This window comes from Apteryx mantelli, chromosome 5 (assembly GCF_036417845.1).
Source record: "Apteryx mantelli isolate bAptMan1 chromosome 5, bAptMan1.hap1, whole genome shotgun sequence".
In the NCBI taxonomy this organism is placed as follows: Eukaryota; Metazoa; Chordata; class Aves; order Apterygiformes; family Apterygidae; genus Apteryx; species Apteryx mantelli.
Genome location: NC_089982.1, coordinates 377285 through 645293, shown reverse-complemented (window position 1 = coordinate 645293; position 268009 = coordinate 377285). Strand labels below are relative to the sequence as shown.

At 47.8% G+C, this 268009-nt stretch overlaps 4 protein-coding genes across 7 annotated transcripts; 1 reads left to right on the top strand and 3 right to left on the bottom strand.

Annotated features, from left to right (window-relative positions):
- Positions 1–29358: 29358 nt before the first annotated feature.
- Positions 29359–42546, bottom strand: ERI1 (exoribonuclease 1). Of its 2 annotated transcripts, XM_067297285.1 has the most exons (8): positions 42427–42546; positions 41501–41676; positions 38885–39095; positions 37365–37448; positions 36536–36645; positions 33786–33900; positions 30870–31868; positions 29821–29905 (listed from the first exon to the last, which is right to left on the bottom strand). In XM_067297285.1, exons 1-7 carry the CDS (start codon positions 42508–42510, stop codon positions 31626–31628), a joined length of 1023 nt encoding a protein of 340 aa, XP_067153386.1. In that variant the 5' UTR covers positions 42511–42546; the 3' UTR covers positions 29821–29905; positions 30870–31625. The 2 variants fall into 2 exon arrangements, with proteins under 2 accessions (XP_067153387.1, XP_067153386.1); XM_067297286.1 differs by lacking the exon at positions 30870–31868 and having other exon boundaries at positions 29359–29905.
- A 1792-nt stretch (positions 42547–44338) lies between these two features.
- Positions 44339–75236, bottom strand: MFHAS1 (multifunctional ROCO family signaling regulator 1). 3 transcript variants are annotated; one of them, XM_067297282.1, is made up of 5 exons: positions 72053–75236; positions 49510–49636; positions 49343–49412; positions 47933–48358; positions 44339–46891 (listed from the first exon to the last, which is right to left on the bottom strand). In XM_067297282.1, exons 1-3 carry the CDS (start codon positions 75234–75236, stop codon positions 49382–49384), a joined length of 3342 nt encoding a protein of 1113 aa, XP_067153383.1. In that variant the 3' UTR covers positions 44339–46891; positions 47933–48358; positions 49343–49381. The 3 variants fall into 3 exon arrangements, with proteins under 3 accessions (XP_067153383.1, XP_067153384.1, XP_067153385.1); XM_067297283.1 differs by having other exon boundaries at positions 49343–49409; XM_067297284.1 differs by lacking the exon at positions 49343–49412.
- A 1505-nt stretch (positions 75237–76741) lies between these two features.
- On the top strand, positions 76742–213458 carry TNKS (tankyrase). The gene is made up of 27 exons (XM_067297281.1): positions 76742–77285; positions 89646–89870; positions 109905–110000; positions 151484–151520; positions 152418–152493; positions 170321–170415; positions 172460–172526; positions 172726–172912; positions 174400–174521; positions 176801–176892; positions 176976–177054; positions 186418–186589; positions 189108–189187; positions 190180–190325; positions 191282–191447; positions 193281–193500; positions 193771–193880; positions 197747–197935; positions 199329–199566; positions 200260–200342; positions 202633–202753; positions 203138–203235; positions 204794–204868; positions 205735–205840; positions 206699–206885; positions 207657–207813; positions 209037–213458. The coding sequence occupies exons 1-27, from the start codon at positions 76742–76744 to the stop codon at positions 209121–209123; spliced, it is 3855 nt and encodes a 1284-aa protein (XP_067153382.1). The 3' UTR covers positions 209124–213458.
- A 98-nt stretch (positions 213459–213556) lies between these two features.
- Positions 213557–219090, bottom strand: DUSP4 (dual specificity phosphatase 4). Its single transcript, XM_067297039.1, has 4 exons — positions 218454–219090; positions 215315–215451; positions 214801–215020; positions 213557–214573 (listed from the first exon to the last, which is right to left on the bottom strand). Exons 1-4 carry the CDS (start codon positions 219064–219066, stop codon positions 214188–214190), a joined length of 1356 nt encoding a protein of 451 aa, XP_067153140.1. The 5' UTR covers positions 219067–219090; the 3' UTR covers positions 213557–214187.
- Between the last annotated feature and the right edge of the window lie 48919 nt (positions 219091–268009).

The following is a 268009-nucleotide window of genomic DNA, read 5'->3' as shown; positions in this document are numbered from 1 at the left end:
TGAGTCCGGTCACCTGCCCGCTCAAGCGACGCAACCTCTGCCCATGCTCCCTTGGTCCATATCTCATGCCCCTTGCCGAGTGTGCATTCCCTCTGCCTCAGGGGTGCTGTCCTACAGCAGCCGCGTCCAGGCCACGCTGGATTGCAGGTCCTGGATGCAGTTAAACCAGCGGGACGTGGGCTCTCTGCACCCATGTCCCAGCAGAACAAAGTCAAAACCGTTAGAGAGGCTGGTTAAAAGGAGGTCCGTGCACCCTGGAAGGGCACGGCTCCGCTTGCTCCTCTCTTCCCCTTCTCATCCTTGCTGAGAGGGTCCTTGCTGGGAAAGACGGGCTGTCACAGTCATTCCCAGCCTGGTCCAGGTTGCGGGGCTGGTGACGGGCTGAAACAGTTTGCTCTCTGAGGCCGCTCATGCCGAAGAACGTCCTCGAGGTCAGGTTTCAGCATGTGCTTGGCTCATGGACCCGCTTAATCTGACAGTGGGGCTCTGCTGGTAACTGAGCACCAGACTGAGCCGTGATCAGAGGAACAGCTGAGCCCCACGAGCCTGAACCAGGGCAGATGATGAGCAAAAATGTGGGCAAACCAAGAGAGCCGCAAGCACCCTGTTCCCCGGGAACAGTGCAGAGCTTTGCCATAAAGCCAGCAGCATGGGGCTGGGTCACAAAGCTCCTGAATAATCCTGTTATTTCTGCACACTTGCTCCTACTGGGGAGTTCGGCTGGCTCTGAACCATTTCCATAAAACATATTGATGCCATCGTGTCTTTTTGATGGAGTTGAGCTTCCAAGTGCTCCAGCCCAGCAAGGTCCCGCCACGTAGCCAGGAAAAGCTGCCCAGCCTGTCTCCAGCCTCTCCCCACCGGAGGGGTAATGTGCCAGACGCAGTTAGCAATGTTTAAAGACTGGCTGTTGACGCTTTCCCAAGGTTTAAAAAAAAGAAGGGCATCTTTGTTGGAAAATAAGTGCAGCTGGCGAGTTCCTTCGGTGCAGATAAGTCAGAGCAGTCACCAAAAGCAGTTAAGTACTTTGGCTCCTGGGACAGGGCTGCAAGCAAGCCCCTCCAGCCGACGTGTTAGTCACAGGCCTTCTCTGCGCTGCTGCTGCAATTTGATCCTTTATCGATAAAGCAAGCGAAGAAGGAGGGAAGACTCAAATTTCATACCCCATGAGAGGCATGCTCGAAAGAGCGTAAGAACAGGGTGAACCTCTAAAGACATCTCCCCAAGATGCTTTGGTAGTTTCCAGCTATTTGTGGTGTGGGGATCTTGAGACCATGGTGATGTTTTTATGCTTAAGGAATCCTAGACAGATTCAGGTGGGAAGAGATCTCTGGATGTCTCTGCTCCAAGCAGGACCACCCCCCGCAAGATAGGTTGGGTTGCTCAGGGCCTGGCTCACGTGGGTGCTGATGAGCCCAAGGATGGAGATGCCACCATGTCCCAGGGCTGCACTGCTCTCCCGGGGAAGAGAGACGCTCCTCAGCAATCAAGGGAGCTCCGAGTAACCTCGCAGTCTTGTCAAAGCACCCTTTTTGTTCCCACTCCTGGCCAGATTCAGGACATAGGGCTGTGAGGGGACAAGGCAGGTGGTCGCAGGGCAAAGAAAACTTCAGAGCTGGAAAGTCCTAGCCAAAGTGTAGTTGGGGCAAGGAAACAGCTGCTATTCACACGCAGCAAGGCACCTGTGATCTCTCAAGGCATAGCGCAACGAAGGGTAGAGCCCCATTCCTAGTACCAGAGCTAGGAAACACTGCTGTCAAGAGCTGGACATCTAAGATGACCTACAAACAACCTTCCAATGATCCATGGCCCAACAACAAACAGCAGCGCTGTTCTGCACAAGGAGGTGTTAGCCCAGGACGGGCAGCAGAGCTGGGTTACAGCTTTACGCTTCCAGAGAGCGCTCACTTGTTCTTCCCACGCTGCCTTTTCAGGGCTTTCGTTGCACTGTAAGCGGGCACGGCCCTATCTGATGGCACTTTTCTTTCTCAGCCAGTCTCACAAGCCCCTCACCAAGACATTTTGGAAAAATGCAACCCAAACCATTCTGTCAAATTGAACTCACTGGAATCCATGATGTCTAGGAAGTGAGCTACATGCCAGAAAAAGACCAGCCAGCAACACTGATGCTTAACTCTGCACGCTTGCTGGGACAGCATTTACGGAGGGAGCATCTCTCCAGATCTCTGCAAATATCTGCAGACATCTGCCAACGCATGAGCAATCTGGGGAGGATCTTATTGCCCTCTCTCATAGGAAACACCCATCGGGGTCATTCTGAGCAAACGAGAGCCCTGGGTTTCACAGGCGCCAAAGCAGGATATGGGTAGCTGCCACATGCTGGCCAAACCCCCCTAGACACTCAAGCACAGCGTTCGCAGCTCTCCGCTTGTTGGCCCCAGTTTCCCTCCCAGCCCTCGATATCCAGTAGGGATACGGGAATGTATGTAGTACATACCCTACTAAGGAGCAGTATGTAGGGAGTAGGAGCGTTCATGATCTCCTGTGCAGGAGCAGGGAGTTTATGATCTCCTGTGGCTGCCTTCCATCTTTATGGTCCCTGGCAGAACAAAGCTGGAGCGTTATTAGCAGGAGTGTAATTCCTCCGTGTTTGTGTGGTGCCACCCCAGCTCTATGGAGACAGGCAGTTTTAAAAGAAGAAATACAGTAGCCCTCTTCAGCCTCACTCAGAGTTTTACGACTGTTCCCTTTCACACAATGTTCCCCTGGACAGGTGTTGCTTCTCCTGTGTTTCCCTACTTGTTGTGATTTATTGGTGTCTGGGTGACCATTAGAAAGTGTCTTCATCTGTGAGCTCAGCTGAACGTGTCCTTGAAGGTATTTGCAAGCCAGGGTCAGCGCAGCTGTAGATAATCTGGTGATAGCGACCATGAGCAGCACCTTCCACCCCTCGCACAACAGCACCCTCAGTCACCGGGGTAGGAGATGTCAGAGAAAGCTGGAACGAACCTCCTCTCGGGCTGAGGACAGTCACAGCCCAATGCTGCTTTCTCAAGACGCTGCCTCCAAACAGATCAACTCACAACAGCAGGCCAACTAAAAATAAATAAATCCATCGAACCTTCCACTCCCCCATGGCAGCTTCTGCAGGAGAAGAGCTTCGCTTCAGAGACCAGAACAATAACCGCTCAAATGCTTTATAGCCAGCGGGCAATTTTAGCAGCCACACACTAACTTTTAAGTTGGTAGTCAACAAGATTTCTTAGACAGCCAATGAATCTACACACAAATCTTTCAGGGCATCTAAATGTCCTGCAATAACAGCCTGGTGCTGGTGAACAGTGAGCCGTAAAGACAGCAGAGAAGCACTTAGTGGGGGTTAATACCAGCATTTGGGTCATTTTTCCTTTTCTAGCTTTGGTGATGAAATTGTATAATTCACAGTGTTATCAGCATAAAGCTAGTGTTAGTGAAAGGAAATGAGGCTTTTCTTCAGGTGAGGGGTCTTCTGAGTGTTATTTCTGCTAACAGATACTCTATTTTATCCTAAAATTGAAAAACTGAATATTTATTAACAGCTTAGTACACAAAGCTTTTGCCATTAATTTTCTGCATCAGCCTGGATTTAGTGTTTAACCACTCATCCCAACACACACTGGCACTGCACATACGACCTGATGTCCTGCTCAAACTCATTACAGTCTCAGGCTGCCTAGGACCCTCAGAACCAAGGTTCACACGTTGCCGCAAAGGATCTGGTCTTCTCTAGAGGGAAAGGAAAAACGGTTCAAATGAGCTGCTATTTCTCGGTAAGCAAGGGCTTACTCTGACAGAGCACCCACGCTGTCTTTGGGGCTGGGCATCATATGAGGTGGCTGTTGCAGACAGCTTCTTCACCTGGTGACTCAGAATGACGTTGGAGAAGTTGGGGAGGAAGCGGAGTTGCAACCCTCAGAAACCGGAGTAATATGGGCTAGCAAGGAAAGGAGACCTCTGAGGGCCTCGCCTTGACCACAGTAATGTTGTCAGATGCAGCTGTGGTCTGGGCAAGGGGACCGAGAGCTTGCGTTGACCAGCTTCTTCTGGCACGCTTTGGTCTGCCTCTCAAAGGCGAGGGGCAGAGAGCAGCGCGAGGATTACACTCGGATCTCTGTGCTTCGTGCCGTGCACAGCTTCCGAGGCAGGCCTTGTGCCTGCTGTGTGCTGGAAGGGTTAAGTCCCTCAAAACTGCAGCTGAAGTATGCCAGCCTGGGAAAATCCTGCCTCCCAGATGAATGTCCGGGATGAGAGAGTGCCAGCGTGCCTGCACACTGTGCCAAGCCCAGCCAGTGTGGGCTCTCAAGTTCTCTCAGTCTTAAAACAGCCAAGCTCATGCTTAGCATTAAAGCAGTGTTTAAATTCCTGGACGTTGCTTATGCGCCTCCTTTGAGCATCCCCAGGCAAGCTGTCAACTTAAGCCATGCTTCTCACGGAGCTAGGAACGGGCTACAGGTCTGACTGACCTGCTGATCACCGAGTCCTGGGCTTCTCCACCAAGTAGCGCCAGCAGTGCAAGAAATGCCACAAGTGACATGCTGGGGCCCTTTGCTGAACGGGGACGTGAAGACGTTCTGGTGCGGCACATGCAGTTGTTTGTCTTTTCTGGCCACCAGCCGGCTCCTTGCAGCAAAGCCCCGCAGCGATGACAGGCATCTTCCCCCGTCAGGAGTAGGAACAGCAAACAAGAAAAGAGCGCTCATATTCTGGGGCCTCAGCTCAGCTTCCTGATTAACAAAATAAGAGATCTGCCAGAGTCTGGAGGGGGGGAAAAAAAAAAGCAAGAAATCTGGCAGGACCCTGAAGCTCCATCCCTCAGGGAATTTGCATTTCTGACACTCAGTCCGCCTGCTTAAGAGAATACACTTGCAGGAGAAGCTGCAAGCAGGGAGACTTGTAAGCCAGTTCTGTGTAACTCACTCTAAATAACGCTCCACCCAGCTTTAGCTGCAGCCAAAGAAAAGAAAAGACCCGGGCCAAGAAAATGCTCTTTTCTCCTGAAATACACAGGAGGTCATAAGCTAGCTTGGAGCTGTATTCTCAGTTTTGATGTTGCTTTTCAAGTCTGCTACTTGTGTTCATGCTTGGTTTCTTCTCTCTTTGCCAATCCCAGCAGCGGATCGCCTTTGTTTCCTTAATGACACAAAGAAGTTTGGATAAGGTCCTAATGGAAAAAGAGTGGATGCAATTTACAGCATCTCACACCAAGGGGACACTGGGAATGACTAGGAGCTTCAAACCCATCCGAGCCTAAATCAGCAACCAGGAATTTTCCAAGGTGCTGCCAACAAGAGGAAGGGGCGAGCAGTGAATAAGGAAAGGTCCCAGGTGCTGTATAGACCTCAAGACAGAAAGAGAGGCAAATCTGAGCCCTGGAGAGATTTCCCCAGAGCTCCAACTTTTTCACTGATCAGAGAGAGCGATCTCTTCTCCGGGGATCGGCCACCTGGGACCGAGCAGCTCTGCAGCAGAACAGACCAAGCTGTAACCAGAGCCCCATGGAGCCAGACCAATTCAGACTGGTGCAATTTTTCAATTGTGGGGATGAATAATCATCCAGAGAGCTCACTCCAGGCGGTGCAGGGAAGAAATGTCACCAGCCATGTGAAAATTGAGACCATATGTTTTTGGATGCTTTCTGAAAGGCTTGACCAAGCTGGAGTCAGTTCAAGGCTGGTTCCCAGGTCGGACCCCCCCCAGCACAGCAGTCCCTCCTCTGATCCCAGGGACCCTCTGATACCTCTGATCATTATTTTCGCTGCAGCCAATGCCTGATTTTCCACGCTATTTAGTGAAAGGTTGCAAATCCCCCAAGGCCAAAACAAACCGTGCTTTGTTCAGAAAAAAATAAGCATTAGAAAGAACAGATGATGGAGAACTGCCTCCGGCCTGCTCCATCCTTGTGTGAAGGCAACTCCTCCATGACAGCAGCCTCTACTTCTGCTTGGCAGGTGTCATCTGAACCAGAGCCATAGAGAGAGGATCTGTTTTCTGTTGAGCATGTATAGGAGAAGCAATTGCCTGGAATTACAGCATGGCCCATGTCAGCAAAATCTTTGCTATCCACTTTAGCAGCTGATCCGCTAGCAGAGATACTGGCCTGTTCCCTGAAGAAGAGCTCTCGTTCCTTTCTCCTTCCATGAGGCTTTCAGATATAACCTGGCACCTGAAAGGAGCGCTTCCACTGCGCAATAGATTTCTGGGGATTTGGGGTTCCTGCACATCCCAAAAGTTGGCATTTTGCACCTCCGTGGAGGCCTGTCCCTCACTGCCCTGCAGGGCCATGCCAACGCAGGCTCCCTGTTTGCCAGCGAGGGAGCCACGTGCTCACACACCAGAGCCTCCGCGACGCTTTGGCCTGGTGTCCCCATCCTGAAAAGCCTTAGTTACAGCTCCCGTACCTCTTGACGGGCACGTACCAAAGGCTGGGAAACCAGGAGAAGGCAAAGCAAGCCCTAATCAGGCAGGCGGCTAGTTATTTTCATGCTGCAATTTCTGCTGCAAGAAACCCTGGAGCAGCAAAACTGCTTGTCTCACTCACGTCCATTAGCAGCACGGATGAGAGCAGCATTGATTGCAGGCTGTAATTAGATCTCTGGGACCTTTCTGAGCTGGTTTTATCTGGCATTGTGGTGCTTTGCAAGCTCTTCCAATTTCTTCTCTCAGTCTTTTTTTCTTTTCTGAATGGTTGGGATGGCATTTCCCTACTCAGCAGATTTGGGGGCAGCTTCTATTTTTTCCATTGTGGTTCGCAGAGCTCTCTCCAGCTTGGTGCCACAAGCCCCACACCACAGAGGAAGAAAAAGCTCCACTGTTTGACCACACGTGGTCTCTCAGACTGTGGACTTGGCCAGCCAAGTAGCTCTCTCTTAGCATGGATGGCTAAAATGCCAGGCAGCCCTTCCTGCTTCAGTTAAGATGCAATGATGTAGTTTCATGGGCACCTTTCTCTGATGATGACCCTAATTTTCCTGAATCGCTTCCTCAGCATATTCCGCTCAGCCAGCCTGGAGCACTCCCAAAAGACATGGGTGCAGTGAGCCAGCATATAAGCACGTACTCCTGGCATGCTGGCCTACATGGAAAATATTACTCCTCTCCTGAGGAGCTGCAAAACAACTTCGGCATCGACGGTATGAAAACAGGGGAGGAAGGGGCAAGAGCAAGGTCCACAGCACAAAGGGCCAGTGTTCACGTACCAGCACGAGGCAAGGGAGGAGATGCCAACCCACCGGGGGTTACGGAGCTGGAGGCCAATACGCGTGCCGAAGCTCGGCTGACCCATGCACTGAGGGAGGGTATCTATAAGGGAACGTGTTTGCACCTCTGGTCTTAATCTCAGGGGAGATTAAAACATATTTTTGAGTGGCGCTCTCAGGATAGAAATTCACCCAGGCCAAATCATTTTCACGATCAGCTATTTTTCTGCTTCCTGCATCCTCCTCAGGGGATCTGATCTCATGCTGATGTGTAATCTGAACTAGATAAACTGGGTGCCAGCCTCTTTCCAGCAGACTCAGGCCGCAATACAAACTCTGACCCTCCCAATGCAAGTTAACGATGCTATTTTCTGCGATGTCAATATGAATTTCAAAGCTATGTGCATCTTTGGAAGCAATTTTACCTTTGTTTTCTGGCTTCCCCTTCCCTTCTCTTTCTCTTCCCTTCCCTTTCTCTTTCTTCCCACTTCCCCAATCTTAAACTGCTTTTCTGCCAGTTTAAACTCAGAGCAAATTAAATTAAAGCTCTGCTCTGAGAAGTGACTTTGTGAACTTTTTTTGCTTACATAAGAGATTTGTTCCCTGTGCAAGATCTGAGCCAGATCTGCTGAGGTTAGTGGCTCTCACAGTTTTATTGCCTTTTACTCCTCTGAACCCAAGATGAACCAGTCTTGCAAAAGGAAAAGGTGTTTTATTCTGGGTGATTTTCTAATAACTATCAGTTGTGCATGTGCAGACCACAGTGTCTGAAGATGCAGCCAAAAGGATATCGTTGGCAGAGCATGGCCTGGCTGCAGTCGAGGAGGAACTTGATTATAAGCGAGCGGGGGACACAGAATGACAAGCTTGAATTTCAGAGCCCAGCACAGGTCCTGACCCAGCTCACCCAGATTAGCAGCCAAAAATTTAAGACCAAGTTCTCCATTTGCAGCTATGGCAGCAAGAAGTTCTCTAAATTAAGCAGCACGAATGTGGTCTACCCATTGGTTTTGTTTTACATGGAGCTGATTTTTGATCCACAAAGGCCTTTTGGTACCTCATTCCCCATCTCTGCCATAGGTCTCACACTTTGTCTAGAGCAATCTGTAATGAACCAGGCCTGGTAATGCTGGTGAGCAATTCCCAGAAAAGAATTGCCGGAGCACTAGGACAAGAACGTTTCTAACCAGCACTGGCTAAGGACAGAGCATCTCTCTCCCAAGGTGACCATGGGATTTTAGCAAATCAGGCTGGAGGGCAGAAGAAACTGCCACGACCATTTCTGGCCCAAGGCATTCGACAAGGCGCTGTATCGTTTGTGCCGGAGTCAAAGTCCACTAGTTGTGCAACAAAAAGCTGGCAGTGCCCTGACTTTCTAACGTAACCTGAAACCAATATTTAAAGCCTACAGCGTGACTTATTAACAGAGCTCCACCCAACACCTTATCACCGGGAGGCTGGAAATATCACCTGCTTTCAAGGGCAGGTTCAATTTCCTCCGTCTGACCTGGATTCTGTAATCCCCCCGCCATGTCAGCCCTTATTTACACTTTTAAATCGACGTGCATGACATGTGCTTTACCATCTTTCCATGAAAAGACTAACGAGGGGGTGAAGGTCACTTCTACCTGTCCTTTGGAAGAGGACAAGTTGGAGGGGAGGCAGAGGGAGCGAGGGTGGTTCTGTTTTCTCTTGATACAGTTTGGCACTGGATATGTACACACCGAAAAAGGAATGGAGTGTTTAAAAGCCACCGAGACGGGGACTGACTTGTGGGGTAGACAAAGACAAATCCTCTCCTGGCCGGACAGAAACTGAGGTTGCCGCTACATCTACCAGGCTGCAGGAAGGAAGAAACATGGATGTCACCCACCGTCTCCTGCTTGGACTCTCAGTCTCCCTCTCCAGCATATCCCACCGATGTCTACACACTCTTCTGCAGAAAATCTGGCACTCAGGCTCCTGTCTTCCACTGGCCCTGTGCTCCCCTGGCAATCTCCCCAGTAGGAGTCACCTTTCAAGCGCCACATTTTCCTCCCAGTCTCATCTCCCCTGGCTCAGTTTCCCTCTGGAAACCCACTGCTGGTAGAGGAGCCCATCGTATCACCCTCACTTCTATCGGGATGCTGCTCCTGCCCCAGGTTTCTCCTGGGGCATCTCACAGCTAAGCAGTACCTGGGCATCTGGATACTCCCACCGTCCGTGCAGACGGAGCAACAGGCTGCACCGTGATGTGAGAAACGTGACAACCATGCTGCTCAAGGGCCTGGCTTCTCGCCTGATAATTGGCTTGAAGGAGGAAAAAATTGTGTGCAAGAGTATCGCAGAGAGACATCAAGACGGGGCTATTAGTAACAGGCGAGACGTAACCTGCAGGCCGCAGCAAGGACATGTCACAGGGCCCCTTGGCAAGGCCAGCGTGCAGTACACGCAGCCGCATCTGCCTCAGCGGGGAGGCTGCCAACACGCCCGCCCGTCACCTGCAGCTGCTCGCACCCCAAGAAGTTCCCTTGCTTTGTGTTCTGGCCACGTTCCTAATTTTTCCAGGGAAAACTTGTGTTGTTATTTCATCCCAGGCAAGGTTCAAAATCCCAGAAGCTTATTGCATGAGCTACAAGAGAGCTCTTGCCTGCCATTGATATGTGCAGTCTAAAACTCCACTTAATACAACGCTCACTTCTGCACGCGGACCACAGCCCTCTTTTTGAGGATCCTGTCTGCTACCAAACACCTTGCTGAGCTCCAGCGATGCTGCACCCAGCACAAACTGTACCTCCGAGGAGTCCGACTGTCTCCCTTTCATGCCAGCATCGTGCAGAGACAGCGGCCTGTTCCTTCCCAGCAGTGTGTTCTCATTTATAAACCACAGCTGGCTCCTGCTTTAAAGAAGTGGGAGCAGAGCTCTTTATTTCACTGTGCTACTAGGAAATGGCATCGTACCATAGTATTTGCCAAAAAAGCCTTCTTCCCAGGTTTCAGTCTGACCAGGCCAGGAACAGGAGGAAGATGCTGCTCTAGTTTCCTCTACTTGAAGAAGCGCTTGGCACGTGGTTTAGGAGCAGAGCATGGCACAGTAACACCAGAACAGGGTATATCTGCCTGCGACCAGGCTGCTTCCAAGACAAAACTAGCGAGCCCACAGGGCTGCCCAGAGATGGTTCTCCTGGGGAACGGCTCTGCGGTCGAGATGGGAAGAGCAACGAGATGGGAAGAGACAGGCTAATGATCCAGGAGGGACTGGCAAACACGTATAGGGACAAGAACGGCAGCTGAGGAGAGGGGATGGGAAAGACTGATACGGAAAGGGGGAGAAACTCCTGGTCCTCGCTGGTGGCTTTGCTCACCTCTCCTCTCCCTTCAAACACACAACACCTGGGAAAGCAGCTAGTTAGTGACCACCAGATGGGAATGATGGCAGACTTCTACTTCAGCTTCCCAGCCTGAAGGACACCGTGCTGGGAGGCCTTTTCTGCTTGCACCGCGTGCCCTCCCAGGTCTGAGGAAGGAGAGCAGGGGCCCACCACCGCCATCCTATGCTACCACAGTGCTCCATGGTAGAGGAGAGCAAGGAGCTGCCAGAGCCAGGAGCCAGCGAGAGCTCGCTCCCCGCCAACGACAGAGCAGGGACCGCGTACAAGGATACCTCAAGGTGAGGTAGGATGCACGTTTCTCACCCGCGCAGCAAGCAGTTCTGCCCCATGGATTCCCCTGAGGAGAAGAGGAGAAAAACCTGTGTTACACCCTGACCAGAAGCCAGCCAGCAGCTCCCAGTCAAATCAGCCATTGTAAAACTGCAAAATAACCTTGTGGCTTAGCCCAGCCAAGCCCTGTTGTTCTGAAACTAATTTAGTAAAGCACACGCAACTCCGGTCAGAAAGCTCATGGGAAATATCCCAAGAGAGAGGCATAAAGCTTTGTCAAAGCGGACTCAAGGGCAGGTTAAGAACGCCTTCCTTAGATGACCATGAACGGCCAAATCACTGCAATGAAATTTTGTAATGCGGCTACTTCCCCAGCTGTTTGGACTCAGACAACCGTCTGAGCCTGAGCTCTCAGGGGCTGTGCTGGATTCACAGCCTTAATCTTCTGTCTCCAGAGAGCTGGCTTCGAGCTGTAACAGAGGTCACAGCCCAGGAGGAATTTGATCGTGTCCTCCTTCAACTCCACGCACACGGCAGCTCAGCCCTAGGGTGGTCTCTTCGCGGAGGAAGCATAAGGTGGCCGAATCAGCTGTGATTTTGCCGCAGCTGGATTGACTTTTGAGGCAAAAATGCTCCCCATCCGATAATGTGAAGCTGCATAAACCCAAGCTTTTCAAAAGAAAAGGCTGGGCCAAACAATGGCTTTGTTAAGAGGAAAAACCATAAGGTTTTAAAAGGCCAAAAATCCATTGTTCAGTAATTGCACAATGAAACATTTGGAGGGACCCAAACCAAAACACCCCCTGAGCCTGAATCCACATTTCCTTTGACTCTCCATCCTGACTTATAGCGAGGGAAAAAGCGAAAACTCCACCGTTTTCCCGGGACGAGCAAATCCCTCCCTACATGGTGTTTGAAGTCACTGCGGAAGAGGCCCGAACACTTGCAGGGAATGCTGTCTGCAGAAGGCACAGCTGCGATTTTCTCCCCACTGAAACGCTGAACACTGGGCTTAGGCCTTGCATTCACTCCTCAGGGAGGTTTTTAATCAAAAGGGGGCTCGAGGCAGAAAAAAATGACTTTGTGTGTACTGCGCTGGAGTCCTAGGCTTCCTTCACTCCCAGCATTAGCAGAGCATCCCAGTGGATGGCATTTAAGACCTAAGGAAGGATTGGAAAGGGAGAACATTTTCAGCTTTGGAATCAAGCTCAGTTTTGGGTGTAGGAATCGGAAATTCCCACATCCAGATGCACACAAAAAAATGTGTGCACGCAAAAATGTTCCTTCCGTTTGTCCACACTAGGAAGTTGGACCCAGGCCTCGGAGCGCTTAAAATCCCAGGGGACTTGGGCCTACGGTTCGGAAAGGCTCTCTGCCGGGCTCTGAGCTTGCTCATTTCTAACCCAGGGCAGGGTTATTACCGCTTGCTGGCTCTAAATCTTTTCTCTGGCTAGAGCAGTCCTATTTCCTCTAGCTGCTGTAAATCTCCCTTCTCCTGCTATTAACCTTTAAACTGAAGGCAGTCAGGAAGCCTCAGGATATCTTTCTCTCCCCTTGATGTGAATCCCAAATTTCCACGGTTTCTCCCAAGACAGCCCCCCTTCGCACTCCCTCATTTTCACGGGCGGATGGGAATAAGCCCCTGCTATTCCCACGCGCTAAAGCGAACGGAGCCCACTGCAGCTAGAGGATGCCCGCAGCAGCCAGGCTGCCCTTCCGCCGCCGCTGGCAACGTCAGCTTAGTGCTGTTAGTACAGCACCGAAACTATTGCCTTGCGCGGAGGTAAGCAACACTGATCCACCGACCTTGCAATGCAAGGACAGGACCAAAGAGGTGAGGCAGCGATCGGTGCCGAGACCCGGAGACGATAAACCTCCAGACCGACTGTCACCATGTGATAGAGAAGCGTGGTGCCAAATCCGTACGTGATCCTGGCGTCCTGAGGGACGGCGTTCGGACGGGGAACGGACAGGGCTGGATGCCCCCCGTGCGCAGGCGCGAGGGAGAGGCTGGGGACTGCGGCTGCCCTGCCGTCACTCCACGGCCCCACGCGCTCGGGAGAGAGGCCCTTGGGCAAAGGGTTCGCTTAGGCGCCGGGGCTGTGACGCTCGCAGCCAGCCAGCCAGCCTGGGTGTGCCTCGCTACGGAGCAAACCAGTTCAGCACGCACCCCTGGGAAGCGCCCGGCCGGGAAGGAGAGGTGAGGCAGGCTTGTTATCCAAGCTGCGATGTGCCCTTGGCGCTCCTGAAGAAGCGCGTTTGGTTCCACCACCACCCTTTCTGGTCCCGCCGCCAGCTTCTGCTGAGTCCGGAATTGTATTTCCTTACTTATTTTAGCATTTGAGAAGAAAATCTTTTAATTTCAAGCCCCAGTGTTACAATGAAGCACAAAGGCCAGGCGGGGAGGGAAAGTGAGGCCAGGAAGTTGAGAAGATGCCAGAGAAATCTGCAAAGGCAGGAGAGGTGAAGTTTCCCAAGAAAAAGGGAAGAAACAGCATCTCTCCGAAGGGAGGCCATAGGGCTGAGGAGGCAGTCCCTGAAGATAAGGAAGGATACCTGGAACTGGGCTTTGATGCAGAGAAGCCAAAGCTCCTGAAGATAGCGCAAGCCCCGCTATGAAAAGAGGTGGCAGACTGGCTGTCCTTTGGGTCAGCTCAGGAGTATTTCAAAGGATTTCAGGATGAAAGAAGTGTCAGGAAGATCGAGGGGTCAGGAAAGGGAAACGGGCAGAGAGCACCGGCGCAACTCCAGGTAGCCTTCTGCAGAAATGGTTTCTCCAGCTGACTTCAGACTGAGCAAAATCGAAAGAGGAGACAAAGAGGAGGGAGGTCTGGACACTGTCCCAAGGCTACTGGGGAGCAGCCTGGCAGGGAAGGACCAGTCCTGCAAAGCTCTAGGGCCCACCACATTTTCTTTGCACTTCTCCTTGCAGCGAGAGGCGCGCGACAAGGCGGAGAAACTAGCACTCAGCCGTCTGATGGACCTGAAAATAACTGCAGAGGAATGCTGCAAAGCAGAGCTATGCACAAGGTATTAAGGCCACGGTGGACATTTTGGTGACAATTACCAGGTTTTAAGCTAGTTGGCAATGTTGCCAGACGTGGAATTTTCCCCTGAAGTCATCTGACAGACTTGCGCTGGAGCCAGAATCTCATCATCTTCCATATAGGGAGTCAAAGCCTGTGTCATTTTTTCCCCCTGTTTCTAAATCCTGTTTAAAAATAGGATGTTTCTGAGTTCAGCCTGCCCTAGTGCAAACCATAGGAACAGTTGCTATCCAAAACATTCCAGTGTTGCCACAAGTTATGTACACCAAAAGGCTGTAAAACTGGCCTAAAAACTGGTGCAGGAACCTGGTGATCTCTGGAGAGTTGAAAATGGCTGCAAAATGACTCGCTCTCCATTCAAAGCTTTCGCTTTCCCAGCCAGCGCCTGCCAATGGAGACAAATGCTTTTTAATTATTCAGCCCTCAAAAGTCATTAAGTAGACTACTAATGAGCTAGTTGAAGTTCTGACACCTTTGGGGGTTTGGGGTTTTTTTTTTTTGGGATGCGCATACTTCATTTGCTTCCAAAAACACATCTTCGCTGTGTGTTCACATGAGCAAAATTCAGCAGTCAGAAAGTTTAATTGGGTCCTTGTACGTTTGGCTTACGTGCGCTGTAGGGGAGGGAGAGAAGTACGCAAGCACGGGAACGGAGCCAGCGTTTGCAAAACTCATGAGAAAAATCGCAGCCACTGCTTCCACAGAAGCACCGGCTTCCACACATTTATATCCGCACAAGCACCCAGTAGAAGAGACAAGCATGTAGCACATTCCCTGGGGCTCAGCTGTCCCTCCCCTCTCCCCCAAATAGCAAAGGGACTTCAGGTCTGGGCAGTTCTCAGCCCAAGACACGGTAAGATTGGATAAGGGCAGCTGAATAGCTCTCTATAGTTGATCTGTCAGTCAGAGCTGCCTTGGTCAAACCGAGCTCCTAGGAAGGCCATGGCATCTTGATTTCAGAAGTCTCCATGGAGGAGGGCACTGATGCAGTAGGCTTTCAGTCTGCTGCAGCAGGAACCGCCCATTGCAACATCTCCTCCAAACCAAAAGTCAAGGCTAAATATGCCAATAGTGGGACTCCTCCCCTAAGGACTTCACACTCCAGCTGAGGTGGTGCAGGGCCACCGGTGGTGACAGCCTCCCCATCACTGCTGGCTCCTGAGCCAGGCTGGGGGTACGGAGATCTAAGATGCTTGTGCTGCTCCGTGCCACTTGGCAACCAGGCAGTCCATCCCAGCAGTTTTCAGCCCGTTCCCAGGAAGAGGACAGAGGAGGAAGCATGTTCGTCGGGTCGCAGTGCCAAGTCTGAGATGATGTGACCTAGTGTCAGAACCCCACAGTTAACACCGGGCAGCAACACCACATTCGAGCGCAGCACCACAGAATACAGCTGGGTTGATGTGCCATGTTACGCTGAACCCAGAACCAGAGCAGCTTGCCAGGGGCTGGAAGGCCTCCCCAAGCACAAAAAGGCTCTCAGAAGTGTTCAAACTATATAGAGCCCCAAAGCCTTGGCTGGCAACTCAAAGCAAAGAAATTCGGCCCAGTTCTAAGCCTTCTCTTCGAACACAGACAAGACACTGGCCCTGAATTTCTCTACAGCCCTGGAACTCAAAGCTTCCCTTTTGGATGCTGTTTTCTCTTAAACACAATCCTTAAACAGACAGCGTGAATGAGGAGCAGAGCAAGTAGAAACTATTGGAGCTGGCTTAAGTGATAGACAACGCTTGTGAAAATGCCTACAGTGGTCTAAGACTCCACTGCACCCTAACTACTTTCTGGAGGTTACTGCCCTTAGACCCAGCGGCGCTGAAGTTTTTCACCCCCGACAGCTAGCTGTGCTCACCTCTCCACAAAAGATTGTCTAAACCCACTTGGCCAACATTTTGCTCCATTAGAGTCGGAAAAAGGACCTCTGAAAATGTCCCCTGCAGCCCTGCATGTCTAAGGACAATGGAGGGTCTTTTCTTGAGAAAGGTCATTGCAAAATCTAAACCAACAGTGGAGAACAGGGGGCACTCACTTGAGCATGCATGACGTGGAAATCCATCCGCAGCTGGTTCTTATAAAGCAAACAAGCTACAGCACAGCGTCTTTGCAAAACTAGTACATCTCAGATATCTGAAAATATCTGAAAATAGGAATAACATGTTGAGAAAAAAAATAATTTGGTACTTTCTTATATTTTCCTTGCTAGAGCTGAAAAGACTTTCTGTGCATGAATGAATCAAGAATTCTCTCTTTCAGCAGTCCCCAGACACATCGAGACCCTGTTGTACCAAACATTGCGGATTTAGTAAGGAACTCAGGGCTGCAGAAAAACCATTAGCAACTTGAGAAAAACTGGTGCTTTTTTAGGAACCTCAGGAAAGCAAATGTTAAAATCAGTTTGAGAATCTCAGGTGAGACCTATGACTACATACACCCTCCTACTTTATTTGAAGAACTGGCTTTCAGCACTAGCCAAGACTTGGGAGCCGCTGGTCCTTCTCACCTCTGACTCCTTGTTGGGTGGCCCTGGAAATGTCAGTTGTGGTCACCTTGAACCCCTAAATCAGGGGTTGGATACAGACACCGAGCAAAACCAGTAAGTCTGACCCCCTTGTCCTGACCCTTTCCACAGTCCTGCCTCCCTCTGAGCTCATTCAGACCCTGCCTGCCTGACGTGACATTTCCCCAGGTGTCAAGAGCTGAGAAGCACCTTGAGTAAAAGATGGAAGCAGCAGCACTTCCTCACACTCGGCCTCTCCCCTACAGTCACAGTTCAAGAGAAAGGCATGTCTCTGTCCACAACACATGCACCATTTCTAGCAGAAACCACTCTCTCCGTGGACTGTTCCCTGCCTTACTGGAGAAGAGTGTGGTTTCCTGCCAACTCACCACTTTTCAGGTCTGCTCACCTATAATCACCACCTGACTCACTCCAGTTTGTTGACATCTGTCTTCTAGGGGGCCCCAGACTGGACACAGTGTTCCAGATACATCCCCACAACACCAAGCAGAGGGGAACTAATCACCTCCTCTACTCCTGTGACCTGGGTGCAAGCTAGGAAGGGGAAATCACCTCTGAGGACCAGAGGCACCTAGCTCCAGAGCACCAAGGACACCTTTGCCTCCTTCAAAAAACGGGGTAAGGCTGGATGAACGCCGTCTAGAATTGTGCTTAGTGGCGTGGTTATCCTGAAAGAGAGACCGTTAGCTCTGAAAGCTGATGAGCCCTATGAAAGTCAGGGTGGCAGACGGGACACAGGGTGTTCTCGCGGCCACCGAATCCCTGGGGGTGCAGCCCACAGGAAAGGCCTAGGCACTAGGCAAAATCCAGCTAGGTGTTACATTTATGCTAGAACTGCATTTGTATGTGATCTCTTCACGAGTTTTTTTCTTCCCAACCTCGTCCCCAAAAGCGAGTCCCCTGGCACTCACGGAAGAGTTCCTTTCTTGCTGATCCCGTCAGTGCTGGGGTCAAGATGAACTGGAATGAAATCTATAGCTTTGTGGAGAGCAGGTGTCCTATAGTCATCAGAAGAGGGAAAGAAATAGTATGAGCAGCCTGAGGGAAGACATTACCCAGAGAAACCTTCCAAGGATTCAGGGTTCAGGAAGTGGGTGTCAACTAAACTCTCGGTGGACCCTCAACAAATGCCCTCAGCAACGGTAGGATCGTGATTGGGATTAAAAAAAATGTCATCAGGCTGAACTTTGGGAAGGTGTTTCAGCTGGCAGCCCGAAGCCAGCATCCCCCATAGCTCTGATTTCAGTCTCCTCTAGAACAACGCTGGCTGCTTTACAAGATTGGTATTGGCAAGCCGGTGAAAGAATTTGTGCCCCATTTGCCAGGCAAAAGGAGATCAGTTTGCTGTGATGCTCTCGCACAAGGTCAAAGCCACCTGCGAAACAGTGCAGGCCCCAGGCCAAACAGGGAGAGCAGCCCACAACAGCATTAGCTGCCAAACTCAGAAAGCCCTTGACTGCAGCGTTATTACCTAAATTTAAGGGCAGCAGGACCGGCTGAATTATTCATTGCATTCAAGCTCTCCAGCAAACCTTAGCCCTGCCCTGTTAACAGACTGTGGGCAAACTACCTTTGTGTTTACGGATCTGTTTGTTATGCAGAAACATATGAACCGTTCATGCAAAACCCACTGCAGTCGAGGAGCTGTCTGCCAGTTCTTCACTTCCGCAACTCCCTGCCCATTAGCCGCGCTGCATCTCGGATGACAAGGTGGTATCCCTACTCCCTGCAGCACCCATAAGGTCTACCTGGGGGGGGGGGGAAGAGGGAGCAGATGGATTCTGCCTTTGAATTACGCAAGTAGCTTTCACTGCCCTCTCTTGCAGAAGCTTACACATGTTTTTGCTTGTAACCATTTTCCACTCTTTCTTGTTTTCCTCTGGAAGTTCATCCTCTTGCACATTTTTATTAATGCTTATTTCTTGCTTTTTCCCTTTTTGCAGCAGAGGGCGAGTTCTGTTGCCGAACGCATTCACCTACAGTCAGCTATGGCACTGTCTTGCAAGGCTCGGTCCAATGCCTTAGCACCTTAGTCCATCCCACTCGCTCTCACGCAGTTGCACAGAAAGCAGCTCTGTCCTGCTCATGCAAGAAGTTCCACCAGCAGGAAGGAGACGACAGTCTCGGGCTCTGTGGCTTGTACAGACAACCCCTCCCTTGGCATGCAGAAGTTGCCCTGAGAGGGAATGTCTCCTAACCCTGAAAGCACCAAGGCAAAGCATCCCAAATGAAGTATTTTGCTCGGAGAACCTGAGGAGCTGAAATCCCTTCATCCCGGCTTAAGTACTTGCACCAAACCACTACAAAGGCAGCATCACTCTTTCCTCATTTCAGCAAGTGCTTCAGAGATTCTTCCCAACTGCAAATCAGTTCAAGGCTTCCTAAAGGTCACAGGCTAAGTTCCCCGATCTGTACTGGGGACCTTGGCAAGTAACTGAATTCCACAAAGACTGGCTCCTGAGCAAAGAGGGAGCACAGCAGAAGGTGATCTCAACCTTAACGATGCTATGGCAGCTGTCACTATTCACTACGACTCAGGTGCAGAAAAAACCAACTAAAAGCAGTTCTAGCCATCTCCCTTCCATGCTGTTTCGGAAAGGCTAGTGAGTGAGCTGAAGAGAAAGACATCCTCATTTCGCAAAGCCTGTTGTGGCCGGGAAATGACGTCTTGGCTGCACCACCTCATTTCCTGTCCTGGCTGCTTGAAATCCCCATCTCTGTAGCGGAAGGTCTTCGGAAGGTTGCACATTGCGCTGGTGAGCGGCACAGCTTCTTCTTTGCAGCGAAGTCATACTACGAGGCAGCGAAGGCAGACAGGACAGTTCACCCTCTCAAGGTGCTTGTCTCTCCCTGTTAAGCTGACCCGGGCCATGGGCTTGCGCTAGGGGCACCGTTCTAGTGTCCACACACACACGAGCAATAGTGCTACCGGAGACACCCCAAGTCTCCTGTCTGGCCTCCAGCTGCTGCTTCAGAGAGCAGGACTCCTGTAGGTCCCACATCCTATCTGCAAGCTTTGGGCAGACAGCTCAGATAAACATAGCTGTCTGGTGCCCTGGGTAAGTAAGTAAATCTCACCCCTAGTAGGCCCTACAGGTTAATTCTTAAGGAGCTTAAAGTTAGACAGGGTGAATTATATGTTGTCCGTGCCAAGCTCCTCCAAAACAAGGAAAAATAAAGCGGAACTGGAGGCAGTACTGGAGTGAAAACTGGAAATCTATGGCAAACCCAGCAAGCAGGAACGATTTCTAATCAAGATAAACCCTTTTGTTTCCTTGAGAAAACAACCACCTGGTCGGTCCCCATTTGCACATTAAACTCCACCCAGAAAGGTACACTACTTCACCAAGTTTCCTTGAGATGCTCCCGGAGCAACTCAGAGATTTCTTTTCCGTTTCAAGGCCTGCCACTTAAGACTGCAGCCTGCAGAGCGGATCACCAAACCTGCTTTGCAGCAGGACATGGCAGACCTGCAGAGTCTGCCCTGATACTGGCCAGAGCCTGGGAGGATGGTTCCGGGTACAACCAGACTGCGCTCTACGTTGTGTGGGATCCCACCAGTCCAGCAGCTTGTTGATGCCTTAGCATTCTGCTAAGCAATCAACAGATCCTGTTCGGCACTCCGAGGATGGCACGTGCACGGATTTGGCTGCACATATGCTCCCGAGACCGCTTTTCACATTCATAGGAGGCCAAAAGAAGTCCAGCAACACGGATCAGGAGAGCCCTGGCAAGGCATTCTGGTGCCACTGCCAGAATCACTGGCAGCTAGCAGCTCCCAGCAACTTTTCAAGAATAAGCCCGTTGCAGGAAACCGAGGAGTAGAAAACAGTGTTAGAGCTTGCTCTTAAAGTGAGAAAACCAAGCTGTTCCTGAAACAGAAGCGACAGCTGGAGAAGGTGACTTGAAAAGGTGACTTTCCCTTAAAGACGTTGAAACAGGAATGAACACTTTGCATTCCAGCGTTGCCTACGCACAGATGGATCTCTGTTTTTGCAGCAGTTAATGTCACCACACTGTAGCAACATTGTAGCAAAGCTCAAGGCTCAACTATAGAAATTAGGTGATTTTATTTAAAAACCAAACTGATTTTGCTCACGCTTGCACTCTCATACCTACATAATCACAAATGTCATGACACTTCTTCGTGAGGTCAGTCCAGGATTCAGGCACCCATGCCCTTGCCAGGATTACTGGCAGCGACATGGAAGAAAAGAGATGACAGCTATCAAGTTGTTCTCCCAGTCTCCTGAGTTCCGGAGCTGGTGAGAACTGCTGGTTTTGGATGGGCTTCCTTTAGGAGCTGACAGTGATTAGGATCTTTTGTCTCTCCGTTTTGTCCCATCTCTGTGAGTCATAAGGATATATTCACTGTCTTTTGTCTCCTTATTTCGATGATTAAGGGCTCTGATCCCATTCTTTATCTTCCCACCATCATCTTCACATGCCTTGAGACTTCAGGCTGACCCTTTTTCTTAGGCTGCCCTTGTTCGCCCCATCTAGATGTTCCCAGGAGCCACAGAGGCGTACTCTAATTTTGATGACCTGCTAACACAGGTGCCATCAACACCTCTTGTTCTTATACACCTCCTGTGTTCCTTCACCCCCACACTCCCATTCTTTCTCCCTTCCTACTGACCTTAATGTGCCTATTACAAATCTCAACAATTCCTGGTAGATGAAAGAATTAAGGAGCAAGCAAGTTCCTCTGTGGTTATCACAACATAGTCTACAGGGTTTTATGCTGTTAGCAAAAAAGACCACAAGCACTCAGAGCATTTGGAAATCTCAGCACTGGTCCTAGAGCCAGGGCAGTGGGGACCGCAATGTCCCGTTGCTCAAGAAAGCATTTGCAGAAGATCCTGCAAGTCCAGAGATAAGACACAGAGCCAGCTGCTTTAGCTACATCAGGGACCAGGAGCCTGAGTGCGATTCCCCCAAGCGAGGGCCTGTCCCCAAAAGGGGCTCAGCAGTTGCACGGCTGCTTCCTCTAGCAACAACCTACACCAAGACTGACACCAACCTACACCACTGAAAAGAAATGTGGGAGAGTCTTGAGAGAAACACCAGCTGAGGAGACACGGGAGCTGGTTTCCATTTCTAACACCACCCTCACGCGCTGTGTAAACTTGAACAGCAATTTAAATCCATGTCTGAATTCCATCCTCTTTAGAAAAAGGCTAGAAAATTCACTGTAAAACATAGCGTATGAAACTTATCACACTTGTCACCCTCTCTTTAAAGCAGGCATATGGTTCAGAACAGCTGCACGTACTTTTGGGAGCTCAAACTCTTGTCACTGAGGAGCGGCTGAGATACGACAGGATGCCAAGGTGAGGACTGTTGGCATAGGGAAAAGAAAACAAGGCGGGGTGGGAGGCGGAACTGGTACACCTTAGCCCAGACGCACACAGCACAGCTGATAAAGGACAAAGTAGACAGCTTGAACAGAAAAGCAGAACGGGGAAGAGAAAGCAGTCAGTGGTGCTCCAGTGTGTGTTATGTACGTTTAGTCTTGCTAAAAAACCCACAAGTAGACACAGCAGTGGCTGTCTGCCAGGCTGAAGGGTAACTGGCGTGGATGGAGGAACAGGGACCATCTGGGGTACATGAAGACAGTTCAGTCCCTTCCACATATGCTCCAGACCTTAAAGGTTAAAAAGAAGAGTATGATCAGGACATTTATATTCCAAGAAAGAGATGACAATATGTAGAAAAGCCTCCAGAGCGCGAGGAATTGGCTGGGCTGCAGGACATGCTTGAGAAGATTTTGTGTAATTTTTAAAAGGCTCTGCAGGTGACAAAGAGGAAAGGAGGAACAGATGGAAAGCTCTCTACAGCAACGGCCGGGTGGCTGCAGCCACCAGCTCAGGAGCTGAACTGTGAAGCCCTTGCAAATATGGTACGAAATCAGACTGACAGCCTTACTGCATCCCCAGCAGCACGCAGGCAAGCTCTGGGATCTTCACTTCGCTCGCTCTCAGACACAAAAGCTGCTGTTCGCACCGCACGAGATTTCAGTCATTACTACAGCTAACAAGAGGGACCTGAATTAGGTCTGCAGTCCCTTGCCTTGAGCAAGGCAACCTTGCTTCAAGACCAAAGCCTCATTCAGCATGACACACTTGCTGCAACCTCTGGGGTCACTGCAGATTCTGGAGATTGAAGAAGGAACAGACATTTGGGGAACGTGAAAAATTATCCCTGGCATTTATTGGAGTATCAGCTGAGACAGTCAGAGCAGCTCCCCTCTCAGCGATCCCATCAATGCACCAGCTTCACAAATGCCAGTTCTATGTTTCACAGGTCAGAGCAGCCCTCAGACCAGCTTGTGACAGAAGAGCAATATTCCTTCCCCAGTCCAGCTTCCCTGCACCAACTGTTGCCAGTGAGGATCTCAAGAGGACTCAGACACCTTAGGGAAAAAAAGAATGGTAGCCAGATAAAGTGATGGTGGCACGATGTCTTGTTGGATGCTTTCCAGGTCGCTTGTACAGAACATCTGCCCACCAGATCTCACTGTAATACCCACAAACCTTACCTGAGATCTATCTTCTTCTGTATGCTCCTCAGGAAACCCTTCATTGGTAACTGACCGCGTAAAATTATTTGGCTTCCCTTGAGACCGTGACTTTCTCTGAACGAACTCTAAGTTAGGCTTTTGCAAAGGTCAGCTGTAAATTAAGGAAATGACACTTTACTCTGCCTCTGTAAATCAACAGAAAGAAGCTTCTCCAGTTCACAGCGCCATCTAACATAGGCGGTCTGGATCACTCTCTCCACTTTCTGCCTTAAGGACACTGGGCTCCTTTGACTGACCTTTCTATTAGTAGGAGGGAGGTTATGTCAATTCATCAGAAGAAGTGGAGTCTCAGCCCTGAAAAACGGAGTTTGTCAGTAGAGAGGAAGCCCCCGGCACTGAAGTGAGTTAGACCTATCTTTAATTCAGGTGAAAAAGGAAAACCAAAGATGCTCCAGCGAGGGGGAAAATTCTCCCATCCGAATAGGCAGATACCACTAAATCATCATCCTCAGCAAAGACTTAAACAGGGAACTTAGAAGTGGAAGGGATACCCTGCTTGAGTCAAAAGGGTAGGAGCGAAATAGGGGACAGCTGCAACCCCAGTGGATACCAGTGATCAAAACGCTCGCATCTTGCACAAACATACATATGTGCATATCCCAAACTCCATCCATCATCCTCATAGACAGGCAATGCATAGGCAAGTCCGCTCTGGATAAGCTGCAAAGGCAGAAGCATCACTCAGTGCTTATCTGATGCAGCTCCCACTTCTTTGGCCTGTATAAAGTCTGTCTGTGATGCTGCTTCCCTCTCCAATCTCCCTCCCATCTCAGCCTTCTGCCACCTCCTCATTACCACCAAGTCTTGACCTTTGTCTGGTTGCTACCACATCCCTGCATAAATATTTTCTATGGAAATTCCTCAGTGCTCCAGCACTCACACACACAGTCAGCCAAACACAGAGGAGTTCATTCACTCTCTGCCAAATAACACCACTGAAAAACAACAAAAAATTTTCCACGTCAATGTCAATCAGTATCCGCCACAGCAGACAGGTCCCTTGGCAGAAGGACAGGGAGAAAGCTCTACTATTTTCTGTCTGAAAGGGAACTAAACCATAAGCTTTTACCAGTGATTCTATCTTCATATTGAAAGAACATTTTGGGAGGATTATGCATTTTGGAAGCCTTGATCCCATCATCCTCTCCCAGACTAACCTATGGGAGAAAACTCCCTGCCGATATGTTAAGACATACTGTTTATAATACAACTCAACTCCTGTATGGAGCTGCCACCCTCTGAGCCTGGTAATATTTTGTTCTGTGCTAAAAGCCGTACCACTGCTGGAATCGATCCACTCAAGTAGCCAGCAAGGCTGATCTGTGTCCTCTACAGCTCTGCTGTGGCAGTCTGAGATGCTCAACAGCTATTTTTTTTGTACACAACTCTTGCACCAACAATGTCTTGCTCCTAACTTGATCTGTTCTGTCTTTAACAGGCTCCTGTACCTGACAGCACAAAACCCACCAATGTCACTGTGCTTCTTCTAGGGCATTTCCAATCTCCCAGTCCTCCTGAAACTAGATGTAGATCTCGTCTTTTGAATCTCCCAGATTCCTCCAATATCACATTCTGAAGAAGGAATTTTAAAGGGTTACTTTCCTCTTTCAAGGCCAAGCCAGGAAAAGAAAAGCTTTCCATGTGTTGTGTTTGAATGGATTTACTCACTCAATCTAGTAAAGGATCACTCCACTTCTTCCACGTGACTCTACACCTCCCAACGCGGCTCTACCTTAGACAGCAAATACCCGTCACACATCTAACCCAACGGGGATTCAGTAAATTTTCATCTCCAGTGATGGCAGCAGCCCCAAAGCAGACATGCACGTGGTAGCAAGCCTGAATGAAAGCACCATTCACGAGAATTTGCCACAAGCTTCTCCCCATGATGGTGAAGGAAGCCAAGAGTTTCTCTGTCTATTTATACTGTCCTCCCCACAGTTAGCATCTGTTACACGGCTGCAGCATGAAGGAACCACAACAACACACTATAAAAACTCCTAACAAGGCAGCAGTCCCTGATCTGAAAAGGTTTCTGCAAGAACTGTTCATAACAGAGTTTGATCAACAGCACAGACAAGATCTCAGTGTCGAGTACAGCTGCTTCCAGACATGGCTTGTTAGAAAATTGGTTCAGTCGGGGTCAGGGGAGGTCTTTTTCATGTGAGCAACCCAAGCAAAAATGAGGAGTGAGTCAGTAAATTCCAGAGAGACTGGCCCCAAAAACCAGCAGATTGGAAGTGTTTGATAACGGTCTGAAGAAGAAACATGACAGCGTGGCCGTGCAGATCAACAGAAAGAAACAAAGCGAGAGCACCGTTCAAAGATACGCTCCCAAAGCTTTGAAGCACGTTAGCAGGGGGGTTGCAAAAGGAATTCCCAGAGACACACGATAAGGATGACTGATTTCTTCTGCAGCCATGCTCCACCCAGTGTTCTCAGCACCAGCAAACGCTCCTTATCTGTAGGGCTGCCTGTTTACCGAAGACTGACAGGTGTGGTGACCTGCTCTATGGACCTTATTCTCAGCACGCAATGGCCTAACTTTCCAAACTAATATATGGCGAGACACTGCCTTAGCAGAAAGAACAGCTTTCAGCACCAATAATGAGAGGCAGTCTTCTTTGAAGAGTAAAGCTGGCCTGAAAGCCTTACCTGAGGCCTAAAAGCACGTGGAAAGCTACCTGTTTACTAAGTGATCCCAGCAGCAGATTAAGACCTGCCAAGCAATCTACAGTGCCAATAATCCGTGTGCCGAACAGTCTTTCCCTTGGCTCTTTTTCACAAAACCGCAGAAGTGTTGTTTGGAAGGGAGACAGGGAGGTCTCTAGTCCAACATCCCGCTTGGAGCAGGACTATCACCACCACTGCGTCAGGAGCCTGTGGCTTCGTCTCCCCTTTCCTTGTGCAGTGCGGCATCGTACGACGATGCCACCCCCTAGACTGTGCCTAAGCAAAGCCAGGCTCCGCGCAGACTCCACCCTGTGCAGAAGCAGTCAGTCACACACGGGGTGTAGGTGCCCCCAAAAGCCTCTTCTCAAAGTCCACCAACCGTATTAAATGCCAAGGCCACAGGGAGAGGTATAAGCACATACCTGACTTATCTTGCCTAGATCAGCTGATTACATGTCACTTCTTTTCAACTCTCTACCATCTCACTCCATATCGGCGTGAACATGAATTAATTACAATTTTTTAAGTGTGTTTAAGTGAGAAAGCAAGGCATTTCAGGTCTCATAATGCTGGCCGGAAGGCCTGTGCCCATCTCCAAATTACATATAAAGTGCTTTCATCCTGGTCAGTGTCTAAATATTGCAGAGTTCAACTACTTATCAAATCAAAACATGAATTACTATGACAAAAAAAAGAAAGGCGCGTTCCGCAGCAGAAAGCCCCCCAAGCCACGCTGACTGCAGTCACAAGTGAAAATCAGCAGTGCCCAGGCACAGCGTTTTGCTAAGCAGCAACCCGGGAAGGTGTGTCATGCTTTGCAGCCGGAGCGCAGCCCAGGAGCTGCATGCTCCAAAGCTGACCACGAGCCCAGATGAAGCAATTCCTGCTCATTGGGACATCGCTGGCTCACAGAGGTCGGTTTGGCTACGTGTGCTCTTTTAAAATCAACAGAGCCGCAACAGGGAAATAAGCACAGCAGGCCACAAAGCACTTTACAAATACAAGATCATTACTATCACTCATTTCAAATGGCAAAAAAAGATTAGCAAGAACTCGGCTAGGATAGTAGGCATAAAACACCACACACCCGTGAATAGCATCGCAAGATCTGTAACTACTAAGCGCAGTCATGACCACCCTTGCCTTCACATTCCAGGTTAAATCTCGTCGGGGCACTTATGAAAGCCTGACACAAAGCAGCAGAGCCTGGTGAAGCAAAATTCCCCTTGCAGGCCACTGAAGACTGCCACCCTCCCTTCCCCCCGAATACAGCTGCAGACAGAAGGCTCTCCTTAGAGAGCAGGCTTCGTTCATCTCATACAATGAAAATATTACTTAAGGGGGAAAAAAAAAAACAAAAACTCACTCACTTGCGGTAATGAACGCACCACCCAGGATCACGTCGCACATCAGAAAATTCACTCTGCCGAAGTCATGGTCCGCAAAACCCACCAAGGGCTTCTCTCGCCCAGCCCTTGGGAATACAGGGATACCGTCACCGCCGCCCAGCAATCCCCGCTGGTACTTGCACAGGGCAACCCAACGCAGAGGCGGACAAGGAAAGGACAAGACCACGCAGCAAAGGAAAGGAGCATTTCATGTGAATGCAGGAGACAGAGAGCGACTGTCCGTGCGCAAGAGTTAAGATAGCAAGTGCGGGGCATGGTACAACCCACAGGGCATCCCTGAAGTGACTGGCTGCAGAGGAGAAAGCCACCTGAGTCATGCAACCACATCCCAAATCAGAACACATCCAGAGGCCACCTCCGTCACAAAGAGGTGTCCAGGGCTCCTGCCGTTCGTTCTCATCAGATATAGTGCTCCAGCACCAATGGGTACAACCACCCAGAAAAGGCCTTTCCTCTACAAGGCCGCTTTGTGCAAAGCGACCACTTAATTCAAGGAACAGATCCCAAAGCTACTTCAGGCTTTTTGCCCAAACCACAGTTGTTCAATTTAAAGAATTCAGGGCAAAAGAAGTCAGACAGTGGTGGAGGCTGTGAATGCACAAAGACCAAAGTAGAAGGAACGTTATGGAGAAGCAACTTCTCACCTCCCCAAAGCCCTCTCTGCATTTCTAGTTGCAGAGTAGCACTCAGCGCTCCATCAGATCAGCAGGAAGGTCTTCTAAAGTGAAGCGTTAGCCTGCTTCCCACTGCGGCTGTTCACAGGCCAGAGCTAAATCCAACGTACAGCACAAGCACGCACTGACCACCAGCTTGCTACCTCACATAACTCCATCAGGGGAATCCTTCTGCTGAGCTGTCACTGATGCCCACGGGCTGTCAAACACAGGTCCTTGAGAGAGGGCTGCAGTGGTCTTGCTTGCAACAGAATGATCTTCTATGCATTTAGCCCATTTCAAAAGCCTCCTGCCAGGAACTGGGTCACCTGACACCTATCCTCCAGAGGTTAAGACCGCCAATTTCTTTTTAAAGTGCCTGGTCTTTCCCAGATTAAAAAGAACATACAAACACCTTACTTAAGACAAGCTTCTTTCCAGAGGAGGCAAAAGTTCCCTAATGAAAGACGAGGGGAAAGGCAGGACCTGGGGGGAAAATGTAGGAAAAGAAACTTCCCACCCACAGCCTTGGGATCTATGGGGTGTGAGAAATGAGTTATCTTTTAATGAAGCTATGGTGAGAAGATACTGCTTCTGCAAGGACACAGAAGAGCCCAAGCGCACAAGGACTTCAACTCAAGACGAGCTGAGGTTTTTACCCATTTCCACTGCTGGGAATAGAGCACCTCATCACTGCAGTGCTGATTTCCAACAAAGTACGGAAACAACTATGGCTACCGCTCATTTATCAGAGGAGCAGAGACAGGGAGCAGTTACTGTGGAGAACTGACCTGCCGAGACTTGTCCCTATAGCCATACTTCGCCAGGAGGCTGGCGGGAGGCTGCGAACTGCTGTGATCCCTTCTCCCCCATGCAGCAAGCGACACTTGCTACGGCAGCCAGCACTCACCAGGACAGGGGAAGAGAGGCTATTGCTCCGTAACTTTCCCCAGAAACCTTTTTTCCCCTCTAACACACCCCCAAGACTATACAAAGCCCTCTCAAATTCATGCAAATAGGTATTAAGAAATCCACCCGAAAGCGTGCTCATGTTGAAATTTGCCTGTGACTTCTCTGTTTAAAGTTTACTAGCGTTTTACCAAGGCTGCCTACAGCAGTGGTAGAATTACTCCAGTACAGCTCCTGAAACGTGGGGAAAACAAACAAACAAACAACAAAAACCCTACTGTTTAAGGCTGCTTTTACTAGTATCAGCAGGATAATGTCTGCACCTTATTTTCTGTATAAAAAGGAGACTTTCTTACATAGCTCTCAATGAATTTGTCAAGCAATGGCTGATTCCTCTAACAGATAAAAACATTCATCACAGCAGAGACACACCCAGCAAGCTTCTCTGATGAACAAGACAGACCAACCCTAAAAATGTCTGGCTGCAACACAAGTGTTGCTGCTAGGAATACCACTCCAAGCGTTTTCCTCAAACACCTCCTTTGCCTTTGGTAGGAAAGCATTCAGGAAGATTTGTCCTTTACTACGGCCACGGCTATCATTCACGAGATTTAAGCCACCCAACCAGGGCTACGTTGCTAGTCCACCAGAGAAGACTGATCTTAGGCCATGCTGAGACCAAGACCCCTAAGACTGCTAAAGGCATCCCACGTTTTATTGAATTAATTCAGTAGCTTATGTTTTAAGATATCAACTTATTTTAATAAAAGTCTGCTTACATTTCAAGTGAAAACAAACACTGATAAAATTCACTTCATCTCAGAAAAATTAGTTTACGGTCCAACACTGGTTTCAACCTAGAGTAAATAATATCTGCAATGATTCTACTGATTTCCACGACTCACTGATAAAAAAACTACTCAAGCAGTAAAGAGAAAACAATTAATATTTAATCCTTATTTCAAAATAACTTTTGGAAGTTATTTAACAAAAATAAACAATTCTGTACTTAAAATAATGATGCAAAGTTACAACTGTCCTTCACTTGTGAAACCTACAGTATAATCTGTAACCAACTAGTTTTTCATTGAGCTGTGAGCCTGGCTGCAGACCTGTAAATAAAAGAATTATGACAAAGTCTACGGTAATGCCAGCATCCCAAGAGATCTGCTGAGCTAGACTCAATTTTATCATAAAAACCTTCACCGCAGCGACTCAGAGCCAAAAAAAGGAAGTTACCATGCTTCTGCAGATGATTCCAGAAGGGGGGACACTGTGGTTGCTACAGGGAAAAGCAAATATGTAATTAACAATTTGTACAAGACCTAGGTGGACAAATAAGTGATATTTTGGGACCAAGCATACCAGAGATTTTGATTTTACCCTTTTGAATACACATCAAATATTGCTACAGACAGAAAGGAAAATGACAAGAAGTTCAAAAAAAATGCTACAGGTAAAGTAAATATTTACTTTCAGGAAGGAAAAAAAAATAAAAATCAATGCCATTCTAAAGTAGTTGTTCAAGAGTATCCACAATGGTATCTGTGCTCGCGACTGTGGAAAGGACTCTGCTCTCTGCCTACATATGAAACAACTGAGAACTGACCAATACTTCTCTCTTGCATAAATTAAAAAACACAAAACACAACTTTCAGGTTTCCATTCATCCTATTTAAGTCAGAAGAGCGAGAGGAGCTGGAAGGAGTTTGATTAGCAAGGCAGGGAATGTTTTGAACAAACAAACAAAGCTTTATAATGAACTGGGTATTAACAGTTTGTTTCCTGAATAGAGGTGGCAGGAAGAAGGAATTAATTGCAACACAGGGATACCAAACTAACTCTTTTCCCACTAAAAGCAGTCAAGACACATTGTTCTGCTTTTCAGAACAAGTCATTCTAGTGCAAAGCTGATCACATTAACACTGTGTTTCACAACACAACCCACTGAGACAAACTAAATTAACACTTTGGCCTCATATGAATATTCATGTTATCTGTGGGTTAGTAGGAATGCAGATAGGGGAATAACTAGATGCAGCCTTCACTAATAAAACTATATTCATCTTCCCATACTAGATTTTCAGATGAAGGCATAGTTTTTTGATAGAACAGGTAGGGGAAGGCACCAAAAATAGTTGAACATGTCTAACCATAAACTAGAAACGTCTTGTTTTAGGTAATATCCACATAGCACATAATTTTGATCATCTGGTACATTTTGAATGTATGTTTACTTCGCTCACTTTTAAGTCCAGATGGCTGACAGTGTCTAAATAGCTGCTCCTCATTTGATTTAGCTTGCGTGTAGCAGGAATAGGAGGCATGATAACTGACACGAAGTCCCAAAGAACCTCCTCTTTTAAAATATAGGTAAAAAAATTACTACCATACTGCATGAAAGCCATTTTTTTATTCGACACACAGCTTTTATATTTGGTGTGGAAGCAGACAAGCATATTCCTTTAAAAAAAAATAATTAAAAGATTTGATGAACCACTCCCACTTCTTCCAGATTTCATAAAAAAGAAGTTATCAGCAGAAGCCTTATCAGGAAATGTCAGCCTGGACATTCTCCATTTCAGTTCTTCCAGTAATGACTTGTTCGTGTGCAATGAATAATCAGATGTTAGATGTCATTAGAGTAAAGCATAATGAACTAGTATTACCCATGGGCTGGGGTGGAACAGTAGTACACTGGCTTGGAGAATCTTTGCATTTGTTTAAACAACATGCTTTTAAAGCTTAACACTTGGTCTGGATTCCAAACATCAACCTTATTGTTAAAAAAAGATGAAAATGACTAAAAAAAAAGGAGTATAAAAAAATGCTGTAAGACAGGCTTCAAAAAGCTTCCACACTTCTCTTTATTTCAGAGACCTTAAGTAAAGGCGCTTCCAGATTCTGCACTGCAGACAGGTTCAGAGGTGGCTTTTCGAGAAGCTGTGAACAGTCTGTAGCAGGCACTCGACAGCAGGTCCAAACGCCGAGTCCCTGAACTCCTAGTTCCTATAGCGGGGCATCTGTGGAGCAGGGGCTCCCTCTAAGGGGGCTGAGGAGGAGACAGTCACGAGCTGCCCAGCATGCATTCTCTCATTCACCCGCAGCTCGCAGCCATCCTGCAGCATCCGCACAGCTATCCTCGCAATGTTTTTAGAGTCATCAAGTCCACTGTGAGGTCTCCCATCATAGTTCATTCCCAGCTTTTCAAGCATGATTGTCAGCTTGGTCTGGTTCCTAGGAACCTGATGGAGAAAGTGAACCACATTCCAGAATTAGCGCCTTTTTTTTTTTTTTTTAAACCAAGCTTTTTCCATCTAACACAATGCAATAGAAATGTATGCAGACTTTAAGTACCACATAAAACTTTCACGTTGCCTTTTGATAGTTCACTAACAATTACACTTCAAAACACCTTGGTGAGACAGACACTCATTTTTTTTCCAGAGAAGGCACAGTCAGCAAGATCTTGTCTAGACTCAGGATGATCTCAAGTGACTCTCACCGTTACCAGCACCAGTTCAAGATGTGCCAACACTGGCAACAGGGGAAACTGTGGCCTAGATAGGTTTCACAAGCCTTATAAAGGAGGAATTGCTACCAAAGCGGCATTGCAAAGGGAAAACAATTTTTAGAAATGCCAAGCGATTAAAAAGCACAAGCCTCCCGATTCTCACTGACATCAAGCTTCTGAATAGCTCCAACCACTGTGGGAGATTAGAAGCACTTACAGTAGCCCCTTGGATGACCAAAAGCATAGGGGGACATGGAAGTTTAACTGTCACCCACAGAAAGTGCTACACCAGCATAATCCCCAACTCCTCACTGGATTAACTACTAAACATGCATCTGGTCTCAGGAAAGGCCGAAGGAAAAGCAAAAGGATATCAGCCTTGTTTCCTTGGGGGTGACGGAGACACTACAAGTTCCACGATGCTGTACTGTACTACTAGATTTAATAGCTAGGCAGAACAGCGACAGCATAGCTGCCAAAATCTGGCAACATGCAACTTTAAAAGCAACACCCCCAGAGCTGTCAGGGGAGACATACCCACAAGCTGGGGGATTTCTTGTCCACCAGACAGTTGCAACGCATTCTTTGCCACAAGTTTTTATCTATTATTATTTAACAGCAGATTCGATAGGAGCACAGAACAGCTCAACAGAAGCCCTGAAGGACTGTAAATGCTACAAGTTTTTGCATTAAAAAAATTACATGAAGTTAAAAAAAAAAAAAAGATTCATTCTATTCATTCTAAGTTACAGTTTTCAAAGGCTTTGACAGAAGATACTCTCACTGCTAAACAGAGGAGGACAAAGTAGACACATCTGGTTTAAAGTTGACAGGACTATCAAGATTGTTTTGTGTTCTAACACGTGCTTGCAATGGGAAGGGTCATGCAGAGAAGGCATAACAGAGGGAGAAATGGGATAACCCTGTAATGTATCCAAGGAGAAAATAAAGCTCTTATTAAATGTCAATCCCCTTTTCCTAGTAGCTGCATTTAGTACAACACCACCCTTCAAGAGCTGATTGTGAGCCAAGCCCAAATCATATTCAAACAAATGCTACACCGACTTGGAATTCACTAGGATCTCCAGTAACCAGTTTTATGGCAACGTGACAGAGATAGAAAGCAGCAATAAGGTCCAGCACTGAATCTGGTGCTACCTTCGTCTGGACAATTTGATGCAACTGTAGATATGTCCTAATCTTTTCCCTTCCCCATTATTCTTTGTCAAAAAAGGAGATACCCGAGGTCAGTGCTGAGGATTAGTTCTTTGTAGTGTACTGCGTGAAAACAGAAAGCAATAACTGCAAGATCAATACAGAGACTTTTCAGCTGAACTAGCTTAAGACACACTTGATCTAAGAGCGCCAGTATGACATTTTTAAAGTTCTTCAAATAACAATGAACACATCCCCTGATTCTCAAATACAAGATTAAAATTAAAAAGCAGTAGTTCAATTACTCCAGTAGATAATACCATTTTCAAGTGCTAAAATGAGCTCCGAGAATGAAGCACATTTGGAAATTAGGCCACAGGCATCTAACTTATGTACTATAATTTAATACCACACAAGTAAAGATCATAGGCACGACAGGACATGTAAGACTTTTAAAACAATTTTTCCCACAAGAGAAACAATCTATACACACCTTATAGAAGTTCCCATACGATTTGCGAATATTGATCCACCTTTTCGCAAAAGTAGGATATTTGATACGGCTAATACGGCACTGGATATTCAAAAATTTACTCATATCCCAAGATCTTAAAAAGTCAAAGAGAAGAGAGAAAAGAAAAACATTAATAATGATTAATTCAGATGCCCTCCGGCCTACATATTGCACAGCTGTAGCACAAAGGGCTGAAGGAAAACAGCTTAGGCTAGGAAGCGCATTCTCTCAGTAGGCACGGTAAGGAATTTTTCAACATGAACTTGTTAATCAAAGGGAAAATAAATACCCATGTCAGCAAAATTTTCTCTAGGATGGTTTCGGGTCCAGAATGGCTGAAACAAAAAAATAGCATGCCAACTTCCCCACCTACCACATCTGCTCCAGGACAGCCAATACACAGCCCTCAGGGAAGCAGGAGACACTTTAATTTCCCTGATCACTCTGGTACACATGTATCTCTCTCTAACTTCAGGCACTGAAGCAAGACTGCACTTACTTTTAGGAGAACCAGACCACTAAGGAAAGAAGATGAGGCCATAATGCCATGTACTTCTAGCCTTTCTTTCTGAAGGGAGTCACCCAAACAAGTTTGTAAGTTTTAAGCTAAAATAAAGTCTTTTTCTCTCTTGCAGCTGTCTGCACAATCTCTCTTTTATGATAGGGAAAACTCATTACACCTATTTTGCTTGAGTAATATCACTGAGGGTTTACCCTGGAGGGGTATTCAAGACACATTCTCCTAAGCCAAGTAATATAACCAGTCTTGTAGCAGTTTTGCTTTAGCACTATTGCTTCCAAAGACAGAAACCTAACCATAGGTAACAAGTTAGCTAAATAGGAGTATTTATCAGAATTTCCCAAATTAAAATCAAGCAATACTACCTTTAATTAACTCCTCAGCTTTAAAGTGTACCTGCTCTAAACTGTAAACCTCAAATCTAGTGTTAACAGCTCTTAAACAGCTTCACTGTTCACACTGGGCACAATCACATTTCAGTGAAACCATTTCTTCACCAGAGAAGGTCTATGATTTGCAGTTGTCCCAGCCTTTAGGAATTTTGAGAAAAAGGTCTTACACGAAAAGAATTTTCCCACCCATTAAGTCAAGTAAGTTAAAAAAAGAAAACAACAAAAAAAGCTTTTGTTATGCATCAATTCATGTCCTACAACACATGATTTTTCAAGCCACTCACATCATAGACTGCAATATTTATCTGTGCTTTACTTGAGAGAAGTGTTAGGAAGTCATAGTTTGAGTTGCCTGTAACTACGAATGTTGTTGCATGAGGTATTACAGATGAATCTCCTTGGAAAGTTAACATCTCTTCTGTAACTCTTAGGTTTGGAAGGGACCGTTCTCATAGGAAAAAGTCCATGCTCTTTTTCAAATATATAGAAAAACATCTTCAGCACCCTTAAGTAGGCAATGATTACCTGCATTGTGGAGTACAAGTCAGATATTGTTTTCTAACAGCGCAGTCTCCAAGAATGACCTACAGGTAGCCTGGGTAAGGGACTACTATTAATGCAATCAACACTAAAAAGAGTTCATGCCTTAAAAAAGCATGAACATGTTCAAAGACAAGTTCTCTTTATACAGAAAACTCAGGGGAAAAATCTTACTCTTCTTGAGCTCCTGTAAGATCTATCTTGCTCATCTCATGAACCCTGGTTTTGTTCCAGAGTCCATCTCCCGCTAGTTCAGCACAGTCGTAACAGAGTTACACAGGGCTGCCTTGTTACTCCAGCACACCAGAAGACATACTCCAAAAAAACACGTGTATGTATGTGAAAATGTGTTCCCAGGCATCATTCAGCTCAACACTCTGAAGCCTAACTGGGATCAGGTAAAGGCTAATGTTGAAAACGCCCTGTGCTACTTAAATTCTCTCATTCCAAGAGTAGGAGAAAAGCACATGTTAACAGAATAATAATGTTTCACAGCTAAAAAGCAAGCACCAAGCAGAGAAAATTCCTTGGCCAGTGCTACACAAGAGAAGATCAGGCTCAGATGGTATCTTTTGGCTTCAAAATATACAACTACAATCTAACAACGCTAAGGTTTTAAGAACAATGTCACCACAGATCTATCTAGATCTCAAGATCTGTGTACTCTGCGCTCATTAGGGGACTTGATTTTCCCCTCGACCCCGTGAGAGCACCAGTACAGGTGGGAGTTCAAGGGTCATTAGTCAGCCCCTTATCCACAAAGCTTGCCTGAACTGACGCCTGTCAGAGCTGCAGTCTTCTGAGCCAAAACAGAGACATTTCTCCTCATTCAATATGAGGCATTATCCGTTACTGCTTTCTGATGAAACATGCAGGACGTATTAAAAGCGAGACTGATGCACACCACATACCCACCACACCATCACCGAAACCACAGATTCCGGAAAGCACAAGAGTTGCTCAGAACTGAAACTGCACAGCGCTATTTTCACATGCTATATGAAAACTAGCACAACAGGATAAAACCAGCCTACTCAGCATCATTTACTTGCACACAAACAAGCATGGAAAGCCGGAAAAGAAACAGTGCCATCTAATGGATTCAAGCTTCGTTTCCAACTCACCTAGTTTAGTTTTCCTAACTTATCTGAAAGCTAAAAACATACCATAAAAATGGTAAAAGGGCCATGTCATGATCCAGTTTTAGCAATATTGTTACCAAAGTTAAACATTGTTTTGCAGTTTTAGAGTATGCTGAAGGTTTCGTAAGGACATACCCGTCTGTCAGCATGGAATAGCTATACTTTGTTCCCAGTTCTCGCTGTCTCATCCACTCTATGACGTTCTGCAGAACTTGAGGAAATGTATCAGCTTTATCAACAATGTCCTAAGAGGGAAGAAAAAAGAAAAGTGAGAAACATTTTTCAGAGAAAAAAAAAAAAAAAAAGAACAGCATGCAGTGTAAGAATTATGCTGCTACGTAGGTACTCACTAAGTTATTCAACTAAGAAGGTTTCACAAAACTCTTTTGAAACATGTTACTCATTAAAATAAGCAGATAAGGAGTCAGATTTTTCTAAACAAAACCACCACAGAAACACCATCAAAACAGCCTAACCACACACGACTTCTAGAAAGCTAACAAATTAGTCAGCTGTTGAACTTGGCTTAAAAATCTTTGAGCCTGTTTCCCAGGTCCCTGCTCAAGTCACTTGATCACAAACCATAGCCACCGTAACACTCTCTAAACACTTTAAAAAAAATTGCATATATTATATATATATATATATATATATATACACGCATATACACATAGAAGCAGAGGAACAGACGCAATTCAAAAGCTGTACTCCTGTGCTAGCTATTAAGTTTTCTAAACACGGACTACAAAGTGAATGCTTTCCCCTACAGCTCCTGAAAATGCCTTGAAAGACCAACCTAGTGAAATCAATTCTGGGGTAACAGTTGGGAGAGGGGAAAAAAAGGACAATTAAGAGAGCAAGTCCTACAGAAAAAAATGGCGCGCAAGTCTGAAAACATCAACACCACATCTCTCTTTTTTTTTAATTATTTATTTGTTTCTGAAGACACAAAAGCACAAATTACCTGAGTGATTCCTGTCAGACTGATGCAGAATGCTGAAAGCTTGGGATTAATCTCTGGCTTCACATATTGCTGAAAGGTATCTTCCTGTAACAAGAGAGTCAAATGTTTTGCAGCAGCGCACCGTGTAGGCCGCAAGGCAACTTTTTTGGCCTGCCCACAGCTGAGAGGCAATATGTGATACTTGCCCTGCTGGAGGCAAGAAAGGTCGGTGTACCTCCCCAGTCAATATAAGTATCCTGGTTGGCCACTATGAGATTCCCAAGGGGATGGCTGGCTGGCTTTCCAACCCACACATGTCCTTCCTCTCAGCCAGCAGGCACTAAAGAGCAGGGATGCGGATGTAAGAGGGCAAAAGGACAGACTGCAACCCAGGGGAGGATTTGGGAAGAGCAGAGCATGATTAAAAGAAAAAGCCACGAGCAAAGCCTGAGGTTTGTTAGGTGGCACCTCTAAAGGCACACCTGTAATTCAAGGCAGGCAACCAGCTGCACTGCTCGGAGGCTGTCTGAAAGTCACACACCTCTTTGTGCAAGCCAGCCGGAGATAAGCACAATGATCTCACTTTGGGAAACTCAGCAGTAAAAAAAAAAAGGGAAGACTAAATGCAAGTTCCATGGACAAAGAAAAGCCCCAAACTGCTGCTGCTATACAAAACCTTTTTGATAGAGAAAAACCAAGCAGCTTCCGACTCTGTGGGTAATAAAACAGCCTTGGTGACCTGCACATTCCTGTATCTGCTGTCAGAGGCATAGATGCAGCTATGCTCTGCTGTTACATCACAACAATTACTGGAAATCCTCCTCCTCCTAAAACTTCCTGATAAATGCAGCATTAGTCAGAAGAATGTGCAGCTCCTCCATTTCATTGAGTCACTCAGTTTCAGTTAGACAATAAAATGTTTTTTCCTAAGAGAAAGGCCTGTGAAGCACTGGAATAGAGTGCTTATCAGGCTGCAAAATCTCTACAGGCTACTTTCAAAACCAGGCAAGACAAACGGCTGTCAATCCACTGCAGGCAGATTCTGGGGGTAGCCTAGCCCACACACAAGCAGAGCTTACTCAGCAACAGTTTGCAGAACTCTGCATTAGTCTCTTCCAGACTGAGTCAAACAGATGACCACAGAATTTGCTAATTCTTGGTTATGATGAATCCCCCGAGTCCTAGAAAGGCAGCTTAATTTGCTTTGTGGATCTTAAACGAGGGGGAGGAGGAGGAGGGGAAAAAAAAAAAGAGGGAGACTGAGAAACTGAAAGTTCTGTCCTATTGGTAGAGGGACTCAATAGTATTCAGGTACAGAAATAAAAACACATTTTAAAGGAGCATGATCTACTCTAGCTGCTTAGTATTTTTAAGAACAGAAAGAAAGTTTTGTTTGTATTTAATAGGCACAGAGCATAGGCCTTTAAGAATAAACGGCTGTTTTTAATGAAGTTCAGCATCTACTTAAAAGCTAACCTAGACTTTCCGAAGCAAAGAAGCTGCAAAAAACAGCATACTGACACAATAATTAGATCACTTACTATTTCCAGGGTATGTGTGTTCAATAAGACAACAGGAAACTCAATTATTTCATGTATAAACTCAGGCGGGTTTCCTTCTTCACATGTTGCTTCAAAGTCAACAACACAGATGTAGTCGTAGTAGCTGTCTCCATCAGTAGGTTCCTTCTGCATCAGCTTCTGTTTCTTATAATAGTTCTTCAGTCTCTTTTTCAGTACATCTTTCACTCCTCTAAACAGATGAGGAAAGTATCAAAGATTGCACTCTCATTTAATCACATCAATTATTTCACCACTGTAGAACTGAAGCTCTAACACTCAAAAGCTCATCATTTCTAACCTGATTTTGAACAGCAGCACTTATGAAGTCTGAATTCAACTTCACCATACAGTTCACACTCCATTATAATACAGAGGCTGGGATACCCCAGGCAACTAAAACACCTGGATAACATGGTATTTTGGGACAGGCTGAGAGGCAGGGTACAGAGACATCCCAATGGTTCTGCGGAGAATCACCTCCAGCCTAGCAGGCCTCCCTAGCCCAAGCCTTTTGCTGCAAAGAAGTGGTAAATGGCTTCTAGATGACCCTTGGGCCTGGAAGCAGTACAGCTTCATCCATGTTTCCCTGTGCACCCTGCCTGAACTGACACCTGAGGTATTTCTGCACCAGTGGCACAACTAATTCAGAATCCAGCTAAAATACCCACAGATAAATTGAGCTCGACTACCTCGACGAAAATGAAGGACTCTAGATTTTGGCTGTCAGAAAAACTGCCTGGTCAAGATCCTGCTTTCCAGGGACTCTGTGACCAAGACGTGAATTCACTGTGGCAACAGACTAAAATTATCTGCTGCATAGTTTTAATACAGTCATTATAAGACACAAGCACAGATGCCAGAACCGCTGCATACCAAACCAGAGCTCAATAAACAAGGATAATTTACTCTTGAAAGAAAGTAACCGTTGAAGTCAAGCATTGGAAATGAAATCATGCAAATAGTAAAGAGCTTCTTGTAGAAAGCTATATTATCAGAATTTTACAGAAGAGTAGTCCACTGATCCACAAGGAAAAATTGGAATTGCAGACTACTAAACCTGCTTTCGAGAACATCAGCCTCTTCTGCAAATGCAGGTAACTTTTTTTCTTTTTTTCCCTGGTTTATTGATCTAGTTCAATTCAATGACTAGTTCATTCAAAGCTGACATACAATGGGAGCTGACAGAGGAGAAAATTACTTTTTTCCTCATCTAACCTATAAAAGAAAAGAAGGTGAAAGAGGAGATGATCAGCTACCTAAAAAAAACTCAGAGAATACAGTATGCAGGAATCTACTCAATTCATTACATTAGAGGTGATGCTGCACTTGTTTACATGCCAGAGACATTCTGACCAATTTAATGGAATATATTCATAAAACAAGAAAAGTAAGTAACTACACTAAAAAGAGAAGTTTTAAACTTTCTACATTTACAATTGAATAAAAACCACAAACAGAAAATTTATAACCTAGGAAATCACAAATACATCATCTGCATTATTTGCTATTTGATTTCTTCTTGTTAATTTTAAATCACATTAAGTACTGAATAGCCATACAAATCCAACCTGTTTCTCTGTAAATTTTATCATGTAATGACATTTTTTTTTCTTGAGAGACCATTCAAATTCATTTAAATGAAGAAGGCATATAAAAGCCATGCAGCTAAAACAATCCAGATGGAAGGGATGAGGGCAGGAGGTTGCACTCCCCTTACCCCTGCCTTTTTTTTTTTTTTTAATGCATCTCAGTTCCTTTCATGTTTTTCTCTGGAAGTACTCTCTTAGTTTTCTTTTCTAGAAAGCTGGACTTCTCCTTTCAGCCTCAGTCCATCTCATCTTTCACACTTCCTCTTCCTCTAGAGCAGTAGCTTCTAACTGCCAACCCCCCCCCCACTACATCTTTATTACTGTCGCTAATAGAAATTACACCCTGTGTTTTTCCCAGCTGACTTGCTTCTCAACATTTCAAATTTCTCTGGCCACAGCAGCATCAAAGGGTCTTGCAGGTAATCTCCTATGGAGGAGGAACCACTCTCTATTCACTTAGCCCTTTCTTCCTTCTCCTCAAGGAGCACAAATCCAGTTTATGATACACTCTCCAACTCATCTGCTCAGATTAGCAAATTCTCCATCTAAAGCTACCTGTTCTCTGCCTTCATGAACTCCCAGCCCTATCACAACAGGGGTTCTAGCCAATATCAGGGCTGTACTGGGTACAGTAAATAAAAATAAGTATGCTTTGAATTGAGTTTCTGTACCTTGAAGGTCTGCAATACCATCTGAGAACCCTTGCAGTTCTTCCTAACCTATCCTCCCTCTTGTACAAAAAATGTGTTGACAAGCTACCCAGTTACATATTCTTTTGTTTGTTGTGTTACTACTTGAGACAACACACATTTCTGGAAACACATTAAGCAGTAATATGCGCACTAGTCCTACAACAACAGCTGCATCAAGATTGCACATAAAACAGCAGGAGCTTGGTGGCTTGTTTTCTTTCCTCTTAGTGTTTTTTATTAACCTTAAAATAATTATCCCTTACTGCTACACTGCTCTCAAAGATTAAGCTGAAAGGTTTACAACTCAGCCTTACCTGGTTTCAAGCTTGAACTCTGCAAGCTTACTTCTGAGCTCATCTCTGGTCATTCTATTGATATAACCATTGGTGATTGCAATTTCTTTGTAAACTGGATCGCTGAAGTCACTCGAACTGGAAGTTAAGCTCTTCCCATTAGCTTCCTGATCGTTGTTTCTACAATGCTGCTTTCCCTAGAGGAAAGAAAAGTCTGTAGGCCACTCAGGAAGGTCAAAACAGAAGCTAGATCATTAAAATTTACACGTGGTTTTACCACCAAAATGCAACAAAGCATCGCACCATTTCACCGACGAACAAAACGAGGGAGCTACCTTAAAGACAGACAGGGAAACCAACACAGGAACCTGCTTTGAAAAAACCACTCTCCTGTGGGTTTTGTGAAAGCGTAAAGAAGGCAGGCAGGCAAACGCGAGAGCCTGAGGTCACGACTAACAGTAAACACCAGCGAGAAAGCCAGAATAAGCGTGCTAAATTCAACGGAAAGAGCCAGGCCTCTCTGCGCGGGCTACCACAACCGCAACGGGCACGGGAGACTTCTCCCGGCACCTGAATTAACCACAGCCTGTGCTAACTGATGAAGTCACACGGACAGACGCGCTTTAGGGGCGTATAAATAAGGAAAACCGCGCCGCTGCGGGGGAGAAGCTGAAGGCGCACGGCGCCTCAGTTTGAACCCGGGCGGCCGTTACGGGGGGAGGGGGGAGGAGGAGGCTCTGCGCACGCGCGGGGCGGCGCGGCGGGGGGGGATGCGCGGAGGAGAGCGCGCCGCGCATGCGCGACGAGGCCGGCGCCGCCCGCTCCCCCCTCCCCCTCACGGGGCGGTTGTGGCGGTTATGGCGCTTGAGGCGCCTCTCCCCCCCACCCGCCCCGTCCCGCCACCGCCCCGCTTTGCGCGCGCGCCCCGCAGCCCTAACGGCCCTCACCGGGAGGCAGGCGGCGGCGGGCGGCGGCGGCGGCAGCGCCTCGTTGAGGGCGGCCCGCGGGCGGTTCTCCTTGTGCTCCTCCATGGCGGCGGCGGGAAGGGCGCCCCGGCGGGCGGCGGGGAGGCGGGGAGAGGGCAGCGCGCGCCCCGCCCCCTCAGCGGGCCGCGCCGGGGCGGGGCGGGGCGCCCGGCCGCGCCGAGAAGGGGCGCGAACGTCTTGGGGGGTTTTGGGCAGAAGCGGCCAAACCGGTGGGGTGGGCGATGATTGACAGGCAGCGGAAAAAAGCGGCTCCGCTCTCAGCCCCGAACAGGCCCGTTTGTGCCAAATCTCCCGATGACATCCCCAAGTCACTTGCTAAGGACGCTCCCGAAAGCTCTGGCTCCTGGGTTCGGGAAAGGAGACGCGGCTGGGGAAACCCAGCAGCCCCGCTGCAAACAAGCGCTCGCTAGGCTTCTCCCGGGAGATCGGGGCTCGATCCCACAGGATCCCCAGTGCTCCGAAGCCCAGCGCCTATCAGGACCAAAATCCCAGGCCCTGAGAGTTTGTGGCTGGGTCCAGGGGTCTCATGGCCAGCAACTAAATGCCAGTTACTACAGTCACCGCTCTCTGGGGTTTCTCCAGCAACTGACGTGCCAGATACGGGAGGGGAGGCCCCGATCACCGCATTATTAGCATTCTGGTATTGATTATCGCTCTTTCCCTTTGTGCCTCACCAATGACACAAATGCTCCTCCCCTGGTACACAAATTTCCTACATTTAACAGTGGAGAACATGAGAAGAGGAGGGTGAACAGGTGATGTTATGCAGTTGCTGTTTTAGGAGATAGGGACAGATTGGGAAAGAAGACCAGGTAGATCTTTGTGACCAACATCTGAAGAGCGGGTAGGTTCTTTAGGTCCTCCTCGCAGAAGGTGGATGGCAGCAAGGTGGCCCCATGTCTATCCCCTAGCCCTGCCAGAAAACACACCTGGGATTCGAATGCACAAGGAAACCCAACCAGGGCAGCAGCCAGGCCTCAGGCAGATGGAGCCTGAAGTCGACCAGACCCCAGTGCAAAGGGCCACCCTGTAAGAGCCACCGACTCCTGGCAGGTTCACAAGGCCTGTCCAAACACTAGTTGTCACCAACCAAGGGGAACCCCAAAGACATAAGGAGGGCTTGTTCACCGGTGTCTGTTGTCCTCTGTGATCCTGGCCAGACCTCCCGGGAACACACATTTTGGTGCTTACAGGAGCGTGGGTTTGAGCAATTGAAACCTGGGAGAGAATGAGGAAAGGGGAGTAAAATCCACCTACCCAGCTACAGAACCAAGGAAAACCACCCAGACAGAAAGCCCACACAAGAGGCTTCTCTGCATTAGCCACCAGCACAGAGAACAGCATCATGTTCCAGGAGCATCAGCCAGGCCCCGTCTCCAGGCAAGACAGGGCACGTTCACCGAGGAAGCCAAAAATTGTTTCCAAATGCCATTTACAGAGCCCAACCTACTGCCAGGAGCCTGCAGGAGGGAGAGCAAACACTCCTGTTGTTCATGAAGCAAGGCTGATGGCCAGGCCCGGCATCAGAGCAATGGGAGCAGGAACGCACCAGGCCCCAGCCCCAGAACGAGAGGGGCAGCGACTCCCCTTGCAGCAGCACTGGGAGAGCTTCAACCCGAGCCCGGGAGGTTTAGCTGAGCCCCGGCTGCACAGGGAGGATCCTGGATAACCAGCTGGGCACATGGGACACGCTGGGCGCACAGGCGCAGACCGCAGCATGGGGATCGCACGCTTCCCCGTACGCAGCCGTGCCACGGCCCTGCGGGGCCCGGTGCCTGCAAGCCCCTTTCTGCGCCACAGCCCAGGGCAGAGGCACCGTCACGCTCAAAAATAAATAAATAAATAACAAATAATAAATAAATAAAATGAAAGCTACAGTCAGTCCCGGGCCCTTCCAAAGGCAGGGCCAGGGCCCAAGGGGGCACCAGAGCAGGCAAAACGAATCGAGCAGCCAGGCCTCTCCTTGAGATCACTTTTATTTTCAGTTGTTTTGGCAAGAATGTGTGGGTGTACGTGGCGCGTGTATGCCTGGGCGTGCGGGTGCGCGCGTGCAGAGTCCTGCCCGGCTACGTCGATTATACGAATACCTGCGGTTACAGTCCGTGAGCTGAGCCGAGAAGCGTGCGATGAGCGCTACGCGCTGAGGCCCACCTGCTCGCCTCCCCGCTGCGCTAAGGGGCAGCTCCTCTTGTGCTTGCCGGAGCGCAGGGTCTCCCTCCGGCCACCCCGCCGCTCCACGGATGCCGGCCCGGGATCCCGTTCCGGTGGGCACGGGGCAGCTGAGCTCTGGCGTCCGGCTCCGCGGGAGAGACCTGGAGGGTTTCCACCTCGCTTAGCGAGCTCCTAAATACCATTTCTCGCAGTTCCCTTTAACACAACTGCATCTGCTGCCTTGCAGTGAGGGGCCCCTACTGCTCTGGCAAACTTTAACCGGCTCGAAGGAAGGAAGGGGAAGGGAACAGGGGGCCGATACAAGCTCTCTGGTGCTACAGCACAGCTGAGCACATCTCGGATTCCTGGGAAAGCAGCACCCAAACGCACTACTGAGTTTTCCACAGCCACCATGAGACCATACCGGTGGGATGCTGGAAGGGAGATGACCTCTGCTTCTGAGGCCCACAGTCTCCTCTTGCTGATTTTAGAGACTGCAAGGCAGGTTTAATCCCGTTCCAGTTTCTATTTCTGTTTAACTTGAAAGCCGAATCCCCCAAGCTCAGAGCAGAGGCAGAATGTGGAAGAAACAGTGTCACCCTGGAAGGAGACTAATAAGACCAGTCCTGGCCTCGTAGCATGTTGGAGCCAAGCTTATTTCTACAACTCTCTGGCCTTTAGCACAGTTGAAGCAGAGGTGTCCCATCACAGAGGGCCCTCTGCAATTGCCAGAGGTCTCCGAGATCTCCAAGTCTTAAGACAGGCTGGATATGCAGGATCACCCTTCAGGCTCTTGCTCTACTTCAGATTTGTGCGTTACTCCAGGACACTCAACTCCTCGTGCGTTGCACAGACCCAGCAGTAGGCAAAGCTGCCGTCCTGGGAGTTTCACTTGGATGGACGCAGGTTTCAATCCCAGGTTCTGCTTCAGAGCACAACATGAGGTGCTGCAGGATGCGCTGCGGGTGCTGAAAAGCCCTGCAGGGCAAAGCAGCTTGCTGGCTCCGCTCTCAAACTCGCCTCCACCAGTTTCGGCAGGAAATAAACCGGCCGGCAAGCGAGAGGGTCTGCAAACCGATAAGCAAAATCCAGCGCAGTTCTCTTAAGCAGAGGAAGCATCTACTGCCAGGAGATTTTCCCCCTATTTAAAAGGAGTTAAATTCACTGCCAGCTCCAGAGGGAGACGAGCGATGTCCCAGTCCTTCCTGCCCTCTTCATAACGTACTTGCAGTAAAGGCTGCAGGGTGCTCCACAGAGGCCCTGGTGGCGTCCAACAGTTCAGCAGGTCTCCAAAGAGGGACAAGCACAGGAGGAGTGTGAATGCAGTGCTCTGGATTCAGGCATCTCTGCTCTTAGGCCACTGCCTTCAAGTCCTCTTTCCTTGTGGCTTGACTCGTGAATAATGACAGATCCTCAAAACAAACAAACAAACAAAAAACACACTAACCCCAAACCCCGCATAGGGCTCCTATCCCTGGAGCTCAAGTGCTTTGGCATCGGACTCCAAAGCCAAATCAGCAGTCTTTTCCAGCTAGCCCTACCGTGCACTGCCTCAAATTCCCTATATACCAGTTTTGTTGCACTCGGGTTTTGTCTTTTGGGGGTTGGGCAGGATAAATAGCCAGCGACTGTAACACCATGGAGAGATAAGAGCGCCTTGGGAGCTGCTAAGCGAGGTCCGAGAGGCAGGAGCTCAGCAAGGGGGATGCTCTGTGTGGAGGACTCCGAGATGCATCCTTAAAAGGGAGCGACAGCAAAACCCAAAGACCCAGCAGCCACTCGGCATGGCTCTCCTGCACATCTCCCGCCTGGCAGTTGCAAATGGGAGACGTTTTTGGACTGCATAGAAAATTAAATGGCTTTTGCATATTTAAAAAAAAAAAAACAACAACAGATGAAAACGCAGTTACACTAGTTACTGAACAGTGGGCGGATAAGCGATCCCCGTTTCATATTAAATAGACCCAAAGACACGACTGAGCTCCATACGGCCACGCTCCCGGCGTAACGGCTTCATTCAGCGCGCACGGAGAACCAAACGCCTGCGGAGCCCAGGAAACGCCGTGCTCCTGCCAAGGCGGTGCGCTCCGAGAGGAGGGCTGCGGTCCCAAGGAGCAGGCGGCGAGGTGCCCGCTCTGTCCTCTCGCTCCTTCCGCGCTCACGTATCTCGGACCAGGTGGGCGCACCGGCAAACAGGCCTCTGGCTGGAAAAGGATGCCAGTTTGTGGTTTCTTTACTCCACGCAACGTCACAGCGACAAATCACTAGTTTCTTCCTGTGGGGATGGAAAGAGAGGTGAGTAGGAGTGGAGAGAGGAGGAGGAGGAGGAGGCCTCCAGACTTGAGGCACGACAGCAGGGAACGCTCCAGCATAAGCTCTAACTCTATCGGGGCTCTCCACGACTCCCAGGCAGCAAGACTCGAGACAAGAGGAGCTGCCTAGCACCGCTTCCCTGTTCGGAAGTATCTCGCCTCCCTCCAGGGTGGCTCCGTCGCAGCCCCAGGGACTAAGAGCTGCACATTAAGCAAGCGTTTTTAAGTCCCTCATCTCTCGGACCTCCAGGGTCCGACGCAGGGATCCTGGCTCTGGAAACGCCTGCATACAGCAGAAGCGGCTCTGCTCACAGAGATCGGGGGAACTTTGCCCCATCTTTCCCTATCTGGGAAGTGTCCTGGCTCCCCAGCCTCATCCAGGGCTTTCCCCCCGCCAAACGCAGGCCCGCGCTGCCCTTCCTAAAGCAGCGTGTCTGCTCCTCCAGCCGGGGCCCCGCTCCCTCGGCACCAGCCTGCAGAGGGTGCTGGACACACGGAGACACCTCCAGCGAAGCTCTCCCCGCTCCCGTTTCAGCCAGCACCCCGTGGCACCCCAACAGCACGGGGCCGATTTACACTGAACCCGAGGTTCGCATGGAGCAGAGCACGTGCAGTCCAACCACCGGGGCTCAGCCGCAGGGCACGAGCTGCCAGCGACGTCTTAGAAGCCCTCAAGCAGGGCAGAAGCCAGCACCGTGGTGCCGGCGCTCAGGCTGGGGCTGCTGGGGGCTAGGGACAAGCAAGAAACGGCAGGTACCCGCTGTCTGCCCTCCTTCCGTCCCTGCCCCATCACGGCACCTCCGGGCGCGTGAGCCTCCTGGGAACGCACGCGGCGGGATATACTTCCCGGCCCGCTTCTCATCCCACTTCCCAGGCCACCACCTAAGGGTGCCGTGCGGGATGCAGCCAGCCGTTTTGCAGCGGAGCCGTTTTAAAGGCTTCATGGCACCAAACCACCCCCCCCCCCGCCCCCTTCCACAGCCTTGGCCAACTGCCGCACTCACTTGTCCAGGAACAAATCCAGGGAATGCCGCTACAGCTCATTTCAAGAGACTTTCCTCCAAGCAGGTCCGAATGAAATGGTACCAAGAACACTTTTATATTCATCGTGAGATCCAAATGGGTTTTTAACATGCGATCAGTGGGTCCACAGAATCCTCTATCCCCAGTGCTTCCCCTCCGGCCAGCGGCCCCGCCATCCGGAGCAGCCGTTTCGCTTTGTGCCTCGTCATCCCCAGCCTCCAGGCGACTGCGTCCGCTCCAGCCCCAAGGCCCCCCCTGGGAGCCGTCCCCTGCGGCGATTCAGAGTCCAGAGTCCCGTTGATCCCTGTCAGCATGCAGCTCTGCAACCAGAGAAGATAGGAGCGCTGTAGAGCATCAGCCACATTCCGCCCGGTGGAAAACCTTCGGCACCAGCACTGCCAATTTATCTGGAAGGGGAAAGGACAGAGAAACAGTGATGTAGCACGAGCAGCAGGGTTTTTATAGGGCTTCTTTTGACTGCTAAATAGGGAGGGCGAGGTCCTTAAACCAAAGTAGTCCTTTTCTAGAATGCAGGTTTCCTGCCAGCACAGAACAAGCTTATTTTGGGGCAGGAGGGGACTGAACAGAGAGGACAGTATCCAAAGCTACTCTCGGACACCAAAGCGAAGTCACACACATCTGGGTGCCGCACAGCGCCAGCCACCAGCAAGACACCGGGCTCGCTCCTCCAAGCTCCCTGCCAAGCCCCCTTGCACCACTCCAAGGAGAGCGGGCCGTGTCCAGGACACCGCTCCCGTTCTGCAGGGAACGCCGTGCATCAGCGAGCTGAGGCGCTGCTCGTTTTTGAGAGCCCTGTTCCACGTTGGTTCCCACCACAACATGGATCTGTTCTCTGAGCACAGACTCGCTCTGTGGAGGAAAGGACACAGCGGCTACTGATATGTAGCTGCCGTCCAGGGGGACCTCACCAGGCTGGAGGATAGGGCCAACAGCAAACACTGTGAAGTTTAACAAGGACAAGCACACAGCCCCGTACCTGGAACACAACAACCCCATGCACTGCAGGCTGAGGGCCAGCTGGCTTGTGGTCTGATGGACAACACATTGCATACGAGCCAGCAGTGCATCTTCATGGCAATGAAAGCCAAGTTGTACTACAGGAAACTCCCACGGGATAGAAGGAAAAAAAAATTCTGCCCTAGGAGAACAGTGCAAGTCTAAGACGGCCCAGAGAGATGGTGGTACCCTTGGGGATCATCAGCCCTCACCGGGATGAGGTCCCAAGCAACCTGACCCAGCTGTGAGGGTGGCCTTCAGAGGCCCCTTGCTACCTAAACCTGTCCGTGCCTGTATTATCTCCCGATCTCCCCTGCCTGCTAAGCATCCGCCCCAGCGCAGCTCAGGCAACGGCTCGTCCCACTCCACCGTACCTCTCATCCTTCGAGCGGGCCGTCTACATCCGCAAATAATTAGAACTGTCCCCAGGCCGCGTGGCTGCTGCTTTTCAAAAAAAAAAAAACCGCTTAGCGAGGGCTTGTTTTACGTAGGCTGTCCGGTGCGTACTGACAGGGGGTGGGGGTCTGCTTTCGGAGCTCACTTGGAACACGGGCTGACGACAGTGGGAGTGGGGGGGTAAACCAAGGCCACGTTAACTCGCTCGCTGCCGTTCTTGGGACAGATGATCTCCGTCAGTCCCTCCGGTCTTGGCTGACTCAGCAGTTCTCCTGGGAATAAGAGGAAACAGAATGAAAATGCTCAAGCGCCAGGAAGGCAGTTTTTGCCGGACGCATCCTTTCAGCGTGCCTTCTCCCCCCCGCCAAGCAAACACCCGTGGCCGATGCAAGCGAGCAGCTTAAGAGGGCTCGCTGGTCCTGCAACCCGAGCAGGTCTCATCCGCGTAACCATGGCGAACGTCCTGGTGATTTCAGCTTGGAGACACGCTGCTCCAAACAAAAGCAACATCTGCCATCCTTTCCATCTCTGCTTTGTATCACTGCAGACGGACTTGAGAGCTCCTCAGGGACGCGCTGCGATTCACAGCGTCTGGGACTGAGCCTAATGAGATGGAGGCTTTAGGAGTAGGTGTTTTAATTAGGATATGGGGGCAGATGGGATCCAGAAATTTACCTTCAAGCTCCATGAAAGGGAAGAAGTTGATCCACAATATCAGCAGAATAACTGGTAGACAGATAGAGAAAGCTGTATATACACAAGCTTCGTTATCCACATCTGTGTGCTATGGCCATCCACGCCCACAAGGCTACCCAAAAAGCAGCTGTCCTTCAGCTCAAGTAGACGGATGCTACAAGGACCCTGACAAAAACACCTTCCTTGGCATGAGCCAAGGAGTGGATGCCTTGACAGCACTGCCACAGACATGCTTTTTTGCATCGCTTTAAGTGCATTTCTTCTAAGAAAGTCTAACAAGGACCTCGATCCAGCCACGGACAAATGTACATGTCTTCTAAACCCTCCTGTTATCTCCTGTCCCATCCCCAAGCAACCCTGCTTGATGCAGCTGGTTGGCCATCGACTCCAGTACAGCGATTCCCGAGCTGCCCCTCTGGGAGCTACCCAGGAGCTGGGGAGACCCTGCTGCTCTGCAACGGCTGGCCAGCCACAGGGCACCTCCTTCTCCATGGTTTTCAGCTGCCAGAACAGTACTTAAGAGCAGCTAAAAACACGCGAGAGGATTCCCTACCTGCCCTTGTCCTGGGTGGGCTTGCCACAGCTGCCGTGGGACTGCTACCGCTTCCCATCAGGGCCGCAGGCCACACGACACTCCGCTGAGCCCGCAAATCCCAGCTCCCAGCCGTCAGCTCTTCCCTTCCCGAAGCGATGCCACCCTGCGGGCCAGGAGCAGCAGGGGGGCTCTTGCGGCACATGTTCTCCCTCCGCTAAACGAGCTGCGTCAGCTCCGAGGACAACATCACCCGAGATGTGCCCAGCTCCGAGGACCAGCCAGCTGGCTCACAGCAACTCAAATTTCCTCCCTGCTCCGCTTCCAAACCTGACAGTCTGCAGCAGGGCAGTTTCCCCAACCATCGACATGCCACCTCCCCGGCACAGGTCCAACCATGGCTTAGGCCACCCAGCAGCACCAGAGGTCTCTCTTGACACCAACCCGGCAGATGGGGTCTGCTCTTGACAGTAACAAGGGATGGCAGCATCCATGCCGAGCAAGGGCTCGTTTCCTCTGCCGAGGCTGCCCACGGAGGTGCTGAGCAGCCCCAGGCGGAGGTGTCACGCCATGCCTGGTTTGTGCCGGCTCCATCAGCGACTTGCTCCACAGAGGCAGCCAGCCAGCCAGCTGCAAGCAGGTTGCAGCCACAGGTTCAGCCCGGGAGGACTCTGTACCCACCGATCAAGTGGCCAGCATGAGCTTTCTTCTAAAACCCCCATGACAGTCAGTCCTTGGACTCCCCTCTTGTAAAAGGCTCTCAGGATAAACCGTTCTGCTGTTCAGCATCGGAAAACAGGCTCCCAGCTTTCTGCTGGGATTGCCAGGCACCCCAGGGAAATCCGAAAAGAAATCACACTTCCAAGAAGTGCTGCCCAGCCCGGCCGGTGGTGGTGCAGCCAACAGGCAGCCCCGTCATTCGTGGGACCCCCAAATGTCAACGCCTCCTCCTCTCTCCCCCACCACTTCTCTTCCCGTTTTCATAAAGAAAGCAGGTCTGAAAGCCCTTGCTCTTTCTTAAGCGCTCAGAAGACAGAGTTTGGTACCATCACAGCAGAGGGGAGGGCTTGGTGGGGAACACACACACACACGCACTCGCTCCGGAGAGACACCCGTCTCTGGAGCCAGCAATTCCAGTTCGCCCCCATAGCTCTCGCTCCGAATTCACGTTTGCTTTGAATGTATACCCTCCTCTCACACCCACGCTCCAACCTGACGTGGCAGAACAGCCTTTAAGCCACCCAGACACATCTCCCCAAAACGGAAGAATCGTGATGGTATTTGCAATTCAAAATCGACTCTGCAAGGCGGCATCCTCAATTACGTGAGCTGTCACGCATCAAGAGCGACACCACGTCCCAGCAAACACGTCCACCACAGAGCCCCGGGTCCACATCCCAGTGATTCCCAGGTTTCAAAGTCCAGGCTGAAAACGAAATCAGTGCACCCCTATGCACTTTAAAGTCAGGGCTAATATCCATCAGATCTTGCAGAAGTGCAGAAAGACCAGCCTGTCTGCTTGAGCCTTCATTCCCATCTTCCTCTCCCCACTTCAAGGATCCTCAGAGGGAGATTTCCCATGCAGAGAAGGTTGCTGCAGGGTAAAACAGGCGCCTGACTTGCAGGCAGGCCCCTTCCCAGAGCCCTTCAATCGGCTGCCCTTTTCCGTACAGCTTTACCTTAAGGGAATTACCCAGGGATGAAGCTCGCCTCGCTCTGCCCCCTGCCCCTTCCACACCCTCTCCAGCCCCGCTCCGCTCTCCTGCGGACACGCTTGCCGCTCCCCAAAAGACTTTCCTCAACATCCCCCTCCAGCCAGGGCGTGAATCGCAGTCGCGCCCCAGCGCAAACAGGTTGTTCCACAGGAGACAGGAGCGCTGTCTGATCCTGCCAGCAGCTTGTTAAATCAATGGATACAGGGAACTCGGCTCACGCGGTGCCTTATCGGATTCGTGCCGACGCGGGCAAAAGCTCAGCTGTGCATCCTTTCAACTCCTGGTCCTCCCATTCAGGGGATTTTCACTGCGTCCCACTGCCTTCCCATCACAGCCTCTGGTTCTCTTGCCTTTGCAAAAGGTAGTCTGTGCTGCACAAGCTCATCGCAGGGATGAGCCAGGCATACCTACCTAAACCGGACGCTATATCACTGCTAAATAGTGCAAACTCCATCGCAATAGGCAGTCTTCAGGGCTCTAACACCAAACCAGCATGGCGACAACGCTTGGAGGCAACTCTTCAGGCTCAGAATCTCTTGGAGGCTTCAGCAAACCTCATGTTTCTATTCCAAAATTATTTAAACTGCAGGAGATGAGAAATAAAAGTCGTCGGGGCTGAGGCGGGATCGGAGAGTGAAGATCAAATGAAGCATTTCACCGATACAAAAGAAAAACCTAAGTCCCTGGCACGGGGTAGCGCTTGCTTGGTTTAACCATAAGTCTAAACGCAGCTTATGTTTGCAGCGCTTGTCCTGCCCCTGTGTGTTTTAGCCAGCCAGTCTGTATTTTGATAGCACATTCCTTCATGAGCATGTCACAAGTTTTACTGGAAACCTCAGTTCTGCCTGCTGCCTCTAAAAGGTCGCCCCGCAACAGCGCACAGACAAAACACGAAGCTTTTCCTACTCTCAGAGCAGCTTTGTTTTAACATTAAGACCTTAGTTTACACAGAAGCCACTAATCAAAACCCCAGTTACTTTGTCTTAAGGCTGGAGAGTAACACAGGGGAGTTTTTGAAGAACAGTCCCAGCTTCCGGGGATGAGTTTGCATCGCTGCAATTGCTTAGCTGATTTAGGAGCACGAGCCCTGTTTGCAAAGGCACTTTTATGCCGGAGCCTTGCTGACCAAGGCCAGGTTTTTAGATGCATTTAGGCCCCAGTTCAGTTGATAGGAGAACGTATCCCACCAGGCCTGGCTAAAAGCACCTGCAAACAGATGTCAGATGTTTTAGAAGATGCTTCTTTGGCGCATCTCCATTTGCACAGGTACGCAAGCTGTGGGCACGCAGAGTCAGGCCCCTTATCCTTTCTGTCCTCGATATATCGCGATTCGGGGCGGGATGCCCCCCTCGGAGCCCACGCCAGCAACGAGACGCACGCACGCTGCAAAGCGTGTGCGCCTCCGGCCTTTAGGAAGTACCCATGACAAACCGGAGGGTTAGGAGGGAAGCCGACGGCAGGAAAAGCAAGTACTTGCAGGAGCGTTGGGTTGCTCCATGCTGGCAGCCACACGGCCCCAGCTGGAAGCCTGCTTGGCTGTCTAACAGAGAGGAGGGTTTTGCACGCTGGGGGAAAAACCCACCCGGGCCATTCACCTTCTGTGCATTTCCTACGTGGCTCCCACTGCCCGGGACACGCTAAGGAGCACAAAGTTTCCCACTCACGCTGCTGATGATCTGCAGGAAGGGCTCGGGGTGACAGGCTTCGCCCAGACCTCCCAGACCGACTCGTTTCTCTCCGAGCTGCCAGGAGAACACATCTGCACAGCATCAGCCCGACGGTATGTGTCATCTTCGTGCTGTCATTCCCACTGCCCGGCTGGGGGCTCTGCTAGGACAGCCAGCAAACGGCAGGCGGGCAGGAGCCCGGTCCCAGCGCTGCTCGCATCCTTCTCTCCCTTCAGCCCACTCGGGGCCTCGGAGGTAAAACAGCCGCGCTTCACGACACGGGCACGGGACGGCCAAAAACAAGCTGTCCCTACACGCTGCCGTCCCCCTCGCTCCACACCGTGCCCCAACTGCACCCCTCTGCATGTCTCTCACAGCCCACTGCTCGTTTGCTCTCCTACCCCAAATTCCCGTCCCCCCCTTGTTGCTCTTCCTCCGTGCTAAAGGCCTTCAGACACCAGCAGCGGCAAGCGGGGGCGGCAGGAGACAGGCTTTACGTCTCAGCTCCAGTTGCTTTTCTGGCACGTCTGCTTTGAGTAATCCTTGCTCGTGACAGCTCTCGAAGCAGCCCTCCGCGGTCGTGCCTTTAGGCTTGGCAGGAGGAGGGGGAAGGAGGTGGCGTCCCACACCAAGCCCATCTCCACGCCGCACCACCTAGATCTCATCTTTGCCGCTCTCGGCTCAGATGAAACCTATCAGATGAGTTGCTTCCTGCAAACGTTGCTGTGCACGATCCGCAAGCTTTTTTTTTTTTTTTTTTTCTCCCAACTGCTGCCTAGAAAACGCTGCTCTGTGCTGGTATGAATTTTTAATACGCTCCTCATAGCACTGCCTATACGTCATGCACAAAAATATTCCCCATAAAGTCAAAGCTCTGCACTTTCCTTGAGTTATTTACAAGGCCCTGAGCAGCCTTATCTAGCTGTGGCACTGGACAGAGACCTCCAAGCTGGGACTTGGTTCTCTTTTCTCACTGGAGGCTCTACACCCCTGGCTGCAACCCCAGTGAGAACTAAGCGGCTCGAAGCAGAGAGACCACAAAAGGGAGCAGCGCAGGGTGAAAATCCAGATTACGGACAGGCAGTTTCATAAACCTCACAAGGCAGTCCTGATTAAAGGGGTTTAAAACAGACAAGCCCGTTTAAGTGCTCCAGCGGGAGACACCACCACGGAGGAAGCAGGAGAGCAGAAAGCTCTGCTGACGGGCACCAGTTGCAACAGGAGGCTGGTGCAGATGCACAGCTTGCTTCCTAGCGCGGCTGCCTCGGCCCGTACTTCTCCTGGCCGCCGCTCCCACCACAGACTGTCTTTACGTGCACAAGGCTTTCCATCCCAAATAGCGGCCAGGCACTTCACGCGCCCAGGAAGAGCCGTTCCTCTGCTACCGCCGGCCCAGAGCCCTGCGGCATTCAGGACCCGGAGACCCCGCTCCCCAGGGCGGGCAGCCCCAGGCTTGCTGGGGAAGCCGGGCGCGCTGCTCAGCTAAAGCCCCAGCAGTTTTTCCCCGGATGGGGGGGACGTAACAGCAAACGAGGACACCGACGCACCTCAGCGGCTGCAAAAGCTCCGGGGAAACCTTTGGCACCAGGCTGAGCAGTCGGGCGGACGGCGCTTCTGCCGCTCAACTCAGCAGCTATGGGACGGCAACCATTTAAATCACTGATTTACATCTCACCCACTAATTTCCATGAAATGAGTCACTTGAGATCACCTCTCACCAGTGCTGCAGGACAAAAGGCAACTTTATGAAACTCGGAAAACTCTTTGATTGTCCCTAAACATTAATTATCTGTTTCTTAAGTGCATACGAATTAATTACAGTTTAAAATGGAATGCATTTTTTGTTTGTTTGTTTTTTAGAAAACACATTTCCCAAGCCACACATTTCAATACTTCCTCTCACCATACTCGCAAAGCAAGAGTAGGGAGAGCAAGAGCAAATCAAAGTAACTCCATCAAAATAACTCCAGGAGCAGCCGGGATGGTTTGAAGCCTCTGGCACCTTCCGACGGTATGAAACAAGCACTCGGAGAAATAAAGGATGGCACCTACCTAATTCCCAAGCCGGCGTAAGTCGCTGAGCTTTGTGTGCACACAAAGCATGTAACGCCTCTCCTCTTTCCGCGTCTCATGAAATATTGAGCACGGAGAGCGTTTACATCAAGTGACACTATCATCTTAGCAAGAGAACTGCCATAAGGGGGAGATGCTGCGATTTTTGATCCTAAACGGGGAGGGGGGGGGGAGAAGGGGGACTGCAGAAAGCTGAAGAAGGAACCAAGGAATCCTCTAAATTGCTGCATATTTTGCTGCCCTTCTACTTTATGCCCTAAAAAGCTCCCTGGATTCAGCAGATTGCAACACAGCGCTTTCAGACGACTGCAATGCAAAACCATGAAAAATTGATTCGCTTCATTAACATTTTAGGACCTTATTAGCTGAAACGAAATCGACTGTCAAGGCATTTTAAGGAAGAGTCACAGCGTAATGAGCTCAGGGCGAGTCATCTTCATCCCGGAATAGAAACAGGCCCGGCACTCAGTAACCAAGCCCCAAATCTATCTTTTGGTTATTTTTAATGCTCTCTCCCCCCCCCAACCTTGGCACAGAGCCACGAGCACTTTCTCATTCTGCCAACGCAAGGGACCAGCTGGAGAGAAGGCTGCAGGGCCCCAACCTGTCTGCTCCGACCCGCTAACAGCGGGGCACGGCCGCGCGCGCGGCGTCCGCCCAAACGCCAGCCAGCCAGCCGCAGCGGGTCCAAGGAAGGGGGCGACGATTCCTGCGACATCCCGGAAAGCCATAAAGGCAGGGCGGGCCCCCCCAGGTCTGCAGGGGGCCGCCAGGACTGGCCTGCACCCTGCTCGCTCTGGCTCTCCGCACTCGGGCCTCAACACGTTACGAGCTAGCGGGGCGAAGGGCCAGCCGCAGGAGGGGGGAGCCCGAAAGGTTCGCTCCTGGGGACTTCCAGCCTTACGCAAGCCCGAGTCTGGAACCGCAGCCGTCCCAGGCTGAGCCTCTGCTAAATTTAGAAGAGGGTTAGGCAAGGCTGCAAGGCGTTCTTCTCACGACGGCTTGGCTGCTGCAACCAGAACCGGCAGATCACTTTCTGCCTGCTCCAGCGCAGGGACTGGGAAGCAGCGAACGCCGCTGAAGCCAGCTCGCTCAAAGCGGATCGACGGAGGCGGGTCAGCAGGCGACGGATGCAGTCGGTGGAACGCCTTGCTGCGCTACACGATAGATTCGGTAAGTTCACGTGGGTTCAAGAAGAGACCGGATCAATAACTGGAAGAGAGAGTCTAAGCGTTACTAAAGAGACAAATCCCCTGAGCTGAAAAGGCCCAAAGGCTGGGAGAACATTACAGACAAGCATCTTCATGCACTTGGCTTCCCCTCACCCCTGCCCGTGGGTAGCGCACACGTGGTCACGGCTGGAGGCAGGATCCAGGCTACCCAGTCCCTCCGTCTGCAACGAGCCTTCGGCAAAGCCCGGCTGAGAAGCAGAAGACCTGCGATTTCCCTTGCAGCAGCCTCTCCCGCTCTGCCCTAACAGCCTTCGTTTTTTTTAATTACCTGCCTTTTGCCAGCCAAGAAAAAGATGAACAAACCAAAACGCACGTGAAAGACATGTACGTACCTGCGTCGTCCAACAGTTTTCCCCGCGATTAAATAAACTTCTCCCTGGATAAATGTAACTTGGCTCCACGAATTGCTCTTGCCTTAGGGCCATGCCGAGGCTTAAATAAACGTGTTCAGCAAACTCTGAATTGAATGGAGAAAGCTGTTTTTCTAACCGGCGTGGTAAGTATTCTCCTCCAGATCGTTTACAGAGGTATATTGTGCGTGCACCTCACCTTAAGGCAATCTCAGTCCCTCCAAAGCTGCACTCACGGCTCTCCCTGTAGCCTGTTCACCAGGGAGCCCATTCAAGCAAAGGCACAAATTCATGTTCTTTTCCTTCATAATCATACTAGTTTAAGAAACAAAGTCCGACTGCTCTAACTCCCTTTCGTGCTCAAATGTTTGATAAAATAAGTGTTTCATCTGCCGATTGCAGCAATTTAAACTCACCCTTAAGTTAAAGATAAGGGGGAGAAGCCCCATTTTAACATATTAACGCAATGTTCTCTTGAAGCCACCGCACTGTGGGATTTCATCAGTGATTGTCCATCACAGAACTTTTTCTAGAGTCAGGCTCAGTTTGAACAAAATAAAATGCCTCCTTGCTGCTTCTCATGATGTGTTTTTCTCGTCGGACAGAGCGTGATGTTGACTTGGCCGCACGGCCCAAGCAATACAGCAGAAATCAGAGGAGCAGAGCGCTAAAGCCAGTGGCCGACCCTCCTCTTGGTCTCACCTGTAAGTCTCATGTCTTCAGCAGAAGCATTGCTGGGGCACGTGGCAGTGATCTCCAGAGAGATCAGAGCCGGGGTTTCCCTGGGCCAGCAGAGGTGAGAACAGACCGCTGTTTTAAATCCTCTCCAGCCCTTTGGTTTAAAGTATTTCTATTAGTACCAGAATTGCTGTCTTTGAAGTGCGAGTGAGTTGCCGGCTTTGCCCCGCTGAACGGTCAAGAACAAAGCCCCGTTTGTCCTCTTAACAGTAAGAGCTTTACAAAATCTCTTTCTACTTGTCCCCTTTTCCAGAAGGGATGAGGAGGACTAATCTTTTAAATCTTTTTTTTTTTTTTTTGCAGTGAATCCCCGACATTTCCAATCATTTAACCATTCTTTTCTGAACACTCTCGTTTTCTAATATCCGAACAGGTGACTACAGCTAACAGCTGTTATGAGGGAAATAACCAGCCTTTGCTTATGCACACGTTTTCCCCATGGAAAACGGGGAATTTATGGACTTAATATTATAGATTGTTTTACTACCTCAGATGAAAGCAGCTCTGACTGCTCTTTTATTCTGCCACTGGAATGCCTTCCAAAATGGTACATTATGCAAGTTTAGGAACAGTAGCTTTGCCGCTTAGCTCCCCACAGAGTTCACCGCCTGATAAATGCCGTCTGGTTTGGGATTCTCGGTGCCCCAAGATAACAGTAAACTGCAGCATCCTCCTTTGATGTTAAAAACCCCTTCTCCCACAGCAGTCGTGTTCGCCACTGAAACAGCGAGGAGCAAGGCTGTAACGAACTCATCAGCCTCCCAGGGAGGCAACAGCCTTGCCAAGGCAACGCTTCACTCCTCCACCATCTTCTCCATCACACTGCATCAACCCTCACGCTCAGGAGCTGCATGCTCTGCCACGGGGCTCGGCAACAGACCCGAGCTCCTTCTCGGACCTTCTTGGACTATTTGTTCTGCAAACCTGTGTTATTTCCAGTTTTTCCTCCAGGTAGCTTTCCACCAGGAGGGTGACTCCGATACGCTTCTTCCCCAACGTCACTGTAACACAGTCCTGGCCCCCTCTCCTGCGGACGTGGCCTGCACCACTCCTCCCAGAGGGCCCTTCGGAAGAAATAACAATTCCCATGCCTTTATTTGTACTGATCAAAGAGAGAAGACCCAGGAGCGAAGAACCCTGGAGCACCTGGTCAAGACACCACAAGCACGAGGACTGTCAGGACTGGAAGAGCAGGAACCGGCAGGATGAAACACCATTCAGAGCTGGAGCTCAGGCTCCTGGAACCAGACTTTCTCCAAAGGGCAGTTGAAGCAGACAGGGCAGCGTAAGATGCTTTCCAGTGGAAAAGTGGACAAAAGACTCTGGCATACAGGAGGAAAAGACAGCACATTTCAGAGACCATGCGTTATTAAAAAGAGCCAGGGCACTTTCCGCAATACAAAAGCACGGCGACAGCCAAAGAAACCATGGGCAACCACACACAAACTCCCACAAAATGTCGTTAGGGACAAGCAAAGAGCATCCCCTCTTCTCCTGCACTTCACCCAGAATCACAGTTTGCTCTGAAAGATGCATGAGGCTCAGGAAGACCACCAGTATTTTGGAAAGAGAGGGTTTAAAGGGGGCGCACGAGCCAGACTGGATTAGAAAGAGCCTTTCCCTCCCTCCACCACCTGCAAGTTTGCCCCCTGAGGAAAAAATGCAGAGAAGGCACAGACACATCAGCTGCTCTTATCTGCACACGTAAGGATTTTGTGCGCTTGGTGCTAGCTCAAACGTGTCCTGCATTTTTCGGACTTCCCCAGCACCTGCCCAGCTACCAGAGGCGCCTGTGCCCCTTCCCCGTGCTCGCTTCCCTCCCAGCCCTCTTGGCGTCCTGCATTTCTCTTGAGCACGCGGGCCAAGAGAACAGACTTCCAAGCAAGGCAAAGCTTTATTAAAAATGACTTCTGATTAAGAAGAGTTGTAAATCCTTTTGTAACGACGATCGGATTAACCGCGTCACGCAAGGCACTGGGCCAAAAACCCAAGTTACCCATCCAGAGCCAGCCTGCTCCGGTACCCAAACCAGCGTAGCAAACGTCTGCTCTCATCGCAGCCTCTTCAGCCCAAAGGATTTTTATCAGATCCCTGGGTGAATCACTAACGCGCGCAGGTCTTGCCTTGTTTGGCAACGTTTTCTTAACATCATGCACATGCACACACGCGCTTTGGCGCGTCTGCAGCGGAGCTAAACAAAGCGCGCTAGGCTCCCTTTTGCCGTAGCAGACACCAGTGGTTTGCTTTAAAGAAGGACAAGGAACAAATTTAAAATAACAGGCAGCTTTAAAAGCTCCTTGGTAGCTTTCTGTTAAGACAGACTACAGATAAAGCTAATCTTTCTGATCCCAAAAGAAAATTCCCCAAATTTTCCTTTATCCAAAAAAGAAAAAAAAAGTCTTTACTTTAAACCTTGGAGGTACAAATACACTGCTTGGGAAAAGAGCCATATAAGGCTCAACTCTTCATCACTTGTTCAGCATCCCATCCTAGGAAAGCTCTAAGCTGACCACAGCAGCCGCTTGCTGGGCTGAATTATTTGCCCACACAAGCAACAGTTAAGGTCTTGCCAAGGTCCAACAACGATCACCTAAGAGCCATAAGGACTCCCTCCAGGCACATGCACGTGCCTCTGAGATACTGCAAACTTCTTGCTAGTAAGGTTGGCGTGAAAACATCACCAAAGCAAGACCACAGGCTTCTCCTCCAACACCACGAGTACCCAAACCCCTGAGAGCAGAGGTTCTCTGGAGACACACAGCTGGAGCTGTTGGGGAGGACAGAACACACACGAGCTTTCCTCCCCGTGCAATCCTCTGGCACTGTCACGCAGCTGGGCAAAAGCATCTGGAAACGCCTGAAGGTCCAGAGCGAGGCTCATATCAGCTCCGTTTCCACTGGCCTGTTATCACCCGCTGAACGTCTCTGCACGACGGTCCACTAGAAGCTTCAAAAAAAGAGTACTGAGTCCTTGCTCAGCAGATCTCTGGGGACACCGCAGCCAGCACGGAACGGCATCTCTTCCCAGCATCCCACTTAGGTCCGTCTTCACTCCCATCTCAACGTGAAATCAGGCATGGCATGTTCAGAAAGAAGCCAGAAACCAGCTGCAGCAGAGCTGTCAGCCACACTAAATACAAGCTCAAAGTCTCAAGGAGCCGTCTTAAACAAAAAGGACAAAAAAAAAAAAAAAAAAGGGTAAAAGAGTTTGAAAGCTTGAATTATTACAATTGTCACGACACCAAGCAGCCAAGCAGCTCCAGCTGGGCATGACTCGAGCAGTACGTTTTCAAGCCCGGGATGGCTCCGCCACGGTCTGTAACGGCGGCTACAACGAAAGGAAGCGTGTGAATGGAGATCTGCGAAACCGGAGCCGAGACGGTGGTCTCCCCACCTGGACGGGGACAAAACACCACGGCTTCCTCACGCTGCCCTCCTAGAACCCGAATGAGGAGGTAAAATCCAGAACCGCCGGCACTCGCTGCGCAGCCAGGCTGCTGGGGAGAAACACAAAACCTGCTGTCAGAGGGAAGGGCTCATCCCTACCTTTCTAAGAGAGCCCTGAGCCCCAGAGCGAGGGGCGAGGGGGAGAGGGCCTCTGCCAAGACGACAGGACCCTAGAGAGCAGAGCCGGATCGCCGGGGGCCCCACGCGAGGCCAGGACGAGCACGGTGCGAGCAGACAAGACGCGCTGTGTCAGATCACAGGAAGGGGAAGCTCTTTTTTGATAAATTTCCAAAGTTTAGCCACTTGGATAAAACTGAGTCCTTCGCACAGGACAATTTTCCACGTCCAGCGAGTGCCGTTACCTGAAACAAGAGCGTCAAAGTCTCGCTCAGACAAAGGAGGAGTTTGCTCAAAAGGAGGAACTGGAGAAAGGCACCGGGATCTGCAAACTTATCCCGTTAGGTAACGCGTCGAACAAGGCCTGGTGCTCGCTGCAGGCTCCCGGCTCTGGAAACCTGCCACCGAACACCCTCTGCTTCGGCACATTCAACCCCGACCAGCAGCTCTGCCTCTAAAATAAAACCACGTGTAGCGGGCGGGCGAGAAGCCCCACGCCGCCAGGGAGAGGGAGCACACACAAAACCCTCCGTCCTTTCCCTCCTTGCCGCGGCACAAGCTTATCAACAGGAAACTACCACGGCGGGGACGTCCTAGCTGGAGCGCCGGGAGGTCACCCTGGTTGCTCCTCGCCGGGTACAGAGCTCCGGCTTAGCAAAGATGCAGCCTAGGCAAGGCGTCCCCCCGGGAAAGCCAACTTTCTTTGGGCCAGCACGGAGCATCCCGACTCTCCCCGGCCCAGGACGGACCCGCTCGTGGGAGGCGGTGGTGTGATGGAGGTTGGCTCACCAGCAGAGCGTGCAATTAAGGCAGAGGGGGCCAAGGCAGCAGCTGTACCGCCAACCTACAGCACTCTTTAAAACCAGTTTGGGTCCAGGAACGGCTCCCCATTACGGAGCGGTTCAGCGTCACGCAGCTTTTGCTCAGTCGGACGCCAGCGTGTCTGGATTTACGATACCCGTGGGTTCCCCGAGGGCACGGGCAAGAGTCGGCAATTTGCAAGACGCCTTCCACCCTACAGATCTCCTGATACGTGCCGAGCAGCTCGGACGTCTCCTTACCGTCTCTTCCGCTCCTATTGGCCCCATCACGACTAAAGCCCCCTGCAAAGGAAGGGCACTGCTCCTCTGAGCAGCTCCCCATTTCACAGACAGAAGTGAGCAATTACCCAAGGAAGGGGACTGCTAACTTCTGCAGCTGCCCCAGGTCCCCCTTTGCTCCCATATATGTGAGGCCCCAGCTGTTCGGCCCTTTTTAAGGAAAAACCAAATGCATTGCACACCAACACCTTGAAACATTCCCTATCATGCACTGGCATAAACACAGCTGCATCACACTATCTGTTGAGGACTTAATCCTGAAAAATGCAATGGTTCGCAATTTGACAGACAGCGAAGCTATTTTTCCCTGTAATTATGGAGAAGAGGGAGGATGCGTGCAGGGACTAGTGAGATATATACAGTGAAAATACACAGAGACAGCGTGGAGGATGGAGAGACAGGAACGGGAGCATCAGGAGAGTCAACAGAAAGAGATGCAAGCTTTCCAGAATGGATCATCGTTCCCAGCCATTGCCCCATATTTCCACCTTCACTCTTGATCGACCTCGATTCATCTGAGAACATTAATGACGGTGATGAAAATGCAACAGTTGAGGAAGAGGCAATAAAAGACTGGTTTTGGGGTAAGTTTGGGACAGCTTAGCCTCTCCAGTAGTCCTCTGCTTCCAGCCCTGCGCTGACACGTGGGCAACAAATGCATTGCGCTCGTCTTGCGAAGGCCAAGCAAGACCCAGTGGGCATGTTCTCCTTCCACATTTTCACACCGTGTGGTTTCACATGGCAGAAACAGCAGCTAGGTAAATGGGATGCAAATTAGATCAAGCATCTGGGACAGCCAACCCCTGTAGACTGTGCTACCGTGAAAACTGTGGCCGATTTCATTTTTCAGGAAGCTCCTCAACAACCTGGCCCTGCTGCAGGGGCAGGATCTGTCCTTTACCGCAGGCCAGCACTCGCTCTGCAGGACAGGAGATGAAAGGACCTACTAAAAATGCAGGGAACGTGCCCCCAAAGGAATCCAACACACGGAAACGCTGCAGAGTCACTACATCAGATCATTCAAGTGACGCAAACCTCAAGCGAAGCGTGGCAGGATCCTGGGCTCTGTTAGGACAAGCGCCTACGATGTTAATTTTATCACGGCAGCCTGAGGTCCACAAATCGCTTTCCTAGCACTGCTGCTTACTTATTTGCTTCCTTCCTGTTACACTGCGACAAGGAGAGTCTCCAGAAAGCAGGGGTATGAGGGGAAGGAGGAGGAAACAGAAGGGACCGGGAGGGATCCGGGTTTCCTCTCCTATAAAACAAACCAAAAGGCTTATCTGAACTGGACACTTGGCAAGCATCATCCTGCAAACGGGTAAAGGGGAAGATATCCTGGTATCCCTTTTTATAAGGGGTTTTACGGACATGTATTCAGCCATGCTTGTGAAACGCGGCTAACAAAAGCCCAGCAGAAGCCTCCCGTTGTCTCAACAGGACACTTCAGTGTAACCTAGGATGATGCAGCTCCTCCCTGGAGTATTCCAGCATCGCCTCCGAGTCACACGCGGTGACAAAACCTGGCAAGTTTGAACAGGATTCGGTTACCTGCCTCCACAGTTCAGTCTCGTCTGATGCTCGCAAATCGCTGCATTTAACGGAAGCGTCTCCTCACCCCAAAGCCATTGCCTGGTTCACGCAAGCCAAACTGTCAATGCAAAATTAACGTTATCTTGCAAAGTCTATAGGTCCTAGCCTGGTCCATTCCCCCCACAAAGTCCGACTTAGCCACAGCTAAAGCTACTAAGTACACCTTTGAGGGAAGCACAGAGCTCTGGAAAATGACCACTGGAAAAAAAAAGCACAAATCTGAAATTAAGCTTAGGCTTTAAACCACAACCAGCTCAAGCAGGCAAGTGCTCCAGCAGCCACAGCTCAGTGCAATCCACTGGCCACTGGCAAGTCACCCCAACCACAGAGCCCGGGAGACTGCGTCAGTCCTAAAGCACGTTACCACTGACCACTCCAGCAACCCAAACGGCACGCTCAGGACCAAGCTTTAGCCAGGAAAACACCACAAGTACAATACGATTTCAGCCCGCCACCTTCCACCAGCCTGGTGGGGCAGAACCATAAACCCTCAAAGATGGTCCAGATCAACATCTCAGGTGAAATCCAGCTCGATCTTCTCCTGGATTCTCCCAGTGCCAACCAGCCCGCAGGTCTTTCCTGGTCTTTCCTTCCCCACAGAAATTATCCCAGTTCTCATACCCATCTCCCAGCAGAGACATCCCCAGATGCTGCATCCCAGGACAAATTCTCTGCAAACCGCTCATCTGGAAGAAGGCCACATCCACGTGGGTGACCCTCCTGTTCCAGGAGGTGTTACCTGTGTCCTGTACACCCAGCAGCTTCTAAAAACGCCAAGGATGGCAGATCATTAGAGAACATGTTAGGCAACAAGACGCCACAGCATACAGGAGAATTATCTATCACATAGACATATTCATATTTCGCTTTTAAACAGATGCTCATTTTTTCAGAGCCCTGCCCCAATGTCAAGTAACATGGTCACAACACCCCCAAAAGACAGCAAAGATGACTTCCCACCATCCTCTCCCAAGGCACAAAAGGAGGAATAGGGTCTAGCAACATATTTGCACCTTGGAGCCTTCCTCTCAAAAGACATATGCACCCCATAGCATCTTAAATACGGAAAGCTTGCATCAGCACAAGGATTCCTGTCACAAAAGACAGAAGATAGCGTCCTTCATAAATCAATTATGTTCTGTAGTTTTTTGTTTGGGGTTTGTTTGGTTTTTTAAAACTTCCATAGCAAACGCTTGGATGACACGCATGATGTGCCCCAACCAACCTTACAGGGGAAAGCCTAGCACGCTTTCAGGTGTTTTTAACGAACGAGGCACGGCAGCACAAAAAATTGGTGCACGCAGCAGGAAACAAAGCAGGTTACAGGACATCTGCACCCCCAGCGCGATGAAGCAGAGCACGAATCGGTCCTCAAGCAATCAGCTGAATGTGGAGAGGGGAAAACCTACACCAAGATTTTATCTGAAGAGCCACTCACCCCCACGGTGGGTAGTTTTTAAGAAGTTCTTGCGCAATGAAATGAAGAGTCATTTGGGATGAGCAGCTCTTTTATAATTGTTTCCTGCAAAGACAAATCTCAGCAACTCTTAAAAAAAGTAATGCAATAAAGGCCAAGAACTCTGCTTTGCTTCACTAACCAAACCAAAAAGATCTACTCAATCGAATCTAGCAGTTCCCTGACCCAGTGATGGCAGTGCAACGTCTGGAGGGCCCGAGGCCTGGAGATGACTCTCCGCGTGGAATAAGGCAGGGCTAGGCAAGCCATTAAGGAAGGGCTCAGGGAAATTTTGCTATGCAACAAGCCCATTTGAACCATCACCCCTTTTTTCTCGGCCTTGCTGGCTAGGGGGTATAAATTAGAAGATCTTGCCATACACATGCATTGTTAATACAATAACATTTCCCCCCAACAGCAGCTTGCAAGCCTGTTTTCTTCACTATCGAGCATCTCACTGGAAGATTGCTGGCACGTCTGGAGGGCTTTACAACGTTTATATTTAGAAGCAAAATCAAGAGCTCCTTGCCCAGAGAGATCTCGCAGATACCCAGCAGGAGAGGCAGCCTATGTTGCCAGCCTAACAACCATCCAGGGAGCAGAAGACTTTTCTCGTACCGCTGCCAACATACCAGGAAACTTTTCCTCTAGCAGAAACGTATCAAAAATTTTCACATATGGAAGAGAATTCCTCCAAGCAGTTTGAAATCACGCATGCTGCAATCCTAACTTCAAGTAATTTTGGCAAGTACCTACTTTAATGTTCCTAGCATGGAATGTACATAGATAGATACATACACACACAAAAGGATGCACACAATACGTGACAACCAACAATGGCAGCACTTTAAAAAAGCAATTCAATGCCCAAGGCTCTCTTCCGGCATCCACAGCGAGTCTGTCCCTTCTGTTTCCGTTTCCTGAGTCAGTTTGACGGCGAGCTGCCCCGACACCAGCTGCCGTGAGCACAGCGGGCGGGCGTCCGGACCGGACCGCTCAGTAGCTTTGGCAGCAACGAGCCCCAGCTCTGAGCCAGCCACTCCAGTTTCTCCCCAAGGGCTGGTTCCCACACCCCGTGCTCCACCAGCCACGCTCCCAGTGTGGCCGGCCACGCTGCACGCCGCGCTCTTCCTCTGGCGACTTCTCTGCTCCTCCTCTCTCTGCTCCTCCGATTTCACAAAGCCAGAGCTTTGTTGCCTCTTCTCCCAACATATTGGTTAAATTAGAGGATGCTCCACCACAGCCACCAAGCGAGAGGACCTCAAGCGCTCACCATGCAACATACTGCTTAACACAAAGCCTGGGTTTCCACACCATTGCGTACAGCAAGCCACATCACCCAAGACCATCGCTTTAGCAGCACACAAATCAGTCCTCAACTGGTAAGCTAAATAAACAGCGCTCTAGCGCTATTTTCCCAATCCCACTAGTTTCCCCAAGCTTAGCAACTGATCCCTTTTCCTTCCAGTTCATTGGGCCTTTTCCTGCTTTACCCTCCTGCCACCCAGATCATCAATGTCTGGTGCTTATGCTGTGCTGAAGTCTTGCCCCACCAGCCACAGCACTCCACCAAAGCCGCGTCTTTCAGGAGAGCGTGACGACAGCCCCCAAAAGCTGCAGCATCTACCTTGAAAATAAGGCCAGAAAAGACCCAGTTCTCAAACAGGGCCAATAAAAGGCTGCCAAATGCTGGCATCAGGCTCTATTACAAGCAGGCGTTGCTCTAACAGCAATTGTCTATGCAAAAAAAACCCCGGCCACCTGTAATTTAATTACAAAGAAGAACAACCAGGCACCTGACACCAGCCCTTCTTTCAAAGGCTGCTCAAGTTTTTGGAGCCAACTTCAATTTTTGAGACCTTCTGACCAAACCGGTCTCACCTGCTGCCTCCTCTCCTGGTGTGGGGCTTGCCAGCGTGACACAGCGTGGGATCTCCTACCTCCCCACCTCGTGACTCCATCCCAGCTGCTGAAGGAGTTCATGCTCACTTCCGACTCCGACATGGGGAAGGCGAGCATGGTTCACCTCGAATCACGTGCATAATAAGGTGACCTAGAATTAGCCCTGCTCTGGCCATGGCAGAGGGAACTACGCTACGATAGAAAGAAAACACCTTCTTCTGCACCCCAAGGGTGACTGCCGTATACTCCTGCCTTCTGCTTATCTTTCATATTCCTATATGGCACATATGACAGGCAGAGCGGAGGCTCGTGATCTCCCCTCTGTTTTGATGCCTTACGAAGGGGGCAGCAAGGAGGGAGCAAGGCAGACAGAAGAACCGCGCTTTCTCTCCGCAGGAGGCCTCTCCAGCTCTCAGCAGTCCTGCAGCTTCTCTCCACACTCCCCGTAGCTTTGCAGCATCCTTTTGGAGAGGGGCTGCTGGGTTTGCACACAGCATCTTTGCCTGCGGCTGTGTGCGCGTCGGCACATTTTTAATCCACGAAAAACTGAGATCACCTTGTCTTGCTTCTGACAGCGTTTGGTCAGTTCTGCGCAGCCGGCGCGAGCCCCTGGCCTTCTCATGCCTGCGTTCCCATAGCCAACTCCATAAGCAGGAAAAAAAAGAAAACCACTGGTCAAGCACAAAGCCCCCAAAGCCGAAAGGATAACACTGGGATGCCTTGTGCAGAACGCCACTCGGATGAGCCTGAGCCGGCCGGGACCCAGCCTGGCTCAGAGCACGGTTGGACTGTTTCAACGTACCCTCTTACGTTTCATCCGACGTCGTTCCACCTCCTCCTCGCAAATCCCCGAGGGTTCTCTCCAAGAAACAGACGGGCTTTTGTAATTCTGAGGTCTGGCAAAGGTTAGCAGAACCCCCCTCGCCCCTCCCCACCGCCGCGGGCGGACTGGCTCCCAAACAGCCAGGCAGAGCATTGCTCTCCAGGCTCCTTCCACCCTGCGGTAAGAGAAGAGTACGTGCACACACGCGTGTTTTGCCCGACTTTAGAGACAAGCTAGAAATCCACAACTCTGCAGCCCCTTTAAAAATCCCTGCATTTTTGCAGAAGGGGGGGCGGCAGCCGGGCGGTCAGCAGGTGCAAACAAGGAGAGCCTGGAAAATCCGGTCACGCTACTTTGCCCGTTCAAACAAAGCGCACGTGTCCGCCAGGCAGGCGGCGGCGGCCCCCCCATCCTCCAGCCACTCTATAGCTTATCGGACGCGAACCACCTAAGAGCCCTTCAATCCAGGGACCAAAGAAACATCGCGTACAAAAATCACAGCATTTCACAATGCCTGGGGCAATCCCACCGAGATCGCACTGGCTTGCAGCGGAAACCGATTCGTGTCGGTCAGTCCAAGCGGGGATAGGCCTGTCTCAGTCTGCAAGGGGTCTTTTTGCTTAGATATAGAGCAAAAGAAAAAAGAAAAAAATTCAGCACTTCACTTATCAGCCGAGCTGACGACTGCAGCATCAAAGCGCGCTGAGCTTCCAGCTCAGATTCCAATTCAGTTACTATTTCACCCAGCTACAAAACTATGTTTCAGACATAAAAACTTCCTTAAAAGGACCCTGCCAAGGCATTTTTTTTTTCTTTGTCATCTGCAATAAACCCTCAAAAGAACAAATCCAGAATCCCGATTCTTATTAACCGTTTCTGTGCCCACTGGCTTGTTCCGAGAAAATTTCGGTGTGTATTAAACAACAGAAGTTTTAGAGCCTGTGCGTGAAGGGCCGAGTGGGAAGGAAGGGGGGTTAAAAGCTAGGATTGAATATTCGTGGCCAAATCCTCAACTCACGAACATCCAAGTCCCCTCTTTGAAGGGGATTCCAACGAAAATTTTGGATGACCACAGAATGCACCGTCGGTTTCACTAACGACAACACAGATTGCACAACCGGACGTGCAGCCAAGCTGCACTTCCATTTTTGAGCACAGATTTGGCAGTGTCTCCACAGAAATATTTCCCTTATTAAGGTCAACAGGCAGCAAAGCCATTCGTCAACACAGTCCTAAAAAGACCACAGCCCTAGTTAAGCGTTAGCAGCGCTGTAATTGCCTGGAATTTCCCTCAGAAGAGCTCGGGAAGAAAGAGACGTCTCCCTCACTGTGCATTTTCATAACGCGAGACACACTCTTGCCCTACTTGCTTGTTCACATGTCTCGTACAGCTCATGGAGTTCACGGCTGAGCGAGGTTTAAGTAACCTCTTTTGGCACCTGCGCCAAATGATGTGCTGCCTACCGGCACCCCAACTTCCCAGCACGCCAGGCTTGGCTGCCTGGTGGCAGCAATCTCTTCCCACCTTCAGGAAACATATATGATCCAGCCAAAGCCAAAGGGAAAGGCCATTCGGCTTCAACGCTCTCCTTGTTCTTCTGGGCCTGCTCAGATGGCAGAAAGATGCCAACCATCTTTGCGAATGCCATCGGGATCGCCTTCACGTTTCACCCGTGAAACATCACCTGTTTGCAAAAAGGATCAGCCAGGAAGCATTCACAAAAAAATACGTGCGGCCACAGGTCCCGTCTAATCGCAAGCTGAACCTTCAGGACTCGGCTCTTAACACCTGGACGTACAGTTTGCTCTCTTGGCTCATTTTTTTAGGCCTTTATTTTATTTTTTTTGGAAAGCATTGCTCAGGGCACCGTGTCGGCAGCAAGGGAAAGGGATCATGCTGCTGCTGCTCTGCAATTTGCACAGCATGGGTCCGCACGCCCGGCCCTCCCCACGCACACGTACAACGGCCCTTACGTAAGCTAATGCGTTTAGAGGCAGATGCAACCAACGGAGCCGGGATGCAGGCTGAGGAGCAAAAAGCATCTCCTTATTTTCAGGCCCAGAAAAAGGGGAAAAAAAAAGCACCACACGCTATTATCCACATTCGCCTACGAACCGATTTGGCACCGCCACTTGCTTCAACTTGAGTCACACTCCTGCTCCCTCCCTATTTCAGATTACCTATAAAAAAACAAGGTTTAAAAATACTTCCAGCACGGCTGGGGAGGAAATGGGCGTTTCTAGAGCGCTGCTTACGGTTCAGAGGGGGGTTTGATTTCTCACGGATCGGCATGCCGAAACGCCTTTCCCGCGGCGCCGGCAAACCCCAGAGCCGTACAGCGGGGCAGGGAGGAGGTGGGTCAGAAGGCAGCACCTGCACGCGTGCAAAGTAAAGCAGACGCCGCCGGAAAAGACCAGCGCGGTCACGGCTTTAAAAAGCACCGCGGCTAGTTACATTCCAGAGGAGAGAGACGATGCTTTTTTTCTTTCGAAAAAGCGGGACGGCAGGGGATGGAAGGGAAAGAACTGGGGTTTTGTTTTCTTAGGAACAATAGCTCCCAAACCTGCAGGCTGGGAACCGCTCCTAGGTGAGCCACGGACACAAAGAAGATGGAGCATCCTTCTCTCTTCAGGGAGGAATGCTTCCCGTCGGAGACGGGACCTCATAGGCAAGAGGGAGCTTTTTATATATAGGCTATACGTAGGCTATATATAGGCTGTATTTTTATATAGGGCTATGAAGGTCAAAACACCCAGCGCCTACTACAGGGAGCTTTCCCACGTTCTCAGCAGCTACATCACAGATCATGGTTTTTGGGGGGGGGCCCAGGGGTCTTTTCGCAGTCTCCATCTGTGATTACAAACAGCCCCAAGAGAAGGGGAGGCTGCGAGCTAAAGGGAATAAGGAGAAAAACGCAGAACTATTCACAGGAACCAAAGCAAGGAGGACAGGGCTGGGCCCTTCCAACAGCAACACGGCCAGTCCTCGGGGCCAAAACCCCGCAAGCAGAGGAAAAAGGCACCCAAAGGTGGACGTTACCCCCACCACCACCACCACCACCATTGCCTCCATCTCGGAACAGGGTTATTTTAAGCCTGTCTCCTTGGAGCCACCCTAATATCTCCTCGCACGACCCAAGTCATCAGGGAAGAGAGCTACAGGAAAGGCGAAACGCGGCAGAGCCGAGACCGACACTGCAAGCCTCCCTCCCGGCAGGGGCGAAAGGCCGGCCGGGTCGCGCCTTACCTGGGAAGGTGTGCGGGTTGGGCGACCCTCTTTTAAGGCACTTAGAACAGAGGACGTGCACAGTGTAGTACAGGCCCGGCCACTCTTGGAGCAGGACGTTCAGTTCTTCCACTAAAGGGGTTATGGCTTGCCAGGCTGTCCAGATATTTGGTAGGGACGCGTGACTAGCGATAGAGAGAGTGTCCGGCTGCAGAGCTCCCCGGGCAGGCCGGTAACTCACCACCACCGGCACCTTCCCCCGGTAGGCGTAGATCTGGTATTTGCCATCCGACCGCTGAACCACGTGGCTGTTGATCTGGACGCTGTAGCGGGCGAACAAGCCGGGTGGGAAAATGAACGGGAAGCTGTACTCAATCTGCAGCTGCTCGACCACAAAGGACTGTCCGCTCAGGTTGGCGCCGTTAATCCACGCCTCGGCGTGGGGCACCTCGTTCTTCACGTAGCAGGGGAACTTGTACCAGGCAGCCGCCCCGTTCAGGGGCTTGCATTTGGGTTTGTTGACGCAGTAGCAGAGCCCCATCTTCTCCAGCAGCTCCAGGATGAGCTGCAGGTCCTCCCGGCTCTGGACGTGGGGCTTGAGAAGCAGGCGGATAACGTGGGCGGGGAGGAGGCCGTGCAGCAAGAAGCCCTCCACGTAGTGGTGGAGCTGGGTGGCCCTCAGCTCATCGACGGGGGCGTCGCCGAGCAGCTTCTGGAGCAGCACGGTGGCATCCCGCTGGCAGAAGACGTTGAGGATGTCGATGAGCCGCGGCAGGTTGTGGAACACGTACTCCCGCAGCGTGAGGTGCTCCTCAAAGTAGAGGAGCTTCCCGCTCTCGTGCAGGTAGGACAGCGCGCTCTGGAGCCGATCCTCGGTCAGGCCCGCCTGCAAGCCCAGCCGGGCAGAGTCCCACCAGCTGAGCCACAGCTGCTGAGCCTGAGGCTGGAAGTGCAGCTCCTCCAGCACCTGCCAGGATTTGGGCAACACTCGGTGCAGGTTCGGGAAGATGTCCCGGTGCTCGGCCACCGAGAGGAGTTTGTCCCGCAGGCGACGCACCTGGCAAGAGTCCCGGCAGCTGAAGGGCAGCACCGGGGAGAGGATCTGCGGGCGGTTGTTTAAAAGATACTGGAACTGGGCTTTCTTCCGCCGCAAGTTCTTGTCCGAGACCCCGTAAAAGGCGGCGTGCGGGCTGGAGCAGCGCAGGTCAAAGTCCTGTGCCAGGGCCTCATCCACCTGCTGGACCAAGCTCTGGAGTCCCTCGGCATCCCGTTTCTCCTGCAGAGCGATCTGGTGATGGATGTCCAGGCACTTCTCCTCCAGCTCCCGCTCCGCGCAGAGGTCGGCGTGGGTCCCCACCATGCACACCACAGCGTGGGGCACCTTGGAACCAAGCCAGTGCAAGAAGTAGCCCACAGAGCGGTAGAAGTGCTGAGGGACGTAGGCACTCAGATTCACCACCAGCACATACAAGGCTCCGGGCGAGAGGAAGAAAGACTGGATGACATCGTAGCTCGGATCCCCCGCGAGCTCGTACACGATGAACGTCAGGCCCCTCTCCGCGTCCGCCGTCCAGTCCATCACCTCGATGCCCTTGCTGCCTCCGGGCAGCCCCGCTGCCGACGGCGCTTGGGAGGCGTCCGGCGATGGCGCAGGGCACGGGGCTTCGTGAAAAGCGGGGGGGACGTCCTGCCGCTCAGCGGGGAGACGCTCCAGCGGCCGCGTGGAGGCGGCGCCCCGAGGCTCCGGGAAGGGGCGGCCCGCAACGCGCGCTCTCCCGGCGTCTCGCTGCTGGCCGGGGCGCCCGCGGGGCTGGGCACCGCCTGCCTCGGGGCGCCCCGCGTCCTCGTCCATGAGGCGCCGCCGGAGCGAGGTCTTGCCCGCGTCCTTCGGGCCCATGAGGACCAGCTTGAGGCGGGGCTTGAGGGCCGGCTGGGAGTGGGCCAGCTCCTGCTGGTAGGCCGCGATGTAGGGGATGCCCTTCATGCACACCTCGTAGGGGGGCTGGATGAGAGGGTTGTCCTTGATCTTCCACAGGGTGACGCGGGAGAGCTGCCCGAAGCCCTCAGGCAGGATGGCGATCTGGTTGCCCTGCAGCACCAGCTCCTCCAGGCTGCGGAGGAGCACGATGGAGTCGGGCAGGTAGCGGATGCGGTTGTTGTCGAGCCAGAGGGTGCGGAGCTGGCGGAGCTGGCAGAGGCGAGCGGGCAGCAGGGCGAGCTGGTTGCGGCTCAGGTAGAGCTCCTCGAGGCCCGGCAGGGCGAGGACGGCGGCGGGGAACTCGCCCAGCAGGTTGGAGGAGAGGTTGAGCATCTTGAGGCGCTGGAGGCGGCCGAAGCCGGCGGGCAGGGCGCGCAGGCGGTTGCCGTCGAGCATGAGGCTCTCGAGGGCGGCCAGCTGGCAGAGGCCGTCGGGCAGGGCGGCGAGCCCCGTGCCGCTGAGCCAGAGCACCTTGAGGCGGCGCAGGGCGGCGATGCCCTCGGGCAGGGCGCCCAGGTGGCGGTTGCCGGAGCAGTCGAGCTCCTCGAGGGCGGGCAGCTCGAGCAGGGCGGCGGGGAAGGCGGGCAGCAGGTTGTGGTCGACGTCGAGGGCGCGCAGGCGGCGCAGGCGGGCCAGCCCGTCGGGCAGGCGGCGCAGGCGGTTGAAGCTGAGGTCGAGCTCCTCGAGGCGCCGCAGCTCGGGCAGCCCCGGCGCCGGTCCCGGCGCCGGCGCGGGCCCCTCGGCGCCCAGCTCGTTGTGGCTGAGGCTGAGCTTGCGCAGGCCGCGCAGCGCCGCCAGCGCCGCGCCGTCGCCCAGGCCGCGCAGGCGGTTGTGGCTGAGGTCGAGCTCGGCCAGGCGGCCCAGGCGGCGCAGCGCGGCCGCGGCGGGCAGGCGGCGCAGCCGGTTGCGCCTCAGGCTCAGCGCCCGCAGCGCGCCCGCGCCCGCGCCCAGCTCCTCGGGCAGCTCCTCCAGCCCGCGACCGCACAGGCTCAGCGCCGCCGCCGCCGCCGGGGCGGGGGGGGAGGCGGCAGCGGCGGCGGCGGCGGCGGGCGGCCCCCCCGGCGGCCCCGCGTCCGCCTCCTCGCCGTCCGCGTCGCTGTCGCTGTCGGTGCCGGGCTCCGGCTCGGGCTCCGGCTCCGCGGCGCCGGCGCCGCCCCGCGCCTTCCGCGCGCGCTCCGCGGCCCCCGCGCCGGGACGCAGCGGCCGCAACGGCTCCGTCTGCGCCATGGCCCCGCCGCCGCCGCCACAGCCGCCGCCGCCGCCGCCCTCCCCTACCTGCCGCCCGCCATGGGCGCGGCGCCGCCGCCGCCGCTGCTGCGGGCTGGGGCTCGCTCGCTCCCTCCCGCCGCGCCGCGCCGCTGCCCGCCGCGCACGTAGCCGCCGCCGCCGCCGCCGCCGGGGGCGGGACCCGCCGCGGCGCCGACCGCTCCGCCCCGCCCCGCGCTACCGCCCCGCCGCCCCGCCCCGCCCCTCTCGGGGGTCCCGCCGCTGCCTGGCTCGCTCCTGCGCCAGGGAAAGGCCCTTTCCTCCTTTTCCCCCCCCTTTTTTTCCTTTCTCCTTTTTTCTTTTTCCTTTTTATCCTTTTTTGTTTTTTCCTTTTCCCTTTTTTCCTTTTTATCCTCTTTTTTCCTTTCCCTTTTTCCTTTTTCCTCTTTCCTTTTTTCCTTTTCCTTTTCCTTTTTTTTCCCTTGTTTCTTATCCTTTTTCCTTTTTTCTTTTTCCCTTTTTCCTTATCCTTTTTCCTTTTTTTCCTTTTTCCTTCTTTTCTTTTTTCTTTTCTCTTTTCTCTTCCTTTTTTTATCCTCTTGTTTCCTTTTTTATTTTTTCCGCTTTTCCCTCTTTTTTTTTCTTTTCCCCTCTTTTTCCTTCCCGCCCCCAGCCTTGCAGGGTTAACCCGCTTTCCCGCTGCGGCGCTCAGTCCCAGCGCTGCTTCAGCGCCGCCGGGGCAGCGCAGCGCGGCCGCCTCCCCGCGGCGCTTCGTCCCCCGCCGGCGCCCGGCCCGGGGGGCGGCCCGGGGGGCGGCGCGGCCACCGCGCGTGGGGGGGCCGCCGGCAGGAGGGGCGCGGGGTCCCCGGCGCTGCTCGGGCTCGCGCAGGCCGGAGAGACCGGGAGAGACCGGGAGAGACCGGGGCTGTGCTGCACGCTGCCGGGCGGGCGGCTGCTCCCCGGCTCCGGGGAAGGGGCTCCGCGGGCTTCCCGGCGCTTCCCGGCTCGGCCGGTTTCCCCCGCGCGGGGAGGGCTACGGCGGCAGCCGCGGGGGCTCCCGGGCTCTGCGGCTCCCCGGCCGCTGCTCGTCCAGCCCCGCCTTGGCGGTAGCGGAGGGGGCAGGCGGCGCTCGCTCCGCTCCCGCTCGGTCCCCGGCGGGCGAGCGTGCAAGGGGCCGAGGCCGGGGTGCGCGTGCAAGGGGCAGGCGTGCCAAGGCCGGGGTGCGCGTGCAAGGGGCCGCGGCCCCGCGTGCAGCCGGGCGCGCGCGGCGCGGCGCGGCAGCTCCCCCCAACGGCGCGTGCGGGCGGGCGCGAGCCGCGGTCCGGTCAGTGGGTGGTGCCCGCGGAGGCCCCGCCTCCCCCCGCCCCGCCCCGGCCCCAGCCCCAGCAGCCTTAGCCGTCACGTCCGGGCGCCGCGCGCGGGGATTGGTTGCGGGGCGGCGGAAGCGTGGGCGGGCGTTGCCGCCGTTGCCGCAGTGACGGGGGCCGAGAGGGAGGCGGGAGCGGGGGGAGTGGAGAAGGACGAAGATGGCGGCGCCGCGTCGCTCCCAGCACCACCACCATCACCACCACCCGCCGCCGCCGCCCGGGCCCGCCTCGCCGCCGCTCGCCGCCGCCGCCGCCTCCTCGCCGCCGCGCAGCCCCAGCCTGGCGCCCGCCGACTTCGCCGCTGCCGCGCAGCGCCACAGCCTGGCCGGCCCCGAGGGCGAGGCGCCCCCCGAGGCCGAGCGGCCTCCGGCGCCGGAGAGCGCGGAGGGGGCGGGCGCCGCCGCGCCGGGGCCGCCGCCGGGCTCGGCCGGCAGCTCCGGCGGCGGCTCCTCGTCGTCGTCCTCCTCCTCCTCGTCCGTCGCCTCGTCGGCGTCGTCGTCGGCCGCGTCGAGCCCGGCGGCGGAGAGCCCCGAGGCGGCGGCGGCGGCGGCGGGGCCGGGGGCGGCGAGCGGCGCCTTCCGCGAGCTGCTGGAGGCCTGCCGCAACGGGGACGTGGCGCGCGTGAAGCGCCTCGTGGACGCGGGCAACGTGAACGCCAAGGACATGGCGGGCCGCAAGTCCACGCCGCTGCACTTCGCTGCCGGTGGGTGCCGGGGCTCGGGAAGCCGGTGTCACCGGGTTGCTGGGAGTGGGGACGGAGCTGGCCTGGGCTTAAGGGTTTCCTTTGTGTCACAGTAACTCTCGAAAGCCGAGGAACCCCGTGGTGCCGGTAGCCGCGCTGGGAGCCAAAGTCAGTGTCTTGTCATTCTTCGTTGTTTTTGTTGCTCTCTGTTTTCTGTTATCTCAGCGTAGCTGCTGATTGATCCGCGCCTCTGTTGTGGTTTGAGTGGGCCGGGGCGAGAGGTGAAGTGGAACAGCTGAACTCGAGCAGAAGTTACAGCGGTGTCCAGGAGACAACATGCCCCTTGCTGCAGGGAAGGACTGATGTTGTGACTAGAAATAGTACCGTCAAACAAATCAAAAGTGAGGCTCGGGTTGACCTCAGCTGAAAGTAAACATTGCCCCCTACCAAGTGTGGCTACTGCCATGTAGCGTAGTCTCTAAAGAGCGCGTTTCTTGCAGGGCTTGGCCATCGCTGGAGGCACAGGGGAGCGAAGGCTGTGATAATAGTAGAACGGGGAAGATATTTTAAGTCACTGGTCATAACTCAGGACTGGCACGGTTGCTAGGTCTGTGGTCAGATTGAAGGCTTTCTGACAAGTGCCACAGTGTTACAGATTGTACTTATATAGTCCAGTGAGGCACGGATCTCGCTGGAGCTTTTAATTAGGCCAGGGGCTGTGGGATGCCCTGACCTACTCCTGCCGACGTGCCGTGCTTACCGGCCCGCTCCTCGCTGACAGAGTGATTGCTGTTTTCATTTTCCCCGCTTGGCACCGCAAACCAGAGCTCTTTGATACTGACGGTGGAGTTCTGGATCCCATTCTACAGCTGGGAACATGCCCCGGTAAACATGGTCAGATGGGCAGCGCAGCAGCCAGTGTGAAAGAGAAACAGAATTTGCTGAAGCCTTTACTCGGGCTTTATTCTGTGGTCAGTATTTAAATGCTGGTGTGTGGCTCGAAAGCACCGTGTGGAAACCAATAGCAAAAATACACGTTTTCTGACACAGCGTTGCTTGGGTCTCCAGCTAGTGGTGTTCGGTTTATCAATCAGATAATACTCTGAGTGTGTGTGGGTCTGCTGTCACTTCCAGTGTCACAGTGGCATCTCCTGGTGGCCCTAGGTCTCCCAAGACTCCGGTCTTGAACCGTTTTTGTCTCCCTTAATCCCTGAGGTCTACCAATAGAGTGTGACTTCATACGAGCTGAGTTTAAATCACACTGAACTTCTGGAATGTGCGGGTGTACTTAATTTTAATGAACCCTGGAAGATGGTGCTGGCTGGCACTGTTGCATGCATCCACATGAAAGTGCTTAATATTTTGGAGGCCTCGTCTCAAATCTGCTCACTTTGGATTCAAGCTTAAAATTAGACCCTGCTTCTTCCCCTTAAGCTCTAAAATCTCAAGTTGTAACTTCGATGGTAGACTAGTACAAACTGTAGTGCTGGCCCTGTAGTGATACAGTATTGATCTCACTTAAAACCTGTCCTTTGTTTAGAGAAGGAGCGGACAAAACTTACTTAAGGTGATAAGGCTTTGAAAGGCAAGCGTGTCGGTACGATGTTACTGTAGTAGCGATGGGAGATGCTTCCTTGTAGTGTGAGGAACACGGCAGGTGAATTTCTTCTACCTAATAAGACTATTCTCTGGTTTTTTTGTAGATTTAAAGACCTTTAGCTGCCAAGTGTATTCTCCCTCAAATTACTGAAGTATGTATCTGCCCCAAATGAGTTTGACATCTATTAGCATTAGACAGATTTCTTGCTACAGAAAGCGTAGGGTCCTATATTTTGAAAAGGCCTGTAAACATGTCTGAATGCAACTGGTCTTAGGCAGTATATAGTTGCAAATGACGCAATATGTTGATCTGATCTCCCCCTCCTCTGTGGGCAAAAGGAGAAATAAAACCCATTCGCTTATGAGCACAGGAGCCTGCTAAGTGTATTAAGCTGCGTTATGTGTGATAGCACAATTTATGAGCCTTAGCTAACTTTACGAACTGTTTGGCCCCTCTTACAAGAGGAACAAGAGTTGAAGAATGCAGTATGCAAACGTTTTAGAGTTTAACTGCTTCTCTCAAACCTCTTGAAGCTTAACTTTTTTTAAGGCAACAACAGAGAGTTTCGCTTCTATTCTTGCGGTTTGTAATAGAGGAATTCTACTTGCAGGCAAAGCTTCGTTTTCTAACTGCTGAGGTAGTCAGATTCAGTTTTTCTTTCTGGGTACTTCACTTTTCCCTAGCTCAGTTCTGTTTTCTTGGATACCCTTTTTGGCAACAATGCCGGGCAATTAAATCACTTTTAGTGTAACAGGGGTGAGGGGAAGGTCAACTTCAGTTCTCGTTTCTTGTGACGAGTACTAAGTTCATGTTTCCTTAAACTTTATGAAGTTTGTAGTTTCAAAATTACCTTAATTTTTTTTCTCTTTGTAGAAGGAGGATAAAATGGGTGACTTCTGAGAGTATGCAAGTTTCTTAGTACACGTGTAAACTTGGGATAAGGAGAGAACTGAAGTCTCCGTAATCGATCACTTAAAAAGCTGGGGATAGATTAAAATCTATTTCTAGAAGCTGGAGTCATCTGTCCATTATCCACTTACGGACAAAATGCATAGGGCCAAGTCAAACTGAAGCAGCAGCGTTATCCAGCTTTTCTTTGTGGGTTGTCTGAGTTGCCAGTTGATTTGGATGGTGGGGAATTGGTTGTTAAACTTGTGTGTTTAAAAGTCAGGTTTATTCAGCTTGTGAGCAGGCCTCCTTTGGTTAGCTGTTAATAAGGCAGAAGCAAATACCGAGTCTGTATCGGGGTGATCTGGGCCTCTCTTGTAAAGCAGGAAGAGATTCAACAGAGGATCCTTTTCCTTTCACCCTTCAGCTGGCCTGTTATTCTAGCACACGCTGTCTTGACAGCTGTGTGGGATGAGAGCTAGCAGGATATTTGGGTCTCCGGTACCAGTGAGGCCTTTGGGTGTTGCTCCCCAACACGCAAGAAGCAGCTTCTAAGGACTTGCGACTGATTAGATGACTTACAAAGAGAAAGAAAAAGTTGGCTGGACGTATTAATATGTGTTCATTGCTTTTTGCGCTCACTTTTTTTCAGTGAAAACTAGCTTTTTACTGAAATGAAATAGTAATAGGCAACTGTGCTTGGCTAGAACAAAGGTCTGTTTGACTCAAGGTCTCAGTTGTGCTGGTGGCCAAAGCAGATGTCTAGGAAAGAGTTACACGTTTGCCCTGTTTGCATACGACACTTCCCCGAGTATTTTTCCAGCTGTTTGCAGCTAAGCAACTACTAGAACAAGACCTAGTTTCCATCTGCCAGTAGAAGTTCATCCATCTTCAGTAGATTTGCCTTCTATGAACTTACCCTTTTTTTTTTTTAAACTTGATACCATGTATGTTTGTAGATTTGATGACATCACGTGGTAAGGAGTTCCACAGAGTAAGTGGAGCATTTACTGATATTGAAAGTAACTTCTTTTATTTTGTGCTTTCCACTGTCTTCACTGGAATACCCTATGTTCTGCTTAATGGCTCCCTTCTTTGTACTTATGGAATGAGACAAACTATTCCCCTTCCCTGCCTCTCCGCTGCACTGTTTGTCTGACCTAGAGATGTGTTACCTCTCTTCCCTGAGAAAGGTTTTAACTCGTTACTAGTTACACCAGGCTATGGACACCTTTGCTATGTTACAGGTCCCCCATTAGCTGTAAAAAATTTGTTACGCCTGTGCTGTCTGTTCTGGTAATTGGGCTTGATAATCCTGCTTTTGGTGACCTTGTTCTCATATAGGTGACAAAACACCTCTTTAGCCAGCATAAGCAAACGAGTTGGTGGTTATACATGTGCGTGAGGGGTAGACTCTCTCCTTTGGGGAATGCCGTTAACTGTTTTTGGGGGGATGGTGGGATGACTTCCATCTGTGAGACACATGTCTCATTTTAGGTATACTTCTCGTGGAGTAGGGTGGGACAACACTCAACATCTGTATTTTCTGAGACTTGTTTGGGTTTTGGGGGGAAGCCTGTGTTGATCTGTAGAGATCTGAAGCAGGTTGGCAGTGATGCTTTTTCAGTTTCTTGCTTTTTTTTGTCATGCTCCATGTATAACACTAAACGTACAGAAGTTGGCTTTCCAGGACTTTTCTACCTTTAATATACCTAGATGGAGAGAAGGATTCCTCTGACCTCTTATCAAAACTCGTGATCTTTTTTCTGTTAGGGTCTTCCTTGAACCAAATCTTATGAATCCTTAAAGCATGTCTGAGAGAGAGGATGGATTAATGCTGTGTTGAGGCCTGTTTCTGTTTTATGGCCCTTATGCTGCTCCTAATGGAAAAAGAACAAGCGCACTTAACCAGTGTAATTGAGCTAAAATGGGCTTTTTATTGAAACCATGCAAATATACTCTGGGAGGGAGTTTTGATGAGAAAACAAAACTTATCTTAGGGTGTGATACAAGTTTTGTTGACATTGCTTGTGAAGTTGCTAGAGTTGACCAGTCAAATGCAGAACTCCGAGGCTTAAGTTAAAATGTGTCCTATCATCTTCTACTTGTGATGGTGGAAAGGCTCACAGCAGTATGTTAAGATAATCTCTTCTGGACATGCATTGCGGCTGTGCTGCAATGAGGCAAAGCTGGGAAGGAGCAGGCCCTTGCTAATATTGTTTAAGACCTTTGTAAAGAATTTGATATGTCGCACTTGAAAATACTGCGTGGCCCAAATGCAAATTTCAGCATCGCAGGAGGAGTAAAAAGTAGCAGACAGTAGTCGCTTGGTTTTAAAAAATGATTAAAAATCGTCCAAGAAATCCTACCAGGAAAGGCTGATGGGAAGGCTCCCTCCTAACTGAGTTAGGAACTGAGCGTTAGTAGGCTTAATGCTGTGCGCTTGCAGTAGAGCTAAGGTCTTCTGAAGCCGGACGTGAAAGGAGAAATGTGGTGATGCTACTTGGCTTTTGGGTCTCTCAGAAAACAACCCGGGGCTCCCTGTGAGTGGGTGCAGGAGGATGAGGCTTGCTGTCAGGTGCTTAAAATAGGCACCGTAAGGAGGAGCTTGCTTATGCGTCTGTGCAATTATGACTGCTCTAGGCTCCTCGCTGGGACATTGCGGCAGTGCTGTGAGAACGGAGGCAAAAAGGAGTCTATCAGAGTCAATACAACCCTTGGGGGTTTGGGGGGGAGGACAGAGTTTTACCGTCCGGTAGCAGTTTCAGTTTGTTCGGTTTCATGCTGTCCAAAGAGCTGCATTTGAAACTTCTGTTTAAGTTTTGAGCACTTCAGTATGTAAGGCAGGTAATGACAGTAAATTCCTCTAATGAGTTCTTGAGGCGAGGGACAGAGAAGCATATTTACATGCTGCTGTAGAATTGTTGACTTTCAGACTGTCCGTATTTGTCCAACCTTTTGGAATTAAGGTGTAGAGTATGTTAATGATAAGGTTTCTGAAGGGTTATTGAAAGATACTTGGATCCGAATAGAAAGAAAAATATAAACTTGGATTGTGCTCTAAGAAAAGAGGGTTTATGAAATGAAAGCTGATCCTACAGAAACTTGCTATTAAACAGGGCTCTTCATGGCCCTCTCTTCCTTAAGACTGAAATGTATTATATACAAATGCTCTTGCACAAAAAATGGGGTTCGCCCGTGTGGGAGCTGACTAAATTGTTCATGGTGTTAGTGCCAGAAGAAAAGAGTTACTGTGGTCTGTCACCTGTTTGCATCTCCATGTTGTGCGTGTTGGTTCAGAGACATCTGGGACTGTCTTTACAAAAGGGAAACCTTGGGAGTAGAAGCTCTTCCTTCCCAGTCAAAGGAGTTGAAAATCAATACTGCTTAAATATATCCAGTTTTCTCTTAATATCTCAAAAGAGATGCAGTTTGTTTTATCCTCATCTTAAAGCTTTGGCTTAGCTAGTCGAGCACACTCTGGTCTGATGTTGTGCGCTCTTAGACTTCACTCCCTGTGTGTGTATCCCTGTCATTCTCTTTAAGGTGCTCTGTAATTTAGACCTCGCTTCCTAGATTAGCATTTAATGGGTCTCCAGGACTAACCCAGCCATAAGTTGTGGCTTTATTCCATAAACTGGAAGTATAGTTGTTCTCAGCTTGGCAAAGGTCCCATCTTCCAAAGTAGTAAAATACCAGTTCCCAGTAGCTTTAGGGAAAGTTTAGAGACAACAGAATTCATGGCGAATCCCAGCTTGTTCCCAGAGCCAGCTGGAATTTGTAGGAGCTGCCTGGTGAGGGACTTAGCTTCTATTCCGGAAAAAGGCTTAGTCTTTCAAAAGGACATATATGTGTTTGCTGCTGACACCTTGACTCATATGTTTAAGCTTACTCCTCACGGGTATAGCACTAATAGTGGTACCTCTTTCAGAAATGACTAGGTGGATGGACCTGATAAAAAATAGCTGAGTCCTAACTAGTTTCTTCATCTAGCCACAGTCGTAAGCTTGTCCGGTTCCACGCCCTGTTAATGAGAAGTGTAATTTGGGCTTTTTAATCATGAATTTAGTCCCTCAAGTTCTTAGACGATGCCTCTGTAACAGCAACTGGTGCCCTTCGCCTCATCTGGAAGAGGGCAAAGCACGTGCGATTAGAGGACCGGAGCGGTGTTTGGGAAGGCGTGGAGCTGGGATCACAGCATGAAGGTTTTGGTGGTAGCAGCCCAAACTCAGTTTGGAGAAACATGTTTTAAGGTGAATAGATCCCTTCTTAGAGCATTAGTGACGGTACCTTGTCTGCTTTCTGCTTGGGGCTACACTAGCAGCAAAAAGCTATGTGGGAAGGGAAGTTTCCTGTAAGCAGGCTTTTGATATCCCTAGTGATAACTCTCGGAAGTCAAAGGGACCTTGCTTGAGTTGGAAAAGGGTCAGTGGTCGGAGCTCTTAACAAGAGGGCTGATCGGTTTGATCTGTCAGCTGGCGATTTATTAGCACGAAAATGCGAGCTGCTTCAGCATGTGTAGGTCGGATTGGCAGAAACTTGCTGAGAAGGCAGACCTGACTGACCTAGCTGCCTGAGAGAGAGTCAGGAAGGGGTCAGAAGTAGTTAGGAACTTATTACGCACCTCTGCTCCATGCAGAAATGCCTGCATTGACCACAGTCGCTCCGCCTAGGGTGCAAGGTAAAACAGGTTAGCTTAAATTGCCTTGGAAAGCCTGGCTTGGGCGGGGGGCAGTGTCTTCCTGAACCACTCTGACTCGTTCTGTTGCAACTGCCTGATTTATCCTTGCCGTACAAGAGGTGTCTGACCTTACTCCAGCAGACATGTTCGTAAAGCTGAAGTCGCTGATTAATTCTGCCTTGGGCAACTTAAAACAGGGCTAAACATTTTCAGGTGGGTTCGTATGTATAGAAGGAAGAGTGGTGACTGTGCAGCGGATTGGGAAGCCTCCTGGCAGCCTTACAACCTTGTGAAAAGATGAGTTAATGAATTACCAGGCTTGGCGCTGGAGTTCTTCCTTTTGCGTGTGTGTGTGTTTGCTGTAGTGTTACTAGCGTGTGAACTGTCAGTGTCACGATTTTGCTGCTTTCTAGGAAGTGCTCTGTTGCTTTTGTCTGTGACCGGTGACTTGTTTCACTTCTCCTCAGTGGTATTGCCTGACCCATACAACACATTTTATCTCCTTCCCATTTGAAATGCCTTGAATCGAAATACAAGAAGATATAAATGCAAAACTTCAGGCCTTCAGCAGTACTGAACCAGGTGCTCTTTTCCCCACCTTGATGGCTCTGTAGCTTGCTTAACTAAATCAACTGGTTTAGTTGTGTTCTGCATAATAAACTGTGTTCTGCTCTACAGCTTGCTTAGTTAAATCAGTTGATTTGACTGTTCACAGCTTGCATGGTGATTATCCACTTAGTTAACTTTAAACTAGCTCCTTGTGGGACCAATGCATTTTTAAGAGCAAGCAGGTGAAAGGAGGAGAAAAATGAAAGTAAAAAGTCTTTCCAGGACGACTGCGGACGCTTTGAGTTAAACTCTGCATCTGACAGCAGCTTTGCCGCGGATGGGCTTGCCGGTTGGAGGAGTCCACACCATGCCGTGATAACGTGACCTTAGCTGGGCAGCAGGCGAAGCGGCGCAGTTGTACTCGAACAGTTCACACCGACTGCTAGGTACATGGCACTGACCGGTGAAATCCCTGCGGCCAGTCCCTGTGTTTACTTGCTTGGTCTCTCGCCAGACTTTCTGAAAAGGATCCGTGACGTTGGGCAGCAAATTACGCGGCTTCTGGGGATGCTGGTAACGAAGAGCCTGTAATTTAGTACCGTGTGGCAGCTTCTGACGAGCCGAACGCGGGTGTAGCGCGGGTGTGTGCCCGAAGCAGAGCGTCTCATGGGGGCACTGACGGACGCTCCCGTCGCTTCCCTTGCGCCCTGTGTTGTGCTTAAAAGTTTATTAAGCTCAGTCATTAAGCTGCTCTAGCAGAAATCCTTTTTGGTTTTTTTGGTTTTTTTTAAACCCCTCACTTTCAGCCTAAAGTGATTCAGCCTTTGCAAACTGGAAAGAGGCCGCAATGCAGCACTGGCAAAGAACTGGTTAAACGGCTTCTTTTTCTGAATTGTCTGCCTGTCTCACAGTTTGTTTTATGTGAAGCTGTCACAGCCTTGTCAGTCGCCTGGCTTTTGCCAGGCTAAACAAGCTGTGGTCTTCAGTGTCTCATGCGAGATGACTGAAGAAATACAGAGCCTCTCAGCCCCTCTGAATTTTTGCCATTCCTTTGGTTTGGCTGATGAATATTTTACCATTTATTTCCGATGTAGTCTTGCTGTTGCCTTTTTTTTTTTTATAATGGGATTAATGCTTCCTTTTTTCTCCTGGACAATATATTTTTCTGAGCTACTTCAAAACTTACCCGATAAGTTTCTAGGTTATTTCAGGAGAGCAGGTAGGATGCACTTTGGCCGTGCTATAGCTGAAGCAGACCAAGCTAATAAGGGATCCTGCCCGAGGGGAGATGCCCGGTTTGGAAGTAGCCGCAGCACGGTGTCACTGCGGGGTTGAGCCTTGTGTGACGTGGAAGCTGGTGGGTGCATCTCATCCGAAAAAAGCCTGCGTGCGTGGGCCTTTCAGCGTGGCTCTCCCCCTGTTACGCCTTTTTGGAGAGTCCTCTCTGCTTGGCCACCTTTTGGGTGCCTTGATTGCAAGTCCTTCTCTGAGAATTCTTCCTTAGACCTGGTGAATTTAAGGTTAACCACAAATATGCAAAACTAAGGCTTTAAAGTCATCTTACACTAAATCAAAATGGCTTCTTCTGTTTAAACCACATCAAACATGTTTCATCTGTCACAAATGACTCCTCGTATTTCTGGATTTTTACAAAAGGCGACTCTGATGTTGCAGGAGGTTTTACTAACTACGCCTGGTTTGTCAGACATGGTCATGCGATCTTTTTTAAAACCTCCTGGTACCTCGTCTGTTCGAGTTCTTACACGTTTTGGCAGGGGAGCTATTCACATAACCGATTGCTCTTTCTTTGAAAGCTGGGCTGTGGTTTGGTGTGATAAATTTACAGCAACTTTTACTGTGCTTTCTGGAGGCCTGAACAGAAGAGCTCATTCTCCAAAAGCTATACAGTGTTCATTGCCGGCACTTCCAAAGGTACCTTTATCGCTGACTGTGTCCAACAGTAGCTTCAAAAAGTGCATCTGTAGTTGTGAAAATGGCATCACTGAACAATTCCCGAAGGAATTTGGGCTTTCGGGCACGGTCAGGTTGCCTTTCTCTAGGGAGAGAAGGAACATGTAAAGCAAACGCAGGTGCAGTTTCGGCACTGCTTGTAGTGGTTTAGCCTATAAACACTGAAGGCTAATAAAATGTTATTTACTGTTTAGCGTAAAATGCCCCTTTCTAATTCCTCTCTCGCCAGATTTTCTTTTGGCGGTCAGATGAACGATACAGATGCGGAGCCTCGAGGTCTTGTTTCTCGGCGTTTATGCCCCAGGCCTGCTGGCTTTGCAGAGGCACCAGATACCCTTTGCTTGCTACTGCACCCGTTTAGACTGTCCTTTTTGTTAGAAAACTTGCGTGTGGTGTTCCTGGACTGCTCTATAACGGAAGCAGAGAAGTTTCAGGCTAGCAGCTGCAGTGATTTGCGGTAGCAGCTGGCTTGCTCACGGATCGGTTAAGTAGATGTCATCTCCGGGTAGCAGCGTTGTCACGAGAGTAACTACATACCACTTTTAATGGTTCCGGTTCTGATTCACACGTTTCCATTCCTACGGCGTAATTTCTGCCGCGGTGAGGTTCCTGTCCTGGGGTCGGCGTATAACGTCCCCGAGAGCTTCGGCTCGTGTGCGGTGAGGACTAAACCGGATAGCTGCGCCGGGTGCCACTCCGGCTGTGGGCTCCTCCCCGCCGCTGGGCTGGCTCAGCAGCTTGTGACGCAGCTGCTGAACTTCTGCTTAGTCCCCTGTGTTAAAACAAACTGGTTTGGGTTTCTCCTTAGTGTGCCGGGCTGTGACTTGTAGCGGTTCGAGCATCTGTGCTGCAGGCGGATGAGGGCTCGGGACAGTGAGGACGGGGGAATCCCTACAGCGATCCGGAAGCAGTCAGTCCGTGCCTGTGAGTTGGAGTCCTTAAGCTGCACCTAGGCTACAGGATTAACCGAGACGTTAATTGCTGCAGTCTGTGCTGGATGTGAGCATCTGTGCGTGTCTCCCCGATGACACCTCCAAACTGTTCCTCCATGTGCTTGTGTGTGTCTGACAGAACAGCTCTTCAGGTAGAAATGAAGATACTGTTGAATTGTCGTCTTTACCCAAAATACTGTGGTTTGAGGGTTCTGGAGTTCCGGGCTGTTTGTTTCTGCCCAGCCTGCCTTAGGCAGAGTCTTAGTCAGCTACTAGAAAACTTGTCCTGCAAGAAGGGGTGCTGCAGGAGTGTCCGCACTTCAGCGAGGAGGTGGCATGAATCCCTGCAAAATGGTTAGCTGGCAGCTTGAATGAAAACTAGATTTCAAGCTATAACAGCCCTATCTGGTTAAGCTGGTGTGGATGCAGAGCTTCCAGACCTGGCTCAGAGGTCGGTCTGCGTGAACGGTGGGGGAGAAGCGGGCTAATTCTGCTCCATGGCCCTGCGCAGTTGCATCTAGCACACTGCCCTGGCTAAAAGGGGGCGTGAAGCTGAACTAAAGGTCCGGCTGGGGGAGAACCAGCAGCTTCTTTCTCGCATCTCTTGAGCTCTGTATGTTAGTATTTGCCTTCCAGAAGGAGACTAATATGCCTTTAGTTATGTTTTCATTCCGTGATCTGTCTGTGGAGTTGATGCAATCTGTAGGTTGCCCGTGAGCATCACTGTGATGGAATTTCACTTGCTGCAGCGTTTAATTCACCTGTTTCATCGCCTTAGTTATGGTATACATGGGATTCTTGATGCTTAAGCTAGGTGGCAGAATCTGCAGTGATACTGCTTTCGGCTCTGAGGTTTCCAAAAGTGACCTCCCGCCTTTGAGATGCAACTTGCTATGAAAATGAGCAATGAGGTTCTAGTTCAAACTGTCCCACTCGAGCCCACTACCTGATTTTGTGCCCGTCCTGTAAGGCATTTGGGACGGTGGAAAGCTCTTCCTTTCCAGGCTCATCTCGGACAACAAGCTAAGGCTGTCAGGGCCTGACCTGTTGATGCGGGATTTCGAGGCCTATTAGTTTCGTGGTGCTGGCTTTACAGTGACGTTCTCCCTGGCCGCGACAGAGGCTGAGTGCCCAGGCTGGGTCCTTCCAGAGGCAAATTTCCTGACCGAGGTCTCGGATCGCATCGGATCGCCTGTCTATCGCTTTCTAGTCCTTCTGTCAGTTGGAAGCGCTCGGACTCTTTGTAGAGAAGAAAAACGTATTTGGGGTTTAGATGAAGTTGTTCTGCCTGAGCGTTGACAGTTTCCCTCACTGTTTATTGATGCGGGGTCTTGCCCAAGATAGAGACCTACATTAAGAAATGATACATAAAACACTTCTGTTGCCCGACTTTGGGTAAACATAGATAATACTAAATTTCTAAAACTTGTGAAAGGCTTTTCTTGAAAAAGAGCAGCAAGTCTGTTGCAGAACTTGAAGCGATGGAGTGGCAGCCAGTCCGACTTTGGTTATAATACAGTAGTGTTTGCTTCTGTTGTGAACGTAAGCGCATCTGCCAACTATTGCTTGAACAGGCGACGCTGTGTTCTCGCTTTGTGGCCAAACGAACCAAAAAGCAAAGGCTTTTTTTTATTAAAGAGGAGGGACATCCAGAATATCTTCTGGTGTCTCTACAACTGGACTATGACTGAGCAGTTAGTTTTAAATATTAAATCATGCTGTTTTGCCAGGCAGTTTAACAGAAATATGTTTTCTTACAGGTTTCGGAAGGAAAGACGTTGTAGAGCACTTGCTACAGACCGGAGCCAATGTTCACGCTCGCGACGATGGAGGGCTGATACCCCTTCACAACGCCTGCTCTTTTGGCCACGCTGAAGTGGTTAGTCTGTTGCTGTGTCAAGGGGCAGACCCAAACGCCAGAGACAACTGGAACTACACTCCTCTGCACGAAGCTGCCATCAAGGGGAAGATAGACGTGTGCATCGGTAAGTGTCCGTCACTGCTTACGTTGAAACCTCAGGCTCACCAGGTGGGCTTCTGTGCAGTTGTAACTGCTCGTGTGCTGGAGTTGAGATGCAAAGGGATCTGCTGCTTGTTCTTAAAAGCTAGCTTCCTTTAAACCTGCAGGTAGGTAAAGTGTTAAGTCATTTAAGACTAACTTTTTCATGGCGTATAATACAACCCGTGCTGAACTTGCGCCTGGAAAACTAAGCTGGAGAGAGTGCGTAAAGTGTCCTCCTCAGTTAAATTACAAGCTTCAAAATATGAATATGGAAATTTCTTAGTCTTTCTCAATCTATCTTGAGAAAACTAGCTTCACTAGGCAATGTCTTTGCTTTTCATGCTGCACTGTATATCATCTTAGCGTTTAGGAAGACAGAGTTAACCTTTCATTCCTTGCAGTGTGGGGAAACACCTCATTAGTCTTTCAAAACTTTCCAATACAGGTTGCAGGACACTGTTGTTCGCAGTGGTTATATGATTTCGGCGTGTGCTGTAGCCTGGAGCCAAAGTAATTTCAAAGAAAATTGAACCCTTCAATCATTTTAAATACCTCTAGAAAATATGAAGTGGTTTTCAGTCAGAATGTCTATCACTGTTATGTTTTTCTCAGTGTACTTAATATTACTTCTTTTCCCCTAAATGGGAACTTTTTATTTAATAGACTTGGATCACTTCTTTGAACTTACTGATCAATTCTGGTACATTTGACATCCACTAACTTGAATAAAATGGTCTGTTCAACATTACGCATTATATTTTTTTCTCCGATGTGGAAGAAAAGCTACAGTTAAGATTATGAGCGTGATATTTGTGTTATATGTTATCTACATAACAAGATATAATTTTTAGAATTTCAGATAATATCTATTTGCTTAAGTACTCTTAACATAAAATTCCTATAGAGAAAGCTACAAAACTTCCTGGACCTTGCATTTGCTTTATTGCAATACTTACATCATCACTCAGAAAACACCAGAAATTGAGGGAGGGGAAACTGGAGAAAATATGTATTGAAATATAAGTTCTTAGTGGTATGTATTTTTAAATACTTTACAAGGACTGTGGTGGATTTTCATTCACTTCATCTGTGCATGTGAGGTAAAGAATAAGATGTATAGAAAATATCCTGCTTGGAGAAATTGCCTACAGAAGTTACCGAGTAGGCAGCATTACTGTGGGAAGAGATCCAGTGATCTAGCAGGTCACAGTAACAGTCAATACTGTGGCAATGGTGATTTTAAAAAAGCGAGCTTAATTCCAGGCAATAACTGGGACTTTTTATGGGAGGTGGAGGAAGTAACTATTCTGGTTTGTGCAGTGCTGGAGTCTGCCTGCTTTGGGAACTGGTGACTGAAAATACAAATTAATAGGAAAAGGCTGACAGAGTAAGAGATTAAGAAAAAGCGACGTGTAAAGAAAGACTGGGTTTGTTTTGGAAAAGAATTGCCTTTTGCCTAGTCTCTCCGTACTACAAGGAACGAGGAAGAGCAGCGGGTCTTCCTTTGTGTTTGTAGGTGGCAGGGTGAAAGGTGCTTGCAACAGACTTCAGGATTTTTGGTGGTGCAGGATGGGTAGTGCAGCTTTGGGCGGTTTCTCTGGAGAACCTGTACAAGCTCCTCCAAAGAAGTGAGCACCTACAAGTTAGGTCATGGGGGCAGATAATGTGGTACATCAATTTTTGGCATACAGTGTGGGAAATGATTTGAAGAGATTATCTAGGTCTAGTTTCTGGAGTCGAGCACTGATGGTTCCTTTAAAGGTGTGCTCTAATTCAGCAAGTTGTGGGCTTGGTGAAAAGAAGCACAAAAGCGGTTCTATGGCTTTTATTGCACGATTTCACTGTGTTACATGCATAGATTAAACCTGTGACTCTAAAGGTCAGTTATTGGGTTAAGGGGATGATCCATGTATATTTAAAATATTCAGCACTTAGTGCTGGTCAACTCCTGAAGTTCTTAGGCTGTCTGCTGCAGTTGTAGGATTCCTTCAAACCCTGAGGAGAGCTGCAGGGCTGGCGGAAATTCCCTTTACAAAGCTACTTGCAGGCAGATTGGAGTCCAGCAACCGATTTCTTCCCCCCCGCATCCCCCAGAAAAGAAAAGAAAGGAAAAATAACCAAGAACCCAAGCATGAAGCTTTTGTGGTTAGTTTAGTTACTTATGCGCTGCATCATTTAGAGGGCACTAATATGCCGATAACCCTGTATTTTATACTTCAGTCAGAAATTTGATCCATTAGCACAAGAGTTATTACCAAAGGCAGTGCAGCTAATCACTAGATCTAATCTGTACTGCAGCACGTTGCTTCTTTGGGATTTAGGTGATTCATAGAACTCCTATAATGTGAGTATAGACTTTGCAGTGAATTTATTTAAAAAAATATATAGTGAGAGAGAGCGAGAGCATGCTAGCGTGTTTTGTTCTTTGGCATCTTCCAATTTCTCTTAAATGGGTTTATATATAAATTTATATATTAAGGTCTTAAGCTTTTCATCTCAAAAGGATTTGTGAAGGAACTCATGCTATACACGGGGGTGATGGCACCACGGTTGCTTAGGGCACAAATTCTGAAATGCTTGAATAGCGCTTTAGCATGCTTTGTCCAGTACTTGCACAGTGCAGCAGGTACAGCACACCTTAAATATAGACCCTTTTACAGTTGGCATGAGGGAAGAAATTGGCCTGTACAAATACCATTCTTAGGGTATTCCTTTTCAAATATGCCAGGCATGCGCTTTATAAAGCTTTAATTGAAGAATAGTGTCTGGAAATGCTGTCATAACCCAGAATTTATTAGTGAGCATCAGAAAATCTGTCAGAAAGCAATGGACTGTGTAGTAATTATTCATCTAGCCTCATTTTTTGGCTATCTCTGTTCTGGGCATCTTCCAAATGCTCTAACATGAGAGACTTGCCAGTTTATCTTCTCTCTTCCCCTTCTTCCTTGCCACCCGAGTCTGCATCTCTCCTTTATCATATCTAGCATAGCAACTCTGTTTTGGCCATTTTACAAATCCAAAAGGGACAAAGCGGTAATTGAGCAGCGTGCAGCGACCCAGGAGATTCACGAACAATGATCCTTCAGAGGAAGACTAAAGGCATTGAAGCAGAGTTAGAAGACCAGCAAAAACTAGACGGTGACTGCACTAGAACTGTACAATGCTCTTGTGTCCAGCGCTAGCCTTGAAACGGTGTTTACGTTTTTCCACAAAAAATACCGTTATTGCTCAGCCAGACAACTGCACTTGGACTGCTAGGTACAAACTCTGCCCCTGGCTAGTTTGTACGGAAATAATAAGGGTATGTGAACTAATGAAAACTTGCCACGCTATGCGCAAACTTCTCCCCCAGGGAACCGTAGAAGAGAGCAAGCGATAGTGATGCGGCTTCTTGTGCTTCTCAGTTACTGGTTGCCTATTGCAGTCATAGGGCAGTGTAGGAACTTCAAGGGTGAGAATGCAGATGTGCTGAGCTTTAGAAGAACACAGACTGTTGCTCTAGTGCTGATGATTGCTTTTGTGTCCGGGGTCTGGGAACGCAGGAGATCTTGGGGGATGGTAAGCAGTGCTCAGTAGTAGTTCGCTGATCATTGCTTAAAGAATGTCTAGACGCTGCGGATCTTTTTAGTTACGAAGGAAATTGGTCCATCGTAAAGCTTTGTTTGCTGTATGTAGTCAATTTTTGGACTAAATGTATTGAAGCATTAGAAACAATTGTTAGATGGTGTTCTCCAGTATTTATGGCCTCTAGGGTTTCTTCAGCTATCAGGAAGATGCATTCTCAGTGTCTGTAGTCTGCTTCTAGAGATAAGTGTGGTCTTTTGGGGGTTTTTGGTTGGTTTTCCCCCCACCTCTCTCCTCAGTATTGTTTTCCAAGATTGAGCACAGCTACGTTTGCTTACGGAAGAATGAATGAATGATGAACTCCAAGCGTGTTTGCAGGAATGCTGCAAAGTCAGAGCAGTGACTGTCCTGAAGGTCAGGCTTGGGGGGAAAAGGATGATGCATCTCTTTGGTCTGACCCCAGTATAGACCTTTCAGATGTAAAGGTCCATGTATCTCATTTTTCTCCAGCAATGACATGCAGCAGATGCTCAGAGACTATGCATGCCTTGAGTATGCCCTTCTTCCTTATGGCAATCAGCAGTTGTGGGGCTTCCTAACGTAGAGGCTGTATCCAGGCTGTGTTGCATTGCCCTTGGTAGACAAAAATCACGAAAGATGGATCTTAAACGTTTTTATACTTCCGTCTTTGAAGGCATTCTGTTGCAATGGGATTTTGCAACTTAATTGTGATGCGCAAAAAACCCTTTCGCTTTAACACCTTATGCTTGATAATACTTACAGCAAGCTGTTCAAGGCTTTTGGAGAAATGTGAACAGTTGTTTCCTATTTGCCCTCTGTGTATTCTTTGTGATATTATAAGTCTTTATCTTTTCTTCCCCAAGACGTCTCTCTTCCAAGCTGAAGAATTTAGCCTTCCCTTATGTCTCTGATTATCCTGTTGCACATTCTTGTACTTCTGTCATTCTTCTTGATCTTTGATTTTTTTTGAAGGGTGAGGGGATAAATATGGAGGGGGAACCAAAACTGTGTGCAGTAGATTTATATGGTGATATAGTGTTCTTTCTGTTTGGTTTTCTGGTCGCTGAGCACTGGATGGGAGTAGCTCCAAGGTATTTCCTGAGTGGTAACAGCTGATTTAAAACTGTGCGTAGTTAAGAAAGTAGGCTAAAAATAACCTTAAGGAAGCTGTGCTTATGCAGTCTGTCCGGGCTTGCTTTGCCCTCCCCTCTGGTTGTTTCTGCAGAGGGTATAGCTGTTCCTGCAGAGTAGTGGTGGTGGTTGTTTTTTGTTTGCTTGTTTTTTCGGGTGGTTCTCCAGCTATGTGTTGTGAGAACTACAGGACTGCTAGTCTAAAAGCGGTCTCAGGTTTTATATTTATTTTTAAAGGCGTTCTTTACACATGGAAATGATGAGTGCCTTCTATGGTGATACCATTCTGTGAATCTGAACCTATGAGGTATTTTGGTAATTTCAGAGAAGTAAAAAAATTCTAGCTGCTAAAAAGCTCCCTTCAACACTGTACAAAACTGTGAAAGTTTCTTAAAATTACTTTTAGTCCACGCAGTGCTAAGGATCCATCAGAAATGACGTAGTCTGACATTAGACCAAATGTTTTTACGGGTTTCCACTGGGCCAATTATAAAACTTCCTTGAAAGATCCTGAGGCACGGTGATTTTACTGTCCCTGCGCTGCGAAGCGATCCCTAATGCCAATGTCAAGGTAATGTCTCTCTCTTTCAACCAGAGAACCTGTGCAGAAGTTGGTCTTTTCCATTACTCTTTTTATGCTTCGAAGATTGCAAGCAAACGGACTAAAACTTTTTTTTTTAAACTAGCAGGTTTTCCAGCATACAGGCCCTGCCTTTAGCATAGGGGCCGCTATTGTTTCAGATGTCTTCGCTAACATGTCAGAAAACACATTGCTTACCCTGTAGTGCTTCTCATGAATGGGAAAGGAGGAGGAAAGCTGGTTACCGTAAAGATACTACCTTTGGCCATTGCATTTCTTTAGTCTGCGATATGTGGAGGGAATGCAGGCCAAATGAGGAATCCATCTGGATTAATAATCTACAAAAGGTAGCTTGTGGGCAGAGAGAGTGCATAGCAAACCTGAAGGGAACTGTAGAAATGGTAATTTGCCCAAGTATTGAATTGCTTGGCTGTGCAGCCAGCTTGCAAAATAGGCTTCTCACCTTCTGAGCTAGAGGAACTGTATCTCTCTGAAAGTTAGAGATGTGTGAAATTTTACTGTTTGAAGAAATTAAAAAATCGTAGGAAGTGCTATGAGATACCATAGTTGTGCAGTAGCCAGTGCTTGGCGGGGGGGGGGGGGGGGGGGGGAGGAAAAAGGTTTAGCATCTTAACTCAGCAGCTAAATCATTAGTCGCTATAATCATTTTTAAGTCAACAGATGCCTGTGATAAGAATAGTAGCGTCTTAGTAGATACAAGAGGGGGATTGAAAATTGAGGTACGTCAGGAATGGGTTATGCATGTTTTGGTTAGATTAGCTGAATTTCCAAAGACCCTCTTGGAGAACTGGTGTTCTAGGAGAAGAAAAAAAGAGTTTGATTCAGAGGCATCCTAGAAATCTGATAATAGGAATCTTGTAACATGGTTGGAAAACTCTCAAGTGAGTTCTAATCACTCAGTATTAACTGTTTAGCTATTGCTGCTGCTCACAGTGGGCAGTGGGAAGACAGTGACTTGCGTTTGGACTCGTTCATCGCTGTTAGGACATCCACTTCCATTAGAGTTTCGGACATTATTACTTTGCTTAGTGGAATTTGCTTTTCTGAAGGTGGCTGTTGGGATTCGGCTTCTATGCCCCGTAGTCCCCAGATGATGACCGAGGATCTGATGATAGCCCTCAGCACTGAACTGAGGCTTTCCTGCTGGTGTTCTCATGGGCACCGGAAACCCCTTCATCTGTGGTGTCAGTTTTGGCTTTGGATCCCTTTGATCGTGTTCAGAGACTTTTAACGGGAGCTTTGCTTCATTAGGGCGACATGGGTGAGTGCCTACGGTGGGGAAGCTGTGCCTGTCCGTTCGGTCAAGGCTACAGGCGAACAGAACCAAGCTACCTCGTGATCTGGTATGTTTAGGCGAAGCAGCCCCGGTTACCAGCATCTCTGCTGCCCGTCCAGGCTTGCAAACTAAACACTGTGGTTATTAATAGGATCTACTGCTTAGATCCTTACTGATCAAAGCCAAATCTGTCGCTGTGGAAGCAGACTTGTCAGACTAGTCACGTTATGAATTCTCTTGGTCTGTTTCTGCTCTGTGAGTGAGAGCATGTTTTGGGAACTCTGCTTTGAGTAGTAAACGGTTTTAAACCCTGTGACTACATGATGGCTACCCATACTGTTTCTAGGATCCTTCCCAAATGAAGTTGGCCTGATAGCGACAGCAGGATAAAAATTCCATGTTTTAGGTGTAGTGGAAGAATGCTCTTGCTTTCTTGCTGATGTTCTTGTTCGTGGGTTTAGTAGTTTCATGTCCTCTATCTGCTTGCTTAAGCTACTCACAGAAATGAGAGCATCTTGAGCTGAATCTTACTACCTTTTTCATCGTATAAAACAAAATGTAGTTCGTTTCCCTTATTGAAAGGAGATTCTCGTATTCTCTTATCCTGAGAATAAGGTCTATCTAGAACGGGCGAGGGGGGGGATCGTGATCATTGAAATCATACACTGGTAGCTTGATGGCATCATGCTTCTGCTGTCACAGTCGCAAAGGACTAGAGCGTGAGAGCGTGGCTTTTGTTACGAGTGACCGCAGAAGATAGTTTGGGGTGCTTTGCCACTGCACGTACGCTGCAATGCTCCCCTCTGAACTGTAGCGGAGGGCCAGGAGGGAAGTTATCGAGTCCTGCATGTGAAAGGTCTCTTTTTAGTATGTGCCATCTGCGTGCCGGCAGCTCTGTCCACGCAGTGCAGTCTACAGTAGTTACCGTTACGGAAGAAGCTACCGAAATGAAATGGGATTGATCAGTGAGGTGCTTCTCCATAAAGGCTTCAGGGAACCATTTTTGCTGGCTTCCCGCTTTTGTGCGCGTGTAGCTGTAAGGGATGGTTCGTGAAGAAAATCTCACTGGACGGTGTCAGTCACCCGCGTGCGCCTGACAGAGGTCTTGGGGTGCCGGGAGCCTTGAAATGAGTGGATCGTGGGCAGCAAGGTTGAAGCCCTACCAGCTGCGCCCATTTGCGAGCGGGCCAAACCTTGAGCTGGATTAATTCAAAAGGTAAATCCTCTTCAGAAGCTTGAAACCGGCAGCAAACTTCATGGCAAAGAAAATGATTCTTTGTACGAATTAAGTTATAATGAGCCTTACTTCTGATGAGGAAGACTTGTCTGCAGGGTTTGAGCGGTTATGCCGATAAAGTGACTTTCGCTTCCATATTGGGAAACTATTGGTGCTGAAGGCTTGTAAAACCTGTCACGTTCCTGTATTGTTTACAGTGCTTAAGGCTATAATTTCTTTTGTGGTATTGATGTTGCTAAAAAATTGATTGAAATTCCACCTCATGAAAATAGATAGAGAAGGGGTGCCTGGTCTGGGGTTTCATACACTGTATTTTGGAAGCCGTCTTGTTTGCTGTTGGGTTTGAACTGCGTTGACAGTCAAGAATGCGCTGCGAGCCATCATCTGTGGGTTTTAAACTTTCTCCCAATTCTAGTTCCTCTTTCCTAAAATGCAGGTATCAAGAGAAGTAGTCTTTTTTTTCTTGTTTGGCTGCTTGGCATGGGAGAGTCTGGCGGGGACAGAGAATGGTCTTTTACTCTGCTGTCACATTTCCTTAGAGACGTTGATTGAATCAGAATCTGGTTGCTTGCAGCAAAGGAGGTGGTAGGGCAGCATCTATGGCAGCAACCGCTGGAAAACTTGCTGCAGTGCATTCATGGGAAGTAATGTCTTCTAAAATACTGGTATTAACTGTTAGCCAATTGGGAGAGGAAGAGAAAGGTGCACGTTATCCAAAGCAGTGTAACGGAACAGGTACTGCTCTTGCAGACACTGAAATTGTGTGCTTTCAGGTGTGTGATGCTAGCTTACAGTGGCTTCCTAAATATTTTGCGGAAATATTTAATCTTACGAGGTTATGCTTCTGTTTACTGTAGCCATATCTACTTTTGCTTCTCGGAGAAACCATGTGGCCTTAATGCAGTTCATACATGGTTTAAAAAGCGGTCCATAGATAAGCGTAGTTGTTATGATATAAATGAATGGGGCCAGTTCTAGCAGCGTTCTCGGATGTTTTCCTTGTCTAATGGACAACACTGATTAAAGTATGACTGTAGGATATAAAAGCTTTGGTTGTCAGGTGTGCAGGTGATTAAATATTTGTCATACAATGAACAGCAAAGGCAGGTGTCCCTTTAGTGATTTGGTCTTTCCACAACATAAAGCAGCTCTACAAAATAAACGACAGATGATAGAAGCCTATTGAAAAGACCGAGCGCTTGTCTCTTGGTCCACGTGGTCCTGACTTTAGCCTTTCATGCAGCTAGAGCTCATGGTGAATGCAGACACCTGTACTCAGTAAGCAGTCATTTTTCCACGTTTATGCCAAAGCACCAAGCTTCTAAGATAAAGCTGTTTCTAGGAAAGGCCAGAGTGTCTGATGTGGATCCTGCTGTTCCTGCTGCTGTGTGTCATCTTCATGCTTTGTGGCATCTTGTCCGAGGAAACAATGTGGATTAACTCCTTGGCCTGGATTAGGCACTGTGCCTGTGGCTTAGCTACAAGATGGAATACCAAATTTAGACTCGTGTTATCAAGAGTGGGACTGCTCAGTTGTCTTCCAAATGCAACATAAAGAAAAGTAAACAGTCCCTGTCCTTACAGTTACTGCAGTGCTTAGACTTCAGCTGCTCCGAGTAGTGCGACTGTAAAGAAGGAATTACGAATTACAGGGGAGCCAAGAGGAACTGACGGCAAAAGATTGTTTTCATTTTCCTGGTCGGGGCGGTACAAGCGCTGTGCAGGACGCGGGTGCAACGCAGAAGATGCGCGCGCTCGGGCTGATCTAGCATGCACGCTTCCCTGGAGGGGGACCCGCAAGCACGGGTGATGATAGCTTAGCTGACAGATTGCGGGGGTTTTGCAGCACAGAGTATTTGCTTGTCAAAGATCGAATGCTAAACAGAATAAGACTTGTGCTGCCCTGTATCAGCAGGGCAGGGTGGTGAGCAGCTCGGAGACTGTAAGGCAAATGGATATAGGTCTTTTGTCGCTTAAGAATAGAAAGCAATGTGACTCTTTTACATAACAATGCAGTCTAAAATGCTGCCTGGGGGAAAATTTCCAGGGCTAATGCATGTAGTGCTGCCAGCTAGGCAGTTGTTAGTGGAGTTTTATACTTGTTTGTGCTCCATGTATTCTCAGCTTCCTGATGTTTATTTCGGAAACTGAGAATTTTTGAGAATAACAGTGTCTTCTGGCCAGCTTACAGGCTTAGCCAGGATCTCATGGGCTGATCAGCTTGATGTCCCTACAAATTCACATATGTTTTGTATTTCTTAAGTATTTGATAAACCGTGTGCCATAAACTGATACAAAACTGGCATGAGGTGAAAGTTTGTGCAGAACATGCAAAAGTTGTTGTTTGTCACGGTGTGGCCTTAATGCTGAGAAGAGCTTCAGCTGTCAATCTCATTAAAGTGTTACTGGCTGTTGCATAGGGTGTGTGACTGAGACACCATCCCCAAGTTGCATACTGTTGAAAGCTGAGGGAGTATTTGTGGAAACCTTGCATGTTCTTGCCATGTCCTTACTGTGCTGTCCCCTAGGTATCCTCTTCTGGGTGCTGCTGGAGACAGGATTCCTGCTCCAGGTGGACCTTGTTTGATGCAGTACAGCCTCTCATGCTAATAAAACTTGAAGAAGTTCTGTTGCGTGTTACGCAATGTTTCAATCACAAGTTGTGTTGGAGTTAGCTTGAGCTGATGAAGCTTCATCTTTTGATGAAGATGGAGATAGCTTTAGGAATAATCACAGCACTCCGTTCTGGAAAGTGTCTTCCTACATGTCACACTGGGATCCTTGAGTTTACTGCTCAGTAACATCTGAAAATCGCCTCTTGTTGACTGCACTCTTGATCAGGATTCTGCAGAAGGCTCTGCTCTTGGGGTATGATTTTTTTTTCCTTTTTCTTTTCTTTTTCCTCTTGTGCTCACCTCAGTGAATGGCTTGAGGGCTGCTTGGGTTTGAATGTCTCTTCAATGTATAGTTCTTTTGGTGTTTAAAAAAAGAAGCTTGACCTGGTTTTGGTTGTTTACTCACCTTTTTCATTTCAGGAGGATAGCAGTCCTGCAGGACAGGCTCTAGGGAACTGAGAAGTTTAAAGGTTTATATTGCTTCCCAAGCTTTAGATTTCACTGGACTGCTAAATAATGCGCTCCGATAGCCACATAGCTAATTCCACATGCAGTCAGTCACCTGGCTTCCGCTGGGTTTTGCTTGTTTTTCTTCAAACCTCACCTGGAAGAAATGGTTAGCATCTGCAAAAGGAGATTGGAATCGGTCTTTGGTCTCCCTTAACTCTCCTCTGTTCTTTTTCCTCTTGAGATGTTATTTGTTGACCTGATTTGTTTCGGTGGCTGCTTTTGCTTTTTAAGGACACTGAAAGCAGGACTCTTAATCTGCCAAGTGGGATATCAGGATTACAGCTGACATTCTTTAAGTAAAACTTGCAGCAGAAAGGTGAAATAGTACTGTTCCTTCAGAGAAAAGTGAAATTGGGACCAAGCGATGAAGAGTTGTCCTTAAAGCAGCTTTCAGCTTGGGATATGGATGAGAACTTAAATTGCTCAGACAGCAGGAAAACAGTTAAGTTTTCTAGCTGTTCAATAAATAGTATACCAAAACAAGTGCTTGGAAACTAAGCGGCCACAGAATTCTTGCTTGCAAGGGAGAGGGGTTTAGTTTTGTTGTGGCGTAAATAAGTCCCAGCCAGTACCATCTACCCATGGGCTAAATGTTTTCAAAGACTATGTAGAGATGTGGGTTTTTTTGTGTGTGTGTGTATGTTGTTTTGGGGGTTTTTTTTAAGATCTTTGGTTGAAGGGTCTTGTGTTCTTACACTTGCAACGTGTTCATTTCAGGTGACACCTTGGAAGTGCTTGTGTGTACTTCTCAAGCTGTACTTGAGTCTCGGTGAAAATTGGAAGTCTGTAGATGCCTGCAGAAAGCAACATTTCCCTGTAGAATTGAGAAATCACCTAAACACACACAAAAAAAAAACGTAATGAGAAAGTGGTGGTGTTGCTTTTCAAGGGCTGAAGCGTGGCAGGAGCAATTTTCAGCTGGTCTGTTGATTCTGAATTTGATGCGACCACTTAAATACCCCGTTTTTTCTACTAGAAATTTGTGACTCATGTGAAGAGGAGTTGGGCTTGAGTTTTCTCCAGATGGCTCTTGTGCAGTGACTGGGACCCTCTGCTGCTTGCCTTTTCTGAGCAATCTGCAAAGAAAATGAGCTATAGTGACACTAAGATTATGCCCAAAATTTGGTGTGTTTTTGTTTTTTGGGGGTTTTTTGAGGGGTGGGGTGGGGAGTGTTGCATTTTTGAAAACTGCATTCTGCCTAACCTGCATATACTTCGCCTTCTCACTGCTAGCTGAAATGGAAAATTTTCGCTTTGAAAGGATTTCATCCAAAGAAGGAAATGGGAATATTTGTTTCATTAAGTCCAGCAAGATCAAGGCTTTAAATTGCTCAGCCCACATGCACAGCAATCTACCAGCTACGATGGCTCTTTCTCCGAGGGCAGGAGGATATGATCGGCCTGCTGTGCCGCCTACAGCCCCTGCAACTTTCCGCTTGTTCTCTCTCCCTTTGAAAATCACCGGTAGGTAGAACTGGAGCACCAGGGAGCAATTTTGTAGTGCTTCCTACGTGTAGAAAAGTGGTCGGAGTTAAGATGCATTTACTTTTATGGGGAAGCCGTTTTGGACAGTCCGTGCAGGAGGAGGGACTCTTTAAAAGCTGCCTTCTCACCCCATTGGAAGAGCTCAGTGTGATGCCTGCTGCTTTTTGCGGTTCAGATCTTTTCCCCCACCTTAGTCTGGTTAAATGAACCCGATCTTCGGAACAGCCAGTGCAAACACAGTTCTAGGATATTAACAGTAATTTTAATAGTATTAATAGTATTTTATAGTGCAAGGATAACCATGGTATCCATCCTGAGGTATACCACCCTGAGACAAACTCTTTCCGAAAAGTTAGAGCTTACGGGGAAATAGGACAAGCTCCTTTTAAAAGGATGCTTCTTAATACTCTTCTTTGTGTCTCGATTCCGATCTTCTCTTCCCCACGGTGGCTTGGTACATGGAGACCTTGTTCATGCCACTTCTCTGAGGCTTTTCTTACTGCTGCCTTGTAACTAGTTTCTGAATTTTTCACCTAAGCCGAAAGAAAAGCTGACCTCCAGGCACTGTTTAGATTCCATATTTTGCTGGCCTTCTGCTCAGCTGGATAGTTGCACCCTGTTACTGTAGAAAACCGATGTGGTTTCTGCACCCTGGGCACACGTGGCACCTCGCCTTTCGTGAGAGCAGACCTGCATCAGGAAAACGAGAGGAGCAGTGATCAACGCAGCTATGAAGCAACAAGTGCCTCTGTGCAAGGAGCTGTCTTCCAAGCTGCCTGCCGGCTGCACATCTCTTCTCCCCTAGCATATGTTGACACCCCCAGCTGTTGCTACTGTCGCTTAACTAATGACAAGGTAGTAGAAACATGCGGGCATGTGCTATGAGCGTATCTGGATGGTGTCACGCTCAGCCAAAGTATTGTTCAGTGCATTATGCAGTGTTGTACTCTGCTCTCTTCACTAGAGGTACCATCATTTCACTTAGGAAACAATCATTTAAGACCAAGCGTGCCTGTTAACTTATGAAGGCTGTAGATCTCCAGGAACTGACTTGTAGGATCAATTATCTGCTGTTTTCTCCTGCTGTAAAAATTCTCGTTGCTCTCTGTGCTGTTGGAGAACTTTGTCCCAGTTCTCTCTGCATTTTTTTGTTTGTTTTCAGTGTAGCAGGGCCTAGTGGTACTTTTGTAAGCTTCTGCTCATCTACTTCTTACTATTGCAGCCTGCAGTTTGTCTCTTGCTGCGCCTGTCCCCAACACTGAACAAAACCAATGAACTGGTTAGTTGGGAATAAGTCTGGGGTAACGGATAGTTGCAGTTCTGCAAAACCCCGTTGTCAAAGGGGCGTTGAGATTAGCAGGACATAATTCCTCAGCTTGATGGGGTCCTCAGACTTTGTCCCAGAGAAAGCAGCTCTTGGCCTTAAAGAGTTCACCCCAGTCTGAGCAATAAAACCCTGCAAAACAGCTGCTCTAATGCAGATCTTCGGAGTCTTCTGCAGTTAACTGTCTGTGAACTCCTCTCTTCCTGGAGATCCAGCCTGCTGCAGCTTCTTTCTTATTTCTCCTACCAGCACCCTTGGGGACTTCTCCAGTCACTTGGGGAGTTAACTGCCCAGCCTGCCTTTGTTCTTCACCTTCTTTTCTCCAGTGCTTTGTCCTTTGCATTTTTGCCTCTTCTGGTCGCTGCTTCTTCATGGTTTTCCATGTTTGCCCATCTCTCTTCTACCGCACGCGTTCCTATCCTCCTGTCCCCAAACTGACAGCCAGTTTTCATCCCTTCCTACCAATAAACTACCTGCAGTGCTCCCACATATGCCCAGTTATCTCTTTACCCTGTCCTGACCCCCACCTAAATCCTTCGTTGTGCTTAGCCTCTTTGCTCTGTAAACCTCTCTCGCATTCAGCTTTGCGTGGCTTTTGCTGTAGAGATGGGGTCAAGAGCGTAGGGCCAGTTCATCTCCTTTTTCCTACTGCTCTTAGTTGAGGGCTGGAAGTGGCATTTCTGAGGCTTGTGGGAATAGCTGGATCAAATGGACCCTGGTAGCCTTGTGAGCCCTCAAGACTGCCACACCGGGGATGTGTCAGGTCAAGTAATACTTAGAGCTGCATGCAGCCTCTCAGGTGATACTGTCTCTCACATTTCCACTTTGTGTTTTCTGTGGTTGGTGAACGTAGTCCTTGGTAGCATGCAGGCAAGACTGCGACTGTTCAGAGGTGGATGTTGATCAGCAATACAGTGGGGCAATTTTATTAGCTATATCTGTTGTGTTCAACTTTAGGAGGCTGAGAACAGGATACTGCGACTTTTGTGTTGTCTTGGGTGATTTTACAGGCTTGCATGTCTGGGAACATGTCAAAACAGGTTTATTGGATCTGAATTGCAGAAACATAATTTCTAGTTAAGAAACTGTTCTTGTAATGAGAAAAGCTTCAAAATGTCCATGGTTTGATTTACAAGTAGAAGTAGGTGGGTTTTTTCAGCCTCATCTGAAAAAATTAATAGTTTGGATTCCAGTGGGTTGTCTGGGTGTTTTCAGAATGTGGAGATAAATAAGCCCATTTAATTTTCAATTTTAAGTATAATTTGGGAACGTATCCTACATGGGACTAGTACCGAGATCGGTGTGCTGCTGAGTCCTAAGTTTAATGAGAGACTGCTCAACTTTGGAGGTATGCTTTTTCAGAGAGAAGATGGATATATTGTGACTCAAAGGGAGGACTTTTTTTTTTTTAAAGCTGTCTTCTTCATGCGTCAATACTTTGGGAGTAAGTAGATAGAGTTACAGTAATTCAGTCTGGAAGGCACCTTTGGAAGTCCTCTCCAGAAGGTGAAGCTGAAAAGTGGGGAGAAAGGATGTATGCTAGAGCTAGGCAGCTGGAAGAGACCATAGGCACAAGGCAGTGGGACAAAGCGGTGGAGAAACTGGTGGGGAGAGAGGAGACAACGCGAGCAAGGACAAGGTAAGCCCAGCTGGTTTGGCAGAGCTGTGAGGAACCGAAGACTCAGGCAATGTAATTAAAAGCACTAGGCGCCTTTAAGTACAGGTGCATCTGGAAGGTCTACCGGTTGTTTTTATGTTTCCTTTCAACAGGCAGGGATTTGGGTGTGCATCTCTTTCCGTGCTTCTGTGCATCTGACGCAAAACCAGATGTGAACTGTACCAGCATTCCTGTAAGTATGCTCAGGAAGCTTGTGGGTGCCAGGCCTAGACGATCAATAACCAGAATGTTCTTCTGATCTTTGGTCATGCCTATCATAGGAATAAAAAATCAATTCAGTTGTATTTCTGGTACAAAACCTTGCGTTTGTGTGGTTACTCCCAGTTGAAAGTGCTTTCTTTCAGTGCGCTTCTGAGGCAGGATGAAGGATGAAGGCCTGACTGCTGAAGTGATGGTTTGTGTGCAGACAAACTCCTGTTACTCCTCTTCTCGGAAAACTTACTTGTGCCTTTGTTGCCCTATAGTTACCATGGAAGGTGCTGCCCTACCTTGCTGGTGAAAATGTGAAGGTTGAGAATGCCTAAAAGTAAAAATGCTTGTAGTTAGGGGTTTATAATTTGACAGACGAATTAAGTAATGTTGTTTAGCTTCACAGTTCAAAATAACTGTGCCAGGAGGCTGTAGGCCACGTGTTTAATGTCGGGATTCATCCTGCTGTAGCAAGTTGGCAATAATCTGAAACGTTTAGTGGTTGTAAGTTCATGCTCTGCAATATTTTCTTTTTTTTTTCTTTTTTGGTGGGAAGACTCTGGCCTTGCTTATCTCTAATGCCGATTTGATATAATATCAACATGATTAAGTCAGGCGTTAAGTTAGATGTATGTGAAGATCAGACATATATTGTTAGTAGTAATAGGGGTAAAAATATAATTATGTATCAAGCCATTGTGCAGTCCATGATTGTTCTACAGGTGAACTTATAAGCCTTTGATATCCTTGTAGGAAATAAAGATTCAACTGAAAGAAGAGCTCCTTCACAGTTTGTACAATGTGGCCTGTAGGAAAGGCAAGGAGAGCAAGGTAATAATATTGCTGTCAGATTATTAAGGGCACTGCCTGCAGTGCAGAAAAAAATACATCCCGGTGCCGCCACTGTCCAGAAGAAATAAATCAGCATATCAAAATATGCTAATTAACAATGTTCCAGGAGTGAATTTGTGTGCAAACCCTCGTTACGCTGGACTGTCTTGATAGAAACTATGCAATGTCTCCTTTTCAGGCTACTCGGAAGCCATCCTCAAAAATCAGCGTGTAGCGTTTGAAATCCAAAATAGCTATAGTTAGCTAGAATGGCTTTTCTGTTGTGTTTCATTATAAAGGGAATATTTTGCTCCAACGGGAGATCTGTCTTGACATTTTTACATGTCCTGGTGCATTTAGAAAGGAAATTTAGGGAGACATACTGTGTCTAGATCTCAAATATCCTGCGGTTAGAAGGGACTTTACACTGGGCTGTAGTGTTAAAGGTTTTGAAGAAGCAGGAGAACGTTCAATTAGAAGCTACCTGTGGTTTGCTGGGTACAAAAGTACAGCTGTGTTACGCTGACAGGCTAAACATCAAATGCTGGATTTCTTTTGTTAATGTTCATGTTGATGGCAGTATTGCTTGAATCTCTTTTTGTGACATTATATGCTAAAAATGTGTTAAAAAGATGAAGTCAAACAGTCTATAAGAAGTGCAAGAAATAAGGTTGCCTTTGTGTCCTGAATTTGCCCCCTTTATTCATCTACATTCTAATGCAGTCCCTATTTATATGGTCCAGTTTCCCTTCCTGAGACCCTACTTCATTCATTGCACGGGGTAGGTCTGTGTGTAGGACTGAATACGGAGGCTGTTGTTTGCAGGACCGTGGCCTTGGCTCTCGGAGCAGTTGGAAGGGTTCTGGAGAGCGGGATGAGCAGGCAGGAGAAGGGTAAGTCTCACGGCCGCAGCAGTTGGCTTCTGCCAGATTCCCTTTCCCAGCCTAGCGTGGCCACTTCAAGCACATGTTCCGCAGGTAGCCGCTAATTCAGGGGTTTTGTAGGACTCCAGCTGAAGCATCTTTAGTCCGTTTTTGTGTGTATTTGCCTAGGTTTAAAAAAAAAAAAATCAAAACCCCGAGACAAAAGTTGCGGGTTGTAAGTCATACCAAAACCCTCATGGTTCGTTAGGGAGACTGAACTCTTTTGATACGCTGCATAATCCTTTGCCCTTTGAGCCAGGAGAGGAGCTGAAAGTAATAGTGGGTTGTCATCTTCTCTGGGCACAAGCAGAGGTATCGGGGAAGCGCTCTTGGGTTGCATAGGTCTGAAGAACTGAGAGACTGAAAATCTGGGCTTCAGTTTCAGCAACAGGCTCAAGGCAGTTGCAGATCTCTGATGTCTCTGCACTTGTTAGCTCTCACTTACCATGGTCACCGTTCTTGTACTCTAGTCTGCCTCAGCTTTTCTTCTTGTGCTAGTTCAAACCTCCAAACTTCGTCCAAATCCCAGTCATCCCCCTCTGAAAAGCCTGGTCTTTCTTCCTGGACTTCTCATCTGAGCTATCATCTCTTCCCCTGCTGCCTGTCGTCTTGTTCGGTTCTCTCCCCTGGTACTTTGTCCCAGACACTCTGCCGCGTGAAGCCTTCAATGTCTTCTCATCCAAGTCTGTGGTGTTTGATCGTTTTATCCTGCTCCTTTTCTCTTGATAGATGTTTGGTTGCTGGTTCCTTCTTCTGGGGTCCAGCTCTCACCCTGACGTCTTTTGGGGCAAATGGCTTTCCTGTCCTCCAGAATACCTAGGTTCACTTGAGGTTCCAGGAGAGCAGAGGCAGGAGATACTCTGTGTCTCTCCATACTTACCTTCTGTACCGCCTACTGCGCTTAAAAATTCTGGGAAAAAGTCCTGCTCGCCTCCCTCTGCTGGGCTTGTGAGCCTGGCTCAGAGGCAGCCTTGTCCATGAGTAAGATCTCTAAGGGGGTGGTGGCATGCGTGGCACAGATGGCATCTCCAGAAAACGTAGGTGCCAGCTCTTAATAAGCCTCTATGAGCACATGCTAGCTGAAATTTTTTTTTCTCTCTCTCTGTTTTGGTGTCTTCCCCTTGGAACAGCAAAAAAGCACTTCAGGGAAAAGCCCAATCCTCCTACTTGAATCTTCTTTCAAAAACATGGAAAAATGAATTGTAGCTTCTTGACAGAACATAAAATAAGTCAATTTACTTCATTAACATGCCAGACTTTTGCAAAAATGCAGCCTAAGGCAAGCATGCAGCACAGGACATTTTAGCTGGAATTTCAGAAATTTGGCAATGAAAGTCAAAATTATATAAGAAGAGAAGTTGGAATAAAATAATGCTACCAGTTAAGATTTTAAGAAAAAAGTTCATTTCTGAAAAACCTCTCACTGATTAAATATAATTACTGCTAATTACTTCTGTTCTGGTTTGGGTTAATTTTTTTTTCTGGAGAATCCTGTCCATGAAGCATTTTTGCACCTTCGGTTGCAAGGAGCATTTGCCAGTATTTCTGCGCCTTGAATCCATTAGTCCAGCTGCGTATCCACAGGCGTTGCTGCCTGAGCTGCCGGAAGCGCCTGCTGCTTTTTATTTGTTGTCCCGTTGGCAGCGAGTCTCCGCTCCTCTGTGCGCTGCACGGTCGCTCACCCTTGTCCAAAGTAGCCGCAAATCCGTCGCTCCGAATTGCCAGGAGGCTGCGCTTATTTTGCACAAGATCGGGCGAAGGGGAGAATCGGGGCCCTTTCCCACAGACCTTTAATTTTGCTGTGGACTTTGCGGTTGGGAGAAAACGCCGTAGTCTCGAAAGGCAGGTGGTCCGAATCCCATCGTCATCGTGCTGGTTCTGGCTGAAAGAGTTTAAAGGTGAAGCAGAGGCTTCCAGTGTTTTGAAGAGCTGTGTGCGTGGTAATTCACTGTAGCAATGCCTTCCTGGGCATATGGTTGCATACTGCACTCTGAACATTTTTATGTGACTTAATTTTTTACGTCTCAACGGTTTTAGTAGGGAGAAAAAAAATTACCGGGAAGAATAGTAGCTTCTGAACGTACAGACCACAGGGCACCGAGATGCACATCTTACCCTGTTTCTTACACTTCTTGAAGGCAAGCCAGTCTGCTGTGGTTAACATTTTGTGTGCAAGCGGTGAGCTGCTAAGAGGCTGGAGCGTTGCTGCTGCACAGAGGCAGGGAAGGCTTTGGATATTCAGCGCTGCGAGGAGCAGGAGTGGCAACAAGCAGCAGGAGTGGTAGCGAAGACCCGAGCCGGCTTCGCAGTTAGCACATCTCCCAGCGCGAGTCGGCGGATGCACAGCTTCCCGGCGAGCTGCCAGCAGGGACCCGAAACGGAGCGTTGCGAGAGAATCAGGGTTCATGTTTATCACGCGAGGTCATGTGATCTTACTATATCTTAACTTGCCAACTTAGCCTTACTCCGGAGAAGATCCTTTGCTGCAGTGCTTAAAAAGGGAGAAACAAGGGGGGAAATAAAGAAAATTGTGCGATGTGTGTTTATGCCTACATCATGCCGAGGAGACACTTGACAGTAAATAATCTGTGTATCCCCGAGGTGAGATACTGTTTCTGCTTTCCCTGCACAGTGCTGCTGCAGCACGGAGCGGATCCCAACATTCGGAACACCGATGGGAAATCCGCGCTGGATCTGGCGGACCCTTCAGCAAAAGCTGTGCTCACAGGTAAGATGCATACATCTCCCGACAGCATTCCCTGTAGTTCATTTTGTGTGCCCGAGTCCAGCATCTGAAAAGCCTCCTGCCTTTTCAGGTTTTCTGTCGTGTAAGAGCATTTTAAAACTGTGTGTTATTACTGGATTGCATGTTGCTGTAACTGTCACTAACCTGCTATGCTGCTATAGGCGTGATTATTCCACTTAAAATAGAGAATTACAGCATTAGTATAACATCATTCATTATTCACTGCATTTTTGTTGTGGTTTTGTTTTTTAATTGCTACCCTATGTGTAGATTGAATTGGAGCCCCAACCCCTGAAAAAAAGAAGAAAAAACTGGGTCAGTTGTTTTAAGACCTTCACTGTTGTGCAAGCAAGGACGTTTGTATAACTATAAAAGTAGCTGTGATCTGAAAGACAACCTGCTACCGATTGCTGAGATCAATAGTTACATTATATTTTGCAGCAGATTCGCGTGCTGCCCTTTCCTTCCTCCTCCCCATTAGTCATTTTAGGTAGAACTCTTTATCACCCACCGGTTTTTTTTCCTTTTCAGGGGTTGTTGGCTGCCAAATAATATTTTTCATGAAAATATTAATTCTACAGCTATAACTTTGTTTTTATGCAGCTGTGTTTGTATAAATTAACTGTTGTAGCATGCCAGTAGAAATTAAAAGTATAATTCAGTAGCCTGTCAAATCTTTATTGAGAAATACATAGCCCTTTGTGCTGATTTTGATATCTAGGAAATAAAGCTTAGAACAAAGTAAGATTGGATTAAAAATGTATACAGTTAGATATGGAAAGGGTTTCAGCAGCTGAGTTTAATTTAAAGAAATGGCTGTTTTTCTTTTTTCGCCTTTATTTCCCCTATTCTCTCCCTCTTTTTTATTGACAGTTTAATTTATAGGTTATGAGCTGTGCAACACCCATATTCTTTCTTCAGATTATGTTCGGAGCGTAGCAGCTCCCTTCGCTCTGTCAGAAACGTTTCCCCGTCGCCCCTCCGGTGCGCTGACTGCTGTACGTAATTAGCCACAGCTCTGCAGTGATTTGAGCGTTTGCCTTTGGAACAATGCGCTTTAAACACATATGATTTAGTTTAATTACTCGGTGTCAAATTTAAACACGTTCCTACCGTGATAACACTAATGTGAGCTGTGCTGAGCAGCTTAATCTGATTTTTGGCTGTTAATGGGTACAGTTGCACGGATGCCGAGGATGGAAAGGGCCCCGGGGAGGCAAGGTACCTAAACAGTATTAGCGTATATTTAACGTTTAGTTGGGGGAACGTGGTAAATGCCCAGTTTTGGGGGTTCCTGGGTCCAAGCAGCTCTGCAGATGATGCTCCGAGACCAACCTGAGGGCGCAGCAGCAGATTCCAGGAAGGTCTGCGAGCGTGGCTCCACGTGTCTCTGCCGTCAGCTCCGTGGGCGTCTTCCCGTTGGCTTCTCCGGGCGTTGGAGCAGCACCTTGCACTTCGGGCGAAGGAGAGGGCGGTGTGTCACCGCGCACAGAAGGGGTTGGGTTAGGAACAGCCCTCTGCGACCGGCTTATCGAGCACAGCGCACTCCCCGTGCCCCGGGACTCGCCCGTACCACCTCCCATGCAGGTGCCCCGTGGTTAGAGGTTGCCCAAACCGGTGGACGTTAGCGGTCTGCGCGTGGAAACGCGTGCGCCTACCGCCACTCCTGCTGCTACCCAGGTGCCTTGTTGTTAACAAAAAGAGCTAGTTTTTGCGTGTGCGTGCTCTTCCTAGCGAGGAAATCTTGAGGTTTTCTCAGCTTTGTCCTCAAGGTGGCTCTTGGCTACGCTGGGCTCTGTGTGCTGCACACCTGAGCTCCAAGCCGTGCGAGCAGGATCTGATGCAGGCTTTAGCTGCTAAACGATCCCCAATACACTCAGAACTAGCTGGATGCCGTTTAAGCTCAAACTTTCTACTAAGAGCTTTTCTTCTGTGTGCTGCCCCGCTTTCTGGCGTCTCTGTTGGGCTGTGGCTTGCTCATGTATTTTCCATATGTTGTTACCTTCAGGGCCTTTCTTCTCCCCAAAAGAAGGGGGGTTAAGGGATTTCGCTAGGCTTTGTCTGGCTGGGGAATAATTTTTAGCCGCAGCAGTGCTTTGCAATTAGGTGTATCAGGACTTTATACTGGATTAAAGATGAGTAGGCTGTGTTAACTTAATTTGCAGTATTTGGTGTCGAATGGTGGGATTTTAGAAGTGCTCGTATTTAGAGCTAAGCTGAGCGCTTTTGACAGCAGAGTCTGTAATTGTTATTGTATTTATGTCTTTAAACAGCATATATGTCAGGACTGTTCTTCGGATGTTATTTTGGATGCCTTTTTCTATCAGTTCCTCTGCCCGTAATAGACTTTTCCACGCTGCTGCTTTATTGACTGCTGGAGAGCAAGGTTCCATGTGCAAGATCACTTATTCTGATCAAGTATTTGCATACTAAGTTTGTGCGTGGATGTTGGTGGTTTTGTGAGTGAACTGTGGAAATGGCCCCCCTTTGAGCTGCAAGGTAGAAAAAGCAAAAAGAAAAATTGTTGGTGATTTATTAAATCTTTTCAATTGGATAAGTGAAGAATTCTGTGCGTGTTTTATAAGGGAAGTTCCCTCTGCGTAAAGTGCATTTTGAGAAATCCTAGGGGAATATGACAACAAATGCTGAATCCATGATGATTTGTCCTTTTCTGTCTCCAAGTCTCGAAGAACATATAGCATCTTTTTCTGCTGGATTACAGAAAGGATATATAATGCAGTGGTTTCTGGGATGACTTCCAGCTATTTTCTTATAACATTCTCTTAAAATATGTTCTCTATAAAGGGTACATCATGTAAATGAAAGGCTAATATTTTGATGGAAATGGACTTGGAGAATTTCTTCATAAATCTAAGGGGATTTTATGGAAATTTAACACCTAGTTCCAGCTTCTAAAAATGAGGAAACCATGTTGTCCTGCTTAAACAGAAAAACGATCTTTTTATTCCCTTCTGCAGGATAACCACATCACCTTTCTGTGAGCCAGGCTTTTCGTGACTGAGATGAGGAATACTTACTGCTTTCCTAGCATCCCTGACCACTCCGGAGTCCAGTTGTCAGAGGAGGACCGTAACCGTCTTTTCTTCTAGGCTCAGGTGGCAATACTGACTCCAAAACCATATTGCATCTAAAGAGCAGAGCTGTTGCAAACCATCGGATTAATCTCCTAGTTAATTTTTCTTAGCTTAATTGCCTTTAGATCGTGTGGTTTCTGAAACGGGGGCTCAGTCATATTTTGTTGTAGCACGTAGCGCTGTGGGACTCCCATCCAGAACGGGGCCTTTGGGAGCTGTTGCAGTACAAATCATGTTAGTCTTCATTATTCTGTTATCCTGCTTATTGCCTCTTTAAACATTCATATCCCTTTATATCTTCCTTATCCAGTGTATAAAGTGCCAACAGTATTGTTAATGACTTGACGGGAGTGACTTATTTTGAATTTGCACACAGCGATGCTTTGTTGCCACCTCCCCATGTGGTCTGCCGTCTGGGACCGGCTGCTCTCTGTGAACGGTCTGCCCTCGTATTTGAGCAATTTCCAAAGCTTTGAGCAGAAGCTGCAGGTGCTTTGGCTAATATACTCTGGGCTGCTCCACGTCACTGGTTTGCAGAGTTGGGTTTGCAAGCCGGGGGTTAATACCTTAAAACAGGTCAAAATGAAAAAAGGGTGGCAACTGCTGCCTCCGCAGATTAAAGAAGAATTTCTCGGATAGGAAATAACTTCTTGTTAGTAAATAGTCAGTTTTCAAAGTTAAACAAGACTCTGATCTTCCTACCTGCTATGGAAATATGTCTTTTACAAACAAAGCGCTTAGGTCCTATTTCACACTATTTCTCTTCTTTTTGGATGTGAAGCGCAGCTCGATGAAGGAAAGTACATCTGGGCTAAGGTTACCAGGAGTGTTAATGAGCATTCATGCTTTGATCTCTTTGTTGTGTCAAGTTCTTAATTTAAGCAAGCAGGGAGCACTGTCCCTTTATTGAAATACGTTTGCATAAGGCTTTTTATTTTACTTATTTAAGTGAGCTGCCGTCTATGCATAATTTGGCTGGAAGAAAGGGAAAAATCTAATATTTCGCTCTGAAAGTTTACTGAACTTTAGAGAATGGAAAATGGATGCTGTGCACTACTCATCCATTTTAAAACCAGCAGGAAGAGAAGAGAGGCTTTTTTTTTTTTTCTTCTTAAACTGTGTCACCTTTCTAGTTTGATTGTTTTAAACCCCAAACCCTTTGCTTTGGGTCTGTGATATCTCCTTTTAGGTGCTGTTATGATTCTGAAGACATCTTGGATAGGCCGCTAGCACTTGCTTTTGGGCACATCAGTGTGTGCTCACCCACGAAATTCTTCCCCCTTTCCTTTTATCGGTCTAATTCTTATATGGTCTGTCCTGGTCATCTGGACAACACAGGGCTTCTGTCCTGAAAAATCGGTATCATGTACAGCAGTAGAAAAGGAGAAACTTGTAATGATAAAGGGAGGTAGGTGCTGCTAGACTGGATCAGGCCATCAATTTATGTGACTTCTTGTCCTTCCTGACGGTGGCCAAGGCCTGCTGCTTCAGAGAAAAGTGATGGAAACCCTGCAGAGAAATGTTCTGAGTGGCCCTCGTCTAAAAGCTCTAACTGATTTAGGTGATATGTAAATCTTCAGTGAATCTGTAGTTTCCTGTTTTTATTATAATTGTCTATCTTGTTATTTTTGTAAATATCTAATATTTCTTATAAAGTTTGGTATAGTATATGATCTAGGTCCCACTTTCTTCTTAGACAGAGATCCATGGATTAATTAGGAGGTCAGGAGGAAAATGGTTTCCTTTTGCATTCTGGCCTACCTGCCGTTCATTTTCACTCCATGTTTGCTTGCTTTTGTGTTGAGAGAAAAGAAGCATTTCTCTCTCTGTTCTAGATGCCATGTCTGTCTTTGTGCACTTCTGTCCCATTTCCAATTCAAGAAGAGCAGTCCGTGTTCTCCAGATCTCTACGTATGAAGTTTCACTTCAGCATCCCTGACGGTATCATTGATTTCCCTTCCACTTTCCAGGATTGCATCATTATTATTATTATTATTATTAATTATTATTATTATTTCCCATGTTTGGAATTGAATGCTGTGCTCTGAGGATAACATCCAGTTGACTTATGCAGTGATGATTTAATAGATTTCACGGCATTTTTCATTCCAGATTTTATTTGAGCTAAGTTTGTTTTTATTAGCTCTGCGATTGCAGAGGGAGTAAGTGTTTTATTGAAGCCTCTATAGGAGTTCCCAACTTCTTTTCTTAAGTTTGTGGCTTAAATTCTTGTGTAATACCAAATGATTTATATTATACATGCAATGTTTATTATTTCCATTTAACAGTACTCCTTTGGCCTATCTGTTGTATAGCCTGTTCTCTTTTTCTCTTGGGTCCAAGTTCTTCAGTTTTCTCTGGTTATTGAATATTTTAAATATTTCCTTTTATGTGTTGGATTATTTGATACCAGTTCCACTGTGTTTTTTCAGGAAGAAACTAGTTGCTCCTGTCCTGAAGTGTCTGATCCTTGAAAGTACTTTGCTTCTCGTTCCACGACTGCATAATTTTTTTTTAAATCTGTTGCCAAAGGACTTTGTGCAGGGATTTATGTGAGCCAGTATACGTATTCTGCTGCCTAGGTTTTCCATTTCCATGCCTTAACGTGTTTAGGTTTCTTCCTTAGCTCTGGATGATGATGTGTTTCGTAGTGCTTAGTTTGGGAATCATGGCAGCTTCTCCTTTCCTCCTTCCTGCCCGCTTATAGGAGTTAGAGATAAGCACCATCACCCTCATCCTCGTTTGAACTCAGTTGTGTGCCTTGAAATGACTCTGTTGGAGCGTAGCTTGTCCGGCAGGATTGGACGGCTTTTCCCTCTTGTTGGCATCCTTTATTTGGGGAAGGAATTGGAAGTCCGTAGTATCTGTTGGCATAGGTGGCCTGAATAAGGAGGGGCACCGTAGGCTTCAGGACTGCTGCTTTTATGAGAAGCATGGTGTTGATTTACACCGTCCCCTTCATAGTAAACTAGGTTTTTTCTCTCTTTCAGTTTTCCCTTTTCTTTTTACCATGATAGCCATTTAGGGATGTTTAGTAAGAGCTCTTTGAATGGAGTCCAACTCTTAGCTTGTCAAAGGAACAAATTATCTTTTCAGGGGTTTCACAGAACACCTAAATGTAGTCTTTCAGATTATTGCCCAGAGTTTCGGATGCCTTGAGAGCTCTCAGGATTATGGTGTACACATATTTATTTAGGCCACAATACACTAAAATTTCACAATATCAAACTTGAAAAGAGCTTTTCGTATTAAGATTTATTGTTACCCAGATGGACAGAATAATAAATAAGGTCTCTAAAACTCATGAATAAGAGCCCAAAATGCATTTTTCATGCTCTAGGGAAAATAATTGCAGAAACGTGTAAGAAACTGTTCCATTTCTGAAGTGCCTCAGAATGATCATTTTGATTTTTTTTTTTGGTTTCCTTGCCTTGAACACTCACCAGTCTTATACTTTGCTGCCTTTTTTTCTTCTCTTAATGCTGATTGGATCATTTTGAGTGCCGTTAAGTTAAGGGTTTTTTTAAGTGGACTCAATGTTGCGTGCTTGTGTTAATAATGGCAACTTCTGGTAACCCTGAGACCGAGTACTACTTTGATCCATCCTAGACCGAGTACTACTTTGATCCATCCTAGATCGCTTCATTGTCTGTGGGTAACCGTTCTTGATCGTTGTACCAGAAATGGCCTTTTCACGCTGAATACTTGATTGCATGGATTAGTCTGCTGGGGTAGAGAGCGAAGGAGTGAGTGGCTGGAAGAGGTTATATGACGTAACCTCTTCTTTGTTTGGTTCTTAAGTAGGATAGTCATGCTGCAGTTCTGACTATTTTAATTTAGCTTTTGTATGTTAGGTTTGAGTAAGTAAGTCTGGAACTTCTGGATTTCTTTTTTCTCCAGCTAGCTGGGTTATTCCTACAGGTAAAAATTCCCAGTGCCTTTATCTCTTGTACTATAAACCCAAGAGCGGTCTCATTCAGACAGGTTTCTTCTGGAAATGAAGCCACATTTGAATTTCGAAAGCGCTGAGCACTCACAGCTCTGATATCAGCGGAGTCTCTGAATACGTGGGCAAAATATTTGAGACCAAATTTTTCCAGGCTGAACAGATGGATCTGAAAGAATGGTAATGTTGCGTAAGGAAAATATCCTAGCTAGGAAATGGGAGAAGCAAGCAATCTTAACTTTACGTTTTTATGCGCGTATTAGGACACGGGCTTTGCTTACAGGGCTGCCTGCTGTTCCCCTCCGCCTCGTTCAACAGGAAGGATGGTTGTGCTCTGGGGAGGGAGCAAGACTGCACGGTGAAGGCGAACGTTGTCCATATGGCTCCTGCTGCATTTGTTGGAGAAGCTGAAAGCAAGAGAGTGAATGATGCAAGATGGGAAGATAAAGGTTGCAGATACTGTTAAGGCAGCTAAAAGTTTCTTCAGGAAACTGGGTTTTCTTGATTCTGCTGTGAGGCTCCTAATGTAACGCTGGGCTGGCGTCACTGACCAGTATTTCCATGGGGTTCGGGGTTTCATTCTAACGTGCTGAAGAACAGCGTTTCTCAAGAGCAGCGTTGCTCTTGAGAAGCATCTTTATAGCATCTTGCTATAAAGCCTCTAGGTTTGAAGTTGTTCACCTGTTATTTTGCTGCCTCCAAGAAAAGGAAGTGCTGTTATACAAGGTGGTGGGTGATAGGAGAAGTAGGCCATTTTGCCCATTCTTTCTAAACTTGGTGACGTCTGTTCCTGCAGCCAGTTCTCACAGTAGTCTTATCTACTCTGTCCCATCTTATGCAGCCCCTTGTCCCAGTTCCACAACCAAACTGTCCTTTGAAGCTTCTCATCTTGGTCCCCCACTTCTTGCCAATAAACACACACACATGCACCCTCCTTTCCTGAGGTCTCCATCCTTTACTCCGCCTTTTAGCAGGCTTGTAGTTTCTTCCCACTGGCTCCTAACCCTGGTGGTCTGCTAAATTCTTCATCCAGAGTCCATGATCTCTTCAATCCAGCTAGCCTCCTGACTCCTCATCCCGTTCTCCTCTTCCTCCCCCCACCTACATATTCCCAGGCGGTTTCTGGCATGACTTCTATTCTTCCTCTTTCCTTGAGCTAGCAAAATAATCCCTTTGCGAGTGCTAAATCAGTGTCCAGATTCAAAAAGAATTTTAATATTGAATAGAGATTGTTATATTTCAGACTGCTCAACTGTAGCTCTCTAGCCTCCATCTTCTATGCCAGTCGCTTCTTAGATGTCCATATTTCTTTTGCACAAGAGCTGTTTTTGAGTTCGAGGAGAATGCAAACGTAGGAATCATTTTATTTGAAAGGATTTGTTTCTTTTAAAACAGCAGCTAACCTAACCAGTTGGATGTGGTTTGAAAGATCCTATTGGAATAATCCCAGCAAGAAGCACGGTACTGATCTGATGCTTGCAAACCTCTATGAATACTCAGCTGAAGTCTCCTAGCAGGAAGCTTTGTCAAACTGAAAGTGTGTATTTCAGGAAGATTTGCTGTGCATCTATACCTAATGTAATAATATCACTAAGAGTAAAGCCATAAATTGTCGTGATTGATATAAATATGTGACCCTAGGGGAAGGTTTCTTCCAGTTCTTTTAAAGTGAAAAAGAGCGGAAAGACAGTCTCCACAAAAGCCCTTGGTTCAGCCGCCTGACTGAGGAGCGCCGTGGCTCCGTTACGATCCCTGCTCGTCCTACTTGGCTCTTGTGCAAGACTTGTTACGGCGATAGCGTGCTCGTTCTTGCAAGCTGTGGTGCTCCTGTTCTGTAAGGTGCTGAACACTGAGCTCCCTCCTGAACTCGGTATGGGAGGGGGTCCCTGCCTGCGTCAGCTCCTTTTTTTTCCCCCTCCTTTAATTTTACTACGCGCTTGCTAGATGTGATTCAAGTTCAAGGATAAGACTTCCAGGAATGGTTAATACCCCTGAAAATCAAAGGATCTTGGGTTCCTGAGTTCTCAAAATCATTCTAAAGAACTGGATTTAGGAGTTTTAGTCACTTGAACGGACAGGGAAATATTATTCATTAGAAAGGCTTCTAAGCGATTGAATCTTAAATCTAAATTTAATCTGCAGCATTGTGTTAATGTAAAAGGTCAAATATTTCAAGGACGATCTTTAGAAAGGAGAAGAGAACTGTTTTTTGCGTTTCTTGTTTCTTTGAGGCAATAAATGCCTAAAAGGATTTTTTTTTTCAAGCTTATTTAAAAATATCTTCCCCTATTTCTTGTGTGACTTTTATTTCTTTGAAAAAAGTGTTTGCTAGTTCTCAAGTCCCTGTGGCTTCATTAACCTAGGATTTACGATTGTGATTGCTCTGATGCAGTAGGAAATCAATTTTTACCAATATGTTTGAAAATTCTATCTTCGGTAAGACAATATATACTTAAGGCTATGACAGGCAATCTTTTGTGTGTTTATTTGCAGCTGTTTGCACTTCAGTGCCCCAAGTTTTGCCCTGCCCTTTTGCTGATGCTGCCGTTTTCTTCAACAGGGTTTGAAGCACAGCATAGGCCTCCGTCTCGGGTATCCCTAGGATCTCTGGATTCAGAAGTGAACAGGGATATGCCCTGGACTCTGCTGCTGTCCTTGCTGCTTCCAGCAGTTCCTATGTGCTTTCCAGTTTATTCAGTAAATAACACAGGTGTCCCTCAGTAAGGTTTAATCTGCTGCGTGGTCCTGATTCACATGCTGAATGTTGGCCATCCTTTGCAGAGAATGAGTCAGGATCTTGCGGGAGGAAAAGCGTGATGAGATCAAAGCAGAGCACGTATACGTGCAAGCTGAATTTAATGTGTGCAGGTAGTCCTCCATATGTTGGAGGGCTTTTTATAATTTTTTAATAGGAATAGACTCCTGCCAGTAGGATCACCTCTTTGAGACTTCACCTTGTGTTCTCCTTTACTCCTGCCCCTAACTTGCCAAGATGCCTCTTCCCTCTTCTGCCTAACCTGTCCAGTCCAAGTGTTCTGGCATGTTTCAAGTCTCTACCCTGACATAGGGAGATGTTAAACTTTCCTCTCAAAGATGTTAGAAGAGATTGGGCGTTGTGTTTAAAATGCACAAACCCTTCATATGTGTGTTTTGTGGACAGCACAAATGCTCCTTTTCTTCTTAATGTGGTGGAACACCTTGTCCAATTTTCCAAATCGGATTGAGATAGACATGAAGAATTTCAGCCTTAAGGATTCAAATTTGGCAGAATTATTGGGGAATCTAATCTTTCAATCACAAATGTTAAGTAACCTTGAGTTTCCTAGCAGCTACCAGAATTGCTACCAGCTCTGCCCACAATTAATATATTGAAAAGGGTGATATTTCCTGGATGCAGCTTGTTTTTCTTGCATGCACTTCCCAGCTTAGACCACCTCCCTTGAAGTCTTCTCAAAATGCATTTAAGGGCATGGAGGATTTTCATAATTGTAAAAATATATAACGGAAATTGAATTGACCTGATATATTTGATGAGGTGATCCATGATTCAGCAGGCTCAGATGCTGTTTACCCTACAGAATCACAGAATGGTTGAGGTTGGACAGGACCTCTGGAGATCATCTAGTCCAACCCCCCTGCTCAAGCAGGGACACCTGGAGAACGATGCCCAGGATAGTGTCCAGACGGCTTTTGAATATCTCCAAGGAAGGAGACCCCACAACCTCTCTGGCAACCTGTTCATGTAGCCATGGGCTGGTTCTTTGTTGTGCGCTGCAAAACTTTCCAGAGATGAGTGAGGAGATGCAGGAAGCTTATAAGTATCAGGTAACTTATAACATCACTCAGGCTGGCCTGCAGTGACAAGCCAAGAGCAAGAGGTCTGAACGGATCCAACTGTCTCGTTGTTAGGAGTGTATTTTCTGTGCCTCGACCCTGACCCGCTGTCCAGACCTAGAGGCCCTCCAGCCCCGTTTGCCCTGTTGAGTTAAAGGGATAAATTGAGGAGAGGAGGGAAGGGGAGGAAGATAACCTAAAGTAAATACCTGTAACCTCCTCTTTCTTGGACAGAGTGCAAAGAATGATTTGGTCCTGTAAAAGACTCGATTTTCTTTCTGGAAATATTCCAGGTGTCTCCTCGACGCTTGAGTTAAGAGGCATCTGTAGCGGCCAGCTCTTATAGCAGTGTTTGGAGTCTGGGTCTGGAGGCTTGGTGCATATATCTCCACTCAAAGAGTACACTGCATGTAAGGTTGTTGCTTCTTTCGCCTTTTATTTCGTAGTCCTAAAACATGCTGCTAAATTCTGGGGAAAGTTTATGTTAATTTATACTGAGGGCGTGGTGTGGGGAGTGATTTAATTCTCATGTATCTATACATGAATGAACAGAAATGAGACAGCACCCTTATACACTGGATTCCCGCAGTATCATTTTTATGTAGTTGAAGCTCCTGTCAAAAGCACTCTTTTCTGATGTGAGAAGAGGCTTCCCAAACTGGTACTTCTCAGTGAATGGATATCGTAATGTTTTAAGTTGCTGAATAATCTTAATCAAGTAGAAACTTCAGTAGTGACTAACTACGCGTATTAAAACACAGTAGCAGGCACATCTTAAAAGTCAACTTTGCAACGTTATTCACGGCGAACGCAGTACGAGTAAACTGTTCAGGAATGCATTGCACAAGGCTACCTTAAAGTTAATGGAAGAAGGTATAATTGAAAGCTTCCCGTCGTGACACCCAGCTGGAGTTCTGGATTTATGGAACACTAAGCTATGAGCAATGCTTTGCTTTTTTTTTCGCTTTTTTTTTTTTCCTTTTAACTGATTTGCTAAGGAAAATTCATTTACGCTATCACAAATCATTTAACTATTGACTGCTAAGATTCAGACATCTCATATTTTGGAGACTCGTGAGGCTGCACTTGTTTCATCTTTCCTTTTTCCAGGGGGAGGGGAATAAAAAAAGCTGTCTTGATGTCTGTTTTTAATATAAGCTGAACTATTTGGTTAAAAATAAAAACAGCCGCCTTTGGCTTATCTTCAGTTAAAACAGAACATAGCCTAGCTATGCTAAAAGCCAAGCAAATCCGACTATATTTGTATTCTCCCAGGAGGCTGGAATAAGAAAGGAGGAAAAGGATTTATGTAGCTGTTTGTCTTATTTCTTAATTTACCGTGGGAAGACAAGCAGATCCTATGGTGAACAGTGCTGACGCAAGAACTTGAATTTCAGAGAATATACTGTGTCTTAGATTGAGTAGCACTAAAAAATTTCTTCGAAAATCTGTTCAAAAGCCGGGCATTTCAGCTTCTGTTTGTGTATTCTGCGCTGTCGTAGAAGCGATGGAGAGAGTGGAAGTTTGGGCAGTTGACTTCAGGCCTGAACTTTAGTTATCAAGGATCTGTCAAGGAGCTGCAGGTGGAGACGGCTCAGCACTGGATCAATAAAGATAAAAAGGGCCAAGATTAGAATTGATTTTTCTTGGTACCTACTTATGCTGTTACATACACTAATGCTTAAAAATAAGCTTGCACAGGCAAAACGTTCCTACGCTGGGTAAACTGCTAGAGAGATGCAGTTGAAATTGCATATGTGCAAATGTCATGTTTTAGAAGTTCATAAGGTAAAGATTTTGGGTTTTTTTTTTTTTCACCCCCAATGGCAAATATTTCTCCTCATTTTCTGGCCAGCTTCACCGCCGTGTGATACTTCTAGTCGTACTTGGTAGCTTTCGATTACAAATCCGCGAGCCAGGCAATTCCCTCTAGTCTGGAACTTGCTACCCTCCTTCGTAAAGCCGTTAATAACGCAGAGCTGTGGCGTAGTTCTGTGTTGCTGAGATTCCCTTGGTGCTTTGAAAAATTCTGGAGTGGATTTAATAGTTAATTATGAAATATGGCTAACGAAGCTAATTTGAAAAACTTGATACCTGTTCTTGAATTTGTTTTCTAATGATGGTCAGATAACTTACCCGTTTTGGTGGTGTTATTCAGCCTTAAGTCATAAGCATAAATTTCTAATTCGTCTGAAAGTGCCTGCTGCTTTGAATGGTAATCTTGTTTGGATTAGCAATGCGGTGCTTGTAGCCCTCCTAATTATTAAGGATACAGATTCAGTAAAGATGAATAATACAGAGTTATAAATAATAAGCCGTGGAGTAAACATAACCTGCATTATACAGGTACCTCTTCATGATGCTAGTGATTGCGGATGTCTGGCACTGTCTGCACTGGGTTTCTAGATGCTCCTTAGTGAAAAGCGTGTATGGTTTTTGCTTTTGGAATGTATGTCCGTTCAGCAGTGTGGGGACTCGCTGTGTTTTTCTTTAATTCCAGTGATTATAACTCTTATTTAAATCCTGTATTATACTAGAATAAAGACAGACTCTTAATTACATAGGTGACCTCTACTGTGAGGAGACTTATCACTGGCTTTCCCTTATAGCTTTGATTTTTGTCGCGTCACCTGAAATTAGCCAAGAACCACATGAACGTGTTCAACAGCCCTCGTGGGAACGTTTTATTGAAGTTTGCCCTGTAATTAGGTATAGCTCTCCTCAGGTGTGATAGTTAAAAAGGATCTCACTTTTTGAAAACTTTTCAGAACATCTTCTCAAACTTAATTTAAAAATACTAAGAAGTTCGCAAATTGATGTGCTGTGTTGGTCCAGAGAATAATTTTTAGCAGTTTTCACTGAACGGAGGTTTGATTATATTGACACTGTTTAGTATCTCTGAGGCAAGAAAAGGCAGAAATTCAGAGTATTTAAAGTTTGAAGGTGAAATAGGAAGGAGCCCATAAAGCTCTCCATCTGAGCTGGAGGGATGTTGAACGTGTCCTTTCGGGAACAGCAGGTAGCAGCTCCAGGGTTGCAGGCCTCTTGCAGGTCAGATGCACAAATACGGGTTTTGGCCATTCTTGAAAACCGTAAGTCCTTCTGTTTGTCAGAAATTTCAGGCTCAACAGAAGATTTATTAGCTTCACTTCATGCTTTCTAACTATTAGTTGTGATCGTTAAATAACAATCAAGGCTATTTCTGTGTGATGAGGGATCACTTGTTATACTTCAATTTTCACCGGGAAGAATGAGGATTAGCATTTAAATTGAAATTGCTAATTTCTCCTTGCGTGTGTCCTTAGGGCTCAATTCGGCCAGATGCTGAGCACCCTGGTTGCGATCCAGCAAAGCTCTGGGGTTGAGCTGGGCTTTTATTCGGGTGCTTAAACGTTTTGCTGGAGTGGGGCCACCGTGTTCGTTGTCTCTCTGGTCTTCGCTTCCAGTGAAGGTCGTGCTGGGAACCAGTCTGCTCTCTCAGGGTACTGCGGGCACCTTCTGAGGGCAGCGACTCTTGTCTGCATCTTGTGGGGGGGGGGGGGGGGGACCAAAGCTTTGTTCCAGGTTTTGTAAAGTAGAACGAGTTAACGGTTATTTGTTTAATGTGTTTTTTCTCTGCATGCAGTTATTTTTGGAGAAGCGTAATACATGATATAAAGGAATAATATAGATTAAAGCAGTATTTCTCAACGGGGAAATAAGCAGACAGACTTGTTTGCGTTTTCTGCTTTTATTGCCTCCATGGGCAAAGGAACAGAGGTGAGTTTTTTCTCTTTAGCAGTTTGAGTTAAAATTCCTCAGCTTTAGGGAGCGCGTCTTCAGTGCGACGGCTGAGTTTTCGTAACTTTGAGAGCCAGCCCAGGTGGGTGTTTGTGACGCTGCTGTTCCTCTCCCGCAGCCTCCCGCTTCGGGGATGCCGCGTTTTCCAGTGGCGTTGCAGAAACCTGGTGATTCGAGGGCCTCCAGCAAGTTTTGGGCATCTTTAGATATTGGTCTCCCTTTGGTGCACAAAGGAGACGTAGGTCTATGTCCTTTTCTAACTCTCGGTATCTCCGTGAGCATTCTCCTCCAGTAGAAATGACTGTTGTTACCTTGTTTTCCTCTTGCCGGTTCTCCGTTCCTTATTTCCTGGGTTGAGCTGGCTCTTGCAGGTGATAGACTCCTTCCCAAACTTACAGTTCATCCAAAGCCCAGTTGATGACAAATTGCTGCTTTTTTTTTTTTTGGTTTTGTACCCCTTTCCCAGGGATGGGGGAAAAAAGGGATTTTTGCTATGTATCAGGGCCGTTGTCAGCCTCTGGGCGATGCACTGTACGGAGACTCAGGGACGTAGGAGTTTTTCTTGGTTTTAGATCGTTTTCCTGTCTTTTGACTTTGCTGTTTGTACGTGGCTCCTTACCAGACTGTCACGAAGGTTCAAAGTTTAATTTATAATACAGCAAAAATAAACTTTGTGTTAAGACTTATGTTAAACCTCTCTGTAATCGTGTTGGAGGAGACTTTAAAAGGCATGATTTCAGTGGGAGGTAAGAAGCCATCTATGCCCTTGGCAATACATCAGCTGCGGTCTCTCTTCATCATCACTTCTCTCGTATATGAAAGAAAAACTCTGGCAGCAAAGGTTCAGACTTCCAAGCTTCACCAGCCTGTTTGTTTCCAGGGTGCTTTAGAGATTTTTGAATTACGTTTTTGTTTGTGATTTGTCCCTAATCTAGTAGGATTTAATGGCATGTTTTATAATTTTCCCCCTGTAGCACAAGGGAACTGTTCACGTGCTTAAAAGGACTATATGATTAAATGCTTTACTTGGTGGCTTTGAACAGTTTCTAATTTTAACATAATAGTTATCTATTGTCAGTCTTGTGCCAAGAAACAAAATTTTGAATTGCTACCGCATTGTTAACGGAAAATTTTCAAGCATCTGGCAAGCTGTAACGTATATTAAGCAAAACTCTCTTGGTGCTTTGGAAATGCATTGATAAATCGCACTCAATTATGCTGCAGCACCTAAAGACCCGGAATTAAAAATAGACTTTTGACTACAAAGTATGTATGCATGTGTTCTGTACCATTGATTATCTTTCATACGTCCTTAATCAGTAGCAAGAACCTTTGTTTTCCATGATGTTCTTCCTACTCCAGTCCCCCAAAGGTAGCTACGTCTTTGTTTAGGAGTAGGGTAGTAATTGCCGGTGGGAATTTAGAGACCCTGTAGCTGAGACTTGTTACAGGTTTGTATACGCTGGGTTTCGTTATACTTTTCCTTGGAGCTGCTTGCAGGCCCAAGACTTGGACAAAAGAGGATGTTTTGATTGATGTAGTCAATCATTTCCTTTTTATAACAAAAGCAGGCTGCGTTTTGATAATCTATTAGTCTGAAATATTGGAAGATTAGGCTTTCCTCTTTGGGGATAATAAGCTTAGTCCTCCGCTGCTCTGTTCCAGACTCCACAAATCTTGCTGCTTTGGGGGATAAAAGTGTCTTCATAATTTTAGGAGCTTATTAGGGCATACTTGACTCATGTATTTGCAACTGTTATGTGTATTAGTCCTCTTAGGCAGCTCAGGAGATGACTGGCTGCAGCAGAAATTCTGCAGTAAGGTCGACCTTGGCACAGTTGGGTCTTGAGGGCTGGCCACAGGCAGCAAGCTGCAGAGTTGGGGCCTAGAGTAGCAGCTCTCTCCCTGGACAAGAACTCTCTTATTTTAAGAACAAAAGTTACGTGCATAAAGTGTGTAAAAGGAGCACAAAATATTTTCCTGTTGCTTTGGGGGAGTGGAGAGAGAGAGAAAGAGGGAATGAGTTGATTCTTTCTTCCTCCTCTTTCTTTTGCTCCCGTGGAGGTAGAGATGCGCTCGTATTGCCGGTGGCTGGTTGAAGAGGACTGCGTTGATGAGCAGGCGGTTTTTAACTGCCTCCTTTTAGCACTTCGCTAAAGAGATAGAGCTATAGAGATCTACCAGCCGTAGTCACTGACCAACCTGAATTTTTGTCTTCGTTTTCTCAAGCTTATTCTTTTGGAAGAGGGCAGGAGAGAGCTGAGACAACTTGGGTGTATGGGAGGGTGCTCCAGACTGCCTGGACTCTAGTAGCCCTGTGAAGAAAGTCTTTAGAAGTAGAAATAAATTGGTGTTGGGGTTCAGCTGACCCCTGGACTTAACAGTCCACCTCTGCAAGTCAACTAAAAATTCCCTTATTAAAACCTCAGGTCACTTAGCATTTATGCAGTTATTTCAAGCAAGTTTCTACGAAGCTCTACTCATCGGTAGTTACTAAAAAGTTACACCCATGGTAATTACATTTGCAACCGTTTGATCCGCTTGTAATTTTTTGGAAACATTTTTTAAAAAGGGGATATCAGATTTTCTGTTTTATGTTGTAATCTAGCCTAGAAAATTTTTTGCCCTTGCAAAAGTTTGACATCAAAGAACATCGAAATATTTGTGATTGGAGCCCAGAAAAAATTACTTGTGAATGTGTGTCCCAAGCCATAGCTGTCCTTGGAAGCAATATACACTGCTCTAGAAAACTTAAGTATTTCACTCCTGGAGTAATTTGTGTTATTTTCCTTAGAACTTTCAGTATAACTAAGGTCAGAGTCTGCACTGTTATAAATAGCGTGATCTTCCAGCTCCTCGAAGATGACATATTTGCAGAACACCACAGTAATTTGTTAGCGTGCACCCCAAGAGCAGCTGTCACTTCTGGCATAGAGGACTGCACTGACTTTAGTCATTTCTGTTGCATTTTGCTTTACAGCGCCAGGTACAGTCAGATGAAACATTTTTAAAATGCACCTAGATTTCACTTGGCATTGCAGCGGTGACGGTGGTTAATATTTATCTAAACAGAAACATCTTTAGTGTTAAAACCAATCTTTTATACTAATCAGCAAAACACTTTCTACCTTAAGGAAAGGCATCTACTCCTCCACAGAGAGCAAATATAAATAAAACTGAGGACATTAAGTATCATATTTAACGGCTAAGGAAAATGTCGTGCTGTGAGACTACTTATTAGAAATTTTATTTCCTGGCACTCTTCCTACTGCAGTAAGTATCTAACATTTTCCAGAGGCTTCAGAGCCAAGCTAGTGCTTTAGCTAATAATTTTTGGCATCATAGCCGGTATAATCCTTAGAAGTTCATGGGTTCTCTTCCTCCTCCCTCGTCCACCATGGGAGATCTGTAGGAAGCACATAGGAACCTGTCTATTGCTGTGATTTTTTCCATGTCCAGTCTGGTCTTTAGGATTAGGAGGGGAAGGATCTTGAAATGGTTCTGTAAGGCCTCCGTAATATGTCTATGATGTGATGCAGAAAGCTCAGAGAACCTCCTGTGGCTTTTCTTCTGGTGCAAGAGGAGAACCCCACCGTGGGAGATCAGAAGAGCAGCGTATTTGTGGTGGAGGTGGGAACAGCTCGTATATAGTTACCGCTGTCCCAGAAACCATCCTGACTTGAGCAGCAAGTTGGCTTGTGAGGTTCAGGTACCACCAAGATTACTGGCTGCTGGAAGAGGTGTTTCTTTTTTTTTCTCAGGGCTCAGGGTTGTGCTGCTGCTTGTTTTCTTTCTTTTTTGCCAGTGTATCTTATGCTCCTTTCTGCAGTGGGCAGGCTTTAACGGGAGGGCCCTGCTCCCTTTGCATATGTTAATAGTGTTTTATGCATCACCTATTCAATCTGGTAAACTTACTTCAAAGATATTCAAAGAATGAATAAGTCTAGGAACATTTGTACAGGGCAAGATTTTATTTTTTTATTTTTTCGGTCTCCCCTTGGTATAGATATCTTAGCCTTGCTGCAGGCAAGGTGCACAAACCAGTCAATTTGTATATTTGCTGCAAGGCAGCCCGAGTCTGTTTTTTTTAATCAGACTTAAGCCAACTGACTGTTGCCTAAGGTGGCCCTTGTGAAAACATGGGCATATAAAAGATGATATTTGGCATGGGACTGCTATATTGAGTTGGCTGAGGTTCATGTCAGCATGCTGCTTAATCTACAAAGACTCTTTTTTTAAAGGCTTCTGAGAAATGTCTTCTCTGTTTGAGCCTGTCTCTCTTGTTGCTGTAATGTTCTGATTGTGTTTTTGATTGTCGGCCCCATAAATGCTTGTCCTAGTTTCCCATACTTGATAGCTAAAACAAGGAAGTATCATCAGTTCATACTGTGTAAATCAGAATTTACTAATGGGTCTGTTAAGACAAGTTTGTTTAAATAGAAACACTGAAATGATTTAGTCCAATAATTTTGCTTGATCTCATTTCTTCCTTCCTCGTTGTTTCTTGCCTCTGGGTTTAGCAGAGAAATTAAACTACCCAAGATCCAGAAATGTCTGAGATTCATTTAGTAACGTTTGGTGACCAAAGTGAACCACCAAGCCAGCTGTCTCACTGCAGAAGGCTATCAGGTTGTTCAGGTATGATTTCCCCTTTGTAAATCCATGCTGACGACTCCCAGTCCTCTTTCTGTCCTTCATACGTTTGGAAATGGTTTCCAGGATTATTCGCTGCATTATCGAGGTGAGCCCGACTGGGTCCTTTTTCTGGCCCTTCTTGAAGACAGGGGTGACACTGGCTTTCCTCGGTTGTCAGGAACCTCCCTTGATTGCCATGGCCTTTCCGAGATAGTCGTTTATTCAGAGTTGTGTTCTGCAGGTGGTTAGCGCAGGGTCTTCAAGTGCCCTGAGGAGGGTCCGAGCGCTGCTGCCGATTCTGCATTCGGTGGGGTGCTAAGTACCCTTCCAGGGAAAAGGGAGGGAGAGACGGAGGCCTTCCTAAGCAAAATGCTGCCCAAGGGCATCTCGCTGATGGACAGCGTAATTGTGTGCTGCTGCTCTGAAGGGATTGTCCTGTTCTTGATGGTTGTCTAGCTGCACAATTTAATGTTGCACTCTGTCAAAATCAGAGTAAGGAGAGAAAATTGGCACTTAGAAGAAGGGGGGGGGGGGGAAAAGCTTGTATACAATTTTCTCCTGCTAATGACAATGTAAGGTATACTCTGAAAAACATGAAAAAGACAGATTGAACCTGTAGCTGACAGGTTTGCTGGGATGTATTTTACACACTTGGAGATAAAAGAGGCCTTTCTGCAAAGCAATTAAAGATCCATTAAACATTAGTGTTCCAAAGGGAAAATCCTCTTTCCTTTTGTGTTTCTCACCCAGAGGTACTCCTTTCATGCAATCCTCAAGAAATTAGCCATTCATAGCTAGGGACACGGGGTTGTCGGGATTAGATGGGGTTGACAGCTGGGCCTGCTGCTGATGTGGTCTAATGCTTTCTGTTGAAGCAACAGAAACCCAAAACTGCTGGTTATCTTGCAGCTTTGACAAGCTTTAACTTTAGCTCCCACTATAATTCCCAGATTACGTTCTGCTGCAGGCTGGGGGATTTTTTTTTTATTTTGTTTGGTTTTAAGTTTAAGCAAAAAAAATACAGTGAGAACAAGGTAAGAGGAACAAGTAGTTTTCTCAGTGTCTGAAACCAAGCGTGTTTGAATTATTCCAGTATGCTCAGGGTTGGAGCAGGAGCTTCAAATTTGGCAGATGTTCAGGCTGGGTTCAGAGGTGTGCCTTCAGCTGTCCCTATGGCAGTCCACCTCATTTTGACTAAGTTGTAAGCTCTGAAAACTTCCATTTGCGAAACCTCAGAAGAACTTGCTAGCAAATTACTCCTGAAAAGTTGGATGCTTCATTGCTGTAGGGAGGATTTTTTCTGCTATGTCTCCTTAGCGTACTAGTCACACCAGGATGTGCTACCAGGCCTGGAAATGGTGGTAGATTGAGCAAACCGTGCAAGCATGTACCAACAGTCTTTCAGTCTAAGTAGTATTTACTAATGCTTTTGAAAGCAAGTAACAGTAGAACGCATCAGCCCAGCTAAGACCAACTTAAAATAAGCAGTCACTCAATTTAAATAGGGTGTACGGAGTTAAACAGTCTTTACTGAAACACTTTGAGCAATAAAGCAGTTAACAAGGATGATTTTTAAAGAATTACTGTTGTCTGAGGCATATCAATTGAAGCAGAGGAAGCAGTAAACTTGAAGTTATTGTTTCATGTTCTCTGTAGACTCAGCCAGAGTTTTAGTTGCTTTTGCTTTACATTTCTTTCCTGACATCAGCGAGGAGCTTTTCTTTCTTGAAAAATTTAAGTAGGAATAATCTTGCCATTTCTTGATTTCTCCAGTTGTCAAGAAAAACACCAAATGTTGTAAATGACTGAAAAATCACAGGATTTAGTAGTGCTCATCCAAGACTGCTAATTTTTGTTATACCTCTGGCCTGGAAAACATATATGCTAACTGGTGGGAAAGCACATGATTAGAAGTTCGTCATTTTGCGTGTAGCTTTGCTTTAATTAAACCAAACCGCAGATCTCAGGGAAGTACATATTGGGGGTGGTGAGGAAGGGAAAGTTGCAGGAAGATCTGAAGGCTGAAAGTGGGACACTAAAATGCCGAGAAATGCCAGAATTGAAGCTGTTCAGGCAACCTGGGGTAGAAGGAAACAGGTCTAGAGTAGAAGTCAGTCAGTGACTGGTAAGCTGCAGGATTTGTACTTTGATTTAGAGTATAGCAGGGGTAAGAAGTGGGGTGGGAAGCATCAGCTCTCTATTTTTAAGCAAGCAGACTTTGCGAGTGCAGTATAAACAAAGGCTATTGCAACGCTAAGGCTCCTGTCTTCGTCCCAGACTAGTGCTGATGTCGGCATTTAAAAGCACCGCTTCCAGTCCTTGACAAGGAAGCACGTTGAACTGTGTCAGAAAGGGTCGGGAAAGGCGGCTAAACGCTGTCCGACTTGGCAGTCGGATGTGCTGAATGTGGATATACCATAAGAGAACTTGGCACAAAAGTGAATTTCTTAGTACCAGGTGCCAGGGTTTGGTAGAGCCCCTTACTGTACTTTGCTGTTGGCCCTCTTGTGCGTGTCAGCGAAAGAGTTGAGCTTAGCTGGTAATCTCACCCCTGTATAAACTGGGGAAATTCAGTTGAGCTTGAATAGGTAATAGCATCCCTCCCCTCTGTAAGCTGGGGATATTTAATTTCTACCTCCACTCCTAATAAAGTGACTATTTCTGCACTTTCCACTTCCATCATGGAGTGAGAAGATGATAAATACTGAAGAGCTCTTTCTGCCTTCTGCTGCTGCTCTGGCCAAAGGCTTCAAATGAAAGCGCTTTCTTTTTGTAGAGATGGTCATTCTTCTCACGTTGGTAATGTGACTGATATCTATTTTCTGTACTTTTGCCCCAGTTCGTGTTCCTTCTCCCTTCATCTTTCCTCCTTTGTTATTTTTGTGGGATTCCCCCCCCCCCCCAAGTTAGGGTTTTAGTATACTGAAAGTTTTATTCTCAAATAGACTTATCAAGAGCCAGGTAGTTCCCTGCGTTGGAAGGGACTTGTTGACTCTCTTCTTGTGTGGCTGAACCGTATCAGTATCCAAAAACTGAGGGTAATCAAGACCTTCCTGCGTCTTCCTTGCTGAGGGAGCACACCCTTACTGCTCTCCACATCGGGATATCTTAAGTTATGTCTACCTTAGCAAGCTGCATGGACCGATTAGCATGTATATGAGCGTTAATCCGTTGGTGCTGAGGAGTGACGTCCACCCTGTGTGCAGCCAGGAACAACCGCACTAAATACTTCTTAGAGGTCTTTTAGTCCGGGCTAACTCTGGTCTGGTGCGGTCCTGTGGACTGCCATGAGCAGCTGGAGCGCCTTAGATGTGGGTTTGGAGCGCGTTCTCATGCCGATTTTCTGGGGGACCACTACAGTACATGACCAAACATACCGTCAGTCAGGATGAGGAGGATTACTCTGAAAGAGCTGCCCAGATCTGAGCTAAAACACTCATGTAAATGCACCGTGGTTGAACTGCTCGAAACTACCAGAGGTGCCTTTGCCTGCCCCTCTTATTACAGCCCGCTGTTAAAGTCTTTCAGGTCACTGAGCTCACCCCGGCTTTTTAAGCAGCTTTATGGATTGGCATTGCCTTTGGCAGAGATAAGAGGTGTTTCTGTCTGTGGCCAAACGTACTCTCTTCCTAAACATTTAGCTTTTTTTTTTTTTTAGTTGCACTCCTTTTCATTCTGTTAATGTCTGATTTGTTGTCCCTAATTCTTTTGATCCTGTCATGGCAGTTTTAATGCTGTGCTCTATTACCTAAAGCAATCAAAGCTTTTTTAACAACTTAGAGGAGTGGCAGCAGGATGAATTTGCTGGTGGCTGCATGTTGCATAAACATGGTTAATGCTGCGGATTACCATACCGCTCTTCCTCCAGTCTTTGCAAATGTTTGCTAAGTACGTATGCAGGCGCCGTGAATTTTGCTGTTGCTCAGAGGGGGTGAAGATTTCGAGGAATGTCACCGCAGTTTTTGTCTAGCCACTTCTGACAGCAGGCTTCAAGACTCTTGATCTTAGGTACCGCTCCTGCAAGAGAAAGAGTGCCTTCAGCACAATCGTGCCGTTGGTGAGGGGAGATAGGAGAGCTTTACCTGGAATGAGGCACTTACCCTGGATTGTGCTACCGATGGCCATGGATATCTGGAGTTTGGAAGCTCTTCTCCCTAGAGCAGCTTCTGCCTGTATTTCAGGGCACCCATGTACTTTGAGAAAGACATGTCTGAAACAAGACCTTTTCTGTTCCTCCCCCTGTTTTCCTCCCTTTCCAGTGGTCTCCAGAAGGTCGAAGTGCACCTCTCCCTGTTTGGCAAACAAGGCAGTGGTTAGACAGGATCAGAAAAACCACCTGATAGGAGCGAGTGGGCATCGTGAGGAAGACGAGAGGTGCTCGTCCCAACTCATTTGTCTTGAAATCGAGTTGGCGCCCCTCGCAATGCAAATAGAGGCCAGATTTTCATCATTTCAGTACTCACAGTTGCTCATCGTTGCTATAGAGTGCCAAGGGCTTCGGAGGGTCCGGTAACTTTACCATCATTGTGTTGCTTCACCATCCCACAACATGTGTGTGTGTAAACCAATTCAGGAAGGATGGTTGGCCAGGATAATGACACCGACTGACTTTGTATCGGCAGAGGTGTCTTTTACTCGCGGCTTGTGCCGCGCGGTCAGCCCTGCTGAGGAGGAAGAAGGGGCACCAGCTGAACTGCTGCTTCATGAAGCGGTGCACAGGTTTGGTTTCTGCATTCGGGGGAAAAGCAGCAGAGTAACGCCGAAAGAGGCCTGGAGAGAATATAGGCAGATTGTGCTCTCTTCCCTAAGAGCAATGATAACTTGCCTTTTATTGAAATAGGTCTGCGTTTGCAATGCAGCAGGGCAGCGCAGTGCAGGGCAGCAGGCCAGACTTCGTTCCAGGACAGGTTAGAGCCGAAGAGCGCAGGGCGTTGCTTTGCAGTAAAGAAATCTGATAGTCTTTTTCTGTAGCTCCAGTCCGACAAAATCCATTAGACAGGTGAATATCAAGGTTAATGGGGATGCTCACACATCTAAAGTTAAGCATACATCAATGTGTTCTAGCCGTATTATTTCTGGGACTCAGAACAGGCATTTTATAATCTCCAGCTTCTCAGTAGTAGAAAAATGCAGATAAAATTGGAGAAGTTCTTGATGAAAAGGACAGGAGCTGAATTATGCTTAAAAGACTGAAGATAAAAGATGTGAATAAGTAAATATAGAGTGAACCAATTTTCATTCGTTCATTCGAAGTCATCTTGCTACTACTTTGCTAGCATAAAGGATCTTCAGATCTCACCTTCAGGGTCCTTTTACACTGCCGGAGCGGAGTAAAGGAGTCTTTGTACATTTGAGGATCATGCCCATGAAAGCCAAGGAAAGAGTAGCGTTTTTAAAGTGAAGCAGCAGAGGGTGAGCCCCGTGGAGCCTTCTGCATCGCCAAGTCTGAGACTTGTGTTATGGACAATCGTAACATATAAGCTGTTATATATTAACACTTGGAAGTGTTAAGAGTACCGAGGGCAAAACTACGGCTGGGACCCCAGGTCAGAAATCATTCCTGTGCTAGTTAGGAACCTAACCATTTCCAGCCTAAATGTTTTCATGGCCATTTTATGCCTATTGGTTCAAGTGCCAGCACCAACATTTAGCTTACAGAGATCTTCTGGTCCCCTATCCCCTTTTCCCTGTTTAGAGGGACCAGTCAGACTCCTTTCATATTTTTGTCTTGCTAGGCTGAATGGGAAAACGGTGTTTTATTTCCTCCTTGTGATAAATTCTGTGTTCCTCTGATCCTTTTCTTTACGTTTTCCAGTAAAAATTAACCTTTCTTGAATATGAATGACCAGAATTGGACATGGTAATCCAGATGAGGCTTTATTAGCGCAGTGGATAATACAGGCGTACCTTGGAGATATTGCAGGTTTGGTTCCAGATCATTGCGATAAAGCAAGTCACACGAATTTTTTGGTTTCCCAGTGCGTATAAAAGTTATGTTTACACTAGACTGTAGTCTATTAAGTGTGCAATAGCATTATGTCTAAAAAAACAACGTACATACCTTAATTAAAAAACACTTTGTTGCTAAGCAATGCTAACCATCATCTGAGCCTTCAGCGAGTCATAATCTTTTTGCTGATGGAGGGTCTTGCCTCGATGTTGATGGCTGCTGACTGATGGTTGCTGAAGGCTGGGGTGGCTGTGGCAATTACTTAAGACAGCAGTGAAGTTTGCCACATCGATTGACTCTTCCTTTCATGAAGGACTTCTCTGTAGTATGTGATGCTGTTTGATAGCATTTTACCCACAACAGGACTTCTTCCAAAATTGGGGTCAGTCCTCTCAAACCCTGCCACTGCTTTATCAACTAAGTTTATGTAATATTCTAAATTCTTTGTTGTCATTTCAACAGTGTTTACAGTGTCATCACCAGGAGCAGATTCCATCTCAAAAAAACACTTTCTCTGCTCATATGTAAGAAGCAACTCCTCATCCGTTAAAGGTTTATCATGAGATTGCAGCAGTTCAGTCACATCTTCAGGCTCCACTTCTAATGCTAGTTCTCTTGCTGTCAGCCTGTCCTTTGAAGCTTTGAAGCCAGGCATTGACTTCTCCTCTTGAGCTATGAAAGTCCTAGGTGGCATCTTCCAATAGAAGGCTGTTTTGTCTACATTGAAAATCTGTTGTTTAGTGTAGCTGCCTTCATCAATTGTCTTTGCTAGATCTTCTGGATAACTTGCTGCAGCTTCTACATCAGCACTTGCTGCTTCGCCTTGCACTTTTATGTTATGGAGACAGCTTCTTTCCTTAAACCTCATGAACCAGCCTCTACTAGCTTCACTTTCTTCTCCTGCAGCTTCCTCACCTCTCTCAGCCGTCACAGAATTGCAGAGAGTTAGGGCCTTGCTCTGGATGATGCTTTGGCTTAAGGGAAGGTTGTGGCTGGTTTGGTCTTCTATCCAGGCCACTAAAACTTTCTCCATGTCAGCAATAAGGCTGTTTTGCTTTCTTATCATTCGTGTGTTTGCTGGAGCAGCACTTTGAATTTCCTTCAAGAACTCTTCCTTTGCCTCGGCTTTTGGCATGACTTCCTCACTAAGCTTCATCATTTCTGGCTTTTGATTTAAAGTGAGAGACGTGCAACTCTTCCTTTCACTTGAACGCTTAGAGGCCACTGTAGAGTTATTAATTGCCCTAATGTCAATATTGCTGTGTCTCAGGGAATAGGGAGGCCCAAGGAGAGGGAGAGAGACAGGGGAATGGCTGGTCAGTGGAGCAGTCAGAGCGCACGCAACATTTATTAAGTTCGCCATCTTGCATGGGCACGGTTTGTGGCGCCCCAAAACAGTTACAACAGTAACATCAAAGATCACTGATCACAGGTCACCATAACAGATGTAATAATAATGAAAAAGTTTGAAATATTGTGAGAATTACCAAAATGGGACACAGAGACACAAAGCGAGCACATGCTGTTGGAAAAATGGCGCTGATAGACTTGCTCAACGCAGGGTTGCCACAAACCTTCAATTTGTGTTTAAAAGAAAAACAAAAACAAAAAACGCAGTATCTGTGAAGTACAATAAAATGAGGTATGCCTGTACCTTAATACTTTACTCTTTCTCCTGGAAGTGTGTAACCTGATACTTCCTAAAATTACCCTTACATTTTTCACAGCTGCTTCCCCTTACAGGCCCTCGGGTCATCATCTGAGTGACTAAGGCATCTCGGTCTTTCCCCTCTATATTCTGCTCTGCAATTACCAATGGATGAACTCAGTTTTGGAGAGAAGAGCTGTAATTAATCCTGCTAATTTAATGCTGTTAAACTTCTTCCTGGCTTATTGCTGAAGTCCTGAAGGCCATCCAGTGCTTCCTGTAGCTTTCGGTTCTTTTTTATGTTGAAAGGGTCTCATTTGCATGCTCCCATCTTTTGCACCAGTGATGAGTGAAATTATTACGCGAGTTGAAGCCTCGAGAAATTCTGTTCATAACTTCTGTTTTAAACTGCCCGGTAGCGCTCTCCGAAATCCTCACGTTGTGCATGTTACAGCATGGGCGTAGCCTCATCTTTAAGGTGAGATTCAGTCTAATGGCAGCCTCGGCTCGACTGCAGCTGGTGCAGTGGTTGAACCCTGCCAGACCGTGGCATGTTAAATCCCACCCGGTTGGAGTATTGGGAATAAATGTTTCAAGTCAGAGTAGGCTGTACCCCTCCTTTCAACCTAGTGGTTTCCCTTTCAAGGGTATCTGGTTTGGTCTTCCCTTCAGCTTGTGGTTTAACACTTCTGCAATACCCATGCTAGCCCCATCTGAACTGATAATTCCCCATGTATTTGCAGGGGAAAAAATATCCTGGGTTTTCCTTTTTCTTTTTTTTTCTTTTCTTTTTGGAAACCATCAGTAATTGCATCAAAGGTTCAACTGGAGGATGAGTTCCCTTTCTAAGGGTGGTGTCGTGTTTGTCACATCTTCTGTCCATCATCTTGCCTGCAGGATTGCTTTTGACCTGTACGCACTGCTGAGGTCAGACATGTGGACCTGCAGTTGCTTGGACTGATTTCCTTTTCCCTTTCTTAAAAGGAGGCACTGAACTGGCAACGCCACCCATCTTGGTAGATTTATGACATTTCCTTACCAGGAATTTAATAAAACTTAATGTGCTGGTTCCTTCAGTGTTCTTGGATGGAGCCCAAATAGGAGCACATTTAACTCTCTGTTTCCCTGTTGTGATGGTGTGGCGTTTCCATCCCTGTACGTTTACTGCTGCCGTTCCTGTGTCTCTGTGGTTCTGTACTGCCATCCCGAGTAAAAGCTGAGGCAGAGTATTTTCCCTTTCCTGGTTTAGGGCTTGGACCTGCCTCCTTTTGAGCCTTTGCTTTGGCTGCTGGGAAGGCAAAGAAAACCAGTGCTGCCAAATGAAGAGAGGTGTTCTGTTTTAGCCGGTGTTCAAGGCAAGAAAGAATAAAGCATAAAAATATATATATATTATTCCTTCATTAGGGGGCTCGTCTTTTCTGTCCATAAATTGCAGCTGGTTTTTCTTATAGAAATGAAATGTCTGCAGAGCTTTGGAGATGAAGCATCTTTCGAGACGGAAACTAAGACTGCAAGGCACCAGTCTAGAGCGGGTGACAGGGCCAAGGCAAGCTGAAAACCCGCCTGGGATCTGGCGGCTTCCTTGCTGGAGGAAGAGCAGAGCGTTGTATGGAGGAGAAAGCAGCGTCGTTTTTTCGGACGTCGGGGAAGGAGACAAGCGTGGAGTTGCACTCTGCAGAGAGTGCAAGCGATGATTTGCGGGCGTTGGGGGGGGGGTATGGGCAAGGGGGGTGGTAGTTTAAAAGACTCGATACATGAGGATCATTTAAAATCATTTAGAAACCCAAAGGAGTAGTCAGAAGATATTTCTGGGAGGCTGTTATTCATGGAGGCAGGGTTTTTGTTGTGTTTTGTTTTTTCTCCCCCCTCTCAGGTATCTCTTCTTTGAATAGAAGCCATATACAACCCAGTACTGCGTCGCACTGAGGTAAGAGCACTAAAGCTCTAGCATTTTCAAACATATATTTTGAAATGTTGTCACCACAAAGTATTTTGAAATAGTTGCCTATTCCGTGGGATAGAGATTTTTGAATAGCACGTTTCCTTTATATAATCCTGTTTTCCTTTGCTCGCTTAAGTGAACGCTTTACTCTCCTGAGTGACGTTTCCTTCTGCATTTTAAAACGAGACCTTTTGTATTTTCTGCTGTTTCAGTATCATTTACAGCACATAAATTCATTTGATCACTTATTGGCCCTTGAGCATCAAGATCTACCTCCTTCCGTGCTCTGCAAATTTGTTTTTGCCTACCTTTTAAGAATACAATGTTCTTGCTGTTTATTTGAGCTTTATTATTTTGTGTAATGCCAAGAGGATTTTGGCGGAGATTCAGGATTCGGTTTATTCTTTGAATTTGGGCAGGGCAGCAACTCTACCCTTATAGAAGCAGCAGACTCGCATTACTGCTAACTTTCACGTGACTGCTGTCTTCAGCAAAGTCCTCACCTCTTTCCACGCATGCGTGCCTTACATAAGCCAAGGCAGATGACACGCATGACTGATGGGGCTGCCAGCTGATCTGGGAATAAGCGTAGTATGGCTGTAGGTGCAGGAGCTTGTTGGTATGACTGTTGTGAAGAGAACAGGGGAAAAAAAAAAAACAACAAAGATATGCAGTACCTTTAACCAGTTCTTCCAAATACGATTTGTACCCACGCATCTGCCACTGTCAGCCCTAAAGCAGCTGCTTCTCGTGACGAATGACTGATTTTGTGCAGAATATGATTGCTGTATAGAGTTGGCGCTCACGTATCATGGGAGGTGATGCAGGAGAGGGCAGCAGGAACCAAGAGCAAACATGGGGTGACACCAAACCCAAGGAAATCGGGCTCTTCGCTTCTGAAGAGCTTTTGAGTAGATTTGAGAAGAGAGCAGGACTCGGTACGATACGCGCTTTGCTGCAGGAGCTCTGTTCCTCCCCCGGCAGCAGTGGGGGAAGAAGGCAGAGCCTTGAGACCTCCCCTGTAGATAGCTGAGAGCTCTTAGTCCCAAATGTAAGGCAGCATGCGGGCTGCATTGGCATCTCGGTTTGACCTCTGCTGTCGAACAGATCGGTCGGGAGCAGCGTCGCTTTGATGCATGGTCACTCTGATTTGGTCTGCTGCCAGAGGAGCTTCCTTTCGTGTCCGCACTATTGTGGGAATGAATGCGAGGAGTCAAAATTTCAGTCCTCCTTCGACTGTAGGGTGGATCAGAGCTGTTGCAGGCAGTGCTGGGCTGCGACTGAGCAGGTTACCCGGTGTTGGGAGACTGCTGCCGGCTAGCCGAACCATCCAATGAATTGGATGTCCATTTTGTAAACTTAATTTTTTGTCCTACCAATTCTAAAAATAATATGGGGCAAAAAAACCCTGGGTGAGTAAAGAGACATTATTTCCTGAGTGATAAACACTATCTCCTGTGTAACTTTGCTGTTAGTTTCTTGTCCTCCATAGTCCTGGAAGTGAAAGATGCATTTTCTCTGATGAAACACAGAAATGAGTCAAGTTTTAAGTTATCGGAATGCCAGTGAAAAAACATGGAAAAATAACCTTTCGTTGGAAAGATGTGCAGATTCTGTTTAATATCTGGCAGTCGTAGCAAAGAATCTTCTGCGAGCATCATGTCCAGTTTCCAGCAGATAAAAGGCAGAGAGGTTTTTTCCACGTCTAAAAACAAAAGGAGGAAAATATGTACTTGATAAAACTGCAGTGATGGAAGGAGCAAAGTAAGACATTGAGAAAAGGAAAAAAAAAAAACTTCAGCATATTCATATCCTAAATCTGACATTCATCTGAGAACGGAGACAGTAACTTTTCTGTGCTTGCATTGCAACTCGTGCAGGTCTTTTCTGCAAATCTAAAACATAAGTATTTTAAGAGATTCCTTTTCAGATGATGCAGTATCTCCAGGGAATGTGATGAGAACTCTCTCCAGACTTCTAGAAATTGTTGGTCTAATTACCCAGTAAATTGCACCTTTTCACAGGTCTCTTTCTCTTGAAATTGTGTTGAGCTGTGCAGGGAGACCTGTTCCTGATCCATGAGTCATTGGCGGTGAAAATGTGGCTCCATCTTTGAAGAGTCTGCCCACTTTTGTCTGTCTGCACAGCTGGAAGATGGTAGATCAAGGTCTCCATCCTGGAGAGCAAACAAGTCAGAGGAAGAGTAATTTATGGCTCATGTGCATGGTGGCTCCTAAAAGCCTTACCTTATAGGATATTCTGTCTTTGACTTTTTGTCTCCTTGCTAAGGTAAGGAGCAACATCTTGGAGAAGAGAAAACGGGGGAGGAAAGGAGTCATGCAGCTGTTTGCCGAGACCCTGGGTCTTAGCTGCTGGCCAAAAATCCCTCCCTAGAAGCTAAAAGTACCCAAAAAAGCCAAGCAGCTTCAAGTTGCCAGAGGACACCACTGCCTCTTAGAGGGAACATATAGTAGATTTGCTTGTAAAGCGCTAACTGCACATTCAAGAATGGTGAATGCGTCCATATCTAAGCATAGCCTTCTATTTGGGCCAAAATGGTAAGTAGAAAAACTGTCTTTGACAAAAACCAGCAGGAGGTTGCCCTCCGTTCAATGACTCCGAGAGCCTGCAACCTGGGATGAAGATTCTTGATGTGGCTGCTGAGCAGAAAAAGGGAAAACAGAAATGTTACTGCTCCCCCCACCACTGAATATTTTCTTGCCTGATGCCTTTCAGTCTTGTTTCCTTCATCCATTCCTTCTGCACATTAACAGAAGCTGATAAAGAGGAATCCTGAGGGGGAGAAAATATACAGTAGTATTTGTTAGTGATAGCAGATGCTCTCTGGAAGGAGTGGGACTGCTGGGTGAGCTCACATTGAACAAATGCACCTAGGGCATGGGAGAGAACCTGTGTTACTGGTCCTTTTTCCTTTTTGGTCAGATGGCACTTTTGGGGGAAGCTAAAATCAAAGTGTTCTGCAGAGTAACTTTGAAATAAAGCTGTTGGCGAAATAGGCTGTTTTAGGCACTGATGAATCCTGATAAGGAGATCCTTTAAATGTATTTTCTTGGGGATCTTTAAGATCATTAATGGCTGTGATGAATGAGGGATGCTTTTTGGCCAGTTAAATTTTGAATTATTTGAGGTACACAGTCTTAAGTCTAATGGGAATTACTGGAAGTAATTGAGGAGGGACAGCAGTATTTGTTCCTATTTTATACAAAACATTATTAAACTACCTTGCGCTCTAGGTCTGCACGGAAACCTGCAGAGCTGTTGTGCTGAGGGCACATGCAATTTATATGTTCCCTTTGAGGGCCACAGTGAACATCTGGCTTTGGAAGGTACTTTATGCCCAGATGTGCGTACAGTGGCTATGAAGTCCTGGTACTTGGGTGTCCAGTGCAATATAAATACTGTACACAGGGCATATCAGCAGGGTCAAGCTGGACGTCATTGGTGACGGGTTTCCGTAGACTGGTTTTCTATAGAGTATCTCGGGCACAGGCAGCCTTGTATTGCATCAGATGAAACTTCTCATGCATAACTAAAAAATTGAAGAATGAATGCTGTTTTTTGAAATCAGCACATAATGACAGCACTCTGGTAAAGTAAAGCTTTTACCTTTGATTAACGAATATAGTATTTCTTTCCTTCTACCAGCCGCCTTTTTTCCGTGGTGCTATTTTGTTTCCGCTCTTTGTAGTGATCTCTGTTGTCATTTACGTCACTGAGGTTGTCTTTTTTTTTTTAAAGAAATCATACACGTAATCCCGTTATCTGTTGTGCACGTAACAAGCAAAACATTTAAAACGGTGAGATTGGTACAAGGGTTCAAAGATGTTTACGAAAGTTGAGTTGTACATAGTATTTCATTATTCTTTCCCAGTTGGGTAAATAATACCGTCATTTGCAGCTAGACCTTCTGCATGTTTGCAATAGGTAATATTATTATTACTTTTCCACCTTGTGATATACTGGTCCAACAGGAGCAGCAAATAGTATCTGGATGTAAATATGACATGCACCTTTGCCCCCCGCTGGTGCTTTAATAGATGTTTTCCAGGGCAGGTGGACAACTGGCAGGTTTAGATTAAAACTGTCATCTGTAAATCCCAACTTTCTCTTTCCTTCCTCTTGCGAAACATCCCTAGTCGCACGTGGGTCACGGAGCGAGCGCCCGAAGCCCACAGCGCCGTTTGGCTCAGGCAAAGCTTGAGCCGCCTTACTGTCCTTGCGCACCGCTGGGGGAAGCGTGGGTTCGGATAAGGCCTGAAGATTTGGAGGGGGGGGGGGTTAAATTGAAAATGAGCCTTTTGCCATGAGATGGCTCAAAGGGAATGGTAGCTTTTTAGCGTATATGTGCCCTGTATCATCAGCTCTGATGGAGGGTGTCAGGGAGGGGAAGGATGTGGCCAAGTCGGACACAGCCCTTCTTCAATTCTGAGGGCTCTCACCAGTCTTCAGTACCGATCCACGTCCCCTGCTGCCAGGTCTGCTGCTCTCTCCTCTCCCCTCCCTCAGATTGTACCCGGTTTTCACTCGTTTGCCAGTTGTGTCTTTTGATGAGGCGATGGGCAAATAACAGTAACCCGCAGGGAGGGAGGTGTTTAATGGGCTCGCGTGGCACAGGGGAGGCAAAATTATTTATCGAGTTGTACGGCTTACAAGGGGAAAAGCTGCTGAGTTACTCTGTTACCTTCTTTTTTGATTGTGGGAAATGCACATTTTTTCAAAACACTTAAGCCGACCTGTTGACACATCGGGTTCCTGTTTGGCATGTCAAAATTGTGCATTCTAGTAAAATCCCCTTCCCTTTCGTTTTGACATTCTTTTGGTAAGTAAAATACAAGTAAATTCAAAAGTGTTGCATAAAACATACGAGCTGACTTTTAATGATATCCGCTCTCCTGGTGATGAGGATAACGGCGCACTGTTCTCGTTGACTTCCAAAGCACGGATAGGTGGTTTCGTTGCTGTGTGCCCTGCAGGTTTGCCCTGGGCTTCCTCCGGTTCCAAAGAGAAACGTTCCCTAGAATTTAACTGAGATGCTTCTGAAATTTTCCCTCCCCCCCCCCCCCCCCCGAGACTTTAAAGATACGCAAGCGTGTTTCGTGGCGACTGCCTGGACGCGTGGGAGACCGGGGAGAGAAGCGTCTGACGCTAAGTGCTCCGAGAGAGGCAGCGGCCGAGCGATCGCGGTCATTACGGCTGCGTGGGCTGCGCCGCCGTGCCCCGCCGTTTCTCCGGGGTGACGCCGTTAGCGCGGAGGCGGTGGTTCCTACCGCTTGACTTTTCCTCCGTTCTCGCAGCCTAGCCGGCGTAGCAAGTATTTGGGTTTTTCTCTAGGAGGTAGAGACCGGTTTCGGTTTCCTCCCGGGGTGCAGGCTGCAGGGCAAGCGTGGCAACGCACGTGCGTGTTTAGGGGGCGGCAGCGTCTCCGCTCGAGCTTGCACGATGCGTTTAGGTGCATGAGGCAGCTCCAGCTGTAAAGAGGAAGGATTGCACCAGCCAGTAATAAACTTTTACAGTCAGTAGAAACATACTTTGGCACGTATGTATAGTTCCCCTTGCATTCATTTCCCAGCAAGCATAAAAACCCTCTTTAAATCCGTACAACTTGCTAGTGTGAAATCCCTCATGTTTTGCGGCATATAACGGTACATAGATCTTTAATTAAAATAAATTCAGCGGTTTTGACTCAAACTGTAGGCTTGTGAACAGACGCCACGTCCTCAGCTGGCGAGCGTGCTTTATCTACAGTGGGAAAACTGGAGGTCTTGCAAACTTTTGTTGGTGAGCATTCACTTCAAAGGTCTTTTCAGAGAAAGATTAGATGATAAAGCATATTTTCAGAGCTTGCTTTTACACAGTGTAGCTTTCCTGAGGGTTTATATATGCGTTTTCCTTGCTAGTTTTCTTCCAGCATCTGTGTCACTAATACACAGACATTTCTGTGGTCACTTTTTAGAGCACGTTCTGGGGGAATCAGTTAATTTTCCTGTTTGAGTAGGTTCCTTGGAAGCACAAGGGGGCAAGCTGGCTCTTGAAGAGGGTGCACTAATGTGAAAGCAGCTCATTGCTTCTGCTGTGTTCCTCAGGATTTAGTTCTTGGTTTTGTCCTGACAGGAAGGACATCTATCCACCTCTACTGTACTGAGGCCTTCGGCGAGGAAAGTTTCGTAGCCCTTTGTCTTCCTTCGGAAAGGCTTGCTAGAAATCCCCAAGAGAAAATACTTGTGTATGCACGCGCATTGCAGAAAGGAGAAAGAAGTAGTTGCTGGGAAAATGGAATAGCGCAGTTTATTCGTTATTAATACGGAGAGCGGCTAGAGCAGGGGGAATTGCAGTGAAGGGTTTATGTTGCTGAGAGCTGGGATTAACCCAAGAAACGTGCAGGGAAGAGGAAGAGCCGTGTGGGTATTTCCTTTGCATTAGGTGTGAAGGAGCGGGTGACGGGAAAGGCTTTTAGCGCTCAGCAGCTCTGGAGGGAACCGGTCGAGTTTGCTGCGTGTTGGAGCAGAGAGCTCCTGGACACTGAGCTTTGGGGAAAGGTGACCCTGAACCCCTTCAGTTTTTCCCCTCTCGCCAGGGCGGTTTGAATTGCGTAAGCTTTGGATCGTCATCCCAGTTTCACAAAATTCTGCCTTTTTCCTCCTCCAGCGTCGGTCCAAAGACGTGACAGGTTAGAGTGATGGTGTTTCTTTAGGAAAAGTACACCATGCTGAATACAGCATAGCTATATTGTTTTTCACATTAAGAGTAGAAAATGGTTGTGTGCATGGTGTTTATGAGTAGCATGCACTAAGATGACATTGAAACCACTTTTACGGGTACAAAAAGAGAATGAGTTTTGGAAGATGTGTCATTTATCATTTCAGTAGAAATGATATTGTAGGGCACAGTAGCCTTGCTGAAGGTAAGATCATTACATGGCTTAACACGTGTTTTTTTGATTATGGATCTCGTAATGTGATGTGTCGGGTTCTTTCCCCATAATGGCCCTTTAGCATTCAGAAAGATGCTGCTGTTCGACTTTGACTGGCTTCCTTTAGCTTCATCTTTGTGTTTTATGATTTAAAAGAATTAAGAAAATTGAAACCCTCCGACAAAGGGACTTTTTCATCTTCCTGCCAGTGTAGTGTGACAGAAATCCAATAGCATTTTTCACGAGTAGGACAGCACCTCTGAAAAGAGCTCCTCTGAGAAACAGAAATACCTAATGTGCTAAATACAGGCTAAACTTTGTTATAATTGCACGTGCACCAAAGACCCATTTTTAATGTACCACTTAGGCCTTCTCAGTGGCCCAAACCCGTAATTTACGTGCAATTTATACTTAGGTATGAAGATGGCATCTCGTAACTGCTGTATCTTATATATGCTTTGGCAGTATGTGCACCTTGGGTTGATGGCTTAATCCAGAAGAGGCCTCTTCCATCATTTAGGACAGTAGCAGAGGTGCAGATTTCCCGAAGTGCTGCCTCCTGCCAGGCATTCGAAGAAATCCAGTTTTATGTTTCTAGAAGGCTGAAAGAGGAGCACTGGCTATCCATCAAACCAGAAGTTGCTCGGAGCAGGATGCTGCTGGCCAAGTGGCTTGGGAGAGCCGTGGCCGTAACCCAACCACGTTTGTTTTCTAATTCCCGCCGCCCTTTAAAGCCTGTGCTCAAAAGTCCTTCCCGCTAGCTGAGCCGTTCTCAGGTTTTGAGTTCCTATTGCAAATGGCTAATTCAAAGCCGTGCATATGTGGTTCCTGCCTCGTCTTTGGCAGAAGAGGTAGAGTCTTTTCTGTCACTCTCAAATGTGGTAGGGCTGCTTGGGTGTTTTTCTGCTGCGACAAGAGCTTAAAATTCAGGTCTTGCTGTGTTCCTGATTTAGACTGTTAGCGTATAAAATCAGCCCAGTTACTTATGAGAAACAGCTGGGTGGAGAAGTGAGGGATGGAGACATTAACCCTGAACAAGCAGGATGTAAGGGAGTATAATAAGGTAAGAAGAATAGAGAATAATAAGAGTATAATAATAACCTCTTATTTAACTCTGTATTTTAGTCTCATTTGTTGATTCAACTGTAAGAAAAGTCACATGGGGAGGAGGGGATTGATGAATATTTTAATGGAACGATTTCTCACCCTTCCAAAAGAGACCATGTTGAATATAAAATCTAGGTTTGTTAAAAATATAGTGTTTATTTAAAGAAAACCCGGAAAACTAACAGTCTGTCACAAGCACTAGCAGCCTCCGGTCCTGATTACGAACTGAATTTGTTTAAATGCTTAAGCATCGCTCCAAAGACAGTGGACTAAAAAGAATAGCTTATGTGGATGCGTGCCCACTTCTCACTCCTAGGCCTGTGAAGTCCTGGAGAGTCGGACAAAAGGTTTGTTTTAGCCGGTTTCTGCGGGGTTTATTTCTTCGCTAAGCCCCGTTTGGACTCTGCTCCATAGACGGCTTGCTTTGCAGCCACGGCAGCTCAAACACGGAGTCTTTGCTTTCCCTTCCGCCTTGGCGTGGACCCCTTGGGTGGCCGCAGAGTGGAGCCGGATCAAATAACTGGTAAAAACAGGTCCTTGTCCCCTGCTGTCCCATCCGCAGCAGGACTCTGATCCTTTTTGCCCCGGCAGCCCCACGCGTTCCCGTGCTAGCCGGGTGGGGTGGCACCCAAAAGGAGAACTGAGGGAAAGGAAGGACGGGCTTGGTTATTTATCTGTTTTTCCACTCAAGGGTAGCACGAGTCTGTGTGTGTTAATCCACAGCTGTAAGGGTGCCGGGTAGTTGTGAATGCTCGTTTGAGAAGGGTCTGTGCGGCTGGCTCGCTGCTCGCAAACGCCTTGCCAAGCCCAGCTTGGGGATACGCGCTATCCAAAGCGGTAGCTGAAGCCGCAGCATCTCTATTAGCCTTCGGGTACGTAGCCAGCAACCAGCTGTGGTCTGCGCACGGCTGAAGTCAAAAGCAGAGCTGCCGTATCGTCTGACGGAGCAAGGTTTCACCCCTGACTTCCGACAGCGCCTGAGATGGAAACGGGAGCTCCTAACGAGGTGGCCGCCGGGAAGGTTAATGAGGAGTGGAGCTCAGTGGGACCACACTCACGAGTCTCTTTTCCACAGCTTGCAGCACATTCAGCAGCTCGAGATTAGTGTGGTCCTGGTGTCACCTATCTCTAAAGCAGGATACTGCTGGCTAGTGTAAAATTTTTCACTGTTTATCAGTGCTGCTTTTCCCCATCGTTGTTTTTTGCTGTTACATTGGACAACGACAGCTTCATTGCCTGACATAGTAGCCTTTAAGAAGTTGTCCTCACTCTGGAAAACTGACCCATGATACCGTGTTAAAGCAAAAACTGCTTCATCCAGATTAACATTTCAGCACCCGTTGGCTCCCATATTAGCTGACACATTGGAGGAGACGGAGAACGGCTCGCCTTGTTCCTTAGTGTAGATGTATTGTAAAAAGCACTGTAGCCTTATCCCATGTGTTTCAGCTTGCAGCAGTTAGCTGAAATTTCAGCACTTTTGTAGAGAATGAAAATAGGATTATTTGTCTGCAGAGTGCTCTGCAGGACCGATGCGTCATATTGGTGGTTTCCAGGATCTGGGATTTTTCTGTCTCAAACATGCATGCGTATATGACTGACGCTTTGGAGACTCGTCTAGTAAATTTAAAATCTAGCTCTAACTTACTAGTGGTGTTTAGAAGTGGATTGCCTGATTGATTATTCCTTGGAGCACTTCAACAACAGAATTGATTTATGTTGCCCCTAGATATCCATCCTCCCAAATCCGATGTTCCCCCCCATCTCCCTGTGTGTCTGTGTATGTGTCCAGCCCAGCGCTCCGCTCTGGCATCTTTTCTTTTGGTTGCTCTTGGCTGCTCCAGCTGGATTCAGAGCGGCCGCTGATCAGCAGCGTGTTGTCCTGGTGCAAGGCAAGGTCTCCTCTCCTCCGCTGAGATCCCGGCTGAGTTTGCAGCTGCTGGCAAGCTGTGGTTTTGGTCCTCTGTGTCAGGGCCTAACAGCCTTAACATTTGACACCTCCGGTGGACAAGCTTTGCCACGTCCGAGACGTTAGTGTCAAAAATCCTCTGTGCCGATTCCGTGCCTGGAGGGACTTTTTCCTCTCTCGACGCTTGCGATCGCGGCGGGATTTGGAAGCGTCGTTCAGGCTGCTGCCCGTGGTCCGTTCTGGAGACGGTCTCCTGCAGACTGTGAATCTGAACTTGCCCAAAGGAGCTCTTTAAGTGATGCATTAGGTGAGGCTGCTGGTCTGTTTTCTCGTGCTTCAGCTCCAAACCCGAGCTTCCTCTCTTCCCCGAGCACGCCTGGTTTATCTTCAGCTGCTTTGCAAATGCGTGTTTTACTAGGTGGCTGTGGCCAAACGTTGCGGGACGGCCCTTGATACGCTCCGGAGCCGCTCGGCTTTAGCTCTGATGGTGTGGTGCAAGCGCCTGGGTAAACGCAGGTATTGCTTTGGAAACTGCAGTGCTTTTCTGGAGAGCAATGAAGTAAGCCGATTACAAGAGAATATTATCCTTAATCGCAGTGTGGGAGAGCTGTGCTGAATTTCGAGAGTTGCTGGTATGAATTTCGACAGTATCGGTAAATACCTTTTCTTTTAGAATCATTTTTGATAAAAGTAATTGGTTTACTTAGTTAGAAGCATCACTTTTGATGTCTCAAGAGCTACAACCTTCTGTTTTACGCTGGTCAGTAATGTTTTTGGTAATCGAGGTGTTTGAGGAAAGAAGGGGCTTGTGTTTTAAAGTGCAGACCTATTGGACGTGTAGGAAAAACGTTATTGCATTTTCTTCTAAGCGAGTGGTATTCAAAAGCCCAATTAGGATGGCTAGGTGCACTGCCAAACCAGAATCTGCAGGCAGGTCTTTTAATCTGATTAAGTCCCTGGAGTATTGGTATGCTACGAGCCAATAACTCTCCTGCTGCAAATCCAGCTGTTTGAGATCGTTGCATGAGGAAGGCAAGAGTAATAAAGCGGGGGTTTGGGGGTTGTGTTTTGTTTTTTTTCTGTTTTTTTTTTTTTCCCCCCCTGTTCACATTCTGGCCAATACTTTTCGTTCTCCATTGATTTGAAACGCTCATGATTTTGCCCACTATTTTATCTTCATTGAAATAAAGAGGAGGAACATACGCCACAGCTTGAAAAATCAATCACCCGTGGTGAGCAGGAACCCTCTGTGATGAAGCTGGAGAGCAGTAGCGAGACACCGGCAATCATATTTCTGTAATTTTACTTGTTCCCCAGCAATTGAGTTTTCTCTGAGAAACAGGTATAAATTCTTCCAAAGCCTAACCTCCTCTTCATTGCCTGCCTTTGAAATGCCCATCCTTACCTGGGCTCCTGGGTGAAGGCAGCAGGAGCTCGGGTGAGGCCCCGGAGAGGGCTCTTTGCAAGGCAAGAGGGCTCTCGCCCTCCTCCTGCAACCAAGGAGAAGTCCTTCCTTGAAGGATATTGCTCCCGGAGGAGCTTTCCAATTTACCTGGAGCGTGGCATGGCGTCTCCCAAGGCCTGGCTGCTCTCCTCGCTCGTGACGAGAGGTTTCACCGGAGGCTTATTGCAAGTACGCGTAGGAGACACGGCGCAAAGGGGTATTTTTGCCTCTCGGTCTCGCAGGTCAGCCTCATCTTCCCGTTTTCCTTAGAGCGCTGTGCTTGGAGGCTTTGAGGCCATGGGACACCCCGTGCGGCTGCTCAAAAGCCAGTTTCCTAAATTCTGGGTAGAAACGCCCTTAGACACGGGTGGCGTGTGCCCTCCTGGTCCTGCTTCATGGAAAACCGGGCTCGTCTTGCCCTGGGCTCCATGTAAAACGTTTGCTTGTGACGTTTGCCCTGCGATGCAGCAAGCCGAGTTTTCTGTGGAAACTCGGAATCCGAAAGGCGAATGTGGCGTGGTTGTCTCTGACCTCGGGGTCTTGCAAGAGGGCCGGGGGGGGGGGGGTTCGTGCCCTTTTGCCTGGGCTTTTTGTTTCAAATGCACGTCTTCTCGGAGACTGCGGAAAGCGGCGGCTGACGGACTAAGTGGGATGTTTTAAACGGCCCTTCCGGAGGGCTCCGAGCTCAGCGTTGCCGCTGCAGCCGGGCCGGCGGGAGGCTCGGTGCCTCCTAGAGAGCGTGCGCCGCCTCGCTTTTGTCTCCGAGCCGGGGATAAGGCGACAGCCCTGAACGGGGCGGCGAGGAGGGGGGGGACGGGGGGACGGACGGACACCCGGCGGCGGCCCCGCGTCACGTCGTGCCTCGTCTCGTCTCGGCGAGGAGGCGAGATGCTGCCGTCAGCGGCCGCCCGAGGAGAGCCCTTTCCCTGCGAGGCCCGGCCAAGGAGGTGCCGGATTGGACCGGGAGACGCCGCTTCGCTGCCCGTCTCCAAGGCGCTGCCTGATGCTGCCTGCCCAGGCTGGCTCACGTCACCGCTCCATCACCCGCCGGGGTGGGGGCTCCTTTCCTTCCCTTCCCTTCCCTTTTTTTTTTTGCTTTTTTTTTTTTGCTTTTTTTTTCCTCCCTCCTCCTCCTCCTCCTCCTCCTCCTCGCCTCGGCTTTTAATTCTGTATTTGCTTCCTCCTGCGTTTCTTAATCCGTCTTCTGCCAAATGCTAACAGCATGATATTTTGCAATCATTTAGGTGAATACAAGAAGGACGAACTCCTGGAAGCTGCTAGGTGAGTGCCGCTTTGGAATATAAAGCATATTTTGGGCGGGGGGGGGGGGGGAGGTAAAACAGAAGAGGAAAAGGGATTTTTAAACCCGTAGTGTTTTGTCATCGCCTTTCCAGGCAATGATGCAAAAAAGGAGCCGCTTCGTTAGCGTAAATCTCGCTGGGCTTCCCAGTCTGGTGCAAACAGCAAAGTCTGTTTATGTAATTGAAATCCCCCCACCGTAGTGGTTATAAGGTTAATACCGAGCTCTTTGCTTTAAGCTGCTGAAATCCTATTTATCGTTTTGTGACTGTTCTTTTTGGGGGGAAAACTGAACGCTGCAATTTTTCTTGTCTTTTGGATTTTACTTTGCTGCCTTAAAGCTTATTTTCAAAATATTTCCTGTCAGAACAGAGCAAAAGGAAGCCTATACAAAAGATACGAAGTTCAATCTCATATTCCAGAGATGCTTTTATCCTTTCTCTGACAGCTCAAAACCAGTTATTCTTGAGCTGTTTGCCTTTTCATAACAATACCAAGGTATTTTTATAGTTATATGAATTTTATGAGCCATAGGCTGTGGGGAATTATTGCTAACTAGCATTTAATTCAGAAAATGGCTTTCAGCAGATCTGTAAAATTAAGTGAAGGAAATAGAGGATGAGGTAAAAGAAAAGATATCAAGAGGTGTTTTTGCATGATTTATTATAATACTCGTAACTGCAAATTGAATATTCTTTCTTGTATTTACCTTTGGTTTTGAAATGTTCAGAAGGTCCTTTGGCCATTTGGAATTCTTCTGGGCAGAGTATAAATATCAATAAATGACAGTTTGATATCTAGTTCCTTAGTAAATATTTTGCAAAGAGCCATGTCTTCCCCCCCCCCCCCTTTCCCTAATCCCCTCCTCTCCATTTACAGGAGCGGTAATGAAGAAAAACTGATGGCTTTATTGACTCCTTTAAATGTGAACTGCCATGCCAGTGATGGGCGTAAAGTAAGTTAATACCTGTTTTCCATTTCTGTTATTCAAGAAAGATGAATTTAACCATATTGGGAAGCATAGATGTATAAGCCAAGACGTGGTGCATGGGGGAAACCTAAGTGATGTCTTTTTTTCCACAATGAAATTAAATGCCGTTTTCCTCGATCCTGGCGGCTGTGACAGCTCGACTGTCGGCAGACATGGATTCTGAATGCGTCGTTTCTTCTAAATGTCAGACCCCGGCATACGCCCAGAGTGAAACCCTAGAACCTTTGATAGGAAAAACAAAGTGTACTGCTGCGGGTGAATAAAATAAAGGGAGAAGAGGGTCTTTTGCTCTCTGTATTTGCACATCGTCTAGGTGAGGAGGTTGGTATTATTCTTAGCTCCTGATGCTCTGCTGCTTTTGACTGGCAGTATGATGATACGTTTAACACCTTCTGCATTTGCTTAACTTTGACCATCGTGTTGTGTTCGACTTTCTCTGTCGGGGAGGTTTCAGTGAGGGAAATCAAGAACTAGGAAGAACGTATGCCATGAGAAGCAGATCTTATGATTTATGACATTTTAGACACTGGGATTATTAACGAACACCGGTCTGTGTAGACTGTTGGGTTTACAAACTTTGGCTTTTTTTTTTTTTTAAAAAAAACCCTTGTACCAGAATGTTCTCAGTGTGCATCTACTGAAAAGGTCTCACATGTAATGGTACAGCTCCCTCTCCAGCTCTTGAGCTGCAGAAGGAAAAGCACGGGAGTTTCTCCTTAATTTTTGTTCTTTATTTTCTGCGCAGCGTGTTGGAGCGTGGTGTAGAGGGCGGCCGGTGCTGCAGCTGCTGCGCATGGGCCCGGTTCCGCTGAAAGCAGTGGAGCCGCGCTGGTCTGCGCTGCCTTTGCCTGCAAAGACACCTTGGCCGTAAGAGTGTAGCTCCCTTGTGGAAATATTCCTGTTTTAGCAGAAATTTTAAAATGGCTCTTGAATTGTAATACCTGGTACTTTAAAATAAGCATATCACCTGTAGGTCTCGGTTTCCCTTTTTTTTTTTCTTTTTTTTTTTAAGGACTTCACTATTCAAAGGAGATTGCAGTTAGATATTCTTATGTGGTGTTATAATTAAGCGCTGTGGTATACGACAGCGCATTTCTGAGTAACTGAGTCCCCATCGCCAGTGACCTAAGGCCAAAGGCAGAGTTGTGATTGCTGTCAACAAGGAGAGGAATAAGCCCTTGCAGAGATGCCATCTAGAATATTTATCGCTCTAAAATGAAAAAATATTTTAAAAATCTTATTAAGCTAGTGGAAATTACGTATGTATTATTGTGGCCTCCAAATTGGTTTGAAAATTTATGTGCAAAGCTCAAAGCATATTGCATTTAAAGTTAATCAGTGTGGGCACTCTGATAATTGGTCTTTGTGTTTGGTTGTTGGTAAACACGCTGGTTGTTAAAACACGTTAAGAATTAAGATAGCTTACCATTGGTTTTAATTTTTTTTTATGTTGATGTCTACTAGATGTATTTTTTCAACATAAATGGATAGAATGTTTAAGGTGAAGTAATTCTCCATAACAAGGGTGCTATATAACTGTTAAGTATTTTATTTTTAAGGCATGGTTTTAATGTCCTGTACTACTACAGGATCATTTGGGGTTTAATCTTTTTAAGCTGTGCTGCAAATTAAGTGAACTTCTCAGCCTACAGCACAGCGTCTCATAAACTAAAGTCTCTGGTGTGGCTGTGTTTGCTTCCAATTGATCTACGCTGATTTACACAAGCTGAGACTCTGCTCATTTTGGAAGTTGGATTTTGCATTCCTCTATGTTTGGGTCAGCGGTTCCAATCTTTTTAAATTAAATTTAATTTTTTTTAACTCGCATGCCTTGATGTTTTTTAATGGAGGCAGAGAGCCCTCCATAGCAAATATACGATTGCTTTGCTTAGTTACTTTTTGCAGATCCCTTGAGATCTGCAAGCCGCAGACTTACACTTCTGTCATCTTATCCCATGGTGTCCTTAAGGAAGACCCAATCCAACAACCGACCCGCGTGCGCCAGGGACCTGGGCGCAGAAGCTTCTGGGCTGGCTGGATGTGAACCATGCCAAGTCAAGATGCAGTTCACCTGCACGTGAAAAGCCTTGTTAGAGGCAAAGCTTAGCGTCTCGGGCGCGCTGTTGCGTGAGCACAACCTGGCAAGGCCGGGCGATGCAGGCTGCGCGGAGCGGCCGGGGATCTCTGCATCGGCTTCTTCTGCAGCGTGGACTCGTCCAGAAGCTCTTGCGCCTTGCTGGGGTTTGTGCGTTCCTCCAGCCCTTGTTCACCTTAGCAGAACAGGAAATTGAGTCCCAGTGACGAACGGGTAATTATTTTTCCCGTATAACAGCAGGCACCGATGTTTTCTGTGCTTGGGAGTGGGAGTTTCCAGAATTTGCCAGCCGACAGCCGTTGCACTAGAACTGCTGCCTGAATAGTTAGAATATTATTAATCCCAGTATTGCTCACTTTATCGCTTTATGCGGTTTACTTATTTTTATTGGGATCTTTTGTGTGGAATTTTTAAAATGTCCTGTGCATGCTGAAGTCTAGAGGTCCTGACTTTCTGCTGGGAGGGCATGCTCCATAAAACAAATAAAAGGGACAGGACCTTCTGATGGTAGCTCACTGGTTTGAAGGCAGCTCGGGTTGGGAGTAACCAAGACTTGCTGCAGGCTGAGTGCTTTTTACAGCCTTTTTGAAATGTGCTGGTACCCAGGGTCCGACTCCTAGCTGATAGGTGTCCATGCTGCTAAAACAGTTACAGCTGGCGCTGATACCATCTCTCCATGTGTTTGTTCAGCATAGAGGTCAAAGATTTAATAGGGATGAAAGCTAAACTTGCTCCTTCCCCGCCAAGTCAAAGTTTAGACAGATTACATGAGCACTGTAAAGATGTTCACGTTGCTGAGCATCTCCCAACTGTTGCCTGGAGAAGGAATTCGCACTTTGCTCCTCTTGCAATTATTTGGTGGAGTGAAAAAGGCAGGAGGAGCATGTGCAAAAGAAAACAACAATTTTTATACACCTGCTGCTAAAGCATTTCTGTATAACCAGCATCAGTGTAACTTACGGGGTTTTGTTTTGATGACCAAGGAAAATCAACAGTACTGTCTCAGAGAAACAGCTATTCCACTGAGATGGGTAAAAGTGATTTTGAGCCAGTATTGGCTTATACGTCTGAATATGTGCGAGTGCACAAATAATGGTGCACATGTACTGAGCTGTACAGGGCAGAGCTATACAGTGCGGTATATGTAAGTGAAAGTGTTATGCAAGGGTAAGATTTCACCAGAAGAACTTCTTTTTTTCCATCCTTCCCAAAGTGTGTCCTGTTGTGTTTGCTTTTTTAAAAAAAAAGTGCTTGAGCTGAAAGATAATAGTCATTTACTGCCGTTTAGTCTTGCTTTAATTTTTTTAAGAGGAGATCGAAAAATCACAGAAATGTTAGGGTCTGGTGTGATATGTAACATAAAATTTGCATGCTACGTTGCTTCTCCTTAGAGGCCTTCACAGAGTACTTCCTCTGTCAAAATGGAGCTTTTTCAAGATTCAATTTTGGGTGAATTTTCCAAGACTTGGTTTTGAATATTTTGACTATTTTAAAGTAAGTGTCCTACCTTTTTTATTTTATTTTTTTAATACAGAAGTGTGTGCGCTAATAAGGAAACACTGGTTTTAGCAGCTCCGATCAGAGCTCCTCTCTACGAGGCAGACTTCCCGCATTATTTCTGGGCAGCTTTCTGGAGTGAACTGCCTCCCGCTGACACGGTAGTTATTAGCAATGGGAGGCTGGATTTTTGTTCTGAGGTTGGTTTTCTGCTGGGTGTATGACATCCTGCTCCTCTACTCCATTGCACATGCTCAGATCATGCTGACACTAAAATACTCAGGTGTCCATCACTGGAAGACTCCTTGACTTTTCAAATACGCCTGCAATTTGAGTGGGGGAAGCGTGTTTTTCCCATGCTTCATTACATTGTGTTTTCCTTTAAAAAAAAAATTATGCCGTTGTAACATATAGTCTAGCTGCACTGTCCTGCACGTGTCTGAATAGAGGCAGAAGCACTAATCTTCCCATCTATTTTTTTGTTAAATTGCCTTCCTTCAGGGTGACGAGTTTGAGAGCCTCGGTTGGGGGGCACATCTCTGGGGAAGGGGTTCATGGTCTGGTGGAAGCTGCCTCTCAGCTCTGGGCTTCCTACTTGGGTATCCGTCCCCCGTAAGGTGGATCTCAGCATGCAGCTCTGATTAACGTTGCTCAGTGTTGGGTTGCCTCCTCCGGAGGATGTTATATCTCTTCCTAAGTCCATACATGCCCATATAAACTCTACTGTAATCAAAGTTGAATAAAAGCTTCCCTTTATGAAAGGGAATCCAGCTCCCTTGGCTCCTAGTGCCTGTTCCCAGTTTCTAGTCCTTGCAGCTTCCAGTACCAGTCTCTGTGGTGCTTGCTGTTATGCCTCTCTTTCCAGTCTAGATGTAGACAGCCCCAGATGCAGGCCTTCCCACCAAACCTTGGAGGCCAAGAAGATCCTCCTTGCCTTCTGCAGGTGACAGGCCGCTTCCCTGTAGCCCATTCCTGCCTGCCGTACGGGTGTTCGTTTTGCCACGTACAGCATAGCCCAGGTTCGTGGATGCAGGGTGACAGATGTCAGAAATTCTACTCTGAGAAGGTCTACAAGATCGTGTGTGTGCACGCACGCTCCGTGGGGAGGCTGGAGCGAAGGTAGCATGATGCCTCCTCAGATCCTGCTATGGGACGTCTTTGATGGGGATTAGCTTCCTGTTGGGTGGGGTTGCAGCTTCCCCCTTTTCCCTCCTCTGTTTCTTCCTTGGTATGTGCAGCCAGCTCAATTGGCCTGTAAGCAGAGGGCTGATAAATAGAAACTGAATTCTAGCAACATCGGGTGAGTTATGTCTCCTCTAACCGGGGAGAGGCTCCAATTTGCTGCTGGTAAGTGGATTTGCCAGCCTCTGCTTCAGAAGTTTGGCTGTTCTCAACCATTTCCCTGAAAAATTCTGCAGTTCGGAAGAAAAACGGCTTGCTTTCCTGTTTCTGAACCTGTATAGAGCAATCGATCCATGTTTTCATAAGCTTTTCCTCTACAGTTATTAAGCCTAGAAACTTCAGCAGAAGTTGAAGTTCTGTTGTAATCAGCTTGTCTCTAGGAGATGGGTGTTGAAGAAAAACACCATGTACTGCAAGATTTGTGATCAAATTATATGCTAGTGACACTATAAACCTTTGCAATTGCCTGCATTTTTCCTTTGCTTCAGTAATAAAAATTAGAATTAATATCACATGAACCTGTACGTCTGCTAGTACTATAAATTTATGATGTACAGATTATATTCAAGTGAATATTGAACATCTTTTGGAAGAAATAATTAAAACTTCGCATGCAATATCAAGTGTGTTGCTTAAAGGTTGTGAGAATGCTTTTCTCCAGAAAGAAGCTGCCTATTTGAGCAAAAGACTTGTGAGCAGATACCTGGCCCAAGGTATTTTGTCATACCCAAGGGTTTACCTAAATCTCTGCATGTACTCTACACAAGTGTATACTTGTCTGTCATGTGTAATGTATCTTGTGTCACAATTAACACTTTATCTTCCTTAAGCTTTTGTTAGCTTTTCTGCTGACATACATTGTTCGTGGTGCTGGTAGATATCTCAGAAGTCTCCAGTCTTGAGGCTTGTCTACAATGAAAGATGATGGAGGGGTGAGGAGTGGAAGGAGTCATTTGTTGAAACCAGATTAGCAGTTGACTGTGTATGTGCCTATTCTTGGTTCAGAACAAGTGCTTTCTCCTTGATTAGTCTCATTACAATAAAGCGTTTAACTAGAAAAAGTCATTTGTTTTCAGAAAAAGAGACATCTCCACACGCAGTAAATCCAAAACGGTTATTCCAGAATAACTCCATGGGCAGACAAGCTTTTGCTGAATCTCTTCACTTGCTGCTTATTTAGCATAAAATGTCAGTCTGGTTTTGATGAAGTACTGTAAAGCACTTTTGTGGGTAGGAAATGTGCAGATCTGGGGCTCTTCATTTGTGGTCCTAGGAGGGTTATACAGAGCTTTTATGATACGTGAGTCCAGCTTTTTGGAGCTGCAGTTATACAAATAAGCAATAACAGTATATTCCATGAGCTAATGTTTGCTAACAAGACGTTGGCCCTGACTGGTGGCTTTTAAACACAGTTGTCTGTGACACTGATGTCGCAGGGGTTTCATGCCTCTTAACTAGCCCAGGTAGTTAAGCTGTGCAGTGCGCTGGCCTAGGGCAAGGTGCCAGCCAACGCTCCCCTGCTTCTTATAAACTCCTTTTGGGAGGTACGAGGGAGGATGAAGAGCACATCTGTTACTGTTCAGAACAAAAGCAGTGCATACGTTAAAAGAAGAAGAGTATTTTAAAATGGTCGCAACTATATTTTGCCTTTAAAATACCATTTTGTTTGCTTTAAAAGTAATTCCTAGGGCTCAGGTTTGTCAGAAATAATGACAAGCCGCAGCCTCTCCTACGCTTGATCCCATCGTATTTCACCAGCCAGGCATGGTCAGAGTTACCGGTACTTGGCGGTAGGACTTCTGGATGACACAAGAATGCTTCCCCTGGGTTTGTAGGGGATGACTGATTCAGCTTAATTTCTGAAGACCCTGTGTAGCCCAAGAGGATGTCTTCTGCGTGAAATGTAAAACTGATCTGTCTGATCTCCAAGACTCTGCTATGGTATCTTGGATATTTTCACCAACAAGTTTCCGTGAGTATCCCTTCACTTGTTTTCGTTTTCTCCAGGAATTATTCGCAAAACTAGTCCATGATGTTCAAGAAAAGAACTCATGCATTTGAAGGACTGGAAGGAGACTGTTTACTCTGAAGTTGTTCTCTACAAATCAGGAAAACTCATTTATTAGGTTGTAATCCATATTCTCTTCAGGTAACCTCCAAGTTTGTTAAAGGTGTGCTTTGTTTACCTGACCTGTTTCCCCATGCTGATGAGCTTCCCACAGTGGAGGGCTTCTTGCCTTATGCAAGGATCCATCCACTGTCAAGAGAAAATAAGTCAGATTGGCAGATTTGTGCAGAGCTGCCGTTCAGTACTGTATGTGCATTAACTAAATGCTGCTGTCTGGATTTGACTGCATCAGCTCACAGAGCATCCAGAAATGGCGATGATATTTCTTCTACTGGGATCTTGTGAGCAGTCCTCTCCTTTACAGAGCTTGCTGAGGTTATTTTTGCATTGAAAATTGGCAGCTCTGTCCGCGGACTGTATCCATTTGACTTCTGTATATGACTGCCTATAGTGAATGCTGTAGATGCCATTTCTGTCCTTAATGTCGCTTCCCCCTCAAAGTCCTCACGTGTTGAGTATGAGAGCTATTCAGAGCTAAACTGGTCTGCCTTATTGCTGTTTTTCTCCTTCAGATATGGTACTGAAACACTTAGTGGCCTCCCTATGTTGTCAGACTGAGCGTTTAGCTGCACCCTCCGTTTCCCATCTTTGCATCCTACTATGTGTCCATGTCAGGACGTGTCATCTTCCTTAAAAACCACTGGCTAGAAGTCTGTCGAAAGCCTTTTAGATACCCAAGTAGACTGTATCAACCAGGCTACCCTTACACACGTGCTTGCTTGCTGACTGCTTCAGGGAACTCCACAAGGTTTGCAAGGTGGAGTTTCCCTTAACAGCATTTGCGTTGACTCTTCCCAAGGAGATCACATTTATCCGGCTGCTTTAGCTGTTGTTATATTTTTCCTGGTACAGTCATAAAGCTTACAGGCCCGTAGTTCCCCAAAACCTCTTAATGCCTGGTGTTACTTTTGCAACTTTCCAGGCTTCAGGTACCGAGGCAGTTTTAAGTGATGGTCACGTACCGCTAATAACTCAACTGTTTCATCCTTGAGCTCTCTCAGTACTCTTGGATGAGTGCCATCCCATCCCGGTGATTTGTTGGTGTTCATTCTGATTATGGATACTGTTACCTCTTTCACGCTTGCTTCAGTTCCAGCCAGATCCTTTGCCAAGGCCCCCCTTGCTCCCAAATACACAAACTCGCTCACTAGTGTCCGGGTGTGGGAATTGCCTCCGTTTTCTTCCAACCATGCAAAGAACATGTTCGTCTCCTCCATGATGCCGTTTCCCCTCCAAGAGATCCATTCGCAACCTAACATCACCTTTTCCCACAAGCTCACTGGTGGGTTTGGTGCTCCTGGTGGGTCGGAAGAAGGATTTATTGCTCCTTTGAATTTCTTGCACTACCCACTGCTCAAACAGTGTTTTTGCCTGCCTAATTATTTTTTTTTACCTTTAATCTGCTGGAGCTTATGATGCTTTTGATTTCCTTTAGCTGGATGTGAATTCAGCTTTTTGAACGATGCCTTCTAAATTCTAGTGATCTCCTTTAATAGCCATGCTCGCTTCTTTTTTCACTTTCTCAAGCCCTTCCTAATAGAAGGTATGCATTAGCACTGTGCTTCCAGGCTTGTCTCCACAGGTAGTCTTCCTGCTGTCTGCAAGGACTTAATTCTCTTAGCTACAACTTTTAATTTATTTTTAACAAACTCCCTAATTTTTTCACAAGTCTCCTTTTTGAGGGCTAGGGCAATGATGGTAGATATACAGATATAGATTTATTTATTTTTTAATCTATCCATTGCTGCTCCTGTAGGGAAGCTGAATATAAGCACATTAATCACTGTTACGGAGCCAGTTGCGCTGTGAGGTTTTGAACCAGATCTCGCATGTTGCTTGTCACCAGCTCAGCAGCTGCATTTGTTCTCGTGGCCTCCCTAGCCGGCTTCTCCATAAAACAATCGCTGATGACATCCAAACTTTTCTTCCTGGTGTGATATTCACCCAGTCTGTACGGCAGTGGTTGAAGTCGCCCAAAGCCATTCTGTTCTCTGCAGCTCTGATTTCTCTCAGTGCATCAGTTGCTAATATAATCCCGTCACTGGCCTCATAACTTATCTGGAGAGTTTAGAGCGATCAGCGTAGTTCTGGAAGAAGAGAACTACCCATCCTTATGTGTAAGGAGAGACTTATTTACATAACCGTTTCTAAAACCATTGCGTAACTTGGCCGAGCAGGCAGAAGGTGAAAAATGAAAGGGGGAGGAATGCCAAAACGTGGCGTTGTAGCTCATGACGAACGACTGTGTCCTTGATGAACAAGAAAATTGAGGTTACTTGATTCGTCTTTTCTAAGCATAGGATTTGTGATGCACTTCTACTGGTAAGACAGACCTATTGCTTGTAGATGAAATTCTTTAGAATATTCATATTTAATAACCATAACTTTTCAATTTTGGAGCACACTAAAACAGAGCACAAGACACATTTTCTGTCCTCTTTTGCAAGGCTGTATCAGGGCTGCAGAGGAGCAATGAAACCTGCTTGCCTGGATTATAAAGGCATTAAATTCTAAACCTTGCAAGTTATCACCGTAACGCACGAAGAGCATTTGGTAAATCTAATTTTGTGAATTATTTTAGATTTTTTTATATTAATCTGATTCCAAAATATCAAGCATAAATATTTTTTTATTTCACTCTGAGCGCTGAAGCTGAAAGGCAATCAACTTGCAAGCATCATTCTTAGCAGAGTTCATTCTGAACTCGCATTCAATAAAATGACTGAAGTGCTGGCTTGAATCTCAGGTTAGTAGAGGGAGCAATCAGATGAATATATTCTGGAAATTTTTCCTGCCTTCTTAACGATTCTAATAATAGTGAAAATCGTCTGAACTGAAGCCTGAGATGTTTCTGGTCTGAAGGGGAAGGAGGAGAAACAAAGTAAATATGTAAAGAGAAAGTGGGAGAGACAGTAAAAATCATAAGAGATGTAAAAAGAAAATGGAATAAAAGTTTTTTGATGGGAAAGGGAGGAGAGCAAGACAGCGAAGAACGGCAGTCTTGGTTCTCTGCTGTTCCAGCGGGCTTCCTTTTTCAGATTGCTTTAATGTTGTGTGCAGGCCTTTCCCAGTCATCTGCCATGGCTTTTTGGAGAGGAGCCTCCTGTTAATATTTGTTTATGCTGCCAGAGCAACAACCAAAATATTTCATTAAAAAGAGGGAACAGCAGTCTGAACAAATAGTGAAGAAGCTTTACAGCTTCTGACACTGGCTGACAGGGCAGATAAAGATGTAGGTATTTGCGCTGGAAGAGGGAAGAAAGTTGTCTCATCCTACTCTCCTGGAGTGTTAAACTCTTGCGCCTTGCAGTTTGGCAAGATGGGCAGGCTGGCGACTTGGGCTGTGGACCGTGCTGCTTGGCACCAAGACGCTTGTGAAAACTCTGCAGGAACTTGGCTGTCCTCTCCTGCTGGGTCAGGCCAGCAGAAGTAGCATCTCTTTTCCCCGTGCGCTGAATTTAAATCACGGATTCCGGTGTGTGGTTTAACAAGTAAAAGCTGCAACTGTTGATGAGAGAGAATTCTTCATGCCTATGTGTTTGGGCCACCAACCCATGTTAGTTTGTTCTCTAGCTGGCAGGTGTTGGCGGCTGCTCTTGAAGTACTAGGTGTTTGAATACTCTCTGATGGCTTTAGTTCTTAACACTGCAGAGGCAATTTCTTTTTTCTTGCCTTTGCCTCAGCAAGAGCCAGCCATGGCTCAGCGCTTCTCCTCAGACTTGTCCATTTTTGATGACAAAAAGAAGAAACTAAGTAAAGTGGTCATCCTGGACACAACAATACTATAAGCAATTTTCATGTAAGGTTCTGCTATGTCTTCCAAGGGAGCATGCATCTCCCTTCAGTATTAAATGGCATTAGCAGCATTCCCTTAAGAGAAGGGATTGGGTCTTCACTCTGAGTTTGTTGTTCTGTAGCTCAGCAAGGTACTTCCTCCTCCAGTGCCAGCATCTATCACCAAAGAAACTGTGCACGGCTCTGCTTCTCTGATAATCCATCTCAGAGTCTGTCTCTCCGTGCTTTGCTGGAGCACTCTTCAGCACTTCCGAATCTGGAATCCCCAGCCCAGCCTCTCTCATTTACATGTGGAAATGGAAGGGATTCTCTTAAGAGACAGTTTTCTGAGACTATTGCAAGTTTATGTGATGGGTATTGCTCTGCTTTTCTGACGCATCCTCTGTGGATTGTTCTACCAAACAGGTTGTGGGTATACATGCAAATACAGAAAAGCTTCAGGAGTTGGGTGGTTTTTTTCTTTTAAATTCTTATTTAAGAGGAGGCCAGGGATCACTAGTGCCCCGTTTATGGGCCCTGCTCTTTGAAATCCTAGGATCAAAGGTCAGGATGTTGGTTCCCATTCAAAGATTAAATGTCTTTCCCAGCCCAGTTACCATTTCCACCTTGATCTTTGCTTCTAGGTCAGATCTGTGAGCGTTCATTCTGCAGGTGATGGCAGCAACTTAATCTGGAGTGGTTAGGGAACTTAATTAAAGTTTGGAGAGTTGAGATCCCTTTTATTCCTTTGCCATATCTGCTTTTTCACTTCTTTCAGATTGAGCTTTGCTTTTAGAGTTCTTTATGAACATGATTGCTGCCTTCTGTCTCCCGGTGCCTCTTGTTTTGGCCTCTGTTCCAGCCCTGGTGCTTTTCTAGTAGGTAATGATGCTCTTTGAGGTTTGACTTTGTTTCCTTATCTGTGTAGTAATCTGAAAAATTTGAATTATTTTCTCCTTTAGATAGCCACAGTTAGGAAAATAGCTTCTGAAGCCATCTGCATAAGGTAAGGATTTGCCTTCCTGGTGTCAAGGATAGCAGTCTCTGTAATTTTGAACATCAGATGTCGTTGTCTGGAGAATCCCACTGGGCAGGGAGATTGGGCTTCTCTAGCGTGGCCTTCACACGGTCTTCTCCAAACATCTCTCATAAGTCCACCTCTCTGCAGATGACCCTTTCTTATGTTATGTGGTGTTGCCGTGCTCACGTGTTTTCTCTCATCTTGTTAGAAACATTGTCTTTGCCCCTTATCCTCTGCTGCTTTTGGGCATATCTTGCTTGCCTCTGCTTACCCTCCTTCTCTGTGGTGGCAAGATTTTTATGCTAGCTGGAGGCGTTCCCGAGCAGAAAAGTGAAGGCACGCGTTTCCCTTCTTCCTGTATGTGCTTTTCAACTCTTCAGCCATTTTAATAATTCTTGCCGTTTCTCCTTCGTTACGCATTCTTATCTCTTCTGCCGGTTTATCAAAGTCTGCCTGGCCTGGAGGTGTCCAACGCTAATTAGAAAATAACGTTCCAGCTGTGGTCTCCGCACGACCAAATACAGGAGGGAACATTTCTTGCGTCTGTGATCCACAGAGCAACACTCTGTAGTGGACAGGCATTTCCATGCACTTCTAGGAGATGCGCCCTTCGTGATACCTGACCTTCTCTGTGCTTCATACCGTGTCCCTGCTGGTACGATACCTGAATGCATTTCTGAAGGTATTCAGGCGCAGGGAAGAATTCCTCTTTAGTGCAGACTTCTTATTGTTTTTGTTCTTTTTGTGGGTTTTTTTTTGTCTGTTTTTTAACTCTGGTTAGCTGTTATAAAGCACTATGTGACGTTTGTGATGTGCTGGTTTTCTGGATTTGACTCTACTGCGTTCTGTGCAACAATCTAATTGAGTACTGCGGGTTGTGTTCTGAAGCTGAAGCAATGGAATTAAATTACCACTGGAAACACAGCAGGGAGAGAAGCATCTTCCTTACTCATCTCTTAATTCTTGTCCGTTGGTATTGGTTTTCTGGGCGTTTTTTGTTTGTTCTTTTTACATAAGAAAAATAGTTTTTCTTCATCGCTGTGATTTATCTCTAGAGTTTAAGCTTATTGCAGCTAACTCGTCTCCAGTCAGCAGTCAGGCTTGACTTGCTTTCATGGGGCCTGTAAGCTTCTCCCTATAGGGTAATTGTCAACCATGAAATGAAAGAACATAGTAGTGCTATAAAATGCCTGGGGAAGTTGCACAATTTGGATGGCTGGAGGTTGCAAGCCACATGGCTGGCTAGCAGAAGCTCAGCCCCTTCCATATTCGTTAAGTGTCCTCCTCTTGTTGAGGTTAGGAGCCTTGTTCTTCTGTGGCACCTACTGCGCGAGAGTATTGTAGCATGCGTGTTAACGCATGTTTCTAGAAATAGCCACCTTCTTCTTCTTCTTTGGTGGTAATGTCTCCAGTCTAGGTTACCTAACAAATGACAATGATTTTTTTTTTTCTTTTTTCTGTGAGAAAGCTTGCAACCAAGTATAAAAACAAAAGGTGCAAGACAGGCACGCTGCTTAAAATTAGCGTGCAAGACATCCTGTGTGAGCTGGTATCTAAGAGGCAAAGGAAAAGTCTGCTCATTTCCATAGTGCAAAGGCTCAGGAACGTCTGTCCTCGACTGTAATGTTGCTGTGACTTTTTCTTCTTGTGCCATTAATCAGAGCGATCAAGCAGCCGCAGGAGCTATTCCACCTGCTTCTGGAAGGGGTTCCCGATAGACCCTCGTGATTGATGCGGTTCATTTTGGAGGAGTCTGTAAGAGAACAGCGTCGAGCAGGCTGTGATTGCAAGGAACCACTCTATCATAAATAGGGAGTTGTTTGCCTGCTCGGAGGGTTTTTTGCTTAGTTTGCCAGGTTCGAATAGTCATCTTGGAGCTGGGACATCTTTCAAAACGGCCGGGTGTATGCAAACTGTGAAATGAAGGTCCCTTCTGCGATTGGAAACCTCTCTGTTCCTCTCATAATTCACAGGGGTTGAAACACTGTTTTGAGGGAGCTTGTTGGACAAACGGCACAGGACCAAAGTAGTATTCTTACTGCTGCCCTTCTCTGCAGGCGACGTGATCTGATTTGAATAAAGGTTTCCTTTGACAGAAGTTAGATGGGGATTTGCCACCTACTTGCATTTTCCAAATCTACCAAACCTGAAGGTTATACTGTAGGCAAGGTGAAAAAGTTGCATATGTTAAAGCATATGTGAAATATTTTTAATCTCTCCTTTTTTAACATCCTTTAGCTGAGCTGAGTGTTGTGGAAGAGTTAACAAAAAAAGGTAGAATGTCCATAAGTACTTTCCGCCACATCAGACTTGTTTGCGTAGCTGTGTAAGAGCCATCCATACTGCTTTGCATCCCTTTGGAGACCTTCTGAACATGGTGGGAGCCAAAACGTGTCAAGGCCAGAGCTGGCCCTCAAAGTCAAGAGCTTTGGTACTTGGTGTCACCTGTTTATTACAAGAATGCCCTTGCCATAGAAGATGAAATTAAATAACAACAGTAATTCTGAATTACTGTATCTTATTGTTAATTATTGTATTAGACACATGAAGAGACGTCATGTATGTGATTAAAAAAAAGCTTGGTTTTTGTTTTTTAAGAGCCTTCAGGATGGCAATTTGTGAATGAGAGAAACACATGAAGATTGCTGTCAGATAGCATAAGGTAGAGGTTTTGGTGGCAGAAAGCAAGAACAGGCAATTTTAGTACTTAAATCAGTTCCTGTAGCTGTTAGTGCTCATGCAGGTAATGTTTTTAATGGCATAAAGTAGAAAAACTCTCGCTTTCCCTCTTTGCCAGCGTTTAACCAGCAAGGGCAAAATGAAAAAGCACTGATACAAAAAGACATTATTTAGTGCACCGGTGCTTCTAGCAATCTGAACACTATCACAGCGTGGTAAGAGCCTCTTTTCGGATTCGTTCTTGCCGTTGCTGACTGCAGTTCGAAGGGACTGTCACTTTAACGGCTAGGTTTGAGAGGAAGAAAAATCGGCTTGAATCATGCGCTTACTCCTCTTTTCCCCTCTCCCCCCTGCCCCGCTTGGTAGATTAGAAAATGTGAGCATCTGATTGTGCATGCTCATGCTTATATCCAGTAACGCGTGATCTTCTTTAAGCAGTGAGCATTTCCAGCCGACTGGATGTAATTCCAGTTGTTCCTTCAGAGGAGGTGGTGGTGGTCAAACGATCTCCGGTTGCTTGCAACATGGAGCTTTAATCCAGTCCATTTTTAGATGTTGGGGTGGGAGATCGTTTGTATGTGTGTGCATGCATATATATATGTATATACATATTTTTCTGATTTCAGTAGGAGCAGCTCGGCAGCCTGCGGCGCTGGTGATGCCTTGGCGCCCCTTTTTTTTGATGCAAGTCTAAAGGCCGATGGCCTTGAGCAGAGGGTCATCAAATCTGCAACCGCTAGCAAAGCAGCGTGAAAATAAGGCTCAGTGAGAATAATACCAAACTGTTGTATATACGTTTTTTTAATATAAAAAATTTCTTTCTCGTGTTCCCAGGCAGCACATTTTCAAAAGGGCTGCAGGCGAAACCATCTGCGTCAGTGCGAGTTGTAGGTAGACTAGCTGGCAGTGATTGCCATCTTGTGCACAGGGATCTTGCTTAAATGCCCGGTATCTGCTTTGACTCGATTACAGCTGCCGTAAGACTTTAAAATACCCTGAGCTTCTTACATGAGGGTCCACTTTACTTAATAAAAGCGGAGCTGTGCTCTTATTAATTACACTAGCAGGTAAGAATGACTTGCGTGACTGGCTTGGTAATTGCGACCGAGCCTTTGAAGGTAAGTGCCCTCTAGGGATTCGTGTTTGTGGGTCTCTTGCCAAGCACTGCAAGACGCGGGAGGAGGGGTTAATTGATAGCTCAGTTTAATCTCTTTTATTAATATGAAGTGATTAGACTGATACACCTTGCAGGTGCACTGCAGTGTACAATACTGCTGTTTTATGATAGCTAATTTCTAGTTTTTGAGAGCTATGGAAACTGTGCGTTAAACAGCACTCTTTACTACCATCATTCACTTAATTCTTTTTTTTTTGGGGGGGGGGGGCTAGTAATCCCATATAATGTCTAGGTTGTGCAGTGTGACACTTATCTTGGAGGTCCTTCATTTCTGTAATTAGCACGCAAGCTTGTAATGCCAGGTCAGTATTTGTTAAATATTAAATCTGTCATATTGCCTGGTGCTGTTTCTCATGAGAAAGGGAAAGAAGTCCTTAAAAAAAATAAATAAATCATTGAGCTAGGGCCTTCCTGCCTCCTCCTCCTCCTTGAAGCATGCGTAAGTGAAATGTTTGTGAGTGCCTTTTGGCAGAATTAAAGAGCCTCTATCACCAGTGACATGTGGGCTCTGATACAGTAGACCTGATTGGGGCATTCCTTTTTTTAATGAATTCTTTGGCGAAAGCAGGTCTAATAACCCCCAAAATACAAAACGCACTGTCCCCGCTTGAGTCACAGTGATTTTTTTTCTTTTAATTTTAAGCTGTGAGCAAGATTCCAGGGCTGATGCATCTCTGTTGGGAACATCCCTATTAATAACGTTAAAGATGAGTGAAGGTTCGTCTGGGAAGTCTGCCACGGTTTCAGAAATAGCATGGAGCTGGGAACGGATGCAGTGACTTTAATCGCAGCGAGCTTATGGGATCCTGCGTCTCATTCCAAAATCGAGCCGTTGCTCCGGGTGCCTCCGGAGTTCAGGCCTTGCAGTAGGCTGTAGCTTTTCACCAGCCCGGTTCAGATAAGCTGGGTTTAGTAACCCAACCGAGGCAACCGTCGGGGTAACCAGCACTGAAGTGCTCCACTAACGTCAACGGCGGTATCATCTTTATCCACCCTGTGCTTGGTGTTTACGATATGCCGAAGGCAGCTATCCATACCATTTTTATTAACACCTCCGCTGTTCACGGGAAGCGGTGATGAGCCTGTTTGTCTTGACTTTTTTATCTTGGTAATAGAGGGGATGTGATGTCTCACATCTATAATGATGTTTTAATGCCTACAGTGTATCCGGACTTGGCTTAATACTGTGGATATTCAAGTCTTGCAGAGCGTTCTAGCTGTTATACGCACGGGGGTTTACTGTAATAAAATCTCCTTGTTTGGTTGGGTGTTGGAAAATAAATTGCAACAAAAATCCCTTGAAAGCCCTCTGCTTCTCCGCCTTGGGAAGGTGGGAATCGTGGCACCCGTTTGGGAGAGAAATGAGTTCCTTCAAACTAAGCGCACACAATTTCCCTCCATCATAAAAAGCTTTTGAGGTGATTAAACTTCAAGGGGAGCCACTGTTGTCGACTTCAAAAGCTCTCAGTTAAAATGCTTATTATTTAGCTAAGGAAAAAGGATGGGTTTGCTGTGCGGGGTATAAGCAGCAAGGCGCATTGCTGCTGCAGGAATGTGTTTTGCGGGAAGCTGTGCAAGCGGCGTGCGTTTTGCTCCGCGTGTGCACGTGTTTGTGTCTCTCTTATCACACCGTCGTACAAAACGCCCACAAGCTACTACCGCTTTTTTGGTGTGGAGCTGAAGGCAAACCTCCCTGCTATGCCGCTGTATCTCGTTCTGCGGTTATGCTTTTCCTTCGGTCTCAAATGACACCTCTTTGTAGGTAGATATAAAAACATCGGAGCTCGTTCGGGAAGTATTGGGTGCATTTCGGCAGGCTCATGAGGCGCAGCGGCACACGTTGCGATGGAAGGGTGCATCCGAGCACGTTTGTAACCCGCAGCCTGAGCCGCTTATGTGCAAATTGGCTCATGCAACTTCCAAAAAAAAAAAAAAAAAAAAAAAAAGTGTTGGGCCATTATTTAAAATAAGTCTGTATGATGAGTTTCTTATTGCCCTTGGGGGTACCTGGATCCTTCCCCCCCTTAAGGAGCGTTGGCTCGGCGCATGGTGTGTATTTATGAACTTGGCTAGTAACAAAAGGGAAGCATGGCTTCCCCTGGGCTATTCTGTAAAGTAAAAAAAAAAAAAAAAAAAAAAAAAAAAGACTAGTAAGACTAGTTAAATGGCAGCCGGTGAGGTGTAGGGTGCAAAATTTGAGACTGTCATCTCTTCATCTTGTTTTGTTTTCCTTTGCAGTCCACTCCTTTACACCTAGCAGCAGGCTATAACAGAGTCCGAATAGTCCAACTTCTGCTCCAGCACGGTGCGGATGTTCACGCCAAGGACAAGGGGTAAGTAAGGCAGGTTGATTTATTCTCTGGTTGCGGCCGTGGTTTTGTATTAAGCAAGATGAGGAATCCTTTCTCTGTTTTGTGTTGCGACGTAGTCTCAAATGGCTGGCCCAGAATGGGACACTTGCTTCCAAAATCTGAGTGCGCTTCATCATGAATAAACTTTTGTTAGAGCCCTAATAACAGATTAGCTGTGATCATACTCATTTTCAGTCCCTTACTACACCTTAAAAAAATTTTTTCCAATCCTTATTCTTTGCTTCTGTGCACAGACCACCCTGTAAAATCATGGACTTCTGCTGCTATTTTAGGGAAAGTGGGGTGATGAGTGATACTAGGGTAAAGATAAAATGTGCCTTTAAAAAGTGCTCTGTGATCTCATTCTCTTGTTGGCTATATGCGTGTAGTTTCAATTAACGTCAGCGATATTTGTGTACTCGCAGCTAGTGTGCTCCGCAGAGACCTGTCTCGACTGATGTTGCCGGCAAAAATCAAGAGGTAGCAGAAGCTAAAATATTCCATTTTTGCAGCAAGCGCGGTAGTTGAGTAAGATTCCAACAAAGCGGGCACAGCAGTGAGAAATCTGGAATCACAAGTATCATATGTTTTTCTCAGCCATACGTTCCTGACTTCTAAGGAGATGATTCTCACGGCGGTCTGGCAGGAGAGCTTAGCTCCAGCGTCGTAGAAATTAGGCCTCTGGTTCAAGGCATGCGTTTTGCATTCAGAGGCTGCAGAGGTGACATGCGAACTTGAGACACTTTCTATACTGTTATTTACTGTTGAGTCCAGCCTAGCGTTAACTAATTTAAATAAAGATCCTTGTTTTTTTCCAAACTTGTCCCAAGCCTACTTAAACTCTTGAAGGTTGACCGAACTGTAGCGCTTTTGTCTGTACGTTTGTTGGTGGTGTTTTGGCTTTTTTTTTTAATCGGAGAAGTTGTGAAGTGCATGGTGACATGTTATCTAGGTCACAGAAACAGAGTAAAGCTGTACGTAATGCCTGTTCAGGTAGATCCAGCATTGTTAAGGGATTTTTCGTCTTTTCACACCTTCTGGAAATCTGATCATCAGCTGGTAGAGAATCCCGGCGTAGATGTTTTAATAAGGCCGAAGCTGGGCGCTTGGAGAGAATCTCCAGGTGACAAGTAGCTGAGTTAGGCTTGAATGTGTGGAGAGAAAAAAACAAAACAAAACAAAACCCTAAAAACAATACACTGATTTCACATTAAACTTGACAGCAATTCAAACATGCTAAGCTGTCTGTGACAGCTCTTTCTCCAGCAGTCTCTGGTGAAGGTGAAGTCCTGGTTTTGGTGTCCTGTGCATCCTGCATTGTTGAGCCCTGACTAGCCTGTCCTGCTTGACTTAATTAAACTCATTTTCTCCTTTGCAGTAATGTCTCGTGCTTATGACTAGACCCCTGTCATTTGCTTGACTAGTGTCATTTTTAAGAACAGTCTCCAGTGATATGGCCGTACAAAAATTACGGGGAGCCTCTCATAGGTCTCTTGCACAGGGAAATAGGTTGCGCTGTCAAAAATGCAGTAAAATCAGGTCGTTCCACAGTCTGGAGCAGCTATTTCGGTCTGCTGCCTGTGAATATCTGTACCTCTTTGTAATACAGCCAGGAGTTAGGTTAGCATTTTCGGGGGAGTTTTGCCTTTCACACAGCATTTAAAATAAACAGGAGTGCACATTTAGGTGGAAACAGAGCGCTGAATGTGGAGTGGGACTTCTCTTTCCTCCCATAATGGCTCCAAGAAAGATCATTTCAAATACAGTTAATACCAGTCCTAATGGTAGATTGAACACCTCTGGCCTGCTAGGCAAAAGATGTTTAAATTCCACCCTCGAGTAACATGTTGTTGGAAAAGGCTGGATTTTCCCGGTAGATGGTGAATCTTAATTTTTAAATATTTGAATTTTAAAATTTAATTTGATTTCTGTGTATCGAGAGAGAGAGAGAGAGAGAAAAAAAAAAGTTCCTGCTTCTTGAAAAATGCTGCTTAAATACATATGTCATTTCTCTCTTTCCGTGCAGTGGTCTTGTGCCTCTCCATAACGCATGTTCGTATGGACACTATGAAGTTACAGAGTTGCTGCTTAAGGTAAGTGGAAGGATGGAAAGTAATTACTACTGATTTAAGGGTGTTAGGGGAGACATGGACTGTTTTGCTTGTGTATGCACGTATATACGCATATACATGAAAAAACGGGACCGGCTTTCGTAGTGGAATGAAAACCCGGCGAGCTTTTCGTCGGCGCCGCTGCTTGGCTGCTAACGCAGCACTCTCTTTGCCGCGCCAGCACGGGGCCTGCGTCAACGCCATGGACCTCTGGCAGTTCACCCCCTTGCACGAGGCCGCTTCCAAGAACCGCGTCGAGGTCTGCTCCCTGCTCCTGAGTCACGGCGCCGATCCCACCTTGGTCAACTGCCACGGCAAGAGCGCCGTCGACATGGCTCCCACGCCGGAGCTAAGGGAGAGGCTGACCTGTGAGTATTCCGGGCTGGAAATAGCGGCTGGCAGGCAGGAAGGGCGCTTTCCTTTCAGGAGAGCGTCCTCATCAAGCACGAGTCGAAGCGAAGCAGCAGGATAAATGCAGCCGTGCTTCTCGGGTCTACCTGCATCTGCCTGCACAGGTACCTCGAATGCGCCAGCCGTCATATCGCCTGGATTTCTGAGATTTAACATGTTTAAGGCCAGAAGGTACTGTTGAGTCAGTGGGTCGCTTGTCTCTAGGAGAGAGGAGGAAAGGGTTGTTACCTTCGAGCCGCCCTTCTCCTCCCTCTATTCTGGGCTAACCTGGGAGAGGCGTTGAGGCAAGCTTGACCCTCGGTTCAAATTAGCAAGCAGAAAAATCCATTTAAACTTTTGTTTTGTTTTCTATATATTCTTTCTTTTCTTGGGGGGGGGGGGTGACAAAATCCCTCTCCACTGATAATGACTAAATCGTGTGCGTTAGCCTGACCTTGATATCAAATTCGACATCATTTTGATGAAAAGTAAGGACATCCTCTATTTGCATACCCTGAATAAGATATATTTAGTGTATTCTTGAGTTTTTCAGTTTTGTTACATTAGGAATAATACTATATTTATTTGTTATTTCAAGATTTATCTGTACTTGTATTTTGCCTAATGTTATGTTTACAAAGAAATTTGAGTTATATTTGAAATGAAGTGATTTTGATTAAGAGGAAGCCACAAATGCAGCAGATGTAAAATGAGGGTGGGAGAAGAAAGCTTCTCTTAACAAGTTTGGCATTTCAAGCCAAGCTGTTTCTAGTTCCCAAGTTCAGACCTTATCCTTGCATACCTGCCTTTCATTTGCAGATTTTAAGAGAAACAGTTTTCTACCTTTTCAAATTCAAACTAATTTTCAGCTGAAATTATTCAGCCGGTTGCTGAACTGAACAAGGTGTGACATTGAAAGGAAGAAAATTACCTCTCTGCACCTGCAAAGAAATAACTGCTCTCAAAACCTGCTCCATCCTTTGAGCAGACTGGTACTTAACCAGTTAGATTTTCCTAAGACTGTTAACAAATACGCGTAGTTTAATATTTTTTGTTTAAATTATATGCTTAGGCTTTACTTTAAATTATTTGTAGTTGCAAATACAGTAAGGGTCTTGAAAAGCGACCTCGTTGCTGTTTTCTTCTGCAGAGCACTTACTAGCAGAGTGCTCCCTTGAACAGATAGATAACTTAGAGGTCACCGATGTTTTTAATATCAGGTGGGAGGAGGATGAGATGGAGAAAGGCTGTAAGGGTTTTCTCAAGGAACTCCTTCCCCTCTCCCCTAAAATATCCTCTTTGGTTTCACTAAGCCATGTTTTATGTTCTGCCTCCAAGGTTAGTTGCTACCTGACGATACACAGAAATACTTTTATTTGCTCTTAGTTAATTATAGCTACCTTTCTCCAGTAACATTTATAAATGTGACGTTGCTGAATATTAACTACGTCTCTTTCTCCAACAGATGAATTCAAAGGACATTCTTTGCTACAAGCAGCGAGAGAGGCAGACCTAGCCAAAGTGAAAAAGACGCTTGCTTTGGAGATCATTAATTTTAAGCAGCCACAGTCGCATGAAACTGCACTGGTGAGATTATACAGTCAATCCATTACTTTTATGATAAATGTGCTGGTAGCACTAGTTGAGAGGTTTTATTTCTACGTTATGAAAGCGCATTCATCATTTGAGATTGAGGGTTTGCCATCAAGCACTTGATATTTTAAATATAAATCACCAGTATGGAGATAACACTATATAATTTTATTATCCCCCACACACCTTTTTTTTTTTTCTTTTTTTTTTTTCTTTCCTGATGTGTTTCAGAAACCCTTAAGCCACTGCTCACCTGCACGTAATTCGCTTCTTTTTGCTGCCTCTTTTTCTGTTAGTCAGTTGCTGTGTATTTGCTGGGGCCAAATTCCAACCAGGTGGCCCAGTGCTTCCTTAGTCTTTTATGTGGGCAAACGTGGATGCCAAGTTTTCTTCGCAGGGTACCTAAGACAGTGGCGAGAGAAGATGCTAGGTGTATATCAGTGTCTTAGACTGGAATAATACTGCTGATAGCTGTGAAGCAGGGGTGCTTGTGACTTTCCTGTCCTACCCTTATTTCGTTGTTTGAAGAAGCAGAGAAGGCAAAGAACACAGCCGGTATCACAGGTGCGGTGAAGACATTGAAATTTAGTGGGACTGATGGTGTTATTGAAACCTTTATAGCTATGGTACTTTAATAAAATATTGTCTTCGCAGTGATAAGTCTCAGCTGCAGGCACACAAATGCATACTTAGTGTTAAAAACACCACGACTGTGCTCAGCAGTATCATCTACCAGGCATCCGTATCTGTTCTCTCCATGACGGACTTGGCCTCCTAGCCTAAACTTAGGAGCAAGACAGAGAAGAGACATTTAGAGGCTGGACAGGAAGACAGTAGGAAGCTCGAGATGATGTTATTTTTCCCTTCTTGACTGTATCAACTGTCGCTTTGTGGCGTCTCTTTAGCTTTGTAACGATGACTTCTTAGTCCTGTGCTGTTCTTTGCCCTTCTCCGTCCGCTCGTTCTGCAGAGGCGGCTAGGCAAAAGGGGTTCTTTCAGCTTGACTGGTATCGTTGGTCCACTCTTCAGCAAGCGTGTGACTGTGATTTCTCAACTTCTGCCTGCCATACTTGAGACTTCCCGGTGGTCTCCCATCCAAGTGGCAGGACGGGTTTAGCTTCTAGGACGGGACAAGATGATGTGCAATCAGTGCAATGTAGCTGAAGTATCCCTGTCCTTAGCGCAGCCTCTTCTACCACGAGGCAGTGGAGTCAGTGCTCACTCACCCCACAAAGGCCAAAGCAAGCACCCGCTTTATGTTTCAGTGTTGCTCTGAGGTTTGGCCAGCAAAAGAAAATTTAAGAACAGAATTAAGTATACTGTCTCAAAGGAAGCCCGTGGGGTCAATCTGTCTTGCGTCCAGCTGCATGCCATGAAATGAGTGACAGTGTCATTCCCCGTCGGTCTTTTCCACGAAGGACGTTAAAGGCTGCTGCTGTGGCAGTGCTCGCCAAATGATGCGTAAAGGGATGTGAACTCCTAAGAAACCTATTTAATTTCACATCCGATTTTATTTTAAAATGTGCAAAGGCTGTAGAACGTATCTCTAACTCTCATCTTTAGCAAGAGCTGTGTACCAATATTAAAAAAAATACATACTTTTGTTGCTCCTCTGTTCAATTTTTCAGCACTTCTGCTACTTTTAATGCTGATTTACCCTATTGGCAGGAAATATAAATATATTATTATTTGGAAGGCCTCAGAAATGCTGCCACTCTTCAGAGCAACAGTTGATCTTTGTGTTTTACAAAGCCTACCTTCGGAAAACTTGGACATGCCCTAGTTATTTCATACTGAAAACCATGAAACTGGAGGAGGAAAAGTATCAGTACTCTTGCCACTTTTCAGGTGCTTCTTGGGATCTGTCTCATTCTAAAGGCTCTTGTTTTGATACTAGAAAGTGTGGGAACTCTACGGAAAGTCATTTCACGCTCTTTGTCTTTACCTCCTTTGTGTATTATGTGCTTTTTTTGTCCCCCTATCTTGTTAATGCAGTTGGGAACATCCCACTTTTTCATAGGTGCTGAAGCTTTAAAACAAAAATTGTTTTTCTGAGCAGAATAATTTAGCACTGGTCACTAGCTTGTGTTTTGTTCAGGGTGTTGTGTATTCAGGCAGAAATATGATGGAACTCTGTACAATGCTGTTTGCAACTTTTGTAGACCGCTGTTCAGCAGAATATGTAAAGATGAAGTTGTGGCCTTCAAAGCTCTTTCTCATCTCTGCAGCTACAGTGGCAATATTTATTTATTCTGTATTTACTTTTTTTGCAGCACTGTGCCGTGGCCGCTGTGCATCCCAAGCGGAAGCAAGTTACAGAACTATTGCTCAGGAAAGGAGCGAATGTTAATGAGAAAAACAAAGAGTAAGTTCCTGAAATTTTGCAGTTTTCCAAAGGATGCTGTCACATTAGGAATACAAAACTAATATCTTCCATTTTTCTTCTAGCTTCATGACACCTTTGCATGTTGCAGCTGAAAAAGCTCATAATGATGTCATGGAAGTTCTGCATAAACATGGAGCGAAGGTAAATATACTGAAATATATTTTCTGTAAGGCCAGAGGGAGGGTTATATTGGTTAAATACAGTGTTAGTTTTCATGACAGCTGTTGCTTTTTCTTCTGTGTGCCTTGCATGGCCCATGTTAACCTTAAAGTGTGTTTATCTTAAATCAGATTGGGATATTCAGGTATCCCATTTCAAAATTAGGTCTCCTCTCCAGGTAACTGAATACAGGCTTAGGAGTCTAGCTTACTCATTTTTAATGGATCGTGCTACTCGTTTTTAATAAAGGTGGTCATTTGGGTGTCTCTTGTTGACTTCTCTTGAGAGCTTGAAATATCCAGTCTCCCAGTTTGCTGACACTGAGTTGAAGAGCCTAATGCTGGGCATCCTTTAGCACTTACTCTGTTCTTATTTTCTTGGTCAGATTGATTTGCCACCCCATTTTAGCCGTTGATAGGCACTGACCTAAACACGCGCAAGTAATTTCTGAGCCTATGGTGAAGTTTGCTTACAAACACATGATTCAACAAGTTATCAGTTAAAGGTGAAGAAAAGTATAACCTTTATTTAGGTTGTCTTCTAAACGTTTTTCAGAAGTATTTCAGGTTCTTAGCAACAAACTTGGCCTTCATGATAATGATAAATTTAGCTAGCTACTTATTTTCTCAAAAACTTTTCTTGACAGGTAATTTCTTTCTACTTGTTAAAATGTAAACAATCTCCTAGTTTTTGCTTTTAAGGGAGCTCAGATTCCTATCTTTGAGTCTTCATCTTCATTCAAGTAGCTAGAAATGAAGAAATACACCTGTGATAACAATCTGGAGTGTCACTCTTGAAGTGCTAGGAGGAGAGAGCAATGTAATTGTATATCCAGTTATTTCAAGTCTTTTTATTTTGAAACACTGAATTGTAATTTATAGGCCCATATGAGAGCTAATTTCCAGATCTCAGTGTCTGATTCACTTCCACAGCAGCTTAATGAAATCATAAAATAACTTAATGACAACACTATGACAGAATTTATCACATTTGAGAATCCTGATGTGGTGATATATCACCAAGATTTTCCCAGGGAGGGAAGAAGGGAGAGAGGTAGAGAAGACCATTTGTATTCATTCAAACTGTTAATTATCATTTTCCCAAATTGACTCTTAATAATGTACAGAATCACAGAATGGTTGAGGTGGGAAGGGGCATCTGGAGATCATCTAGTCCAACCCCCCTGCTCAAGCAGGGTCACCTAGAGCACGTTGCACAGGATCGCATCCAGATGGCTTTTGAATATCTCCAGGGATGGAGACTCAGCAACCTCTCTGGGCAACCTGTGCCAGTGCTCTGTCACCCTCACAGTGAAGAAGTTTTTCCTTATGTTCGGACAAAACTTCCTGTGTTTCAGTTTGTGCCCGTTGCCTCGTGTCCTGTCACTGGGCACCACCGAAAAGAGTCTGGTCCCATCCTCTCGACACCCTCCCTTCAGATACTTGTACACGTTGATAAGATCTCCTCTCAGCCTTCTCTTCTCTGGGCTGAACAGGCCCAGCTCTCTCAGCCTTTCCTCATAAGAGAGATGCTCCAGTCCCCTCATCATCTCTGTAGCCCTTCGCTGGACTCGCTCCAGTAGTGCCACGTCTCTCTTGTGTTGGGGAGCCCAGAATGGGACACAGCACTCCAGATGTGGCCTCAAGTAGAGGGGGAGGATCACCTCCCTCCACCTGCTGGCAACACTCTTCCTGATGCAGCCCAGGATACCATTGGCCTTCTTGGCCACAAGGGCACATTGCTGCCTCATGCTTAACTTGGTGTCCACCAGCACTCCCAGGTCCTTCTCCGCAGAGCTGCTTTCCAGCAGGTCAACCCCCAACCTGTCCTGGTGCCTGGGGTTATTCCTCCCCAGGTGCAGGACCCTGCACTTGCCTTTGTTGAACTTCATGAGGTTCCTCTCTGCCCACCTCTCCAGCCTGTCCAGGTCTGGATGCTGAATGGCAGCACAGCCCTCTGGTGTATCCGCCACTCCTCCCAGTTTTGTATCGTCAGCAAACTTGCTGAGGGTGCACTCTGTGCCTTCATCCAGGTCATTGATGAAGAAGTTGAACAGGGCTGGACCCGGTACTGACCCCTGGGGGACGCCACTAGCTACAGGCCTCCAACTAGACTCTGCACCACTGATCATAACTCTACCTATGCATCAGAAAAGATAAGATTTCATTTGCCCATAGAAATAGGTATCTATGGATCCAGTATTGCCCGTGAATTCGATAGTGATGGTTCTCAGGTAAGCACTGAACTGGACCTGCTGGAGTTTTGAATGTATTGGTACCTAACAGCTACCTGCTATGAAATATAAGGAATTTTTGTATGCTGAGTGTTTCTGGAAAACCTGCTACTATACTGTGGGTATTTAAATCAGTGTTCCCTTGAAAATCTGTCTCTATGCAGCCAGGTTAGGAGCAAACTGAAAAATGGGTATTATGGGAGTGGGATTAAAACATCAGCCTTACTGGAATGGCCAAATTTTGTTGTTTTGTGTCAGTAGGGCGTTCTGACGCTAGCCTGTAGTTCTTTTATGTCCTGAAGCAGGGGTTTCCAGTTGTGATCCATGAATGACTTATGGACTGTGTGACCATGGTGAGTAGCCCATAGTTATCTAAAGAATCATGCTGAGTGGGTGTTCTCCATACTTTTTCAGTTGAAAGTATGCAAATAGAGATTCATGATGGTACTTAAAGCTCATTCTTCATTCCTGTCCTGATATATGCTTCCTTTGTTATTCTGGGAAATCCATTCATATTTGTGATCCAGCAAAGCACTTAAGCACTTGGCAGGAGACTACGCGTTGTTAAAATTAACCATATATTTCCATACTGCAGTGGATCAGGTCCCTCTTCATCTGTGTCCAAAGTTCCTTAGCTGTAAAATGATAGATAATGCAATTGTGGACTTTCATGAGATGTAGATCATTAAGGCTTTATGAAGCACTTTGAAGTTCCCAGATAGGATATGCTCTGGAGTATTAATTAGTTAACTTGGTGTATTTAATCACGCTAAAATATTTGTCTTGCTTGTATATTTTCATCTGGCCTCTTGTTCATGCTTTGACTGTAGGTATTCTGTTAGTTCATCAGGCACCTTGATATTGCTATTTCTTTGCTTCTGAGTGTTGGAACATTGCTGCTTTAATCCCTGAAGCACGGTTCAGGTTCTTGATTATCCCCTTGCTGTATTTCTAAGAGCTTTTTCTTCCTGCTTACTCTTTTTGTGCCTTGTCAAGGCTTTGCATACTCTGCAGAGGCATTTCAGTTACTTTAAAAGGTGTGTTCAGATGTACTTAGCCCTTTGATCCTGTCTAGTCATATTTGTGACAAGAGAGGATCTCACGAGCTAGTAAATCTAGGCCCCCTACAGAGCTGCTTTTCAGTAAATATTAATTTACTCCTGGACCAACACTGTCCTGCAGTTTAAATACGTCTTTTCCATTTTGATGCTTCCTTTGCTAATGCATTCATTCATAGTCAACAGACTGATTCTTCTTAACCTTTGTTTTGGTAGGCTGAAAAACCCTCCAAACTCCAGGTTTTCCCACATAAGGAACCTCTCCATTTCCTGATCAGTCTCGTGATCCTTCTCTTTACTAGCACAAGAGTGAATCTTGGAGCTCGGGAAGCAAGAACTGAACGCATTCCCCCACTGCCTTATGTAATGACACCGTGCTTCCGTGTATCCACTAGAAATGCTTGGACTGGTGCGTACTGGGATTGCCTTTGCTGTTTTAATAGACGTGACCCAATGACGCTCAGACCGCGCTGTAGTCTTGTAGTACACAGCGACGCTTGATCCCTTCTTTTGATTTTTTCCATACTCATGCCCTTCAGCACAATTCTCCTGTGCCAAGATCGTTAATGAAACTATTAAAGAAGATTAGCGCCATAACCAATCCAGGGCAGCCCATCCCCTTTCAGTATGTTCAGTTCCTCAACCAGTCTCTGTTTTTTTCTAGCTTCTATAGTCATTTCCCATGCGACCGCACGTCAGATGCTTTACTGAAGCATGGATAGATGAGGCCTACCATGTTTTCTTTACTTTGCCACCATTTCTTAAATCCGAGGTATGAGATGAGTCTGCTTTAAGCTACCTTTGGAAACAGTTACTGAATTTTATAGAGAGATTAACAGTTTTAAACAGGTGAGTAACTAGGGCTTCAAAGAAAGTGGATCTTTCCCCTTCTGAAATACAGTGCCAAAGGCAGGTAGAGCTGATCCACAAAAAACAGCCAGTAATGGATTTAGGAAACAAAGTCGTGGAAAGCACTAAGGTTTTGCGGGTTGGAAATCGTTTGGGCTTGTTGTAGCAATGGAGAGAAAATTCTGCTGTTTTTGTGAGAAGTTGCTATGCATTAGACAGCAAAAGTGAGATAATATTTGTGAAGTATGTATGTTTAGGAATAGCAAAGGCTGCTTTAGGGAAATTGCTTGGGATGAGCAAGAGATGGTTCCTGGTCTTGGAACTGAATTTAGCTGTCCTTAATTTTATTTCCGTTTGAACTTGCTGTTTGAAATTTGCCAGACTGAGAAAAAGTGGAGAACTGCTTGAGCAACGTGCGCTTGATCTAGATTTATTTTACAGGAACACTTTTAAGAACACTAGTATTGCCAAGAGTCAGCTTATACCCATGAATCACATATTTTGATACCTCTTGCTGGACCTTACTGAGGACATGGACTAAATTTCTAATTTGCACTGTAAATGCATCCTTGGTGCACATTGCTTGCACATCAGTATGGTGCATCTAAGCCATCTGCATCCCATGGTTAGTGAAGGTCCTTTCAGTAGCTCACTAGTTGAGTTTGCAGGAGTTGACTGTCAACTATACATCTAAAGCACAGGTAAGAAAACTTGAGAGAAAAATCAGTCAGAAGTATGTTTTTGGTGGCAAATGGATGGGGCAGAATTTTCTTCAAGAATATTAGTCAAAACATAAACGTCTGGTTTTAAAAGCCGTTCCTATTTGCTGCTTGTTTGCCTGAACCATGGTGTGAAGCAGCATTTCACAGCACTGCTTATTTGATGTTGAATATCCTCAAAATACCTTATGAAAATTAAAAGGAGAGAATCTGTAAAGAATCCTCAACCATCAGCTATTGCTTTTTTTTTTACTAGACCCATAAGCAGATCTTCTAGTGCTACAATTGTGTCTTTGAAGATGGTGTAAAAAAAAGTTAAAAATAGTTTAAAAAGATGATTTAAAAAAAAATCATTTAAAGGTAGTGAACTAGTGAAAAAGTGGTTTTCATACTGTTTTGTTGTGTTGCTAGAAAGTTGGATGTATTTTATAACTAGCCTCTTAGTTGAATTTACAGATACACAGGATATTTAGTATCTTCCGAAAGACATTCAGCTTTCTAGTAGTGTAGAAGAAGGGGATTAAAGTCCTTTCTGGATTGGAATGACAGAAAGAAAGAGCTGCAAACATGAAAGTTTGTTAGCATCTTGGTCAAGACTAGAGGTGTCATGGATGCTATTTGGTTAGTTATGTTAGGTTTCCATAGGATAACGTTGAAACTGTTCTCCTGCAAGAGAAGAAATGTGCCTCTTTAAAGTCACGTTTGCCTGACGGATAGTGTCCCTGTTCATTTTGCTGTGCTGGAAGGATCTTGCTTTCTGGACCTTTGCATAATGCAGTTATTTCTGGGCATCAGAGTTGCATGTCACCAACCTGTCATGATCATGGCTCTGCAAATAGTCACCATCTATCTAGACCTCCACAGCAAAGACTTGAATGCTCTTCGATAATCTTGACGTGCAATACGTTTGCTTCTCACTTTTCAGATAAAGGTATGATTTTTCTCAGGAAAGGGTAAGCATTGAAAAAGTAAGTTTCCTTTCAGAGATGCATCAGATTTTACACTCTGAAGAACGCTGTGTTCCTTAACGATTACATGATTCAATTTTTCTTGCTGCTTAGACATCCAAACTTGGTGACATTAATCTTTGGCTTTCATGCAAAGAGGAAACTGTGGAATGTATGACTGGAATATTTAGGAGCTTTCAGTGTCAAACTAGACCAGTTTTTTTTCCTGACTTAGCTTGAAATTGCCACTGACGCCTTTTCACTCCTCTCCCATTTATTGTTAGCGATGCGCAAAGACACGAAACAGATTGCAAGTTGTCTTCAAAAATAAATGCAGCAGGAGAGCAGCTAGAGCGCTTCTGTCGCAAGGAGGGCTGCTGTGATGCTGGAACTGTTGGCAAAGCACGCGCTTCACGCGCGATTTCGAGGGTGTGCGTTTTTTAGAATGGTCTTTTCCCGGAGAACGTTGGGGTGCTTGGAAGCGGTTGCATTTTGTGCTGCTGTAGTGTCAAGGGGGGGTAGGAGGATATTTCCGGCATTTGACACCGACGGAAAGCCGATATGCTTACGATGTCTTGCCAAAAGGTTCCCTGAGCAGGTCCCAGCTGTTGAGCTGCCGCGAGTGCCTGGCGATACACGGGAATATTGCTGTAGCTCTGTGCGCTGCTCGGAGACAGCAGCCGTGCGGGGAGGAAGAATCCCTTCGGTGCCTGATAACGTACGACCATTTTGATGCTCTCCTGCGTATATCCGTGATGGGGAAAAGGAAGTGAAAGGGATGAAAGGGAATAGTGGAAGGAATCCTGCAGTGGGAAATATTGCTAAATTCCAAAGGAAAGCCTTACTTAAAACCAATTTTCATCTGACAGCCACATTCTGCTTTTATGTCGTGCTTTGAGTGGCTGTTTTCACAGGAAAAGGTGAAGAAATCGGATCCGGGGACTGAGTGCTGTGGAATAAAAGCTGTCAGATCTGTTGTTTTTAACACCTCGCAGAAGATTTGCCTACAAAGTGATTCAGAGCTGTGGCCTTCTAATTTCAAACTGCTCAGAAAGGGGGATCCAGTTGAATGAGTCCCACTTACTTGATTAGGGCAGCCAGAATGATCTGGCTTCTCCACACACAAATAATGCAGCATGGCTTGGATTTTTTACATTTTCAGCAACAGAGTTTAAATTTCAACTTTTTAAAGGGCGCACATTTTTAGGCCTCATCTGTCTGGGTTAACAGCTGCTCAGTATGTCTTGCCAGGTCTGACTTTCTGAGAGTTTAATCTCAATATGTCTTCTTTTTCTGGAATTACAGATTTATATCAGCATATCGTGCTTGTCAAATTGTTTTAAACACCCACATTGATTTTTACTTGGCAATAAATCTTGTGGCCTCCAGCCTTAGTGCAATACCTTCTCAGGCTTGTTTTAGGGAAGCGCTGCAGGACTCGTGATAGCGGATCTGCTTCAACATGAACACGGTCCCTGTGGAAGCGCCCTCCAAAGCCTAATTCTGCTCCTGGGGGAAAGAACAGCTTTCTTTGGCACATCTGTCCCTCTCTAACATCTGGAGCCCTCTTTGTCCCGTACGTGAGCAGGCGTTCCTTCAAAGGACTGGAGCTGTTCTGCCCCGAGAATTGGTTGCTGGCAAGGATGATCGTTTGGAGGTGAAAGGAGACCTGTGCGAGACACGTGATACGGGGGATCTGATGACTTTGCCAGTATTCCTTTCAAGTGAATATTAACATTTTTTCCAGGTGCCCGGTCGGCACTGAGTTGTGCAGTGTGAATGCTTTGCTGCCATCTTCAATGATTTCTGTTTAGCGCAGGAATTCAGCGATGCAGAAAGCCTTAATGATGATTCTCGTTCTTGGGCTAAGGGAGCGCAATCACCTACTTCCAGTATCCTCGAGCGTCAGTTCAGTCTGCCTTTGCTGTCACTAGCCCTGCCTAGCCTCAAGCTTCTGCTGGTCTCCGTGCCCTTATCAGTGGCGAAAGGTATCCGGTGTCCTGGAACAGATGATCGTCCTCTGAATAAAGTGATGGGCTTTTGGGAAATCCAGCCTCTAGTTAATATTTATGATAGGACTAAGCCTTTATTTAAAACAAAGCAAAACTCTTAGGGAAATCCCGTTAGATTGGCGTGACCTGAGCACAATTAGAAGGACGCAGAACTGCCCTTCCCGTACATCTGTCCGCAGGAGAGGTTTGTGATCTGAGAAATTCCTGCTTTACCAGCACATAGGACTGCTCTGGGACATGGAACAATTTCTGGCACTATCTAATTGCGCTCCACTTGACTTTCTGGCAGCTCTTTGTTCTTACCTATGTCTTGATATTGCTGCGAAGCAGATATCTCGCTACCCTGTCCGATAAGAGGTATTTTCTGCATAGTTATCCCCATAATCAATCTTCATTTAGTTCCAGAATATGCATCCTAACTAAAACGGTTTTTCAGTTAGCTCTCATGGAAATGTGGCGAGATTTGCAGGCTGCAGTTTAGGTGGGAAGTTGTTTTTCTGCAGCAGCAGAGTCTGTTATGCATGCAGCTCACAGCCTGCCATCCGCAGGCTTGCACGCAGATAACGGCTTCTGAGTAACTTTCAGAGAATACAGAGCGGTCCAGTATTTCATAGTGATTAAAAAAAAAAAGCTGTTGGGCATCTGCATTTAAATTTGTCGTGAATAGCTGCTAGCTAGAGTGTATCGTCTTGAAAAGTTATTTTTGTGATTTTTTTTTTAAAGCTCTTTATTATTCTCTTCCTTTCTGTGATATGAAACCATGGCGATGCTTCCAGTTTTTCAGATTCTTCTATTAAATCTTTACAGGCATAGGTTTCCATTGTACTCTTTAAAAGCAATACCTTTTCATGATCTTATTCTGTTTTGCTTGTTTATGCAGTCTTCAGTTGGGTAGAACTATATCCAGTTACACTTAGCTGCCTTTAAAAGATCAAAAAAAGGAGGAGGAAAATGGGCTGTTTGTATCCAGCCTCTTTTTTTTTTCTTTTTTTTCCTACTTCATCGAATTCTTCATCTGACACCTTTGTTTCGCTTTAATTCCTGGTGGTGAGTAATGTTGAGCTAATTTCTCTTCTGAGGATGACAGATGGTAATTTCCATGAAGCTGAAAGATCTCTGGATGGTTTGGTTAATTATTTACCTCTCACTCTTCTTCTGTGAGAGTTTTGCTTTTCTTGCACAAGGTTCATCTTCATCAAATTTGTCAAAGGATTGAACGCCGTTTTAAAGTACGGTTTTGGTGATCCTGTGGTGTTAGCCACGCAGATGAATAACCTGCTTTATTGAAAGATAGGAAAACATGTGCTGTGAATTATCTATACGCTGGACTGTCTACATATGTTGGCATTTGGTTTTGTTTAGTGACAATGCAGAGGGATTGGAGATAAATTAGTATGCTGGCAAATTCTCTTTACTGCGCTTCCTTCCTATTAAGAGCAGGGAGAGGTGGAGGCTTTCAGTTATAAGGCTGTTTTGTTTTATATTGCTGCTGATTTTTTATTTTATTTTTTTTTACTTTTTTTCCAGATGAATGCACTGGACACCCTTGGTCAAACAGCGTTGCACAGGGCTGCTTTAGCAGGTCACCTGCAAACCTGCCGGCTCCTGCTGAATTACGGCTCGGATCCCTCCATCATCTCTTTGCAAGGCTTCACAGCGGCGCAGATGGGAAACGAAGCAGTGCAGCAGATTCTCAGTGGTGGGTAAAAATAAGGGCTTGTGTACCTGGACATCAGCAGCCCCCTTCCTTCCCCAGCTGTGGATCTTGCTTCGTATTCGGTGCGAGAGACTTGCTGTCGTTTTTCTCATCCCTCCCTTCTGCCACCATGTGCACACATTTACTGTTTGCTCTATCTGTTACTTTTATTAAAAAAACCTGCTCACTTCAGTGATTCATATAAAAATCAGGAAGAAAATAAGCATCTTCTGGATGTGTAGCGTGCTGCTCCGTAGGGAAATAGAAGGAAGGCAGATGGTTTTATTTTTGTAGCCGGTTCCAGGGAGAGTAGAGTAATGCTGAGCATGGGAGGAACCTTTTTCTCTCATCAGCCGCCCTGTAGGTACTCCCGACTTCAGTAGTCCCAAGCAGAGCATCTGCGGTGCTTCGCAGAGCGGGAACTGTTAGTCCTGTGAGATGAAGGTGCTTGCATGAGATATAAAAACAAACTCGCATCATTTAAATGATGTTTAAACTGCTAGGCCTGTTGGAAGCATATTTGTTAAAAAATATATATATATTGGTGCTGATCAGAGTTTGAGAGCACAAGCTGAAAAATATTGATAATTACTAAACCGTTTGCGCTTCCGCTTCAAATGCTTTGCTTGTCCAGTGGAGAGCGATTTTATTGTAGAAGTTCTCTGGATACTGCTTAGCAAACAATGTATTTTGTTTCTTGTATTTAAAAAAAAAAAACACAAAAAACAGATATTTGAAGAGGGCACCGCTATTTTTCGTGTAAGTGCTTGAGCACTTGCATCTTTCTTATTCATTCATCTGTTGAGTGTTTGCAAGCAGGGAGAGGAATTGCGTCAGTAGATACTATTAACGGCAGCATGGAGTAATTTACCTTCCAGTGGGATTTGCATGTAGTCCAAGGAAGATGGATATCCAGATTCCTGAGAAAACCAGAGGGTAGATAGAAGCTTCATTTCCCTCAGTGTTTTAAATAGCTTTGCCTTAAAGCAGACAAAAAAGAGGCATTTTACAGCACCACAGGGAAGGGCCTTTTTAAAGTGTATCCCCTCCCAGGACATCTGTAGCTGGGTAGCGAGGATAGCAATACCTGTTTAAAGTATGCATGTGATTGTATATATGTGTACTGAAAGAGAAGAATGTTAAGAGGGAAATCAGGAAAAAATAAACATATCCCCTGCTGTGAAAGGAATAGGAATTTGATTTCGGAAAAGAAAAAAGCTTTATTCTGAAAACACACGTTCGATTTTGAGTTAAAAATTCCTTTTCATTGTTTTTTCTGTGAAAACTAATTTCAGACATCGTACTGTACTGTTTTTAATTGAATTGCCTTTCTCTTACATCCGTGAAGCTGTTCGAGACTGAAAGATCCAAAGCTGAGAAGATGCATGTTAGAAGTGCGTGGTATCGGTAGCGTAGGGCTATTGACACTGTATTATTTTCTGTGTACGCCAAAGCTATCAAGTGAATGCTGAAATTCTATACAAAATAACACTGCGTGCTTCATTTTCAGAAGATTGATTTAAAGAAATGCTTTCTTAACGTTGGACTTACTTTGATGTAATAACGGCTACCCGGATCTTGAGCCAGGCTCGTGCTTGTAGCTTGTAATATTTTCCACATAGTATTGGCTTTTTTTCCCCTCGCCCTTGACAGCAGAGCTGAGATCACAACCGTGCAGGCAGCTTTCTGATGACATCAGGGCCAGTAGATAGGACTTTTACTCAAAGCCGATACTGTGATTTGGGCACAACTGTGCAGTATGGCTGTGTGCTGTAAGGAAGCTCATCAAGGGAGCTTGTTAGTTATTTTCCAATGCTTCTTAGAAAATGCTGCCTGTTTTGCTTCTCTTAAAGCGTAAGTAGCTGGTTATTAGGTTATTAGACCTGCTTTCGCCAAAGAATTCATTAAGCAGATGTCTTGGTGCTATCAACTGCAGTGCACGTGTTGCATCAGGAAGGTGTCGCAGGTGGGTGGTCACAATGTGCCCAGGACGACTGGTGGCCCGAGCCCGTCTGGAGAATCCCATCCCCTTGTCACTGCTTTGTAGTATGAGATATATCACAAGCACAGAGCTCTAAGACTGTAATTTCAGCAGCCAAAGTCAGCACATTTAACTCTGGGTACGCAACCAGGGCCTCATGTAAAGTTTGCCAAAATGGGTGAGAAGGCACTTTTGAACTTTGGAAAACTTTGAATCTGTCCCAGGGAGCACAAAGATTTCCTGGAAGTGGAAATCTCGTTTTTACCGTATGTGGAATAAGCAAAGCACTGATATTCCGTTGGGCAGAATGATACCAGCACTAGAGCCTAAATCTTTCAGGCTTACACTGAAACGAAGGCTCCTTATTCAGCCTTTTAGGCAGTAAGATACTTGCACATCACAACTTAGGCAGCGTTTCTGCAAATGCTGACACTTTTTTTTTTCCCCCCCCTCCAATTTGGAAAATATATTGAGCACAAGTTACTATAACTAAATAATCCTTTAAAAAAAAAAAAAAAACTCATCTTTTTCCTTATGTAGAAAGTACACCTGTACGCACATCTGATGTGGATTATCGGTTGTTAGAAGCATCCAAAGCTGGAGACTTGGAAACTGTGAAGGTAGGTTTGGGCAACTCGTATTCATTTTCCACTTTGTATTGCTGTGCAAGACCGTTTCTGCTACAAGCGTCATGGAAGTAATGCCCAGTGGCTGGGAAAACCTTAGAAAATGGGAAGGCCACTGTCTTCATTCTGTCTGGAAAGGATGTGTTGAGAGGACGTGCTGAGGTGCTCCTCCGAGTTGGTGGGTGTTCGTTCTCCCAGTGCTTCACACAGCCAGCCAGGTCTCTGAAGGATTCGGATGCAGCCATAATTCTCTGAAGAGGACTCTGTGAGCCTCAGAGTCACGGTTTAGTAGAAAGAGGCCTCAGGTTCATTATTTGATCAGAAAGCAAGCAAACAAAAGCCCAACAGGTAACAGACTTCACATTTTAAATCATCCTTAATCTGAAATTGAAAGGTCAGGCCACGGAGTCCCAGCATCACGGGTAGCATTGGTCTTATCTTCCATACTTGGTCTGTGGGCAAAATAGCTTGCAGATGCACCATCTTGCACAAATTGTCACCTCGAACCTCAGCCTGGTCTACACTGACATTCAAGCAGCAACAGTTTTGTGCTTCAGAAAATCTGTATAGTCTCCTTCACTGCCTGCTCAATACTTCTAGATTTCTGCAGGCAGCAGTTAAGCTGTAAATGGAGTTTGTCCAGAGAGACTTACATGGGTTTGGACCTGGTGCTTGATGTTTTAGAGGTTCAGCCTTCTAAATATGTTAGAGACGTCGTCTTACTGCTTTCACCATTTAAATCTTGTTTGTTATAGAAGCAGTTTCAGCCGTAAATTTAGAGAAGCTATATTTTTAACCTCACCTATCTGGAAAGAAATTACCTGAAAGCTAACTTCTAAAAATTGGTGCATAATAATAATAGAACTATAAAACTAGAACTATAACATTTGATTGATGGATCAAATTTTGTGTTGGGGAGGGATGGTTTTGGGGCTTGGGGTTTTTTAGTTCTGTACTAGATTTTTTTGTTTCTTTTGTCTTCCCAGCAACTTTGTAGCCCTCAGAATGTGAACTGCAGAGATTTGGAAGGCCGTCATTCAACGCCGCTGCACTTTGCCGCAGGATATAACCGCGTGTCAGTGGTGGAGTATCTGTTGCACCATGGGGCTGATGTGCACGCCAAAGATAAAGGGTAAATTTTCATTCCATGATATGCTCCATAGTTTTCTATTAGTGTGATATTTCTACCCGCTCTATTAGTTTTGCTTTGGATTTCAGTAACCATCATATTTTTTCTCTTGTGTTCTGTATCGTTTCTGACATTTGCTGTAGGGAGACTTAATGCACCGTTAAGTAATGTTTAGTTTTCTGGCAAAGCCATTATTGAATACATATCTGGCACTGTAATTCATGCCTCTTTTCTTCCCCTTTCTGTCCATTGCAGAGACTTTGTTATGCTTAAAAGCAGCCTTTCAGATATTTCAGGTGATCTAAAATTAGCTTGAATAGTGTGAGGTAAAATACCAGGATTCTCTCTGATCGTTTTTCTAATCCTCTTTGCTGGCTTTTATTAAGTTAGTTAGTTACTCGGTTCATTATGATAACAGCATTTACAGGTTTTTGCATTGTTTGCCAAGAGATCATGTAGAATAGTGTGATGGTGTTTGATCTTTCACTCCGATATGTTGGTCCGAGGTAGGGCACTGGAAAGCATTTCCAATCCTGAAATTCCAGACTCTCTCCGACAAAAATGTTTATGCATCTTTCCATGAGATCAGGTGTGCAGTGCTCGCTAATAACCGTACTTCAGACCCATTGCGCGGCTATATACCTTCGTCAAAATTCACCCTCGAATGTCCATAGTCAAAACATCAGCGATTCTTGCTCTTTGTGGCTGTTGTTAATAACATTAAAGTCAGGCTTGTAGCAGTGGTACCAGTCGGTGCTTGTTCAGCATTTAGCTGAAGGAGGAAAACGGTGTTCATTTCATAGATACTTTAACAGCAAGGAAACAAAGCCGTGAAAATCGGAAAGACCAGAAGAGATGGATAATGTCTAGGGGAAATGGGTGATTTCTCTCTTGGAACTTTGTACGATTGCATTTGGGATTTTATTTTCTAGAGCCGTTAATTTTTTCTCTTTGACTAGTGGCTTAGTACCCCTGCACAACGCCTGTTCGTACGGACACTATGAGGTGGCTGAGCTCTTGGTGAGGCATGGCGCTTCTGTCAACGTGGCAGACCTGTGGAAATTCACTCCTCTGCATGAAGCAGCAGCGAAAGGGAAATACGAAATCTGCAAGCTGCTTTTGAAAGTACGTGAGCTGGAGTTCTCCAGTGTATCTTTAAGTGCATTTATGCTCTGTTTTGCTTGAGATCAGAATCAAAGTTAATTGCATTCAGTGAGTTCTTTATCGTATCTTTGAATTTATTTTCATCTTAGAATTGTCAGATGGTTCCTTGTGTAAGGTAAGTTCGCTATAAAAAGATTCATCAATATGGATACTTTTTTCCAGGATGTGTATTACTTTAGTCTAACACGCTCAGTTGATAATATTAGCCAAGTAGCACAAGACTCATACAAACCAGAAAAAGTTGAATTTGTCTAAAGAGTACAAAAAACCCCTCATCCTATTCATCATTTTCTGGAACTCTCATTGCAGTTAAATAAACCTCTCTAAATACTTATGTGAGGGTGTGTTACAGAGCAAAAACTGAAGGTGGCTTCTAGAAAGTGACTGGTATTTGAGAAATTTAAAACTGCTAAGTTAATGTATAATTTAGCAAGCTGCTGGAAGAAATGTAGGTTAATATAGCGTGGAATAAGTATTCATTATAAACAGCGGGAGAAGCTTGAAAAGGCTTGAGGGTAGTGCCAGTATGTTTTCAGTGAGTTTGAGAGACTTTTTAATGTAAGGTCATATCCTGCCTTGTGATGGTAGAAGGGTGCTAGAATTTGGTCAATATTCTTACCAATTCTAGCTCCTGTTTTAGCTCTCCTACTTCATGTCCCTCTGGTTAGCAAAAAAGCATTCAGAGGGGTAGCACATCTGTTTGAAACACAGCTGCAGTGGAAACCAGAAGGTATCATTCAGGGATGTCTGTGGAGCAGGCTCAGTGATGGCCCTGGTAGTGACACCTAAATACAGAGGTTGCCTCAAGCTGTAGGAGCTCCCATGGAATTAGCTCTCACAGTTTCTCCAGCACAATGTTATTTTACAGACATCGGAGGGCTCTGGAGTTGTCTGATTATTCCGCCAGGAATATAGCCATTTTTGTGTTCAGCTTCAAAGGATCCTCCAAAGTAATGGATGTACCACAGAGAGAAGTGCCAAAATCTTTCTTTTCAAAATCACACCTGTGCAAGAGCTAAACATGCCCTTAAGTTGGCACAGTTTTGTAAAGGCTCTGGCTCTGGGTGTGCACTGTCCAAGGGTTTATGCTCACGTTGCAATGTGCTAAAGACTTCTCCTGTTGCGTCTCTTGGGCCAGCTGGCACTGCTGTGCGGTTCTGCGGAGCCGTGGACGTCGAGCTTGGCTCCTCCTGACTTGGGCTTTTTTTGTCCTGTTCTGCTTAAAGAATGAAATAAAACATACAGGCTTTTTGGAGAGACTTTCCTTTTACAAGGCCTTTCTTTAAACCGAGCCCTTCACCTCATTTGCTCCTATGTGTTTGAAGGGGTCTCAGAAGACACTACCTCTTCACTTAAATGTCTGTTCTGGAGAATATCTGTTAACCGAAAGGTTATCTAGTGGAAGGTGTAGGAATGAGTATTTCTCCCAGCGCAGGAAAAGCCTTTCTTTCTGAAACAAGTCCCTTTGGATAGCAGGGTGGCTTTTAGGGAAGCCCAGGGTCTGGCGTCGCTAGCTCAGACTGGCATGGGGAGGAAGCGCCGGTGGCAGGCAGGTTGCAGGAGCGGGGGAGGACTGCTCAGCAGGTGTTTGCAGTGCCCGACTGTTCTTTAACATCTGCTGGGACGGCATGGTCTGGCTATACGCAAGGCCTGTGCCTGAAGCAGCTTCAGCTGCAAGCAGGACAGTGGCAGTGCTCGCCATCCTCCCTGCCCCATCTAACGCCACAGAATAGCGCCGCGCTGATGTGCCACGCTTGTGGTCGTGACGGTAGCGATCTGCATTGCTCTTTGCAGCACGGAGCCGATCCTACAAAAAAGAATCGAGACGGGAACACTCCTCTAGACTTAGTGAAAGAAGGAGACACGGACATCCAGGACTTGCTGCGGGGAGATGCTGCCTTGCTCGATGCTGCCAAGAAGGGGTGCCTGGCACGAGTGCAGAAGCTGTGCACTCAAGAAAACATCAATTGCCGAGACACCCAGGGAAGAAATTCAACACCACTACATCTTGCAGGTGGGTGACTCTCCAGGTCTTGTAGGCTTGTGTTTTTATCACAGTGTTACAGATGTTAATCACCAAGAAACAGGGCTGCCATAGTAAGAGTTTCACGGAGAACTGTCTGGCACAGAGTGTTGTAAACTACGGCAGCTGTGTTTCAGGAGGCAATACAATTACTCGGAAAAGAGGAGCTTTTCAGTCCAAAAATTGCTTTAGCTTTTCTGCCTAACGCTTTTCCTTTGGTCTAGCTCTCCTGATACCTGATTTCTTATGTCTTTTCTACAGCTGGCTACAACAATTTGGAAGTAGCTGAATACCTTCTCGAGCATGGTGCCGATGTTAACGCCCAGGACAAAGGAGGATTAATCCCCCTTCACAATGCGGCATCCTATGGGGTAGGTACAGGCACTCAGGCTTGCGAGTGAACAAACTACAAACTCCTTCTAGGAGTCGCATCCAAGGCGGTTTATATTTCACCTGTCTTGCTGTGAGCAAAGTTCAGCCTCTGATGGCTTGAAATACATGCAGCCCCAGTAGCATGGATCTGAGGAGGACACAGATTCAGGCACTCTGTAGCGGTTATAGGCTACAGTTTGGAAAGATGACCAGAACGTAGCCTCTGTGCAACCAAGCAGATGTACAGTTCTGAACGATGTTAAATTTTGGGTGACTGTCAGAACAGGCAAGACCTCGAGTTGTCACCAGAGGACTTGGAGGAAGGAGGAGGACAATTCCTGGGGGTTGTGTGCAGGTGTTGACAGGGAAGCAGAGGTCTGCTAGTCTCTGCGGGGCAGGAAGCTATGGTTAAGCACGAGGAGGCTGTCAGTCTGTGCCGCAGGGACCATCTGGTTCCAAAACAGACAAAGCTAAACTGTCCAGAAGTGGCTGAATTTGGAGTACGAGTGTCCTGGAGGAGCTGTCTAGTGCAACTGGGCTATCAGCAACAGCTGATCCAACCCCTTTCTGATGAGGCAGGTCCTCCTAGCTGATTAACGTACAGGAGGAAGCATCTGTGAGCGCACCACCTGTGCAGATGCCAGACAGATTGCTTGCGTGCAGCTTTTAATTGTGGATGAGGTGAGAAGAAATCTATTGCAAGCAATTGTACAGAGACAGTGCTTGACAAGCTCCCAGCAGTGCTTTAAGGCCCAGTAAAAGTCTATGTGCATGGCACTAAGTTAATGGCCTGATAGCAATATAGCCTGAAAGCAGAAAGCAAATGCCCTGGGAGCAAGGTTTTACAGTTGGAAGGTTTTATCAGTAATGCCCAAATGAATATTATCAAATGGTCTGTCTTTCATGTGTAAATGGTTTCACAGCAGTTGTATTAGCAGTTCTTGAGCCGAGGAACACAAAAATAGGTTCGGAGGATGCCAGAAATGAATCTCCATTGGATGGCTTAGTTCAAGACTTCGGAAGCAGTAGCTTTCAGCAGCTTCAGGGAAACCAGGGAGGGTTTCAGCAGGTCGTGCCAAAAGCTTGGGCGAGTGGTTGGCACCCCAGTGGGAAGTGGGAACCTTTTGAGATGCAAGAACTGGGGAGGGAAAAGGCAACCCATTCGAGGGTAGCAGGGCAGAGGGCCAGCAGAGCAGGCACTAGGTTGATTCCTGGTAAAATGGCACTGCCATTAGGCTCTTCTTGCTACATAAGAAAGAGTGGCAGTCTGGATGATGTACTGCAGTGGGGATGGCAACCAGAGGGTCTTCCTTTCTGTTTCATATGAATTCATGTCTTTAATATGACTTGACCATATCTTTAAGACAGCACAGCATCTTCTGCATCTTCTCTATAGCATGTGTACTCACACACTTAAGAAACTATTCCCTTCCATTTTGTTTGTAGCAGTCACCACAATTCTGTCTTTAGCGTCAGTTCTTTGCAGCAGGGAGGAGGGCGCATATATGTTTTGCAACAGAGCTAGTGGTTATTTGTCATGTTTGTCAGCTTTTATATTTCCATTGCTATGTCCTCAGACGCTGTACAGGAAAGATCCTCTGTGTTGTAAGGCACTGCACAGTGTTTAGTCCTTGCTAGTTATTACACTCTGATTTGGGGGGGGGGGGTTGTCAGCAAATTTTACAAGCTAGCAGTTGGAAAAAACAGTTACAAAACTGTAAATCACACATGAAGAAGGCAAAGGAAGGAATTGGTACAAGAGACAAAGATGTTTTCTGAAGCATCTTTGATGTCTCTTGCATCTGCTAGTTAAAGGTGTCCACTAGATTTATTGCTGTGTTAGGAAACATTGGCATGCAAGAAAGATGTGGACATCACTGCCAGCCTTCCACAGTCACACAGAGGTTCTGTTTCCAGGAAATAGAGATGAAATGTGAATCTCCACAGACTATTTGTCCCAACAGAAAGGCCTATAATCACAGGTAGACGACAGGAAGCTCAAGAACTAGTGTTTTTGATGGTCTAATGGTATGCTTTGTCTGTTACTGTGTGGCCCTGGCACAAGAAGAGCAGAATCTAGGAGAGATGATCTTAACACATCCACATGATTGCTTTGTTTTCACATCCAAATGAAATATGAAGTGCAATGCTCATCTCTCTTTTAAGGAGAGCACATCAATGAAACAGCCTACATCATTTGGATTGATTCCCTGTGTCAGCCAGGGCTCCCGGTGTCCTAAAGAGCAAAAAGCTCCAAATCCTGCTGAAGGTTGCATCTGCTTTAGAAATGCAGTGCAGAGCACTTTCATGCCATCGGGCCCTAGCACCAAGCATGTTGTTCATCAGCGCCTACCGTAAGCATAAATGCCCAGGACGTTCCTTAGGTCCATAGGCAGATTCTGCTGCAAAGATTGTTTCCTGTGCTTGAAAAGAAAAAGCACGCGTTTTATGCCAAGGTAAAGCATTCCTTACTGGCACAGGGAAATGTCAGAGATTAGTTCAAACTGATAATCACTTCTAAAAACCATCATGCCTATCTAATTTGGTTGCCTTGCCATCTCTAGGAAGAGTTAATGAGGCTGTGTTGGGTGCTTCCATCAGCTTTTTTAATTAAGAATTGCTGTATGCTTTTCCTGTGGTGACCCATACTTCTTGCTGAGATGTCCTCAGCCCCTCCAGAGCTCTGTGATGGGAGGCGGAGCAGAGGTAAGTACTGGCTTCAGAAGTTCGTAGCCAACAGGTTTCGCAGGCTCGGCCTTTTCCTCACAAAAGTGATTTCCTCCGGTTCTGCCCCCCAGCACTTCATGCTGTAGGTCCCTCAGTAGGGTTTTATGTCATGTGGCAGAAAAGTCAAGGGAACAGCAATTGCTTTAAAAGTTTAGAAGAGGGGAAGAATAAGGTCAGTGGTCTTTCCAAACCACGTTTATTCAGAGAGCGGGCCCTTTCGCTAGAGCTGCTGAGAGTCACTTAATTGCTGCTGAGAGGAAAAATGAAATCCATTGGCAAAAGTCTTTGGGCTTCTGCTTACAATTTCAACGTTTCATGCTCCTACCTGCTCATTTTTACTACTTGCTTTTGTATTTGTAAGCTGTATTGCACAAGTAATTTTACTGGTCAAAGTGGCACGTAAAATTGTTATGTGCCATTTTTCTGTTGTCTTGTTTTAAATTGGAAGACTTCAAAGCTGGGGTGTTCATGGAAGGATGGGGTTGTAAGATCATTACTTTTGTTAAGGCAGTTGTCCCTTATCGCATTCATAATGAACTTCGTCGATTACATTTCTCTGATACAATATTATTGGAGAAAGACCAAACTTGTGCTGCCTCCCGTGTGTTCAAGGTCTTGGGAGAAAGAAAGTGCAATGAAAGACTTCTGTGTGCAGACATTTAAGTGGTGGCTCAGCAGTATCACACCTTGGTCTTTAGAGCTTCTAATACTGTATCACAAGTGTTGCAGCCTCATAAGCTTGCGTTGCCAGTTCAAATCTGTCTGCAGATATTTTGGCAGTTAACTCTATAGGTTTTTTGCTGGATCAGGTATCATCTCTGCTCCTGCAGCTGGCACAAACTGCATGCCGTGTACTCTGGCTAATTTAACAGAAATATAGTTCTGTGCCTATGCGTGATCCCAATCACGTGCGTGCTGGTGGGAGATCTGGTAGTGCACAGATACATCTTTAATGACTGCAGAGCTGCAGTGTAGTGTGCTACCTGAAGGAGTGTACCGCTACGGAAACATAGGAGGTGGAGAAGTGGGTTAAAGAAAGGAAGGAGAAATTACAGAGGTCTCTAAGCACTCTTAACACCCCCCAAAAATGTGCCTTTTACCAGTGACACATTGATAAAGGTGTTCTTGTGTTTTCCAGCACGTGGATATTGCAGCATTGTTGATCAAGTACAACACATGCGTGAATGCAACAGATAAATGGGCCTTCACACCGTTGCACGAAGCAGCGCAGAAGGGAAGGACACAGCTCTGCGCTCTGCTGTTAGCGCATGGAGCAGATCCAACCATGAAGAATCAAGAGGGTCAGACACCACTAGACCTGGCAACAGTAAGTTTGTGTTGGAGTGCCAGCCACAGACCGCTCTGGAGGGATCGTCTCTGCATGTTAAATAGCTTTCTATGTCTCCATGGCACCAGCGGTCCTCAGCCTTCTCTGTACTGAGGTATATGGAGACGAGCATCTCCGGGGCAACTGTTCGTGGTTTCCTTTAGCCATGGGTCCAGGCTTTTTCCTTTGGCTGAGATCTTGACATGGCTCGTGGTTTAAGGTTCCCTTCTGCTTAAGGGTTCGCTCCTGTAATCAACCTTCTTGTCGACAGAAATAAGCCTATCAGAAATTTCCCTGATAATTGTCAATCTCTGTACTGTTGGTTACTATTTCTTTGAACCTCGGAGGAAAATAAGATGGGGCTTTAGGGGAATGGGACCGTTTAGGGGATGATTATATTGGTCAGCCCCTGCTTATTATCGCAGTTCTTCTTTGACCAGCTCCAAAACAACATCCCGAGATTTGAAGGTGGCTATCAACCTTTTCCTAAAACTGCTACCTGAAACCTTTTCAGTAGTGGTAGTGCTGGCAGGCAGTTAAAAAGCCTAATAAAGAGACACAAATGTATGTGTCCATGTTAAATGTTATTGATGGTTGCTGTAGAGAGAATGAGACCAAACTGGATGCTGTGTCTGCTTCTGATGAGAGTACCTATTAAAGGACATTGATTTATTTGGGCAGAGTTCAGAAAGCGTCTTTCAGAATAATTCGAGCTCTGGAAAACTTGCCTTGTGATGGGAAACATGAAAACTCTATTTGATTTGTCCGTGGGAAAGTGAATATGTGTCCTAATCATGTTCTACAAGAACCTGCAAAGAGGAGATTCTTGAAAGTGAGGGTATTGCTTAATTTAGTTAGCAAAGGCACTTTGAAATCCAGCTGTTAGGTAAATTCAGACTTCTCCTCTAGCCTCCCTCTTTCTTTCTTTCTCTCTCTCTTTTACTGTAAGAGGCCTTCATAGCAAAGGGAGTGGTGGAGTCTTTTTGTTGAAACCTTGACCCAGAGCAAAATGTTCAACCAGAAGCTGAGCCTGACAGAGGTGGAATTGCCTGACCCAGTTTCCAAAGAATTTCAGATGAAGTTTCTGCTCTGCTCTTCCTAGCTTTAACACCTATGAAGTCATTCCCTCAGAAAGGAAATGAGACGAACCATAGCTTTAAAAATGGAGAACCCAAGTCTTGGAAAGTTGTTTCAGAATAACTTTTGTGGATATGTCTGAGCAGTGAATCAAAATGTTCTTCCAACAGTGAATTCCCGTGACGGGGTTATGAAAGTTTTTCTTTTTAATGGGAAGTAGAGTGATCAATTCAAAAAAATTCCAAGAAAATTCTTTACGGAGATCGGTGACTTGTGATGACAGGGCCTCATGCTGAATATTCGTTCTGTTTTTCAGGCCGACGATATCCGAGCTTTGCTGATCGATGCGATGCCTCCGGAAGCCTTGCCTACATGCTTTAAGCCTCAGGCTACTGTCGTTAGTGCCTCCCTCATCTCACCAGCGTCTACACCGTCCTGCCTCTCCGCCGCCAGCAGTATAGATAACCTCACTGGGCCTCTGGCAGAACTGGCCGTAGGAGGGGCGTCCAATGCTGGCGATGGAGCAGCAGGAACCGAAAGGAAGGAAGGAGAAGGTGCGTTTGCTGCTGGATAAGTTTAGCTGGCCGGGAATACGGTAGCTTAGTGTCACAGCAGGCCTTGCTTCATCTGAAAAGCCTTTCCGACTAGCCGAAAATACGGTGCAGCTTGAGCTGTTATCTGCGTTGCAAAGTGTTTGACGCTTGCTCTGTTTTGATACGCTCTGCCCGGAGCTGCTTTGGCTGTTCAGCTGCGCCTGCCGTCGGTGATTAGGGCTGAGTCCAAAGGCAGATCTGATTGGGTGCCCAGATGCTCGCTGTTGATTTTATACAGAAAATCCGATGAGAATTATTTTGATGAAGGAATTATGATTGGGAGGACTGGGGGATTTGGGCTAAAGCTTTTAAATCCTTTGATTGGTATTTGGAATGCATGCTCCGTGTCAGCGTCTGGGTGATTGCATAGCAAAAATCCACCCACTCTTCCATTCCTTCTCATCGTAATTTGAGCCTGTGTTTGCTGCAGATCATTTGTGCTTTTTAATAGTTGGTTTTGAGGAGGGAACATTGAGTTTTGCCCTGAGCTTTCGCACAGTAGAAGTGGATTGTTTCGTATAGATGTAGATGAATTGATTATACAAAGAATCAGGGTTTGGAGTTTTGAGAGAATAAGTGGTATTGCTTCATTTTATTTTATTTTATTGAAAATAGATGTGTGTGGGATATAATGACTTGTTTCTCTTATTATAGTTGCTGGTCTTGACATGAACATTACGCAGTTCCTGAAAAGCCTAGGTCTTGAACACCTCCGGGACATCTTTGAAACAGAACAGGTAGGTGGCAAGCCTCATCCCTGGTACACTCATTACCTGTTCTGTGTTTTAAAGACAGACTAAACTAACAAATCTGGGTGATATTTTAATTCCCTCATTTAAGAAGGGTGAGGAAAAAAAACTTCACATCTATGGAGAAACAAATATAGCCAGAGAAACTACAAATGAATCACCAAATACTTTACGGTGACATTGTATTCTGAAAGAAACCCGTGAAAGACTCTACGGCTGTTTGATTCAGATGTCCAGTGTTTTTCACTTTCTTAAAAAAAAAAATAATAATAACAACAACAGTGGCTGCCAGTCCTGCCAGTTTGACTCATGATCTGAGAGTTACGTTGGACCTTGTGAATTTTGAACATGATGGCAGTCGTCATATCCCAACAAGCCTTTTGCCACTTGTAGTGCTGCACATGACACTTAGATCTAGAAAACGCTCCAGTTTCACACACAAGCTGAAGTAAAAATCTAGTTTACCAGGATGTAGTCACAGTAGACAATGCAGAGACGTAGTTCTTAATAGAGGTAAGGCTATAGCATTAACTGGATTTGCAGAGCTGAAAGGTTTTAAATGTATTCCCTGGCCTCTGCTCCTAATCTCTTATGATGAGTCAGGAAACAAATGTTTTAAATCTAAAGTGTTACTTAAAGAAAAAGCTCCAACTATTCTAAATGGTAACATAACAGAGGTATGTCCGAAGGTTAGCATGCTGTATAATCTTTTTTCCTTTCTTATATACAAAGTGCAGGCTCTTTTCTTTAATTTTGAATTGCTTCTTTTAACTCCAGATCAACCTATATTCTGCTCACGTTCCTGTTTCCTTGTTTTCAGACCTTCCTTTTGCAATGCTATTTTTGTTCCACTTCCTTAACTCCTAACCTGTTTTTAAAATCTTCCCTTGCTAATAAGATTTAAAGAAGCAAATCAGCTTCACTAATCTTTCATTTTGAAACTTTCTTAGCTCTTCTTGCACGTTTGTCCTTCTTGTGGAAATAAGCTCTTCTCCCTTACGATTACCATCTTGTCTTAAGCTGCTTTTCCAGGCACTGCAGTCCTTTCATGTGCACGTTTTCACCTTGGCTCTAGCCTTATATTCATGCTGGGTCTGTGCCGGTACTTTATAGTATTAGGTTTGGTTTCTGTTTGTTAATGTTCCTCCGCACATGATGGATGTCTTCAGTGGCTTTTCCATAGCAATCTCAGTAGGGGTGATTTTTGTTCAATATGCCAGGTGTTCCGGGTAGCTATGAATTCCCTGCTTGAGTTGCTTTCTTTTAGATTAATGATACTCATTTGTCCACAGTGGACTCTGGTGCTATCTGCAAGGCCAGTTGTGCTAACAATCCGGCATCTTTTGAATCAAGTTGTACAGTTTCTTATTATTTGCTGAGCTTCCAATTCCAGTTTACTGTGTAAATTTGTAAGTAGGTTTTGTACAATTTTCTCCTTCAGATGAAATCTTTCTGTTTCTTACAGGTCTAAAAAAAATCACCTTGGCATGCAATTGCTTTACAGTAATAAAAATGTGCATTTCACCTAGCCTTTATTTCCTGCTCTTCAAAAAAAAAAATTTTTTTCATTTGACGGTGTGTTTTATTACCTCCCTGCTTTCACCAATAATCTCTGCGACCTTAAATTTTAAGACCTTGTCAGGTGATTGTAAAAATCTTAGTATGTTACAAGCAAATGACTGCTCATGTCTGTGCTCACAGTGGTAATTATTTCCAAAAATAATGGAATAGCTGAGCTTGATTTAACGTGGCTGACTCACTGGTTTGATATACATGCATGCAGACATGTGGATATATACGCAGAGTAATAGCACATGCCATGGTGATACTGATGTGAAACACAATCAAAATTTATCAGTAAGCGGATGAATATTCATTTCTATCAGTGTAGTGAAACTTCTGAATTACGCAGCACTGTGAAACCTGGAATGGTTCAGAACTATTCCCAGGAATTGGTTCGGCTCAATTTTCTTTGCATCCTCCTTCCACGTAAGCAGCAATGCTTTTAACAGCCTCCTGCGAGAATCCGCTCTTGCTAGTTGTTGCAAGAGAAGTAAAAGTTTGGCACAACTTGGGTCTGTAGCAGCCGGGTATGGTCCTGTGATGGGGACAGGCTTGCCAGGAGGTGGCAGCAGTTAGGAGCACCATAAAACACGAGCTACGTGAACATGGTTGCGGTATAGATACGCTTCTTTCCGTTTTCTGAAACGATAGGTCTTTAGCCTGGGGAATCGGGCAGGGCTCGGCAGCTGATTCTTGGGGTCTTTCACCTCTCCAGATAACCCTGGATGTGTTGGCAGACATGGGGCACGAGGAGCTTAAAGAAATTGGAATTAATGCTTACGGACACCGTCACAAGTTAATAAAAGGTGTGGAGAGGCTTCTAGGAGGACAGCAAGGTAAATATGACATTTTAGCCATTAATCTAAGTGCAGCTTATAACGAGCTCCCAGCAGTTGCCTTCCGTAAATACTGGCTTTACCACCAGGACTTGAAAGAGCCTGGATGTTTGGCAAATGTGCTTGTTGGCAAGCCTCAAACAGTCGAGGCTGGGTCTTGGTGGGTGCATTTGCCTGCCTGCCTTTTAAGGCCCCTGCTGCTAACGAAAGCACTTTATCTGGTTGAGATTGTGCTTCTGGCTTGTGTTTATTTTGCATTTCCTGCTGTACTGGGGTTATTTAAGAAGAAAAATGGTGATGCTGGATAAAAATAGAGCTGGTATTGTTTTCTCTTGTTGGTTTTTTTTTTCTTCTTTTCACTCCTTTAATTCATTCTTCTTGCAGGCACGAATCCTTATTTGACTTTCCACTGCGTGAGTCAGGGGACCATTCTCCTTGATCTTGCTCCCGATGATAAGGAGTATCAATCCGTCGAAGAGGAGGTACTGCAAATATCTTTCTTTCAGTGCTCCAGGGGCAGCGTTTTTAAATACCGCCCCCTTTGGCACCCATCTGGCCTTTATTATGCGCCGTTTCTTACATATCGGAAGTGCCACCAAGTTACAAACAAACAAAAAAGCCTTTTTTTCTTTTTTTTTAATGCTGAATGTAAAGATAAGGGAGCTCTTCACTTAACCCTGCAGAGCTAAAGTGCACAGCGTGCGTCAAAAGTGATAAAACATGCTTTGGCCTGTGAATTGTGTAGATCTGGCGTGGAATTTAGGCCTCTTTTTTTTTTAATATAGAGCGATGACGGAAAACTCTTTTGCTGTCTCCTGCCCCTTTTTAGTACGCGGTCCGGTTGCTCGCTTAGCGCCGTCCCAGTTTAGCTGGGTCGATGCTGTGTTTTGGATGTCCTCTCGTAACCGAGGTTTCCGCAGCTTGCCAGAGATAGGCAAAGCTGTGAGAAGCAAAGCCCTGAGCGAGGACAGAGAGAGGGATCAAGGCCTTGCAGGTGCGGAGGCATTTTCTGAGCGCCTCTGTTCTCAGGCTCTTTCTGCATGCGAACCAGCTTGTTTTCTCTCGTCTCAGTGGCTGAGTTAATCTATAACCCAGATAAACAGCTCTTGTATAATTTGAGAGTTGACTGTAATTTTACCTCCCACGCACACATGCTCTTTTATTTAACTAAATTGCAAGCAGATATAATTTCGAAAGAAAAATCAAAACAAAAATGAGACTTTCTGAAGCGTTGTGCTTGGAAGAAACTCCATTTTCCTGCTCATTCACTATTTATGTATAGTGTTATTCCTCCATTGTGGTACAAAAGTGCTTGGGGTTTTTTAAAGCCTAGATACTCAGAACTGCTGCCAATGTAGCCTGGGATATTTTTTATTAGTAACTCTAAATCAAAGAGTTTGTGCAGAATCTTCATGTAAACTTACCTGACAGAGAGGATCACCTTTCTGCCCAAGTAAATTGGGATGTTTATTGGCGCTGTTGCTAAATAATGTTGCTGTAGCTCTAAAGATCCCTTGAAAAGACCCAGCGAAGCTGTTGAAACTTTCGGGAGCTGCTAATGACGTAGGAAAATTTTACAGTGCAAGCATCTTCCTGTCACTGATAAATGCAGACCTGTACCCATTAGAAACACGTTGGTTATTACTTCAAAATGATCTTTGTGCATACTCGTAACTTTTTAAAAGATAGATGTTTTTTTCCTCATTTAAAGCGGTTTTTCCAGTTTGTGTGTAATTTTGACCAGTTTCAATATTCTCCTTTTTCCTATGTAGGTTTTTATTGAAAGATTGAGTAATTTAATAGTGATATTGCATCAACCACCTTCTCAGCCAACGTTGTGGAACTGCATACTGCGTTGGGTGCCCAAAGAAATGTGTGTGTCGCTCAGTTTACAACTGAAGCCTCTTTTCTGACACCTTTTAGTTCGTTTTCGACCAAGGCTGTCTATTGCTGCCAGTGAAATATTGAGATCTCGCGTGAACGCTTGGCCTTGCTAGCAAGCTTTGTGCGCTGAACCTTCGGTTTTGTTCTTCTGCCTAGATGCAAAGTACAATCCGGGAGCACCGGGACGGTGGGAATGCTGGTGGCATCTTCAACAGGTACAATGTCATCAGGGTAAGTTTCAAAGCTTCCCGATTCCCTGCAGGAAGAGAATTCAGTGTTTAGGCAAGCGGGCAGGGTTGGCTTGAAGGACCGGCCTTTCGTATCTGAAGTTGTGCGTCGAGGTCGTGTTCAGGTGCAGAGCTGAAGCAAGCCTTGAACGCTGAAGTTAGACCGCTCGTGGGCTCTGCGCGTGGAGGGAGGGAGGCAGGGAGGGAGAAGGGGCCGGCTGTGCTGCGAAGGGCGTCGGGGGGAACCAAACTGAAGGCGGAGGGGCAGGAGAGCCGAACTGGTGTTTCACAACCCGTTGTAATTTCATTCATCTGTAGTTTGATGCGTTTGACTTTGCAGCACAGATCTTTTCTCGGTGCGGTCTTTTCTTTTTGAAGGGAATTTGCCAGGGGCAGGGGAGCATGACCTTTTATTAAAAGTTTCTACCTTCCCTACACTACTTTGGATCTCTACACCTCCTCCTTTGCCATTGCAAAGAAAAATACCTGCTTTCAAGCCCTGGCATGTTGGAAACAGGGTATATTCTTTCTGAGAACAGAGGGAAGGAGCTTTGGACAGCTTGTAGTTCTCAGGGGTTTTACCAGCTCCACGGGGAGCAGTGTGAAAGTTTTGCTTAAACCCAAAAACTTAGGCTGCAACTCACAACAGTTTTAAACGTCTCGAAGTGTCGTACTGCTGACCTGGTGGTTGTAAGGCTCAGCCTTAGATGTAGAACTGCCATGAATTTTTATTTATTTATTTTTATTTTTATTTTTTTAAACCATTCACGTGCCTTACTGTCGGCTTCCCTCTAAGGATTTCTGCAAGCTCTGGGAAGCTGTATTTCATTTCAACTAAACTGTGTGCTTGGGCCTGCTGTACCCCTGCAGATTCAGAAGGTCGTGAACAAGAAGCTGCGGGAGAGATTCTGCCACAGACAGAAGGAGGTTTCGGAGGAGAATCATAATCATCACAACGAGCGCATGTTGTTTCATGGTGAGGAGGTGATCTCTGCTTGTGCGTTCTGGTATTTTAAAACAAGAAAAAGAAACCCGCAGACAGTGTTAACGTCGCTGGGTTCATCATCCTGTGCTGTGACTGCATTTCTACACTAGAACCGTGGGCGGGCGCAGGGTGCAGGTGGTCTCTGTGGCTACTGCAGTCCAAAAAGCTGCACTAGATACAAAACATTAAAAAAAAAAAAGTTGTTTATCTGCAAAGCCGTATCTCAGCCGTTTTCAGCAGTGCTGCTCGTGGCTGCTGGGAGGTGTTACGCTGCGGTGAGAAAGACAGGGTATCATCTAAAAGGAGGGGAGCAGCACACAGTAGAGACAGTATTCCCCGGCACCTCAGGCAGCCATCAGGGAAAGGAGTCAAAGCCAACCACGAGTTTCAACGAGACCTTCTCTAGACGTGTCCAGAAACTCCTGTGAGTGACAGCTGCCTGAGGGTCCTTGTGGCCCAGATCCTTCGGTGATTTTGTGCAGGAAATGGGTTTGGGGAGGGTGTTTGTCCTGTTACCGTGCCCCATCTCAACCAGCCCTGACTGCTGGAGGTGGTGTGCATTGACGAGCCGCATCGCGCTGAAATGCGAGTGGGGGAAAAGCCATTTAATGAGACCTGTGAAATGAGTAAGAAATATGAGTCATACGTGGGCTCTTGGTATATAACGACAAATCCCCCACATCGCTGCATCCTGCCAGGTATCGCCTCCTTCCAGCCAATTGAGCATGCTTTCTGGTATTTAATGGTCTATTTAAGGCAGACAAGCTCCCCTTGACATAGGCTCCTGCTTTACTAGGGAGCTTAACAAGTTTGCGTGGCAACGCATCCTCTTGTCTCGTCCCGTTCTAGGCTCTCCTTTTATTAATGCCATCATTCACAAGGGGTTCGATGAGAGACACGCGTACATTGGAGGAATGTTTGGAGCTGGAATTTACTTTGCCGAGAACTCCTCGAAAAGCAACCAATACGTGTACGGGATAGGGGGAGGGACAGGCTGTCCCACGCACAAAGACAGGTCCTGTTACATCTGCCACAGGTATGTGTCCAGCAGAATTCCCCGTAGGTAATTCCCCCCGTCCTGGTTTTTTGTGACCCTGGCACAGGGTGAACTGCAGGGAAAGGCTAGCCGCTCGAGCTTGGCCATGGCAGGAGAAATGCAGTTTTCACGGTTTGTCTAGGCTGAACAGAAAGGGATATAAACACAGCAAGTCCCACAGGAAGGTCAGAAGTTACAGCTAGATGCTAAGCATACGGTGAGTATAAATCAACGAGAATTATGGCTCAGGAAAGAGGCTTGAAATGGCGAGTTTGAAAACTAAGTCAGAGGATAATGGCAATTAAACTCCAGGCTCTCTCGGTACAAAATTGTGGTGCAAGATGGAGATCAGCACAGCGTTGGGCTGCAGCTCAGACGGTTCTGGAGCTGGTGAACAGGACTTAGTTACAGCTTTGTTTTGCACTGGACTAGATCGATGTGCTTTTTGCACTTTGACACTTGTCCTCATCCTGCTGGTTGGAACATAAAGAGATTTTCTTCACCTTCTTAGAGCAACTCCCTATAAAATGAGCTAGCGCAGACCTCCACGTAAGGGCTAAGCAAAGTGCATATTTTCCTTTCTGCACGTCAAGAGAGAGAATTTTTATGAAGTGTTTAAAACAGCCTTAGAACTGGTTTCTAAAAGTGTCTCTTCAAAAAGCCTAGAGAAATAAATTGCAACGAAATCGGCTCAAAAGCCTGAAATCATTCTGGAAGCATACGACTCCTGGTGAGATACTTTAACGCGATGCTTGCTTGTTTTCCTTTCAGACAAATGCTTTTCTGCAGAGTGACCCTTGGAAAATCCTTTCTGCAGTTCAGTACAATGAAAATGGCTCATGCGCCTCCGGGGCACCACTCTGTCATCGGCAGGCCGAGCGTGAACGGACTTGCATATGCCGAGTACGTTATCTACAGAGGAGAGCAGGTAGGTGGGTTAGCGAGACCCGGGATTAGGGAAGGGCACAGCTTGGTGGTGGAGAGGGGATGCGACTGGTTGCCATGCCTGGTGCGCTGTGCTAATTGGATTGCTCTTTTTTTTTTTCCCTTTAAATGCAAAAAAAGGACAGGGAACTGTATCAAGCCAGCAAATGCTGCTCCTCTCCACCGATACGCAGCATGCAGAATTGCCTATGTCCTCCTCCTGAGCAGGACTAGAGCCTTTTAAGAGGTGCCGTCTCCCCCAGGAGGCACCGATTCTCCCATTGCATTTTACTGGCATTACCGCAGTAACAAGAGCACCGGCACTTGTGAAGCTCTTGTGGCAGATGAGGCGAATTCTGGCCGTTTTCCCTGTAGATCTGAGGCGGTAGCAATGGCCCTCTCTGCTGGAGAGTAGCCTTAAATGTCAGCTGAAGTAGCACAGCCGTATTCCGGAGCTGCTTTGTAACCTGAGTAACTCGGCCAAGACCCTTGCTCTGGAAAAGTGGTTTGTTCGGTAGTCTGGATGGCTTCAAGATCATCAAATAAATTCGGGTTCAAAGCAGCCTGGGGAGCTCACCTAGGACAACCTCCTCTTCACACTGAATTGGGACTAGATTGCTGAGCGCTTTGGCCAGGCAGGTCTTGAAGACCTGCATGGGGTTTCACAGCCTCTCTTGGCAACTTGTTCCTTTGCTTGACTATCCTCAGAGCAACAGATATATTCTTTGTATCCGGTGGGAACCTCCCCTCTGGAGGCATTTGCAGGTCACTTGGCAAGTCGGTGAGCATTTAGGGCTGCGGACTGCATCGGTGCTCTGAGATCTTTGGATAACTCAGGGGTACTAACCGATGCGCAGGATTAGCTAGCAAGGAGAGTAACCGCAGTTGCGAGTTCCTTTCGCACATCCCTTCTGACAGTGCCTGCATGGAAGAAACGCCTTTCCACTGAGATTTCTAGACTAGATTTGTTTTTTGAATGTGTGGAAACTTCAACCCCTCTGTATTAACTGCGTCAAGCAGAGCCCGCTGTTTTCAGCACCAAGCGCCGGCTGGGTTGGAAATCTGCTTTTTCTTTTGCACCCCGTGAACGCAGGGTGCCGCATCTTTGCGCTGTCCATCCTGGTCACTGTGTAACGAAATCCAAAAATGTGAACTTGCCTAGCGTACCCTTGCATACAGCAATGGTTTTTTGTGCTTTTGTTTTTTTTTTTCTTGACTTACTTTCAGGCATACCCAGAATATCTCATTACGTACCAGATTGTGAAACCAGAAGCTCCCTCACAGACAGCAACAGCAGCAGAGCAAAAGACCTAGTAACTACAGGGCCGCGAAGAGGGATGTGACTTCAATCTTGGACTGGATGGATGTGTGTTTCAGAAAATCAGTATCCTATAAAATTCCTAAAAACCTGGAAATAAGCTGTATGTCTTTTATAAAGCATTGCTCCCTTGATGAATACTATATGAGTAACTCTTGCATACTCAACAGCTACTGTTCCTTTCGAGGAAAGTTTACAAGGGACTGCCTTTTAATAACATATCTCAGGCTCTTACTCTGCGGTTACCGTGTATAGAACAACATTGCTTTGATCTAGACTTTGGGAACGTTATTGTGCAAACACAAATCTTTATCAATGCCATCTCGCGCGTTAAAATTTCAGACACTACTGTCCGGTTATTTTATTTGCAGATAAATTGCATTATACCCATCGTTTTCTTTTCAGCATGCACCATTCATTTTATGTTTTCAAGAGATCCTAGTCAACTATTTATTCTCCTTTTGTATTCTGAAGTTGAGCCAGAACCTTCTTAAAGATATTTTGCACAAAGTCGAGTTGACTAAAATCGTTAACAATGCAATACGAATTTCATCTGAGAAGGGGCTAGGTCCAGTTCTTCAGCATAGGGGGTTTTTGCACACCTCTGAGCAAGCGATGCTAAGGGCGTAACTTCGGAGCGGAAACGAGTTGTGTGTCAGTTCGCTGCGTTGTCCGTGTGAGTTCTCTGGGGGAAGCCCCGGGAAGCGTTCACGAGTGTAAAACCAGCTCTTGTGCTTGGAAAAACTTTATAAAGCAGGTCAATGCCCTCTGCTGGCGTCTCTAAATGAGCATTTGGTGAGGCTCCGGGTAGGTACATGCAGCTTGGGAAGCGTTCCCGGTTGCGGAGGCGTGTGCTTTAGCTGGAAGGAAGCTGGTGAAAAATGGGAAGACCGTGCGTGCCAGGGCGTACCTGGGTCCTGTTCCTCCGTCACGCGAGAGCCGGCAAATGGGCCTCAAACTGGTAAGGGAGAGCGTGTTGCAGTGGCTTCGTGCCACGTCTTCACATATGACACACAGCTGAAGAGTTTAAGTGGTTTGAAAAAATAATAACTTTTTAAAACTCTTTTACATTTTGATGGAAACAAACTTTAAAAAAGAAAAAAAAAAATCGGTTCCGGAGTGGATCTGTTTGCAGGTGTACCAGCGAACAAAGCGAGGATTTATTCACCTTCATCCCCTTCCCTGCAAGGCCCTGCGTTTATTTTGTTGGGGAGCAGAAAGTTGTTTTTAAGTGTTGCATAGCACCGCGTCAGACAATTTCAGAAGTCGCCCTTATAGAGGATATACAAAGAGCAGAAATCGCTTTCCTTTTTGAATTGTTTTTACGACCTCGAGAGAAGAAGGTTGAAAATCAAGCTGTGTTAAGATTTCTTTTAAACTGCCGATACCACGAGATGTACTTTGCTGTCGTAACAACTGGAGGAAAAAAACGCTCCTTTGAGCAGATTGTGCATTTTCGTAGCAACCAGCAGCGTTCAATAGCTGACGGTCCAATTCGTGCATTCAGTTTTTGTCCCTCGAAAGCGAGGAAACAGCAGACCAGTGCTGCTTGGAGTTTGTGAAAGTATTCGGTCCCTGCAAGTGGGATTTGCTCGGACAAAACCGACGGAAGGTCTGGACAAAACAAACAAACCAACCTGAGGAGCTTTTCGTTTTTAGCATTAAGACACGGATGCCGAAACAAGTTATCCTCAGAGAGGAGTTTCACCACCTGTAAAATCAGTCATTTGATGCAAACTGGCTTACCTGCACATCATCTGTCCGCAATGTCTCTAAAGAAAACCTTGGGAATAGCAATACTCCGACAGATCTTGAACTTTGGGGTTGTTCCTCTTGAGCCGGCGCCGGACGTGAGATTCTCGCTTCGTTTTGTGCCCTGGTTGAATACGTAGCTTCAAAAGTCCAAGCCGGGCTCTAGCCTCGTTGTCCTTTCAGTCGAATTTCATGGATAAATTTGGGTGCTTGTATCTTGGCTGCTTGTTTAATAGTGTTAGGGTCACGAGGATCACCGCGAGGCTTGGACATTTTGTATTCATCGTTTACGTTTGGGGTTGGTTTTTAATTTAGTTAAGAACTGTGTGTGTTTGGGGGGGAGGGGGGTTGAACGTGCCTCTCTCCGCCAGCGTTTCGGATAGCTGTGAAAGCGGGTGTTTCTCGCCGTCCCCATTAGACGTAGTTTTACATAGTGAAACAGTTGTGCCGCTTTGGTGAGCGAAATGGTTGGCGTGGGCGCGCAAGCCGAGAAGCTTGCGGAAGCGAAGAACAAACCTAAAAACACACACGCACACATCCCCATCCCGAGCCCGTGCCGGACGCTGCTGCCGCTCCTCGGTCCCGTGTGCGCCGATTGACCTCGTGGCTGCTCCGGATTTCTCCCGGAGCCCCCAGCTCCTGGAGGACGCAAGTACGTCCGGGCAGTTTGCGGCAGGACCTCGGCAGGCAGAAGCGGAAGGAGGCTTCACCGCGTGGCGAGGGAGGGAGGGTCCGGCGCTCCAGCGCTGCCGTCATTTCGGCGAGACCAATTAGGTGCCTGGTGGAGAGCGATGCGAGGCCGTCAGCAAAACGTCTGGTAGCATTAAAACCAGAAGAAAGAGCACAGCACCTTAGCCGAGGTGCGTCTTCCTTTCTCGTCTTTATTTTTATCCGCCAATCTATTTTGATCCCAGCTCCGTGGAGACTGTTGCAAACATCCTGTCCTGGTTTCAGCGCTTTGCAGCCGCTGCTGCGCCAAAGCCCCAGGAATGAGTGCCGCGTTTTCTCTGACCTCTCTCCGTTGCAAACGTTCGCACGTGGCATGATCAAATCCCACCGCCTTACGCAGCCCGGATTGCTGAAATTCTGCACGGAAGCAAAAAGAAAGTCCCCCGCGGTGGCCTGCCGTGCTGGCTTTGGTGGGCAGCAGAGGCGGAGAAGGCGTACGGGGTACGTAAGGCTGGAGAAGGGCACTTCCTTAGGTCTAGAAACCCCCCGATCCTGCCGGTGGTGGTAGCGACGGGCGGAGGAGCCCCCGCTTCCCACGGATACGTGCAGCGTTGCGGGACGCTGGCGAGGCATGCCACCGCGTGGTCTGCTGGAGCTATCTGTGGTGGGTTCTGATGCTGTGCCACCCCTAAAGCTGTCCGGAGGTCGTGAACGCTGGCAGATCGTCTCGGAGTCCCCTGGATCCTGTAGCGAAGTCGGACTTGCTTCACGGTACATGCAATGCCTGGAATTTGCCCGCGGGACTGCTAACGAGAATTACCCGGGAGCAGATTTTGTTCAGAAGATGAAGGGGCGGGGGGGGAAGAAGGTCCCACCCAGAAATGAGGCAGATTAGTTTGAGTCATTGCTAATCGTTGTCAGAAGGTCAGGAAGCGTGTAAAAAATATATATATTTTTTAATGGGATTTCTCCTATCCTTGTTGCTTGCACCCATACGCTCTAGCTCAGAAACCCAAAAGGAGACTCCTCCGAGGCAAGTTTCCGGCATTTTAAGCCATGCTGCCGCTCCACTGGGGAAGAGCTGGGGCCGTACGGATTCGGTCCGAGCCCTGGGCAGCGGGCAGCTCGGGAACCTTTCCGGTGACGATGGGGGCGGGCGGCGGGTTCGGTGCGGGCGGGATTGCGCTCCCCGGCCCTCCCGGAGCGGCAGGGGCGAAACCTCCAGGACGGGGGACCCCGTAGGCAGGTTAAAAATAGCGGAGCAAGGCGAACGACTCCGGGAGCCGGCAGGGAACGAGGGGAACCACGCGCCTTCCCCGTGCCACGCGCGCGCGTACGCCTGTCGGGTTGCATTAGCCGCCGCGTTTTGATATATCTGTTTCTGTCTTACTGAACCTGTTGGTGGCAATTTTTAGCGTCGGTTCCATTAAGTTAATTGCTAATGTAGTTTGATTAGGCTCCTTATGTATTACAAGGTAATTTTGGCAGTGTTTCTTCCTCACATCTGCAGAGCTCGCTTCAGCTTTGGAAACCGAAAGGGGGATTTTTCCGTGCTGCCGTCGTGTGCGCTTGCGCGTCTCGATTTCTGGTTGCTTTCTCTGCCAACCCGCGCGGCGACGTACCTGGGGTGGCGGGTTTCGTTTTTCTTTTTTCCTTTTTTTTTGTATACCTTGTCCTCATAACTCGCCCCGTATGTCTCCTCTCCTGGTTGCCCTTACCCGGAGCTGGGCTATCGTTTATTTATTTCCTCCTCGAAGATGACGGGCAGGTTCGCAGCCTACCTACACCATGGACTTTAGGCAACGTCTCTGTAACAACCCAGTTTGGTCTCTAAATGTTGCTTGGCTAAATGTCTGATCCGCAATACTTGTAATAGTTTAAAATTCAATAAATATACATTTTTAACAGTTGCCCTGTGAGAGCTGAGTGTTTGCACAAACGGTTCCTCCGGGAACGAGACCTTCATCCCCCCCTCTCGGCCTGAGGACAAACCTGCTCCAAACACGACTGTTGAAAACTGTTTTATTTTTATTTTCTCCAAACAGTTTGTGGGGTTTTTTTCCTCCCTTCCCCCTCCCCCCCGGCAATAAATAAAAAGTTGATTTAAAAAAAAAAAAAAAGAAACAATAATAAAATAAAGCCATTCGTATGTACAGCAGCCACGGGGGGGGAGGGGGAGAGAGAGGCCCCCGTCCCGCTCGCCCTGGTTAAGCCCCGACGGAGGCGGGAGGCAGAAGTGGGGAAGAGAAGGGTTGTGGTGGGTATTTTTTTTTTCCTCTTTTTTTAAAAGTTAAAAACAAGTAGGGACGCACAGAGATTTTTAGACCAGGCACTTGGGGAAACCCAGTGTTCTTCTATGTTTCCTCCCCCAAACCAGAGCCTGGGCTGGGTCAGGGTTTGTGGCTTTCACAACTTTCCTGCTCAACTTTTCCATAAAGTTTAAAAACAAACAAAAAAAACAGGAAAAAAACAAAGAAACAAAGATGAGGTAAGAAATTTCTCTAGGAAAAAGACCCGCGTGGAGTCCAGGGTGAACGGCAGTGTCCGGCGCTATTGCTGAACGTCGCGGGGCTCACCGCGGTGCCCACCCGCCCCCTCCGCCCCCGGCACCGTCCGCCCGGCTGCTCCCGGCCCCGGAGCTAACAGCTGGGCGACGTGGTGATGGGGCTGTGCAGGTACGGGAGGCTGCTGGGGGCGGCGTGGACCCCCACGGAGACCGGGAAGCTGAAGACAAACTGGGAGGTGGGGGTGGAGGTGGCCTTGCCCCGTTCCCGCAGTGTCCCCGAGGGGCTGGCGGCCTCCGCCGCGCACGACGTGGCCAACACCTGCGACTCGAACTGCAGCAGCTGCCCCATGAAGCTGAAGTTGGGCGAGATGATGCTCCGGCGCTGCTTGACGAACTCGAAGGCCTCCTCCAGCTTCACGCGCTTCTTCATCATCAGGTAGGCCAGGCAGATGGTGGCCGAACGGGAGATGCCAGCTTGGCAGTGCACCAGGACCCGGCCGCAGCACTCCTTCACCGAGTCTGGAGGGCAACGGGGGACGAGACGTGAGATCGGCCCTGCGGCACCCTTCCGACGAAACGCAACCCCCGGCCAAAACCGGAGGCGATGGCCGACCGCCCGCCAGTGCAATGAGTCCGCTGAGCCCCCAGGCCCCTCCGAGCTGGTGGCACCAGCTCCTTAGGCAGGACCCTCTCCCCCCAGATGGGCAGGAAAGGCCCGACGCAGCCCCTCTTGAGCGGGCACTCACCGATGTACTCGATCGCCTCCATGAACCAGGAGCTGATGTCGGCTTTGTGGTTATCCTCCACGGGGATGCACTTGTACTGGTAGTGCCCCTCGAAGTGATTGGGGCAGTCCGAGGAGACGTTCAGCAGCGCCGTGATGCCCAGCGCGTCCAGCATGTCCCGCCGGGCGGCGTGGTAGGCGCTGCCGAGGTAGAGGAAAGGAAGGATTTCCACTGGTCCACCCTGTTAAGGCAAGAGCCGAGGTGAGCGCAGGACACGCAAAACCAGGTTGCTTTGGAGGCCCCAAGCAGCTCAGGAGCCCGACACCCAACTCAGGGTCCTCAGAAAGGCCCGGTTCCTAGAAAGCCAGCACAGGCCACCTTTTCCGAGCCGTTAAACCCATTCCCGATGCCTCCTCTTCGAGCCCCTGAGGGCAAAGAGGCAGCAGTGCCCGGGGCTACACAGGCGAGCGGGTCTCGGCCGGGGCAGGGATGCGGCGACGCTCCACCAGCACCAAGCTGGGGCTTGCGGACCTACCTGGTCATGCAGCGGGGTCCCGCAGGAACTGCAGCCCGGATCCAGGGGTTCGGCACCGGTGGGGGGCGACCCGCCGCTCAGCGACTTGGTTTTGGCGCAGAATTCGGGGTACTCCGAGGAGAAGCGCTCGTAGCCCCCTGCAAGGAGAGAGGCCCGCAGCGTGAGCCGGGGGGCCGCGGTCGCCGCGCCGCAGGAACCGCGCGGCCCGAGCTGGCGCGTCTCGGCGCGCCCTTCGCCGCTAGATGATGCTGCAGCGATGGAGAGCGGCCTCCTGCCCTGGGGCGAACGGCCAGGCTCCTGGAAAGGAGGGGGGGGGGGACCCCTGGGGCCCGGCCACCCCCAAGGACCGCAGCTCTGCGGGGCTCTCGGTTGACCCCAGGGTTTAGCCAGCTACAGGCCACCAAACCCAAACCCCAGACCGAAACCAAGGTGGGTTTCCCAAGGCGGGACTGAAACCTCTGGGATGATGGAGAAAGGATTCGTTGCCAGCATCCCCCTGCTTCAACAGGAAAAGCTGCTCCCAGGCCACGAGCGGTTCAATACCCCAATTCCCCAGCTGCCCCCTCCTGCTGCAAGGCACGGGGAGGTCTCCTAGCTTCCCAGCTTGACCCAGCAGCAGCCAGGCGTGGTGAGGTTAACCCCTCAGCAGAGCAGCTCTCTGGACGCGGGAGGCATCCGTTGCCTCCCAAGGGCCACGGGCGCCAGTCGGACAGGGAGGCGAGGAGCCCGGGAGAGAGCAGAGGCGACCTCGGACCCTCCGAACGGCAGGCAACGCCGGGGAGATCTCCTGCCCTCACTCAGATCAACTCAGCAACCCCCATGTCCTTGTAGGGTCTGACCTTGAGCCTTAAAACTAACAGAAATCAGGTATTTTCACTATGGCCACGGGAATCTAGCTAGACTGAGCCCTGCCTCCCAGGATGGTTGTTGCAGACTTGCCCGACTGCAGGACCCAAGCCTGCAGATTCAGGCTTTTCGGAGCAAAGGCACCAATTCCTTAGCCGGCCTTAGCTCTGAGACTGCCCGGAATGAGGCTGGATGCTCAAAGGACCAGCAGAAGCGAGAATCAGCTCCCAGCCAGACTCAAGCGTATCCAGCAAAGCAGCCCAGGAATCCCTAGGCAGCTAGAGATGGATCCCAGCATCTCAAGAGCCTTTATTTAGTGAGTCGTGGTTTCTCCCACCTCCACAAGGAAAGGCTGGTCCCAAAAGCAGGAAAACGGATATGCAACAATTTGCATTGCTCCACCCAAACGCGCAGGGCAGTTTGCAGAAACTGCATTTACAGGGCTCTACACCCCTTTGCAGTCCTGCCAGCCGTGTTTGGAGGAGCCCCCAAAACTGAGTGTTCCCATTAGGCATTTTCTCCAGGAGGCCCAATCTTAAAAATCCTTGGATCCTCCAGATCCCACTCCAGTGGCCATCACACCATCCTGACAGGGAGAAGGCATGCAGGGACATGAGTTTCCCCCGTGGAAAAGTCAAGTGACACTTTCAACATGTCAGAGGTGTTTCTTCTCTGTGTTTCTCACCAGCTCTCCTAACGCCTGGTCAGCGAAGCACCACCACATTCAGCCACCTCATCCGTCCTTCCACCAGCACCCAGGATTCAAGCATGCACCTGCTGCCTTTGCAGAAGGGCCGCCAGGCGAGGATTCGCACCGGGCAATTCCTTTTCAGCTGTTCCCTATCGCTGTCTCTGCCTCCGAGCTACCCAAGACCGGGCTTGGCTAGGCGCAGAGCCGCGTTAGCAAGGCTCTCGTGAAATCACAGCGAGCCGAATCATTTTAGTAGCTCAAGTGGTAAGTGCCCGAGAGGTTCCTACTGCTGCAGCTGGGCCTGTAAGAGCCCACGCTACACCGGCGTGCCCTCAGCGGCGCGCCGTATCGCATCCTTGCGATGGCTCCTGCTGGGTTTGCTGCAACTAGTGCAACGAAAACGCGAGCTCCTCCATCTATCCGGCCTGTCAATGGATCTGCTGCTCTGTGCACGTGCGGCCTCACCCCCGCTGTAAGTAAACCGAGGAATAAATTAACTCGCCGCCTGTAAACAAAAAGCAAGGCGCAGCTCCTCCAGGAGCCCCAGCTGAGCATCCCCCTGCCCTCCGTAATCCCACGGCAATTCTCAGGACCAGCCGCTCTCACTGTTCGCAGCATTTCGTTTAATACGTGACAACGCCGAGAGCATTAAGGAAGAGGGGGGAAAAGCCCCGACTGCTACTGTGGTACCAAAAGCAACACAGATCCGTCCCAGGGGCTTCTGCCTCCTGCAAGGGGATGTTGGCATGACGCTGGGTTTTCCGTATGGGACCGAATACCTGCTCTGCGCCATCAGGCTGGGGATGAACCCAAACCAACGTGGGGGGTCGGGGAGGGTAAATCTCCCCTCTTCCACCTGGCCCAGGTCGTGGTGTTGGGTTTGGCCCCCTCGCAGCCAGGGGTCTAAATGCCACCCCCACCCCTGGGACCATGGGGCCTACCCCAGCCCTTGCTTAAGTCCATGACGGCTCCGACCGTGTTTCATCCCAGCAACCCTGGCACAGGGGGGATGGGAGGGCTGCCAGCCGCCTGGGACCCCATCGCTGGCCTTGCCGGGTGCACCCCACAACCGCAGTACCCACCCCCATGGGCTCCTGGCTGCCGACGGGACAGCGGAGGGAAGAGGAGGAACAGGAGAAGGAAGAGCAGGGAAGGGGTGCGAGAGGTTGGACCCCATCCCCAGCAGCACCTGAAGCAGAGCGGTGCAAAGCAGAGGACCCCAAGGCTGCCTGCAGCCACGTTCCCATGGCCAGATGCCTCAGCCTGTGGCCATACCCACGGGGGTCACAGCCGTGGGGCTGCCCCCCGTGCCCACAGCTGCGCCCAGGGGACCCACCTCCTCTGCACCACCCACCGCCATGTCCGTGGGGCTGCCCCCCATCTCCGTAGCCATGGGGGGGGGGTCACCCCCTCTATACTCCCGACCACCATGGCCATGGGGTGGTCCCCCAGCCCCACAGCTGCACCCACGGGGCTGACCCCCTGCGTACTCCCCCCGGCCCTACAGCTGCGCCCACGGGGCCGCCCCTCCACGCCTCCCGCAGTGGGGCCCCTGCCCCCCCACCCCTCCGCGGGGCGCCCCCCGGCGGCGCGGCGCGGTACCTGCGAGGAGGCGGATGTCGGCGCGCGCCGTGTCGCGACGCAGCGCGCGCACCACGAGCGCCACGGTGCTGTCGTCGCGCAGCGCCTCGGCGCGGGGGCTCCGCTCGTCGTACACGACCACGGCGGCGTAGAGCCCCGCGCGGAGCCGCGCCCGCACCTCGCCCTCGGCCGGCAGGATCTGCTCCAGGCTCACGGCGCCCTTGGCCCGGCGCCGCACGATCGTGTTGCAGCGCACGTTGAGGGCGCCGCGGATGTGGCCGGCGCTGTGCGCCAGGAACGGGCGGCAGTCGAGCACCAGGCACCGCCCGGGGCCGGGACCGGGACCGGGGCCGGGACCGGAGCCCGCCTCGTCGCGGCCCACCAGCCGCCGCAGCGCGCTGCCCTCCATCTCCCGCAGCCCCTCCGTGGCCACCATGGTGGCGGCAGCGGTGGCGGCAGCAGCGGCGGCAGCAGCGGCGGCAGCAGCAGCAGCAGCAGCAGCGGAGCCCGGAGCCCCGCGCACCGCCCGCCGCCGACACCGCTCGCGCACATCCGCGCGCGCCGCGGAGCCTTTACTACCCGGCCGCCGCGCGCCGCCGCCGCCCCGCCCATTCATGCCGCGCCGGGGCCGCATGAATGGAACGCGGCGGGCGGGCGCGGGCGACGTCACCGCCTCCATTCATAAAGCCCTCGCCGCGCGCCGGCCATGTTCTCGCTCCTTTCTTTTTTTTTGTGAATGAAGGAGAGCGGTGGGTGGGCGGCGCCGCGCTGCGCCTTTGTCACCGCGGGGCCGCGGGGGGGGAGGGGGGTTAGGGGGCAGCCCGGGGGCGTCCTGCCTGCGTGGGGTGTCACCTCCCCCCCCCCCCGCCGGGTCCCCCCCTCCCCCGCCCTCCCCTCCCCCTTCCCAACCTTGCCTCTCGGCTCCCTTCCACCCCGGGGCTGGCTGGCTGCAGCGAGGGAGCGTTCAGCCAGGCCCCGCCGAAAGCTCCCTCCGACCGAATATTTGCCGCCGCCGCCGCCGCCACCGCGCTTTCCCCATCGGCAAACGCCGCGGCTCATTAGCTTGCACGGCCGTTAAAACCGCCACAGCACCCTGGCTGCGGAGCGGCCCCGCAGAAGGCACTCTCATCTCGTTCCTCCTGTGCAAGGGTGCTGTTTTAGGCTACAAAAGGCAAAGGAGTGAGTTCACAGCCCTGAAGTGACCCCCGAGAGGGTCTCCCCACACCTGCCGTCCACTCGCGAAGCAGTGATTTCATCAGGAATTTGGAAGTCAGCCTTTGGGGCTGCTTTCAGACCAAAACTGCTGCAAAATCCAAGGCCAGCAGCAATGAGCAGGGCACATCTGGAAAACAGGCATTGCTAGTCACAGTGAGTCTGTTACAGAGACCTGCAGGCACTCAGCTACGTGTGTATGGACCTGCTGTGGGTCAGGTTAAGGGCCTGGTGTTCATCTCAGCCCACCTGCCCCAGCCACTGCTTTCCACAGAGGGCAGCATTTGGAAGGAGGTTGGCTCCTCCAGCACGGCCAGTAGCTGTTCATTAGGCAGAAGGTTAGTTTGCTCCAGTCTCCACCTGCATTACACCCCAGGAAAGAAGAAACCTACTTCTGCTGAACTAAACCAGATTCTGGCTGGCGGAGAGGCCGTCCTCGACAGGGACACATTTTATTCCTTTCAAGATTCCCAAGCTTGCACCATCAAAGAGACCAAAAAAACCCCAAAGACTGGATTTCAAACTAATTCAAAATTACACTTGTGCAGCAGCATAACTTGAATTTGAGTTGGGCCATGGAAAACATCCCAGGAAGCTTTACCCAAGAGCCGATGCCAAGATATCCCTGTTTCTTTGTTCCTCTCGGGCAGGGAAAGTTGTCGGCCACTAGCTTGTGATGAGCTGGCCTGCTATCTTCAGTGCCTTCCGCACTGGTCAACCCTTGCTCTATATTGAAATTGCATGACCAAGAGCACGGAGCATCTGTCGCTGGAGGCAGCGCCTGCCATCCTAATTCAGCCCAGTCTGGCCCAGTTCAGCCAGCGCCTGGTTGGGCCAAACTGGTCCGAGGTGCAGAAAGGAAGGGAGCATCACTGGCATGGGTGGAGGGGGGGGGGGGGGCGGATTTGTGTCGCCTGTCCCTGCACGTCTGCATGAGCACTGATGGGGGACATTGACGCGGGAGCCAACGCCGGCTAGCCGGGATCTGCCGCTGCGGGAAAGCAGGGCTCCCCCTTGCCACAAGGAGCTCAGAGGGAAATCTGTCTAGCTTTGTCTGCGGAGGTGTTAAGACGGGTCAGCTGGGAGCAAGGCAGAAACCACAGGGCAAGAGCAGCAATGCAGTTACCTGAGGAAGGGGGGGCTGGGGGAAGGGGAGCGATGGGAGAGGGCCGGGCGACTTCATTTCCTGACTTTGCAAACTCAGAAGAGTGTGAAAGCTAATATTCCCAGCAAAGGGCATCCGTACGGCGTGAACTGAAATATATCCTGCTGGAAAAGAAAAAAAAAAAAAAAAAAAGAGCGCACGGACATCCATTTCCTTCGCTACAGATTCAAAGAATCATCTTTTACAGGGCCCCGGCCAGGAGAGGCAATCGGGGAAAGAGGCTGCAGGGAAATGAATTGTCAAGGGAGGTGCATATTTGGATGATTAAATGTCAATATGTATCTTGAATTAAGGAAAAGGAATTTACACCTCATCTCGCTGTGGCAGCAAAAACCAAATTAGAGCCGGGCTGTAAATTTGCCAGCTGATAGATACCCATTTGTTTGGCTATCTAGACGCTTTTCCTGCTCGGAGAATACTGAAGCATGAGTCCCCCTGGGTGGCTGCCGGCTGCTGCGGGCACCCGGCGCCCTGCAGAGCCCGGCAAGGCCTAGCAGCTCCCGGCTCTTCGCCGGAGGCCTGAGCGATTTGTCGTGGCGCGCGCAGGAAGCCCGCGGCGGGATGGAGAAGGCAGAACCCGGGTCTGACAACCTGCCCGGCTGCGCTCGGCCGCGAAACCCGGCTCTGGCGGGGAGCATGGCGCTGCAGGGTCGTTCCTCCCCGTCGTCCTCGGGCAGCACCCTCGAGAGACGCCGGGTTTCCTGCCGCTCTCCGGGCTGGCGGGAGCATCCTCCGCTCAGCAAAGGGCACCGCGGCACTGGAAGGGTTCATAGGTTTGCGTTAATAGATTCACGCTCTCTTTTTCTTTAGGGCATATTTGCATATTAATGGAAGGGAATTGTAATGAACCTGTTTGGGGAGGCTAAAGGGAAAAATTATGCAAGGTTGGAGGAGAAGGTGGAGGAGGGGATAACGTGCGTTTCCAGCGCTTTCCTCTCTGCCAGCTGCAAAAGCGAGTGAGCAACCTGCGCCCCAGGTCAGCACCTCACCGGGCCTGGGCCAACGCGGGAGCGCAGGGAGCACCCAGATGCGGGCAGCTAGATGGGAGACCAGTTACCGTGGCCCTGGCCTGCCGTAGATTAGGAGCTGGAAAAAGGTGGCTTTATTCCAGAAAGGCAAGGAGCCCTTCTTCAGCGCTGCGATGGGGCGCTCCACGTACCAGAATAGCTGCAGCCGGTTTGCGCCTATGCAAATGCGGCTGGGGCAGGCTGCACCCAAATTAGCTGGATGCAAAGTGGGCTGAGGCATTTTCCACCTCAGGTTTGGCTTCCTCTCGCTTTCTCGCCTTTTGCCGCTGGCCCGTCCCTTCCTCCAAAGGTCAACGTGGCTCCAGCTCCATCGAGGGAGCAACACGCGGTCTAAGCCAAGAGGGTCAGGGAACGGAGCAGGATTTTGAGGGGATATGACTTCTGCCAGATGATTAGCTCTGGCAGTTAATTAGGACTGGTGTTGGCGGGGGGTTTCCGTGTCAGGCCCAAGCGCTGCCAGCGGGAACGGAATAGCTCCATCCCCAAAATCCCCACGCTGTTTCTTTTTGACGTGGTTGGGTTTGAGGGGGGGAAACAAAACCTGCGGTGTCTGGACGTTAGCCGCCTTGGGCATTTCCAAGGACCGGCTGGTAGACGGGCCAGCTGATCTGACACATCAGCCCAGCTCTCAAGGACTTAGGGGCCTGGTTGGTCCCATGGCAAAGCTGTGGCGCAGCCGATTTGCCCCTCCGTATTGCCAGGGTCCGAAAATCAGCCCCGACATGGGGCCTGGCAGATGCAAAGCCGGTCCAGCAGTTCCCTGAGCTCCCGTCTGGAGCCTCTCCCAGCATGTGGTTCAGCCCGAAGGCTTTGGTTTGAGCGATGCCTTGCTGGGCGCAGGGTTATCGTCAAACGTTTCTGCAATCTTGGCGCATCAGTAAGGTGCTTCCCGACACAGGAATCGGCATGGGCTGTCCTTGGCGTTGCGTCATTTTCCAGTACAACCGCGGTGCTTTCCCGGCGTTCAGACCCTGTCGGTGTCCCTTGCCCACCTCCTGCTGTTCTCATGTCTTCTCCAAAAGCCCTGCGGCTTTCCCTCTTCGAGGCATCAGGGCACACGTGCTCCATGATCACGTAATTACGACCACGGATTATAAAGCAGCTGTATGAGTGGGGTGGATAAGACAAGCCCAGGGACCCTTAATCCTGAGTTTTCAAGTGCTTGCCATGGGGATTAAGCTAATATTCGTGGCCGCAGGTTTTGGGGATGCCGCAGAGCCAGATAAGCGGATCCCGTCCTCTCAGTTGGTCGCGAGACGCTTAAGGTTCCCGGTGCTGCGTTAAGCACCCGGCCTCTGAGAGAGGGCTGAAGCTGGGTTCTGAATGGTGTTTTTCTGCCAGGAAGCAAGAACTGGGGAAGAGGTGTCTCTCCCTTAGGCTTAAGATCATAAAGAGGTGTTATATAAGCGTGACTGTAACCTGTTTATACGTAGTGTTAGACTCATGCGATCAGACTATAGGAATGACAAATCTCCCACTGATTTCCATGAATATAGCAGCATGAATATAGCAGCAGCGAAAATTCGTATTGTTCTGTGTCGGCAGCAGCTGGGACCCCTTCCCAGTTCCGCGGAGGGGCGGGTGGCTTTTGTGTCGGGCAGTTTTTCCTACGCGGGCGCCGCGGGTGCGACTGCCGTTGGCTGGGATGAGCTCCCTCGCACCCGTTCTGGGTCCGAAAGCCCGGACCGCGGGCACCAGGCAAACGGGAAACCCGCCGCTTTTCCTGGGACAAACCTGGCCCGTGGGGGGCTCTCCTGCCTCCGGGGGTGGGCCAGGAGGGAGGTGTCCGGGCACGGCGACCAAAAGCGGCGGGGAGCGAGCCCAAACCGACATGAGTAGCAGCAGCTCACGTGCGGCGTTGACCAGGGGATCTCCTGGCTGCAGGACCCTGCGGATGCTCAAAGCCTGCAGACACCCAAAAGCCACAGGAAGAAAATTCGCGGAAGAAAAACCCATCGAGGGTTACGAAACACAGGGACACTACCGAGCCAGAGATGGTCGGAAGCCGGGACAGTGTTTGGACTCCTTAAGGCATAAGCTTGGCCTGTTTTCTTGTATCCCTCCCTGACATTGGTCCTGATAAGCACCACGTTGCTGAGTGGTTTGAGCCAAAATTTAGGCTAAAATAGCCATGGCTGCATGGGTCTAGCTTGGCTGCGCGTGGCCTGCTCCCCACCTGAGATCCTGCCCAGGCAACGGCACCTGTGGCTGAAGATGAAAGGAAGGTTCAAAGCCAGAAGCGGCTCCTGCGGCATAGAGGAGCAGTTGCCGTAATTACGACCAGACAAATCAGGTTCAGGCTTAAAGCCAGGCTTTTCCCTTCTTCATTGCTTCCTGAGCTTGCCTCTGCCAGCAACATGGTCCCACCATGGCAAACGCTTGCAAATCACCGCTTCTCCCAGGCTGGGCTCCCCTCTCAGGCCACCCAAGCGCCAGGGCCAGCCGTGAGAGGCAGCGGCAAGAGGAGAAGCTCCTAAATCCCCGTGAGGGTTTTTTTTCCATGCTGATCTTCCTTCCCTGCTTCGCGGATGAGCTCAGCTCCCGCTGCAGCCTGGCAGTGCAAATCCAGAGGGGTCCCACGGTCGTGGCCCGCCGTGCCCCGCTGAAGACGAAGCAGGTGTAGGAACAAGTGGGGATGGCCCAGGGGGTCGGGCGCAGTCCCGGCTGCCGTGCTGCTTTCCTAGACACCCCCCCCCCCCCCAAGAGAGCCCTGCGGCTGATTCACCTCCTGTCTCGGTGCATCAGGCATTGACTCACGCCCAAAATGCGTCAGATGGTCACAGCCACGGAGGGCTTCAAAGACACCTCCCCATCAGACTTTGAAGCTGGCCTTGCTTTGGGAGGCTGGGGAGGGAGACCAGAGACCTTCGCGGGCAATGGTCCGTGCCTTCAGAGGGACCTAAAGTGAAGCTCGACAACTCTTGCAGCCTCCTGCACTTTGCAGCTCGGTGATTTCCTGCGCCAGGGTGATGTCTTGCAAAAAAAAGGACCTGCTCTGGGAAAGGCCTGATCCTGCTGCCTTCTCAGTCATGGCAAAGCCCTGGTGGCTCCGTGGGGGTAGAGGGGAGAAATCAGCTTCTTCAGCACGTGGATAGGTGCATGCCACAGCCTTGCTGGTTAGAGCTTTTGCCCTTGAAAGTCTCTGCCAGGAGCTCGCTATTGCTCTGCAACCTGTTTTGCTGAATGATCTCCTTAAGGGCAAAAGAAAACCCTTAGCAGACTAAGAAATGGTCCCGCAGACTCCCTGCCGTGCAGGCAAGCCAGACCACAGCACCAACCCGCTGACTTTCTCTGAGCGGCCACCCCCAGACCGGCAGGGTTAAACCCAGGGATTGCATCAAGCACCAACAACGGTGGCATCTGCTCAGCGGAAATCACAAAAAAAGTAAAACTATCCCCAAAACAGATGCATTTGGTAGCTATCCCAGCCAATCCAACAACACGGGGACTACCGAAATGATGTTCTTACTTCAGCCATAATATAGAGATGCAGAAAGTCCACCTAGACCAATGTCCTGGCTCCAAGTGCAGCTAGCAGCGGATGCCTTGAAAACAGAATAAACCAGGGCAAGCGAGTGCCAGCGTGTCCCAGACTCTGACTGCGTGCGATTTGCACCTGAGGGACTTCCCGAGCCAGGGCTGGGATCTTTGTCCATAACGGCCTGTGATGGGTTTTTTTCCTCCGCGAATAGGCCCGACTGCTTTTTGAGCTCGCGCAGACGTTCAGCATCCACAGCATCCTGCCGCGAGGAGTTGCGCCGCTTCGTTGCGCAAGGGGCCACTTCCTCGGGTTTGTTTTGAACCTGGCCGCATCCTCGCTCCGCTGCTCCTCCCTGGTGCTCTCCGGGAGGAGACAGCGGTTTCGAAACCAGCGGCTCCCGTCGCCCTGCTGCTCTGGGAGTGGACGAAGAGGCGTCTTGCTCGCTGCTTTGTTTGGGGAATGACTAGTGTTGTGCCGAGTTAGATGCACGGGTCTGACGAGCGCAAGGTGTAAATCCTCCTCAACCGATGCAGGAAAATATTGCCCTTTCTCGCAGCCTGTCGGCTTTATCACACGACGGGTGTGTAGACAGGCTCCTGCTCGGCATTCGTAGGCTGCTCTTCACCATCGAGCCTGGGTAAATATCATCTAATAACTTTGTCAGCTCGTCAGCTTCTAAGAACGGCACCATATAACACCATGCGCCTTTCAGGGGGATGGATGTGATTTACGAAAGCCCTTCTATAACGTGAGGGCTCCACAGGCTGCCGGCTATTTAAATGCTGCCGTCCGGATGGAGCCCAGTGACTTCGTGGTGTGTGACACCATGAGGAGCGCGGGCAGCTGCGCTTTTGCAGCATTTGGGGGCAACCTGGGGGGGGGGGGGACACCGCGTGTGTCCGTGCCGGTCTCCGTGATCTCCGCTGCCAACGCGCCCTCGCTGGTGCCTGATCATAAAAGGAGAAGTCGCCAAGCGCCCATCTCCGAAAGTGAGGTGCCTCTAGGAGGCTTTTCATGAAGGAATGAAACGCCCCAGCCTCACGCCCGCGCGCCCTGCGAGGCAGCCCGGTCCCGGGGCTGCTCGTGTCCCCTTCCCGCTCCTGCGTTCAGCAGGGGAGCAGGTCACCCCGGTCCTCCCAGGTGTGCTTTCCTTGGGTCGCTTTATTATTACTTTTGCTATTACTATTGCTACTGCTATTACTGTTGCTATTATTGCTATTGCTATTACTGTTGTTGCTTGAAAAATCCAGGTCCTTGTCTCTCCTTCAGCATCCTTGGCGTAACCGTCGCTCGGAGGCGGAGGAGGAGCGGGGTGAGTAACGGCGCCGGCACAAGGAAACGCTGACATAGGAAAATGCACGGAGGAGGAGGAGGAGGAGGAAGGGGTGCGGATGGCAAGGCCCCCCCCCCCCCCCCCCGCGGGCTCTCCAAAGGGCAAAGCGGCGGTGACGGAGTGCAGGAAAGAGGAAGCGAAAAAGAAAAATGAGGAACCGCCGGCCCTGCGGCGGGGGCCCCCGGGAAGGGTGAGCGAGGCCAGTGTCATCCGGCCCCGGGGGCCGCCCCTGCCCGGTACCTGCTGCGTTTGCTGGCCTTTCCCACCCGGGGACGGGGCCCGGCGCCCCTCCTCGGAGAGCTGGCCCGAACCGTTGCCTTCGGAGCATCCCACCGTCCTTGGGGCTCTCTTGAACGCGGAGGGACCCGGCTGCCCGTGCGCTGCCTGGGCGACCCGACCCGGGTGTAAATGTGGTGCTCAGAGCTGAACTATAACTTAAATTTGGCCTCAAAACCACGGCCAACCCCTCTTTTAACAGAAGCATCCCTGAGATTATCCCACAGAAAGAGGGGCTCCCGGGGCGGGGGGGGGGGGGTGGTTTTTGGGGAAGGGACGGCCCCGTTTGCCAGCGTTAGGAGGCTTCGCTTGAAAAAGGGAAACTTTGAGATGATTTCCCCACCCCGGGCTGAGCTCCCGCCCCGTTAGAGGAACCTTGTTAATCGGGATGAGCCCCCAGGATCTCCCGCGGAGGTCGAAGCCGCAGCCGTGGCGCTGGGCGCTGGTTTCGCTTCTGCCCGAACCTCCCGCAGCGGGTGAGCGCGTGGCGTGAGACAGAAGCGGACCGGGAAATTTCCAGCAAAAGGGGTTTTCGGCGCTTGCCTGCCGTAGCTGTTCAGCGTCGCGGAAGGTTGCTTCGTCCCCGGGGAACGTCCCTGTGAGCGGGGCCCCGGCGAGAGCTTCGCAGCAGCGTTTCGAGGGCCGCGGCGGCGGCGTTTCTCCCGCAGGCTGCCTGCACCGGGGGGGGGGGGGGGACGGACCTGCCTGCGGCCCCTCTGCATTCGGAGAGGAATTGGGCAGGGGTGAGGTTTGGGGCCCTTAGGCGGGAGCTGGCCGCCCTGCACGCTTGTGAAGAGCTGCGGAGGGCTTGGGGGGGGGGGGGAGCAGAACTTATCAATTCTCATCAAATCTGCTGTGATAACTGCCGTCCTCCCGCCCGGCGTCACACGCGTCCCCGTCGGCTTCGCTGCTGGGCAGCGGTAGCGAGCTAAGCCCCCGCCATCTGCTTTTCAAAGCCATCGGCTCATCTTGGCTTTAATAAAATGCTTTTCCCCGCTCAGCCACGAGCATATCTAGCGGAGGAAATCTGCTCTGCACTGCAGAGATGTCCCGGCCCATCCTGTCCTGTCCTGTCCGTCGGGAACGGGCCACGGGCAAACAACCTATTTCTTATACTACTCTTTCTTTGTTTTGGTTTTGGTTTTTTTTGGAACTTCCTTGATGGAAAAAAAGGTCACCTTGCCAAAGCCCTAGAGACTGGGCTCGTATTATAGACTTCGTGTTAGCCCGCTTCCTCTCCTCTGGCACGGGAGAAATTTGCCGTGCGTTCGGGCCGTTTCCTACCCTCTCGGAGAGGAAGAAGCGGGTGGCTTCCCCCCCCCCCCCCCCCCCCCCCCCGCCCCAGCCGGGGAAGCTCAGAGGAGCAAACAGCAGATGGGCTGCTCGCTCGGCTCGCCTGCTAATGGGTTGCGGCAGGCTGCTCCTCCTTTGCATCGCTCCCGTCTCCGGAAAGGTACGGCGGCGAGGCAGGCCGCAGGAGCAGCACGGAGCACGAGCGGCATCCCGGGCACAGGAACGGCCCTGGGCGGTGGGAAAAATAGCCTCGCGCTCGCTCTGCTTCGTGCATGGCGGTGTCACGGCTTCTTTTCCCCCCCCCCCCCCTTTCTTCTTTTTTTCCCTGCTGCCCAAGGAAAGTTCCCAAGGGTGAAGCGTCCATCCTGATCGCATTTTCCATGTCCGAGGCGTTGCGCTTCCTATTCTTCCCAGCCATCAGGTCTCGAAGGATGCTGCGGGGGGGGGACTTGACTTGCGACCTGGTGGCCCCTTGTTTCCGCCTCCCTTTTGCTGCCTGGCAAAAGCCGGGTTTTCCCTCCGTCCCTGGCCAAAACTATATGCCCGGCTCTTTGCAGTATTTCAGTGGATGCCTGGAAGAGCCCGTGCGGGACTCTCAGGAGAAACTCAACGAAGGGTGGCAGGTCCTGCAAGGGCGAGCCTGAAGCTGGCAAGACCAGCTGTGCCGGGCACGCTTGCGTCCCCTGCGCCTTGCTGCTGCCTTCCAGCCCAGCCGTAGCCCAAGGGCAGCTCCATCTCCGTCTGCAAAGACCACGACCTGACCAGAGGATACTTAGCACCAGCCCTGAAAGCCCACCTTGGTGGCTATCGAAGGTCTACCTACATGCGCAGCCGGTGGTGCCCCCCCCCGTCCCCAAATAACGTTCCCAGCCCGCTGCGCCCTCGCAGCCGGGACGGCCCCAAAGCGGCGGCGCCTCTCGGCTCCCCACGGCGCCCCGCGAGCACCGCGAGCGCCCCGCAGCGCGGTTCCTGCCCCCACGGGATTTGGGCCGGCGTCGCTCGACGCGTGCCGATCCGGGGAGGGGACCAGCGGGGAGGGGAATGGGGCTGCGGCTCCCGTCCCGAGAGGCGGCTCCCGCGGCCCGGGCACGCTCCCCCACGGATGCTTGCAATATTTGGCACTCGCTAGGCTCCAGGATTTTGGGCGGCGTGACAGCTATTCCTTCTGCCCCGGAAAAAAGTGGGAGACTGCCGTTGTTTGGAAATCGGGAGTTGTTTATCTGACTTTTCCCTGACCTCCCGCGGCAAACGAGAAGCTGTTTAATGAGGCTTTTCCTCCTTTTTTTCCACGGGAATGACGACTTCCCACGTGGCTTTTCTCACTTATACCTCACACCGTGTGAACCCGGGATCACGGTGCCCATAACAAACTGCAGCTGGTCGCACACGTTGCATTAAGCCCCCGTTTGCTCCGGAGCGGGGCACCCAGGCTACTTACGGGGCCTCTTTCCCAGCCGCAGGCTGATGCGCTGCTTGGGTCCCCGTCCGGGAAACGGGCCTGGGGTGCGCTTACTTCCCAAGGGACTTGCAAACCTAAAACCCATTCCCGATTTCCAGCCCTGAACGTACTGTATTCGATCTGGGAATCACGTCAAGCCCCTGCACCTCCCTTTGAAAATGACTTTTAGCTCCGCAGTTAAATATCGCTGCCGGAATTGCAGTGCAAGGAAATCAGCGGCATTCAGTGATGTATAGACCTGCCAGAGGAGCACAGGGTTCATGTGCAAATGCGGCCGTAACTCTTCTCTCCGCCGTCTTTTTCCCTGCCTCCCGCACTCCTCTGCCTCCGCTTTTGCGGATGAACAGCTCGGGCTGAGACCTTCAGCTCAGCCCATCCTTGACTGCAACGAGAGCGGGGTGCCGCGGCAAAGGGGAACCCGCACGGGGCCGAGCAAAAATCTAGGCTGCAGTCAGAAGTCACCGTCTCCCGTGGCCCTCCTCCGTCGTTAAACACCCAGCAAAGGGGGGGGGACGACGCAGGACTGTAAGCGCAGCGCTTATCGGAAACGCCCGCGCAGGAAACACGGCGACAAATATAGCGACCCGATCGAGCGGCGGCCGGAAGCAGGCTGCGGAAGGCTCGAAGAGATGCCGGGCTCTCTTGCGAGCTGCCAAAGCACGACCCGCTTCCTTCCGGCAAAATTAGGATTGAGAGAGGCGACGCCGTCCGAGGAGGAAAGTTGCATTCGTGCAGGCAGGAGGCCTCTGGTCTGTCCTCCTTCATTAGGTGCTGGGTCGGACCACCACCCTAGGAAGCTGCCAGCCCGCTGCTTGCCACGGTTGTCGCCAGCCCCAAGGTCCCAGGCCCCGCTCCCACCCATCGTCTGCACCCCCACGTGCCCGGGGCAGGAGCCGCTCACGTCCGGCAGGGATGCTCCGGCTGCTGCCGGCGGCTCTGCCCTGCGGCGGGTGTGGGTTGGTGTGGCCGGGACACGGGGGCTAGAAAGCAAAGGTGGAGGAGATATCCTGCAAGTCTAGTGTCACGGGCATCCGGAACGTGTTGTTCGATATTCCCCCTCCCCAGGGATAGCCTGCTGCTATTGAAATTCATTTGCATTAGCTATTTTGAGCGCCAGGCTCTTTCTCCAAAAAGCCCTTGGGGTGGAAAGCTGCTTGGGTTACCTCACGCGCTGCTCCTCCTCTGGCTCGCACCGCTTCCTAATCCTGTCTGCCTCTCCAGTAAAACAAACAGGTTTTGCCTGCAGATCCCAACTTATCCCTTGCATGCCCTAACCAGGTTCGCCTTCATCTTGAAGGCAGCATTGCCTCTGCTTCAGCCACGGAGAACGATGTCGCGCGCTCCCGGACCCATTTGTTTGGGCCTATTAATTAATCAGCCGGCAAGGGCAATGGCTAAATGGCACTCACAGGACCATGCGCAGGCACATAATGGCACAGCTAAATCTCCTGAATAGACACCGAATGACTTGCTTGAGGTGGCTGCCAGAGCTCATAGAGTTCAGAGCGAGCTTTTAATACTGCATGCTAATGGACAGTGCTCAAAGTTAAGCCCAGGTTAATAAAATCATGCCGCACTGACCAAGCTAGAACTCAGCCTAATTGGCATTTCCAGTTTACTGCTAATATACGACCCCCCCACTAGGCTGAGATTTAATCAGTTTAAGCAATTATTCTACCCCGACCAATATTTCTGGTGCTGGCTGGGCCCACGTGTGGTCACGCACGTCCCTTGAGGTGGGCTGCTCGTCCAGAGCGTTCAGCCTGCCAGGGGAAAGGAGGCCGTGTGCGCCCGTCACCCGGACTCAGACCACGGGCGCTCTTCCTTAGCTCAGACGAGGCTGTGTCAGAAGGACCCAAAGCGCTTTCTGGAGACGGACAGTTTTGCAATAGGAAGGGGCTGGAGAGAGCCTGTCTCACTTGCAGAAGCAACAGATGACGGATATGGTCTAGGGGACACAGTGAAGAGAGACAAACTCTCTTGTGGCTCTGGCTTTGAAACCACATGTCATTAGGTCTTCCTACACATCTGTTTCCCCATCCGTAATAAAATGAGTAAAATTACACTCAGTTGCCTCACAGGGTGTGCGAGGCTTATTTAATTGACATGTGCAACCAATTTAAAGGCCCTGGGAAGAGAGGAGAGTTGAGAGGATCGAAGCGGTGCTCGTGCTGCTGCATGATGCCCTGTCCTTGTGTGCTGCGCCCTTCAAAGGATGAAGCGTCCTATGTCACTGCTACCCTGTAGAAGTAGCCCCCATTTTGAAGTCAGACACAGCCATCCTGTCTTTTCTTACCTCATTGCTGACATGTTGCTATTCTGACTCAAGGAGACAAGTGTGCTTTTGCATGCAGAAGAATATTGCTAGTTAAATAATCCTTCCAGAAAATCCACCTCAGGGCAATGGAGCACAGAAATGAAAGTGAACAGAGAGAAAGTTGGAGGGGATGTGGACTTACAGGATGCTGCAGCTCTCTGCTCTGCACTGCAGTCAAGAGTTGATAGAAACCCATCACCTGTCCTTGGATGTGGCATCTAGTTTCCCTGGCAGATAATGATGCTCAAAGGTCAGTTAATACAGGAAAGAGGCAATTTTTTTCTGAGTGCCACAGTATTTAGCCTGTTTTCTCTTCTGCCACGAGCCTGGGCCTCAGCCCAAACTTCAACCACTCTGAGACCTCACAGCATAGGTTGCCCAAGTCACCAGAGCTGTTGGCTGCACGCATGCCTTTACAGCTCTCTTGAACATGCCAACACAATGTTGACATGTTCATCTTCTGTATGCAGAAGATGAAGCTCTGTTATGCCCGTATGACCAGGTAAGATGTACACAGAAGTGTGTGCACAGGGTGGAAGCCAAGCTCTGAGAGGTCTTTGCTGCCACATCTGCTCCTGCCCAAGGGAAAATAATCAAAGAGGGAACAATAAGGTGTCCTTGCTATGCTGGTTGCTAGAATATTATCTCATCGAGGTGACAGGAGTGCTTCTATGTAGGCTAGATGACATGAGGACCATAAAAGAACCTTGCAACAAGATAATGAGTGAACCAGGATTGCATCTGATAGCTCTTCATGCAACATGGAGCCACACAATGACACATGGCCCTTCATGAAAGAGCTGTGAAGCTAAGAAAACAAATAGAAGAAGAGAAAAGAAAGCAGAGGTGATGAATTAAAAAAAAAAGGAGCTGCTTCAGGGTAAGGCCATACACAGGCAGAGCAAGTCCCTGCCGCAGCATTGCCTTGAAGCTGAATAAATGAAGAGCTGGAGCTCCTGCCAATGCTCCTTGCATCCAGCCTCTCATTCAGCTTGAGTCGGGTGCTCTTTTCACACACATGCAGATAATTAATTCAGCAGAAAAAAGACACTGGAGAGGTATTGCTCGCTTCATTAAAGAAAATAAAATTGAAAGCGCCACCACAACGAGGCAGGAGCATAGCTCCCTGCTTCCCAGCCAGGCAATGGCTCGGCTTTCATGTGAAATGTCAGCTGTTGCTACACAATACCCATCACCGGCAAGTAACTAGTAATTTGGGCAGGACGCGTTCTGTTCAGAGCACCCAGGACCCTTTCTGTTCCACCAGTGAGGCAGAGAAGTCCTTGACATGTGCTGAGGAGACAGCTAGTCATTCCCAGAGATGATCAGGCTCTGGTAAAGGCTCTGTAAGATGGATAGTCCACTCCATCTTACAAGCAGTTGGCCCAGGGGTTAATTCCTCTCTGATTTTATCCTGCCTCTGCTTCAGACCCTAGAATCTGCTCTTCTGTTGGCTGGGAAACCTGATATGGGCAGAGATCTTCTCAAGGCAGTAACTAGAAATAAGTCATGCCCGGGAGCTGCAGGCTGCTGCTGTCTTCCAGGGCAGTTCAGCCTGTTTGCCGGGGGACTAGCAAGGTTCACCTGCGGAAACGGGGGATGTCACAGGCCTAGGCTGCCACAGCCGTCATGCGTGTCATAGGCAAGGGAGAGACCTAGCCACTGCCAGACAGTGATTCATCGTTCCTAACGCAGTTCAGATGAATCATCACCATCTCATCTGATGGAGATATCTATCTCTACATATCAGCCACAACAGGAGCTCAGCTGTCCTGCTTTGAGACGTCGGATGTTAGGTATTACCCACCTCACCTGAGACCTTAGTAAGATCAGGTCTAGTTTTACTAAGCATCTGTGGAGCCACTGGGGGTTGACCTGTGAAAGATGTCTTCATGTCAGTGTAAGGGGGATTGAGCCCTGGGAGGGGACAGTGGTTTGTGATGATAAAGTGTCTTAGCAGAAGGCTGGCCCTCAGCATGTTGCAGTTAAGCACCACCATGCTTCAGTCAAAGCAGCTTGCATGTGGTCAGGATCCAGGATGGAAGTGCTACTCAAGTGACAAGTCACCTCGACCCTCCAGAGAAGGCAAGCCCAGAAGAGGTGGCTAATTCAGCATTCTTCAGACCAGTAGAAAGCCCTCCCACTTAACTAACACTTTGCTTTCCATGCAGATCTTCTTTAATATGTGGTTAAATATGGTTTCTGCAGACTTGTGGGAGCATCTGTTTCTCCATTAGCCTTGATAAAAGGCACCACAGGGCTGAGGCAAACCAGCGATGCTCCTAGCTCTCCCGCTGAGGGACTGTTCTGGGCTGGGGAATAACATTTTGCATGAAGTTCCTGCCTCAAGTAAGTGGTTGGAGTTGATCCGGTGCCTTTTATGTGAGGAGCTCGTTATCAATGGCCTGTTTTTCCAAAGAGATTTACCCCTGCTTGGCCATGTAAACGAGGCAGCCTGGCCCGCAGTACTCAAGAAACTCTGTTTTCAACCCATTATGAGTTGGATGCCCCTATCCAGAAGATTAGCAAGCTGAGTTGTAGGCCCAGTCCTGCTCCTGGCTTGTTGGGTTACCTGGGACGTCAGACCTTGTCTCTTCACCTGACTTTCCCCATCTGTCCAATAAGGGTAATTATTCCAACTTCAGAAAGTGAGCAAGGGCTGAGCGTTCTTCTCAGACAAGGACTGTCCTTTGCTCAGTGCTGAGTGCACAGCGCTTTCGAAAACCCTGCCTTTAGGACTGCTGTAGGTGCTAGGCAAGAGCTCAGGGCAAGGCGGACACGCAAGCCTGGCCAGGGAACAAAAAGAGGAAATCCCAGACTCGAACACCTCCTGTTGTCCCCAACATAGCTCATCCCACCCCTTAACACTGCTTAGTCAGCACAGCATCCACAAACCCATTGGAAAAACAAGTGAATCATTAAAAGCAAAACTGGAAAAAAACCCTCAAACCCCCAAAACACAGGCCCACAAAACACAGTTATCCATGCACAGCCCTCACTGCCTCTGGAAGAGGGCCTTGGGAGCGTTGGATGTAACGGGAAGATCAGATCATCCCTGTGGGATGTGGAGAAAACACAGAGCAGCTGCTACATGCTTAATACAGCCAATTAGAAAAGATCACAGAAGTTTCTTGTCATGGCAAGACATTAATCTTGGGAGCTCCTGTAGGAGCATTCAGCAGTAAAGGCCCATTCTTTCCTCCAAACCTACAACAAAGAGAAATAAAGAAGTATAAATGACAGGGCCTGAGCCTGGGAGGTGTCACTAGAAAGTCCCAAACGCATCTTTGACGGATGAATTGCCTTCAGTGGCTTGTTGAATCCTCCTGAACTGTGCGAAATGGATTGGAACTTTAAGCAAGTTTTCTGCGAAACCATGAAAGAGTTTATGGGAAAAAGAAAGGAGGGAGAAACCAATTGCTATTTGACTGCCTTCGTGGCTCAAAGATTGTCTCCTGGAGTATCTATAAATATTCTGGTGAGCCTATCCTGGACATACTCATCCTCAAGCTGTTTGCTGTTGCAAAAGCCAAGTCAGCCCATGAAAGGGAAAATTTTAGACCCAGAGTTATGCACACTTTTAGCACTTGGTTGAATCAGGCGACTGTCATGCCTAGCTTTGAGCTGGCAAAGTCAATTGCCTTCAAAATATGCTGACTTTCCCTGTTATGTAAAATCAAGCTTGGATCCAGCAGAGCCTCTTTTCTGTGAACTTGTGGCTAATTTCTTAAAGGAGAGCAGTCAGGAGGGGAGTCGCAGAGAGAAGTGTACCTGGACCTGCACTGCTCAGCTCACATGCCGATGAGCCAGGATGCTAGGGACTGGGAACAGCAAATAAAACTAGACGACAGTTTCCGAAGAGTGGACATCTTTGCACAGTGGATAGTTAAAGCATGACACGCTAAACCATAGGATGTTGTGCATGCTAAAAGCTCACACAGGTTTAAAGAGCAATTAGACAGATTCATGACAGAAAAATCCATCGAGGGCTATTAATTACAAAGACACCGTCTCTGCTTCAGGAATTCTCTCAATCTCACATAGCTAGAGGCCAGGACAGTACTTTGGAAGAGTATCACAACATGCTAGCACCATGCTTTTACTTCTTGCTAGGCATTCGTTCCTGGTCCTCACCAGAGACAGGATGGATGGACTGAGCAGTGCTGGTCTCACATCAACCTGTGGCCATTGGCTGCTGATGTGGGAACACCACACACGGACGCAGGACTTTCTGCTTATGAAGAAAATTCCTTCGGACTCCAAACAGCAGCGTTGTCAGACAACAACCAAAACCGCCTGGAAAAGCCCTCTTCTTTCTATCTTGGGTCCTGTCTAGGGGTCCTAAGGAAAAGTCCCCAGGAGCAAGGTATGTTGCTCTAATGCGAGCAGGGAGAGAAGAGAGCTATGCCATTTCACCTGAACTGCCCCTCTGATTCAAAGGCCTCCTGTCTCCTGTTGACTTTTTCTCCCCAGAGGCTAAAATGTAGATGAGTCATTAAAACAATCTCACAGAGCCCCTGCGCATTATCAGGGGTTGCGTAATTAATCCCCAGCCAATGCGATTCAGGGAATTAATAAAGCTGCTGTTGCTGTGGCGGAAATTCCTGTTACCCGCAGCAGGGTTGGATTTTTCTGTGTATCTGCATACACACATTTGCAGATGCTTGTAGTCACAGCAGCAGAAATTACACATACCGTATATAGAAAGTAAATATATTTGGGGTAAATATGCACAGAGTAGGAGATGGTGAAAGAAAGAAGTCATGATCCAAGGTTTTAGTGGCTCTGCTCTCCAAGAAGAAGGAAGAAGGGCTCATCATCACTCTTGCACGAGATCAGTCTTGCACAACCATCTCAGGTGTCCACACATTGCTTCTGGGTCTTGTAGAAAAACACCTTGGTCCTTCTACCTGTTCAAGGAGCTTCCTTAATTAGTGTTTTCTCTTAATCCCCTTCATCTGAAAGACCCCTGCTGATGGTAGGAAGAGCAGAGTGAACTAGCCTGGCTAAAGAGCAGCCACTCAGCAAGTCCCAGTGGGAGAGAAGGCCATGTTCCCCCATCCCCACTGTATGTATGTGCTCTCACATGTGGAAGAGAACCAATGAGAAACTCAAGTTTTATGTGAATAACCGTGGATGCGAAACCTGTCTACATCTGGGGACATTGAGATCCTCCTGACCATTTCCTTCTCCTTACTGAAGGGTGATTTTGGTAACTACCTGAGCAGTGCAGACCCGTTTCTGACAACAGGGCAGCTATTCTGCACCAAGAGGATGCCGTGGTTTTGGAGCGTGAGCAAGAAAGAAGCTATATAAAAATAGCAACAGCATTCACCCAACTTCCTTTCCCAATAAAGATTTCGCAGAATCCCCGGTCACCATTTCCTCCAGCACCGCTACCGGATATGCTCTGTCCAGTTGAGCAGCTCGGCCTGAGTGTACAAAACTGTATGTGGTTTGAGGTGTGTTTTTTTTCTGTTTTTTAAAATACCATTTGAGCTGTACCATTTGTTCTGTTACAGTCAAAAATGAAACCTGAGGTTGAAGCATTGAAAAAAACAGAGCGCAGTGGTGGAGAGCTTAAGCAAAACCTGAGCAAGGTATTTTCTATCAACATGCACCCCAGTAAGTGAGAGAAAAATTATCATGCAGTGCCTACCCTGACCAGCCTTCTGCTGACCATCAAGGGAGGGAAAAATGCTATTTGTCCTAAACACAGATGTAGTAAAAATAGAGATTGAATCCCAGGCCATGTTTAGGTATTTCAATTAAGTGACCTAGTTTTTAATGAGCATCCCTAGATGATTCATATACTAGGTAAATCTGGCTATATGCAGAGCTGTCCAAGTGGGAAAATATAGCATGCCTTGATATAAATGGAAGACTTTTAATGCATCTTGGGGGTCAGATCTTCATGCTACTGACCAGGTTTCTGTGGTGGTCTCTCTGCCACTGCTTGCTTCTCCTTTTCCCAACAAACATTGACTGCATCGACCTGGTACTAGGATAAACTCATAGCTCCTCTCCTCTAAGGCAAGAGAAAGGACTCCTCAGCAGGAGGTGAAAGAGAGCCCAGCCAGAGTCATTTCATCTCAAAGAGAAGGGAGCAGCCCGTGCTCAAGAGGCCAGCTGGGATCAAGGCAGAGGCACGAGGTAAGGCAAGTGCCAACGGGGCAGGAGGAAATAGGCTTGGCACAGCGACCAGAGAGGTGGTGGCATCTCCATCCTCGGAGACCATCATCATTTTCCCGGACAAGACCCCGAGCGACCTGACCTGGCTGTGAAGGTGGCCTCGTTTGGAGCTGAGAGGGGACAGAGACCTCCAGAGTTCCTTCCCCACCTAAACTCTTCTATCATTTCACAAACCTGTGAGCAGCCCACATTTTCCCCAGGGGCAGAGGTACTTCCACTCGAATGGGCCAGAAAATGGAATCTGAGCTGCAAACCTCTGGCTTTAAAATTATCAAGGAAATGAGCAGTGGAAACAAACTGATTGTATTAGCAGACTGGCTTGAGCACTAGTATAATTCCGTAATTCTGTCAGAAAGGACAAATGTTTCCTGCAGAGTTAATAGGTCTCCACTGAGCTCTTCTTAATAGTTGTTTATTTTATTTTCCACTGTTCCTAATAAACCTTTATGAATCTGAAAATAGCTCTCTCTAATGAATGCTATATTTGGTTGCATTATCTGTGCGCACGGGTGTTTTCATGTGTGCTGACACCTCAGGTATAAGTAGATGGCTACTCAGTGTTTTTGAAAAAAATGTATATTCACCGAGAAATCCGAAGTATTTGGGGTTCACAAGAGTTTCACTAAATCCAAAACTGGGTTACCACACGTTTGCACTCCTTGTAGTCACTGCCAGATCTCCTCCTTCAGAGGAGACCTGCATGGAAGAAATCCTGCAAGGAAGGCAAGGGACAGTTAAAAGGAAAAATTAAAAAACAAACAAACAGGTGGTTTGCTCTGATTCCGACCAAAGTTAACTGTCAGAAGAAATGATGTTTCTCCTGAATGCAAATCCTTGCTGTTTGTTTCTCTCTTTCAACACTCCAGTAACATGTCCTGTCATCCTTCTGCTGAGATTTTTGTCACAAATTGCTTTCTTAATCAGATTCAACATCCTGACATGCAAAATGAGACAAACAATGTGGATATGGTGGGCTGGTGAGTTCCAGCAGTAAATCTTGGTGCTGCGTGAAAGTCTTAGCTAAAATACGGCCTCTCAGTGAAGTTGTTTTTCATAGTGCTAAAGATGCTTCTGGTCACCAAGGCACCTGGAGAGCAGCTGGGTTGTCTTGCAAACAACAGACGCTCGCAAGGACAGCTCAGCTCAAACGCTGGCAGTGAGTGGGAGTAGCTGAGAAACCAAAGGCTGATTTGACTGGAAACTTTGCACTGAATTTGGTCAATATGTATCAAATCAGTGCTGCAGCAGGGACACTGGTGAAGGTTCAGCAGTGTGTAACAACCAGAAAGAGTTTTCTTTAAATGGAGGGGAATTAGCCATTTACAAAGGGCTCCCAGCCAAACTCCACATCCTTATTTTTCCTTGTTTGAGTGCAGCTGTGCTCAGCTGTGACTCCTCTGTTTCAGGTAGTACCAGATTAAAAGAAGTAAGGGCCAATTCACTTGAGACTCTTTCCAAACCCAGCGCTGCTCCAGGATACATCGGTGGATTTTATCTCTGTACCCACCTTCGAACCAGACCAGCCTCCCTGTGCATCACACAGCACCACAACCACTTCTTTCTTTCCAGCGTCTGTTTGCAGATGACTGTTCTCCGGAGTGGTTGTCTACCCGGGATGTGTATACATGTCCACCCCTTCTCTCCATTTTTTCCAAAGATTTCGGTTGTAGCACACCCTCATCAGACTGAGCTCTTCAGAACTGAGGCCAAGACTGGAAAATGGCTCCAGCTGCCTACATGGTTCAGCGTGACCTTCATAGCAAGATTGTCTTTTCCTGACAAAACAAGGTTGATGCTGACTTTCCCATGGGGCAGTTCTACCCAGCTCTGTAATGCCCCTTTTTCAGTCTGCGGTATCTCTGGTGTTTCTGCTGAAGTGTCGATATTTCCTTCCCACTGAAAATACTGTCTTTTTTGGAATTTCATATGTGGGATTGTGCACAGGTCTTATCTGTTGTCTCCATAGGGGGATGGAGGTAGGTCTGAAAATGCCAGGGACATTCTGTTTCCTGTATAACTAATTTCTGTGTGTACACGTGCGTATCTGTGTAAGAAAAGATAAAACCATGGATCCCAACCGTGGCCATGTGGGACACCTTGCATCTCTGTAGCAGACCATAATGTGGGTCACGGGTTTTGGGGTTTTTTTTAGAAAGCTTGTCTCTCGTGCTGCTTTTTTCCTTTAGACAACGCTCTTTGTGCATCATCACTGCCAGACCCTACTCGGTTCACAAACCCACATTCCCTAGAAGAAGTAGAAAGGCACAGTGATGAGCCACCGGATCGAATGCCTGGAAAAATTTGGCATTTTTTTCGGGAAAGCCAGTGGACGGCAAGGTGGTGTTTGAAGGAGACGGAGGGAGAGATGGCAACAGAAGCAATAAAACCACTGAGATGCGGCAGCTCGCGCTGGCTAGTCTCTCCCACGGCAGCTGGACAAACGGCCTTCAAGAGCTTCAGCTCTTCAGGCTGCTCTCCTCGCTTGCAGCCAGCTGAAAGCACCCCCAAGCACTGACTCGGTGACCCGCTGCTGCCTGCCGGAGCACGCTGCAGAGCAGTGGCCATGCTCCAGCTCCAGGAATAACGCGTGGCGGGAGACAAAACCAAGCTGACATTTCCTCTGAGCTCTTCATGCATGCTGCAGGATTTTACAGCCTCCTGGGACACTGGAAAGGCTCAGCCCTTTGAGAGCAGATTCCCATGATTCAGGCTTCCCAGCCTGCATCCCTTGGGCTCCACCACCAGCTGCTGCCACACTGCAGGCTGGGGAGGATCCAGCCTGCCACCCAAGGACACACAGATTGTCCAAGCAAATGGCATGGCATGGCCCACAGCTGGTGTGGTCCCTTCGCTGCGGCCAGCACCAAGCCCCGTGTGGCATGGGGCTTTTTTTTGAGTCTGACAATGCCCAGATCTTCCAATAGAAGTTCCTACATTACTTGACCATAGAGCAAGTAATATAAGGAGTATGTCAGATGGGACAGCGCCTAGCATAAACTGAAAACTTCCTAGGTAAGAAAGGCAGGCAGCAGGAGGGTAATGGCAGACCACATCATTTTCTGCCCTGCTTTGATGAGGATTACTGAGGATTAGTGGTTAAAGCAGGAGGGTGATACTCTGTGGAGCCATATTCTGCCACTGGCTGCCCTGGGGGAGCCTGACTAACACATATCTGCCCCCATGACTCAGTTTCCCTATGTGAACAGCGTCCAGAGGAAAAAGACACTAACTTGCTAAGAAGTGAAGGCTTGAAACAGTTCCCATGTCCCCTCCTTTCTTTCAGCTCTCAAAACCAGGTTCTTTGCCCCCCCCCCCAAAGAAAAATCACATTCAAGATAAGCAAGCATGCAAAATGCTGGCCCACCAATTTCCAGCCCAGAAGTGGAAGGTAGATGTAAGGACCAGCCCAGAACCCGAGCAGGAGGGACACCAGAGATGGCAGCAGTCGCACCAGAGACGGGGGAAACAGCAAAACCCCAAAGATCCAGAATGCACTGAGCAGGCAAAGGCCACGGAGATGCACATCTGAGGGCCCCTCACCTCCTTTACTCGTATTTCCTGAGCCAAATCGAACCAAATAATGGGACTGCTGGTGTCTTACACAAACTGCTTTGTACTGCAGTGCTGAGCTTTTCCTCACCCTCTGGCATGCTGCTTTCTCTGGAAAGCAAGTGAGCAGTGTGAAACACCACTCCAAGCCCTCCTGGGTCGTGTCTCAGAGCTCATCAGGGCATGGGCTTGTCTTTAATTGACCCCAGTGCTTGAATTCAAGCTCACGGTTAAGCACATTGCTGGATCTGGATCTAAGTCTCTGCAAGTGAGGGAGGTCTGCTGCTGTGAGCGATCCCGCTGCTTCTCCTGCCCTGTTTTGCAGTCTCTGCCCTATTTCTGCCAACACTCCTGGCTGCCCCCATACACAAATCTGGCCCACTCTGCGGAAGGAAGCCCAGTGTGTTAAACCTTCAAGGTAATTACTAGTTTAGCTATAAAAAGATATACACCCTGCATAGAAGAAGGGTTTCAGACTCACACCCAAAGCAAGGGGAGGTGCGTGATGTTCTCCTGTAGGACAACTGCCCCTGAACAGAGCTGAAGAAATATCTCTTTAAAAGCCCTCAGGTTTAGAGAGTAGGAATAAACATGGGGACCCAGCTGCTTTGTGGCACCTACGTGTCCCTGAGGCTGGAGCAAAGGCTGACGCATGCGGAGGGGATGCTGAAATAATACTGCTTTTACTTCTACAGATAATCATGAAGTTGTGATCGTGGGCAGAGCAAACACGGGCAGGCTAGAGACCAGAAAGAATTTCACACAACTGGAAGAGAAAGCCCCTTTCTGTTTTGTATTTCCCATCAATCACAAGTTTACATCTTACTGACTGTTTTTATGCAGCCTCTTGGTAGCATCACGGGAGTGTGCAGAGCTCTGATTCAATTCCCGCTCCTCTCCCCACTCCTCCCATCAAACCAGTGTGAAGCCCAAATCCCAGTGCTTCCCCAGATATGCCTGGGCTGGACAGATCTCTGGGATCTGAAGCCATTTGCGGGACGTCTGCAATTGCACCGTGGTTTCAAGGAGTGTGCAGCAGCCTGTGCACGAGGCAGTCGCGGCAGACGGCTCGCCGGGGGCTGGTCACAGGGAGGCAGCTAGGCGAGTCACGCTGGGCATGCATGCCTGCGCGTGTGGATGTCACCTCCCCCTCCCTGCCATCACTGGGCCAAATATCTACTTCTGTGCCCCCCTTCAGCTGTCCCTACTCTGGACGTGCCCTTGCCCGCTGACCCCAGGCTAGGGGTCTTGCTGGTGGGAGGCAGGCGAGTGGAGAAGCTCTTTAGCAGAACTAGCAGAAGTGTTTATTTTGGGCTGCACAGTGTGGCAAGCTTTGGCAGGTCTCAGCACACAGGAGAACACGTGAGGAACTATAGGGCCCTGCCTGGGGCTGGGTGAGAGGGAGGGTGTGTTGCGGAAAGATACGGTCTCCGTGACCCATGTGGGTGGCTCTTGGCTCCCTTCTTGGAAATCCTATCAGCAGTGGCAGACGCTCCCTCTGAGCGCTGCGAGCCAGGCTCCCAAGCCACCTTCGCATGTGCCATGCGGCTCCCTGTTGCCTTTTGCCAGCCAGAGTCTCCCACGGAGGAATTCAGCAAGTGTAGGTGGAGATGGGGAGTGAAGGTGGCAATAGGGTCTTCAAAACATGTGTTGGCTCTGGTTTATGGGACAGCAACCTCCAGAAATATGGAGAAAGGAATGTTTGGAGCTACTCTTTGCGCCATTTCCCACTGGTGGAAGATCTTGGAGGGACTTTGCACCTAGATGTACATGAGAAGTACCAAACAACTGGAAAAGCCTCCAGGAAATACTCCTGTGCTCCTAGTTGCACAAGCAATATCCAAGCACACAAAATTCAGAGCAGCATCTGCTAGGATAAAGGACCCTAAGATCCCTCTGATTCCTCAGCCGAGATGTGTCCTTACCTTGGCGGTACAGCTGCCCAGCAAGGGCTGAAAAGCCTCACTAACATCATTGATCACTGCATTGATCACTTGTCTCTGCCTGGGACAGGTGAACATGTCTGTGTGTATTTGCTTTCTTTCTGAAACTAGTTGTTAGCAAGGGTGTCACTTGCTTTCAGTTGACAGCGAGCAAGGCGTTGCTACAGGAGTCTTCTTTGCATGTCAGAACTTTCTCACGGTCAGGAGCGCTCCTGGGCATGGGAAGGGTAGAGAAAGGTGGGGTGGTGTCGCCTTCTGAATGCATGTCTCATGCGTTGAGGAAACACTCATCCGAGCCAGGAGGAACAGGAACTGTGCTGAGGTGATTGCATCAGGTCCTTCTCCTCAGTATCTCATCATCCTGGCCATTTTAGTGTATCTGTCTTTACCCTGGCCTGCTTCTCTTAAAATGAGCAGGGTTTTCCTGCCGATTTCTCTAGCCCTGCTCCCTGTTCACGGGGCACCTCGTGCTCTGACTTCAGCAAGCCTGCCAGGCCTTATTGCACTGTGGGAGCTGGTCTGCCTCCAGGTGCCTCTGACTGCTTCAGGACAGTGGTAGCGTCTTGCAGCTGAGCTCTAGAGATGACAACACTGAGGCGCACATTACTGCGCTGTTTGGTGCCTTCACAGCACACGCATATCCCAGTTAGGGTTACCCATGGCCTCACATTCTCCTCTAGTAGCTCTTCTTACTCCTCTGCTCTTGATCCCATGAAGTTCTCCCTCCGTGCAGCCACCTTGTCTCTCCAAATCCTGCAGCATTGCTCCCAGGCTCTCCTCCCACCTCCCTTCTGCGTAGCACACCTTTCTGGCCAGAATCCATCCTGCACCATCATTAGAAGGTATGTTGATCCCCAGGATAACACCTGCACATTCTTTAGCAGCACTGAATTTACTCCACAACTGTTTTGCCCAATGTATGTTTTTATTGAGTCACACAGTACTTGCTGACTCACAGACAGCATTCAAGTGAAAAGTGTCAAGAAAGGTAGGAAGCAATCCGGAAAGCCTCTCTCCCAATGGGAGGTGGACAAGGCTCATCCGTTTAGCTTAGAAAGAGACCTCATGCCTCTACATGCATCCATATGGAAGGAACATTTCTGACAGCAGAGATTTCTACTTTATTAGGCAAACACAAAACCGGATCTAGAGGTTGACTGTGAACACCAGACAAATGCAAGCTGAAAGCAAAGCTAAACTTTTTCAAAAGAAGGTACTGGAGTTGCTGGGGTGTATGGAGGGCCCTCCATCATTTAACGTCTTGAGCAAGTACTTGTTGGTGAAGGGAGAACTGTGCATGTACAAAATCTTCTAAGGAGCAGCCCTGCCATGTGCTTCCAATCCAGTCTCCATCCTTCCTTATGTTGTGGCCATACATTGCTGTGATGATGACGATGGGTCCCAGTGACATGGCTCCTTTGCTCTGAACCACTCCCAGAAGGGATGAGGCACTTGCGAGGGCCAGGGGACACTAACCTTACACACACACATGCACACAGGCATCACAGCTCTACCAGTACGCACCAGCATCCTTTCCCCAGGGTATTTCCAGGGCACTCTCACCGGGAAAGGCCAGTCTGGCAGTGCTAATCTCCCTGCAGCAGTTGGTCTGGGACTCTAAAACTGCAGTATCTCTTGTGAGCTACTTTCTGACAGGGTTTTGACACAACAGGACAACCTCCACCAGAATCAAGGCTGGAGCCAAGACCAGATAAAGCTCATGGAGTGATTTATTCTGCTGGAATAGCTATTCCTCATTTCCCAGCTCAGCCATTTTGCACAGCTTGCAGATGTTCCCCCAGCAAATCGCTGTGGGTGTGCATTTGAAATGCCCCTGCGCCTGCAGAGTATCTACGCAGCTTTAAGCAGGCCCTTAATCAAAACGTCAGAAGCAAAGCAGATGCAATTTCTCTAGCTAACCGTGTTGGACCCTGAGGCTTCTGGAAAACTGCAGCCAGGCCCCCATGGCGTCGGGGATGAATGCGAGCTGTGTTAGTGGCACTGAAGGGATGACAGCCAGCTGTGAGTTCTGCTGGGCTGCACGTGTGTTTACCTCATTCGCTCACATCTCACATGTAGGGAGTTGCGGATTCAATTAGCAAATAATACCCATTTGCAGCTGATTGCCCAAGACATCAGCTCTAATAGCAGCTGGAGAGAGTTAGACGCCTGAATTGGTTCTGAACTGCTCTTCCTAGTTATTATGCTTCTAATTAAGACAAACCTGCTATTCGTCAACAATGTTTTATCTAAGGTGGGGAGACATGACATCTTTCGGGAGGTGGCTCAGACTTTCTATTAGGTATTACACAAGATGGAGCCTGCCACATACCTGTTTGCCTTTCAAAGAAGCATCTGGGTTTTTCTTCCGTGCCAGTGAGGATGCAGAGGCAGACTGGGAAAAGACAGTCTGGCAGCTTGGTGGCATATCCATTTCTGTTCCAATACGCAGGGCGGGCTTACGTGTGCGCCAGCATATTTATTACTCTGACTGGATCCAATCTGTGAGAAGATCTGTTCTAGAAGTCATTACAATCTTCATTCACATAATCAGGGCATCAAACAGCTGGGAAATGGCCCAAAGCTTAGAGGAAAACTTCACTAACAGGGTATGTGTTTGTAAAGAGAGAACAGATACTTCTTGCTCCTGTTAAAACAGTTTGGCAAGGACTGGTCAGCAAATCGTTATAACTCGGTCTTGGGGACCCTCTAAGACACAACTTTTCCTGATGAAGCCTCCTGCAGAGTCAACCATTGAGTGGCATGTCCTGATAGGGACACAGGGTGTCCATTCCAGATGCTACAGAGTCGCTCCAATGCTCCATAGCAAGCTTAAGCTCTTCTACCAGAAGACAAACAAAGAAACAAACAAAACAACAGCAACAACCCAAAGCCACAAAAACTCCTGCCCTAGGAAGACAGCAAATGAGCTTAAGGTCATTGCCAATGTCCTAGGTGTCGGCAAGGGAGGGGACTTCGGTAGCTGAAATTCCCAGGTGTGCCTAGCAAATAGATCACATCCCTATTATAGAAGGCAAAACAACAACTAACCCAACCCTGCTTTTCCTAGCCAATCTGACTTGAAATTCCTTCCTGACTCCAAATGCGATGGTTGGTTTAACTGTGGGCGAGACACGTTGGCCAGGCACTCGGAAGGCTTGCTAGCACCCATAGACGCAGCACCACCCTCCATATTTAGTTGTGGTCAGTTTCCAGCGTACGAGCAAGGTGTGTTTTGCACCTTTCCTTCAAGCACTACCTCTGCCTTTTTCATGTGGCAGTCCTCGTCACGGCCTCATCTTCAGGAGCTGACAAAGTCCATCTCAGGACACGCAAGGGCAGTTCCCATAAGAGTGTCCTTGGTAGGATACCCCTTCATTGGCTTCACCATGAACCAACCTCTTCCTTCTGCAGAGGGACATGAGCAAGTCCAGTGGCAAATTAATCGACCGTTCGGGACAAAAAGAGCCCGAAGATCCCAAAGAGCTGGAGTTTCCAAACAGCAGCATTGCCTCTTCCCAGAGAGCTCTTTCAAGCAGAACAGAAAAACAGCTTGTCTTGTGAAAATCTCAGGAACCTGTTCTGGGCAGGGCAGAGGAGCAGTCAACAAATTTCACCTTCCTGTGACCCTACCACACATCAGTTTATCCCATGTGCAATATATTAGTGATATATAGTAATCCCACAAAGAGCAGGTGACTACTAACCACCAAAAGGCATGCAGTTAAACCATAAGCCTAAGTGCTAACATGTAATGAGGTCTCATGGTATTTGCTATAACTTCTGCAATCCTGAGCTCCCAGAATCCTGTGTTCTTGAGAGAATCTCAGCATTTTATTAAAAAAAAAAAAATCCAGAAGACAGAAGTTTCTCTCCAGCTTCATGGAAAAACTTGAGTTTGTTCTAAAGGCATGTGGAAAAGCCCTACATTTATTACCTCTTCTAGGTCTTATGAGTTTTTGAGGGCTGGAAATACACAAGTGATCTTGTTCATCAGCTGGGTGATGAGACAGAGCACATCCTCACCAAACTGATGGATGACGAAACTGGGGGGAGTTGCTGATATGCTGGCAGGCAGGGCTGTCATTCAGAGGGACTGTGATGGCTGGAGTACTACACTGCCAGGAATCTCATGAGGTTCAGCAAAGGCAAGCGCAGAGTTCTGCACCTCCTGCGCCAGAGGACGGAGCAAACCCACGCACCAGGACAGGCTGGGGGCTGGCTGGCTGGCTGGGGAGCAGCTGTGCAGAAGAGAACCTGAGAATCCTGGTGGACAGCAAGCTGAATGTGAGTCAGTCCTCATGGCAATGAAGGCCAACCACATCCTGGGCTGCGCTAGCAGTAGCACAGCCGGCAGAGCGAGGGAAGCGATTATTCCCCTCTGCGTGGTACTGGTGAGAATGCATCTGAAGAGCTGTGTCCAGCTTTGGGTCCTTCCAGTGGAGCAGGAGAGTTATCAGCAAACTGGAGCAAGCCTGGCAGAGGCCACTCAGACGAAACACCAGTGGCGGTCTCTGCGCCAGGAGTCTTTTGCTTTGCGGAAGCTGAGGGATATGGCTGGAAGAGGCAGAGAGCCTGCACCGCTTCCCCCCTGCCCCATCACTGACATGCACCCGTATGAGCTGCCACTCAGAAGAGGGCGAGGTTTTTCGCTGTACTTCAGGCACACCGTGAGCTATGAGCAACCATTTGGACTGGATGGCTGTTCTGCAATCCACTGCCTACTCTGGGGGATTAGCGTAGCTAATGAGTCTCCTGCCTCTTCTAATTGTTGCATCTATACGATTACTGAAAAACCTGCTTCAAAATGACCCAGTATTCTCTTCCAACAATCATTAATTGCCACGGGTCCTTACCTTCATGCACGTGGCTGTAGCTACTGGGAAATGTTCTCTTGCTTCGATAAAAACTGTAACACAGGGATTTAAACTGGGTGGCTTTGTTTATTTGTTGAGCTGAAAAAACAGCTGGAGGAAGATCCAGCTGAGCTCACAGCATGAGATGAGGAGGTCAGACACTAACACTCGGTTCAGCCCTGAGCCATGCAGTAGGACCCAGAAGACACGTTCCCAGTGAGATGCCCCAGAAGGAAGCACTCCCAGCCCAGCTCTGGTCTAAGAAATGGTCCGCTTTGGGGCAATGAGCATGGGCAGGCTCCAGAGAAAACAACAAAAGCTGCAGGTGTCCATCTGCTCTGAATGAGCCTACGAGATGGCTGGGGGAGCCCATTCAAAGCCTAGTTGTGACCAACAGCATTGGTGTGACTGGGGAAAGCTGGAATAAGTCCTTGAGACCCAGTGCAGGTACCCCAGTCATGGGTACCTAGATTAGGAAGCGTTGGCCACAGCTCATTTGCATTCTCTTTTGTCTACTGATGCCCTCCTCAAATTACTCTCCCATGATACAGCTTTGGCCAGTTGCTCTCGGAGGATGTTGGGTGAGGAACCACCTGACAGTCTTTCTCTTTCAAATATCCTCTTCCAGCATCCTCAGATGTTGCTGCACCCCTAATGCTGAGTTAGGGAGTTGAAAAGGGGGTGAGTATCGTGGGTCTTTACATTTAATTTTACCAAAGAATGTGACGAGGATGGACAGGGACTGTAGATCTCCTCCCCTACCAATGGGTTTGCTGCTGGGGTGAGGCAGGCCCTCGAGCAGAGGGAATACGTTGCAGACACCACTTGCTACGATGCCCCCTTCTCACCGTTAACTATGTCGGTGCCATGCAGCAACTTTAGATTGCAGAGCCCTGAAGCAAGGTGGAATGAATTCCCTCCTGGATCTGCCTGATGGGGTTTGTCTGAAACTGAAGCCACCTCTTTTCTTTCTCTCTCTTTTTCTGCTTCGTTTTCATTCAAGTTTTCAAAGGAAGAAACAGTGGACTTTGTGGGCTCAGGTGTACCATCAGGTACCAGGTGTATTGTAGTGCACCATCTGGGAATCTTTCTCAAATTCATCTCAAATTTCTCTCTGGCCCCCTAAGAATTTGCATACTAATTGGATTTGGTAGTACATGTCTGTGCAGATGCAGAGCCTCTTCCCAAAGAGGAAACTTAACCAAAAGGTTCCTACAAAAGAGCAATCACCACATCTCCATTGCACATGTATAACCACAGATCTTAATCTGCCTTTTCTTTCTTCTGTTTCTAAGGATTGGCCTCTTTTATATGACAGACCATTGCAACAGGCCAGGAGCTCACCTTAAAAGGGAGGGTGAGAAATACCCATTTATAGACTGTATGGACCATACAGAAAACTTAAACACATGCTGGCCACCCGTGCATCTCTGCAAAAACTGTTCAAATTACACCTTGAGGAGAAAGTAGAGCCCCAGAATATGACTCCCACAATGAACAGGCGTCACCTAAACATAGTAATTAAAGTATTGTGCAACCACTGTGCTCCTTAAGAATCTGCCATAATTATGCCCCAGGAAGGTAAGCCCAACACATGTTCACAGCCTTCCCCTAACGTGCAGGTTGTTTACAGGTTCAAGTTCCGATCCCATGGTCCTGGCAGCTTAGAAAACGCACCTAAAAATTCGAGGCTGCGTTGCTGAAATGGCCCTCTGACAATATCATTCAATCCAAAGGCTTTTGAAAATCACCCTTGGAAGGAAACTGGTCCCAGTTTCAGAACTGGATCTGTGGGGCTATGTGCTCGCACAGACGTGAGTTTCTGTACAGTGCATGCAAACAACACCTACATTTCCATGCATACCAGTGTCACCAGCTCCTGTAGATTTAGTCCCGGTCTCGTGCTCACGTTCCCTTACTGACCATCACAGTGTCACTTGCACTTCCAGGTTTACAGAGCCCAGGATCCCACCGTGAATCAAGTCTGGAGAAGACAGAAGAGTTCTGCTTTTCCAGGAGAAAACTCAGACATGGGGAAAGGGCAGCTAAGAGCGTACAGGGAACTGGGCTTGTACTCAAGCCCTGCTGCTTGCTAGCAGTTCAGCCACAACTAGCTCAAGCCAGGTGTGACCGAAGTCTGCTCAGAGAAGCTGGTCATGTTTTAGCTGTATCCATCTGACTCCAATAGCCTGGAAACTGACAGCTGGTGCAAAGGAGCCCGGTTTCTTTCTCATTTCTAACCTATGATTATTAAGGTGCTCCCATTATCAGCACTTTTTCCTGTTTGTGATTTTTGAGGACAAAGAGCAGCAATTCTAACATGGGAACACATCGAAAAAATGCCAGGCTAAAAGGCGGCAATACAGAGCACCGAAAAATACAGAAGCCCCCTAATTACAATTACTCTTGAAGCCCTAATACTGGCCCTTACACACCCTTCTTTCCTGCATGCATGGGCTATTTGATTTGCTTTTCTTATGAATCTCTTGGTTGGGTGCGCACAGTGGTACAAGCACAACAGAAAGCAATCGCACGTAACATAGACCGTACCGTCCGAGTAGTTGGGGAGACAAGGAATGGGGCTTGTTGAATTCCTTCTGGCATAGCTTCACCAACTTACGGCTTGTGAACTGCCTACAAACCATTTTCCCCCCAGCCCAATAGCTGCTTGATGCATATCAGCCAGCGGGCCCTCAGCTTTACCTGAGTGTCAATGTATTTGTTATTTAGGCTGTATGACTGGTCTTTGAAGACACTCATCATTTCTTCCAACTCACCGCATAATAACAAAGCACAAATAAGACCAGTTCCTGCAGAAATAGCTTCAGCTTGCCCACAGACCCGAGGTTCTTCGAATAAGACAGCCCCTCTCCAGGGGATACTCTGCAAGTTTTGAACAAACCTCTGCGAGCCAAACACCAACTATTCCAAATTTCCACAATAGTAATGCCATGAGCCTGAACCACAGGAATATAAAGAAGGAGGAGGAAACACTTCCTGGACAAGTGGAGTCTGAACGGATGGTAGAGAGATGACCCCCTGTCATGCCAAAAAACACTCCAGTCATTGGAAAAGACATGGCTTTTCCCGGGCTAATATCTCATATAGGTTTGGGCTTAACAGTGAAGTCCAGAGATCAAAGACTTGTTTGTGCTTAGTTACCCCTTCAGTCTCTTGTTCAACAGGGAGGGAGGAGAATATATACTGTCGAGTCTGGACTCTCACAGTCTTGTCATCTTTGTTATTATTTACAAAATAGGAAAGGAAGAATCACATCCTGATTTTCTCTGTGCCTTGCTGCCCTTCACTTCATCAAGGACAAGCCAGAGGAAAGACACAGCAACATTGCATCTATTTAGTGAACATGGAAACAACTTGAGGTCCCTGGGACTCCATGACGGCTATCACTGCTATCTTCAATTGCTGCAGGCTTCACTGCCTCAAAAGCAAGGTAGACTAGTCACACAGAGAGGAGGCAAAATGTCCCAGACAGCCCCAGATAAACCACCAAATTTGGTGATGTTTTGTGGCGCGTAGCCCAAATTCCAGCCCTTGCTCAGGTGCACTCCTCTTGACTCATGGCACAAAGATGACAAACTACTCCGAATGCAATCTGTCATTAATTAGCCACAGGGAAACCTCTAAGGAGAGACGGGAACAATTTGACACAGCTGTCAGCATGACAAAGGATGCTGAAATTCTGAAGGGTTAAACCTGTCCCTTGCCCTTGCCAACATGCCCCTCAGCAAGGCTTCCCAGAGGCCATTCCTCTGAAGGGGAAGGTCCCAGCTCCAGGACAGATGGGTTTAGCTTGGTGTTAGTTTTCTAACAAACTTTCCTTTGGGGTTAGTTTTCCGAGTCGTGAATCTGGCTCCCTTCCATCTGGCAGTTTTTATTCAATAGCCAACAAAGCCAAGCAGGATTGCTCCGTGGAAAACTTGCCATCAGCTTCTGTGGCCACAGAAACAGGCCTTGCTCCGTTGCTGCTCTTCCCGAGATGCCTCTCTCCCCTGAGACACAGTCTGTCCCTCTACTGTCCCAAGCACCCTCTGACGTCTTAGACCCAGATCCATATGATAGTAAGTCTTGTGCACAAGACTGGCCCCGTTCTGCTTCTTGCCATCACCCAATGGCAAAACCAGTTTGCAGCACGACAGGAGAACTTTTTGTATACAAATCTGTGTCCGCAGGAATCTTCGATCGCCTCGTCCTGCTTTCTTGGTATTTCCCCCAAATGCATCTGTTTAAAGGGGCTGAGAATAGGCTAAGCCTGCTGAGCAAAGAGCCACTTCCGCCACGAGGGAAATTCCTCCTCTACCTTCCAGCCTACGTCTCTCGTAAGTGAGTCCGTCTCATTGTGGGCTCACTTTTATAACCGTCTGTGACATTTAAGAAAATGCTGAATGAACTCATCATCACAACATGGTGTAAAGTAGTTGTACGGTGTATGAGCAATGTGCTCATAATTTCCCAGACATTTACTTAAATTACTAGTGAATAAGTGAATCAAACTAAATCACAATGGGGAGAAGGAAGAAAATGGTCTTGTTGCCTTCGATTTCAATACGCCACCTAAGTGCCAAATTTACTATCTCATTACATCTTCTGATGCGTTCAAGACACAGTGAAAAGAGGGACATGTGTGTGTTCAAACCATTCACCTAAACAAGCCTTCTGCTAATTTTGAACTGGAAACTTTGGGAAAAGAAAGATTTATTTTTCTCTCCTAAAGGCATGCCGCTAAAACGACATCTGGGGTACATTTCCCCTCCTGCCCTGGCCCAGCCCACCATCATTTCAGTGCGAGCTGCTTCCCCATGACTGCATAAGTCATGATTCGACATATTCTCCTGCCACTACGAGGAAGTCCGGTTCAGCCAGATACAGGCCAAGCATCAGCTGTTCTGTGCAATAAGCTCCGAGGACGGAGGCATCAGAGCACTCAAAAGCCCAGCAACGGCCTCGTTGTCCAGCCTGCAAGCATAAAACAAGTTCCCAAGCCATGGCCCAGGTATGGAAGTGGGGCTCTGCATCCAAGCTGCTGCAGAACAAATAGCATGGGACCTAGGAAGGCTGTTTTCCCTCTGGATGGTCTCTGCTCGGTTTTCCACGCAAAGCCCCTGCACCCGTCCTTCACTTTCCCATCTGACTCCAACCAGTCTGATTCCCCCAGTGTCCTGAAAACCAGCATCTGTGTGGACACGCAGCAGGTTTAAAACTGGTGGACTGGTCCAGATCCTTGCTGACATCTTGCTCCTGGTCAAGCTGTTCTCAGCTGCCTCTCTACAGGGATTTGCGCTGGTTTAACTCACCCAGTTTGAAGGCTCAAACTGGAGGACGCATCTGCTTTTTGAGGGCAGCCGGGCTGCACTCCCAGAGCCCTCTTGTGGCAATGAGGGAGAGCCAAGAGAAGGTCCTTGCCTCCCGGAAAGCCAAGAGGAGGTGCCCTGGAGGGGTTGTGCCATCCCACCACCACGGGCTGAGGACCGAACTCAAAGCTGACCTTGGTGGGTGCATCCCCACTTGGTGGGAGCAGAAGTGTTTACACCACAGATGGCTTGATGCAAGACCCAAGGCAGCTTTCTGTTCTGAATATTTGTTGCTGCTCTTGTCTCAGTTTACGAAGCAAGCAGTTCCAGCTGGTATTTTCACTGCCTTTTCGTGGTTTCACATTAGAAAAGGAGAAGGAATGTAGTAGTTTGAAATGAGTTGGGAGCTTGAAGATTTTCATGAATTTGAACAGAAATGCCTCATCCCATGGATCTGGACTGGGTATGTTTCCCGGCTGACTACATGTGACCACAGCCAACCAGGACTCAGTGTCGACTTCAGCCAGAGATTATCCTAAACTTCACCCCAGATATTCACCCAGAGATTACATGAGATGTGACGGCTTCCCCAGGTCCCAGAAACATGTACTCTGGATTTGGCCATCAGGAAAGAATGTTGCGCTCAACATTGCCCATGAGGAAAGAGCTTTCAGTCCTCCTGGTAGGTAAAGGCCAAATTGTATTATTTGAAACGCCCTTGATGGATTTTTTTTTCCTTCCCGTGAATTCATCCGGTTACTTTCTGAAACGATGCAAGTGTTAGCATCCTCCAGCAAGGAGTTCCACAGGTCAGCTTACGCTGGGCAAGAAGAATCGTCTTCATGTGGACAAAGAACAAGACACACCTCTCCTGGCACTGCTCACCTAGCATCCTGTGCCTGAGCAGCAGGGGAGTGGAAAACCTTTATCTTCAGTCACAGATACATCTAAGACACCACAGGGAAGGATGTTGCTTGTTAGTGGACCAGCCCAAAGAGCTGGACCGGCACGGATGTAGACTAGCCTTAGCTGTGGGCAGATCACAAGGTGCACATCCATCCTTTCATCCTGCCGGGTAGATCTAGGCAAACAGATATCTGGCCTGGAGTTGCTCAAGACAAACCTGTAGGCTGCACGTCACACTGGAAAGATCATTTCTCCCTAAGGTGGGGCTTGCACTGTTCCCAGCAGACAAATGGTAGAGCCTTTTCTAATGCCATTTTACATCACTGCAGAGAGAGCGCTGGTCTCCAAAAGGACTGCTTGCTGCTTGACCTGTTGGATTTTACTTCCTTGTGCTCTACCTGGCCAGGACACATCGGCTTCAAGCCTAAACTCTCAGGACAGCAGATCCGGTGTTCTGCTGCAGTGATTCAGATGGAAAAACCTTTAGAGGCAATAATATACCTCCAGAACACTATGTAGATGTGTATTAAAAGTGGACAGCCAGTCCATGCAGACATGCAGACATGCAGTCTTTGGCTGTCCACAAGCTCCTATCTAGTTCAAACCCAAACCCACCCTTTTAAACTATATTAAAAATCAGGCAAAATTAACCTCAGACAGTACTAGTGCCAAAAGGAAAAATCCAGAAACGTCAGGAGGGCTAAGATCCTGTGCAGAAAGGCCTCACCAGCCCCTCAAAGGCATGACTTAAACAGGTCTTAATGAGTGCCACCCTGTGCTGCATCTGCTGGAAAAACAACTAGTAACATGTTGGGAATCAACCCTGGCTCTCGGGGGTGAGACACCAACCCCAGCATGGGGAGTAGCGAATACAGCAAAACCCAGCCAGACAAGAAGCAACAGCTTTCCCGTATCATTGATGAAGCTCATCAAGATCTCCTTTTCTAAGCCAACTATTAAATTTCCTTCTTGTGGTTTTTTTTCTTAAGAGAGTCTCTTGACAGTTATTATCCTCTAAATCTACCCAGTTTCCTCTTACCATCTTTTTCACTAAAAAGAAATTAAGACAGTAGTTCAGCACCCCAAGAAAGCCCATTGATAGCTTTTCATAATTCTTAATTCATCTTAATCCAGAGACAGGCCCTGTCACATGCGGACAAAAAGCTGGATTACACAGCAGGAGACGGTATCCTTGCAAAAACAGAAGCCCCATTCATCACAGCAAATGACTAATTGAATACGAGCTCTCAGCAGACAATGCAGTGGCTAAGACAGCAAATGCTTTCCTGTATCCAGGTGGAGCAGAGGCACACAGCGTTTCTGAAGACATCGCTGCAACAAGGCCTTCAGACCAAGCCAACATCAGGTCTTCAAAGGCTGTACAAACTGCACTGAAGAGAGTTCCTGGGCTTTCCTACCTCAGCTAACTCAGCATCTTATCCTACTCAGTACTGCTCGTGCCAGGTGGATTCAGGAGATGCCAACTACCTTCCTGAACTCAGCTTGGAGAGGAGCAATGGGAAAAATAAGAAATTTGCATGTTGCAATCCATGCCTTATGCTCAGTCCCCCATGGTGTAAAATCCTTTCTCAATCAAAAGCTTCCTTAGTACCACTGACATCCCAGGAACACGGAATCTGTGAGCCCTCTCCACATGCCACACCACATGTGTCCTTCAGCCACAGCTTCTGGTCTCCACAGCCATCAAGGCAACAGAACAGGGAGCACCCAAGGCAGGTCCTCAGGCACAATGTCAGTGACAAATGCGATGCTCAGACACATCTGCAGGACTCCCTCCGCTTTCATTTATACGGTTTATGGATTTATTTCATAGGATTTTGTATGATTTTATTTCACAAGATCGGAGAGATGTAATGGCATCCAGAGATTGCTTAGTCTGACCTCTGTTAGCCAAAGAAATACTCGCATCATCATCTAATCTTGGGAGGGAGGAGATTTAATATTTGATGAAGACAAGAGGTCAAACTTTCCAGGCAGCATAATCCCTTCTTCCTTCTGAATCACAGTTTGTAATTTGCTTATCATTCGTGCTTGGGTTCCCTCACCCTGTTGTCTCTCCAGGAACGCTAGCTGGAATACAGACCATGCTGCTGTGAGGGCATCTCCAAGCCCTCCTTTCACAGCAGGATCGCACTGCCGGCTCACATTTTGTCCATGTTCCTCTGCAACCCCCAGATGTTTTCTGCAGTACTGCTGCTCAGCCAGTTATTTTCCATTCATAAAAAAATCATAGATCGCGAGCTCACAAGGTCTTTAATTCCATCCATCTAGCTTGGCACTGGGAATTTGATTTCTCCTTCAGAAGTGCAAAGTGCTACACTTGTCTTTCATCAAATTTTGTCTGGTTGATTTCAGACCTTCTCTCCAGTTTGACAGATCACGCTGAACTTTTAATCCTTCCTGTCAAAGTGCTTGTGACATGGCCCCGCAAATTAAATAGCACGGTCTAACCCGCCTCCTCCTCCCCCCCCACACACACAGCTCTTTGTCCAAATCATTAACAGAAATTTCAAATAGCATCTGGACTGGTATGAATCTCTGGGAGGTAGAGCTGTAGAGACTCACCAGCTTGACAGCAAACTGGTGGTAACTACCTTTTTTTTTTTTTCTTCTTTTTTAATAAGGATGCATTTATTTTTTAACAAGAGTCTCACCTATGCTGTGGTTCCTGGCTTGCTTCTGAGACTGTCACTGAGGGCAGCCTTAAAATGTCTTCTGTCAAGGCATATCACACCTATGACTGTGCCCTCACCCCAAGGCTAACTGCCCTGTCAGGGAAGAAAATTGGGTTGACTTGATATAATCTGCTCTCGACAAATCCGCACCAGCCATAAATGGACTGAATATTTTATAGTCCTGAAATGTTTCTTCTGCCGCACCATTTGAAGGCAAAAAAAAATTTTTTTTCTCATTAAAGCAGAAATAAATCCTATGTTCCCATCTGTTAGTGAGTGATACCACCCTGATAATGCAGAAAACCACTCCAAGACAGAGGCATCAGTTGCACTGAGAAGCACTTCTGAGAAAATAAAAATGAGTGTTTTCTGTCGTTATGGATATTAAATAAAATGTGGGGGAGGAGGGTTGCTAGTACTGCTATGTGAACTAGTCTTCTGCTTTTTGTGCTGCGTTCAGGGAGCTCTAGGAAGCTTTTGGCATACAGATGACTAAAAAGAAAGTAATTTCAGCTTGATTGAATCTGACATCCAAATCTCAGTGAAAAGGAAAAAAAAAAAACCTTAATGCACAGGGAGCAACATACACACTACCCTTGTCTTCTGTCGGGTAGAGACTTTGGGCTGTAATTTTTTCCTGCCAGGTACCCGCCTAGAAAGAACTTTTTGGAAATCTTCAGGAAAACTGGATCAGCCATTTGCAAGGACAAAGCCAGGGACAAATGAAGCCACCGGCCAACGTTACAACGCTCCGGGCTCTGCTTTGAAGATGTCGGCTGCCCATAGCGCTACGCTTTCTTGATCCACCACGTGACCCTGAGCTCACGGCACAGCTGAAGACAGAGGCAGGTTTGCTGGCCAGCCCTACACGAAGACTGGGAGGAGCAAGGTCCTTCCGAGCATGGGACCACCGAGGTTTCCCAGTAATTTATACATCCACTCAGCTTTGGATGGTTTTTCTACCAGCTCCCAGGGAAACTGCAGATTGCAGCTTGAACCTGGGAAGCTTTTAATTTATTTTTTAGCTGGGGTGAAAGATGGATTTTTTTTTTTTTTTCCCCAGCCTCACTTTCAGAAATGGCTAAGCTTGTTTTGACTGGAAAACATTCAGCCCGAGGCAGACGTGGCACTGAGAGGTTCACGTCTGACAGCCTGACAAAGTTAGAGGCGAGCAAAAGAGGTTGTTACGAGAAGCGTCGGGCAATCGTAGCAAGAGGCGCTACAACCAGAGCCGCCTATGATACAGCTGCAGTGCAATCAATTCCCGCACGGTTTGCTCTTCCAGAGTGAGCACGGGGCCGTTGTTTTACCGTGTCAGCTCCCTGATAAGTCAGGACGAAAGCCCGCGTCCATCCAGAGTGGCTTTTAGCATCCAGACGAAATAAATCAGCGTAGGGTTGGGCCATATCCGAGCTGGAGAGGCACCACGAAGCACAGAGCACCCGCAGGAAGGATCCACCGCGTCCCCAGCCTCTGCCCTGTCTCGCAGCCCGTGGCAGCTCTCCTCCTCAAACCCGCAAGGCACTGTGCAAGAAGAAGGCCTGTCCCACCGCCGCGTCCCCTCGCCGGTCACTAAAGCCTGGTGTTATCCGCTGTCCTGGCTCAGATCCCTTGCCTGCCCGATGGAGAGCAAGGCTTGGGCAGGAGCATCCCACCTCCCAGCAGGGCTCGCTAACTGTTAGGTCTCAAGTCTCTATCCTGAACTGTTTTCATTCGGAGCAATGCTTTGCTATATCAGGTTTTATGGCAAATGTTCACTATTAAAAGCAAAAGGCTTGCTGAAACCCAGCCTCAGCCAGCACCTGAATGAACAGAAACCTTTAAACAACCACCCAGGCTGCGGGTTTGTTACTGGATTTTTTTTTTTTTTAAACAAAAGGACTTCCAAAAATACCCATTTCAAACAGCCACTTAGGTGTGCCAGGGCTGAAATACCTCCTTCATCCTCCACAGCCTCTCCTGAAGAAGGCAACTGTTCCAGAAAGCTGAACGCCCTTTGGGCTCCTCACCGGCATCTTTTCAGCTCAGCCACCAGGCTGGCAGCCTCCCTCCCTCTGCTCCCAGCCTCTCCCAGGCTGCCTGCTCCCACCGCTCTGACCAGAAAAATTCAAGGGAGTAGGGGCCTTTTTTAAAAAAAAAAAATAATAATAAAAAAGATAAAGCAAAACCCCTACATTTCCGCCTCCGTGGGCAGCTGGGAAGGATGAGAAGGTCTCAGGTGGAGGCTGAGCCCCGTGGGGTGGGTGATGCTGAAAGGGTCCCCAGCGCTGCCCCCAAAAAGCCCTTTACGCTGATGTCAGGGTTCCTATGGCAACGGGAGGGATGAGTCACCGCAGCCGGCGTTAGGGGAGTGGGGCTGGCGCAGAGGCAGGGGGCATCCTTCTCGCGGGCAGGGGGTCTTCCAGCTGCCACCGCTTGTACAGAGCATCCCAGCTCACACCTGCGCCTCCGGTGCCCTTGCCGCACACTTGAGGTTACGATCAAAAGAGTTTCAGTTCTTGACACCCTCTTCCAGGGTGGTTTTGGCTTTCTTTCATATTTTAGAAAAAAAAAAAAAATCATTTTGGTGCTGTTGGTATTTTTTTTTCTTTGAAAAAAAACAAAATAAAAGATTTTCCCAACTGTTTATTTTTTCTTTTATTCCCGCCACCTGTTTATTCCTGCTTTTTTCAAAGCGGCAATATCCATAGAGCGAGGAGGAGTCTGAAGGGCAGCTTCAGCGCATCTCCCAGCGCCCCAGGCTGGCCCCAGGAGCCCCACACAGCTTTCAGGGTTCGCGGCAGCACTGCCCCTCGCGGGACCGCCGGACTCATAGGCACCAGTGCAGCACAAAGGGGAACGGGAACGTTCCCTTTTGGGTTTTGTGCAAACAGCGGGAAAGATCCGGTCTGGGGGCTCCTTCTTGGACGCAGTCACTGAAAATGCTTCTTCCGTCTCTGCTGGCAGTGGCTGTGCCCTGTCCGATGGCCCATCTGCTCCCGGAGCTCGGGCGCTCATTCAGATGCGCTACTCTCCTCGTCACCTGCTCGTGCATCGTTGTGATTTCCATCCTGCCCAGGGGAGCTTCGGGGTCTGTTTGCCATCTGGCCTTCTCCGTCCCCTGAGAACGCTTGGACAACGTTGCATTTACTGTTGTGTTTTGTGGGTTGTTTTTTTTTTTTTTAATGCAAGTCCAACATCTTTTGTTAATAAATTGCTCCTGATATCCCTCGGCGGCACTTCCGTCTCCTTCGGTGACCTCTTGCTCTTTCTGTTCATTACCACAGCTTGGCGTTCACCTGCCCTCTTGCCATTTCATCCGTCCACATTTGACAAAAAAATAACCCCTGAGTCATGATCCTATTACTTTCTGGAGAGTGCTTCTTACTTCCCGAGATTACTTTCCCCCTTAGCACTACTCTCTTCTCTTTTGCATTCATTCCCTGCCTTCATTTTGCGTTTCATTCCCTGCGCCTCATTCCACATCTGTACTTCTGGCACCTCTCTTCCTTTTACCTTTGAAAGATGAAGATAATAAAGCCTACAACAGCTTTTTAGATAAGGACTTTTTTTTGTAATTAACTTTTTATTGGCTTTCTTCAAGAGAATAAAAAGGATTTTTGTGTACTGAACACAGGAAAGGACAAACAAGGATAAAACCAAAGATCCTATTTAAGCTGAATAAATATAATCCTGTACTTCTCTTCCAATTAGGTGATGCACAGAGAAGGAGAGAACAGCAAATGAAAGAAAGATCTGGGAGTGCTTTCACCTAACCAGCTACTAAAGACACAGTTAAAGAAAAATTGGGTTCTTCTAATCTGATAAAAATACATACCTGGGATCTAAGACTGAATTTTGCCTCTCTGTCTATTCCCTCTTGGGACTGACAGAATTTTGTTTCCTTTTTTTTTTTAATTATTATTTTCTTCCAAAAAAAAGTGACAGATGAGATTTTTCTCAACCACATGACTCCAAGAGCTGGAGCTCGGAGAAGGACTTTAAGCATGAGGCTCAGGCTAGTACTCCAAGAGGTGGTAGTGCTGGAATTTGCTTTTCAGGCAGCAGCTGAAACTTCCAGCCTGTAAAATCAGCTGCTAGATCAGAAAATGCAAAGAGTTGAGGGAAATAAGCAAGGAAGCCTACGGAGAAACTCAACTGATTATTCACAGGAAGCACTTCTGAATTTTCTGCTCAGCTTCCTTGGCCTCTTTGGGTGGCACCGAAGCAAGAGATGCCTTCCTGCCATGCCCTGTCTCTTTTTTGTTCTTTCTTCTGTGGCCACCGCTCCAAGAAGGAGCGATGGGGAACTCTCCCAGGCAGGTGTTGTCAGGGTGCGAAGCCTTTTCCAGAACAGTCCTGTGATATTATTCCTCCTCTCCCAAGCAATTTGTTCTCCGTACCAGATCACGGTCTGTGGTCTGCTTGGCACTTGGCCTTCACAGAATTGTGCCTGCAGGGTATCTCCCGGTCTTCTACAGTCCCCTCCTTCTTAGCTGCCAGCCTGAGAAAAACATTCACTGTCAGCAGAGGGGGGTCCTGAGACTGGGGGGATTTCTGCTCTGCTGCGCATTATAGAGGGGTCCTGGCTATGATGTGTGAAGGATATATCTCTTACCCTCCTGGCACTGCTGTCATCCAGAGGGATGCATACGAACACAGCAGCAAGCAGTCTCCAGAGATTCCCAAACTTGTCCTGGCTCCCACACTGAGCCTCCCCTTCTTCCGCTTTCTTCTCTTCAGAGCTCTGCTCCCGAATTTTTTATGTAGCTGGTGAGAGACGTGCAGTACTAGAGCACCAGTCCTAGCAGGTCTCTGGTGACCACGCTCCACCTTCCACCCTGCAGTCTGCGTTGAGGGCAAGACATGTCCTCAACTAGAAGGCAAAATTCAGGCAGGCTGCCCTTCCAGGGAACGCAGCCAGCTCCTGTGTCCTACCAGTTTGACAAAGCCAAAACAGTTCCCCAATGTTTGCATTTCAGAAGGGAATCACAGCTGTGCCTTTTTTTTTTTCTTGTTTGCTTTGAAGTTTTCCATTTATTTTATTTTTTTTAAACAAGTTTGGGGAGGACAACCTCTAATTGTGCATTACTATTCAAGTGCTGAGCTGGTGGACTCCTGGCCCAGGTGAGTGACAGAGAGAGGTTCTGGCTCGTTTGCAGCGAGGCACAGGAAGCGGAGTGTGCTGTGTGCTCAGAAGCAGGGGCAGCAGGCAGATTATAGCTGGAAAGGCTGCCTGCTGAGAGCACAGCGTATTTAGAAGCATCTAAAATTATTTGTGTGACTCAATACTGTTTTCCTAACACCGAAAGCAGCATGTGGTAACTCTCCCCCTTAGGATGCTCTTTTTATCCTCCTCAAATTTTTGACATGCGGATGAGAAGGGGGAAGAAAAACAAAGAAGAGGGAGAATTTCGCTGCCGCTCAGCTAAGAAAGCACCACTTTGCACTTCTGCACCAATTCAAGGTGTCTTTCTCATGCTGGAGACTTAGAAGCATAAGGGTCAGGACATCAGAGGCAGTTTGTATACACGGGTCACTGAATGAGAAGGAAAAGCCATCTGTAGTCAGGGCCGCTTAGAGATAACCACACGCCTTTAGGCTCATGTACGGTGGCAGATACCATGTGATACCGAGCCAGGTCCAATTCCAAAGTCTCCAGACTCATCTGCGAGATGCTAGTGCTCCTTTCTCCGGAGCCACTTCTGGCCTGCAAAACCCAAGGCTTCACCACCAAGGCTGTGAGCGCAGCAAAGCAAGAAGGGATCTCCTCACCAGCCAGCCATGCACAGCTTTGAGGGGACTCCTTCTACCCCTTTCCAGGAACCACGGGAGTCGGGAGGAAAGTCCCCTCCCACCGACTCACCCTGACCCTCCAGCAAAGGCACCGAAACGAGAGCTGCCGTGCCCTGGAAGCGTGCAACCTGCTCATAGCCAGAACGTTTCCTGAGAGAGAGGGGTCATCCAGCCCGTGAGCTGGGTCCTTCCCCAGATGTCCTTCAGCCGTACTGCAGAGGTTTCCCGGAAGGAGTCACAGAAATGCTCTTCCGTAGGGGCAGTCAGTGCATTGATGAAACAGTCATCGTTACAGCTCCCAAACTTTGCTCCCACCTTGCCTGCTTTCCCTAAATCACTTTCCCCATGGAAAACATCCCAACAGAAGCACTTTCCACCCCACAAAGAGACCAGCTCCAGACACGACAGCACTCTTGTCGGTTCAAGGTCAGTTCCAATCCTACGGCACCAGATTATTTTTTCCAGCAAAGCGTTACAAAACACAGTAATGGGATCAACCTTTGCCTGCGGGCTGCTAATGACTTCCTAGTGAGCACCCAGGGAATGGATCCGCTCCGGTCCGTGCGCCGCTGAGGGAATTTATCTGCTGGAAGGGCATTACTCAGCTGACTTCCGGCACTTCCACAGAAAGAGGAGGCAAAGCAATGGCTGGGTGAAACCCACGGATTGCCGGGGGGGTTGGCTGTTGTCACATGTCATTAAGTCTCGCAGCGTCGCACAGCCGCTGCGTGTCCCTAGCAGACAGGGTGTCTTCCTCCAACAATTATTCGGGAGCAAAGCGCACCAAGAACCTTAGGCAAGTATTATTATTAATTCTGATTATTCACCACTCTTCTTGCTATTACCGTACACCTAAGAGAGGGCACAGTGACTCAGATTCACCACCCAGAAAGCCAGTGGGAAAATGCATGGACCACGGGCGTGAACAAGGCACGAGCTTGTGCCCCAAGCGGTCACAGCGAGTCCAAAGACCCCGCATGCTGTCTGCTGCAGTCCGTCGATGCAAATCAGAAAAAGAAAAGGAAGGGAAATGTTTTTCTGCGAACAACAACCCGCACAAACGAGATGGAGCCAGACCTGTGTGTCCAGCTGCACTATGAATAAGGTCTAGCAATCAAATCAGCTCTTTGGAAAAATAAATAAAACAAAACCACATTGACGCTAGGCCTGTTCCTGTTGCCTTTTTGGACCCAACTCCATTTCTGAGCTCTGGTTTGCAAAGCCATCCCACTGACAGTCAGAATAGGAGCAAGTCTTCAGAGGATAAGAGAGACGAGCCTCTTTTACTCAAATTACCCTGAACAACCTGACATAGCTGTGAGGGTGGCTCTGCTCGCACTGGGGGTTGGACAGAGATCTCCAGAGGTGCCTTCCCACCTAAACCTCTTTGTGCTGCTATGATCTTTTCTGCTGAAAACCATATGAAGGGAAAAAACACAATGCTTTTATTTTTTTTGGCACAAGTCATTTTTGTTTCTAACAGCCAGCGCAAGCCTCTCGGGAAGCACACTCTCCTCTCCAAGGAATCATGGATATGCACCAACCCTTCCAGCACTGCTCATTAGCACCTTTTTAGTAGCCTGTTTTTTGCAGCTACCGGACAAGTGAAAAAATCAATAACAGTTTCTCTTGTGCTTCCACTGAACTCACAGAAGGACTGACTCAAGTGGCTTTGCAACCACCCGGCTAAAACTCCCACACCTGTAGTCCAGAGGGATCTAAAAGAGCGGTCCAACTTGAGCATTGCAAGTCAATAAATATGGGAATTCAGTGCACTTGATTTTCAAGTTGATTGGCTTATTAACTCAGCAGTATGGTCCAGTTGCCAAGGAATGGGGCTGAGTCAGGACTCCTGACTGTCAGGACCCTGAGTGCTCTATTAGGTCTTAATGGCCCTGACCAGCCATGTGTGTGGCATCCACCCCCACACCACTGCCCACGGGCCCAGGAGCCCGTTTAAGCTCAGTTCCTGTCTGAGCTATATTGTAGGAGTACTGACCTTCAGCTTTGCTACAGCCATGTCTGTGCCAGACCATGGACCACAGTGATCTGGACTTGCAGACTGACTTCCCATCTGGACCTTGGATGTGCCTTGCCACCATGAACGTGCCTGATGATGCAGACTCTTGGCTGAACCTGGCTGCCATCCGCATGCCTGCCCGACTCACTTTTTGCTCGGGTGCTGTGGGGCTGGACCCTGGTCGGTGAGGTCCCAGCCCTGCCAGCTGTATTATCACAGTCAGCTCTTCCCCCTGAAGGAGCAACCAGCCCTCACTGCTCCTTGATATTAACTCTGCTGCTGAAGCCCTCGGTCACCTTGGGGAAATTGCTCTCACCTACTCTTGCTTTAGCTCTGGGGCTTTTCCAAGCATCACTTAATGATGGATGGGGACTGCAACTCAAGTGACAACCCATATAAGGATAAAAGTCTTGGCTGTGAGGTCAAGTCTGAGTCAGTAGGGAAATCATCCAGGTCTGTGGCTGTCTTCGCTCACGTGGTTGTCTTCAGCATTACGCTATCTTGAACTCTTGTCTAGACTTTGCCCCCGACTCTGCTGTTGTTCACATTGTGCAATCCCAGGAGATATGCTTGTCATGGTGTCCACATACACACAGACAAAACATAGTCTGTGCGTTTGCTGATAGCCCAAAGCTGGTAGGCATCATCAGTAGAAGGAGGAATCTGGGAACACCAGAGACAGGCTGGGCACTGTGAGCTGGGTACTTAATGCCAAGATCCTGTTAGGAGCGAAGAGCTCCTTCATGGAAACACAAAGTTGGAGACAGGCCAAAGTGAGACTTTGATTTTGCTGGCTGGCTTTATCTGTGATCCAGAGATATATGAGCAATTATCTCAGTTTTGTGAGTGTGCACCAAATGTGTGGCTTTCCCACAAGAAAAAGGATCAGTTTAAAAAAAATTCAAGATCTCAGACCTGGTTCTTGTATGGCTTCAGCTTTCAGCTCATCAGGGAATTCCCTTTCTTCCACAAAGAGGTGGTATTTTTCTGCAACTTGTGCTTTGAGGTGAACCCTCCCATTGCCAGCTCCTGGACTTCTGCCCGGGCTAAAAGCTCCCCTTATTTTCCCTCCGCCAGGGAAATTCACAGTTACAGCTGGTGGAGTCTTCAAAAAGAGAACTATACAAGAAAACCAACCCATCCCCTCCCAAAATATGCCAGTGCAACAGCTATGTTTTTATAACACTAGATTTGTTTACAAACCCTTCAACCCTTGTCTGAAACTTAGGCATCCAGTCTAAGCAACTTGGCACAGCTCTTTCCAGATGGGATTCATCTCATCCCAAGGTGAGTGTCTAAGATGGGCAGATGATTCATTATCTGCAGGTATCAGTCTTTCCAGTCCCTGCAAGCACCTACAAGAACCATGACCATGCTTGCCCCATACTCACCCCCAGAAATGGTACTTTGTTATTTATCAGCTCCTATTTAAGGGAAGAAAGCATAAATCCAGTAATGTCTTGTTGCAACAAATCTTCTCATCAAATCTGAAAGTGACTATCTGACAGTAGAGGGATGCTGGTGTGCTACACCTCCTTCCTTTTGCCACTCAAAAAGGAGACCAACAAATGAAAATTTAAGGCTATTGCAAAAGGGAAAATGGCAGGAAAGGGTTAATAGTTCCAGCAGAGTCACCCAAAAAGGAAGATTTTGGTAGCTTTTCAAAGCTTGCTTCTTACACCTTCTCTCCCCAAGTCTTTCCCTGAGCAGCAATCCCTTTTCCCTCATTCCCACAGAGAATGATCCTTTTGCTTGTCCAAGGAAATAAGAGCAAACAAAAGCAAAGAACCACCTTAAATTGCTTGGGCAGCAGGAGTGTTTGGTTGGTTTAACTAATTGCCTTAAATTTGCAAAAACATCTGGCATGCTGTTTACATCCTATGAGAAGCAGACTTCCATTAGGAACTGAGTAAAGAAGATAACTGAAAATCTGCAAAGACTCACCCACAGGCGAGCACGAGCAAGCACGAGCTCTTTAGGCTAGTCCTATCGAAATCTTCTTGCCAAATGCATCTGCTTGCACTAAATTATTCAGTGCGAGAATTTCAGATTAATACAGCTTTGAGTTGCTCACAGGATCTTTGATCCTAAGGGTGGCCGCAAACAGAGATGATAAGAGTCTAATTATAATTTTTGCAGGTAGACGTAGACTCTCTGACACTGGGAAGTGTCCCTGGTCTTCAATCAGTTGCATTCCAGCATGGACACAGGGATCAGAGACAACACGTTGCAAACCAAACCACAGGCTAGAGCCTTCATCCAAAACTCAGGTCTGTGTGTTTCTTGGGTGGGGTGCTGGCCAGAGGCTTTAGCTGTTCCCAGGTTTCTCCTCCAGGAGGTATGTGCCCTTCAGAAACAACATTGCTCCTCGTCAAAATGAAAGGCATCATTTCTAAAACACAATGTTGCTTCCTAAAGTCACAAGAGGTGTCTTGCACAAGTGCTGCCATGTGCCCTCAGCACTCCAAAACTCAGAGGAACTGGTCGGTGAAGACCTTGGTCTCTCTGACTGGTGGGAAGCCCAAGGGAAGACAGTTGACTGGCTCAGACACCCTCTTCTCACCCTGAGCACATGAGCTGGCTCTGCTTTCTTGGAGTCAGTTGTGAAACACGTACCTTCCCCGAGGCTCTGGATAGCGGAGACCCCAGTCAGAATAACTCAAGTGAACACAGAAGTGGTGCAGACCCAGTGGGAGGCATTCCCAAACTTCCCAATGAGTTAGAAACCCTTCGCGCTCTACATGTCCAGCAGGGAAGGACAGGGGCA

What these genes read in the sequence shown, in the direction of transcription:
- TNKS (XM_067297281.1), top strand. Translation starts at nt 76,742, where the DNA reads ATGGCGGCGCCGCGTCGCTCCCAGCACCACCACCATCACCACCACCCG. An exon ending in ATGCCAGTGATGGGCGTAAA is followed by an intron (nt 152,494 to 170,320) that starts GTAAGTTAATAC and finishes TTTCCTTTGCAG; the next exon opens with TCCACTCCTTTACACCTAGC. An exon ending in GTGCACGCCAAAGATAAAGG is followed by an intron (nt 190,326 to 191,281) that starts GTAAATTTTCAT and finishes CTCTTTGACTAG; the next exon opens with TGGCTTAGTACCCCTGCACA.
- MFHAS1 (XM_067297282.1), bottom strand. Translation starts at nt 75,236, where the DNA reads ATGGCGCAGACGGAGCCGTTGCGGCCGCTGCGTCCCGGCGCGGGGGCC. An exon ending in CAACCCGCACACCTTCCCAG is followed by an intron (nt 49,637 to 72,052) that starts GTAAGGCGCGAC and finishes TCTTATTCCCAG; the next exon opens with GAGAACTGCTGAGTCAGCCA. An exon ending in GTCGTCAGCCCGTGTTCCAA is followed by an intron (nt 49,413 to 49,509) that starts GTGAGCTCCGAA and finishes TTTTTTGAAAAG; the next exon opens with CAGCAGCCACGCGGCCTGGG.
- ERI1 (XM_067297285.1), bottom strand. Translation starts at nt 42,510, where the DNA reads ATGGAGGAGCACAAGGAGAACCGCCCGCGGGCCGCCCTCAACGAGGCG. An exon ending in GAGTTCAAGCTTGAAACCAG is followed by an intron (nt 39,096 to 41,500) that starts GTAAGGCTGAGT and finishes TCATCTGTTTAG; the next exon opens with AGGAGTGAAAGATGTACTGA. An exon ending in TATTCCATGCTGACAGACGG is followed by an intron (nt 33,901 to 36,535) that starts GTATGTCCTTAC and finishes TGACTTTTTAAG; the next exon opens with ATCTTGGGATATGAGTAAAT.
- DUSP4 (XM_067297039.1), bottom strand. Translation starts at nt 219,066, where the DNA reads ATGCGGCCCCGGCGCGGCATGAATGGGCGGGGCGGCGGCGGCGCGCGG. An exon ending in CGACATCCGCCTCCTCGCAG is followed by an intron (nt 215,452 to 218,453) that starts GTACCGCGCCGC and finishes CTCTCCTTGCAG; the next exon opens with GGGGCTACGAGCGCTTCTCC. An exon ending in GGACCCCGCTGCATGACCAG is followed by an intron (nt 215,021 to 215,314) that starts GTAGGTCCGCAA and finishes TTGCCTTAACAG; the next exon opens with GGTGGACCAGTGGAAATCCT.